Source organism: Leiobunum rupestre, chromosome 10 (genome assembly GCF_980474605.1).
Source record: "Leiobunum rupestre chromosome 10, qqLeiRupe1.1.hap1, whole genome shotgun sequence".
In the NCBI taxonomy this organism is placed as follows: Eukaryota; Metazoa; Arthropoda; class Arachnida; order Opiliones; family Sclerosomatidae; genus Leiobunum; species Leiobunum rupestre.
The window spans coordinates 39398748-39687105 of NC_143393.1; the positions used below are offsets into that span (position 1 = coordinate 39398748).

At 36.3% G+C, this 288358-nt stretch overlaps 10 protein-coding genes and 1 long non-coding RNA gene across 17 annotated transcripts; 4 read left to right on the forward strand and 7 right to left on the reverse strand.

Moving 5' to 3' along the window:
* The first annotated feature begins 5514 nt into the window (after nucleotides 1–5514).
* On the forward strand, nucleotides 5515–6774 carry LOC149925652 (uncharacterized). Its single transcript, XM_090161458.1, has 3 exons — nucleotides 5515–5580; nucleotides 6323–6617; nucleotides 6686–6774. Exons 1-3 carry the CDS (start codon nucleotides 5563–5565, stop codon nucleotides 6748–6750), a joined length of 378 nt encoding a protein of 125 aa, XP_090017584.1. The 5' UTR covers nucleotides 5515–5562; the 3' UTR covers nucleotides 6751–6774.
* Nucleotides 6775–8395: 1621 nt separating this feature from the next.
* Nucleotides 8396–13284, reverse strand: LOC149925653 (uncharacterized). Of its 2 annotated transcripts, XM_090160343.1 has the most exons (3): nucleotides 13199–13284; nucleotides 9691–10153; nucleotides 8396–9516 (listed from the first exon to the last, which is right to left on the reverse strand). In XM_090160343.1, exons 1-3 carry the CDS (start codon nucleotides 13217–13219, stop codon nucleotides 8627–8629), a joined length of 1374 nt encoding a protein of 457 aa, XP_090016469.1. In that variant the 5' UTR covers nucleotides 13220–13284; the 3' UTR covers nucleotides 8396–8626. The 2 variants fall into 2 exon arrangements, with proteins under 2 accessions (XP_090016469.1, XP_090016468.1); XM_090160342.1 differs by having other exon boundaries at nucleotides 8396–10153.
* A 9811-nt stretch (nucleotides 13285–23095) lies between these two features.
* On the reverse strand, nucleotides 23096–24829 carry LOC149925654 (uncharacterized). The gene is made up of 4 exons (XM_090160854.1): nucleotides 24749–24829; nucleotides 24302–24594; nucleotides 23951–24239; nucleotides 23096–23655 (listed from the first exon to the last, which is right to left on the reverse strand). The coding sequence occupies exons 1-4, from the start codon at nucleotides 24758–24760 to the stop codon at nucleotides 23137–23139; spliced, it is 1113 nt and encodes a 370-aa protein (XP_090016980.1). The 5' UTR covers nucleotides 24761–24829; the 3' UTR covers nucleotides 23096–23136.
* A 4829-nt stretch (nucleotides 24830–29658) lies between these two features.
* Nucleotides 29659–33964, reverse strand: LOC149925655 (uncharacterized). Its single transcript, XM_090160933.1, has 4 exons — nucleotides 33833–33964; nucleotides 31163–31472; nucleotides 30438–30674; nucleotides 29659–29847 (listed from the first exon to the last, which is right to left on the reverse strand). Coding segments are annotated over exons 1-4 (558 nt in total). The 5' UTR covers nucleotides 33842–33964; the 3' UTR covers nucleotides 29659–29845.
* A 1052-nt stretch (nucleotides 33965–35016) lies between these two features.
* LOC149925656 (uncharacterized) lies at nucleotides 35017–36503 on the reverse strand. Its single transcript, XM_090160954.1, has 3 exons — nucleotides 36302–36503; nucleotides 35269–36240; nucleotides 35017–35123 (listed from the first exon to the last, which is right to left on the reverse strand). The coding sequence occupies exons 1-3, from the start codon at nucleotides 36308–36310 to the stop codon at nucleotides 35106–35108; spliced, it is 999 nt and encodes a 332-aa protein (XP_090017080.1). The 5' UTR covers nucleotides 36311–36503; the 3' UTR covers nucleotides 35017–35105.
* A 1339-nt stretch (nucleotides 36504–37842) lies between these two features.
* Nucleotides 37843–38793, forward strand: LOC149925657 (uncharacterized). The gene is made up of 2 exons (XR_016477087.1): nucleotides 37843–38056; nucleotides 38438–38793. It is a non-coding gene; the product is annotated as an uncharacterized LOC149925657 (long non-coding RNA).
* A 1159-nt stretch (nucleotides 38794–39952) lies between these two features.
* Nucleotides 39953–42472, forward strand: LOC149925658 (uncharacterized). The gene is made up of 2 exons (XM_090161070.1): nucleotides 39953–39989; nucleotides 42034–42472. The coding sequence occupies exon 2, from the start codon at nucleotides 42048–42050 to the stop codon at nucleotides 42387–42389; it is 342 nt and encodes a 113-aa protein (XP_090017196.1). The 5' UTR covers nucleotides 39953–39989; nucleotides 42034–42047; the 3' UTR covers nucleotides 42390–42472.
* Nucleotides 42473–64722: 22250 nt separating this feature from the next.
* Nucleotides 64723–178639, reverse strand: LOC149925659 (uncharacterized). Its single transcript, XM_090160272.1, has 13 exons — nucleotides 178291–178639; nucleotides 104470–104605; nucleotides 102442–102498; nucleotides 100162–100426; nucleotides 86860–87009; nucleotides 75502–75681; nucleotides 70533–70620; nucleotides 70294–70418; nucleotides 69500–69558; nucleotides 69343–69424; nucleotides 69176–69260; nucleotides 67125–67197; nucleotides 64723–65054 (listed from the first exon to the last, which is right to left on the reverse strand). The coding sequence occupies exons 1-13, from the start codon at nucleotides 178465–178467 to the stop codon at nucleotides 64930–64932; spliced, it is 1602 nt and encodes a 533-aa protein (XP_090016398.1). The 5' UTR covers nucleotides 178468–178639; the 3' UTR covers nucleotides 64723–64929.
* A 5826-nt stretch (nucleotides 178640–184465) lies between these two features.
* Nucleotides 184466–241905, reverse strand: LOC149925660 (solute carrier family 35 member G1-like). 3 transcript variants are annotated; one of them, XR_016476957.1, is made up of 4 exons: nucleotides 233074–233455; nucleotides 232309–232748; nucleotides 229382–230142; nucleotides 184466–184536 (listed from the first exon to the last, which is right to left on the reverse strand). XR_016476957.1 is itself a non-coding variant. In XM_090160572.1 (3 exons), the coding sequence occupies exons 1-3, from the start codon at nucleotides 241583–241585 to the stop codon at nucleotides 229440–229442; spliced, it is 1146 nt and encodes a 381-aa protein (XP_090016698.1). In that variant the 5' UTR covers nucleotides 241586–241905; the 3' UTR covers nucleotides 228704–229439. The 3 variants fall into 3 exon arrangements, 2 of the variants coding, with proteins under 2 accessions (XP_090016698.1, XP_090016697.1); XM_090160572.1 differs by lacking the exons at nucleotides 184466–184536; nucleotides 233074–233455 and adding an exon at nucleotides 241583–241905 and having other exon boundaries at nucleotides 228704–230142; XM_090160571.1 differs by lacking the exon at nucleotides 184466–184536 and having other exon boundaries at nucleotides 228704–230142; nucleotides 233074–233453.
* A 7174-nt stretch (nucleotides 241906–249079) lies between these two features.
* On the forward strand, nucleotides 249080–252238 carry LOC149925661 (SCO-spondin-like). Of its 3 annotated transcripts, XM_090160391.1 has the most exons (5): nucleotides 249080–249295; nucleotides 250710–250828; nucleotides 251244–251411; nucleotides 251484–251666; nucleotides 252152–252238. In XM_090160391.1, the coding sequence occupies exons 1-5, from the start codon at nucleotides 249267–249269 to the stop codon at nucleotides 252193–252195; spliced, it is 543 nt and encodes a 180-aa protein (XP_090016517.1). In that variant the 5' UTR covers nucleotides 249080–249266; the 3' UTR covers nucleotides 252196–252238. The 3 variants fall into 3 exon arrangements, with proteins under 3 accessions (XP_090016517.1, XP_090016515.1, XP_090016516.1); XM_090160389.1 differs by having other exon boundaries at nucleotides 251484–252236; XM_090160390.1 differs by lacking the exon at nucleotides 249080–249295 and having other exon boundaries at nucleotides 250491–250828; nucleotides 251484–252236.
* Nucleotides 252239–260396: 8158 nt separating this feature from the next.
* On the reverse strand, nucleotides 260397–277948 carry Nipped-A (Transcription-associated protein Nipped-A). 2 transcript variants are annotated; one of them, XM_090160891.1, is made up of 53 exons: nucleotides 277825–277948; nucleotides 277537–277664; nucleotides 277237–277413; nucleotides 277131–277180; nucleotides 276960–277070; nucleotides 276788–276892; nucleotides 276642–276725; nucleotides 276038–276450; nucleotides 275880–275976; nucleotides 275676–275814; nucleotides 275329–275612; nucleotides 275169–275260; nucleotides 274890–275106; nucleotides 274700–274829; nucleotides 274487–274628; nucleotides 274372–274429; nucleotides 274248–274301; nucleotides 274146–274184; nucleotides 273986–274082; nucleotides 273827–273921; nucleotides 273605–273770; nucleotides 273373–273539; nucleotides 273022–273312; nucleotides 272709–272961; nucleotides 272367–272641; nucleotides 272215–272300; nucleotides 272004–272144; nucleotides 271585–271940; nucleotides 271226–271521; nucleotides 269893–271154; nucleotides 269298–269826; nucleotides 268587–268721; nucleotides 268374–268520; nucleotides 268006–268310; nucleotides 267769–267935; nucleotides 266979–267694; nucleotides 266620–266916; nucleotides 266416–266559; nucleotides 265152–266348; nucleotides 264873–265093; nucleotides 264462–264802; nucleotides 264324–264404; nucleotides 264084–264244; nucleotides 263719–264026; nucleotides 263571–263660; nucleotides 263418–263511; nucleotides 262267–262374; nucleotides 261969–262193; nucleotides 261679–261894; nucleotides 261466–261607; nucleotides 260937–261133; nucleotides 260772–260877; nucleotides 260397–260569 (listed from the first exon to the last, which is right to left on the reverse strand). In XM_090160891.1, the coding sequence occupies exons 3-53, from the start codon at nucleotides 277331–277333 to the stop codon at nucleotides 260460–260462; spliced, it is 11634 nt and encodes a 3877-aa protein (XP_090017017.1). In that variant the 5' UTR covers nucleotides 277334–277413; nucleotides 277537–277664; nucleotides 277825–277948; the 3' UTR covers nucleotides 260397–260459. The 2 variants fall into 2 exon arrangements, with proteins under 2 accessions (XP_090017017.1, XP_090017016.1); XM_090160890.1 differs by having other exon boundaries at nucleotides 274487–274631.
* Between the last annotated feature and the right edge of the window lie 10410 nt (nucleotides 277949–288358).

Genomic DNA, 288358 nt, shown 5'->3' on the forward strand with positions numbered 1-288358 from the left:
AACAGATGTCGCTAGCGTCGAAATCAAAACAAGATGCTGAAGCTACATTTCGACCCAAAAGGCGGGACATAATGGTATGCTTCGCGTTGAATGGCTCGTTTGTAAATTTGTCAATAACTTCAATTATAGTAATTGTTTACAATATATTTTATATGGGGTGTATAATTTAGGTTAAAGTTCACTAAGTAGAGTAAAAGTGGTCTAAATATAATGATCTATAATGGCTCTCTGACGACGTTATTGTTTCGCTATTTTGAATTTTAGCTTCCGTTCCCATTAATAGATGGCTCCACGCTCTCCACGAAAGTCATTTTTTTCGAAGATTCGGATAGATTCATGGCCATCTCTAATAACAGGGGCCTTTTCATAATACAGGTGGCAATGATAGAGCCGACAGTTGCTTGCAAATGAAGCATGCCTAGGTTGGGACATTTGTGTAAATTTTTACATCTGAGCTAATTTTTTTATCAATATATTTTAACGAGATTGTTGAATATAATTGTACATTTTTCAAATAAAAACTTGATTACTCCAATTATTACGTTCTATTAACTTATTAATAAGGCATTTTGTGAAGTAAACGTTTCTTTCGCCAAGTTTTAATAGACGTTTCTTTCAAGAAGGTTACTGACCTGGAAAGTTGCTCGTATTTTCTTCCCTTTTCCTTATCTCGGTTTGTTTCAAACCGCGACAAACCTTTCTAAGGTTTCTCTAACGTGGACGAAACATTTGTTGTAAGCTTCTACATATACTTTCGATAACTTAGAAAGGGGGGGGAGAGGGGGGTGGCGCAAACTCCGCGTGAAAGACGCATTGGGTGATTTCATGCGTTCAAATCGGACCTGCCCATTGCCACGAAAATAGTGTTTTGGTGCGTGCTGCATTTGACCTCGAGAAAAACCACTAGCTCTTATATTTATTTTACTGTTTATTTAACGCCGAAGATATTGGACGCATCGTATTGAAATGTTTTTTTAAATACATTATTATAGTTATACAAAGTTAGCTTCTTGCGCAAAATTAATCTAAAGAAAGGGAATTTGGACTACGACTTTGGCTTGTACGCAAAATATTTATTTAAAATTTAATTACAATACCCGACAAGTTTCGATAGAACAGCCTACCATCATCAGCGGTTAGACCCCTGGTGATGGTCGGCTGCTTTACCGAAACTAGTTGGGTATTATAATTAAATACAATTTAGACAACATATCAATTACAGAAAAATAATTTTCTTTTATAAATATATACATGTATATATATAATTTTTGGTGTGCCTATAACTATCCAGAGCTGCGTTCAGTAAGACTGAAATTAATTATTTGTTTTGCTTTTTATTAATTACTTTGTATTTATATAAGTAAAACAATAGAATTATCAATCAATCACTTGTTTTTAAAGTTTTAATTTGGTGTTCTTCACTTATACTTACCTCACTACACCGTTAAGCAACGAAAAAACCTGCCCTTTCAGTCGATGACTTCGTTGAATAATCTGGGACGTCAAAACCGGAAATGCGAAAAACTCGGAGCAGTCTCAACAAAAAAATTTCAATTTACATAGACAGTCGATTTATTTTTTAAATTTGAAAACTTAACAAAATTGAAATTAGAAGGACATACCAAATTACTATGGTTAAAGGGGTTTCCCACGAGTTCTTCAGTTTCCTCTTTCCATAAATACTTGTTGAGGTTAAAAGCAATAGTTAGTGTATTGAGCTGTTGGCTGGCGTAGCATGAAGGGCTTGCCACCACCTTCCTACGCATTGTAACCCGGCCACCTGATTAATGCATTAAAAAGTCGTTAGATGACTTGTATCTTGAATGTTAATGTTGAATTTCCTGTGTAAATTAAAATAATGATATTTCTTGCACGAGCTTCAGTGATTAGTACGTAAAATGTAAGACCTTCAGCTGCAGAGACATTTCCAAACCAAAGTTTAGAAACACGGCCAATGTGACAGGCGACTCCCACTAAATATTTATTTACCTGATGTAAGACAAACAAAGCCAAAAGCCTATGATTCATATTCTTCACTTACGTTTTAAACTTCTATTTTTCTCATTCGATTTACTTAAGACCTCCATTTAGCGTTGTATTTGTGAACTATCTAAACGATCGCGTGAGTAATAAGGTCCAAATTATATTCTGCTTCTGGTGATTTGACATTAATTAATAGTTAGGTTAGCGGTGCTATATGCGTTGTTTAATTGTAGGGATACCTTCCTGAAAGATAAAACTTAAAAAAAAAAGACTTATATATGTAAATGTTTTTAAATTCTATACGTAATGTTAATCTATTTTAAATCCCTTAATATTTCAATATTAATAAGTTCGTTAAAATGATATTTTAAAATAAAAATAATAAAATGTTTAAACGATAGATGGCGCGTAGACGTATTGTCCTCTGTTTTTTTTACCGTTGTACGGATGCTTTGTTGTTCAAAATTTGAAGACGTTCATTGTCTCTGAAGATGGCCAGCTAAGCTTAATGAAAGTTTTAAATATATGCAAATATAACGAAGTTTTTAATTTTTCTGGTGATTTGATCAAATAATCGAATTTAGGTCTCTTTCTGATTCTGTAATAACAGAATCAGAAAGAGACTTAAATAACACCAACTATTGTTTTAAATGAGACAGAATAGTAGATATTTAATGACACGGAACAAAAGATTCAATGCCATTGTACGCCTTAGCGGAACATTTTTATTTTATTTTCCTCAGAAAATATATCGTATATTCTTACGCATCGTTGTAATTATGTTAGGAATTCTGTGAACTTAATTAAATATATCTAACAAATCTTTATAGGGTTAACACCGTTTCTTGAGTCCAATTGGGTTTGGAACTCTTAAATCTTATTAAAAATGTGATAAAAACGAACAAATCGTCGCCGTTAAAACAAAACAACGTAACTTGAGATACGTGGTTTTGTAAAAATTGACATATTTAGATTCTACACCCCAATTTACGTATATAACATAAAAACAATAATAGGTTGAAATTGAATTTCTTTTTTTAAATCGAGAAAACATTTAAATGTATCTTTGATATTCACAACGCATTTCGCGCAAAAGCACGTGTCTTGCTTATTTTCAGCTCCTATTTAACTTCATGACAAAACCACGTATCTCTAAAAATTCCCCTTTAGCAAAATACTTTTAAATTAAAATCCTCATAAATTCAATATTGAATCGAAATTATTTAACTATAAAATTAACTCGCGTGTAAAAACCTAACACGCGTTTTCACAAGTCCCTGCAAAATTAAATATCCATTTTTCTCAAAAAGGCCACCGAAAAGATACGTGGTTTTGTTTTAACGGTGACGAAATAGCAAATCTAGTATATTTTCCGAAAGTTTGTGTCTGTCTGTCTGTACGTCTGTCTGTACACAACCTTTACCTTAGAGCACCCAAAGTTCGAACAATGCATAAAGTAAACGAATCCAGGTTTATAATTTAAAATAAATTACACTGTCGAAATTGGTAACCATAGAGATCAATCTTAGTATACGTTAAAAGGACCAGCGAGGATATTAGACGGTTTGATATTTTAAAATTGAGCCACATTGATTTTACTTTTTCAATGCGCGTTCCAATAGATACGTAACTTAATCTCTTAAACTTTATCTTGTTCCTTAGTGTCTTAAACCTACTTTTGTTTCTTAATGTCTTAAATCATTATCTGCTCTTGTTTCTTAGTGTCTATAAACTTGCTCTTGTTCCATAGTGCCTTAAACTTACTTTTGTTTCTTAATGTCTTAAACCTACTCTGGTTCTTAGTGTCTATAAACTTGCTATTGTTCCTTAGTGTCTTAAACTTAATCTTGTTTCATAATGTCTTAAGCTTGCTCATGTTTCTTAGGGTCTATAAACTTGCTCTTGTTTCTTAGTGTCTTAAACTTGCTCTTGTTTCATAATGTCTTAAACTTGCTCTTGTTTCTTAGTATCTTCCAATTGCTCTTGTTTCTTAATATCTTCCAATTGCTCTTGTTTCTTAGTATCTTCCAATTGCTCTTGTTTCTTAAACCAGGTTCACATTTACCCCTAAAATCGCTTCGTTTTAGATAACTAGTTTTCAAAACCAACATGAGAAATCGCATCGTGTTGGTTCGGGAAGCAACTCGTCCAAGTCGGTTCGCTTAGAATCGCTTTCAAAACGACAAGGTGGGGAAGTAAAATTGTTCGCATTTTTAAAAATAATGGGAAAAAAATTCCAAATAATGTCAAATCATATTACTGTATGTATAGTAAACATGATTCACTAATTGTTTTGGGATACATTTTAGTATTTTCTAAATTCTGGTCATAATTTGAGATGACGGTAAGCCTTGGCATAAGTCTATAATATTGTTCCATAAGTTTGTAACTTTGGGGCATATTTTACTGAGAGCTAGTAACGAAGTGACGTCATCAGAAGAAGAATATCTCCCTCTAGCGTGGCGCTATCAAAGGCTACGTGTGACGCGTTAGCAAGCGGACGAAAAACCACGACGAAGCCGGTAATGCAGTCTGTCTTGTGAATAGCTCTCAGAAAATCTTTTGCATGTCAAGAATTGTAAGAGTCACACATATGTAACAATATTATTCACTTATGGCCTTGACTATAAGTGATCCGGGATGAATCGCACTTGTGAACCAAGAATTATCATCGGGATATGAAAAGCGACGTAAACTAGGTTTTAAGCTCTATTGTGACCGTTGCTTTAGTGTCTTAAACTTTAATTTAACCGACTTTTGAAATTGAACTTTGCAGGTTGATTGTGCCTTAAATTTTCAGATCGATATATCGTAGCAATTAAACTGTCAAATCATCTAGGAGCCGAACGAAGATAATATTAGATAAAATGTAGAAGTAACACGATTTCAAGTCAACGAACTTATACCTAACCATTTACCAAACCATCTACGTTAGAGTAGTAAAGCTCTTAACCTTAATGCGACTTCACCTAATTATCCTGGTAACTAATGCCACTAAACTCCGGGAACTCTTTTTATTTGCGAGGTTGAAAGAAATGTCATTTTCTTCTGTCTAAACGTCTCAGACGAACTAGCGAATAGCAAATTGACCTACAGACCCGCAATTCGACAAAACATCTTGGAACCAGTTTAAATCTTTTATGAAATAAAAAAAGTGAAATAGATCATTGGAGGGATACTAACGACCTGTAATAGTCAGTTTGATTAAGCGTTTATCCGGTGTCGTTCCGTTCAAAAAGGCGAAACGGTTACTTCCGGGAACTTTCAATTTTCGGTGACGTTTTTTCATCGGGGGACTCTATTCAGTGAAAGCGCTGATATGGAAATGGTCCGCTTGGCTTGTTTTGGAAGCGACCGCGTCGAGATGCGCTACTTCTCATTATTCCGTAACGGAGATACCCGTGCAAAGTCGAAGATGTGGGTTGATGACTAAAAAAGTGGTTAGGCAGATTCACTTCACGCGTTAGGCACCTCCCCTTTCTCCACTATATATATATTTGTCGACAGCCGGGTCGAGGTAGCATTTGTTTACAAGCAATATCCAGCGTACACGCAGCTGCGTCCTAAACAACAGAAACGATGGCTGGTCTTTTTAAGGTACGTATGTAGAATACCAAACTATATAGCTTTTTGAAAACTTAGAATTATAGCTTTGTAACGTAAAGTGGTAACTTGAAGGGAAATTGTTGTTTTCGTGTAATTCTTACAAGATATTCGCGAAAAATAATCTCAGGGACAAGGGCTATTGGAAAGCTCTTTCGAAAATACTGATATTGTGTCAAAACAACGAGTCAAAGTAACTTTGTATTTGAATGCGTGTCTTTGTACAAATTATCAAGTTTTTACTTAAGCCTCACGCTGTTATCTTAGTCTCAGGTACCTCTTTCATCGTAATTTCTTAACATAAAATGTATTTTTAAGCCTTGGTTGTTTCAAACCTCCCTTAGGCGTACCTTTCACTTTTCTAAAGTTTAAGGCCCAACTACACCCTTTAAAACTTTCAGCTAATCAGCTAATCTAATAATCAAGAAACCACAGCACAGGCACAAGCCACCTAGCGACTATTAATGACATTTTCCCCGGTTACATTGCGTACGGGGGTGGTTGCGAGACTTTAATGCTACGTGACCCACATCTCCCTATACACTTACTATTACCATTACCCTGTACAAGTTTTAATGGAAAGGGGAAACCACAGCACTCGGGAGGAGGACCCTTTAGCAATTGGGGAGATAACTTGCAAACTCTACGGAGTAGAAGTAGTAGCTTTACCCCCTTTACCAATTTCTGGTTACACTACCGTTCTCCAATCATCTAACTTTTATTCCATCTCTTCTAGGTATTTATGTTGGCCGCTTTGATTATGGCCGTATGGTCGCAAGACTACGACGGCGGTTTTGAAGGTGACATTGTAGGGGCGGGAGACGGTGAAGGAGGAGATTATGGTGGATTTGACGGGGATGAATCAGCGTCCGACGCTGACTATGCTGAACCAAGCGAAAACCACGAAACCGTCCACAAACTTCAAAAGCGATCCGCCGAAGTAGAAAGCAGGGCTAACCGAGTTCGCCGTGGAGGTCATGGACAGGGATATGTCGGCCCGGTTTATACTTACGTCAAGACCGACCATCACGGTAATACATTAATCTAATTAATTAATTAATTAATTCATTAATTGAATTAAATGTCTTTCACTGAGAAGGAAACTTCAAGTGGGGAGCTCGCCATTTAGTCGGTAGCAAATACGGTCACGGAGGACACCACTAAAAGTACAAAGCCAAGCGCGCGAGTAAAGTGTTAAGCGAGGGTGTCTGAACCTTCATCCGAAAAAACACCTCGAAACCTCAACACCTAAATACCAAAGACTCTTTTGTTATTGGAACGTGAATATTCTAATTGTTTGACCTGTTTAAATTTTATCGTTAATTTTATCCGTTTCACTGACTACGAACAATGAATATTTATGTAAACATTGAAATAAAACTATTTTGTTTTCCAATTCTGTCTTCGTCTGAAATTATCAAAAGTATCTTCGAAAAGCGCGGTTCTAATTCGTTCGCGCTTCGTACACCCGCTGATAAATGGTAAGAATTGCGCTTTCGTGACAAATAGACCGTAGCAGGGTTCAGTGAAGCCTGCTGGGATAGAAATAATCTTTCCAAATATCATTGTTTCCGGTATTCGTAACATTTCCTTCAATTTCAAACTCTGGAATGAGGAGTTTATTCATAATTACAGAGAAGGGAAATATGATTACTGAAATGAATTATTCCGTGCTAAGAAATCGACTAGAACCAATTGCCTCGTATTATTTACGAGTATCCTCTATTGAATATGGTAGAGCTTAGTTGAAATACCAACTTGCGCTAAAATAATAACTGATATTTTACGTATTATTGACAAGTAATAACTGATAATTTATCTGAAAGTTCAAATTATGCTGAAATAATAATTAAATAATTTATTTAAAGGAAGAACAAATTAAGTTTTTAACTAAACCAAAACACCTGTAATTAATTTCATTAAAAATTTAATTTTTTTAATTAAAATATGGAAATATTATCATGAATTAAGTTTTTAACTGCACCAAAACACCTGTAATTAATTTCAATAAAAATTTAATTTTTTTAATTAAAATATGGAAATATTATCATGAATTAAGTTTTTAACTGCACCAAAACGCCTGTAATTAATTTCAATAAAAATTTAATTTTTTTAATTAAAATATGGAAATATTATCATGAATTAAGTTTTTAACTGCACCAAAACGCCTGTAATTAATTTCAATAAAAATTTAATTTTTTTAATTAAAATATGGAAATATTATCATGAATTAAGTTTTTAACTGCACCAAAACACCTGTAATTAATTTCAATAAAAATATAATTTTTTTAATTAAAATATGGAAATATTATCATGAATTAAGTTTTTAACTGCACCCAAACAGCTGTATTTTCGTTCAATAAAATTAATTTTTTTTTAATTAAACCATGGAAAATATTTTTACAAATGAAGTTTTTAACTAAACTAAAACAGCTGTACTTCCTTTCAATAAATATGAAAATTCTTAAATTAAACCATAGAAAATATTTTTACAAATGAAGTTTTTAACTAAACCAAAACAGCTGTACTTCCTTTCAATAAATATGAAATTCTTTAAAAAAAATGGAATTTTTTTTTACAAATGAAGTTTTAGCCAAACCCAAACCCCTGAACTTCCTTTCGATAAATTTGAAAATTCTTAAATTAAACCATGGAAAATATTCTCGCAAACTTCAACTAATTACTATTTATAGTCTACGCAAAGATGATCGTTTCGTGTATCTGAAATATGAAAGTTGTAGGAATTGTACGCGATCGAATGAAAGACGATAAAATTGGTTTCTAAAAAAAATGTATATATTATTTTCAACATCGCTGATCGGTACAAGAAGGACAGTGAAAATACATCAAGGTATAAATAGTTGAGGATGAGGGATATTGAAAAAGATATTTTGGTCTTTCAATTATTTTTTAATCTTTGTACGCGCTAAAATTTGATAGCGTTTATGCAGATTGAGGGCCGTGGTCCGGTTATTGGTTTTTTTATTTGGCACGCTCTACAAACACGCTTCTATGCCTAATTTAGGTAATAAATTCATCTTTATGCTCTTCCTCTTCCGCCTTGTCCGCCTTGGCCACCTTGACCGTGGTGGGCTGGGGCGGCGTGAACTGGGGCTGCTTGAACACCGGCGCCACCACCTCCGCCCACGTGCGTGATACTCCCCCCGTAGTTAAAGGATCCACCGTATGGGTTTTTGGGATCTCCGAAGGACACTCCGATCAGGTTTCCTTGATGGGTCCCTTCTGGCCGACCTCTCGGGATTTGGGCTTGGTAGTTTGAAACTTCCTGGACGGGGACTCTGTATTCTTCTCTAGCAGCGTGACCGACGGCGCCGTATGTACCTCGTGGTCCGTAAGAACCTTGATTGCTGAAGGCGAATTGTTGACCTTGACCTTGTTGCCCTTGACCTCCTCCTTGCGCGTAGACCGGTCGACGGACGACTACACGAGGAGCGGCTTGAACGGCTTGAACGGCTTGAACAGCTTGCGGCTGTGGTCTGTATTGTCCGTCCTGTTCGTTACTGGCTTTGGCTGGTGCGTTAGGATCGTAGCCTGGTATGGGAGGGAATCCCGAAGCGTCGAAGGATGGGAAAGCCTGACCACCACCTCCGGCTCCGTACTGTTGTTGTCTGGTAGCGGCGGCGGGTACAGCGGGTGCTCCTCCGTAATGGTATCGTTGCTGGCCACCTCCATACCCTCTTCCGAAGTCGTTTCCGTAGTTTCCACCAGCTACGTTTTGTTGCTGTCCACCGTATCCACTACCTCCTAGATTTCTTCCACCGGCACTAGCGTATTCCTGGTTAAATCTGGGTAGAACCGGAGCTTGGGCGAAAGCTAGAACTCCTTCCGCGGGTCCGTTGTAGGTTCTGGTGTATCCGTGAGCGTGATTCTGTTGCGTCGGGGAGCCTTGAAGTTGGTTGTTGGAGAGGCCTGATTGGAAAAATCTATCAAATTCGGGTGTACGGATGGCCCCTAGGCTAGCGAAGGTGCTTCGATCGGCTTCACCTTGGTGACCGTTATATCTATTATGGCTGCTAGCCACTCCCGCGTACGACCCGCTTCCGGGACCCTCCCTAACACCTTGATTGTAACCCCGGTACGCACCAGCATTGTTTCCGTAAGGAGAGACACCGGCGGTAGACAAGTAACCGCTGTCTCTGTAGGTTTGAGCGGCATTGGCTAAATCTCTCTGGTTGTTCGCGGGTTCTCGGTAGGTCCTCGGAGTAGGCGGAGGTGGTGGTGGTAAAGATTGGGTCGCGGCTCTCGGTCTATTTCCTACTTCGTTCTGAGGCGCTGGTGCTGGCTTGTTGTTGAACTTCACACTTTGGTATTGCTTGAAGAAGTTCTTCGAGTCCTTGGGGTCACCGTTACCCACCGAATAGGAAAAACCGTTGTCGTCTTGCCGGAAATCCAAGCGAGTCTTGCCGTCTTTACCCAAGCGTTGACTGTACGAAGGGGCCAGCACCCCGAGGCCGATGGAGAATGGTCTGTCTTCGTCGTCTTCTTCTTCTTTCGAGTCCTTCGGCGCCGCCATGACGACCGCCAAAGTCACCGCGAAGAAAAATATCTACAAAAAAGAAGCGGAAAACCAACGTCAATAACACCTTGCCAGTACACTACTTTGATATTTCGTCCGTAAAAACATCCTTCTAAACCGGTAATTTTGGAAACCCAATATCGTTATACGCCCAACTCTTTATTACGTAAAGTACGTCCGATAAACAAAAACATTTATCGACGCCTTTGAAACCAGTTGGGGTACATTTTTAACGAACGACCTTGCCAATTTTTCGAATAAAAATAAATAAACCCAAAGAAGGTAATCTATTTAAAAAATAATCTGGAAAATATAATCTACCCCGCCAGTGGTGATAATTTGCATGCTCGTTCCTTCGCTTTCAAGAAGTCGGAATAAAGAGCGATTTGAGCAGCGTATGTCACGTTTTGTACGAAGGCTAAGAACCGTGTTTGCTCCGGCCAAATATTTAACTTTTCGCAACAATTTTCCCCCCTTGAAAGGCGATTATTTTGGTATCGAAGGAGGGGGGGGGGTCCTAAACGCGTGTCTACACCTTAGTGGCACGTCCCAAATCGACGCCGTTTCCTTTGGACCGGTTAGGTCCATTCAATTCTTCCTAAAAGTGAGGTACCTGGACGTGAAGGACACCGTCGTGCACGCCCTGAGTTTCAATCGACCAAATTATAACTTTCCTTTAGCCGCAGCTTCGGCTCTGGTCGCTCCGCCGTTACTCGACCGTTCAACGACTTTTTTTTATTTTAATGGGGCAGCGGTGAAAGTTATTTTGCCCGTTTTCATTCCCCCATCTTTGTTTTCTCTCGCATTGAGAGTTTCAAAAGTAACAGTGGATTTTTTTCAGGGCGATTTTTTTTAAACATTCGTGCTTGGTATCCGTATAATCTAACGGGGGATCTTGGGTGGTTCCCGAATTCCAACCGTCCACAGCCACAATTACCTCTAGATCCGTTCTTTTATTGGTACCAAATTTGTTAATGGTCAGTATAACGTCCGCCGAAACAAAGAGGTGTCTGATACCCGAGTTGCGTAAGACGTTTTACAGTCTTTGTTGTAAAAACGTGCGCCGTTAAGTTCCTCGACTTTTAGAGTCTTTAAATTCCCTATTTTTTTTTAATTGTAAGGTAAAACCGAGTTTTAAATATCCGAAACATACCACTGAACAATAGAAAATGTTTCGGTTATGGTAACTAGTGCTTAAAACTACAAATACTATTTGTATAAAATTATAAATCATCTTAAATATAGGAAAAGTCTTTTATCAATATTTAAATATTAACTAACGAAAATCTTTTTTTTTTAAATATTAAAAAATTTATTAATTTAGAAAGACCAAAGATATTCGATTTAAAATACCATATAGTGTTAAAATATATACGACCATTCTTAAAAATTATAAGATTTTACATTTGTAAAAAGTAATTTTTATAAACATTTTACTTATATTTTAGACACTTGCGTTAGAAATTTAAAAACTTATATTTGCTTCTAACAAATTTATGACAAGTCTATATGGGAGAGAAAATCAAGGATCAGGTATTTTTATAATTTTTACCCAAATTTTCTACAATATGCGAAAGTCTATCTTAGAAATTATTACGTTTAATCAGTTTAATTCTTTTAAGTGTAAGAAATTAATCACGACATTCCTTAGGTTTCATATCCTATGATATCCCAAACGGGAATGTATATCAAATTAAGATTATTACTTTGACTTAATATAAATAGTTTTTATGAAGAAAAAATACCATCAGATTTTATAAAACATGAAAATTTACATTTATAAAATGTTTTGATAAAAAAGGTATTATATATTATATTGAAATATTTATAAATAGTAGTATCCAAATTTTTATAAAATTATTTATTACATTTTTAAAAAAATTTTATATTAAAAAGTTTATAAAATGTTGTTTTAAAATATTTTACTCGAAAATTTATTAAATGTTATTTTAACATACTCGAAAATTTATTAAATGTAATTTTAACATACTCGAAAATTTTAAAAATGTAATTTTAACGTATTCTTGAAAATTTATTAAACGTTATTTTAAAATATTATTTTTAAGAATTTATGCAACGTTATTTAAAAATATTATTTTGAAAAATGTATGAAACGTTATTTTAAAATATTATTTTGAAAATTTTATGAAACGTTATTTTAATATATTATTTTGAAAAATTTATGAAACCTTATTTTAAAATATTATTTTTAATAATTTATGAAACGTTATTTTAAAATATTATTTTTAAGAATTTATGAAACGTTATTTAAAAATATTATTTTGAAAAATGTATGAAACGTTATTTTAAAATATTATTTTGAAAATTTTATGAAACGTTATTTTAATATATTATTTTTAAAAATTTATGAAACCTTATTTTAAAATATTATTTTTAAGAATTTATGAAACGTTATTTTAAAATATTATTTTTAAGAATTTATGAAACGTTATTTAAAAATATTTTTTTGAAAAATTTATGAAACCTTATTTTAAAATATTATTTTTAAGAATTTATGAAACGTTATTTTAAAATATTATTTTTAAGAATTTATGAAACGTTATTTAAAAATATTATTTTGAAAAATTTATGAAACCTTATTTTAAAATATTATTTTTAAGAATTTATGAAACGTTATTTTAAAATATTATTTTGAAAAATGTATAAAATGTTATTTTAAAATATTATTTTGAAAAATGTATAAAATGTTATTTTAAAATATTATTTTGAAAAATGTATAAAATGTTATTTTAAAATATTATTTTGAAAAACCTATAAAACGTTCTAAAATATTATCTAAAATAAAGTAACATTTAATTAAAATAAAAAATAATTAAATTTTTTTGATAATCAATATCATTGGAATAAAAATGAAAAATTAAAATAAATATACAACTGACTTAGATAAAAATAAATTAATTTCAAAATTCGATACATTTTCTTAAAAATATCTCTTAAAAGATCACTTCGAGTAAATTTAAAATTTAAAATGGATACTATCTATTCAAAAACTTCATAAAGTAGCGGGGTACAATACCGATTGTCAAGAAGCGAAATAAAATCAGCAGGACTCACCGTGAGCGTCCTTGTCCACATGTTGCGTTCGTATGTCCTCGAGCGCGGAGTTGGTCTGTCGATATGGCTCGAGCGGCGAGCCAATAAAAGTCTGATTCTACTCCCGGCAGATAGGTTTTAAATAGAGGAATTGTCCACTTTTTCCCTTTATTTCGAGCGCGGCACGGCAACCCCCCTCCAACTGCAGCCAACGTAAATATCGCCATATTCAAAATAGCCAGTTTGGGTGAACGTATCGTTTCCCGCTTCCGAGCGAACGAGCTAACACCCTGGTACCTGATCTTGACCCAGTTTGGTTTCCCCCGCGCGGCGCGCCAAAACGAGTAAACTCTTGTTTACCGTGGCGTGAAACTGCGGCTTTCCCTTTCGTCTTAGCGAATGGCCAGCTCGGCTTCGGGTTTCAAGTAACCCGATTCGACGAAAGAGAAACCGAAAGTTATACTTACCACCATACCCTCGTCATTCGCAACTGAGTAACGTCATCCTCTAACTCTCCGCGAAGCTACCGAACGAAACTACTTCGTGAAGTGTCTAAACGAACGCGTTTGGGAATTGCTGAGTAAATGTAAATGGTAATTTTATCGTAACGAGAACGGGGCGTCGGACGCGGTTTCTCATATTGTACTTGAAATTGTAGCTACTTATAGGGTCTCTCGCTACTATTTACCAAAAATGGTTTCACTTTCAACTATCGCGCGCAAAAAAAGACAGCGTGGCCAGCGGAAATGACAAACCGTGAAAGAGATAACTGTGACATAAAGGCTATTGCTTTGTCCTTGGTCTGGTTCAATCGACTTTAGGCGTGACCGATCCTTTTGTTTGTATCGCTTACGTATTGAATTGTCTTTAATTTAATTGGGGGAGTGAATCAGGTTTCGATTGTCTGGTCCCAACTGGCGTAACCCATAAAAGAGTACGTAATCGGCCGTTCCCATTTAACGAGTCTCTTCTCCTAGAAATTGAACGGGGAATCAAATTAGCAGACCTGCTCGTATATTCTTTTGGAGGGCAACGAACAATTAGGTTAATTGGGCTGCCATTGTTCGAGAGTCGCTGACCCTTCATGTATACGAAGGTGCGAGCTATTGTAATGTTTGGAGAGCGACCAAGTAAATTCTACGAATTGAAGATTTGCTTGGCCATTTATGGGAAATTTTTAGTTTTTAGATTATATTACATTCCATTATATTCAAATTCATACTCAAATTCGAATATTTTTTATTTGAAAGTCTTAATATACAAATAAATGTACTCAAAAAGACTTTTTAACTTATAAAAAATGTAAATTTAAAATTAAAAATAACTGTTAATATTTTTATTGAAAAGGAAGGAAAAAAAGATAAAAAATTAAACACTCAAACATAAATAGAATAAAGACAATAGAATTAAAAGTTAACTTACATTACATATCAGATTTCATTATATTTGTTATTATTGACCTTGGCATGTTCAAACTTGACAGAAGAGTAAAATTTAAGTAATCATGAGTCGTATATAGAGGTCAATATAAAAATTTCCAATCAGACCTATATTGTATACAAACTGATAATTACGATAAAAAATTTGAATATTTAAGAGTGGTCCAATTTTGATAGTTCAAGGCACAGGTAGCGTATATGCAAACTTTAACAATACGCCGTTTATCATTCTTAGACACGTAAACTGAAAGTTTCTTTGAGTGTAGCTTAAGTTAACTTTAATTACTAGCTTCAAGAAATATTTTAAAAAGATATATTATTCGGAAGTCACCTCAATAACTTTAAGGTGACATCTGTCGACAATGTCGCATTTTTTCAGATCTATATAGTTGGTTTTTTTGTGGTTTTGACTTTACAAAAACGCGGTATCCATGTGAAAAAGGAATATAGACTATTTACTAGAATTTACTGGAAACTTAAAGCCACAGTGGCGTAGACAAGGGGAGGGTTTCTGTATAAGCCTCTGCCCTTGACCCTAGCCTAACTATTTTACCCTACTCGTTTAGGTGTTTAGGCACTTCTTGATCCATATTTAAACCACACATAAGTTAATGATACTACTCAGTGTACATTTTTATTGAAAAAATTGGGTTTGTGGGAAGTTCACTCATCCCAGTTTAATTTTAATATTTGACTATTTAGTTTAATTCGGCGGCTGAAAACGCAATTTTTGCAACCTGCTTAGAGTTTGCAAAGATACATATTTCATTATTAAAACCGAAATGGATACTTATATACTTTTGGTAATATTTAACAATAAATATTTTGACCATTAGCCAGGTCTTTCGTCTTTGACCTAAACCCAGGGAGTTAACAGTGGTTTACTTCGGAAACCTAAATATACAGGGTGTCTCAATTTGCTCGATCAGGCCATTTTTCTCAAAATGTATTTATGCTAGGGTTTATTTGTTAGGTATGGAAGGCTTTCTTTACTAAATTTCAGAAAAATCGAACGATTTTGTGCCGTTTTGGAAAATTTATTTTTTCACCGGTAGGTGTCACGCAAAATGTTTCAATAGAAAAGTTGTAGGGCATAGTCGAAAGTGTAAAAATAATTTTGTTTCGGTTGAAAAAGACCTATTTTTCACTGAGATTGGGGGAAAAAACAAGTTGTACTAGCAGGCAATTGCCTTTAACGAATTGTAGGTAACATGCATTTCAGTTATAAGATTTCGAAAAATAAACAAATAATAATTAGCCCAAGTGACAAGTTTTTTAATGACTTCTACAAAATGTTTTCAAAAATTCCACCTTCTGATGCAATGCACAAATATGCACGATGTTGCATATAGCGAAATGCTCCCCGAACCATTTCTGGAGTCACCCGGCGACATGCTTCGATGATTCTTTGTCGTAAATCTTCAACGCTCGTCACAGGTGTTTGGTATACGTAGTCCTTTACGAATCCCCAAAGAAAAAAGTCGAGTGGTGTTAGATCAGGGGATGTTACAGGCCAACGAACAGGACCAGTTCTTCCGATCCATCTTCCAGGAAACTCGTCGTTTAGATATGCAACCACGTCACGATATTGGTGAGGTGGCGCCCCATCTTGCTGGAACCAGATGCGTCTGTACTCGGCCAGAGGAATGTCGTCCAACACGTTGGATATTTCATTTTGAAGGAACTCCAAGTAGTTTGACCGTTCAGACGATTTGGCAGGAAGAACGGGCCAATAATTCTGTCACCTAACAGACCAGCCCACACATTTAAGCGAAACTGCACTTGGTGGCGGTGAGTAAATCCCCAGTGTGGATTCTCGTAGTCCCACATATGTTGGTTTTGACGGTTGAAAGGCCCATCTCTTCCGAATGAACACTCGTCGGACATCAGTAGTTGATCGTGAAAATCCTGGTGTGCGTCAGCCATGAGGCAAAACCAATTGCAGAAGTCGAGTCGGCGCTGTCTATCACCGTCATGCAGTCCTTGGTGAAGTGTCACTCGATAAGGATGAAAATGGTGTCTTTTGAGTGTTCTGCAAACGTAGTTTCGATCCAACCCTAAGTCAAAGCTGGCAGTCCTGACGCTCGCTCGAAGATAGGTGACGAAGTAGGCAAGTATGGTGTTTTCCATGTCGATTTCCTGGAGACCACGACCACGAAACCTCGGATTGATATTACCCCAGTTGTCGAAGTTGCGGACCACTCTAAGAACCGTCGTATGACTTGGTCTGCAATTGGGAAATCTTCGTCTAAATAACTGACTTACTAGAGTAGCATTACGACGACCTTCTCCGTAAAATTATTCTAGCATATGAGCGCGCTGATCTCGAGTGTAAAGAGGCATACTGGACAACAATCGGCCAAGCTGAGATAATGTTTTAACTTTGAAATGTAAACGCTTTAAATACTACTCGGACAATTGATATTTCACGTTAAAAAACAACAAAAGAAAAATAAGCGTAATTTTTGGTCTACAAATCTTTGTTTGATGATCTTACTCGTAACCACGTCGAAATGGAAGACGCGGTCTTTGTCTACTTTGTCTAATTAGGTGTTGAACGTAATAATTTTCTTTAACAATAACTTTTTGCAGATCTGATTATTAACTACATAGCTGAAATAAATGTACATGTGTGTTGTGATTATGTACGATTGTTTACGTTAAAGGCTATTGCCTGCTAGTACAACTTGTTTTTTCCCCGACCTCCAAACTCAGTGAAAAATAGGTCTTTTTCAACCGAACCAAAATTATTTTTACACTTTCGACTATGCCCTACAACTTTTCTATTGAAACATTTTGCGTGACACCTACCGGTGAAAAAATAAATTTTCCAAAACAGTGCAAAATCGTTCGATTTTTCTGAAATGTAGTAACCAAAGCCTTCGATACCTAACAAATAAACCATGAAAATTTCAGAACCCTAGCATAAATACATTTGGAGAAAAATGGCCTGATCGAGCAAATTGAGACAACCTGTATATTATATATGCATTCATTAGAACGTCAAACATCTAATTTAAATATTTAAGAATATTTTCTAAATCAATTTCAAACGTTTAGATCACGAAGTTCAGACGATAGTAAAATCTGTTAATTTGTTATTAATCTATGTGGATGAAACTGCACTTCACCTTTTTATAAGTACCTATTTTATTTCTATCATTATTTATCCCATCAAAAACTACTTTTCTATTGTCATTGAAAATGTTGCTACACCTGGATACTAAGGGTAAGGGACAGGACACCCGTGGCAGACGTATGACAACCACACGTTGGGAGGCAGGTGGTCGTCCTACTCCGATACTGATAATACGCAACATTATCCTTTTCAAACGGGTCAAAATGTTGACTGAAACGTTTACCACTTGTAGTGTAACCAGGGTTATAAATAAATAAATTATAAAAAATATGACGCAAAAATGTTGCAAGTCCTGGATACTAAGGGTAAGGGACAGGACACCCGTGGCGGACGTATGACAGCCACACGTTGGGAGGCAGGTGGTCGTCCTACTCAGATACTGTTAATACGCAACATTATCCTTTTCAAACGGGTCAAAATGTTGGCTGAAACGTTTACCCCTTGTAGTGTAACCAGGGTTATAAATAAATAAATTATAAAAAATATGACGCAAAAATGTTGCAAGTCCTGGATACTAAGGGTAAGGGACAGGACACCCGTGGCGGACGTATGACAGCCACACGTTGGGAGGCAGGTGGTCGTCCTACTCAGATACTGTTAATACGCAACATTATCCTTTTCAAACGGGTCAAAATGTTGACTGAAACGTTTACCACTTGTAGTGTAACCAGGGTTATAAATAAATAAATTATAAAAAATATGACGCAAAAATGTTGCAAGTCCTGGATACTAAGGGTAAGGGACAGGACACCCGTGGCGGACGTATGACAGCCACACGTTGGGAGGCAGGTGGTCGTCGTACTCAGATACTGTTAATACGCAACATTATCCTTTTCAAACGGGTCAAAATGTTGACTGAAACGTTTACCACTTGTAGTGTAACCAGGGTTATAAATAAATAAATTATAAAAAATATGACGCAAAAATGTTGCAAGTCCTGGATACTAAGGGTAAGGGACAGGACACCCGTGGCGGACGTATGACAGCCACACGTTGGGAGGCAGGTGGTCGTCCTACTCAGATACTGTTAATACGCAACATTATCCTTTTCAAACGGGTCAAAATGTTGACTGAAACGTTTACCACTTGTAGTGTAACCAGGGTTATAAATAAATAAATTATAAAAAATATGACGCAAAAATGTTGCAAGTCCTGGATACTAAGGGTAAGGGACAGGACACCCGTGGCGGACGTATGACAGCCACACGTTGGGAGGCAGGTGGTCGTCCTACTCAGATACTGTTAATACGCAACATTATCCTTTTCAAACGGGTCAAAATGTTGACTGAAACGTTTACCACTTGTAGTGTAACCAGGGTTATAAATAAATAAATTATAAAAAATATGACGCAAAAATGTTGCAAGTCCTGGATACTAAGGGTAAGGGACAGGACACCCGTGGCGGACGTATGACAGCCACACGTTGGGAGGCAGGTGGTCGTCCTACTCAGATACTGTTAATACGCAACATTATCCTTTTCAAACGGGTCAAAATGTTGGCTGAAACGTTTACCCCTTGTAGTGTAACCAGGGTTATAAATAAATAAATTATAAAAAATATGACGCAAAAATGTTGCAAGTCCTGGATACTAAGGGTAAGGGACAGGACACCCGTGGCGGACGTATGACAGCCACACGTTGGGAGGCAGGTGGTCGTCCTACTCAGATACTGTTAATACGTAACATTTTCCTTTTCAAACGGGTCAAAATGTTGACTGAAACGTTTACCCCTTGTCAGGGTTATAAATAAATAAATTTGGAAAAATATGGCGCAACAGTGCGACGAAATTAACTTGACCCAGTCTTATTGAAGTTTTCTCTTGGTATACGAAAAATAATTTTCTTATTTAAAATCCCACAAATTTTACAGCAACAGCACGATGCTAAAAAAAGTGAAAATCTAAGATTACCCCTTTTCGCTGTACCAAGGGGTTCCAATAAACATAACTACCGACACAAATATTACGAAAATCGATGTTACAAAATTCTATTGAATAGAAACTCGGGGTTTTTTATCAGTATCGCCAGAAGAAAATGAGCCGTAGTTACGGAAATACTGCTCAGAATCGGAGGGCGTTTTCCTTATGATAATCAGGGGCGTATTAACCATTAGGCAAAGTAGGCACGTGCCTAGGGCGCCATTTTTCTAGGGGCGCCAAAACTCTGATAAAGCCCCACGGTCCATGTACTTGGCTTGCCCCTACTAAAAATAACGCCGAAAAGGTTTGGGGAAACTAAAATATATTTATTTATTTATTTATTATAAACCGATACGCCCCTCCTTAGCTGACCAATGCCAAGGGGCGCCAAATTTTTCTGTGCCTAAAGGTGCCGAAAGGGTTAATCCGCCCCTGATGATAATGATGAGAAAATCGAGTCAAATAATAGCTAATTTCTATCCCCGTGTCTTGACGCGATAAATTGCACTTGGGAATTGTGGGTATAGCTATTTTTGTTTATAAAAAATGGTTTCATAAAAACAAAAACGTATTTTTATTTCGGCCTAGGAGCGCGCAAAATTTCAAATTCGAGGTCAAAGTGTAACTTCATAAGGATAATGCCTCCAACATGGGCAGTATAGCGGTCTGATAACTTCGGTTCATTTACTTTTGGTATCACCATTAGAATATTTTTGTAACATTCTGAGATTAATTTGCATAAGTTGATATACCGCGTATTTAAACTGTTTCCTGATTATTTTTACATTTGGCGTGCGGTATCGGTCATTACACGTTTCACTTCGCTAGTTTAATTGCGCTACAATTTCGATTTTTGAGGAATGTTGGTGTTTTCGGACCAATTAAGGTTTTTTGCGTCCAATTTCTTTACTCGAGAATATTTGTCGGTTTAGACCGAAATAACCGCGCTTTTATTTTCTTCCTGCACCAAGGAAGCGATTGTTCACAGCCGAACTAGACTTGTAAAACTAGAACGATCAACGCGGTATCTAGGAAGTTACCGAGATTCGAAAGAAACAAAAGGTTTACATTTTCAAGGCGTTCTTTAATGATGACCGAAACCGGTTTAATATGATTTGTTAAGTAAATTAACGTTATTTAATTGTGAATTAAATATTTTGAACTTAAATTATTTCAGATGTTTTATTGAATATTTAAAACTTGGAAGACCGAAACCGTTTTAATATGATTTGTTAAGTAAATTAACGTTATTTAATTGTGAATTAAGTATTTTTAACTTAAATTATTTCAGATATTTTATTGAATATTTAAAACTTGGAAGACCGAAACCGGTTTAATATGATTTGTTAAGTAAATTAACGTTATTTAATTGTGAATTAAATATTTTGAACTTAAATTATTTCAGATAGTTTATTGAATATTTAAAACTTGGAAGACCGAAACCGTTTTAATATGATTTGTTAAGTAAATTAACGTTATTTAATTGTGAATTAAATATTTTGAACTTAAATTATTTCAGATGTTTTATTGAATATTTAAAACTTGGAAGACCGAAACCGTTTTAATATGATTTGTTAAGTAAATTAACGTTATTTAATTGTGAATTAAGTATTTTTAACTTAAATTATTTCAGATATTTTATTGAATATTTAAAACTTGGAAGACCGAAACCGGTTTAATATGATTTGTTAAGTAAATTAACGTTATTTAATTGTGAATTAAATATTTTGAACTTAAATTATTTCAGATGTTTTATTGAATATTTAAAACTTGGAAAACCGAAACCGTTTTAATATGATTTGTTAAGTAAATTAACGTTATTTAATTGTGAATTAAGTATTTTTAACTTAAATTATTTCAGATATTTTATTGAATATTTAAAACTTGGAAGACCGAAACCGGTTTAATATGATTTGTTAAGTAAATTAACGTTATTTAATTGTGAATTAAATATTTTGAACTTAAATTATTTCAGATGTTTTATTGAATATTTAAAACTTGGAAGACCGAAACCGTTTTAATATGATTTGTAAAGTAAATTAACGTTATTTAATTGTGAATTAAGTATTTTTAACTTAAATTATTTCAGATATTTTATTGAATATTTAAAACTTGGAAGACCGAAACCGGTTTAATATGATTTGTTAAGTAAATTAACGTTATTTAATTGTGAATTAAATATTTTGAACTTAAATTATTTCAGATAGTTTATTGAATATTTAAAACTTGGAAGACCGAAACCGTTTTAATATGATTTGTTAAGTAAATTAACGTTATTTAATTGTGAATTAAATATTTTGAACTTAAATAATTTCAGATATTTTATTGAATATTTAAAACTTGGAGATTTAAGTTTGTAAGGTGGAATTTTTATCATAATTTAAGACCTTTAACTTTGTAGATATTACTAAACTTATATTGTACAATTACGATAGGTGATTTCTTTTCGCGTGTTCTCGGACTAAAAGTGTACTCTTTTTACCCTAAAACGTTTTATTCGCCTGTTCCGGGGATGATAATTACTCCGCCCCATAAACTATTCGCTGGTTCCGGAGTATTAGGGCTACTCTTTTTACTCCTTCTGAAAAGGAGGTGTAAAGAGAGTAAATAGGATTTTGTCATCTGCTAGCGAGAATTTATCTGGTAAAAAGGTCACAGGCAGACATTTTGGAAAAACGGTTTTACTCCGAAATCCCGGAACAAACGAAAAGAAACCTCCTTTTATAAAATTATAAGAATTTGGAAACTAAGTTGGTTTTGGTTTATTTGATCTATATTAGTGTATTTATTATTTTAAGATACAATAATAAAAATAATAATAATATTTATTACTCAAAAAGATAAACTTTGCAGGAAACCACAGTGGCAAAGCCTATACGTGGTGGTTACCAGTGCGGTACAAACAAATAAATTAAATTTAAGATTTGAAAGCGCAACAAAAAATGTTTAAATAAAAATAAAATAAAATAAAAATAAAAATAATAATAAAAAAAAATAAAAATAAAAATAATAATAAAAAAAAATAAAAATAAAAATAATAATAAAAAAAAATAAAAATAAAAATAATAAAAATAATAATAAAAAAAATAAAAATAAAAAAAATAACTAAATTAAACATAAAATAGAGATAAATTAAGAATTTTAAGGTAGTATAATGTTGAACTACGTAACTAAATAAGCTAAATTTGTAAGTGATATCTTTGTATGTAATGTTTTACGAATTACAAAATGCAAGTGCAAATACTGGGAGTAAATTCTTTTATTTCAAGCAAGCTTCGTACATCAATCCCCTCAAAAACGTATTTATAAAACCCCGTATTGTAAACATAATAGTATGAAATATAATATTTATAATATATAAAAAAAAATATTTATAAAACTATAAACTAGACATCTAACGTAGAATTTAGAAGCGGTTTATTTTATGACGAAATAATTGTCGTGCTGCCGTTGCATCGGGATCTACTTCTTCTTGCCTGGGAAGCCTTGGCTAGCGCTCGGGAATCCTTGCTGTTGCTGTCCTTGAACCGAAGAGTCGGTAGTGCTTGGGCTGCCGTAACGGTAGTTGAGGTTGAAGTTGGTGGATCGGCCCTGGTTGGAGTCGTCGTATTGTCCGGGGAAGTTTTGGTTGCCTTGGAAGTTTTGGTTTCCGGGGAAGTTTTGGTTGTCTTGGAAGTTTTGTCCGTCGGTGCCGTAGTTGTTTTGGAGGTTGTCAAAGTTAGCTTGTTGGTTGTCGAAATTGGCTTGTTGTTGTTGTTGCTGAACCTGTTCGAAGTTGGCCTGTTGTTGGTTTTCGAAGCTGGTTGGGTGGTCTCCGTACGCTCCTTGTATTTCGGTGCCTGGGTGGTATTCTTCTTGGCCGACTTGGACTGGGTGAACGGTATCGTGGACTGGGAAGACTACTGGTACGTTGTGGTTGTTGTAACGGGGTCCGTAGTAGACGTTCCTGTTCAAAACTCCGGCAGAAGTGAAACCTCCGGTCTGCAAATATACGAAGTCGGAGTTACGTTTTAGTGTCCTTTGTAACGCGGGTGGTTGTCACATTCCAAACCGAAATTATTGAAGCGAAGCGTCGATTGTTAAATAATTGTCGAGCTCCATTTTGGTAACTAACCCGTTATTATAGTTTAAGTAACTTGGAAATTTTAGCATTTTTCCTTTTTGCATAGTCTGTTACTCGTAGCTTACCAATGGGTGGTTGTCGTTCGTAACTTACCAATGGTTGACATGGTAGAGTAACTTACCAATTAGTGGCTGGCGTTGTAGAGTAACTTACCAATGGGTGGTTGGCGTGATAGAGTTGGGCGAGACGTCTGTTCTGGAAGAATCCGGTGGGGAGGAAGTCGCCGGTGCTAGCCTTGAAGAGTTGGTAGGCCAGGTTTCCTTGGGGAGTGACGGAGGCGGTGTCGGCGGAGTTCAAGTAGGATCCGTGTCCGGGAGTTACTCGTACATTGTGCTTGCGGTGGAAAAAGTTGGCGGCTTGCTGATCTGGGTTGATAGCGCCGACGGCGTTGTCGGTGTATACAGAGGCCTGTCCGACGTAAGGGTTGATGTGAAAGAAATACCTAGAAGACGCGTTCGATTCGTTTTAGAAGCGTTCTACGTTGGTTCGATGAATTGAGCAAACCTCGACTGTTTGACATCAGTTTCCCCTGTGTTAGGGTCAGAGTAAGCAGAGTGAGAAGCATGCTGGAGGGAATGGCCACCGAATTCGTCTTGACCGGTGGTGGATCGATGTCCGGAGGAACTGGCTGGGAGGACGGACTCGCTGCCCGAGTAGGACAGTCCCGGGCCTCGTACGTTCTCTTGGTTAACGGCTGGGATGACTCCGGTGGTTGACGAAGAGGTAGCGGTAGTCGGGCTGGTAATTGGGTACTCTGTTTGGGCCGCGGCCAAGACGGTCAAACTAGCGATGATTACCTACACGAATACGTATCCTCGTTAAAACTTTATTCCCGCGGCTAAAGTTCTCAACTCTCGGTAAAGTTTCCGTCAGTAAACTGAATGAATACTTTACGAGAGTCGAGCTAAAGCTTTCGAAGTAATCCTTATCGAATGAACTAAGAACTCTTACCAGAGAAAACATGTTTCGCTGAGAGAAGAGAAGCTGTTGAGTGTGTCTTTTCGTCAGTCCACGGATCCCTTTTATACTCAAAAATCTGGGTACTTGGATCGATGGTTAAACTCGATCTTTTCGCGTTCGATCCCAAATTGACCTTTTTAGCTAATCAAGAGGAAGCCCGGTCAACTGTCTTCGATTCTGCGACCTAATCCGCTCCGCGTTGAAACAGCCGCCGATGTTAGGTGTACGTGGCAGTTTGTCCGGCGCGCGCTAGACCGAGCTACTATCCGATTTCACTTTCACCCCAGTTAACCGCGAGAAGGTGAAACTGTAAAGAAACCTTCACCTAAAACTGCCCATTTGTTCCGAGAAAGTGCTTGGAATACGTCTCAAGGGCCAAGTAACTCGATCTCTTCTTTCGCACCATTCCGGTCGGAATATCGTATTACACTCGCGTTACTTTTAATACGTGGGCTGTGATTCATTGTAGGTATTACTACGCTAAAGTACGCCAATGGGAAATTTAATTTTAATATTTTATGCCCAAAACTCGAATAATATGAAATCTTAACGATGATATTTGGTGCTTACCCTAAATATTAAATTTCGTTTCTATTCATTTTAGTTTAGAATAATTTATTCTTTTAAATTATTTCGAATAACACCCTTAACTCTCGCTTTATTTTTGGTTACTGGAATATATTTTTTTGTGGGGCTTAGAACAATGTAGATTTAAAAATTTCGTGATGCAGGGTAATTAATTTTAAAGATGGTCTCTGGAAAAAGTGAATAATGTGGGCGTTGTTTTTTTTTACAAACAAAACTTTCGCTTTATCCAAATGCGTTTCTGAATTCTTTTGTCTTTTTAAGTTCTCTAAAAGGGGAAAATGGTTTAGAGATTTTTCTTCCTCGTATCCAAGGTTCGTAAAATCGTGCAGAGGCGCTAATGTCTTATCTCTCTCTCGCGTTTCTATAAGGTCGTTTGCGAAAAGTGTCGCCATCTGCACTGACGATGGAGAACCTACGAATTTTTTATCAATAAACTATTTCTAATCCTAAATCTACGACCTCTTTTCATTTCTCCCAGGAGGCAGAGACGTATTATAAAATATTCGTTTGTTAGTTCGTATTTGAGGTTATTAAAATATAAATCTTTTTTGAGGTTTTTACTTTTTAAATAGTAGTTTAAAATATTTTTAAATCCTCACTTTTCACCCGTCTATTTAATAATTAAAATTTACTTACATTAAAATATTTATCAAAACTTAAACAAGGTAGTTATAATCATTTCAAAATGTTAAGTTAATAAGAACCACATATTAAGATAATAAGAACCACCTATGGTTGTATAATAAAATGGAAAAAGAATGCTTCAAAAATATAATATTTCGCTGTATCCAATTTTTTAAACTACCAAGATTTTTAAAGAAGAAAATGGCATCGTTTTATTAAACTTTTCGTTTTAAACTAGAAAAAAATCCTGCCAGCAATTTTTTAACTTTTTAGATATGCATGTTTTGTTGAATTAGGTTTTAGTTAAGTTGTTTTTAATTTTGAAATGTATATGTTTTTCAATTTAAAATAAATGCTTACCTGTTTGACAGGTAGGCTTAAACGAAAAAAAAATAATAATAATGAAATTAAATGAAATTAAATGTTTTATTTAAAGTGCACTACAACAGTACAAAAAGTACCAACATGGCAACACACTGCAAGGAGGAATAGGTGTTTTTACAAAAGATCGGTGGTCACGTGTTTTCAGTAAGTTTGCGTCACTACGGTCAAAATGAAATCTCGAAGTTGGCCGATAATTTAGTGTCGTCCGCTATTTAAGACCAGGCTTACCTGTCGACTGTCGTTTAGTTTAACAGTAAAGTGAAAGTTCTAACTGCTATAGAAGATTATTTATTTTTGCTGAGTATTTTATATCTTTCAAGGTTAGTAAATAAAAAATAACTAAAACCAGACTACCTTATAATATACATAGCACATAAAAAGATATTTTTAATACAACCCTAGCCTTTATTTATCTATTTGTAACGCTGTTAATATTTAAAACTAAAATTGTCTATACGCGGGTCTTAGTATCAGCAGCCGGATCTTAGCAGACGATGCCTTGCTCAAACATACTGAATTCCCATAAGCCTCTATAGCGAAAATCTTTTGTAGAACCACCTATTGAAACAAACAATAATTTGCGAAGCAAAGGTAAATAAAGTAGCTATGGTAAATAAGGGTGCATATTTAGAAAGCCTAAGAGAACCCAATGTTTCAAATATAAATAAGTCTTAATAAGAACAAATAGACAGATAACTAAACAACCAAGATGACAAACATGAGCGTTATACAAATTACAACAGATCAAGAAGGAATCGTATCGAAGTTATTTGTCTTAAATGTAGGTAGATGAGGGGTACAGTTACAATACACATATTACAAAATTGAATTCTTTGCAAGGTAATAGTAAAATTAAGCAAATATAACAACAATGAAATGCATATGAGGACATTTACATAGTGACGGACATATGAGTTATAGTAGTATCGACACGGTGGTGGAAGATATATTTTCATTGAATTACATATAAGCTAGATGTAATAATAAATGTAAGCAGAAGATAAATTACCATTAATTACTTTAATTTCATGATAGTAGGGAATAATATAATATATATATAATATATATATAATATATCAATTTGGTTATCGTATTTATTGCAAGTAACTTGCATACGCAAGATAGGTGAAAGTATTTTAGCTTTATGAAACGTAATTTTTTGACGCGTGGCATGGTTTGGCACGTGAAAACTTAAATAGGGGGTTAAATCAGATAGCAGTGAGCGATGTAGAAGTTTCCAAACAATAATAATAATATAATAATATAATAATATAATAATATAATAATATAATAATATAATAATATAATAACATAATAATATAACAATATAATAATATAATAATATAATAATATAATAATATAATAATATGATAATATGATAATATGATAATATGATAATATGATAATATGATAATATAATAATATAATAATATGATAATATGATAATATGATAATATGATAATATGATAATATGATAATATAATAATATAATAATATAATAATATAATAATATAATAATATAATTCAAGGCCATTTTTAGGCTAAGATAATAAAAATAAATGATCCTTATAGAAGTTAAAATATTCGTATAATTTTTATTATGATGGTCCTTTTTTTGTCTCATTCTGATCCAAACATAAGAAACAAAGACCTTGTCATATTTTTTAAACACTTATTTTAATAATTAAAGGAGCCGCGAAAGTTTATTGGTACTATTCTACAACGGTTAATGAGAAATTAAAGAAACGTAGAATTCGTACGTGCACTTCTAATTAGGCAGAATCCTAAAATTGTCACGGATATGCGCGTGGAATAATTAAGCAACTATTTAGATAATTAAAGTTCTGAAAGTCGGGGGCATAGTTAAAATAATTTCCACTTGTGGAATACAGTACATTTGCCTTAATTAACTTACAGTAGTCCATTTCGTAGACTACACTTAGAAATGGGGAGATTAAATCGCACATAGTTCCAGAAATTACAGCCGTTTGCGAATTAGTTTACCCAGTGCTACTTGATGACTTAAGTACATCTCAGCAAAGGGTGAAGTTTACGTCTAAACTATGTACCGCGGGATGCCAAGTAAGGTACAAGCCGGCTTAATAGACGACAGCGTAAAGCCCGTTACGGTTGAACAACTTGTTAAAATGGGATGATGAAATAGTTCCGTTAATCTTATGAACGAGTTTATAAGCTCTTCGGTGGGAGATATAATAGAAGTATAGTCGAAACTGAAACAAGAGGGCCACGTTACTATATTATATCAGCTTTATTATGAATAAATCTCGATAAAGATAAATGATTTCTAAAATAAAACTTTTTATATAGTACTTTAGAGCATTTTAACTTACAAGGAAACATCCCGAAGTGTAACCCACCGATTTTGTTCAAACTCGGGGGATTGGTAGACCTTCATGTAACTTGAAAAATCCTAAAGGGAATTTATTCAATGGGCAACCGTTTTGCCATGGCAACGAAAAATGTTTTTGACAACAACAAATTTAAAATTTCCCATTGAAAATAACATGGGATTCTGAACGATTCCTAGGGCCCACCCTGTGAAAAAATTTAACAAATTTAAAAATTTCGAAAATGACAAAAATAGAAAAAATAGATATAAATTGACAAAAAAAAACATCAAAACTGATCAACTTTTGATCAATTTGAGGTCAAAATCCCATGTTATTTTCAATGGGAAAATTTTATATTTTGTGTTGTCAAAAACATTTTTCGTTGCCATGGCACAACGGTTTGCCCATTGAATAAATTCCCTTTAGGATTTTTCAAGTTACATGAAGGTCTACCAATCCCCCGAGTTTGAACAAAATCGGTGGGTTACACTTCGGGATGTCTCCTTGTTAGGGGCACAAATATTAATTGCAATAGCATGAACTTTATTTACGGTATAAAATTCGTAGCGTGAATGCAAAAATCACGTAAGCTTTTGGAGGGCATTTTGAAAAATATGTATTTAAATATTGATTTAAATGTTATGTGGTTTCTGCTTTCAGGTAAAAAATTTGTTTATCGGAAAATGTCAAAATTTGGATGGATCGTCCATAGAGATATGAAAAAAATTCTTGACATAAATTTAATTTGATCTGAATATGCACCCGTCATGGGCGTTCCTCGTTGAATATTGTTCGGGGAAAAACTGGTTTTATATCAATAGATATTCTTAAATTTTGTCAAAGAAACCGTTTTTCCCATCTACTAAGAGTCGCATCGTGTAACTGGTGCCAAACCCTTTTACCACAATAAAGACAGATAATTTTCAATGTAAACTTTTTATTTGTGTTCTTTTTTTAAAATAAAAACTGTACAAGGAAGTGAAATAGGCGCCTTCCCAGTAGGCTGATGACGGACACGATTCAATTTGAACCAGTCCAGAAACTACGCCACCGGTAAAGTCAATAGGGATTCAGGAACATGACTGAGATTTTTTACATTTCAAAAGGGGAAGAGATGCGATGGAAGATTTCTTATCGATGTTTCTGTAAATACGAAAATTAATATTATTACTGTATAATAATCATAATAATAAAAAAATAATAATAAAAAAAAATTAAATAGATGATTTCGAAAAAGATCGGTGGTCACACGATTTGGTTAATTTTGGTTAAAGTGTTTCAACGCGCGTGCCATCTAGGAGCGATTTATTGGGCTTTGTGGGATAAAGATCGATTTTTAAGTACAAAGCATGGATTTCGTGGGATTTTTTACCATAAAAATTTAGTTTAAAATTTTTTGAGAAAAAGCACTATTTCCAAAACAAATATCAATTTTACCCATTTGTGTATTTTATATCGCCTTCAGATTTATGTATTTTATAATGTTTTTTTTAATATAATTTTTTACTCCGCGCTAGCCTACATAGAAAATATTTTATATGTTTTCCACTGAGATTTGGGAGGAGGCATGGCTAAAAACGTTTTTGGGGGGTTAGGCTGAAAATTTGGTAACTGGACTGAGGGACTTTCGCTCCTCAAACAATGGCAACACTGAATGGAAAGAGTAAGCCGAAGTACTCGGAGGAAAACCCCATTTAAGAAGAATAAAATCTAGAAAATGAAAGTCAACGTACAGATAATAATACCGGCTCCGATTGGTCCACCTGGAACGATGGCGGTGGCGGAAGCTGGGATGATTCTAGTAGCGGAAGCTGGGGCGGTTTGGACTCCGGCGGAGTTGATGTTGGCGCCAGTGGAGGAAGCGGTTTGGATGGCACCTGGGTGGGCGATGAGGGTGGCGGATGGGCCGGCGATGATGGTAGCACCTCCGTTGACGGTGGCGGCATCGGATGGGCCAACGCTGTCAATACCTGATGGAAGGATGACTTGGTTAGTTTCAGTTAAACCACGGTCACACTAGAGCTTAAAGCCAAGTTTAGGTCGGTTTGAATGCCAGTTTTGACCGTCGACGATAATTCTTCGTTTACACACGCAAAATCGCTTCACCCCGGTTCGCTGATAGCCAAGGCTTAACGCCATTCAAATTATGACCAGAATTTTGAAAATAATAAAATGTATCCCAAATCAATTAGTTAATCATGTTTACTATACATACAGTAATATGATTTGACATTATTTAGAATTGTATTCCCATTATTTTTGAAAATACGAGTAATTTTATTTCCCCGCCTGGTCGTTTTGAAAGCGATTCTAAGCGAACCGACTTGGACGAGTTGCTTCCCGAACCAGCACGAAGCGATTTCTCACGCTGTTTTTGAAAACTAGTTATCTAAAACGAAGCTATTTTAAGGGTAAATGTGTACCTAGCTTTAGGGTAAGGATGGTTTCGGGTTCTTACCGGTATTGATTCCTGGGGCGGCGGCGGCGAGGATATGGGCTGGGTTGGAGACGACGGCTCCGGCTGGGCCAGCAACGCCAGTGACGATGGGGGCTCCGTAGAGGCCGAGTCCGTTGGGGGCTCCGTAGACGCCGAGTCCGATGGGGGCTCCGTAGACGCCGAGTCCGATGGGGGCTCCGTAGACGCCGAGTCCGATGGGGGCGTTCAAGAGTGTGGGATGGCCAATAACAGAAGTGGTTGGGATGCCGTATGAAACCAAAGGAGCAGCGTAAGAAACGCCAAGAAGAGCCAAGGTGATAAGACAAGCGATCTATAAACGATAAATAAATAAATAAATAAAAATCAGCCTAATACCCTTAGGCCGTTGTCTATGGTCTTTGGCCGACACCATAAGTTTGCTCTAAAAAAAAAGCTTAAGGGGGAAGACTACTGTGGCCATTGTCTACTTACACGCTATTTCAAGCTGAACTCTTTTAATTTTGTATTTTAACTTAAAATGAATATTTAAGTATAGAACAGCCTCTTGTTTGGTGACAAAAATAATTTTGACAATTTTAAATTTAAAATTTATTAAGTTGTTACGTTTTAATTCGGACCCCCGGAGCTAAACAAGTTGGGCAACTACCCTTTAGTTAGGACCTTATATCTCGTTAACTATTAATATTAGAATTATCAAAATTATTTTAAGCACTAGAGGAAGGTTCAGCCTAATAAGAAAAATATAATTCAATTGAACGAAAAAGAGGCTTTTACTGTATATAAACATATGTTTCTTTAAAATAAATCTTAATCTTAAATACTTCTAATACGATTTTCAACAAGAAGAAAATGAAAACTTAAATACTGTAAATAATTAATTGATTTTAATACGCGTAAAAAAGTCCCCTATTAAAATAGCATTTCCCAAAATTGATATTCTCTTCCGCCGGAAATAAAAATGGAATATAGAACCTACTCGAGGGAATCCAGAGGGTACATTTCCGGTTGAAATAAATAATAGGAAATAAAATGCACTTATATTTTTATATTAATAAATTAAAAACTAATCACTATACTATTTCATTAATTCTACTCCATAATTTCTTAATATCATATTTTTCCCTATAAATTAAAATCGCCACGCCGCGCACGGTTACGGACAATCGTAAGTCTTCGACATAGTGGCGTGGAGAACTGTTTTCTCTTTCGAGTTATTTATTAAAATGAAAGACAGCAATATGACTCTCCACGCGCAAATTATGATATTTTCCCTTCTGCTATGCCCCCCCTCCCCTTTTTAATGTTATTTTTTCTAGACATCTCCACTTTTAGTTTTTCCTTCAGTATTTAGCGGAGTATTTAGGTTAGGCTCCCCCTTGTTTAAGTATCATTTGCAGGCTGGGCGGAAGTAACGGGAAACAGTACAACTTTCATAACGGGTTTCCCTAGATTGGCCTATATTTTCTACGATTCCAGTATTGACGGAAAAATATTGAAAAAATCGTTTTAGGTGGGGCCCACCTTCGGATCGATGTGATGAGAGCTTGATTTATGTCGCGGCCGTTTTTTGCCGCCGGAAATTTCGGAGACGCTAATTAAACAGGTTTTTCGGAGAATTTACTTATTTTTATTTGTTTTAAATTTCGTAATATTTTATTTTAATTTCGAATAGAACGGGTCTAAGGAAAATGAGATTAAATAATACAACGAAATAATAATATAAAACAATATAAACTGAATAACTGTTTTGATATATTTTACCTACAATTTTGATTGAGGAAAATTTAAAAACCTAGGATTTAAACGCCACAATATAACGGTGTTTAATTTTTGCAACGTTATATTTTTTACAAAAGCGAGTAATATCTCGGAAAGTTATCTAAATTTACTTTCTAATATACAATACGAAGTTTTAAAGCCTTTAAAATCGGGAATATAGTTAAAATAGGTCATTTTATTTTAATGCAAAACAGACTGATTCTCGAAATTTAAATAGTTTTGTTCAACAGTCTAAACCGAAATTAAATTTTTTTAATCTCGAAAACCAGTAAACTACTACCCATTTTAAGTTTATAATTTTGTGGTATTTTAAATTCCAAAATAAATCTTTAAACCAAATTTCACTATTTCCAAAACTTCTACCTTTAAAAATAATTAAAATTATAAGGCAATCATTAAGGGGGAAGAATACAGTAAAAGCCTCTTTTTCGTTCAATCTGAACGTTTTTGTTTTAACAATTACATAATTGAATAATATTTTTCTTATTAGGCTGAACCTTCCTCTAGTGCTTAAAATAATTTTGATAATTCTAATATTAATAGTTAACGAGATATAAGGTCCTAACTAAAGGGTAGTTTGGGCGCTTGCCCAGCTTGTTTAGCTCCGGGGGACCGAATTAAAACGTAATAATTTAATTACTTTTAAATTTAAAATTGTCAAAATTATTTCAGTCACTAAACAAGAGGCTGTTCTACACTTAAATATAAATTTTATAAGTTAAAATACAAAATTAAAAGAGTTCAGCTTGAAATAGCGCGAAAGTAGACAATGGCCACTGTAGTCTTCCCCCATAAACTAAGACGTTTAAATAAGTGTCGAATCGACGCTGCAAGATAACTTAAAAGACTATCCTACAACCCGCGCTTGAGAACGAAATATTTAACATAAAGTGAAAAGGTTCAAAAATTTACCTTTGCCATTTTAGCTGCGGTGTCTAAGAAGCTTCGAAAAAAGCTGTGAAAATATCTTTAGAACTGGTAATTCTAACGTTCCCATAGGACGAGTCCGCCTTTTATATACCACAGCCAGATGGGTCTCTTTGGGTTGGACCCCACCCAGGGTCCTTGAGGTACAAGTGACGCTTAATAATCTTCCCAACAGTTTTAAAATCTCTATCGTACGTATAAATGGATACAATTATATCCAATAATATTATCCCTTCATACTTTTTTTTTTAACTTTCAAAGACCCCTCCACAAAGGCAAGGGGGGGGGAGAAGGATTTAAAATATTTTACAGATGACCTTCTTGGAAAAAAAATATCCCTCAAATTATTATTTTTTTTTAAATCTGTCTTAGCCGGTCTGAACCACCCTTACCATTTTCATATTCACATCGCCTTCTTGATCAAGATTCGGATTGATGATTAATTTTTATGGTAATTAGCGCAGGTTCATTTTAAATTTACACTCTTAGAACTGTGTCTGATAAATTAATTGATTTGTTACCAATAGTGTAGGCCTATTTGTTTACTCCACCGACTTGTATGACACTTGTCAGATTAGTTTCATATTTAACACTAATTCGAAATTTCAAAAAAATGAATTTTTAATATTTTGACAGTTTTAGGAATTGAGGCTTACGCTAAAATATTTCAACGTGACCTTATTCGTTTCGCGAAAGAATTCAATTTGCTGGTTTATTTCAAACAAAAAAAAATGGTAGTTGGCAGATGGTAAAGTTTAGTTGGAATATTTAAACCTTTATTTCCGCCCGTGTAAAACGCTGTAAATTTATAAATTCAGTCTCAAATTTCCCTGCTTTTTTTTGAACGGTAGTAAATATTAATGGCATAGTTTATCGCAATTTAAAACAAGAGGGAAAAAATGTGATGGAATGAACCGATTTTTAATGACGACAAGTTAAAGGTGGAGTCCCGCTACACAACCTTGTAGTTTTTTCATTAATATTTTCAACCCTTTTTTTCCTCCTTTTTTTCGAATGACGATTAAAAACTGGATTACAACGCTACAGTAAAGATAAAAACTAAGATAGAGTTACAGACGGTCTTTTTGAAAATAGATAATGAAATATAAACTATTCGTACGCATAATTTAATTGATAAATTCTTTAAAATAAAAAAACGTATTTTAATGCTTGGAAAACTATAATTTTATTATTTATCTATGCATAAATTACATGGTTCTTAAAACAAAAAATCGTTTATTCGGATGGTCTTGAAATTTTAATAAATTATTTGTCGCTGTAAATAGTTAAAGATGTTTTAGAGACGTGGTATATTCAAATGTTGATAGTTTTCGTCAATGTTGGAGTTATTTAAACTCTTGAAGACGAAAACTATCTCTTACGTTACAGTGTTTTCAGTAGCGATAATATCCGTAACTTACACTAGATGGCGCTGAGGCAAAGTACTGGTAGCTGGAGGAGACGGCCACTGGGGTCTTTACGACGGTTTGAGCGGGAACTGTAGCTGCGTAAACTGGAGCCGAAGATTTGATGATAGTTTGAGCTGGATAGGTAGCGGCGTAAACTGGAGCTGGAGCTGCTGCGGCGTAAACTGGAGACTTAATAATGGTTTGACCGGGATAAGTAGCCGCGTAAACTGGAGCCGGAGCTGCTGCGGCGTAAACTGGAGATTTGATAATAGTTTGACCGGGATAGGTAGCGGCGTAAACTGGAGCTGGAGCTGCTGCGGCGTAAACTGGGGACTTGATAATAGTTTGACCTGGATAAGTAGCGGCGTAAACTGGAGCTGGAGCTGCTGCGGCGTAAACTGGTGATTTGATAATAGTTTGACCGGGATAGGAAGCGGCGTAAACTGGAGCCGGAGCGGCTGCGCCGTAAACTGGAGATTTGATGATTGTTTGGCCGGGATAAGTAGCCGCGTAAACTGGAGCTGGAGCAGCTGCGGCGTAAACTGGAGATTTTATGATTGTTTGGCCGGGATAAGTAGCCGCGTAAACTGGAGCTGGAGCGGCTGCGGCGTAAACTGGTGATTTGATGATTGTTTGACCCGGATAAGTAGCCGCGTAAACTGGAGCTGGTGATTTGATGATAGTTTGAGCTGGATAAGTAGCGGAGTAAACTGGAGCCTTCAGGATAGTCGGGGATGGGCTGGCCGCGGCGAGGACTGTTTGGGATCCGTCTGGAGCCGTGTAGACCAACGGTACTTGGTCAGTTGGACTAACGATGTAAGGTCTGACGGAATGGACGATTGTGGTGCCTTGAGCCGACTGATCACCTCTGTTGCTTTCCGAATCAGAATCCGAAGCGGATGACGACGACGATGACGACGACTTTTGGTGCGTTCCATAAGCTTTGTTACAGATAGCCAAAGCGAAGAGGAAAACGTAGACGATCTAAAACGCGTTTAAAATCAACCTATCATTTCGTACCCTTTCACGTTGAATCGTTACTTACTTTTGCCATTTTGCGACTTGGGTTGTAGTGGTTGTTATCGAACTGATTTCTCGGTGGTTTGTGATGCCTTTCCAAAGTTCAAACCCGACTTTATATACCTTCCCGAGATGTCACCATCTCGCCGTGGTAAATTCACTGACACCATGCACTTATTTTGGAGGTTAGGCAACGCTTCGGTCAGTTGCGCAGTCAATCACATTTGCATCGTGACCTAGTCGATTTGTACAAGCCGAATGGGAAAAATCTAGGCTGAAACTTGCATTTTGTAGACTGATGAATCTTCGCATCCCAGTCGGCGTTCCAAAGAAGGCGAGAGCGATGAAAGGTCTCAGGAATAAATTACGTTTGTTCAACTACTTCATTGAATTTAGGACCTCGAAAATTCCCACCGAAACATTTTTATTCCAAATATATTGCGCTATTATCAAGCGGCGGGGGTTTGGGCTCGTGACAAATGAGGTTTTATTTGAATTCCAAATTTTATTTTCCAAGATATTCTTGCAAAACTATCGGCTAAGGCTTAGTGCATCGCTGTATTAAATTATATTTACTATAATATTCGACTAATGTATTATATACCTTTCGGACTACTTTATATGTAAGAATTAGTTAGACGTGGTAAATTCAAATAAAAAAATATAAATAATTATCAGCTAGGCTAATACTCAAGAAACATACAGAAACCAAGCTGAAGCCTTGTTGATTGGTTTTAATACTGCTATCGTATGGTTTGTGATTGAAATGACGACGATTAGAGTGGTTTTCCACCTACTTCATCGGTTTCCCCTTTCTATAAAAACTTGTAGAGGTTAACGGTAATAGTGAGTGTAGGGACTTTTAAAGCCATTAATTCAGGTGGCCGGGTTACAATGCGTAGGAGGCTGGTGGCAAGCCCTTCACGCCACGCGTGCCAACAGCACTCTACACTAATTATTATCTTTAACCTTCACAAGTTTTTATGGAAGGGGAAACCGAAGAGCTCGGGCGAAAAACCCTTAAACCAGTGGGGAGAGAACTTGCAAACTCAACGCGGAAGGAGTTGTTCCGAGTTTTTGAAATTAAGCTTATTTAAGAACATTATTAATTCCGTTATAATTGATTATATTTAGCTAATGATTAAGTCTTTTAAACTTCTAGTGATTAACTGTTTTTAATTGCTTATGATTTATTCGTTTCAATAAATATAAAAATAAATTTCATAAAATAGAAATACCATTTCACGCAAAATTAACTTAATATTCTCCCGCTTTTAAAAACCCAATATGCATTTTTGAAACTTATCCAAATCCTTAAATAATATCGGTAATTATAAAAATGCGGAATTTGAAGAAATTACGAATAAATTTAGAATTAATTGGGAAAAAATGTAAGCGAAATTTAAAAGGCAGAATAGAAAATAATAATTTGTATCTATATTTTCTGTATTTTGGCAGATACCCACCACAGCGAATAAATAAAAACAAAAAAATGAAAGTTGAAAGCGAAGGGGGAATTAGGCTGAAAGCTCGTCTCTAAGTCCTCTTTAATTATTCATTTCTGACGTTTTCGAGGTTTTTATTTTTTTCGTCACTTCCCTCTTTCTCTGGCGACGACGGCATCGGAAACGCGATGGTATAATAAATACGCTGATCTTTCGACACATCTTTCAACCTCAATTTCTGCGATGGTAAAATCACTATAAAAGCCATACGACTATCGTCGAAGATTATCACTTCCTTTCGGATTGAACACCTAATCGTATCGAAAATGAACCAGGTATGGCTTTTTATAATAATAATAATCAGCTAGGCTAATACCCAAGGCACCACCTTAGGCCTAAGTCATCAAGCGACTTCTAAAGTCATTAATTCAGGAGGGTGGTGGCCAGCTCTTCATACCAATCGAGCCAACAGCCACTCAATATTACCTTTAACCTCAACAAGTTTTTACTGAATGGGAAAACTCCTTAAACCAGTAAGGAGAGAACTTTCAAACTAAACGCGGAAGGAGCTGTTCCGAGTTATCACCCAGTGCCACAAGCTGGGATCGAACCCGGTTCCTCTTGGTGCGAGCCGAAAGTGCTAACCACTCCGCCACCTCACCGGATAGTACCGTTAAATTACCGTTTTGAACCATTCCTTGTTTATATCATTTCAGTTATTCGTCTTCGTCGTCGTCCTCTGCGTCCTGGGTGTATCTCACGCCGGGTTCTATTACGCGCCGCCAGTACCAGCTCCTCCTGCGCCAGTACCCGCCGCTGGTCTGTTAGCTCCGACTGTTCTTCGTACCAACCCGCCGTTGGTGCTTAGTGGAGCCGCTCCTCTGCCGGTATACGCCCATCCGTACGGCCTCGCACCAGCTTTGGCAGCGCCGGCTTTGGCAGCACCAGCTTTCCTACCAGCAGCGGCATCAATATACGGTGGCTCACCAATCATCTACGGCAAATGAACCAAATTGTCCTCATCTTTATACTGAATTTGTTATTTAAATATGCCTTTCAATAAATTGCGTTACTGTTGAATTGTCTTGTTTTTGCAATTATCCGATTCCACCCTGTCATGGCGACTAGCGCGTGACAACCGCAATCGTGGCGCCATCTTCAGATTAATTTCTGAACTATTCGAGGGCCACATCAACTTTGATTTTTTTAATTTCCCTCCCGTAATTCAACGCCCTTGTGTCCCTTTAATAAGCAAAGATCACGAAACACATAAACAGTTGTCCCCTAAATGATGCTTCAGCAAAGAATCTAGAGATGGCGCTAGGGTAAATACAAAAGTTAGTCTTCTGTGACAAGAATTTACAGTTAAAGTAAATCTGAAGTATATTCTTACCAATCTCAGCAGTGGGATCGACTGATTACATTTCACAAATAAGCTTATTTCGGGATTCAATCAGTTGTTCGGAAGCTGACTACGCCTTGAAAACATCAGTGGGCGTAATGTTTTGAGTTAATGAAGATGCTTTCGTTCAAGGTTATATCTACGGTACATTGGCCCTACGCGAGTTCTAAATCATCCTATTAATAAACCGTACAGGCTATTCCGGGAACACGTTAGTCTGCCTTGATAAGTAATTTACATTGACGTCTAGCGTTACTTTTTTTGGTTTTTGGTAACATCCATAGTGTCTGTATCACGCTTTTAAATATACGTAAGGCCAACCTCTTCGGTTACACGCGTCAGTTTCACTTGGTCGCGACTGCTTTAGTCCTCCTTGGAAATTCAATTAGACGGGTTATTTACGCTAGTAGCTTCTCATTAAGTGCCAACCGAAGTTGACACTCTGTTAAGGTAAAATACCCATAAGGTAATCTGATATTTGTTTTCGGAACTACCCTGTCGCGCTCCACCTTTGATGGTAGAACCAAAAGACTATGATAATGACGTACTTGTAGAGAGGTAGGCGTATTGCTTTCCACCCGTGTATCTCAACAGTATAATTAATTGTTTATGGAATTTGTGGCGGATGGGTAAAAAGGAAGGTTGCTAAGAGCCGTAAATTAAGAAAGAGTGGTGCATTAGGAGTGCGCGGGGAAGGGGGAGGGGGCTTTTTGAAGGACATTTGCCGATGCTTCACACTGAGAGCGAAGGTTAAGGGCCTTTTTTGGAGATTCTTCTCTCCGAATAAAACACCGAAGATGAGCGCTGACTTGAGTAGTTATAGTATTGACAGATGAGTTGGTGGTGTTCCTCCTTGATTAGCGTCGGTTCGTAATCATTCTTTATTCTCTTAAGCGCTGGTTCACACGGTAGCAATTTTCGCTGTTTTATACCATTAATCATTTCACGATTGCAGAAAAAAACCTTTCTATCCAATATCTATGAAATCGATTAGAGCTCTATAGAGGGTAAATGATGTTTTATAGCCTATAGTGTTCTATAGAAAAAATGGTAGAAAGGTCGGTATAACATTTTCTATTAAGTATTAGCTTAAATTTTTAAATAAAATAATTAAAATATTCTGATGAAATTTTATTAAATTCCTAAAGAAATCTTAAGAAAATATTCCTATAGAATGTTTAAAGAAATACTCCTAAATCTTTATAGAAACTGTTCTTTACAATAAAAAGAAAACTTAAAAAAATTTCGTGAAACTATTCTATGTAATCAATAGAAACATATTAAGCTTTTCTAAAGATAGTCAAGGAACATGTTTCAGTAAAATGATCTGTTTGCTAAAGGCAATCTATGAAATCATTACTAAACATTTCTAAAGACCTTATTAACAATTTATCTGCTAACATTCTTTGAAACCACTTTGTAGAAAGGTTTAGAAGGGTTGGCTTTTTTTCAGCACTGTTGCAAAAAGAGAAAATTGGATTTCGTGTGAACCATGATTCTTTAGCATAATTTTTGTGATCTAACAATATTTAAATTTTCGGTACTGGTTGCTTTGCATTTTTGCTGATTTCATGGCATTTTTATTGTAAATATGTCGCATGATTTTGCTGTAATTTTCTTAGGATTAGCAATAATGTTGTTCCATATAAGTATATGTTTCTTTGACAAATACCCTTTGGAAACTTCTACACTGTAAAGCGACTTCTATACGCCTACAAGTTTCCCTTACACGTTAACCTGAATAATATTTTACTTAGTACCCTGTCAAAGGCTACGTAAAGCTAGCTTTAGAGTCTTTGTCAAATTTCGTGTTTGAAGTATAGAAAGAGTATTACTTATGGAACCATATTAAAACTTATTAGAACAAAATACCATTTATATATTATCCATAAATTAAGGGAAAGGATCAGGCTAGGAAAATCACCATTATAAAGGCCCTAAAAAGTAATGATAAATGCAATTTGAATTTTGTTTCTATCTATAACCGCTAAAGAGTTACATTGATTCATATTTTCCGTAAAGGCCCCTAAGCGTTAGACTCACCCGTCGAACAATTTGAAGTCTCAACCGCCAACTCCGCGTCGTGTCTAACGGCCTTCACCGCCTTCCCCGCAGCGAGTTGGCAGTCTGCTTAGCGGGTGGGTTTAGCTCTTAGGGGCCTTGAAACTATAAATTATTGCAACTCTTTAGCGGTTATAGATTGGAACGTGATTCCAATTGCATTTATTATTTATTTTTCAAGATATTTATAATGGTGAAAAGGTTTTCCTCAGCCTGAACCTCGCCTTTCTATAACTATATTGATTAAATCAAGAATGTATTTATTTATACTCAGGGAGAATGAATATGTCTAGATTAATTTTAGCGTTTCTCCAATTCCACCCGTTGGGGCCCCCGGTATTCTCCTCAGCTTTAATAAAATCAAATAATACTGCAATCTCATTGGTTCTTAAAAATTACGTTTTTCGACGCGATTAAGGGGGAAGACTACAGTGGCCATTGTCTACTTTCGCGCTATTTCAAGCTGAACTATTTTAATTTTGTATTTTAACTTATAAAATTAATATTTAAGTGTAGAGCAGCCTCTTGTTTAGTGCTTAAAATAATTTTGACAATTTTAAATTTAAAAGTAATTAAATTATTACGTTTTAACTCGGACCCCCGGACATAATTCAATTATGTAATTGTTAAAACCGAAACGTTCAGCTTGAACGAAAAAGAGGCTTTTACTGTATTCTTCCTCCTTAACGCTGCTGCGAGGACGCAAAAAATAGGACCGTCTACTTTTTGCCTCCCCCCCCCCTTAGCTTGACGGGGTTAGGGCCTCAACGTGTCCGTCGATAATCTCGACATATTCATTCTCCCTGAGTATAAATAAATACATTCTTAATTAAATATTGGATCAAACAGCCGCGTTTTAAATCATGAAATCTGAAGTTGTGGTCTTGGCTACCCTCATTTGCGTGTCGCTGGCGTCGCGAGAGACCAAGGACTTGGAGAAGCAAGCGCAGAACTATTACCAGTACTACTACTACCATCCTCAAGCGCCTCAACCTCAGGTGTATCCCGCCCAGTATGGTCCCGCCGTTGGCTACCACCAAAATAGCTACGGACAGTTGAGTCGTTCGGCTTTGGTGCCTCAATCGGAGGAAGGTTACAGAGGTCAAATCGAGTCTTCCGATTACGAGGAAACTCTACCCGTCGGACGCACCGTCTTCAGAGACTCCAGAAACAGAATTCTGCTCAAAGGAGGTCTGTTCGGATAACGATATCATTTTGTATTTAATCAAAAATGCCCTTTTCACTGTACAATTTCAAATTATTTCAATAAACCTGTGTTAGGTTATTACCTTGTGTTTTACGTTTAATATGCCTTTACAAGAACGTAGTCAGGTGAACAGAGAATATGTGGTGGTATGGTAATTGTATATGCTCTTTCGCAGGATCTTGCCAGGACTTCGTCAAAGACGGAAATTTACCGCCAAACCGCGGATGCATACAACGTAACTAGTGTTCGAATGGGTACCCCGAATTTTGGTCGTCAAAAATCAAGTCGGGCTTAGGAAAGATTCGGGCTGAGATTTTGCAGACCAAAATAATTTCGGCTATACGAATTTACCCTATATAGGGAGCTAACAGTTCTACGTCACACGAGGTCACACATGCTTTTTCCTATTGGAAAAGAAAATATACCCAACATTGCAGCCAGAGCTACCAATCGATAGCTACTCCTCAAAAATAGAATTTTTACCTCTAGATTAAAAATTAAAAGTCCATGAGTGTTTCAAACAAAATAAATGAAATCTGGCAACACTGCCATCTTTTTTAGCCTGACAGATAAACTTTTATCTGGCAACGCTGTTTTTTTATTCCGAAAATTAGCCATTGGTCGGCGGCTTTTTCGACCGTTATTTTGAATTATCGATCAAGACTATTGTATTAAAACGATACCCTTGTCCCCCGTATAATGCATAATAGCCAAAGTGGCATAAGACCGAAAATTGTGTCAGCCCTACCTTTGCGCTTTTCGAAATACCTCCTGAAAGCTAGTCTCACCATCGACTACAAAGTCAACTAGATGGCTATGTACTGGAAGCGTTCTCTTTGGTCTATGGGCTAATTTGTCTTGGCGACATTTTCTCTCGTTATGAAACGCCACTATTGGTGGCGCTTGGCTAGCGGAAATTTTAAATTTTGATGACGTATTTTTTATCCCCTCTCCTATACTCTCGTTTTTCTTGGCGACAAGCAATCGGTGCCAACAGGAATCCATACCTCTACTTGGAATGCTTATCGCGGCAGCTTTTCGTTTCGACGTGGCTGACGGTTTTTTTGGCTAACAAACAACAACGTGAGAGGGGAGCGCGCACAGAGGGGATTTTTTCTCTTGAAGGCGGGGGCAAAGCCGTCAGAGTGATCTTACCATACGCCATACGGCAGGATAAGCATTCCAAGTAGAGGTATGGATTCCTGGTGCAAAATATAGAGTTCTGGCACACTTTAGGGTCTTATGTCGCTTTTGGTAATGGGAATTTCCTTGAAAAATAGAGACGCGGCAATTCTTTTATAGGAGATTAATGTTAATTAATAAGTCCGGTTGTGAGTGGCCTATAACTGTAGTATTTCATATTTAATATAAATAATAAAACTTATTATTACATATGCAGGTTGTTTCAAAAGGTTGTGCAAGGTTGTAGGGGGTGAGTTGAGAAGTATGCCTGTTTTTCCTCATTTTCCTACGATAAGTTATGAGAGCGCTATATAGAGAGCTTCAAAGTGTGGCCTACTATCCCCTGGAAGTAGGCTGTAACAAGCGCAAAACCCAGCAGCAGGGCCTTTAAATACTGTTTAAATTTACTTTTTTACGCTGGTTACCTCGATTTGTTTACAAAGTCCTTTTTTACCTATCACACGAAACCAAACCTTAATGTTCGCATTTCCCTGTTTTGGTTTTGTGCTTGGTGCAGCCTACTTCTAGGGGTTAGAAGACCACACTTTGAAGCTCTCTGGTGCTCTTTTAACATCGTAGCTAAATTGAAAAAAAAAACAGGCATACTTCTCAACTCACCCCTACAACTCCTTCACATTTTTGCATCACCTTTTGAAACATCCTGTATAGCGGACGCTATTAGTTAATTAATTAATTAGTTAATAGACCCATAACAAAAGAGGGGCCGCAGTCGAGGCTTAAGTGAGACCTCTGGATGGAACATCCTGTTTGTGACGTTTTGAACCACGTGACCGCCATTGAAATATACAGGCGGAAGTTAGGAAACGGATGTTCCGTCCAAATGCTTAGTTGCCAGGTAAAAATTTTAATTTTCGGCCCCCCAACTTTCATCATGGGTCTATTAATTTGACTTTATAAATAATGATACTTGCTTATATATTTATAAGTTTATTTAATAAAAAGTTCTTATGACTTTTTAATGTGTCTGTAGCAGACGCTAGATCATAGGCACTACCTCGGAGAATATAGCGCCGTTACGCCACCTAGACGCGTTTCGGTCGCCAATAATATTTTAGTTTTAAATACCTACAATACGATATTTCGCCAATTTTAAAGGCTCCTCTCTAACCCTGACACCGAACCCGACTTTGGTTTTTCGGAGCTAGCCAACTTACCCCTCGCCCGACTTTAACTATAATTTCCGATATTTATAGATTATGGTTTTATATTATTTATTAAAGTTTCAACACATCTAAACAAGAAACAACTGTTATTTTTTTAATTTTCTTCCTTTGTTTTGAATTAAAAGACGATGTGTCGAAGCCTACAGACTTTTACTATCCGACTAGAGACAATTTCTTTGAGCCATACTCTAACAATACAGCGCGATGCCGAGGTAGTCCTTACCCCATCTGTTGGCAGAAAACGTTACTAAACATTCGCCGGGATTCCCCTTAATAAAGTAAATATTTTTCCTCCAATATCAAAGATAAAACGTGACTAAATATTTCACGTCTATCAAAGCAACCACGGCCCACAAACACACCGACCCTGATTACGACCTCTGTTAATGTAACGGTCTCCCCCCGACCAAAGTCCATAAGTGTTCGCGCACTTTAGGAAATTGCATCCATCAAAATAAATGACGTGAAGGGAAAGCGATTCTACGCGGCATTTAAAGTAGCGAGGTTTTAGCAGGGGCGTATGCCGAACTTAGATTAAAAATGGGGTCGGAAGTGGAGGTGCCGGCTCGAAATATCCCCTCTCTCTCCTAATCTAAAGCAATTATAAAGGGCTCTCGCGTGCCGAACCCATTCGAGTCAGGCCACAGTGCATCCGAGAGAATTGTAAATTGATATAAAGAGCAAAGCGTTGGCCTTTTTGCTAAAATCACGAATCAATAGTTTGATATTTTTATAGACTGAGTTCACTCCAGTGGCGGCGCTAGGGGGTAGGCCAGGTAGGCCACTGCCTACCTTAAAATTTTGAGGGGCCCCAAAATCACCCTATAAGGGGCCCCGAATTGATCTAGAAAGTGTCTCAAAATTGTCCCAAGAGATAAAATTATTTATAAATAACAATGATACAATTGTCAATAATGTATTTAGAAATTTTTGAGGTATCTCCTAGTAAATAAAACCAGTTCTGTTATATTTGGACTCATTTTACTGTTGTTAGAACTTTTTTGTTCGTCATGTACATCACTACTTTATTTTATTGAAGCATTTCGTTGAGAAAAGGGGGGTTACGGGTCGGGGGCCCATTTATTTGGTTTGCCTACCCTGGCGAAAATTCCTGGCGCCGCCACTGGTTCACTCGCTTTCGTACGTTTTCGGTTTTATTTGAAGGTATACCTGGTTTTGAACTTAGTGGCGGCGATCCTGTGGGGGCTCGAGCCCCCACAGAAATAAAATTGAGGAAAAATAGCAATCAGGGGAAAATTAATAATCTCACTACCTTTATTTGGGTCGGAATTCAGTCTTTTACAGAAGTTATTTTGAGATTGCATATGCGAGTATAGCGTTAAGATGATATAACCGTAAAATTGGTTTTGAGAGATTCGTCCAAACATAAAATCGCCCCGTCGTGTACCCTATTTTACCTAAAATACCTTCGTAAAGTATGTGGCCAAGAAAGGCTTAATTATCTAGCCATGTACACAGATATTTTTTTTAAAGAAATCGACTTAACTTTTGTTATCAATGTATTCATTGACGGATCAGATATAAGAAAGAACACTTTTAAATAAGTATATATAGTAATAAAAATTTAGACCTGTACATTTTCTTGCTTAAGTTTTAACTATACAAATTTTTGGAATGGCCCGTGCCCCCACAGAAATGTTTTCCGATCACCGCCGCTGTTTTGAAGTTAAAATTAGCTTTGATCTGCGGTTTATACACCATACTTTGTAACTTTAAATTGGCCCCTTTTAACTGAGCGTTGAGAAAATTAACTTACAATGCCGTTCCCAATAATGAGCCATGGATTTTTCATTTCACATCGAAATATATTTCAAGTGGAATTATTGTATTACCCGAAGTGCAGTTAGGTGTCGTTGCTGTTGTGGTCGTCATCATAATTGGCGACGCCGTCGATAATTATCGATCGGGACAACTTATCAACGCCCTTCCTCTTCCAACATACGTATACGGCAGTATTCTCCACTTGGTAAACCAAGTTCCATCAGTTAAATCTAATTAGCATGATTCACTAATAAATAGCTTATTCTTAATAGTTATAAATTAAATTTTTACGTTTTGTAAATAATGCTTTAACTCCTTAACATGTTGTTTTTTACTGAGAATTAATGTAAATGTAAATGTAATATAAATGTAAATTTAAATGTAATGTAAATGTAATATAAATGTAAATTTAAATGTAATGTAAATGTAAATGTAATGTAATTTAATGTAATATAATAAATAATATGTATAACATTCAAACTTTCCATGTTTTGAAATGCTTTTTAATATTTATTCTTAACACATATAAATATTACATCAATCTATAGTTTGCTAAGGGTTCAATCTTTGAAACTGAATATTGACGATCCTAATCAAATAGCTAAACGATTTGATGTGAAACATATATTACGGCTGGACTAACTTGTTTCTATTCGCCAACTTTTACTTTTCAATATATTTCTATAATTTGGAAAATGAAGAATTTTTTTGGAAATATTAAAATAAAAATAATTCGATGAAATTGTTCTTTTCAAAGTATAAAACACGTGAGACAATGTACATTTCAATTATATAACCGAACGTAATTTATTCCAATTCAACCATGCCATTTTCTTGTACGTTATAAGTAAAAAACTAAATCAAAACAAAGCTTCGATACCAAGTTTACGCCAAATATCGACCAAAACGCCGTTAAATTTCATTAAATATTTCGTCGAAAGAGGTCGTCACCAATATCCAATATTTCTATATACCCGAATGAAAACAAACACAAAGTACTCGGAGACAGCCCGGTATCCACTTTTGGAGCGGTTAAATATAAAATTAAATGCAGGATTGGCCGTGTAATCCATAATAGCGTGACCCAACCATTGTAAAGAATTGGGCGTCTAACGGGAAAGTCTAAAAAACAAGTTCGCCAAGAAGGTGATATTATCATTTCCTTGCCCAGCCCCCATTTAAAGTGTTCGTTCACGATGATTCCATATATTGTAACACTTCAACCATGTAACACATCAATGCAATCAAAGAGATAAAACTGAAGTACCTGAAACACCGATAGAAAAATTGTTTTATCCGCTCTTCAAAAACTTTAAAACCAGCAACCCTTATGAATAACGCAATCCTTTCAGCGTAACACTTACAAGCGTTAGAGCTCGGCGTCTGGATAAAAATTAACCACTTATTTTATTTTTATAAATAATAATATAAATTATTTTTTGCATGTTCAATCGTTGTTTATCTATAGATAATATCCATAAATAAACAGTTAACCAAAATATTTGCGATTAATCGAATTTTTGTCAGTTAATTTATCTGTTACGCAGAGTTCTAGTAACACTTCAATAACGTACGTAATCCTTATATTTAACAATTTAAACACCCAATGGATGATCAACTAACTTTTAATACACATGTAAATGTTTTTGCGAAAATAATATCTTATTATATACACCTAATCTCTCAATATAAGGAATGTTTAAACACACGAGCAATGCTTAACTTAAATTATAGTTTTAAATACTCTACTCTGTCATACTGTATAATTATTTGGGAAAACACCTCCCAAGAAAACATACGGAGACTTCAAATTGCCAGAGCGTATTGTTCGAGTGATCGATTACAAACCTTATTACGAACCTACTATGCCAATTTTTAAATTACTTGACTCGCAGATATTTGACTATTGTTGTATAAACTTTATTTATAAATCTATGAATGGTAATTCGAAACCAAACGAATTTAAACTAAAAGAACTTTCCCTGTACCATCTAAGTGGTAAAAAAGTATTAGCTACAACAAAATCGCGACTTAATGCCCGATTAAACTCAATTTTTTACAAGGGTGTAAACCTTTATAACTCTATAAATTCTGATGCTGAAACAAGCTATGCCTCATTTAAAAAATTTAATAAACATATGTTAAAACGCTTAATTAGGTGAAGGCTTAAAACAAGGAAATTACTTCGCCCTGCTCCGAATTAAGATGTATTTCTTTGTGGATTTGATTAATAAATATTTATTTATAATAAACATTTATTTATTATTATAAAATCATTATACTCCAAGCAATAGTAACAAAACAGAACAGAAGGAAGGACCGACTGACCGACCGACCGACCGTTCTGAATAAAGAAGCGGGCTTATAAATACAAATGAAAGAGGGAGCAATGTCCAGGTAAAGTAACTGGCTTATGAATAAAAACAGATGAGAGGGGGGTCAACTACATGGTGGCCGCTCATGGTCGAATTATCTTTCCCCGCTCAAAGGTCGAAGGGAAAGTTATATGTCCACAAGTACGCTTCATTCCTTAATAGGCCTTGCCATAACTTCGCTACGACTGCCCAACTTGTTCTTGAGATAGTGCAGTCAAGCCTATGAACCAATTCATTTGCCCTCTTTAGTGGGCGAGCTCGGGAGCATTGTAAAAGCGGTGAAAAAACCGTAAACAACAAGGCCACGTTATTACTGTTCCGGTGGTATGGCTCCTGTTGCTAGGTACATGGATTAATGGATTTATATACCCCCGTACCGTAAAAATACATACCGGGGTGTGCCCGGTGTAGCTAGGTACACCGGGCACACTGTTCCAGCTTTCCATCAGCTGGGCTATCCCCCTCTCCCGTGTTTGTTTCTACGACTGGGTGCCACCGCCACCGCCGCCACAGTCCCACAAAATTTCTTTGCCCCACTCCCCCCGGGGGCAATGAAATAAAAAATAAAGTCGAAATCGATGGAGAAAATCTCCAGGGAAATTTGTCTGTATGGGAGCTGTCACTCCAGCGGATACGCGATCCTGACTCTCTTCCTCTATTTGAGTTGAGGATCGTTCTTGCTTACCTTCAGCTCTTTTCTTTCTCCTACAATATTAAAAATTATGCCTTAAAAAACTCTATATCTCTATACTAGTATTAAATATCGCATTAAATACTAAGTCAATTGAATGTTGCTTTAAAACCTATCTCTATATACCAGTACTAAATATTGCTTTAAAACTTAATACATTTGGAATTAAATGTTGCTTTATAAACTACTTTCTATCTCTCATTATTCAAGTATTAAATGTTGCTTTATAAACTACTTTCTATCTCTCATTATTCAAGTATTAAATGTTGCTTTATAAACTACTTTCTATCTCTCATTATTCAAGTATTAAATGTTGCTTTATAAACTACTTTCTATCTCTCATTATTCAAGTATTAAATGCTGCTTTATAAACTACTTTCTATCTCTCATTATTCAAGTATTAAATGTTGCTTTATAAACTACTTTCTATCTCTCATTATTCAAGTATTAAATGTTGCTTTATAAACTACTTTCTATCTCTCATTATTCAAGTATTAAATGTTGCTTTATAAACTACTTTCTATCTCTCATTATTCAAGTATTAAATGTTGCTTTATAAACTACTTTCTATCTCTCATTATTCAAGTATTAAATGTTGCTTTATAAACTACTTTCTATCTCTCATTATTCAAGTATTAAATGTTGCTTTATAAACTACTTTCTATCTCTCATTATACAAGTATTAAATGTTACTTTAAATACTAAGCTATATACAAGTATTAAATGTTACTTTAAATTCCAAACTATATACAAGTATTAAATGTTACTTTAAATACTAAACTATATAAAGTATTAAATGTTACTTTAAATACTAAACTTTATACAAGTATTAAATGTTACTTTAAATTCCAAACTATATACAAGTATTAAATGTTACTTTAAATACTAAACTATATACAAGTATTAAATGTTACTTTAAATACCAAACTATATACAAGTATTAAATGTTACTTTAAATACTAAGCTATATACAAGTATTAAATGTTACTTTAAATACTAAACTATATACAAGTATTAAATGATCCTTTAAATACTAAACTATATACAAGTATTAAATGCTCCTTTAAATACTAAACTATAAACAAGTAGTAAATGTTACTTTAAATACTAAACTATATACAAGTATTAAATGTTACTTTAAATACTAAACTATATACAAGTATTAAATGTTACTCTAAATACTAAACTATATACAAGTATTAAATGTTACTTTAAATACTTAACTATATACAAGTATTAAATGTTACTTTAAATACTAAACTATATACAAGTATTAAATATTACTTTAAATACTAAACTATATACAAGTAGTAAATGTTACTTTAAATACTAAACTATATACAAGTATTAAATATTACTTTAAATACTAAACTATATACAAGTATTAAATGTTACTTTAAATACTAAACTATATACAAGTATTAAATGTTACTTTAAATAATAAACTATATACAAGTATTAAATGTTACTTTAAATACTAAACTATATACAAGTATTAAATGTTACTTTAAATACTAAACTATATACAAGTATTAAATATTACTTTAAATACTAAACTATATACAAGTATTAAATGTTACTTTAAATACTAAAATATATACAAGTATTAAATGTTACTTTAAATAATAAACTATATACAAGTATTAAATTCTGTTTTTAAAACCATATATCCCTGCAATAGTATTAAGTACTGCTTTAAAAACTAACGCTCTTTCATTTTTTCTCTCTCTATACAAGAATTAAATTTGACTTTAAATACTATTTCTCGGTATTAAGTAGATTGCTTTAAAACGTAAATTATCCCTTTTCCTCTATTTCTCTTTGCCGACTTCTTGATGGAGAAATCTTCTTGAATCTGGCTATCTGTCAACTCCGTTTGATGTTTTATCTGCTGGGAAATGAAATGTGTCCAACGTTGTTTGCTTATATCAAAAATTCGGTGTTATTTTTCTTCTGATTGAAGCTTTCGACGGTTAAATTTAACGGCGTGGCTAATATTCAGGAACTAGTCACTTCCTCTTTTGAAACAGTGTTTCGATCAATTCACGATATATTGCTTTTATACGGAGCTCGTTCGCGTGAAACGTTTACCCAGTTTTAGCCATATTTTTTTACTTTCAATTTCGATATATTTATATCGTGTGAAATAACTAAAAATTTCGTTTCCCTTTTTGGGATAAAAATACATTTACTTTTGGAAAACTAAAAATTGCGTTTTGGTTCGTATGTGAGAAAACTTAGCCGCAATCCCAAGTCGTTTCACGCGAAGACTTGATTTATGAAAGCCCGAAATTCAACGCGGTTTTTCCCCCTCCTTTCTTTTACCCCGTTAAGGACCAAGAGAAGACCAATTTACAAGACAGGCAACCATTCGGAGCGAATCTCCTCTTTACGGGGCCCCGAAACGGAAATTATAAAAGTTTTTCTAACTCCTCTCTTTTTCTAAAAGCAGGCCGTTTAGCGTAAGTGCCGTCGCTACGTCGCTTTGGCATTTTCAGCCGAGATTTCCTACGTAATTATTGTATCTTTGACTTTTTTTCTTCCGTAGTCCATTTTTCAGACCCGGATTATGTACTTTTTTCTCCCGTCTCCAGGGTTACTCCTTCAGCCTTAAGCGTCCGGATTTGGCCGTTGAAAGGGTTTTAGTGTATATGGAAATGTTTTCTTAACCACGCTAGGCTGGGTTTGGGGGAAAAGCGAGAACCGAGGGCTGGAAATAAATGGTAATGCGCCACCGTTTTAATGTCGTGATGGGCATTGTGCTTCTGGAACATATTCGGGACAGTTTTCCATCTGCTTATCTTTCCGCGTCTACCATCCAGTTAGTGCGGTTTAGGAACACCCTATAGGCTTTTTCTAAGACATTACCCGCGACGTGTTACGCTTAGGAAGTCGTTTGGTAAACCTCATATTCCACCTCTCCCATATTCTCGCCACGTCCTTAGCATTAATCCCTCTATTTTGGGCGGATGTCTAGAATTGAAAAACCTCAATGTCATTTAAAATATTTTAAATTAAATAAAGCTAAATTCTTAAAGGGCTTCTTGGCTGAACTTGAAGCGACTAACGCATAGCTGTAAGCTAGGAGCATCAAACACAAGGAGAACGTAGCCGGCCTTTAAACACTTTAACGTCGTGTTGTGTACAAATCTCATTGGACGAACCTTTACTCTGAATGTTTTACGGGAGGGGGGAAGACAATTTCCGAATTTCCCCCTTCCGACGGCAGGAGGCGCTAAAGCGTCTAACCAATGAAAAATGTACGCAAGAAAATGCACGACTTTTGACGGGTTGCTGTGTTTGTTGCTCCTAGCTGTAAGTTCCTCCTAGTATTATTGAGTCTGTTTAGAGTGGAATGGAAAATAACTAGACATCAACTTCAGTTTTCAGTTCAATTTCATTTGCTTCTGATTAAGTATGAACTTAAAAATCAGAACAGAGTAAAAGATACCAACTTTTAGGGGATAAAACTTATCAATATTTAAAAAACAACTTTAAACCGTCTTACCTTAGTTTTCAAACTTCAGACGGACAGTAGCTATGTGCACGCGCCATAATACGAATCTTCAGTTTTACAGCGTGCGGTAAAGAGTTATTAATAGTTTTCTAAACCACAATAGCGCCAGTGTCCGAATAATTTTAAACCACGGAAACCCGCTTAAACGCGTTGTAGTTAATTATCATTTAGCTACGGTGTCACCCATTAGAAATTTGTTAATTAGGGGCAATTTACCATTGTAATTATAGCCGGGTAACACGGACCCCACCCACGAAGGCGGGGCAAATTAGCCTTACATCCTATAGATAAACGGACGAAACTTTGTTTATAGCACGTTCTTCCTCATTTGTTAAAAATGGTGTCCCACAGTCTGATAAGAGAGCGCCTTCATTGTTTGAAAGGATCGCTTTTTATAGCAAGCTGCTTCAAATTGCTTTTTAAAGAGTAGCCTTAATTCGTTTTTCCGGATATTCAGTCTCCATTACTCCAGATATTCGGTCGCACGCTACCCCTAAAATGTCCCTTCACTCGCGCCGTTCTACTTGTAAGATTGTACAAAAATTCCCCGCTTTAGTTGACCGCAAACACGCTTCGAAAATAGCCTATCATCAGTCTAACCCCGAGTGCCAAGTTGCGGTTGTTAACGCGTTTTACGGACGCTACAGTCTCCGTGCAGCGTTGCGAAAGGTTAAAGGGGACATTAAGAGCAACGCGATAACCGCGACGAGTGACTGTGTCCATAGGAAGTCCGTTACATCGTGTCCAATCCGCGAATGTAACTGTTCTTGTTGCAGTCCTTCCTTCGGTCTTCTGGCTCCGCACCTGTCCCGATGACTAAGACGAATGGTTCTTAATGACCGGGACACGCGACCCCGGGAGTCGCCCCAATCTGTGTGTCCCGTATAATTCGGGATGGGGTCACGTCCGAGGAACAGAGACATTCGTTCTCTACTTGTCCACGCCTCCTCCAATGTTTCTGCCTCTACTCATTTGCATCATTTACAATTTCTTTTTATAACCCACTCCGTTGCAACCCCCCCCCCTTAACTCTCCTATAGTTAAAATTCATAAGAAAATATTTAAACAAGTTGGCCAAGTCACCAGCCATTTCACTACTAACTGGTGCCGTAATTTATATGTCGGGACACGTAGTATGTGATAACTAGATGTACTAAATCTACAACCATTGTTTCGGGTGGGGAAAAGGCACGCTTGAAATTCGAGACCACTCCCTGCAGTTATTTTTATTATATTATGTATTTGACATTTTCCGGTGTTAGAATAGAAATTCACGTAGAGTTCTGGTATGGCTGATTTCGTTTCTTACTATGAAATCTAACCGTAGTTTAAAAAAATGTTATCTGAAACGAGGGGTAAGACACTCTGCGAACTCGGTGTACACTGCCGTACCTTCGACCGTGCTAAATAGAACTCGCGAACTCTTGAAAATATGTACCTTTAACAGTGCTAAATGCACGAACTCGGTGTACAGATTATCTGAGACTGTCTTACCCCTCGATATGAAAATAGAAATACTAGTAAAAAGAGGTGACGTTGCTTAAAATACAAGAGAAGATTAATATTGTAATTCTATTTGAATAAATTGCTGAAGTAAAATCGGATAATTTACTATATTATATTATATATTATATAATATACATTATATATCATATGTTATATAATATACATTATATATCATATGTTATATACTATATATTATATACTACATATTATATAATATACATTATATATCATATGTTATATACTATATATTATATACTACATATTATATAATATACATTATATATCATATGTTATATACTATATATTATATACTACATATTATACATTATATACTACATATTATATACTACATATTATACATTATATACTACATATTATACATTATATACTACATATTATACATTATATACTACATATTATACATTATATACTACATATTATACATTATATACTACATATTATATACTACATATTATACATTATATACTACATATTATATACTACATATTATACATTATATACTACATATTATACATTATATACTACATATTATATACTACATATTATACATTATATACTACATATTATACATTATATACTACATATTATACATTATATACTACATATTATACATTATATACTACATATTATACATTATATACTACATATTATATATTATATACTACATATTATACATTATATACTACATATTATATACTACATATTATACACTACATATTATACAATATATACTACATATTATATATTATATACTACATATTATATATTATATACTACATATTATATAATATATACTATATATTATATACTACATATTATATAATATATACTATATATTATATACTACATATTATATAATATATACTATATATTATATACTACATATTATATAATATATACTATATATTATATACTACATATTTTATATTATATATTATATAATATATTTAAAAAGACGTTTTCGAAAATAGTATTTTAAAGTTACGATATTATTATTCTCAAGCTATTCACGGAGGTTCATAAAATTCAAAATAAAGTCGAGTACTAAATAATTTAGTAGCAATAAGATGGAATTAAAATATTGTCAATTAATAACTTCACATTGCTTACGAATTCATAAGCTACGCCTGACAATATATTGAGGTGAAATGTGAAAATGTATGAAAGGGGGCTCTGAGTAATCCGAGGGTTTCTCTTATCCGCAATGTATCTAAGTAAGGCGGGGAAGTCGTTTTTTAGGGGCTTCGTCGTTCACGCTATAGAAACCTAAACCGAAAACCAGTTTTCCCTTCGTCAACGCTAACTATACTCCGTCCATACCTTGGTCTTCAGTACCTGGTTAACCGTATACGTAGCAATGACCGATTCCCTTATCATAATTGCTTTTTATTTTGGTATTGCGCTATCTAGTAATTATATGGCCCTGGTATGGATGGGATAGTAAACGCCCATAGTTTTCCCGTCATTCGGACGTTGTTGTACGTTGTAGTGTTTGGGATTGATAAGAGTAATAGCGCTTCGTTTTCTTTCTGTTGTTCCTGTTGGTTTCTTTATTTAGCGCCGTTTACCCGTTTTTCTGTTATTTTGTCGATCGTTGGGCCGATTTCTCATGTCCTTTTCTGTTGGTTTTAACGCGAACCAAAATTGATAAGATGGTTACAAATGTTAGTTGAAATTATGTACCACGGAAGAAATAATCTAGAATCTGGGACGATAAAAAGTATTTATGGAGTGGAAAGTACGATACCTTTAGCATAGGCGGCAATATAACCCAGCGCGGGTGCAGGGGAGTGGCCTATTTGGTCGAACGTACGTCTTTAATGACATCTAGTGGTGAAGATATTTATTAGGAATTCAATTTTTCGGGGCAGAAATCGTCTGCTTATATATATTCTTCTGTTGTGCTGTTTTAAATAATTTAGAGATTAATTATAATTATAATTATAATTATCATTTAGAGATTAATTATTAAATTTGTTTTGACCATTGAGTTGGGAATATTAATCTAGAGATCCAATCAAATCTGCTCCCCGCGAAACAAGTTTTTGAAAATTACGAATGTGCCGTCTCCTCTAAAATGACGAGTAAACGTTATCATATGACCCGTGGCGCCATCCATTATTTTTGAAAAAAAATATCTTTGCCGGAAAACGCGTCATATTTGAACGAACCATTGAGAGATAGACGGCGCCACGGGTAGAATGATAAAGTTTTCTCGTCATTTGGGAGCAGACGGCAGTATTCTGATTTTTAAAAAACTTATTTCGCGAAATACTGAAATCCGACGTTTTGATTGGACCTCTAGATTAATATTCCCAACTCAATGGTTTTGACTGTTTACAAATTTCAGACTAAGGCTTAGAAGTTAGACAATATTTTCCAAAATAAATAAAAAGTGGTTTTGCGCAACTTGTTAAAATGTTGCTTTTACGTCATAAGACCTATACTAGCTTTTATTAGTATACTCTTGGCACGGGCGACTTGCACGCGCTCGTAGGCTTGTCGAAGTCAGAGACTGTGACGTAAGAGCCACATTTAAACAAGAAGGCCACGTTACTTTATATAAATAATTATTGATAATTACCTTTACATTTTTTTAGAAATGCAGGTGTTACACATGTGTGCTCATCGTAAATAGACTTAAAAATATTTCGTATTCCATTTTAAAATCTCCCAAACACAAATAATAAATTTACTATGAATTTAACCCATCATAAAACTGGTCTTCGTAACACTCCTTCCAATTATAGATCTATAGCTAATACCTGTCAAGTTTCTAGAGTTTGTGAGAGGCTGGCTTATGACTCACTGAGAACGTTTCTAACCGACACTGACTTCCTACATCCATCTCAGCATGGATTTCGGCCTAAAAATTCTTGTACCACCAACCTTCTTCAAGCGACCAATGATTGGACTTCATGGCTGGATGACGGCAAACCCGTGGACGTCATCTACCTTGATCTTAGTAAGGCTTTCGACACTATCCCTCAACGGGTGTGTGACGGGCACTGCGCTTGCCTGCCTTACCGATTTCAAATCCAATCGCAAACATTCAGTTGTACTTCAAGGCCATATATCAGCCCTGCTCAGTCCTACTACTGGTGTTCCTCAAGGTTGCGTGCTTGGGCCAATCCTATTTTCAATTTTCATAAACTCTATGCCACAGACCGTTCAGCACAGTCGCATCTACCTGTTTGCTGATGACTCTAAACTTGCCAACCCAGTCGCCACAGATTTCGATAAAGTATGTTTACAAAACGATTTAGATGCTGTGGTCTCCTGGGCTACTGACCATGATATGCAATTTAACATCAATAAAAGAGGTCGTAATAACCCACGTACCAATTATACAATAGATGGATCATTACTTTCGGCCTCAGACAACCCAATTCGTGATCTTGGAATATGGATAGACTCTTCACTAAACTTTAGTAATCAGACAACAAGAGTCGTGAAGAGAATAAATTCCATAACTGGATTAACGAGAAGATGTTTCTTCTTCCGTACTACCAAGTTAATCCGTACACTGTACACTTCGCTCATCCTTCCTTTAATCAACTTTGGTTCAGAAATATGGTCTCCCCGCCCCTTAACTGGCGATCAAGATTCCCTGACACGGGCACACAATCGATTCGTAATGAGAAACTAAATGTTGATACACCTACGCTACGCCACGCTGTTAAAGACCTTGTGCAATTAAGGTAAATGTGGTCAGGTCACTCGGCACTAGACCCGGAAAGGTTTTTTACGTGTGATACCCTACGCAAAACTAGAGGCCATAGTGCCAAAATGATTAAACCACGGGTGAAAACGAAGATCCGCCAATGGCATTTCACATTCAGAACTATTGCCAGATGGAATTCAGTCCCTGAGAACGCCCTAAAATGTGAGAGTCGCCAGTCATTCCGTCAAAATGTGCGCGATTACTTTCGAGCGATCCCTGATGTATAAACCGTATTATTCTATAAATTCTACATTTTGTATTATCCTTATATGTTATATCATCTAAAGCTTAGTGGTTTGTAATATGTTAACTAAATAAATAAATAAATAAACTAATTTGACTTTGAAAAACACGGGAAAAAAAGGTTATCTAGTTCTAAATTGGTCTCAGTGATGGCAGCACTAAACGGCGTCCGAGCAATATAAAATGGAACGTCTCGAGCTGGGGAACGGAACTTTACCACTCCAGAAAGCCTTTATATCCTCCCCTTTTGAACCATAGATACACGTTTTCGTAGTGCCACATGGTTGTCGAGGTGTGGTAGGACAAATCGGTTTTCATCCATAATGTTTTCATATCTTCATTATTTTTTTCTTAACAAACGATATTAATTATTATAATTTGTTTAGAGGTTTTACTAGACATAAGGTTATTAAAATGTCTTAGAATCGGCTATTTTTTACATAAAAATGACTACTTTGTGTAATGTCGGCCGATAGCTCCTTCGTTTGAAACCATCGCTTCTACCTTGGTTTAACGTTGGATAAATAACCTAAAGTACTCAAATCTAAATAGCAAGCAGCAAACAGTGCTGCTTCTAGCGCCTCGGTGTCCATAATTGGAAATATTTTTACACAAATAATAAACATGCTTGCAACATAAGCGAACAATGTTAGGTCGAATATCTTTAATTCGTCGTCTAAAATTTTGACACATGTGTTTAGTATTTGCGTGGAAACGTTTTGTGATTTTCTCGGTAGGAGCAGCACTTCATTCAATTTGAAGAATGGTGATTTAGCTTTGTTCAGTAGTTTATTAGTTTAAGGATTAACAAAATGTTTAAATAGAATTTGAGCACTTTGTGTTGCACATTTTGATATTTAAACGAGACTTATAAATCCCAGTTTAGGCTCCACAGTTAACTTTTTATACTTAAATACATATGAAAAAATTTTGATTTATAAACTTTGTCTGAAAAGGGTATCAACTTTTGCAAACATTACATTTTTACGCGCTTAAACCTGTAGAAAACATAGAAAAGGAATATCAACTAGGCCTATTCTTTATTTCTTTTGACTTTAGTCTTGACTATTGAAATTATACTAACCGGAAGTAGCAAACCTAGCTAAAACTAGAGTCGCTATTCCTCTTCTATATTTTCTACGGTAAAACAAAAATATATTGTTTTCTCGCGTGGAAACCACCAATTGGTTACGAGAGAGACATTCAAAAATGAAATTTCCCATCACACCGCGGAAGCGTATCACACATTACCGCTTGTATTACTCCGCCTACCGACGAAAAACTTTAAAAATACACTGGGTAGGGATATTTAGCTGGTTTAGACAGTCACTATAATTATGCATTTCACACAATATCTTTTTGAAAAATCCGCTGGAACCTGAAAAAGTACGTATTTCGAGCGAATAACATCAGCAGTATAAAGAGAGACCAAGAACTAGTGGCGTAGCTTGGAGAGGGGCGGTTTGCCCCGGGTGCCACCCGTTTGGGCGTGATTTGGGGGTGACCCCCAAGCGTGAAAAAAAATAAAAACTTACACAAACTTGAGACTAGTAAGTAGCACACCATGATATCCGCCCCGGATGTCACCCATGCTAGCTACGCCACTGCCAAGATCGCTTAGAAGTAACTAAGAACTATGTACAATAACATCGCCCCTACTGCCATGACGCAGCGTTGCCAGTTCCTGAAACTCAAATTATCGTAAAAGAGCCAAAAGATTATCGATTTCAGAAATAAATTATCGTACGCCTGAAAACTGGGGTGAAATTTGAATTTTCTGTGAAATACATTATGTTAAACTTGTTAAATCAAAATTAAAAAAAACACTTCGACTGATTCAAAACTTATGTTTGAAAGTCACAGTTTTAACTGGTTTTCAGCCCGATTAAAAAATATCGAAAAATGCGTACGCCATTAAAAATATCGTACGTCCAAAAATATCTCGGAAATTATCGGCGTGTACGATAATTATGGTACGTCTGGCAACGCCGCCATGACTTTATACTTGACAAAATGGAAATGCCCTAAATATCTTCTTGTAGCGCCATCTGGACAATGCAAAAGTCGGATATCCCCCCCCCCCACTCTTATTGAAAATTCAAAAATGGGAAGATCATTTTTTTAAATTAAATTATCTGACTGAAGTATAATAATTTATAATTATAAAAATAATGATAATAACAATAAATAAATTATAATTTATAGACTTTATTTTCCTCGACTGTATGAAAATGTAGGACCAGTGAATTCCCAGAGTTTGAGAAGTATAACTTCATGGTGCCAGTTTTTAATATTAGTTAATAGTTCTCAATTAGTTCTACGAGTTCTTGGAGAGACCAATACTTATCTCGTAAGATAAATAAATTTTATATACTTTTGTCCTTATTTAATTCCGGTTTTTCTCAAAAATTTCATTTAAATCATGATTTAAATCAAGTGAAATTAAAAAAAATCATGGATTTCAATCACACAATGTATTTCAATGGAGGAATAAAAATTGGCAAAAAATAGGTTCTTAAAAATATACAGGGTGTTTCAAAAGGTAATGCAAAATTTTTAAGGAGTTGTAGGTAGTGAGTTGAGAAGTATGCCTGTTTTTTCCCCCATTTTCTTACGATGAGTTAAAAGAGCACCAGAGAGCTTCAAAGTGTGGCCTACTAGCCCCTGGAAGTAGGCTGCAACAAGTGCAAAACCAAGCAGCAGGGACTTTATAAATACTGTTTAAGTTTTCTTTTTTACGCTGGTTACCTCGATTTGTTTACAAAGTCCTTTTTTACCTACCACACGAACCAAAACCTTAATATTCGCATTTCCCTGCTGCTTGGCTTTGCGCTTGTTGCAGCCTACTTCCAGGGGCTAGTATACTAGGCCACACTTTGAAGCTCTCTGGCGCTCTTCAAATTTTTGCATAACCTTTTGGAATACCCTGTATATTACACAGAAAATCTGTTCAAACTAATATATTAAATAATGATTAAATTTAATTAAGATTCCATTTAATTCAATTTAAGCTAACTGATAAAAGTAAAATATCAGTTAATTATACAATAAAAATGCAATAAATTGTATAAAAATTTACCAAATTAAAAAAATCCGATTTAAATAAAAAAAATCCATTTATTTGATTTTTATGAAAAAATCAAAAAGTGGCAACCCTGGTATGGACGGAGGATATATTTTATGAATAATAAAAATGTATTCCATTGTTGAACCAGATACTAGCCATTTTTAACGAAGGAGAGGACAAATTCTATTTGAAAATTTGAGAGTCGATCTAAAAGCTTTAAAATGTATTCCCAATCCGGGTGTTTCTTCGGATCTTCGCAAAGGATAATTAATGATATTTTCCATTTCTCGCGAGTTGCTAACTTTGCGGCAAACGAATTCGGGAAAATCAAACTAGGGTAAAGAAGAGGGCCTATTTAATTAGGAAATATGAGGCACCTGTACCGCATTTGTTTCGGCGGAGAGAGGAAAAGATAAAAGACATAAACGAGATTCTTCATGAAGTATGCATTAGTAAAATGAATCAGCTCTGCACCTACCTCTATTTCCTGATAATCTTAACCCATAATACGAAATATATTTTTCGAGGAACCTTATGCTAATTCGTTGGTATGTAGAAGTGTAAGTAACGTCAAAAAGTACGTATAATTTAATTTAGTGAAATAATTCGGAAAATTTTCCGTGGAAAATGTTCCGCTCGGAAACTTTTCCGGGAAATGACCGAGGCCTTTTTTCCGGAAAATTTTCCGAATTTTTCCGAAAAAAAATAAAAAAACGTTTTCATTCCATGATTAGTCTAACATATTGTTTGCAAATTTCAATAAAGCGGAATTTTCGCCTCATTTTTTAGAATCTAAAAGTAAAACTAAACCTCTAGACTAGTTTAAATTGATTAACAATGTAACACTATTAATGTTTTGTAGTATGTTTACTGATATTAGACATTTTATATCGATAAAAAGTTAAAAACATTAAAAACCCTTAAAAGGTAATTTATGTTTCAAATTTATGTTTTTCCGATTTGCGGAAAATTTTCCGGTAAACGAGAAAACGGAGAAAAAAAATGCTTAAATATCTCTACTTTATTTTCACGGTTTTATGAAGCACTTTGAGCTCGACCAATCAGCGGGCGTTACGCCATAAGCTTATATTTGTTTTAACGTAGCTAGCGCCAATATAATCTAGCTCATATTGAACCTGGTGGCAGAAAGGTGATATTCGTTGATCCACCATATTAAATTACACCGCAACAGCCAAATGGCGCTACTAGAAAGTCAAGTATGGAAAGGACATCAATTAAAACGATATTATATAAATAAAACATTTAATTCGAAGCAAATCGTTTATGAACAGTATTATTTACAATAATAATTTAACAAACTCTTAAAATATATAAATTAACAACCAAGTTAAGTTAATATAATAATATACGAATGTCCACTTAATTTCGACTAACAGTACTGTTCATATTTACATAAAAACAATTATTTATATATCTGTATATAATTTTATTGTATATTTAAATTGGTATTTTTCTTTCAAAAAGACAAAGTTGTTTATTTTTTCTTTAAAATAACGTGTTCTTTTTGTGCTTATTTAAGATATTTTTTGTTACTTTCACACCAAAAAAGAAACGATTGGTTTTTTAAACATTTAAAACGATTTGATGATAAATGGAACAATGTTTTTTATGGCAAGTACGTTAGAGTACAGTATATAATACACAGAAATTTTATATGTAATTACTCGCAAGAAAGTGTGGGGTCTTTTACCTTTAATTTTATACTTCGTTTACCCAATCCCCTTCGACCCAAAATGGACACTCATTTTTTTAATATCCGTCGCTATGGTTACAGTATACGCGTTGGGACCCAAAAATAATTCTCCGGGGAATAATTTTGACGTTATAAAGCGGTGATGAGGTAACCATAATGATATTATCTAGGAATTTCGGAGATCGATTTTTCGAAATATTTTTAAGGGGGAAAAATTAATTGATATTAAATTTTTACAAATTAAAAAAAACAATTTCAATAAAATTTTTACAAATTAAAAAAACAATTTCAATTAAATTTTTACAAATTAAAAAAACAATTTCAATTAAATTTTTACAAATTAAAAAAAACAATTTCAATTAAATTTTTACAAATTAAAAAAAACAATTTCAATTAAATTTTTACAAATTAAAAAAACAATTTCAATTAAATTTTTACAAATTAAAAAAAACAATTTCAATTAAATTTTTACAAATTAAAAAAAACAATTTCAATTAAATTTTTACAAATTAAAAAAAACAATTTCAATTAAATTTTTACAAATTAAAAATAACAATTTCAATTAAATTTGAACAAAATTAAAAAAACATTGCAATTCAATTTTTACAAATTAAAAAAACCAATTTCAATTAAATTTGAACAAAATTAAAAAAATATTGCAATTCAATTTGAACAAATTAAAAGAATACCAAATTGTAATAAAAATTTAACAAATTAAAAGAATACCCAATTGTAATAAAATTTTAACAAATTAAAACAATACCAAATTGTTAAAAAATTTGAACAAATTAAAATAATAAAACATTGTAATAAAATTTGAACAAATTAAAAGAATAAAATATTGTAATAAAATCTTAACAAATTAAAAGAATATCAAATTACAAGAATACCAAATTGTTATAAAATTTAAACAAATTAAAAAATTACCAAATTGTTATTTTTTAAATTAAAATAATACCAAATTGTAATAAAGTTTTTACAAATTTGAAAAAAAAATAAAATTGCAACTAAGTTTTGACAAATTAAAAATACCAACTTACAATTAAATTTTAACTATTGGAAAAATTCCAAATTGTAATTTAATATTAACAAATTTAAAAATGCCAAATAGCTATTTAATTTTATCAAACTAAAAATTACCAAATTGTAATTCAATTTTAACAAATTAAAATAATACTAAATTGTAATAAAATCTTAACAAATTAAAATAATACTAAATTGTAATAAAATCTTAACAAATTAAAATAATACTAAATTGTAATAAAATCTTAATTAATTAAAAGAATACCAAATTGCGATTGAATTAAAATTTATCTGTACATTCTCCTTTGTATAATTAAAATTTCAATATAAACTTCAACCCTTAATAAAAAAAAGTCAAATCTACGTAGTTTATAAAAAATATTGTGGATTAACAAAAAGATTACGCGAAATTTAGCGTCGGTACATTGGCTACATTCCCTCTTCAAACGTCGCCGCCGTCTTTCATATCGAAATCAAACGCTCCTTTTCTAAATGAAATGTAAGAGTCGTTAGCTTTGTTCGTCTTGATTTGTAAGCGAGGGTGGGCCGCTGATTCGAAATGTGCACAGCCGCTCGAACTCGTTGGCTTCCTTCTCGAGGGCGTCCAGGAGGGCTTTGGTCGACCGCTTTTCGGCTGTAATCAGAGATCCAGAAACAGGACGGAGGAAATACTCAATTTCGGGACAAAAGATATTAAGGAAACGGAGGCAGATTCAGTTATTTTCTCGAGGGATCTTATTTTTAGGGAAAGGAATTAGATTTCTCAAACGGAAACGAACTCGTTCTTCTGATAAATTCCGCCACTTGAAACCGGGGTTATCCGCAATATAAGCCCGGGAAAGTCGAAACAAACTTAAATCCCTTTCCCCGTTTGATATCTAGTGTTAGATGAGTCCATAGTCGAACTATAGTGGAGTCACATTCTGGCTCGATTGTTTTAGATCATAACGTTCTTTCGCTGATGAAATCCGGCGCTTTTGCGCGGAATTTTTATTAAAATACTTTCGTACGATTTTACGCGTTTGGGAGACGGTTAAGGTTATAAATGCTAATGTAATAAAGTTGCCTATTTCATTTAATTTTATCGCGAATTCCAAGCCAAGAAAAATATTGTTATTGGAAATGTCTGAAATTATAGCCCATAATGCTAAACAAAAAGTAATTGCTTTTAATAAAGCAAATGGCGGCCCCTGTCTAGTTGCGTTCGTTCGCACTAGATGTCGTTAGCGTATAAATCAAATCAAGTTGAGTAAGCATCAGAATATAGTCTAAAAGGTGTGGCCAATTGGGAACTTCTCGCGTTGATTGGCTTTTCGGAATCACGTGACTATTAACTTATTAAACACGTGGTTTTGGGAAGCCAATAGATCACAGACAACTCGCCTTTGCTTTAAATCCCCGGAAGGTGCTGCCACCTAGAAGCGCTTTTAGAAGCATTTTTGTTAACTTTTTTTTTTTATAGAGCCGCCACTTGCTCTAATCTAGGAGCAACAAACGTAAGGAGAACGCAGCTAGCCTTTAAACACGCCAAGGCAAGGTTGTGTACAACTTTCATTGGACGAGCCTTTACGCTGAACTTTTACGGGTGGGGGAAGACAATTTCCGAATTTCCCCCTTCCGACGGCAACAGGTGCTAAAGCGTCTAACCAATGAAAAATGTACGCAAGAAAATGCACGACTTTTGACGGGTTGCAGTAGGAGCGCACGGTGTTATGGTTTTCGGTTTTTTAAGTTAAAGGAACGGTAAGAAGAATTTGATTAATATTTAATGAATAATATGATACGCCAAAACCTGTGTGAATTGAAGAATTGTTAAAGACCGAGAAGTGAGCGAATTTCCACCCCTCTCATCCTGTACTTATTTTTTTGACGAGTGACAACTGATTGACAGCTCTGACAGATTGAGTGATGCTCATTATCGATATTATATTCAAAAACAGTCTGAGCCGTCGGTCAAGCTGTCCACGCTGTCACTCCTCAAGAAATTAACAAGTTCAGTTTTGCGGGGGTCAAAATTCGCGCACGAGAAAATAGAATATCTCTTCTCGGCCTTTAAGAACATTTTGACCCACCGTCACAAAAAAATTCCTAACTTTATTACTAATATTTTACGTAAATGAGCTATTCAAAGGAGGGTGTTGGCAAGCCCTTCACGCCACGCGAGCTAACAGCTCCTTACACTCAATATTACCGTTGGGAGAGAACTTGCAGCTACGCAGAAGGCGTTGTTCCGAGTTTTCACCCAGTGCCACAAGCTGGGATCGAACCAGGCTTCTCTGCTGCCAGGTAAAAGTGCTAACCACTCAGCTAACCAAGGGGGTTTCATATCCAATAATATATTCAAAAGAATCTATCCTAAAATTTCAAAGACATAAACAGGAAACGTTTGTTATTTTTCGCAACGATTCGCTTCTACTAATACGCCCGATAAGAGAGAGGGGAAGCCGGTAAAAATTACTGGGGCCCGTGCAGCCTTGGGGCCCGTGTTTGAAGAAACCGGGTTTCCCTCCGAAAAAGTATATCTATCTCCAGTTGTAAGGGCTCTCTTGGGGCCCTGAGCTTACATTTTCCCGGGGCCCGGGCTAAGGCCCGTAGCCAGGATTACAATGATATTTTTAAGGAGGCACAGATACTTTTTGAGGGGGAACTCTCAAGCTTTTTTGAAGGGGCAAAAATCATTGCCTACTAATAGAAGTACAATTACCTTTGCTGAGCCGTATTTGCAGCCTTTGATTTTCCTTTCTTAAGAAGTGTATCGTGGCTTCTTGTTTCTTCAGCTGAATAAAATAAAATTTTAATTATTAAAACCTTATTACTTTAACCGATCTTCGTCGGTACGTGTCGGTTATTTTAATTAGTCGCTGGTCGTATTATTTCGCGAATAATGTCGAAATTGATCGGCTAAATTGTGGTAATAGCTCCTTTAATATTGCAAGGCGCGGGGAGGTACCAATTTTAAAGGATTTTCCCATCAAACCCAACATATCTCGTATTAGTAGAATAATCCCCACTAACGGTGTCAATATATTTCAAGCCACTCCATTAACTTCGCTAAATAGTGGTGGACTAAATATGTCGGAGCCAGTTCATTTTCGGGCTTCGCTGAGCTTTCAAACGAACAGCCCCATTGTTTTAAATTTCCTGTCTCCTCGACGCTATCGGCTCGCTTAAATAATGGAACGATTTTGTAAAAGGGTCTAAAAATAAGCGTTGGAAGGGTGTCTCTCGAGGATTCCTCTCCGATAATCAATCAACGTTATCTGACGCGAACTATCTACAGTTTCTACACCCTCTTCCTGAAAGCCCGGACAACGATTTGACTTTCCAGAGCTGATACTTCGCCCTGTATTTAGGCTTTTCGATACCCTACTAAATTTAGAAATTCGCCAAACCAAATCCAACTTGTCAATCACTTGGTAGTTTGGTCGTTGATAAAGGAACGAGTAAAGTTAGCTCCTGTGAATTCGTTCTCGGGGTTGACTGTGTAGTTAATTTTATTTTTGATCGTATTTCTCGATTTTCTCTCGATTTAGTCGTTTTGCCTAATTGCTTCGCCGTTTCCACCCGAACACCGTTGGCTTGTATTAGTTTCTCACTTCCCCCGGTGGTGGCGCTCTCAAATGGACGGTGCCAAAAACTACCTAAAAGTTCGTCCCAGAGTTAATGTTTTAGAAAATTCCGCAGATTTCAAATGCTCCATGTACTTGGAGTCTTGACCTCGAACACGTTATTAAACGTTGAAAAAATTTAATAAAAATTTTTATTTATTTAAATTAAATTTTATTTAAAAAAATCAACAAAATATGGTAACTCCATAAGTATATAACATATACTTACGAGATAAACATTCGCTTAGGTCAAGAATGTGAAACATGTAAAACTGCCCAAGGGGCTGTTCGAAATCAAGTAACTTTTTAAACACAAACCTGCCCCTAGTAACGAAGAGTAGCATTTGGTAAGACCCCCAGCCCCGAAACTTACTTAAAAATAAAAAATACTCAACCCCTCAAAATCATAGCATCATGAACCTCAAAAATATTCAATTTCCTCCAAATTTATTTATCGTTGTACTTCTGGAATACTAATAATACTGATCTAAATGAGAAGAACAAGTATTAAATGGACAATATAAGTATATATATCATATATATATATTATTTTATATATATATATATATATATATATATATATATATATATATATATATATATATATATATATATATTGTCCATTTAATAATAAATAATTTAGGTTCCTAAGACCAATAAAATTAGCGTCTGACCTTGAAACACGTGGTTAAAATGAAATAACATAAAATGAAATAAAATTTATATAAAAGGTAAGTCGAAAAGCTGTATATTAAGTCACGTTATACCATGACTTGAGTAATCTCGTGTGAGCCGATAGCGAAACTAAAATGGTGTAAACTTAAAATTCGACACAAGTAGCTGTAATTTAAAATATTTTAACGGAGGAAACACAAGTAGCTGTGTCGAGTTATAAGGGGGAAGTGATACTAATATAGTAACGCAAGGTACGCGAAAGTTCGGAAAGTAAATAATATAGTTTGGACTGAACTAAATATAATACGTGAGTAGGATATTATTTATTGATTTTGTTTAATTACAAAAAGTTTTTTGAGGTACGTTTCTAGGTGGTTTACTTCTTTATAAGAGTATATTATATACTTATAATTGTGCGGAAATTATTAACGTTTTAACGTTTTTAAAACCACATCGAAAATGAAAAACTCACCAGCCCGTGCAAACGAAGGACTTCTTGGTGTAACCTGGTCATGCAGGTCACTTGGGCTTGATAAGCTTCGAGACTCTTACCGCGCCTGTAATTAAAATCCAGAGCATCCGTTGTAATCTCTGAATCCGCTTACGAGGACTCGGAATTTGAATCTGGAGAGAACTTACCATCGGTCAATTTCGTCCTCCATGGCGTTCAACGCCTCCGGACTGCTCCACTCGTGCAAGCCTAAAAGTGGGGGATAATGTCCTGCAAAAACAGAAAGAGTTCCGAGTGGTTGAGGTCCTCGTATCAAACCGAGATTAGCTTTTAATCGTCGCTTACCGTCGAACGGTGGTAGATAACACATTGGTTTGCAATTATCTCGAACATCGTCCAATTCGCTGCGGAATTACAAGGCTTACAATCAGGTTAAACGTGTCGGAAATGTATCTGGCTCTAACGGTGGAAATTAAGCCCGCACCTCCCAAGCATAATTAAAGCTTAATCACCCTAATTTAGACTAATGCAATTTACAGTCGTTATATAGTCTACTAAAGGGCCGACTCCATTAAGTCTATAATATTGTTCCATAAGTTCGTCACTTTGAGGAATATTTTACTGAGAGCTAGTAACGAAGTGACATCATCACAAGAAGAAAATATCCCCCTAGCGAGGCGCTGTCAAAGACTACGTGTGACGCGTTAGCAAGCGGACGCAAAACTATGACGAAGCCGGTAATGCAGTCTGTCTTGTGAATAGCTCTCAGTAAAACTTTTGCATGTGAAGAATAGGAAGTGTTTAAACCGATATTGGACTATACCGATATTAGAAAAATAGGCCGACATATCGGTGCATCCCTAATATATATATATATAAATTATATATATATTACTTCTGACTCAAACGTTAAACTCCCATTTCGTTAGCTTTCTTATATCCCAAATCCAGTAAAGCTTAACCGCAAAGCCACTAAAAAGTATCCCTAACTCGTGCGGAGATTGGATCCTGATCCTGGTATAGGACTCGAATCTAATTTGGAATCGCCAAAAATGGCGAAACGTACAACAAAGAAGTGAAGGCTATAACTCGAAATGAGAAACGGGTCCCGGGAGGAGCAGAAATGATTAGATTCGTACCGGAATCGGCTGTTCAATATAATATCGTCCGTGAATCCATTCTTGAGGAAGAACTGGAAAGAGGAGCGGTCGGCTTGCACCGCTAACGCGTCGTACGGACCCACTAATTGAGGACTTTTGAGCTTCTGCAGACACAATGGAGGAGAAAAACACATTGGCAAGATTACAAAGCGCGGCCAGAAAGGAACGAAGGATCTTGGCAGATAAAGAAAATGAAATTGCGAGAAAAAAACTCTTACTTTAATCAGGAATTTTCCGGCTCCACTTTTCCTGAATCGTTTTCTAACTGCCAACAGCGAAATGTGAACCACTTTCGTACCAGGAATTCTAAGGATGAAAATAAATATTCAACTTTGCGATATAAATAGCTTTTTTCTGATATTATGGGTTGGCCTCTTTCCGAACATGGTTTCGAGTTTCAATAGAATGTTTTGCTTTGACTTCGGTTCTTCGTCATTAAAACATTTCGTGAATTTTGTATAATTTTAATTTAAAGACTTGGTTTGACAGACTTTAACTTTTAAAGTTTCAAAAAATTAGATAAAATACTTATTTAGCGAATAAAGGTTCGAGCGTAATTTAAATTTTGATCAGAATATAACTAATAATTAATAATAGTAACTAATAATCAGCTAGGTTATTACCCAAGGCAGCACCTTAGGCCCCAGTCATATAGCGACTTTCAATGCCAATAATTCAGTGGCCGGGTTACAATACGTAGGAGGGTGGTGGAAAACCCTTCATACCACGCGAACCAACAGCTCCCTACACTCACTATTACCATTAACCTCGACAAGTTTTCAATTCATTCAAAATTATCTCTGTCAAAAGCTGAAAGTTTTAGCAGATTAATATTTAAATCTAAAAACTCATCTGCTATTTCCTCACACGTTTAGTTGACAGTTCTAAAATAAAATACTGCTCGATAATTTTCTAAGCTATAGATGCCTATATCATTTTATTCTAAATATTAAAATGGTTCTTAGTAAGTCTACATCATATTTCAAATAACCATTAGGGCTGTGCGATTAGTGGTTTTAGGCAATCGAGTCGGTTATCGAGTATCAATTTTTTTTCATCGGGTATTCGAGTCGAGTAATATTGAAGTCGAGTCGAGTAATCGAGTACTTGATTGAGGGGAAACTTTCTCTTATTCGAGTCGAGTAACTAAAAAAACCTCGAGTAATATTTTTAAGGAGCCGGGTTATCGAGTTCTTCATTAGGAGCTGGTTTTATTCAAGTAATTATTAAATTAAGTTTAAAAGGAGTATAAAGTAACTTTCAATGCTGAAAAATATCCCTTTATTTTAAATGAACCACAGTATCCACGACATTGTAGGGTACCATTTATTGCCCCCAAAAAGTTGTAAAACCCCTCTTTGAACTTTGAAGCAACGAGGATAGAAAAACAAATACTCGACGAGTTTAGAGAGCAGCTTATGCGAGTAATCGGGTACCCGAATATGCAAATTTTTCGTACTCGGTAATCGGCGAGTATTCTCCAATTACGTATTCGAGGTCGAGTTCGAGTACTCGACCACAAAAAATGTCGAGTACTCGTACAGCCCTAATAACCATAATTTGGTCTATAATAAAACTCATTAAAAAACTATTACTTTTGTAAATTAACTTATCCCTGAACACCGATGCGTTGCGATTGGAAAACATTTACAGGGGCTGGTAGGTTAAAAATAGGCCAGCTCATCCCGATTTCGAAAACAATTTTCTTCCAATCCTTAATCCTCAATAATTTGAAAGGTGTTAGGGACCTTTTTTCAATTCGGGAAAGAAATATTTCAATTTTAGTTTGAAATGCTGTAAAACCTTAAAATGGCAACTCTGATAAATCACGTCTAAGCTAGGCTTTGACATTCAATAAACACTTTCGATTTTTCAAATATAAAAAAAAAGATTTCCCGTATTACGTGAAGAACATGTGTGAAAATATATCCATTTCTGGAACACCAGAGAGCGTTACAAATTGAAATATTTCCCGTAACCCCCTCCCCCTTTGGTAAAAAGTTCCCCCTTTTAGACCCTGGAAAAGTTAATCTGGACTGGTTTCTTTAAAGTCTGCGCCTTTTCCGCAAAATGAAACCTCAAAGAAATGGGAAAAGAAATAAAAGTGCCGCTTGTCAATTCCGTGAATGAAAAATATCCCGTGCTCAACGTACTTCGCCAAAATCGAACTTATTTCGGGTTTTTCTCTCGTAATTTCACGCCTCGAATTTCAGGCTATAGTTTGGGAAATTTCCAACAATGTTTGCTTTAGAAAGATTTATATATATTTTAGAGCAAATTAAAGTTATGAGAAAAACTGAAAATTTGAGGCTTCTAGCTTTACTATAATAATTATTATATTGCCTTTAAACTTGATTAAATTAAATTTTTTAAATCAATTTAAATGTATTTTTAACGGTTTTGAAATTTTAATTTTTTTTCATTTTTTGAAAGGTTTCACAGGGAAGACCCTTAAAATCCTTCAGATTCCCATGTTATTTTCAATGGAAAAATTCCAAATCATGTTGTCAAAAACGTTTTCGGTTGCCCGTCGCAACTTTTCCCTTGCAGGTTTTTCAAGTTACATGGTGGTGTACATTATACTCGGTTTTGAACAAAATCGGTGATTATCACCTAGGGTCGTCTCCTTGTTAGTTGCAGGTTAAGAAAGGCCAAATATCTAGTACATTTGGCGGAAAGATACTAACACAAATTTACGGTAATTCGGCGTTGTTTATTTCGAATTTGACCTGTTTCCGGTTGAAATTCGAAGTATACCTACGCGCGTTGTTTAATTTTGTAAAATATCGTCTATTGTGTTATCTTTCAAAGTGATAATTAACATAGATAAGATTTAAAAATAGTCGTCATAATCTACATTCAATATTTATTGATCACTTTGAAATTTAGGCAATCGACATTTGAAATTCACGCGGTCTATTTACCGGAAATTATTTATAGTATCTTTCCGCCAAATTTCTTAGATATTTTGCCTTTCTTAACATTGTAACTGAGTATGGATTAATGGGAACAAGAGTCTGCTCTTGAAGCTAGGTTATTTTAAAATGTCTATTTCAATCTTTTCTTTTGCTAATGCATTTTGTCGTCGTGTACTAGAAAAATTTACATATTATCCTATAAATTAAAAACCGTATTGTGTTGTGAATTTCAAAACTATAATTAAAAAATCATGTCCAAGTAAAGTTGTGCTGTTAACCCTTATGAAAACTTTCTATGTTTTTCTATAGAACATTATAAAGTGCTTTAAGGGGTTGTAAAGTTTTCTAAGTCTAGTGAAAAATTCTAGAGAATTTCTATAGAATTTTTTAAAGACACTTCTTACTACACGTTTAGTAAAATATTTCTATAGATAACTTGAGAAAAATCTTTAGAAAATATTTTTAGGGCGTTAATTTTTTCTTTTGGTAGAAAAAAAAAGGTATTTCATAATTCACCTGAATTACGATTTTGTGTTATTTTTAATTTATTTCTAAATTTAGTTAGTCTATTATCTTTGAAATTTTTAAAACATGTGTATGCCTTATGACCTTAAGTCTAGTTGCTGTTCGCCAATCGATACGTTTTTCGGTCATATTTGCTGCACACAATTGCGAATATTTGATAGAAATTGTCTAAAAATGCGAATTGATTGCATTGTTTTACAAGTTAGGTAAACAAAAAACGGTGAAAGATTTCTGAACGTTGCGCAGCTTTTCTAGTTAATTTCCTTCTAGAACACAATTTATGTCGCAAAGAAAGAGTTTATTTTCGAGTTTGACTTCCAAACACTTATTAACACGTTAATTTAAATTAAATATGACGTCCTTGGTCGTTTCTTCATATTCCAGAATATGTGTACACTAATATTTCTAAAGATATTCTTTCGAAAAATGTAAGGGTATTTCTAGAGAAAATCTTTATAAAATTCTATAGGAAAACCCAAAGAGGCCAATATTCCAAAATATTCTTTAGGATAATCTAAAGGAATTCTTTAAAAATTTACATTTAAATTTCCTTTAGAAAACCCCAGAAAATTTTCATAACGGAACGCTCCCACAAATACGGAAAATTACTAAAGGGCACCAAATAACACTGCGCTCAGTGCCCAAAAAATTCTTAAATCTTCTCAGCCTGCCTAATAGTAATTATTATTTTTATTATCGAGGCTAATACCCAAGGTGCCTAAATCATCTAGAGACATTTAAAGGCTTTAATTCAGGTGGCCGGGTTACAATGCGTAGGACGGTGGTGGAAATCTCATCATGCTACGCGAGCCAACCACTCCTTACACTAACTAGTACCGTTAATCTCAACAAGTATGTCAATGGAGATAAGTGTGATCAGGGGTAAGTGTTGATCACCCCCAATTATTTCCCAAATTATGATTATAATAAAATATTTGATGAATGGATATTGAAATATACGTAATTATACACATTTTGTATATTTTAAATATGAATTTAAATTCAATTTAGTTTTTAAAACTTTTAGTTGAAAAAACGTTATACTCTTCTACTTATGTTTAGAGATTTTATGCCCAAAAGAAAAGTTCTGTAACGTTTTTCCTAACTGGCAAACCGGTTTCATATTTGGTATTTTGTAGTCTGCTTATCTTTTTACGTGCTGGGAACCTTTGTATTTTTGCTAATAATTTGAGGTTTTCAAAATTTAAGAATTATTTCTAAATTTGCAGTGTGGGGAAAGTGTGATCAGTTAATCAATGTAAACTTACTAAAAAAGGAAGCGTTAAGCTTTAGCTAGCTATATAAGCATCTGGGTACTTTAGTTGAAAAAGATAATATTTTAGAGCTACGAAAAGAATATAGCTTTTTTGGGACACCATATTTAACCTCTGTATATAATTTCATTGCGATTGGTCAAGATTTCACGTGATCACAATTACCCCACCCTCTTATAACACACTTGCCCCGCATTTTCGGGGTAAGTGTGTTCAGTAACAGAGTTAAATTAAATAATTAATATTTAAATAACTATTTATTTTATATTTAATTTGATTGCGTAATTGTGTAGGATAAAGTGGCCATATTAATGGTACCAATTCTTAAGAGGGTGCTATTTTTAGTTTAGGAGTAATTTCAAGTAAACTCCCAAAAAAATATTTTGATCGCACTTACTTCCATCGACCCTACATGTATTTGTGGAAGGTAAAACCCCTTTAACATCCTTATTTAAGCGGTGAAATGGTACCTGTAGTTTTTTTGGAAGGAGGTGCAAGCCATCAGCCTGTGTTCGATCCCCACGTGATTAGGTTGCAAAGAGCAACGGTCCATGGCCAGTTTGCGATCGCGTTTGCGGTTGACGGCTGCCCGGCAGAAGGCTTCCATTCCCCTGCTGAAGTCCTCGTGGTCCTCCTCTTCTTCCATCTCGCTGGCGGAGATTCGCAAAGAGAGAAAAAGATACCAAGCAAAAACGTTAGAAAGATAATAAAATTTCTTGGAAAATCTCACGATCTTGTCGAAGAGAAAGGTACCACCCCATTTTCTTCTATCTTTCCAGGTCATTGTTCTTTTTATTTTTGGAGAAAAATATAAAATTTTTTTTCTTCAGATGGCGCGATGTTTTAAGAGCTATTGAGAATGACCTTTTCTAAGATAATCCCCAGTCACGCGCGTTGCTCTGTTTGAAGTTCAAAATAAACGAGTTTTGTTTTCTCGTAGACTAACCCGAAACTCCGTCTGGACTTAGTCTGCGGTTCATTTTATTTCTGTTCTCTAATGTTTGTATTCAACTCGCACTTTACCGTAGTTTCGTACGCCATTGATACTAGAGTTTTTTTCTTATTCAGTTTATATTTTTGGTTTAAACATTTATTTTCGATGAAACTAATGGTTTTTATCCATAATTCCTCTCTGTTTGTACTATTTTCAGCTAATGCGTAGACACCGCCGACGCCACCGTCGCCGCCGTATTGTAAATATTATTGTAATTATTCAACCGTTAAGAACAATCTACATATTAATACACCAACCGGTAGGAATTAATCAGGTTTGTTCAAAATGTACTTTTTTGAAATGAAAAATGTAAATTACTTTCTCCATATATCAAAATGAATAATACTTTCTCCGTAACTCAAAATGCAAAATACAAAATGCATTTCGAAAATTGTTTTTTTCTAGATTCAAAATGCAAAATACAAAATGCATTTCGAAAATTGTTTTTTTTTTCTAGATTCAAAATGCAAAATACAAAATGCATTTCGAAAATGGTTTTTTTCTAGATTCAAAATGCAAAATACAAAATGCCTTTTGAAAATTTGTTTTTCTAAATGCAGAATGCAAAATACAAAATGCATTTTGAAAATTATTTTTTATTAATGCAAAATACCAAATGCCTTCTGAAAATTTGTTATTCTTAATGCAAAATACCAAATACATTTTGAAAATTGATTTTTCTAAATGCAAAATGCAAAATGTAAAATGGTTTTTGCAGCTCAAAATAAAAATACCAAATGCATTTTGAAAATTGGTTTTCTTAATGCAAAATATAAAATGCATTTTGAAAATTCGTTTTTCTAAATGCAAAATGTAAAATGGTTTTTGCAGCTCAAAATAAAAATAAAAAATGAATTTTGAAAATTCGTTTTTTTTAATGCAAAATACAAAATGCATTTTGAAAATTGGTTTTTCTAAATTCAAAATGTAAAATTATATTTTCATTTAGGCCTTGACCCTTAATTTATAATTGCATCGACAAATTTTAATTTTAAAGGGAATATAACCTCGGATATTTGGTGTGGAACACCAACATTTGCAGCTCTGGCCGCTCTTGGCTTTGGCTTTAAAAATGTTTGGCGCCACAGTACAGGGAAATTTGAAAAATTTAAGTGTTCTTCCATAAATATTGCTTTGCAGGTTATATTCCCTTTAAATACAGTTTTTAGCCATTTCGCCCGTGTGAACGCTATTTGATACGCGCGACATCTATCTCCAAATATTTGAACTCTGACCTTTCAAGGAGCAACGAAGCGATCAACGTACTTGGTACTTAACATACAATGTAAATGCTATAAACATCGAGTATCCGTCGCATCATTAAATCAATCGATAGGTGATATCGAGCATACGCTGTATCATTTTGCGCACGTGGGGGCCTAGTAGAGATTGGGCGTGGAAAATGATACATCAATAGATAAGGGATATCAACCCTTCGATGTCGCTATAATAAGTTGGGTACTTGAAAGCCCCAGATGTTGGGCAATTGTCATGCCGGTTCCTCAACACGACAATTTCCGAATTAATGGTTTTATCGATATTCGTAAAACATCTTGGTTATTTATTATGAAGGTTATTTGTCCCAATATACCGTAATTTTCTATCCAAGTAATTTTCCTCGAGAACTCGAAGAAAATGATAAGCCATAAACTTGTGAAGTTCTTAATCTTAATTGGCTATTCGTCGATTTCATCGAATTCAGAGGCGGTCTTGGTCATTTGCTTTGTCGAAGATTCTTCGAAAGCTCATTTAACATTCTCCTGGGCCTTACAGCGTGTATTTCCCGCAGTCTATTAGCCCTAATTTGGGGCCCCGGGCCAAGATGTATCGCGGGTCGTCACCGTTCGGTAATAGCTCTATTAGGCCTTCTTATTTCCTCGGCTCGTTTCCGAAAGACTTCAATCAATGACCGCTCAACTTCTCGACTCTTTTGGAGTTTGTATAGATGGCGCTTTATTTTTTATCGCGTTCTCTGATCATTATTCCATCTCGTTTATTTCCCTATTTTCGTTTTTTTCCCTAACAGGCGACAAGGTCTTTCTTCGAAGGAAATTTGGAACTTTAATTTTTTAATCATTATAGGTGGTTTTTTTCGCCTGTCCGAGAACAAAAAGTGTAATCTTTTTACCCTAAAACGTTTTATTCGCCTGTTCTCGGGGTAAGATTTACCCTGTCCCGAATTTTGTTCGCTTGTTCCAGAGCTCTAAGGTTACACTTTTTGCTCCTCCTCGAAAGGAGGTGTACAGAGAGTAATCTAGCTTTGCCGTCTGCTTAAATTTCGTTTCACGAAAACATGACGGGTTTTAAACATCTTCACATATGGCAACCTTTTAATAACGAAAATCCAATTGTTAAAATTTAATGACTTTAAAAGTTGCTTGTGGTGTCTTGGGTATTAGCCTATAGCTAATTATTATTATAAAATAAATAAGAAAAATAAGTCATATATTGATGACCTCACCACCGGTCACCATCTTAAAAACAAAACATATAAATAACCTTTAACCTTTAACTACTCCCTTCTTACTCCAACTCGTTTTTTTCGTCAAGATAGAATTGGAGTAAAATGACGTCATAGGGCTACACTTTTTAACCTGCTCAAAAAACCGAGGACAGGCGAAAAAAACCACCGTGCAGACCGAGAGGCAGATCACTTTATTACAATAATAATAACAATTACAAATTTGATCATGATTTATTCATTTTTAATCATTGTACAGCCAAAGCTACAGATTTAATTTTAATCTAATCTAATCATGATTTAATCATTCGATGTTGTCCTAATAATCATTGGAGTGATTTTAAGCTCTGAAGTTGTTTTAAATTTGGATAGCATTAATGAAACCCGGTTTCGAAATATATAAATATTTAATTATTATGGTTAAATCTAGATCGTTCTTTCTATAGTTTTTTATCGTTCTTTGGAATGAATCAAATTGTAAGTTGCTTTTTATGATCAATTCCAATTGCGGGATTTCCCCTTTAGATCCCACCCAGATGACACAATCAGAATCACAAATGAAACCCCAAATATCGACCGCGTTTCCTACTAAAACATAAAGGAAAAACACTTTAAAACTTAATCGAAGTAAAAACACGTTTTCTTTGATAAAAATTTAGTTTCAATGACTCTTTTACTTTCATAGCCTGCCGCTTTCGTATGTGCTATCATCACTTTTTTTTGTTATTCCCGCCAACGATTTATACCCGTTTTAAATTACCACAGCGCCTCTAGAGGGAATTACGGGAAACGGCTCAAAAACAGCCCATTGTAAAGAGACCGGGGAATAACGCGTCAAGAATAATAGAAACGAATGGGCAGGTTTCTTCATCCATAATGCAATGCGAACTCTGGAACGAACTCTTTTTCGCGTCGACCGAGGCTTAAGGTCCTAGGCCTAGGCCTATCTTGTCCGAAGCACGCCGCGAAAGAAATAGCATACCGGCGTGTCCTCGACGACGCTTGCAAGATTGGAGGTAAGAGAAATTTGGGGATAGTAGCAGCTGGCGCGCGGGGTAACTTTTCGCTTAAAAGAAAGGTATCGCTTTCCACACTTTTATCTAAGCCGCCTTCTTCCCGGCGGAGCGAGCTCTTCGCTCGTACCTTGTTCTTCTCTCTCACCCATTTAATGGTTCTTGTAGGGATGGCTTTATCTTCATTGATGGTTAGCTGAGACTAAAATCAAAGGCTAGATTCGGGTGAAGTCCGCGTCTTCGGATATAGCTTTGTCACGTTTGTGGAAGCGAACTTTACTCTTTGACCAAAGTTTCTCACTTTCGAAGAGTCTCGGTAACTTCCAACGGCTATTCTAGCTACGGAGCCCCTCCTCACTTTGGCCAAATGCCGAAGTCTATGTCGGCGAAGATTGGAGCGCGACTGGACACGAGAGATTTACTAGTTTTCGGAGCAGGTTTGGACACTCGGTAAACAGGCAGGTGAAAAGGCTTTCGTAGCGAGGACGTTGGATTTTAGTTTGAGCTCGCGACATTGCAGACGTGATAAGGCGCCTCAAACCTATCTTACGTGTTTTGATTGTTTTAATCATTTTAAGCTTTTGATATATATATATATATATATATATATATATATATATATATATATATATATATATGAAATTGACCGAATTAAAATTACGTTTTTGCGCGTGACACGGATACCTTTACATTGTGGGGTATAGCAGGCGTATTTACCTGCATTTATACCCTAAAATGATTTTTAAGATCCACCAATTGAAGTTTTGTTATCGAAAAAATCAACGATTTTATTTGGGTTCATAGTAGGTGATAAATATTATTAAATATTATTATTATTATTATTATTATTATTATTAAAAATTATTAAAGGGTTTAGCTTTTTTGCCAACTTTTTACTATGGATTTTCTACCTTTTCACGTAATTTAACTATTATAGTCCATAGGTGGTTTTTTTATTATCTTTAATGGCATAAGTCTATAATAGTGTTCCATAAGTTTAGTGCTCGGAATTGTTTATTCATTATCCACAAATTTTCCGATTTATTTAAAAAACGTTGGTAAAAAGAATATCATTTTAACTTATTTAATTTTTTTTTACGCAACCAAGCATTTATTTGAATAAAAGTGGTATTTATTTAAATAATTGTTTGTTTTATTTAAATAATAGGCTTATTCACTTACGATTATTTAAACATTTTACAATTTTTATTCAACTATTGTTTATTTAAATAAATATTATTTAAATATCGCCGAGCTTATTTTATTCATGGATAAAAATTAATCGAATGCCGAACACTACTGAAGTTTGTCACTTTGGGGGTATATTTTCCTGAGAGCTAGTAGCGTAGTGACGTCATCACAAGAAGAAAATCAACCCCTAGCGAGGCACTGTCAAAGGCTACGTGTGACGCGTTAGCAAGCGGACGCAAAACGGTGACGAAGCCCGTAATGCAGTCTGTGAATAGCTCTCAGTCAAACTCAGTGTCACACTTAGGAACAATATTATACACTTATGCTTTAACTTATCGTACATTTCATTCACCACCAATATCCCCATATTCGGCTTTCCGTTGCTACGCGACGCGTTTTGAAATTTTTAATGTTTAGGCTTAGCTTTTCTTTTCTAACCCGAAATCAGTCTATACCGCTGGGAAATTCTGGCTATTTAAATTCCATTTTAATTGGTTTTTTGGCTCGATGATCTATTTGGTCCGAGTTTCGCGTTTTAATTTTATCCTCGAAAACCTATTGATCGGAGTATTTCGTAAGTTTTATCATTCTTTCGCGTATTTTAACTAATAAATATTATTAGGCAAGTTAACTGACCCAAGTTGCAGTTTACACTTAGATTTAAAGCCCAAACACACATACGGTTCGCCAGCGATTTCGCCTGCGAATTTTCGCGCATGCGCCCATGCGCCATGACTTCAATTCTATTTAAAGGGCAACGCAAGTGACCATGCAGGGGGTAAATTATCTTATAGATAAAAAGAACGACTGCGCATGCGCTATCTGCCATAGCCTTTCCCTCTGTAAAAAAAAGCAGAACCATATTTGCCGAATTTATTTTGTATAAATGCGCCTCTCGTGGTTTTTACGCAAAATCCATGCATTCTTTAGTCGCGAAAATGGCCGAGGAAAGTGAAGTCTCCGTGCTTACCAACCAATCGGATCCTAAACTTCTACAAAATAAATGTAATAAAAAAAGATAAATATTCTGTCGGGGTATAATGATAGGGAAATTGTTAAGGGAGATGGGATATAGGAGTGTGTGTGGTGTTGAATTTTCTTACTCCAATGTGAAGCTAGCGGCAGAGATTTACCGCGTCCAAGGCCTAATGTTTCAACTTCCATTATTAAAAATATTCAATTCACAAATAATTTTATTCCAAAACATTGTTAAATCGAAAATATCAAAGTCCAACTCTCGGAAACTAACCCAGTTCTTTAATAATAATAAATAAATAATAAATAATAAATAAATTAAGCTAGGCCTAAATTCCTGGGTTCGTTGATTGCGAGCTAACTCAGCGAAGAAAATCGAAAAATTCGCGAATGAGAGTGAAATTGCGCCACGTGGCTACACCAAGGAGAAAAAGGCTTTCGCGCTGTATAAAATCATGCTTGGAAAACATACTTATGGCTTGTTGAAGAAAACATAGTTCCCCCCTGCATGACCACTTGCGTTGCCCTTTAAGTCACGCGACGCGATGCGATTTCCTAGAGAAATTTCGCACGCGAAGGCTATGTGTGCATCCGCCTTTAAAAGTTGCAAAATCATCAATCATGTATTTGCAGTCGTATAATTAAATTGTTACAAATATCCCGTCAAACGGTGGTAGTTGAAGGTCGCCATACCACAGTCCTTTTTAACCACATTTGGTCATTAAATACAGGGTATGTTTATGTAAATAAATTACCATACTCCATTATAGAATTTTTCCATTACCCATACTCCATTAAACTGGGTATATAGAATTTTTCCATTACCTCATTTATTTTAAAAGTAGAGAGCTAGAGATTCCCCGTGGGAATTTAAGCGGTATAAAATTATCTCAATAATAAAATTCCGGCTCAAAATGCAAATGACTGACTCTATATTAAAATGAAAAAAGATGCTATCATTAAAGCCACCGTACAAGGTTTCGCGAATCCCCAGGAGAAATTAATTCCCGATTTGAGGGTCATATATACTATATTATTAAAAGGAAGAGTTATATTAATGTCCATTGGGCAAATATCTTCAAAGGCACCCGAAAAGAGCTGGAAGATAAGCTGACGAAATTTTTCTTCCAGCTGAGAGTGATAAAGGCGAAAAGAGGGAGGCGACCAATTAAAAGGCGATGAAAGAAAACGACTTAATTTGTGTTGGGAATATTAATAACGGAAGGGTAAGCGGCTATATGTGTCCCGAATTAAGGCTTTGGTTGTTAAAATCCCTCCATTACTGACGCTATCACGAAAGCGTGGAAATCTCCTTTGCTATAGAACGGATAAAAAGGTTAAGTTAATTAGAAGACAGGATTTAATAGGCGGAAACCAGTTTCGCTAAGTTGAAGGATGAGCTGCGAAATCACCTCGCGTTCATCTTCCTTAATTTGATTTTGGTCCGGCTAACGTTCCGTATTTAGAGAATTCGCAATCTAAATGTTTTAAAAAACGGTTTAGCGCGTGATAAAACGCTGCCATCTAGGAACAACAAACACAAGGAGAACGCAGCTAGCCTTTAAACACGCTAACGAAGGGTTGTGTACGAATTTCATTGGATGAGCGTCACGAGCCTTTACGCTGAACGTTTTACGGGCGGGGGAGGGGGGAAGACAATTTCAAAAATTTTCCCCTTCCGACGGCAGCAGGCGCTAAAGCGTCTAGCCAATGAAAAACGTACGCAAGAAACTCCACGACTTTTGACGGGTTGCGTTCTCCTTGTGTGGGGTGTTGTGTTTGTTGCTCCTAGCTGCCATGTTAGGGTATAAAAGCAGGTAAATAAGCCTGCTATACCTCATGATGTAAAGGTAGTATCACGCGGAAAACGTAATTTTAAAATCGGTTAATAAAATTTCGCGAAAATGTCAAATTCCGAGGTCCTTTTGTGGACTTTACCTTGATTCATTCTATTATCCTTCTATTCTCTTAGTTTTTAAATAAGAAACACTAAATTAGGTTTATCAGTTTTAATTTCTATAGTTATTTAGTTATACAATTTTTGGATCGTGGAAAACTAGCCTCGAGTATATAACTAATGAACTAATCAACTAATCACCAAAACAATTTTAATCATTAGAGGAATATTTGATCGATACATTCGGTTTAAATATTAAATCAAAGATGTACTACTGAACGTAAGCCTTTTCAAAAATAGTTAGTTATTTCATTTCCTCCTTATTTCGTTATAAAGACTGGTGGTAGGCCGCGCTCCGAGCACTTATGTACTGCGCGTAGAACACTTCTACAGGCGCTAGTAGATCAAAAATAGGCCAAATAGATTTTATCAATGGTCAAAATTGGGAATAATTTAACACTTATTTCCAGATCAGATAACAAGAAGAACTAAACGTTTGACATTTTATACGTTATGAGTTCATCGAGGCCACTACGTCAACAAAATAATAACAGTAAAAGGCAGTACAAAACTAACACATCATCTGGCTAATGCGGTTTTAGGTCTATTAAACGTCTGACCCCATTATGGCTCGAAATTACAAAGGTCAATCTTCATTCAAAAACGTGCAATTTTGTCTTTATCATGACACTCCACTTTGTTTGACGCTTTAAGCCTCTTTTATATCGTCGAAAAGGGCGTGGCAGAAAAAAAGTGACGTGATTTTTATAAGTAGGTGACAAAATGGAGTCTTTTAGAGAAACTGTTCCCATTACCCCCAAAAGTGCTCTGACAATAGCTGTCTTTGTAGCGGTAAAATTGATTCTCTTCCATTTAAAGCGTTCTTTTTTCTCCAAAATTTAATTACATGGCTGGGATGCCGACAATGCGAAATTATCCGCTAGAGGGTATATTTATTTCGAAGGTACCTAATTTTATAGAAAAAAGGTCATTACAGGGAACCTACTTAGCGTTAAGCGTTTAATTTAAATATACAGGCTTAAATTGTTTAGGGAGTCGTCATTGTTAAGCCTAGTTCCCACTTAGCGAAAAAAACAATTTTCGCGCTGAAAATTGACGCTCGCGAATAAAATTTGCGATTTTTTTTTAAATTCGCCGCTAAAATCGCGTCTCCGCGGTATCTAGCGAATGTTCTATTTTTTGACGTCCACACCTTGGCGATAAAAAGCTTCAGCCAATCAGAAAACGCGTTCCCTCGATCTATTCCGCTCCCGTCCGTCACTTATTAAGCCTAGGTCTTTAGAAAAGCGGCTCAGCCAACTTGACCAAGATACTGAAGTAAAGGTAATTATCTCACGAATAGAATCGTTTATTTATTGAAATTATCAACAGGAACATCCATTTGGTTCATTTTGTTAGGCCTAAAAAATTACTAAAAACCCGCGCGAGTTGTTTTCAGCGTTTTTAAAGTGAGAACCACTTCCCCAGCGACCGAAAAAACGCGTCTTTTTCATTGCGCGAAAATTTTATTCGTCTCGAAAATTCGCCAAGTGGGAACTAGCCTTAACCCGCGTTCTTTTAGGAACGTCTTAATTAAGGATTTTAATTCGTTTCTTTGTATTTTTTTTCTTATTTGATTTCTGGGAAGTGAAATCGTCTTTATTTCAATATGCTTTCTGACTCCGTTACATTTAAAGGATACTTTTTCTCATTATTTTAATATTTTTTAGGGCTATTATATTTTAGGACGTAATTACACTGTTTTAAAATTGAGATTAAAATCAGTCGTAGTTGCGAAATTAACCGAGACGTAGTAGCGAAATAGTCGTCTCAATAAACGCCGCTCTCCTTTCACTTCTCCCATGACGTAGTCACTGATCTGAAATATTTTCGGTTGGGTGGTAACAGGGTTGCCAATTCAACCGGTAACCAACCAACTAAGCCAACTTTAATCCGACTTGTAAAATGGATTTTGCGTTTCACTTTCACCATGCTTTCACAAAAGAGACAAGCCTTTGCACACGTGTTCGTCCTGGTCGAAGTAAATGGAGTAAATAAAACCTAGCTTTCGATTTTACGCTCTCAGTGCTATTACTCCTTGGGGACTCGCCGATTGGCTTTTATTGAGACGCCTATTAAACAGTTGTGTTTGTATGCATTTTTAAGATTAGAGAATTTTAGAAAAAATTCAAACCCGAATATCTGAAAGACGTTTGTTTAAGTGGCTTTTGTAACGCCAAACGTCTAAAGAAGATATTTACGTCTGCGATTCCGCAAGTATAAATTTATAAACGCTAGGAAAATCTATTAACTTGGCGTCGACGGTTTTAAATATTGCTAAAATTATCTAATATCTTTATTGTTCTCCTTGATAATATCCAAAGTTCATCACAATTTTTCATTTCCACGTGGTAAATGACCACACACTTTTAGTACATTTCATATGAAGTCATTAGGCCTAAATGAGGCTCGGAATACGCGTGTGTTCATTGGTTTTTAAGCGGTGGCTCGACGTGAAGTATCTTTTTTTTCCCATAGATGTCGCTAGCGTCGGAATAAAAAAGGCGGTACTTATAGGTACCCCTCGCGTTGATTGGATCGTTTATAAATTGCTCAATAACATAAATTACAGCAATTATGAACAATATTTTTACATGGTATATATAATTTAGGTTAAGTGTAAGTTGTCTAACTATAATGCTCTACAATGGCTCTCTGACGACTTTATCATTTGGTTATTTTAATTTTTAGCTTCCTTTGACATACATAGATGGCACCACGCTCTCCAATAAAGTCGCGTTTTCCGAAGAATATCGTATAGATTCATGGCCATCTTTAATAAAAGGGGCCTTATCATAATAAAGGTGGCAATGATAGAGACGCCACTTGCTTTTTAACATAGGTATTTTTCACTCTAGAGGCGCTTCTGATTTTGGGTATGATGTCAATTCTAAATCATTATATTAATTATTTGGACTAACTAACCAAATTTATAGACTTATGGTAATATAAACCCAATGATATTTTATAAAAATTTGCCTCTTTCCAATTTACGACGAAAATAAAGTTAACAAACTCTCGTTGAAAAGTCACCCCCCTCGGCCCATACTAATAACGTCGGTGGACTTGGGTATAATAACTTCATTCCACAAGAAGAGGAAGACCCCAATGATATTTGACCCCTGAGACGAAGTTATACGCGACAGCGTTCCAAGCACGTTTCGGTGACGACGCGAGGCAGGTCCAAAGACGATCTCGAAGGCAATTCTGGTCTGAGAAAGATTGATGAGGGCTTACCTTAAAGATTCGGATCCTTCTTCGGAATCGCTGAAGACGTCCGAGAAGGGGGTGTCCGCGTGGCTCTCGATGTCGCTCTTCTGCTCTCCCGCCGAACTGCTGGTGTTCATCCCGAATAACGGACGGATCGGTTCGTCGTCGTTCTTTAATCTGACAAAGATTCGACACGAGAAAAACTCCATTAATCTCTATTGCACTTTCTAAAATTAACGTCGTTCGTATACAGGGTGTATCAAAAGGTTATGCACAATTTTTAATACATTTTTTTCATAAAAATCAAACAAATCATTTTTTTTTATTTAAATCGGATTTTTTTAATTTGATAGATTTTTATACAATTAATTGCATTTTTATTGTATAATTAACGGATATTTTACTTTTATCAGTACGCCTAAATTGAATTAAATAGAATCTTAATTAAATGTAATCATTATTTAATATATTAGTTTGAACAGATTTTCTGTGTATTATACAGGGTATTCCAAACGGTGATGCAAAAATTATGAAGGAGTTGTAGGGGGTTAGTTGAGAAGTATGCCTGTTTTTCCCCCTATTTTCCTACGATGAGTTAAAAGAGCGCTAGAGAGCTTCAAAGTGTGGCCTACTAGCCCCTGGAAGTAGGCTGCAACAAGCGCAAAACCAAGCAGCAGGGAAACGCGAACATTAAGGTTTGGGTTCGTGCGATAGGTAAAAAAGGACTTTGTAAACAAATCGAGGTAACCAGCGTAAAAAAGTTAACTCAAACAGTATTTAAAGTCCCTGCTGCTTGGTTTTGCGCTTGTAAGCAGCCTAGTTACAGGGGCTAGTAGGCCACACTTTGAAGCTCTCTGGCGCTCTTTTAACTCATCGTAGGAAAATGGGGAAAAAACAGGCATACTTCTCAACTTTCCCACTACAACAACTTAACATTTTTGCATAACGTTTTGAAACACCCTGTATATTGGATAGGACACTAATCTTGGTCGATGTACTTTCAGAAAACTTCTAAACAATGTGAGCTTTAATAAACTATCTCCGGAGATTTAGTGGAAAGTTCTGCTAACTTTTAGAAGTATAGATTAGGTCAAGAACAAATTTACGCGAGGAAGAATTTGGAACCGGCACAGTTTTCATTTCCATGTAGATCTCAGTGTTGGCATAGAACCAGCCATACCGGATATAGCCACCTGGTTAAATCCGGTTATAGCCACTGGAAAAAATCCAGATTTTTGTGGCTTTTTTTTTTAAATTACAATATGAAAATTTTATTAAATTAATAGTTTTTATTTAGAAATTTAGTTTATTTTTTGTTTCATATTTAGACACCGGTTTACTTTTACCAGTTTTTCGGTAGGTTCCAAAGTTCGCTGCCTCACTTCTGTCGCGTGTTGGTGCGTCATACACAAAAACTAGGGGGAATATCCCGAGTAAATCAAAAGAATTAAGTTATTTTATACAGTTATTTCGCTTTATTTGTGTAGACAATTTCTACTTACATAAGTAAAAGGTACTGTTTATATTTTAGCGGGTTATAACCGTAGAAAACCGGTTATAGCCAATTAAAACCACTGGTCTGGATTTTTTCAAAAAAAGCCGGCTTTTTTTCAACCCTGGTAGATCGATCTACCAATAGTTCTTTTTATAAAGTAACGTAGTCTTCTTGTTTAAATGTTGCTCTTACGTCACAGTCTCTTACTTTTACAAGTCTACGAGCGCGCGCTACAGTCGCCAGAGGCATATAGGTTTTTTTCTAGCGCGCGTGCAAAACGCTCGTGCGAAGAATATACTAATTAAGCTGTGTCTTGTGCCGTAAGAGCAACATTTTAAAAGTTGGGCAAGATTACTTTTTTTTATAAAATCAACTATTTTTTATTTATTTAGTGAAAAGGTAAGAAAAATGGCTACAATTTGTGGAAATAACTCGCTTGTGCTAAATCAGAAAAACCCTAAAATAATTATCCGATACCCCGAAAAGCTAAAGGGTAGTTAATAGTGTCTACTATCTGTCTGTGAATTTGTACAACTCATTAAAATTATATTAGCTTTAGCCGGGTGCTCTGTGTAATACCAAATGTTTAATGTCATTAGTATCAGGAGAAAATACGGGTGGTATCTAATTCTTGTCCGCTTCCCCTTAACAATCGCGACGTTTCCGGTTTCGTAATTGTTCTCCATTCCAGAGTGGCGTAACGACATTTCCGGTACTTGTTTCCGGTTTTATTATGTAATGATGCAAGGCCCATTACCGCTTCGTATTAAGGTTTTCGAGACGGGATTCTATTTATTTCGCCGCTGTACGCCATCTAAGCAAGGCGCCAGACTAATAAACGCGGTTCAAAAAGGCTTTTCTAAGATGTCTGGCGTTATACGAGACTAATTTCATATTAACATAAGTAACATAATAAGAAAAATTATGTCAATTCACGGAACTGATTTGCAGAGCTACTGCGCAATCACGGTTTAGTTCTCAGCACAGAGTCACCTAGTGTCTAAATATGCAAGAGACTAAATGTACTACAACCAAGGACGATAACGCGCTACAGTGCAAGTACAAGTTAGAGCTCGGCGGTAATATCAGTGGCGAAAAAAGGTTAGCTCAGGAAATTAGCATTGAAACCAAAGCAAGTGTCATACTTATTGTTATGTTACTTATGATATTTCTAAACTTTTTCTTATTTCCACGACTGGTGATTGAAGAGGTAGCCAGCTGGGCTAAACCCTTATCACCTGACTGCGTTATCCAATGGTTAGTCAACATATATTTAACGTATAAAGAATCATTTACGTTTGGAGAGCACTTAAAATTAGGTTTTGGAATGCCCAGTCCCTCTCCCACTTAAGCGGTACAATATTTAGAGGGGCTTCAACTTAGATTTTTAGATACAACGTCCGTTTTATGTGGCGTTAACAACGGCGGCGGAAGGTTTTTTCTTGTGGTGGGGGGGGGGGGGGGGTACGAAGAATCGAAAATGAGTGTCTGGGCGGGTGCCGATAGCGCTAGATTTTTTGTTTAGATATTTATTAATACATATTTCCACATTTTCTTTACTTATAAGTTATCGATTTTACTCGAATTAAACAGCTGGTTTATTAACTAAGTTAGAATCAAACGAGCTAGGAATAGACCAATGTTGAAAGTTGGGGGCCGAAAATTAACATTTTTACCTGGCAACTCAGCATTTGGACGGAACTTCCGGTTCCTTACTTCCGCCTGTATATTTCAATGGCGGTCACGTGGTTCAAAACGTCACAAACAGGATGTTCCGTCCAAAGGTCTATTCCATAGATCGGTTAACAGAATCCAACTAGCCAAACCTAACTACACAAATTTTATTTTATTTTGGTACTTATAGTTAGCCAAAGATTTGAATTCTATTCTCCTTTTTAATGATATCTTTAACTACCTCATCATATCAATTTTATCTAGTTCATGTTGATACCTGTATAGTATGTAAAGACTATTTAAGCGGTATTGTGTCATCGAACAGGGCATACGACTGTGACAAATCTAGCTTGGACGATACTAACAAAAAGACTAAATATCCTTAAGAATGCAAACTGCGCCAGTATATATATATTTATATTGTCTTAACTAGTGTTGTGCAATTTAATTTATTCGGGTTTTTTTAATTTTTTTATATCGTATATTGTACAAAAACAGTCAACACTTAACTATAACATATAATATAATATAGTTCGACTTTGATTTTGTCTTTCTGATATGACTCTAACTTGTAAGATCTTATTGACACTGTTAATTCTTAACGTAGTCTTTTATTTTGGGGGCCTATTCTGTAAATATTCGAAATCCAATTTTCAATCGAAAACTAGATTTCGAACTTCGAGATCTCGACGAGTGGTATTCGGTAAAGATTTCGAATAAGCATAAATCAATGTAAATTATGGAAGTCGATCTCGACATGGTATAGGGTATCGAGATCGAATTCCCATTCGATTTTTTACAGAATCGCCCCCTTGACCTTGTTATTTGCTTTATGTGGTACAACTTGCTGATACTTGTGTATTGTTTTGAATCAATATATATATATATATATATATATATACCTTAATTACCAAACGCATTCCGAATCTAATTCTTCAATGTATTTGAGAAACTTTACGCAAACTCCCAAGCCACTATCAAGCCCGGTGCGTCTGAATTTTGATCCGACTTGGAAGTCGGCTTTTTTCCCAGGCTGTCTAAATATCCGGACAGTTAGGTCGACTATTTTGTTAAAGGAGAACTGTCACCACCCTAAAATTGGTTAAAAACCATTTAAATGGATAGAGGACGTCCGAAAATGGTTATACAAAAAATTTCATGTTAATATTTCCAGTATTTGATTTATTATAAGCAACCAAATTTCGTGTTTTATCCACCCCAGACTCGAGAATCTCAGAACCGCTTGGTTGAACCTACCTGCAGCGCCATCTCGTGAACGAAATATTATTTTCCCCGGTTTTATCGTTTTTCGGTCGGAAATGTCGTCTGCTACGACATTCTCCTTGGCTTTTTAAACTAATTATATTGGTAGATTGTAGTTAATCGTGTTTTTAATACGCCTTACACGCCACCCTTTCTCAAATTTTTGCCGCTTCATTCTTTTGGCGCTGCACGTAGGTTCAACCAAGATTTCTGACATTTTTGAAGCCGTTTGATGTAGGTTGCGGAAAATAAAGCGTAACTTTTTAAATACTTTTCCAATAACTATAAAATTTCAGTTACATTATTATTAATAAATTTTCATTCTTTCTGTAAAAAACTTCGTAAATTTTGGTTTTGTTGACAGTTCTCCTTTAAGACACCATCCTGCTTAAAGCACACAGAAAATATTCAAATGCGCATATTATACTACTTGAAATAATCAATTAAATAAATATTACTAATAATTTTAATTAATAATTTTAATTATTAAACTGTTTATGTCTTACATTTAAAAGATGAGTACTTATTCATAATGAAAGCAGAATTTTACGAAAGTGAGTTTGGCGAGGATGCGGGCGCCATGATAAATAGCCAAGAAATAGACTGCGTCGATGCTGTCTATAATTTTGTCGCCTTTTAAGTCGAAAAAACGAATTCGGACGCGATCTAGATTTTAGCCACTTCCGGTCAAGTCAAGTTTTAGCCACTTCCAATTGAGCCAAGGTTTAACCAAAAGACAGGGAATTCGGACGCACCGGGTATGTTATCATTTAGTTAGTTTTAAGTTAAATTAGTTAACGAGCTATTGGTAAGTTTTTAAATTTCTTCAAATTTGTTTAGGGTTTAGCTTTTTTATCATTTTTTATCATGGACAATTCTACTTATTCGCGTATTTTATCCATCTTAACATAAGTTGATAATAAACATAAGTATGGCACAGTACGAATTCGGTTAATTGCGAAATAGGGGGTTTCCTGTTCGGAAACTCCTCCCTTCCTACTCTTTCCGTTTGCAAAATAGTTGGTTAGTTTGATGGCGAGAAATACGAGCGTACACGCGTTTAAGTTGGAAATTAAAAAAAACTAACTTCTGAAATGGAGTCAGTGTTTATAATAGTTATTTTTATCATCCGATTTTACAATTCATCATTATTTTCCAAAAGTAAGCGTTATTGAGCGACTTCAATGGAAAAGATGCCTGTGGTGTTGTCCGTCCGTCGCATCGCTGTAGAGTTTTAGGGGAGGCGTAAATGGAAGGGAGCTACAGCGACTTCAATGGAAAAGATGCTGTCGTGCTGTGGTTCGGCTGTTCATCGCGCAGCGTTAAGGGAGCGCGTAAATGGAGGGGGCAAAGAAACACTTCCTTCCCCCCTTTTTAGCCTCTAACAACAGAAAGAGAATATCGCGGGGAACCAAGAGAAGGTGATCATTGGAATTTACCTCTTTCTATCGTCTCTGCGTACAGCCATAATTAACCAAACCACATGACCGTCGCCTGGTTGACGCCAATTTTTGAAACACATTGTGAAACAGTGGAAAAGTACCAGTTCAATGGGTATGAAAGATAGTTCTCCCGTTTAGCGTTACGCCTATATTTTGTCATCGGTTCCACGAATTTGTTTTTGGTAAGAGGGGAAAACTCAAATGCCCTGACACACCTCAACTTCTTTTCCCCACTGTTTTTCCCATCATCGACTCGGTCACATTATGGACGGGAGCTGTAGGTTATAGTTATAATAACAGTACTAGTTAAGCATCAGTTTTCTCTATTTTCTTGGCTTATAAAACTTTTGTCAGCCTCGCGACGCGTGTCGTATTTTGAAAGAAAAATATTTTTCGTCTTCATTCTTCAGTCTTGTTTCTTCCGTATGTATTGAAAATCGTTTACCGGCTCTGTAGATTTTATCGTGGTTTTGTCCATTATAAAATGTAGCTTTCTTAAACCGACTATCATTAAAACATTTGTATTAGGTGAATAGGAAGTGCCATACTTATGTTTATTTTCCACTTATGCTGTTAATTATAACTGTAAAACCATAGTAGAATAATATTACATTAACAGAAGGTGATTGACAATAAAGAGATAACAACGTAGCATAGTGTTATATTTAGGAAATTAACGGCGATGGCTTTAGATAAAATATGACTTTATTGTTTAGAACGACTAGTAGCTTTTAGCACGCCTCAGCGAGTGAGCTCACTTACTTTCATGTACCTACTCCACAGTTCCTATACTGTAGCGCCCTCTAGGGAGAATAACGTATAACATGTTATCCTTTTTAAGACAAAATACATTTTCTATACTCTATTGTTTAAGTTTAAAGTGATAGTGTTTATTATCTACTTATGCTCTTAAGTTAAGTTATTTGAGCGTATGTTCGATAAGAGATTTCATTGTAGGAGGCTTCGTAAATTATGATAGAAATTTAAACAAATTTATTTCCTAATTCTTTATGCTTTGCCAAATTAAACGCCGGACTTTAACAAAGAAAAAATATATTTAAATATTATTTTGGCAACAAATTTGTAACTGTAAGTAATTTATTAAGTACTTTTGGATAAATTCTAAATCGTACAACTTGTCTTAAAGAATGAACTTAATTATTAATTTGAAGGTTTTTCCTTTTTTAAATATAAATTTAAAAAATGAAAACTATACTACTTAAGTCGTACGCTTGCCAAACAAAAAATAAAAATAATTCTTTTCAGGCTGCAATAATTTAGAAGACTTCCTTTTTCAAAACAATTTTTGGAATTTGTAAAACTTAATTGGTGTATAATTCTAATCGTTTTACTTTTAAATTTGTAAGTGCTAAGGGAAACAGCGACCAAAATTCCCAAATGACGTTTAGTTGCCTCAATTTAATGAAGTCAAATAATTAAATTGGTATTTTAAACGTTAAGGGCCCGGTGCAGAGACGGTTTTAAGAATCGCAAAATAGCGATTCCTCGCTAAATTAACAGAAAGGGGGCGTGGTTTCGGAAAATAATAAAACCATTAAACTGTGTAGTAAATGCAACCAATTTAATAAATAATAAGAGTAAGAAAATTATATAATCAGAAGAAACTAATTTTCATGCACTATTTTATTGCTTTAAAAAATATTTTGGATAACCTCTCATTCTTTAGAAACTGATTTGCTTTCCCTTCGTGGCTATATTAAATAAATATATTTTAATAAAATAACGGACTTAACTATAATAATTCTAAAACCTAATAATAAAATTAGAGTAAGAAAATTATTAACTAGAAGAGCCTGGATTTCATCGTCAAAATGCAAGCCAACCATAACCACGTGATAGCTCTCCTATTGGTCCGTGACTTTGGTATAAAAATTCTGAAAAATAACAGCGTCGCCGATTAACAGGAATCACTAATACGTCTCTGCACCAGGCCCTTAATTGGTATTTTAAACTTTAAATTGAAATGAAATGTTAATTTTTGATTTTCAATGTAAGCTCAATTTTAAGCACCGGACTATATTTCGTCCTTTTCCAACTTGTTTTTCCATATTTGTTTTTTCTTTGGTGCGTCTCCACTGTTTCCCTCTTCATTCGCGTGTTTCCTATGATTTCGATTTATTTTAGGCAAAATAGTAGAACGCTTCCTGTTTGGGTTTTAGCACGGCAATAAATTGACGCCGACTATCCTAGTCTCTTAATGAATGTCTACCAATCGATTAGATTCCTAGAATCCTAGTGGGACAATGCCGACACAAAGGGTGGGTTTTAGAAGCAACTTGGAGACATTGACTACGAAGTTTGAATACTAATGCGTATTTTATAGCGTTTTACATATCTTAAATGCAATTTATCCCTGGATTTCAATAGGCTGTTATAAACGCTTAAAGGAAAAGTCCAGGTTGGGTAAAACTTGGGTCTACTTGAAAGATCATGTTTAAATAAACTCAAAAATATCAGTCATAAAATTGTATCTTTTTTAAATGACGAGAAATTCATTTTTAAACGAGCGAAATTTACCGCCAAGCGATCTGCCATTTTTTGTTTCGGGGTGACGTTTTAGGACTTTAATCACGCGCTGTAACAGGCTTTAACAGCGCTCTGTTCCCCGCGCGCGCTTGTTCCGCGTGCGCGTGCGGTCTGCGGAGGGAAGGCGAAAGAAAATGGCAGCTCGCTTGGCGGTAAATTTCGCTCGTTTAAAAATTAATTTCTCGTCATTAAAAAAAGATACAATTTTACGACTGATATTTTTGAGTATATTTAAACATGATCTTTCAAATAGACCAAAGTTTTACCCAACCTGGACTTTTCCTTTAAAAGAGAAGCTACACCATTTATCTGAAGAGACAGAAGATTATACTAAGAGAAAAACAAAGCTCCTACGTCACAGCATGGACCAAGAATCTGAGGGGACTCACTGTTCCCGATATTTTGACACGATAGGCGTGGCCTAAATCGGAAGGCTTACTGAGGTACATCAGCCGCTTTGAAGTGCCTCAAGAATTCTTATAATCTTAGTCGAGGCTTAGGCGTAGGTAAGTGCGATAAAGTTAGGTTAGGCTTAGTTCATTAAATTTTTGAAGTTTAGAAATGAAATGGATTCCAGTGAATTTGATTAAAAAACCTCAGCCATACGCGGCTTACTGGTTAATTTTACTTAACACAATGGTTAAATACCATTTCTTAAACTTTGAAAGAACCAATTTACAAAATAAAAGGTCTGAAACTTACTAAGCCTAATCATTTAACCGGCAACAACGTCGCCTTTTATCAAAATTGAACGTGAACGCTCCAGCTTGTCTACGAAACTACGCCGGAAATTGATTTCAGCGACGACAAGTTTGTCCACATTGAACTAAAATTAGCCGTGATTTTCCTATTCCCAGTATTAACACGTGTTTTTTAAAGCCTTTTGATTCTTGGTCCATGGTCACCTAGGAGCAACAAACACAAGGAGAACGCAGCTAGCCTTTAAACACGCTAACGAAGGGTTGTGTACGAATTTCATTGGACGAGCGTCACGGGCCTTTCCGCTGAACGTTTTACGGGCGGGGGGGGGGGGGAACGACAATTTCCGAATTTTCCCCTTCCGACGGCAGCAGGCGCTAAAGCGTCTAGCCAATGAAAAATGTACACAAGAAAATCCACGACTTTTGACGGGTTGCGTTCTCCTTGTGTGGGGTGTTGTGTTTGTTGCTCCTATAGATGGTCACAGTCTCTTACTTTTAGAAGTCTGCGAGCGCGCGCTACAGTCTCGAGGAATATATTTTTCTAGCGCGCGTGCAAAACGCTCGCGCGAAGAATATACTAATAAAGCTGGGTCTTGTGACGTATGTGCAATATTTTAATAAGTTGGGCAAGACCACTTTTTATTTTAGAAAATCAACTATTCATTTTTGACACTTCAGTTCGACAATTCTGGCCAATAGGTTATCTCGTATCTTCATTCCGTTGCCTTGGCAACGGCAAGGTTTCAACTTTCAAAAACCAAGACTGACAAAAAATATGGCGTAGGAAAGTGCCACCTGTTGGGTTATAATAAATTTGGCATGTAATTTACTACATTAATTTTAGCTTCTTCAAAGAAAATTGTTTCCCCAAATTTAAGGACACATATTTAAATAATTTAAATGGTTCTATAGGATATTTTTCTGATTCGGCCACGGAATCAGTAGCACCTACATTTTGTATCCAAGCCTAAACTCTATGTTGGGGAAAGCGGCCATTGAGAAATAACGTGTAGTCAATGACGTCAATCACCACGCTAAAGTTCAAATTGTTTGGCCGTTCTACTAATTACTTCTAATTAACTACGAAACGGAAAGCAACGAAACTTTATATTTCTGTATTTTAAAAGTACGCGCTTCGTTTAATAACAAAATTAAGGCGGTGAAGAATAATTACTCTTTAATATAAATTGTTGGTTTGTCTCAACATTTAACTTTTTGAAAAACCCGCTTGGGGGTTTTACTCGTTATGTTTTCGCCTAGAAGACCTAACGGTTGAAGAACCACGTTAATAAGAAAAAGTTTTATGATGCAGATGGCGCTACACAACACTAGGGAGCTTTCCAGCTTCTATAATAACGGAGCGTTCCAATTAACAGGTGCTATACCGAGCACGCGTCACGTTCCGTTATTAAATAAAAGCGACATCATCATCATATTCGGAGCAAAAATATTTCTTATTGTAATAAAAACTTGTTGAGACCCAGCCCCCTGAATTATTAGCTTTAAAAGTCGCTTGATGACTTAGGTCTAAGGTGGTTCCTTGGGTATTAGCCTAGCTGATTATTATAAAATTGAGTAGAATAATTTTAGTTCAAATACCGTGTCGTTACCAAATCCCTTTAGAAGAAATGAACACAATTTTTCTATAAATCTTCGGAAATTCGATGGATTTTAAAACAGGAACTTTCTTGTAAAATTGGTAAGACAGCTTTTGTGGGTAATTTATAGTAAGATTTAAAGATGGCCGCGCCCTAAAAAGACGAATTAAGTCTTGAGGATGTATTATATACTTACTAAATTTGTTAATTACGTTAATATTTGTTTTACCAAGTTAACTAATTTAAAAAAGCAAAGGCTTAGAATTTCAAATAATATTCAATTGGACATCAGTAAATTAAATTTTCTTGCTTTAAGACTTTTTAAAATAAGGGACTGTTTTGTCAAATCGATCAATACTATTCGTGACCAAAAACTATCGCTACGCCCCCTTTATTTGGCCATTGAAACCTAGATGGGTAGCGGCTAAAGCAGACGCTATTAGTTTTTCCTCATCGTTATTCGTAAATTGGACTTTATAAATAATGATACTTGAATTTTAATATAAATTTGGTATATTTTAATAAGATTATTTGAGAAAAAAACGTTCTTATGACTTTTTAATTTGTTTGTAGCAGACGCTAGATAATAGGTGCTACCTCAGAGAAGCTAGCGCCGTTACGCCACCAAGCGAATAGAAAACGCTAGTGTACTATTAAGGATATGACGTCACTTTATTACAACTAAAAGTACCTTTTTAATGTTTAGCTTTAATTGGCGTCAACTAAAAATATAAAAATAAACTTTAACGGTCTTATTGATAAAGCGTATTTTATTAATAACGTCCGAGGCTGGCCGTGATTAAACCAACCACGTTTTATTATAGTTCTCGCGTATAACGACATCAGCTTGCCTATAAAGTTAGGCTGTTTATAGTTTTGGGGAAACTGCACCGTAAAATGTAATAGCCTTCAAGTTCACTTTCATCAACTTGATTGGCCTGACTGGCTCCCGCCACACTAAAATAAATGGACTTTTAATTACATTTTCAAATGAAATATGGCTCTCGTTTCACTGGCTTGAATCTAAACCGGATATTTCTCGACTCTTAAAAGTGTACTCAAAATATAAAGCCCATTATATGTTTTTATTATTAAAATTATTTTTAAGAAATAATTCTGAAAAAAATTATTATAAATTTTTATACTTCATCTAGTGTGACTAAACGTCGTAATTATTCCTAGTTCTTTTTATATAGTAAGGTTTTTTTTAAGAAAAACATTTAGTTTATATAGTAACTAACCTTAACCTAGCATATAAATTACCCAAAAAAACTATACCTAGACATACATGAATTTCATGTAAATGTAATCAAAGATAATATAACTACGTACCCTAGATTCTCGTGAGGCTTTTACTGAGTTCGCGCCGGAAGTCGGAAAAATCGGGCTCCATAGCAGGGTGAGAAATAAGGAATTTCAATAGATAACCCAAGATTTTATTATTTACCTTTAGTTTTCTTTCGTTTAGAAAATTTTTTAGAGCTACAGGCATGATCCATTATTGTTTTAAAACAATATAACGCAAAAATATCTGGTATCTTGAAAACCGCGAGTCAAAAACCACGGTGCAATTTTCACTAAAACTTTACGTTTTAACTATATTTCGGTAGCTCTGCCAGCTCGATGGAGGCAGTTTTTTCCGACTTCCCCCGGGAATTCAGTAAGAGCCTGCGTTTACGTGAAAGTGCTTGATTTAGAATCTAGGGTACGTAGTTATATTATCTTTGATGTAATCAGCAACCAATGAATCTGGCAGCGTTGCCAACCCGTACGATAATTATCGTTTTGTACGATAAATTGAACGTCAATTGTATGATAATTCAGTCTAAATAAGCTAATATCGAGGTACTTTTCACACAAGTCTGGAAAGCATATAACACTATACGCTTTCACCTATTTTTTCTCTGCACAATTTTGAACAAAGTAAATAATGAATAAATCTTTCTCAGGATAGGATAAATATATTGTTAATTAAACTCAAAATAATACATAAAATTTGCAACAATATCGTTCTTATGGGAATGATTCTTTAAAATATAAAAGTTTTTAAGGGTTGGATAATTCTGACAATAAAACGATAATTTACGGTTGCTGGTACGATAAAGCTAGTCGATAAGGTTGGCAACGCTGGAAACTGGAAAACCTGGGCTGCGTTCAGTAACTCTAAAAAAGCTCAGCGCTGAGCTCGACGGTCTGCGGTTTTTTACTGAACGGTTTTTTTTACTTCCGGTTTTGATGTCACGTTGCCCGTCCATTGAGCAACAAAGTCATCGGCTGTAAGAGCAGGTTTTTCCGTTGCTCAACGGTCACGTGACGTCGCAGCACGGTGTAAGGCTAGCTGCAGACGCCGCAACAGACGATATTTTACAAAATTTTCAACAAGCGTATAAAAAAGCGTTCAACAAGATCCTACGTCACGTTAGCAACGGTCTCAACGAAAATCATTTTTCAAATACTTCGTTGAGAGTAGCCCACATTTCGTGTTTGCAAAGGCCTAAGGCATAAAGACGCAAAAAAAAATGTCCAGCGATAAAACCTCGTATCAGTAATATTTGATAAAGATGCTCCAGGTGTGTTTGAAGACGTAAGAAAGGTTGTATCCATCTTACCTTCCGTGCCAATTTTTCCAAGTTTCTATTTTGGGACACGTGTGATTGGAACTGTTGTCCTCGTCCGGTTCGGACATGGAGTCGCTTTTGGTGGTGGCACCCGAAGGATGTCTCGACTGTTCGTCCGTGTCCTGGCCGTCCAGGTCTTCTCTCGTCGTCGTCTTGTTGACAGTTTGATTTCCCGTCAGATAGTCCTTGGCTAGAATCGCTTCTTGCAAAGACATCCACTTCACGTTGTTCGCCGCCAGAGGGTTGTTATTGATTTCTGTCGCCAGGTTAGAACGTAGCGTTATTCAAATCAATCCCGTATACCCATTTCGCATCCATACCAGCCCTTTTATGTCAAACGCGACTGACAAAAAAACTATCAATCTCCTATAACCATGCCACCATATTGACCAAAATATATCTTGCCATTTATCGTACACAAATTTTAACCATGGAGGATCTAAACTATAGAGTGCACTCACAAGGAAACGACCCGAGGTGATTCTCACCGATTTTGTTTAAATTCGGGGGATAAGTAAGTACCTTTACTTGAATTTACCAACATTTTGCTAATTTACCAACATTTTGCTAATTTGATGGCATTAACCTAAATTTGGCCACTTTATTGGCATTTAGCAATTTTATTTCCATAACCAAAATTTTGTCAATTTACTTGCATTTATCTAATTTACACATTTTACTAATATTTACCGAAATGAATACGCATTTACCCATTTTTACCCATTTTAAATAATATAACTCAAATTTTCTTGTATTTACTCAATTTGCTTTTTTCTTCTTCAAAATTTACACGCATTTACCCAATGTACATTTTTTTAATATAATCTAATTTTTTAATATTTTAAAATGTTTAAAAATCTGAGATTTCTCCATGTTAATTTTCATAGGGAAAAATAGGTTTTAAGTTATCAAAAACATTTTTGGTTGCCATGCCAAAACTAAAAAGCCCGTCGAAACTTTTACTTTTGGGAAATTTCAAGTTATATAAAGGTCTACTTATCCCCAGAATTTAGATCAATATGTGGAATTTTTTATTTTACGTTCTTAACATAGATCCAGGTCAGCTATTTTCTATAATACAATTACTCTTTTGTATTATTCACACCTCGACAACTAGGCTGCGCTTAAGTCGAAACCGTCAACAAAAACCTTAAACGGTCTTTGAAAAAACCTTATTGAAATTATAATTTTAGATATTGTATGTTTCTAAGCTTAATAAGCATTATTAAAAACTGTATTTCCAAGTCTACAAGGACCACGTCGTGGATTTTAAAGCAAGTGGCAAATCCAAATAAAACGCCTCGGATACTTAACCGTATTACTCTATCGTTGGCCGCAGCAAAAATATTTTAAATTTATCACTCGACGAGAAGATCCAGCAATTTCTCAGTTTGACCAAAGAAGCTCGTAACTATTAGAAAAGTAGTTGAGTTTCTCTTCAATTTTTTTCAAACTCGGGGGTTGAGTAGGCCTTCATGTACCTTAAAAGTTCTTAAAATTAAAAGTTCGTTTTGCCATGGCAACCAAAAATGTTTTTCACAACTCAAATTTAAACTTTCTCTACGTAAAAAAAGCACAGAAAATCACGATTAAAAAATTAAAATTTTAGGAAAAACAATTGGGTAAATCAACAAAATTGGATAAATCGATAATATTGGGTTAAACCAATTAAATACAATCCGTGATTTTTCCATGCTATATTACGTCGAGAAAGTTTAAACATGAGTTGTGAAAAAAACTTTGTTGCCATGACCAAACGAATGGTCATTGAAACTTTTGCCTTTAAGAGCTTTCAAGGTACATGAAAGTCTACTCAACCCCCGAGTTTGAACAAAATTTGAGGAGTAACACCTCGGGATGTCTTCTTGTTAGTGTCCGCTTGCAAATATACGGCACCTAATCCCGTTCGTAAACTCGAGAAATCTCAAGCAAACAGGCCAAATACACTACATTAGAGGAATTGGCGAAAACGACAAATATTGTACCATCCAGGTTCTACATTAGAGCAGCCACTCGCTTTAAGGTCACAGCCCTTTGGTTCTCGTCGGATTGTACGGGGTGCGCCATCTAGCGCAGTTTCCAGGAAGAGTGAAATAGATGGAGTCGGTTTGTTGATGGATCTATTGTGTTTCCCGTTTCTTATCGCCGCGAAAAACTAGACTGGAAACGGCCGAGTTCCTTTTCCGGGCACTAGTAACCCCTGAGTAACGCAGCCTTCACCGCGTCCCCCTCCTTCAGCCTCCCTTTGGAAATGCTAGTTTTGTTGTTTACCTGACACGGACGTGGTCTCTCTCTTGGCGGCATTCGTCTCCCATTCTTCCAAAATCTCTGCAACGAAAAGAAGAGAGATGAACAAGAAATTGTCGTCAGAAAAACTTCTCAAGCTAAGAAAGGACCGCGTTCTTGGGCATAAAAATGATCCATGGAACGAGCAATCTTCTTCGAGCTAAAACGCTTCTCCGATAACCAGAGAATCGATTCCGAAATTTCTGGATTTTTTTCGCTTTTACTTCGGCGGGTCACTTCGTATAGCGGTCAGGTAATCACTATTTATAGAACGATCAACGCCTTTCGTATAAAGGTAATAGCCTAGCTCTCTATTGTCTCTTGTCCCATCGCGATTTAAACGCTGTTTTTAGGATTTCAACAAGGAAGATCCTTTCACGGGGATATCGCCATAAGGAACCGAATTTTAAATACCCGGATCCTTACCAGATGGCGCCAGCAGTCGGAAACGTAAAAAGTTTAAATTATCCCAAAAACTCGAAAATTGTTTTTGGCGTTTCTTTTGTTTACAATTTTTTACATAAAACATCGCTTAAAATAATGTTAGAAGTAGTTTTTTTTAATAAATCGGTAAGTATTTAATCACTTACCGTCAAAACTAGTTTTGTTAATTTTCCAAAAAATAAAATGCGGAAAAATTTCCAGAAAATTTTCCGCAAATCGGAAAAATAAAAAATTGAAACCCAAATTACTTTTTAAAGGTTTTTAACTTTTTATCGATATAAAATGTCTAAAATCAGTAAACATACTACAAAACATTAATAGTGTTACATTGTTAATCAGTTTAAACTAGTCTAGAGGTTTAGTTTTCCTTTTATATTCGAAAAAATGAGGCGAAAATTCCGCTTTATTTAAATTTGTCAACAATATATTAGACTAATCATGGAATTAAATTTTTTTTCGGAAAAATACGGAAAATTTTCCGGAAAAAAGGTCTTGGTCATTTTCCGACTTACAACACTAGACAAAACGTTTAATTTGTCGCCATCTAGTGTAAATAAAAGCGCCAAAATCGAACCTATAATGACTTTGCTGTTAATGTTTGATTTCCTGTAAGCAATTTGTAAATCGATCTATATTTTCCTCAATCTGGTTAAAATATTTCTTAAACGGTTTTAAAATTTTTGGAACAATCTATAAATGCGGGAATAAAACCCTAAATTTATTCCGTTTATTTAATAAATTATTCATTTCGGTATTTCCGAAAAGCCTGAGCAATTGTGCGGTTAGTTTCATATCTTTCACCATTTCTCTGAAACTGCTAAAATTAAATAAACATTTACGATTTAAATACAAATCAAAGAGTCCAAAAATGATAAATAACTTGGAAAGCAATTTGACTAAGAGAAACCCAAACAGCGAAACATCTCTTTGCGTTATTAAAAATTGGGTTGAAAAGTTGTTTTTTAAAAATCATGAATATTTCAATTTCTGTCTTAAAAAAAGCATTAGACAGTGTAACTTTGAAGCTTGACTTTTTGAGAGTGAAAAAAGTCTATTTACAAAAGAGCTTTCCGCCTAAAAAATGCTATTCCCAAATGTAGATTTTTGTTTATCTCCTCAACGCAAAAAATGCACCGAAAAACCTAAATTTTAAATTACGCTCTGTGAAAAATTTCGCGAACCAGTTTCTTCCAAAATAGGGCTCTTTTTATTTACTTCTTCTTTCCTCACCGCTAGGGTTCGCGGTGTCGCTTGAAAGCCACCTATCGAGGCTAAAAATTCTTTTTTTTTCTCTTTATATTGTCATTTCCTGTCGATATTTTACAGGTGTAACTGTATAAATGCCTTCAACCCACTGGCCAGTGACAAATTATCGATAATCAATATAGTCAAGAGGTCCTTATTCCGTCGGGGGTGCACTGACGGTGAAATAAAAAGGTCTGGCTGAAGAAAGAACCCCCTGTCTAGTGTCTGTAGGCCACAAGCTTTTCTTCTTCCCGACTAGCGTTATACGGAATCTTGTTTGCTACCCTAGCGGACCTGTAGAGAGTTATTGGCGAGAAAAAATACCTGTGGTGTCTCTTAATAGAAAAATGGTCCTGCATCCTTCGGAAACAAGAAGTCGGTAGATACTTTGAAGAGGAATGTCCGGTAAACAGGTATCGTAGAGGGCGGCCATGGCGTGCAGAAGTTCATTGGGGTTAGCCTACGAAAAGAAAATAAAACGCGTTTATTTAAATTTTTCAATCGCAAGAACGGGTCGTTATTAGCTAAGCCTGAAAACGACGCGAAAAATGATAAATCAGCAAAGCACCCCCACCGTCGTTATAAACCAAAAGGACCAACAGTAAAACATTTTTATGGCTAGCTTAAGAGCGAGGAAGGCTAGTTACGGGTCGTGAAAAATGCTTTAATATTGCAAACACATCGCGAATGCGGTGGTTCGGTCTACAGAGAAATTCTTGCAAGAAATCTCGTCCTAATCGTGGATTTAAAACAATTCGTGCATGAATCTCCAAACGATCCCCGAGCACGCGATTGTTCTTCGCGGGTACCCCACGTTTTGGAGGGGAGTCTCGGTGGACGGACATAAATTTTATTCTCAGCCGTCGCAAAAGCCTTTTACCCACGAGGACGCGGCCAAGGCCCGAATATAAACCTCGGCAATGCGGAAATGCGACTATGTAAACGGAGCCTTCTCCCCCTTCGAGGGCTATTTACGTTCATCATCATTCTAACCCTATAGCAGTGTGTAGTGAAGAGCCGCATGGGCGTACGCCCCACCGCGAGGTTTCCATTCATAAATATTTATTGCGTTGAATCGCGTCCCCATCCTCACCGTTAGATGGAAGTAGAAAAGGAGACTGGGGGACACTTTGCATTTTTATATTTTATTGTAAACTCCCGCTCTACGGTCGCCATTTCGACTAAAATGTTTCGGGAAACCTTGCCCGAGATCGCGAGGCGAATGGTTTGTGTATTGCTTTAGCGACATTTCCTGGATTCGTTATTGAAAGGGAATCCGGATTCCAGGCGAGCCAAGGCTTAGTATTTGGCTCGAGGCGAAGCCTCGCCTTTTCACGCGCGGTAGCTCTCTATTTGTATGTCGATATCCCGTCGTTATACATCGGTTATTAAAGGCGCTCATGCTTAAGAAATATCTAAAATTGCCTTTCGGGACGCTGCACGTCAGATAACGCTATAAATAGGCCGTAACGAAGTATGGAGCTCGCCATGAGAGATCAGTTTTCTCCTTCTCTGTAAATCTAGGGCTACTGGATTACCTCGAACCGCCTCACTCTGTGCAAAGGGTGGGCGACTCAAAAATAAGCACACCTCGAAGGATGCTTACAGATGGTTGGAACACTTGGATAGGCCGTTTGAACCATTTCTAGCCTATTTAGTCTTCGCCTTAAGGGAATTTAATGTGGGTTTTTGACATTTGCCTTGTTAAAGACGTAATTAACTATTATTTATTTTTATATAAAACTATTTGCTACGCAGCTGTTTATAATTTATTAAAGCTTCCATTTTGTAAACTTTAATATAATGTAACCGCGTTAAATACTTTAGCTAGTCAGGGAAAACAGGGAATTTTAAAGTAGGCCTACAAAGTCCGGGAATTTTAAGAATTTGGACGTAGGCCTACAAAGTCAGGAAATTTTAAGAATTTGTGAAAAGTCATATAATTTAAACTATAACCTGAAGAGTCACCTACACTGAAATAAAAGCTGAAGTAAAAAAGATTAAACTCTGATAAAAAAGTAAAATATTAAGATCCAAAATGACAAATTTTGGACTTAAAAAAAGATCATGGAAAATTTATAAAAGTGGTCAGGGAAAAATCAGGGAATTTTAAATGGATTTTTTTGTGGCAACCCGGCAGTAGTACTTCCAACAGATTCTTAGATAACAGTTGCGTTATCTGAACCGAGTTTATAATTACGATCAGGAATCCATGCTTCTACTTGGAATGCTTATGGCGGCAGATTTTCATCTCGATGTGACTAACGGTTTTTTGACGTTACTCTGTTAACTCTAGGAGCAACAAACACAACACCCCACACAAGGAGAACGCAACCCGTCAAAAGTCGTGGATTTTCTTGTGTACCTTTTTCATTGGCTAGACGCTTTAGCGCCTGCTGCCGTCGGAAGGGGAAAATTCGGAAATTGTCTTCCCCCCGCCCGTAAAACGTTCATCGTAAAGGCTCGTGACGCTCGTCCAATGAAATTCGTACACAACCCTTCGTTAGGGTGTTTAAAGGCTAGCTGCGTTCTCCTTGTGTTTGTTGCTCCTAGGTTAACTTAACAAACAACAACGTGAGAGGGGAGCGCGCGCAGAGGGGATTTTTTATCTCGTAGGTGGGGCCAAAGCCGTCAGAGTGATCTTACCATACGCGATACGGCAGGATAAGCATTCCAAGTAGAGGTATGGACTCTTGTTACGATAGATCAGATTATTGAATCTGATAAGATTAATAATGGCAAATCAGTTCAGATAGGTTACTTGAGATAATGAATAAGATACAATTTGAAATCAGATTGCTGAGTGAGGAAAATATAACAGAGAAACACAATTGTTCCGTGAAGGATAGTGATTACTTCAAATGTTTCGGTGATTTCCGGTAATTTTCTTAAGTGATTTATCGTGATTACCTAATTTGTACATCTGATTTCTTAAGTCCCTACCCCTCGCGTATTTAGATAACTTATTTTACATGTAAAATGATGAATTTCGGTGGCCGAGGTCGTATGATCATTTCATTAGCACTTGTGTTGCCCATATAAAGATAACACAATAGGCAAGTTAACAATTCCCATTTGGGACTTCGCGTGGTAAACAACTACCAGGCGTGAGAAAATAGTCCCACTTACTACGCAAAGGATAGGAAAAGGAAAAGCCTTGGCTGCAGATTCGTGTCTGCACATAACCCTAATTACTTTTTCTCCCAAAGCCTTTTTTATGCGTACTTCGCCAGCACGTAAGGTGGCAGTAAACTTCACCCGCGACTTTAATCTAAGTCTGATAGAAGGAGCGCGGACCTCGTATACCCACTTTCAACAATACTGTCCGCTTACTAAGGTCACGCGTCTTCCGGTAGTTCCTACGTTTAGAGCGCCCCATAACGGTAGGCTCGCCAACTATTTAGGTGTCACTCTCCATAAATCATAAAAGAGTAGGAATTTCCCTACCCATTTCATTATCGAGGAGGGGCGACCGGGGCGACGCGAAAATTATTTTTAAACTGCCTTTTTTTGTCGTTGGAGGGCGCCATTGGTTCCACCTTCCCCCATTTTTAAATTAAACTCAGCCCAAGTTCGTGCCTCAACATTTCATTCCACTCTTTTAAAACCTACCTACTCATTTTTTCGCTAGATTTATCGCTAAATTAAATTTTTGGTTCGTTAGAGAGCGGCGATTTTCAGGAAGAGAAGTTTTAATTTGTTTTAATTTTTTCCCAGTTCCCATTTTATTTTTAGCAGTAGATGAGAAAATATGTCATTTTCGAAAAGTCGTTAAGCCTATTCGCGTTTCAAATGATTGAATCTTATCCGGACACGATCCGATACGACCGAAAGCTCTTACTTATTAAGCCTTTGCGCCTCTGTTAAACCTTAATGGAATTTAATTATCGGCCTTTATTAATATAATTCAAATATACGTAAATTGGAATAGGGAAAATGGATTTATTTGAAACAATTCAATTTGCCTACATAAGATATATTCTGAGATAGACTGTCTAGGATCTTTAATAGTAGTGTCCGAGCTGGGATTCATTCAAATTGAAATTTCCGCTTCGCTTAATCTCTTAGATTTATAATTCTACTGAATGTCAAGCCTTTAACGATTCTAAACAAATTTTGCTATATCTTAGGAATAATTATTTTGTTATAGCATTTAACAGTTAATTACGTCACTATCATTGCACAATCATCCGCGCGAAAGCTACCCGAATTACTAATCTTAAAATATTATCTTTACAGAGCCGCCTTATCCATAAGGCAGACTAGGCAAAGTACCTAGGGCCTACGAAAATTTTAGGGGACATTAGGGCCTACGATTCCATATAATAGGGCCTACGAAGGTCCGAAAAGTCAGTAAATTAGAGATTTTTGCCTAAGGCCTACGGAAAGGTTAAAACGGCCCTTCATCTTTGTCACGAGAAAGTCCTTTTTGATTGCCGATATAATTAGCAGTTAATTTCTTAAAAAAAAAACAAAAGAATCGTAAGCCATCGTATGAGCTAAATCAATCGTGTTCTACTCGAAACTTAGTTGATAAGTTTAAAAAATCAAAGAATGGATGTGCAATTAGGAGGTATGGACAGGGCAGTGCAGAGGGGGGAAATCCCCAGGGCCCGACGGAAAAGGTGCACGGATGCATTCTTTTTACGGGTCCGATACGATAGGGGCCCATCGTCTTGCCCTACACTAGCACCTTCCATCTAGATGACATAATTTGCCCCTGGACCCTAAATGTTTCTGCACGACCCAGATTTTTCAATCGCCTGTGTGGTTATTTTAGTTTATAAATATCTTTTGAAATGGGTAATTTTGTAGCAATAGAAAAATATTTATACTTCAACAAATGTTTAATGAAACGACATAATTAGAAACGGTGAATTAAATAATAATCAGCTAGGCTAATCAGGCCCGTCTTTACCTAATTGGAGGCCCCCTGGGCAAAGCTATGGACGATCTCTTGTAACTCCACCCAAGTTTCTAACCTCCAGTGCGAAGTCCATCGTCGCTCTAATCTACAACTATCTGTTCAAATAGTTTCACTTGTCCTACTAAAGCAAAAGCTTATTCTGAATTTAAAAACAAAAGTCTTTATTCGTTTTAGATTTACCCTGTCTATAGACGCGACTAAATACGAAGTTTAGGATTTTCGAGCAATGTTAAAAACATTTTTTTTATTAAAATTTCTTTGGCATTTCACAATTTGAAAAATGGGGTCCTCCAGAATCTTGCTTAGGCCCAAGTCATCTAGCGACTTTTAATGCCTTAAACAGGTGGCCGGGTTAATTTCGTAATTACTGTTTTGATCAATAACGTCTTTTTTATAAGCTTTTCAAGATATGCAGTTTCGACACTAATTAAAATGAAATAGAATCGCGTAACATTGTGGATTAATTATCGACTGAACACTGTCATTCAAACAGAATGCCATATGCCTGTTATCAGACTTAACTTTGCTTGGCAGTAAATACAACTGGCTTTCATCAACACGCGATAAATCGCTTTAGGGCACTTACTTGTTAGTTAAGAGAAATTTCAAGCAGTCAATATCTTAAATTCCCACTCCAATAATCGACGAATCGCGCGTTATACATCTAGCGGGGCCCGTCGGAAGTTCAAACTTTATTTATGAATCACCAATATATTGCCTATCTCACCCCTTTAATGATTTCCTATATAGGCGGAAAAATTGGGGAGTCTATGAAGTTGGGGTAAAACCCAGCTTTCTCAATTTGTTTCCAAAAATGGGGACGGGCTGGAAAAAAAACGTTAGTATATTGGAAAAGTCTGTCTCCCGGCGGACATTCTCACAAAAATAAAACCGATTTCGAACTGTATCGGCAAATTGCTCCTTCACAACTGGCAATTTACGCCGAATATAGTTTTAGGTTTGTGTTCGAAATTACGTTTTGGTGAAGTGAATTTAAAGGGGGAAATTATCTGCAGTTTTAGATCCCCATTCTCCAGTTGGGGTAAACACTTCAAAATGCGGTACGAGTTCTATAAAATTTTTAAAATAAACAGTACTCTCGATACATTATTTGGGGTAGGTACATTTGTCCGAATTTCAATCGTCCGAACCACCGAAATAAAAAATGTTTCAATTGTTCGAATTGGACAACTTGTTTGTTTCATTCGTCCGAATCGGTAGCATCACTTGTCCGAATTCTGTCGCTAAATTAGTATTTCTTATTGCTGTCCTATTATGTCCATTTTTCCTTTGGCCGATATAGTAAGTGGGAATTGCGTTGAATGTTGTCGATATTTTAGGTTCGGTTAGGTTAGGTTCACGTTAATGTTACTATTTTCTTATATTAACAATATAAAAAAAACAACCAATTCCTAATGTTCGAAAAAACGGAAAAACGATTAGTCGAAAAAATGAAATTCTACAGTAGAGTTAACATAAATTGAACGACTAAATCACCAACAAAAGTTGTGATAAATTTTTCGGGCAAATGAAATACGTTTTCGGATATACGATCCTGTTTTCCAGCATTCGGAAAAATGATCATTCGGACATTTGTACCACCGTTTGGACGAATGAAATTCGAACAAATGTACCCAAATCCATTATTTGTAAAGGAATATTATTTTTTAGCTAGAACGAAATCGGGGTTATGTTATTAAAAAAGGTTCGGGAAGTGCAAACCTTAGACCACTGTCCATAAACCTACTTTATTTGATGCGAGCGCCATATCGTGCGCGATATACATGGTTCACGTAATTCAGAATTAATTTAGAAATTTTACGCTGAGTTAAGAACGTCGAATACGCTGGACCAAAGAGTATGAAACATTAAATATAGCGCGAGACCTGACATTTTTTTCAATTGCCTGTTTAATCCATTCACCGACAGATGGCCCTTTCAATATACTTTCCCTAGAAAATACCGATGCACGACGAGTTTTCGCCTCCGTAAGAAACGCCTTATAGAGTTGTGGATCGAGCGTATTTATTAAATATCTATGATTTAGATATAAATATAGATTTTCAACGATCTTATATCCATCTACAATAGAGGGCTCTCTCTGACTTAATATAATACAGACGATACATCTACTGATATTGCGTCGTCCCCAAACCGTGTACGTAAAATAACCCGGAAGGATCATGCTTTGAAGCATTTCTATCGTGGGAATATTTAGCAAAGTACGTGTACAATCTTTCCACGATACTCCGGCCACCAACGTGCAAAATGGCAATGGGAACAAAGTTTTTTTTGTTCGGCTCCTAATTTAGATTCCGGACTCTAGGGGAACATGCGAGACTCAAACTCTTCCCTAAACGCGATTGGAGAGAGAGAGAGATAGTATTTTCTTAATTAACTGCGAAGAAAAGGGACGATGATAGGCTCTGTTAAGCCTAACTTTAGTTACTTTACTAGTCTGGACGAATTTAGCTTCCAATAGGAGTTCGCCGCTGCTTCTGGAGGGCACCAGATGGCGCGTTCTGTGGTAATTGTTCTTCAATTTACCCCCGACCCAGAAAGTATACTATATGAAGCCGAATAAAAAAGGAAACCCAGGCAGTCATTAAGGAATACCCCTACCTTCAGGATCGTTAACAAGCCTTGGTTTACAGGGTAGCAACTGCAGTCTTACGCAACTCGAAGCCTACCGCCAGAGGGTGTAATACTATATCGTATTTTCCATCTTAAACAACCTAATAGCAGTTGACAGTCCTTATGAAGGGAGACATATTCGACATAAATTGTGACAGCTGTAATTCGATCCTCGCCTTTCTTCTCTACTGACTTAAGGGGTGCCACGGGATAAAGTAGCAAATTGCAGTTGAAAGCTGGATATACAATTTCAAATCTATTTGTCCCTTTTGGGCGTGTGAGATAGGAAGCCTAAGTTCCCATCAATGTTATTATTGATGATACACGGTGCAGTCCATAGCTTATTTCTTCAAATTTATATCAAATCGTTTGGGAGTGGGTTTTTGGGGGTCCGTCCGCGAGGCTCTTTATATATAACTGGGAAAATGAAGAGAATTACCCTTCTAGGTTCTTGACCTCAAATGCGTCATCTTTGTAGTTGTTCTCCCTCTATAGTCCCGCTTTTCATGCGGTTCGTGTTAAGCCTTGGCGTACGTATTTTTATTTACAACCCTAACTTTTTTTTCCCGCTGTTTTTATGGCTTTGGGATGAGCTGTAGCAAAAATAGTTTTTCCGGATCCCTCGCGTTGAAAGGCCCGGAAGAAGGTTTTTTTCATTACATCCTTTCCGTAAACGTGTTTTCACGAAATATACGGAATGGCGAAACGCGAAAGTTATAGCTTTCAATGAATGGTTGTGTTTTGGCTTTGATCCGCTTGACTGAAAACGTCGCTCATATACTACTCCTACGGTTTATCAATAAATCTTAAATGCAAATAATGGATATCCTACTTCAACAGTGACTTGTGTGCCTTGATTAGTAGGCGACACCTTTATTAAAAGGTTTTTGTGACAGGCTAATATCGAACTGCAGAAGTCCATAATGTTTTTATGCCATAAAAGTTAACCTTTGAACCGTGGAATCAGTTACCTCATTATGGCTCAAAATTTACCTAACGATGTAAAGTTTAAAAATTTAACTGCTAGGAGCTTTAATTATTTATAAACTATATTTGTATTTATTATAGATTATATGGTGTATTTTTCTCTAGGCAAACAAATAGATAAAAAAGGTTTTTATTGTTTCTTTTATGAAATTAACCATTCCAAAATAAATATAACATTTCAAATTAAATATAAATTTATGAAACAGCAACATAACCTATGGAAGCGAACTTAAAGGTTCTTCCAAGCTGTTAATCAAAATTGTATAAGCGCAGAAATTCGCTTTTGACAAGCCGTTTTTTCAACTTAATCCGCCATAAATAACATAGTCTAAATATCTTTGGATACGAAAGAGTTATCGTCGGTGGGAGGGTGCTACTGAAAAACCTATTATAACAAGTATGCGCCCATCCCCCCCCCCCCCGCAAAAAAACATCTCATTAGTCTTGTTTCGTTTTAATCCGCTTGAGTGCGTCACTTGCAAATGATAAATTCTTCAACACACATTTTCCGCTTCCCAATTTCCCCATACATTTTTCTCTGCAACAACTTTAAGCCTTGGAAACCTTTTTCGCGTATGTTAAAACAAAATAAAAATGTTACGAAGTACCTGTCAGTTTTGTAGAGGTTATTTTCAAGTTCATGTGGTTATAATTAATTATCAGGTTTTAAGGGGGTAATGTCGATGGTATAGTAGGACCTTGACCAATTAGTATCCGATGAAATATAACGTATTTTATTTTACGGGATTTATATTCATCTTTTTATACTGTTAATGCTAATTCGCTATTGTCTTTAAGCATGTACAGTCCCGATCAAAAGTTTCTGGCCGTTTTCTCTTGGCAGCCATTTTATTTATATTTTAAGTAGAGAGCCGAATGGGGGCTTCTATGAAAGAATACCCTCACGAAAATAATATGCAGTGAAAATAAATGCCCTACCGCAATTAGGGCAAAGCCGGAAATAGCCAAACCCCCCCTAAATGACGTCATGCAAAAATAAGTATAATTTGTCGTGTTCGAAGCGTCCAAAAATCCGGAAACCAAATCTGGTTTCATTTTTCAAATCGGATATGTGGTTGTAAAGTTATTGAAGATATAGTGATGACGGAAAACATGAAAATTAACCCTTATTTAATTTTTAAGTGAAACAAAGCCCTTAAGAAAGGTTAAACAACATTTAAAATTAAGAAAATAAAGAACTTCGTACCCTAGATAGGAATTAAGAAAGCATACCGATTGACGGTTTTGCAAAGAAACGATTACCCACTTCCGGTTCGTGACCTCCGAAAAATCGTCCTTCATCGGTTGCTGTTGGACCGTGGACGATATCTATATAGTTGGTTACCATATTGGTAACTATGAATCTAATTTTTTCGGAGTTCCGTCAGGAAGTAGGTAATTGCTACTGACTAAGCGCGAGGCAATGATTTCCAATGTAAGGTGCGGGGTCTATATTATCTTCGGCCTAATGTAGAAACATTCGAAGATTCGGAATTCGAATTTCTTTCAAAAGTCACTTATCTCGACTTACCATATCATCATCGGAACATAAAATTAAGTATTAGAAAGTAATTATTTTGAAATTTGAATTTGAAAGTCAAATTATCTCTTATCAAATTGTCTGTAGGAAATAACAAACCGTCATTAACCGATATTGTCTATGGTCATGTACTTAGGGGCTGATCACTATCCGTAATCAATGTACAATCCTGTAGCTTCTACTGTACTAAAGTAATTACATAATCGATTACAGATTTAGCACTAGTCGCTGTAATCGGTTTACAGAATTTGAGGAAGTGGTTAGCCTATCGATTGAAACTCATGGCCAGGACCGTTATGTCATCGAGGGCTGTTCTAAGTGGAATTTTCAAGGGAGTGCAGGTGAAGCTCAAGGCGATGAGCCCTATCGTAACGGGGCCCTAAAAAACACGCTTCCGGGCCCTTTTTAATCGTGCCCTGCGGGTTTTGTCTCCTCCTCTCGTACCGATTGAAAATTCGAGCATGACAGTCGCTGTTCAGCTCAACATAGTAATTCTCCTTAAGTATAAATAAATACTTTATTTTAGACGTATTTCAGTTTTCATTTAAAAACGCGTCAACAACAATGGCATCCATCGGCTTAAAGGGTACATTATAAAGTCGTTAAGTAAAGTTTTATTTTTTGGGGTTGAAACTTTTGGGGCCGAAAACAGCCGGGGTTGGAGAATGAGGAAAATGGTTTTATATTTTTGGCAGCGCTAGCGTGAGTGATTTCTCTCCAGCCTGCCGAAATAAATGAGACGAGAACGTTCGCCGCTACTTCTCAACGCTGATTTTCTTCGTAAAACTTTCAGTTTCGCGCCAAAGAACGATTATGATAATGGACGATAGCCTCAATACTCTCAACCTTACCATTATGACAAACAACATTCATTTTGTTTTTTACTCTAAGTAGCCCTTTTCAATTTCCAAGTGAAAGTTCATATATTTACCCCATGATTCACGACTTAACCATCAGTCTATCATTTTGCTCCTTAAGCGACCGTGCTAGTCCTAATAATTACTGATAGCTTTGTGTAAAGTGACGTAAAATTGACGACCAGTCCAAAATGATAAGTGCCTCTGGTGGGGAAAATAGGCGAGGTAAAAACAAATTATTACCAAAAATGTGTGGTCATAAAAATATCACCCAAGTAACTGACAAAAAATGATTATTATAAACTTATAACTAGGTCCGATGAGAGTGGGCCCGGGGCCCCTGTAAAACATAAACTCTTAGCCCCATAGAGAACCGTGAATACTGAAGATAGTTATCCTTTTTAGGAGAGAAACCCGGAAGAAGTGTACCTCGTTTGTTCAGTCCCGGGCCCTAGGATGCACGGGCCCCGCTAATTATAGTACCGGTTTCCCCCTCTGTTATCGTTAAATAGCGTTGAGATTATAATCTCGAATGAAACGCATCATGCAATTAAGGGGTTCCCAAATGGCCGATTTTTAGGAAATGGCCATCTTGACCTTCAAAATGGCGATTTCGACCTTCAAAATGGCGATTTCGACCTTCAAAATGGAAAATTGTGCACGTCTAAAACCGACTTAATTTTATTTTAAATCGTGGTTTATAAAGATATTTTATCGTTGGAAATATTTTTTTAAGTGTCAGTTCGAAGCAACTGTCCTCAAAACGAAAATTTCTCCATCAATCAAGTATCAATTGCTTTTAAATCCATCCTGAGCTTCTCGACCAGAGCGGTTTTCCAAAACGTTTTCGCTGTCTGCGGGTTGACATATCGGTTTCGCTAATACCATTAACGCCTTTAAGCCTATCAATTTGATGGACACAGAGCTCTCTTTTGGAGTACCGCGAGTGAAGAATAAAAAGAGATAAAAAATAAAGAGTTGAGAAAAGTCTGAGCGAGTGCGCGCGCTGCTTTGGAGGCAGACGCGAGGAGCGCCCTCTAGTGCGGAGGGGCGCAAATGTCATTTCCTTTCTGGGATTCCTTTCGAGCGATAATAAATGGGAATTGAGAGCCTAGCTTTTTTGTTGCTGTTATAAACCCTATATAAATAGAAGGGCATTCTCTTTGGAATTGCCCGTCGAAAGTGAAAGGGAAACTTTTATGACTTTCTCCGTAATGTCAATTTGAATGGCTATCTCCAAAAATGAATTGAGTTACCATTTGCAAAATGGATTTTTTAATTTTTAATATTTATATGAAGATTGAGTCTAGTGCTTCCAATTGATCAGGTTACGAAGATCATGTTAGTCTTTCATGTTCCCATCACCCATCAATTTGATCTCAACTTGTATCTGATTCACTATCCCAAGTAACCGATCTTAACTAACCTGTAACCTGCTATTATTCATTTCGCTGAACAGTTATCTGACTTTTACGTTAATTTATATAATCTTCTACAAAATAAATCAAATTTAAAATTTCGTCAGTAATTTAATAGGGTTATATGTCAAATCGATAACTTGCAAGAATCTGATATCCGGGCACCTCTTGTCTATAGGCTTACGATAAATTCATTTTAGTTTTGGGTTTAAACTGTCTAGTTTTCATTTTGTTAGGTTAAAAGGAACCACCTATGGACTGCATTGCGTATACACTAATGTCCACCACTCTCCCCCTATTCGGCTTTCCGTTGCTATGCAACTCGTTTTTAAGTTTTTAATATTTAGGCTTAGTTTCTCTATAGTGTTATAGTCGCAAGCCAGATTTCCCTCAAGGGTACTGACGAGTCCCAAATAGGACGAAACCCGTCTACCGTTGGAATTTCTGGCTATTTTATTTAATTTAATTTAATTTAGATTTTCACTCGAAGACCTATTTGGTCCAAGTTTCGCGTCTTTTTGTTTGCTCGAAGACCTATCGGTACGAGCTATTAGTAAGTTTCTAAATTTCTTCAAATTTGTTTAGGGTTTAGCTTTATTATCCCTTTTCATAATGGACTAATCTACTTATTCGATAATTTTATCATAGTTTTCATTTTGACTCGTATCAACTGATCTGATAAAGTTTGAACGTAAATACGGATAATCTGATATCTGATAAATCGTTATTATTTTATCCGGTCAAACGCAACTGTTATCTGAGAATCGATTCGAAGCAGAATATCCTGAATAAAATCTTTAAGCGTATGAATATAAAACAACTAATTCTATAAGATTTCAGGCAAAATCTGGTGCTTCATGGCAAAATATAGTAAACGCCATTTTATTTTTAAATTTGAGAAATATCTGTTTCTTTATTTTGGTTAACATTATTTCCTATGGTAACCCAAACATTAATGTTCGCATTTCCCTGCTGCTTGGTTTTTCGCTTGTTGTAGCCTACTTCCAGGGGCTAGTAGGCCACACTTTGAAGCTCTCTGGCTCTCTTAGTGTTCGGAATTGTGTATTCATTATCCACAAAATTTCCGATTTATTTAACAAAAGTTGGTAAAAAGAATATAATTTTAACTTATTTAATTATGTTTTTTTACGCAACCAAGCATTTATTTGAATTAAAATGGTATTTATTTAAATAATTGTTTGTTTTGTTTAGATAATAGGCTTATCCACTTTCGATTATTTAAACATTTTACAATTATTATTCAAATATTGGTTATTTATATACATATTATTTAAATATCGCCGAACTTATTTTACTAATGGATAAAAGTTAATCGAACGCCGAACTCTAGGCGCTCTTTTAACTCATCGTAGGAAAATGGGGAAAAACAGGCATACTTCTCAACTCACCCCCTACAACTCCTTTAAAGTTTGGCATAACCTTTTTAAACACCCTGTATTGTTTACAAAAGTAGGTAATATAAACTAAAATATGTCTGCTTTCGGAACTTTATCATCGCTGGCAACCAACCCCAGTCCCTAGACATATAAACCAAACAAAACAATATCATTGGGGATTCAATGCGAATATAGTTTTGTGGATTATTTTCGGTGGAACGTAAAGGCAATAGCCAGAATATATCAGAATAAAAATAGAGTTGATTCTAGGCTCATTAATTTCCCAGGATTTATCCGCCCCATAAATCAGGCGCGATGTTCTCCAAATTTCGCCTCCTTTGTTTGAAAAGGCCAAGGTATATCTTCGGACTTCCGCTTCGGTTTTCGTTCTGACTCGACCGGCTGGGACTCTTCCCGCGCTTCGTCCGCGTTAGAAATTGCCCTTAATATAAAAGAAAGGGCCAATTCAGCGATCTAAGCCTTTGGCTATTAAGCTTTCGTTTATTCCCGCTTGGGGTCGCCCTTCTATCTTTTTTGCGATATTTTTTTTTGGCTTTCCTACGTTATTGTTGAAGTTTTTGGTTCTTTTTTTATGAAAAGAGTTTTTATTTGGGTGAACCGCTAACAGCCCGCTGTGCGGAATGTAAATTTATTTACTGTTATAATTAAATCTAGGTTCTTATGGATAAACAAGTACCCATTTAGCCCTCTGTAAGATAAAAGCTTTCGACCGCCTCGTACGTGGAACATTGCGAAAACCTGAAGTTATTTGAGTTTGGGGACGTTTAACGCCGTTGGTTTACTCAGTGGCGCTGCTGTCGTTTTTAGTAAACCTCGGGGACTACGCTGTCAGAGTTAAATTAATTAACGTTAAATCAGTAGGGATGGTACCGAGTTTACTTTTATCATAAGTAACATAATAAAATAAGGATGACATTTTCTATTCTGCCAATGCTAATTTTTACGTCTCCGAGGGGACAAAGTCCCCTAGGAGGGGTTATACAACCACCGTGTCTGTCTGTCTGTCTGTCTGTCTGTGGGTCTGTCTGTCAGGCCTGCGCTCGCATTTTCGAGGCAAAGGGTAATCACTGCGTACGCAGTTTCTTAGAATCAGGGAAAAGGTTTTTGCAAAAGCGCCCTCTTTTTGTCATTGGGTGTAGTATAATTTTTTAATCGGCCGGGATTCGAACCCGAGCCCTCTTGAACGACAGGTGAGCGTTCTACCGCAGAACCACTGAAATTTAAAAACTCTTCCGAGGTGAGGTATATTTTGACTTGCCAACTTGTTTAATGTTAGTCATCGCCGATAGTTGTTAGTAATCTGTAGAAGTGTGCTAGTAACAGTGCCTGAGAAGCCACCGACACGTTTGAAGCACTTGCTAGTGGCGTATTTACCCCCCCCCCCCTCATCAGTGTTTCGAGGTGGAATATGCAAGGTGGACAATAGTGTGGAAAATAGTGGCAAATTCCGGCCTGGACAAAAGTTAATTTAGTGGCCAATATTTTTACGGTGCAGAAAATTATAAAATAATAATAAAAATATTTTAAAACAGGAATTTCACATTTGGGCTACTTAAGGCAAATATATACGCATATAGGAATGGTCAGAGTAACATTACAATAGTCTTTTAATTATTTTATAATAATTAATTCTAACATTGTATGTTCAGTGTGAACTAAGACATTGTTACAATAAACCTTTTAAACATTTAATTCCAATTACTTTTTTAAACTTTGAAATGCAATTTTTTAGGGTTGTTAATTTTCCGGAAAAATAAAATGCGGAAACATTTCCAGAAAATTGTCCGGAAAGTTTTCCGCAAATCGGAAAAATAAAAAAATGAAACATAAATTACTTTTTAAGGGTTTTGAATGTTTTTAACTTTTGATAGATATAAAATGTCTAATATCAGTAAACATACTACAAAACATTAATAGTGTTACATTGTTAATCAGTTTAAACTTGTCTAGAGGTTTAGTTTTACTTTTACATTCGATAAAATGAGGTGAAAATGCTGCTTTATTTAAATTTGCAAACCATATATTACACTAATCATGGAATTAAACCTTTTTTTTATTTTTCCGAAAAAATAGGGAAAATTTTCCAACTTACAACACTGCAATTTTTCTTTATTAGCCACTATTTGCCTTTATTTTTAAACACAGGCCTGGACTTTTCTCCCAAAACTTCCCCTCATGCTGAGTGGTAAACTCGACCACCCAAAGTAAAAATAATTACATTCTTTGCTAAAGCTTATTGAAAACTGAAACGTTCTTTATAAGTAAAAATATCGCTGTAAAATTATGAAGAATCGGTACAAAAAATTAACTTTAAGATAGTGGTTTTCGAATTTGAGATGTAATATCGTATTTGATAGCATTTTACTGCCATGAAGGGAGCAGGACGTAACTAGCTTCCTCTTCTGAAATTTACGATTACGAAATTACTCCACTACAGACTATCATTAAAGGGAATATAACCTATTTGGTGTGGAACACCAACGTTTGCGGCTCTGACCGCTCTGGCCTTTGGCTTTAAAAATGTTTGGCGCCACTGTACAGGGAAATTTGAAAAATTGAAGGGGTCTTCCATAAAGATTGCTTTGCATGTTATATTGCTTTTAAACGACATCTTTTAGTGTCATACATCACACTATTATATTACTTATGGTTTTATTGACTTTGTAAAATATTATTGCTCGCCCCTGATTCAACTTGTCCCTTTTTCTAGATGAAAAAAAATATAGAATAAAGGAAAATTAATTAATGACCTAAAATTATTTAGGATACTCTGTTTCGTACTCTTCACCCCCTAGAGGGCGTTAAACCAAAAGGTTTTTTTCTGGGAGAGAGACATTGACTCATTCCAAAAATACCTTTAAGAAACCGTAGTTCCATTAAATCTGTTTTTTTCCCCGGAGGACTTTTTTTCAATCTATAGCCAATTCCCTCGACCTGGCCACTGGCAAGTGTGATTGCCGCGTACCGCTTCTTCACTCTCTGGGATTCATTTTCACTTTTCAGCGGGTTTTCAGCCTACCATCGCTCTAACTCACGGCGGACTCGAGTATTTCGTTCAGCCAATCTTTCAAAGCGAGTGTGTAGAGCCAACGCAACAAAACGATTTTTCCATTAACTTCGTGCTGGATTCCGAGAGTATTAAAGGCTAGGTTCAATTGACAATTGAGATAAACGTAGGATAAGGGAAAGTCTGCATTGGCTGGACGCTCTATGAATCGGCTAATACTCAAACCTATCCTATCATATTCCTATTTTGTATCGTAGCAAATTCTCGAAAGGCTTACATTGTTAGTGGATGCAACACCGCGCCTTATCATTACTCAACCCATTTTATAAACATACGGTATATATTTCTATGAAAAACGAACGTAACCTAAGTCTTTGTCTGTCACATATCTTGTTTTGTTGGTTAACGCAATTTTCGAAAGAAGTTTATAAGACACGTTGCGTTTATCATTCAAACGTTGCCTGGATTTTGTGCGTTACCAGGCGAAGAAAATACCGCTACTGCAACAAAAATATTTCCTCTACCACCATAAGTGTATAATATTATAAGAAAGAGTTAAAAACAACGAAAGTTAAAATGTGCACAAAAATATTTATTTAAAATATTTGACCCGACTAGTTTCGGTCACGTTATTGTGCTGAAGACGGCACAATAACGTGACCGAAACTAGTCGGGTCGAATATTTTAAATAAAAATTTTTGTGCACATTTTAACTTTCGTTGTTTTTCACTTTTCTTATATTAACTTGCACAAGTAGCTAGAATTATTAAATTGTGTATAATATTGTTACATAAGTGTGACACTTCCTATTCTTCACATGCAAAAGTTTTTCTGAGAGCTTTTCACAAGACCGTTTTGCGTTCTCTCTCTAACGCGTCATACGTAGCTTTTGACAGCTCCTCGCTAAGAGGAGATTTTCTTCTTGTGATGACGTCACTCCATTATACTATAGCTCTCAGTAAAATACTCACCAAAGTGACAAACTTATGGTTCAATATTATAGACTAATGCTACCACCAAATATGCATCTACTACAGCAACACTATCTCTACTACAACAACACTACCTCTACTACTGCAACACTAATACCTCTACTACTAAGACATTAATACCTCTACTACTAAGACATTAATACCTCTACTACTACTACAATACTACCTCTACTAAGACATTAATACCTCTACTAAGACATTAATACCTCTACTAAGACATTAATACATCTACTAAGACCTCTACTACTACAGCACTACCTCTACTACTAAGACATTAATACCTCTACTACTAAGACATTACTACCTCTACTACTACTACAATACTACCTCTACTAAGACATTAATACCTCTACTAAGACAATAATACCTCTACTACAACAGTTTGTGTCTACGGTGTAAAATAAATACTTCTCTTATTACAAAACTGTCTCATTTTCCCTATATTCAATCTACTAAGACAATAATACCTCTACTGCAACCAAATATATCTATTACAATAAAAAAAACTAATAGAAAAAGATACCTCTACTACCACCAAATAAGCTAATTTGCGTTAAAAAAGATGTTTCATATTTCAGTTTATGATTTTTTTGTTCAATGGAATACGAAAATTATAGATTTCAAAAATAAGATTTAGTTTTGAAAATTTGGCCAACAAGTTGTGGAAATTAGTTCTCCATTCGCAGAGAGAAAGTTAGTTTTCGCCCCTTGTAATGTTTTTCAGAAATCGTTTGAGTCGTGCGCATAAGGCTGAGGCTATTCGTTCGAAACTGGGAACCGAATTTTCACTAACGCAGAGAGCTAGATTAATTGGTCGTAAAATTTGAATATCGCGCGACGCTAGAGCGAGGTTAGCGTCTACCACAACGGAAGCTCTTTTCATTTTGGAATAGATGGAAATTTTAATTAAATTTCGCAGAGTGGATACCAGCTAGCGTCTCTTAAGTATATCGTTCCCTAAAATCACCGCGTCCTGGGGGTTCCGGGATGGCCGACAAGGGAAAATTTTAATTTGAATACGCCTCCCAAATCTTTAGATGATGAAAAGGGCCGAGCTATCCTTCGAAAGAGAGTGAAATCACCCTCGTTTGGCGTTGTGTGTTAGTTATAGTAACAAATAATTACCACATCGCGTAGAACTAAGCCTCGGGTTAGGCCTCGGCTATTCTCTATTATCTAGAGGGGATTTCGGTTGTCATAGTAACTCTGACGGAATTAGGTACGTTTTGGGCTCTCTATTTACGGTTTTCTCTTTATCTGGGATTTTAAATTTGGCGCTGGAATTTTTGCTTCTTCCTCAAACGGAAGATTGTACAATGTGTCAGGCTTTGAATTTTAATTGCGAATTAAAAGAGGGTCTTTGTTTTGAAAAGGGGCTCTGAAAATTAGTTGTTTGTCTAAATAATGGTGGCGGGTGGGTGGGTGTTACTACATTGTTTTCCAAAAGGCCACAGAGAGAAACTTAAAATGAAAGTTTGAAGATACTTTTCCTGTGGAATGTAACGTCTCTCTTCATTAAGATGGTCATTTAAACGCTTGGGAAGGGAGGGAGGGTTTGCATCGTGATATATGAGAGGTCAAAAGCCCCATCTTTTAGCGACACTTGACACTTTTTGCTCCGAAATGTTAATGGTTGAACTTTTGGAAAGACGGGTGTCTATTTGCATACCAAATTAGTCCCATTTTAATTAAGTGGAGAGTGTTATTTAAATAGAAAAATGATTGATATTAATGACATTTCTTAAAAGTTAATTAATGAACGTCATTCTTTAAAGATACAATTTGCAATTGAAACTGTTAATAATTCTTAAATATATTTAGATTGTCTCTTGCTATCCGCTTCTGAAAGCAGTATTTAGTTTTAATCGAATGCTTTCCAAATTATTTAATTAATTAATAGTCTCTTCCTGAAATATAATATAATAACATATATAAAAAAATACATGTATAACACATCACATGAGGAAATACATAGAAATTTTTCAAATCTTTAAGAAAATGTGGAAAACCACATTTTCTTCTATTTTTCAAAACTATTCAAATAAGCAAAATTATAAAATCGATGTTACTGCGTAAATCTCACTCGAAACCTCTCTTCGTCTGCAACAAAATGCAGTTTCTCAAAAATTACTATAATTTGATAATCATTTTGACTAGACCTAGCTCTGTGGTTTAATTGAATAAGAATCAATATTCAATTTAATTTTTTCATATTTTCCTATTTTATGAATAGGACAACGATGAAATTTCTAAAAAATTCGTTAATCGCAGTTCAGATTAAAATATAAATTTATTTAAAATAAATAATATATAATACAAGCGTATCAACTCCACGGCAAATTGTTACCACGCGTCTTACCGATTATTTCAAACTCAAAGTACAACCATCGTCTTTTTAGAGATGTTAGCTTACTCTCGATTTTTTTGTGTTACCTGTTCGTCAGTTTCAGTTCTTTGAGGGAAATGTACAATGTAGGACCTATTACGGACTTTAAATTGGAACCTCAAACTACGTATAATAAATTATGTATATTATTATTTTTTTGTGGTACCAATAGAATTTTAAATCTATTTAATTATTTTTAGTAATATTTTAATCGATAAATATAAATTATACATATTAAAAAGCTAGTGCACAGCCTTTTTTTTATTTAAGGAAGAAAGGGCTGATTGAGTCTGAGAAGACCCCGAGCCCGGCGAAACACCATCTGATTAATCAGGACGAGATATGTGTAACGGCCACGCCAACGGTTGGATACGTGGGGACAGGGGTGGGGACACCCGTGGCGAAAGTATCCCGACCACCCGTTGGGGAATCGGTAGTCGTCCTCACACGACCATCCACAAACTCTGCCTCCCGGACGCCTTAGTGCACAGCCTTATTCAGTCTACCGTAATTTAAGCGATAAAAACCGTTTTGGTTTCACTATAGCAGTCGTTAGATGGCGCGCCCAAGCACTATATTTCCCCCTCTATCCCCACCGCCCAGAAATTAGTAAACGGTCTAAGACTGAGACCAAATACTAGAAGCTAAAATAATTCTGAGGATAAATTCATATTTTCATTTGGGGGGGGGGAGGGGGAGGCAGGATTCAGGCAATCTTATTCCGGTATTTATTACGACCTTTTTCCAGAGTTAGTAAAATTTAAACGATGTTGTGGCCTTTTAAAGATTACGGCGTAAATGATAAACTAAGTAAACTTTAATCATGGTCTAAGAGTCTATGGGGACTTACTGTTCCCGATATTTTGTCGCGGTAGGCGTGGCCTAAATCTGAAGGCTTACTGAGGGACATCAGCCGCTTTGAAGCGCCTCAAGAATTCTGTTCAATTATCACTACTAGAGGCGGGGCATGAAGGAATGAGGGCTTAGGCGATAAACTTAGGTTAGGCTTAGGTCATAAAAAAATTTTAATTTTGAAATAAAATGGATTCCAGTGAATTTGATGAAAAAACCTCAGCCATACGCGGCTTACTGGTTATTGTTACTTAACACTATTCTTATTTACCATTACTTAAACTTTTAAAGAACCAATTTAAAAAATAAAAGGTCTAAAACTTACTAAGCTTCATGTTTTAACCGACAACAACGGCGCCAATTTATCAAAATTGAACGTGAATGTTCCATCTTATTTACGAAGCTACGTTAGAAATCGACTTCATGGACGCCAAATTTGACCACATTGAACTAAAATTAACCGTGATTTTCGTATACTAACGCGTGCTTTTTAAAGCCTGAATAGTGAGTCTCCTTAAATTCTTGATCCATGTTTCAATTAACCACTTATTTAATTATTTCGTTACACCAAAAGTTGATAATATCCATCTAGAACACTGTAAAAACAATGAGAGTTCATAGAATCGAGGCTATTCCAATGTCCGTAAATTTCCCTCGAAATGGCGCGGAAGCATACACCGAATCACGGCTACGAAATTACTCCGCCTGAAGATGGAAAATGTAAATATTTAACCTTGTACCAATTTATACAGTAAGTGCCACAAGCTGGCCTCGAACTACTACTCATTCACCTTCGTCTGTATACTAAAATATGGTATTTCAAAAACCCGCTGAAACCTACGAAGGTCCATGTTTCAAGTGATTAAAAAGTATAATAAAATGGATGCTTGTATCAAAGATATCCATTACATACTTCGGATTAAGCTAATAAGAACTGTCCCACTTCCGCTAATTGGTTTACTTAAGTACAGAATATTTTGAAAGCCATTCTTAGTGTTAGATTAAAAGGATTGAAAAATCTCCCTTGGCGAAAGCGACGCGTTTAATTAAGTCAATCACGCTGGTACAAACAGGATTGTGTTTTTTCGATCCTCAAATACAGATGGAAAACAACCGTAATTAGAACGAAGTGAGATGGGGGGGGCGGTAATAAAAGGGGAAGCGAGGAACTAGTGAAAAGGCAGATATCCCTGCGCGGCCGTGTGTCATTCGGCGACTTCATTAATAAAATTGTCCAGGGACCAACAGTGATTTGCTTTTAATTCCCGCGCATTGGCACCAGAAAAAAAGCGCCGCCTAGCGTGCTTGTACGTACTTCATTAAGAATTAATGCGTCTCTTCACTAGGCCTACAATCTAGCCGAAAAAACTAATCGTTTATAGATTCGATCATTGGAGAAACATCGCTCATTTCTGTAATTTTTTTTTACTATCTCTCTCCCAGATTGGATTCTAGATAATGACAATTGCGCATTAGTAATTATTAATAACGATAGATAAGATATATAAATGGTCTACGTAATTGCGACTATAACGATTGCTTTTAACGGATTTTTTTCTACTTATTAATCACCACCAAGAATATGTTTCGGATACTGGAGAATAAGTAGCCACCACTTTATGCTCGGTTTCCATGATTCCACGAAGATTAAAGGCACGAGGGCGTGGTTTTTCTTCCAGAGTGCACCCTACATATATTCTTGGTGAGCCCTAATAGTGTAAAAGATCATTTATTGGCCCGTGCGGGGCGATTATTAATTTCGTGAACTCAATTTCCTTGAGTAAAGATATCGATTTCTAACAAGCGAAATCTGAAATATTGAATAACTTTAGACTAAAAAGGTTAAGATTGATTGTAGCAGGGAATTTTTATGAGGTAAATCAGGAATACCTCTACTCGCAATGCTTATCGCGGCAGATTTTCGTCTCGACGTGGTTGATGGTTTTTTTGACGTCACTATGTTAACTTAACAAACAACAACGTGAGAGGGAAGCGCGCGCAGAGGGGATTATCTCTCTCGTAGGCGGGGCCAAAGCCGTCAGAGTGATCTTACCATACGCGATACGGCAGGATTAAGCATTTAAATTAGAGGTATGGATTCCAGGGTAAATAAGTTCAAGAATTTTTCTAACACCAACCAGAATCGGATGAAGTACAAGCAAAAGTGACATAATGACCAAAAGTGTGTCAATCGGACCTATTTCATAATGAATGTTACGAGCGAAATACAAGTTGGGAGGGGAGAACTGAGAAGAGAAAGTATGCCTTGGGGAGGGAAGGAAGTTAAAACCAACAAATAACGCCCCTCGTAGGTAGTGAGGAATGGAGGAACTAAGTAGCACTGGTCAAAGTTAGTGTATTTTTGGATTTTTCGTAGTTCTGTGGAGATGCTATCGCCATCTACCTACGATATAATACCATAGACTAGATCTCGAGTCGAGCATTCATTAAAAGTTTAGCATATACGAAAGTACAGGGATTGTCACACTTTTGGTAATTATGTCACTTTTGGTACAAGGAATATCTTGGGAAAATGTTATGTTCTGTCTATTATCCTAAAAATCACTAGCAATTATGCAAAAGCTATTTCGATTAAAAATCCAAAAATATATATTAAATTTGCCGTGTTTTTAACCTTTTCGGAGCTCAAGTTTTGCCTCCTCCTGAAAAATCCTGAAATGACTTCCCTGGATTGTAGGACTAGGTGAAAATTACTGGACGCGTTATTTTAGGCGTATTAAATTTGCATAACCCAATCTTATCGAAAGGAGTTGACTAGAAGGCGTCAAGTTATTTCTAAAAAGAGGCCAAAGAGATACTTCCTCTCTATCAATCTTTCTCGGGCGAGACCTGTCACCGGAACTCGCTAGTTTTGCTTCGAAAAAAAGAGCCAGTAAAAATAGTGGCTCTAAGAAGTAGCTTATAACCAATCGCGAAAATACTTCTTGGTATCCGTCAAAAAAATCTATCTTTAAAGCAAGTATACAATTTTTTTAAAATTAGAGGCAGAAATAGCCGGGCTAATAATTAAATTTCAAACCCCATTTCACACTGACAAAGAGACTACCCGAGGTGATTCTCACCGATTTTGTTGAAACTAGGGTCGTGTGTAACATGAAATTTCCCAAAGGGAAAAGTTGCAATAGTCTTAGTCGATAGCTACGCCGCAAAATTTTCGTTTTGAAAACGAAAACATTTGAGAGAGGTAGCCGTTTTCGGTCTAGCGAAATCTGGCAGCCTTGCCTGCCTTCCGGCCTGTATCTCCATACCGAAAATGGCCGACGATTACGCCGCCGAAAATATTTCACTAAACTAATCGGCGGCATTTTTGACCGTTATTTTGAATTATGGGCTTCTATTTTTCCATGGCAACCCAAAATGTTTTTGTCAACTTCAAACAAACATTCTCCATTGGAAAAAAGGATGGAATTTTGTTATTTAGAAATTTTCCAAAGTTTACCCAATGCAGTTTGGTTATACCCAAATTTTCTTGTGACTGTGAAAAAATACCCAAAAAAATGGCAGATTGTAAGGTTTTACATAAACTTTTCCTCAAATTTCCTAAAAAATAAAAGCTTTTACTCAAAATAGGTCAATTTTATCCAAATTTGATCAAATTGACCATTTTGGTAAAGTTTTGTTAAATTTAATTTTTTTCATTTTTGAAATTCCATGACTTTTTTGTTTGAAGTTGCCAAAAACATTTTCGGTTGCCATGGCAACCTTTCCCTTTACGAAATTTCATGTTACCCTAAGGTCTACACACGTCCCTAGTTTCAACAAAATCAGTGAGAATGACCTCGGGTAGTCTCGTTGTGAGTCAAGTCTATAATTTACGATAGTAGTTTTCCCCCTATCTACGCAGTGAGCTGTTCTGAAGAAACGTCCGCGGGAAAGTCGCACGTGTTCGCATTTTGATTAAGGCGGTAGGAAAAGAGGCACCTACAGGATTTCCAACCTAAAAAACCATCAAGCCAAAAACATCAATTTCGTCGATTCACTTTTACTTCATTCAAACTTTAAGGGAATATAATTTCTTCTTGAAAACGTTAATTGAATTCCGGGGGGACTTGGACTAACACTGACTCATTCGATATTTTGTCCGTTCAAACTTTATTCTTTCACCCCTTTTGAATTTTGAATTTAAATTGTTTTTATTTATTTTTGGACTTGCAGCCCATAAAGTCCATGCCTAAAGCCCTAAATCCGCCCCTGATTTAATTTGTGGAATGGTTTTTTGGCGTTTAGATTTTAAAAAATTAGGTCATTTGGCAGAGGGTAAATGAAATAGGTTAAGGGAAATACCACCAGAGGGACTAAATTTGATTGCAACGCCAAAACGGCAAAAGATTGAACTATAGACGCGTGCAATGTGTTTGGTTTTTAATTTTATTTCATTGTATTCCCCCCCCCCCCGAGCCAAAATCCAGGCTACACCACTGAGATGTGCCTAATTTGGGCCACATTATCTACCGATGTCGTTTCAACCTTCTGAACTTAAGTCACTCCTTGCGAGAATGTTACAAATTAAGAGCTGTTATCAGTCTTTTGCTTGGCGTGGCAAACAAGGCATCCGTGTGAAACTGGGATTTGTTTCCTTTGTCGGCATTTAACCCATTCCATATTTCATTTACTGTTGCTATATTCGGTTCCAGCATCGTTGCCAAACATACCATAATTATGGTACAATTCAATAATTCTAGCTAGAAATTTCGAACGTACCATAATTTATCCAGCGTGCCATATGGTTCGCCTTTTTTCCATAATTTTAACAGACCGTACCATCTTTTCCCTAAATCAGATGGGACTTATCATATTGTCAATAATTTTCGAACCCACTAACATTTTACTCTCATTTTCAGCCGAAAAGGTTATTGTCGCCTTTGACGTCGATAAGTGCAATTTTTGGTGGTTTGGTCTTTAATATTAACTTTTAAATTTTAAACAAGCCTACATAGTGCTAGAGAAATAATTTAACAAAAAATTCATAAATTTTTGAGTTTGTATACCATAATTTTTAATTAATAGTTAGTGTAGGGAGCTGTTGGCTCGCGTGGCTTGCAGGGCTTGCCACCACCCTCCTACGCGTTGTAACCCGGCCACCTGAATTAAAGGCTTTAAAAGTCGCTCGATGAATTAGGCCTACGGTGGGGCCTTGGGTATTAGCCTAGCTGATTATTAATTTTATTTTTTACATCTGTTGTAAATCAGATTTCATTTTAGGATGTTCTCAGTCGCTTATTATTTTTGATTTAAGGTAATTTTATTAATAAGGGAACTTTTGTTGAAATTTATGATACAATAACTTGAAATAGGTAACCCGGCCACCTGTATTAAAAAGGCTTCAAAAGTCGCTTGATGACTTAGGCCTAAGGTGGTGCTTTGGGTATTAGCCTAGCTGATTATTATTATTATAATTATTTTCACGATTTTTGGTCCATTATCCAAGATGGCGTCGAAAACAATCACATGATATCAAATTTATTTTATTTCCAATTTTACTATTCGGAGCTATCTGATGCTTCATGTTTTGGTTTCCATCCTGAAAATGTCTTATCGTCACAATGTTTCATGGTTGGAGGTGTTTTTCTGTATGGAGCTATCTCCCGCAGCATTTCCGGGTAAGTCAGGTTCACTTATTCCTCTCGTATCTTCTCTTATCTCCTCGCTATTCTGACTGCGCCAAAAAAGTGAAATTTCGGCCTTCTCAATCGAGTTTAGAAACTTTACATAATGCCTCTAATGCGCCTAATATTTCTCGCGAAGCCTTGCTACGTAGAAACTTCGACATGTGAAATTCCCCTATTCAAGATATTCATAAAACCCAGTAGACCGTAAGTCTAAGCAAGTAACAATTTACAGTCTACTTGCTCCGAAAGCAAAGCTATTTCATTTTTATATCTATATCGAAAATGTCATAAATTTCAAAGTTTTTCCTTGTTCTTCGGAAAATGTATTGATATTTCTAAAGTATATGATTATATTAACATTTTATGAACGAATATTTATAGGCATTGCGTTAAAAAATCTGGGGTTAAAGAGACAAGGGGTCAAAGACTCTTAAACAATCTATGTCACTGATCTGAGCTTTTAGAGTAGAACCGACAGGTTTTTAAAATAAAATCGACCTTTTCGTGTTTTAAATAGGTCATTAAAGGGAATATAACCTCAGGTTTTAGGTGTGGAACACCGAACTTCGAAAATTTCCCGCTCCCTCCTATGACTTTAGATATTTTGGCGCTGTTTAGTGACTTTCCGCCAAAATTGCTTACATAAAAAAGCATAAAAAACGACTTGAGGTAATATTCCCTTTAAAGGGAATATTACCTTTTCAGGAATTTGGGGCAATACATAATTCCCTCCCCTCATTTTTCTTATCACGTGTTATACGTAGTGTGAAATACAGTGGTTTTTGAGAAACTATCCCACTAAAGTATCCTCGCTTTGGTAATGCTTTAATTTCTCATATCTACTAGAACGCCTTTCGTGAATCTAAAACCACGTACCTCATTATTAAGAAATTATATTTGAATAAATAACCAAACTGTAATGAAAATAATTAATTTATAGCTCGGATATTGTTGTTTATATGTTAGTTAAGGGTGCATTTAAACAATAAACACTAAATATGATACAAAAAAGGTTTCAAGTTAGAAAACCTCTTCAGGGCGGGCACGCTTCCTCTAATAGAAGAACTGACCTTTCTATAAATTCTTAGCTAAACAGGCAACAAAGACAACATAGCGCTACTTCAGTAGGACTTGCAAACTTATTTATTCTTTGGTTTTTAAAATTCTGCTTATGAAGTTAGGATCATTTCTATTTGATTGGTATTTTCTGAAGTCGATTTTCAAAATATAGCTAAGGTAGCCTACGTTAAGATAGTATATTTCAAAATATAGTAAGTCCTAAACTGAACTATTTACATAGTCAATGACATATATTTAATTAACTATTGATAATGGTTTGTATAAATCTATAACTGTTAAATGAGTAGGATTTTCATCAAAAATCTACTATTTATCCAGACAACTAGTTTGGCAGGTTTGCCAGATAATCCTTTTTAAGACGCCCTTGTTCATGAAAAATCGGGCCAAACCTTCGGCCTTTCTATACACAAATGTAAATAACCACAAAAGTAATATTTTATAGAATGGTCTATCGTTCTACACTAGCGCCATGAGCGAGAAAAGAGAGAAGCTATGGCGCACCCTACCAAACAAGGAGGGCTCTACTCCCTTTAAAGTCGAAATATATTGTCTAGCTTTTGAATATTTTCAATATATTTATTGAAATAAGGCTAAACTAAAGATCAATAAGCCAAACTTTGCTAAATACGTAAAAGTTACGTTAACCGGTGAAGAAAATTAAATATTTTTAACCGTAAAACAATTGTTGATAATCATTTATAAAGGACTGTATTATAATTTCCAACTAGTGGGCTGGTGTTGAAAACTAAAACCAAAACGCACTTATAGGGAGAGCTTAAATTAACTGGCGATTAAAGCGGACTGAAACACTCCAATCGCTGACTTCATGACCTGACACGATGGGTTACGTGAGAATTGAATGAATTTAAACCAAACTTCTTTAAAACAAAACAACTACTTTATTTAAACTGATATAACAAAATTATTTTACTAAATGCCCTGACACAAGGGGCTCTTAACTAGGAGACGGCCGCAGTCGCTCCTTTCTGGACTAAGTCTAAAACTCTTCTGATTTCTAACGGTTTTCTTTCGAAAACCTTTTTCTTTTTAAAGACTGGCCCTAACGGCCAGTAATCTCTCTTTTTTGGGGTTTTTCCAACCCGTGACCATCCCGCGGATGGTCGACACTTTGTCCACATTCCCTTTCCTTTCTCAACATGAGGAAACAACTTCCTCGAGCTACTTGGGGAATTTCCACAGTACACTTTTTTCGCTTCCCTTCCTAGGGGGTCTACTAGCTATTTATTTGACAAAAGTATTGGCCCAAATGGCGCCTACAAAATACGTGGGGAAATACCGATTCACAAAAATATACCTACAATACACTACGAAATTACAAATATAACAAAATTAAATTCAACATAACAATACACTTAATTTACCTATATACATTAAAATTATATACATTTAATTAATTAAATTTAAAAACCATTCTATACAATCGAGATTTAACAGCTGGAAAATAAATTTATTGTAAACTTTGTGGTAACTGCAGTAATATTTACCCAATTCGGCATATATTTTATCTATTTTTTTGTCTACACGTCTAAGTTTTTCCCCGATTTCTCTGAAAATTAAAGTGTTGGTTAGTGAGACCTTTTTTAGTTTTGTTTGAAAATCTACGGCATCTTCGAATACGACGGGATTAAATCTTTTAAACAATAATGGCTGTAATTTTTGGCCGATTTTTGCCGAAATTGTTTGGGTTAATTATTCACGTTTGGCATGTGCAAGATATGATTCTTCGTTTAATTCCTACGCCATCTTGTAAAATGGCGGATTAAATCTTTTAAGCAAAAATGGCAGTAATGTTTAACCGATTTTTTTCAGAAATTGTGTTCGTGTATTGTACACGTTTGGCATATGCAAGCGATGGTCCTTACTTGAAATCCGACGCCATCTTGTAAAATGGCGAATGGAATTATATTCAATAAGCGATAGCTTCTGTAAAGTATAGTCTATTCACAGTACCACATTTAATGGTCTGCTGAAATTTCCAAGCAGATATGTTTTTTATTTTAATCCGGCGCCATTTTGGAAAATGGTAGATCCCATGTGCAATGTGTGTAGGAAAGTTTGCCAATTTGTTATATATTCAATACCAGAAAAAGAAAACTCTATGCCCAATAGTCAAAACTTGACGAACAGATGAGCGTATAAGCCCAAAAAACTCCCCAATTGTACAACGTTTGGCCAAAATATTGTTATCTATGCAGCGTTATAAAACCTAGCCTATTTCTGGACTTCCATTTCTTATAAAAATGTACGATCGAAAAGATATCCCCGTAAAATATATTGAGGTAAAAGCAACTTTAAGGAAAACATGGGGTAGGGTTATAGTTCAACCGTTGAGCAATATAAATTTTATCACTCTTGACGTTTCGTAGTGAACGTGTCATTTCAGTGAGAACACTCTTAAAAAAGCAATTTGCAGGTTATACGAAAACAGTTGGTCCGCGATGCCGAGGACGCTATTGGATTCAGCATTTATTATTAAAGAACGTACGAGGGCATATTTGTCGCGTACCAACCAAGTCGGACACGGATCTGGTGGAACGAGCTCTGGGAGTAGCGATTTCCTAGAAGTTGTTGGGCGCAACGTGTAGTTGTAAATCACGTCGTCCAAATATCAGTGACGTAAGGGACCAAGGCTTAAGGGAAAGAGAGGGGCTTATTTTTTATTTAACTTTTAAGAAAATCAATCGACGTAGTCTGAATTCGTATCCTGTCCGAAATACGTGATTCCGTTGCCTCTCGTACTCGAGAACGCGTATTTCGCTGGAATGTTGTAGGCCTTGGCTTAAACTTGAGCAGTTTTCTTACGCAGACGTTACCAATTTCCGGCGTTTTATGACCGCGTCCGGACCCATATGAATTATAAACGAATCCTGAGCGTGAAGAATCTCTCAGCAGAATTAATACCGTTTTTAAGTAGACGCGGATATTGGCGGCGAAAAGCTGTTTCTTTCATTTAAAAAGGTTTTTTTACGAGGCATTTTGGAACTGATTTCTTTTTGAACCAGGGAGGCTCGGAAAGATTTATCTCACTTAACTGACAAACCGGCAAAAATAAGTGCTTGTTTAAATATGTAGATATTATTGCGAATTCATTTACATTTTGTGGTTAAATATTTAAAGAGAACCTTGCACATTAATGAATTAACAATACTTCATTGACTGTTTAAATATTCCATATATAACCTTGTTATATTTTTTAATATACTTTCTACATGTAGGGAATCTTAGCTATATTTAAAAAATATGGAATAATCTCAATTGGGAGTGGTACGGAATTAACGCTAAATAGTCTCTGTAAAGGGTGGTCGGCCTTGGAATATATAAAATTATCTATTGGGATTATTGTGGCGAGACGTTTTACGGAAAAAGTTTTTCTCTGTTTGGAATGTAGTGGTTCTTCCGTACGCGGTTTGAATATGAGATAGGCGAATTTATTTATCCGAATGACAATTTCGTGTGGCGTTTGATCCGATAACAGTTATTTTGGCGTATACGGGTGGAATATTAATACGTTGTTATTTGTTTGAAATAATTTTGTCCTTTAGTGTAATATTATATTCAATACAATATACATTCCGTGATCATTTCGAAGCTTTGGCCTTAATATAGGACTTTAGTGGCCCTGAGGATTCCCGTAGAACGGGTGCGGTTGACTGCTGAGATTTTCACTCGCTCTTTGGTAGCGATTAGATTTTTTAAACCATCTTAATGCGCGAAATTTTGTTTAAGGGGGAAGAATACATTAAAAGCCTCTGTTTCGTTCAAGCTGAACGTTTCTGATTTAACAATTACATCATTGAATTATATTTTTGTTATTAGGCTGAACCTTCCTTTAGTGCTTAAAATAATTTTGATAATTCTAATATTAATAGTTAACGAGATATAAGGTCCTAACATGAATATATCTAGCTATGAATATACAATAGCAATAGCCTCTCTAACCTCCCGCTCAAATTTGGGTTGGACTTATCTAGTCACATGATCAATCACATCTGCTCCGACCGAGTGAGGAGCATGCCGTCATTTCCTTCAGTCTCCTGATTGGCTGAAAACGCCTCACCGGTCTCGAAAGTTGCCACCCAAATCAAATCGACATGATAGAAGGGCTATATCGTAGGGTTGGATATTCATAGCTAGATATATTCATGGTCCTAACTAAAGGGTAGTTGCCCAACTTGTTTAGCTCCGGGGGTCCGAATTAAAACGTAATAACTTAATTACTTTGAAATTTAAAATTGTCCAAATTATTTTAAGCACTAAACAAGAGGCTGTTCTACACTTAAATATTAATTTTATAAATTTAAATACAAATTAAAAGAGTTCAGCTTGAAATAGCGCGAAAGTAGACAATGGCCACTGTAGTCTTCCCCCTTAACTAGACCAGCTCCTCTAAGAACTTTTGTGAGAAAACGAATCGGGCTTTTCTCAAATTCCTTTTCTTATTTATTTTCCTTAATAATTATTTATACTTCAAAATGTATTTCAACGCAACTTCGCGTTACTTGGAATTTAATTTATAAAATTAGTGGCTGAACCAGCGGGGTTTCCAGGTCCAGTTTGACTTAGGACAATTTCAGTTACAACCACAAAAAATGCTATACCTCAATCACCAATATTTTTCGAAATAGAGCTACTAAAATTATCGTATACTCAACGTAACCATGCACTTGTGGATGATATTGGGTAGAATATCAGGCTTATTTTGAAGGTCGGTATTCGTGGTCTAAAAATCCTCAGGTGGTCTTTCACGTAAGTTGAAACCCAAAGTGACGTAATTCCACGTCACTGTTTTAAAAAGGTGACGCTAGTAATCAAGTTGAGAAGACGCGTTTTGGAGAGGAAAGATGTCCTGCAAAATCTTTTATTTGTCTATGGTGAAACCTAGGAGCAGGGTTCGCAAAAGCCCGGCAAAAGCCCGGCAAAAGCTGGTAAAAACCGGAAAAAATGCTAAATTAATAATTGATATATCTATTAAGTGACTAATTTGATCATTGCAAATAGGAGACACGAAAAAAGGCCAGAAGAAGAGTGAATAGAATAGAAGAATATAATTTTATTATTTATTTTTTATTGAATTTTGCCACTAGAGGTGGAAAAAACCATGGAAGTACGATTTTCCACACGTTTTTTAACAGGAAAACAGTAGGTGGGAAAAATCGCGGAAAAATCTAGTTTTTCCATCCGGCTTTTTCCTAGAAAAAACCGCGGTGTTTTCCACCCTTGGCAAAATTGTGCCAACCCTGCCTAGGAGCAACAAACACAAGGAGAACGCAGTTACGCAGCTAGCCTTTAAATACGCGAACTCCGTGTTATGTATAAATTTCATTGGACGAGCCTTTATAAAGCTGAACGTTTTAGGGAAAGGGGGAAGACAATTTCCGAGTTTCCCCTTCCGACGGCAGCAGGCGCTAAAGCGTCTAACCAATGAAAAACGTACTCAAGAAAATGAACGACTTTTGACGGGCTGCGTTCTCTTTGTTGCTGTGTTTGTTGCTCCTAGGTGAAACAAACTATTTTTATGTTCTTAACTCTAAGATAAATTTCTCGCGTACTTGTTAATAAGCTTCAATGGACTCTTAACTACGTTTTAAAATACTAAATATGTATTCACAAAGAAAGGCAACGTATAGAAATGCTCCTATTCATAAATGCAAATGAAACGCCAAATTTCCAAAAAGGCGGTTCGAGAAGAAAGGCCCGAAAGATAAGATCACATCCTTTACGAAATGAGCTTTTCAAACAAACTTTTTGAACTTCTGAATGGAGCGAAAGAGACTAGAAGTACGTTCTTAGTATTACTTCGACTATCAAGAGCCTTCAGCCTAACCCGTCCAATTCCAAACAGGCCGAGGGTAAATTGAGATCTCGCTTTGTCCGTCTCTCATTCCGCGAAATCAAACAAGCTTCCTTTTTGCAGGGCCGACCGTCGCGGCTTCGTCATATAGCTTCTTCTATTATCTAAGCAGAAACTGTAACGGACAGCCGACCAGTCCTTCCTCGCTTCGGGCCAGTCTAAGCTCCCTACTCGTAATTAACAACGGCGTTTTACTTTTGGGGCCCTCAGGATTCCTTTTTGACGGATTTTGAATAAAGCATTTTTGCGTCTCGCCCGTTCTGAGAATGAATATACACCGAGAAGATGGAACAGAATGGTCCGCTCGAGGGGATTTCCCGTTTCAAGGCGAACCTTAAGCCTCGGCTTTCGTCATAGTCCGGAGCTCACCAACAAGCGTAAGAGCCAGATATAGTTGGGAAAACCAAACTCGATCGGCGAAACAAACGCGAGGCCAAACAATGGTAGATTTTCTTTTTAAAGGGTGTCCCCTTTCTCTCTGTCTTTTGTCTTTGGCACGTCTGCCTCCCCCCTTTCGTTTCCGTTTGATATTTAGCCTCGGCCCTTAAGCCTCGGCAATGGTATCTCAGCTTCCTATCCCTACCTGTCGCCTCTTTTCCATTATTTCGCGTTCTTTTCTTTTGTTTATCACGTCCCAGGTCCCGCCTCTTTCCGACATCGGGGCAGTTTCGATAACCCTCTACCGGGACCAGACTGTCCCTGGCGTTTTGTTCTTCGTGTTTTTTTCTGCCGCCTTTATCGGCTCAATGTGTTGCGCCATATTAATTGTATTAGTCGGATCTCCGTCGAGGTGAATTTGGAAGCTTTGTTTATAGACGGAAATTGGGATTATTTGTTTATTCTGAATTGCCATTCCGAATTCTATTTTCCGGGAAAATCTATGTATTTTCTTATATTCATATTTTATTATTATATACCGATTCAAGAATTGGGGAGAGTAACTATTCGTTAAGACTATTCGTTAAGACCATTCGTTAAGACCATTCGTTAAGACTATTCGTTAAGACTATTCGTTAAGACTATTCGTTAAGACTATTCGTTAAGACCATTCGTTAAGACTATTCGTGGGCTAGTTTTGAGCGGTCATGAGAGGGACAAGGGAAAATGTCACCTACGCGTGATTCAATCGGATTAAGACATTAGTTGCATCATGAATGTATTCATTACAACTATGAATATCGAAATAAATTATTAGCCTTTCTACCATCGGGGTCTAGTATGAGATCACTTAAGTTAATCAGGAGACAGGTGCTTGTCGCAGATTCTCTCGAAAAAAAAAACGATTCCTGGGATTGCGCGTTCTAAACGGCCAAGAAAATTACCCAGAAAATACATCTACTACTACAAAGTTAGTTGATAATCATAAATAAAAGTAAATGTTGTTAACATTTTTACAAAAGATGGGTGTTGGAAATGAACTTAGACAAGTTACAAAAAGTTAGCTCATCAAAACCATTTTTAATAGGCCGTGCGTGTTTATGGTTCATGGTTGAAATGAATACATTTGGGGTCTTAGGAATCCATGGGATTGAGGTTTAAGCTGTCGGGGCTTTAGAAACCATGGTTTACTAAATATTAATTCTGCTATCTTCGTGAGATGGTGGTGGTAGAATTAAATGATTTTTTCCGCTTGGACCATATACGAAGGGTTCGTTTTAGCAAAATGTAAAGGCTTAAAGATACGTCTAATTGTTGGACGGTTTTCATTAAAAGTTGCGCTCGTTTTCCTAAATGAAATCCGGCAACCCTGCAGGCCGAGCAGAAAAAAAGGTCCTTTTAGAAGCTCCTCTATATCTTTAGGACCAATCCTTTGGTCAGTGTATATTTGTCTTCGCTATCTTTATTGTCTTTATCGTGGTCGTTTTGGGCCGACTGGTAGATTCCCTATACTCCCTATATGGTGTCCAATTGGTCTCAGCGACAGTCAAGGAGATAACGAGCAATCCCTATATTTTGTTGTGTTTATCCGCCATCCAGCTGCGAAAGAATGTTATTTCTTTCGGCGCGTATGGTTCTGTATTAAACGAGCAAATATATTACTTCATTCGCGGGTCCCACTGCACCGGGCATTATTCGAAGAATGAAACGAAAGCTTATACGCACTCGCTCTCTCTTTACTGTAATGTAACCCAGGGGAGCCAGCCTCTTTTATTAAATGGATACCGTACAATCTCCCAAACTCACTTGACACTTTGTAAAACGCTACGAGGGTACAAACTGCGCCCTATATAAACTGTCCCCTAAAAGCGCTATAGAAATTATTGAGCTAAACGCGCCAACGACGTGAACTGCGCTCGTAGCAACCGTATAAAAAAGAAGGTTGAAGATGAGCGAGGTATTAGGGTTTTAAAAGGAGGTTTTTGTACCTTGTAAGGTCTATATAAAGTATATTAAATGGCTTTTACCTTTTAATGGTGGACAACGAAAAGAGGTTATCTCTCAGAGGCAACAATAGTAACTCTCTTCAATTGGCGAAAGATTAATGTTTTTGTTCGAGCTGACGGCTTCTTTAAACAAGCCGAACGTGTTCGCGGCTCACTTTTCAAGTTTGGCCCGACAACGAGCTTTTTGCGTTCAATAAGTAATCTAAGTTGAAACCCTATATGAACTTTTAGAATTCTATTTAATCTAAAAAAGACCCATATTTTATGGATGCGCTGCGTAATAGTGCCATCTATCGGTGACCAAAATTAGTATTTGGAAAATATTTTCTGGATGCGCAATGTAATAGTGCCATCTATCAGTGACCAAAATTAGTATTTGGAAAATATTTTCTGTCTGCGCTACGTAATAGTGCCATCTATCAGTGACCAAAATTAGTATTTGGAAAATATTTTATGGATGTGCAATGTAATAGTGCCATCTATTAGTGACCAAAATTAGTATTTGGAAAATATTCTCTGGCTGCGCTACGTAATAGTGCCATCTATCAGTGACCAAAATTAGTATTTGGAAAATATATTGTAGATGTGCAACGTAATAGTGCCATCTATCGGTGTTCAAAATTAGTGTTTGGAAAATATTTTGTAGATGTGCAACGTAATAGTGCCATCTATCGGTGACCAAAATTAGTATTTGGAAAATATTTTGTAGATGTGCATTGTGCAACGTAATAGTGCCATCTATCGGTGACCAAAATTAGTATTTGGAAAAAAGAACGCGGTAGATTAGACCTAATAATGTTGATAGCCCTAGAGTAACGTAGTCACGTGTCTTTTTTTTGTTTTTGGTGGAAAGATGACACTATAACGTAGCGCATCCAGAAAATACGCGCTGTCTGCTAACTGTCACTTCCATATCAGTTCCTCGTGGAATTTGGGATCTATACTATTTCATATATCTATGGTTCTAACCGACCACCAACTTTTTAATTAGGCTTTGGTTCAGTGCCGGATTAAAGGCTAGGCCTACTAAGCACTAGCCTATGAGCCACAACCAACAGAAAGCCTTTACCACTGATGAAATCAATTGATTTTTCTTCGGGACACGCGAGTTTTGCGTTTTTATGCATTTCTTACATAGGCCCCCACTTTCAGTAAATCCGGTACTGCTTTGGTTTGTTCAATACGAACCGCAGAACCCTCTAGTCCAAGAAGCAATTCAGAGGGGGGCTTCTGTGTAGCAATCGGACCGTAGGGATGCTAAGCTACAACACAATATCAATAAATTTTCTATGGTTTCCGTATAGTCTTGGCATCTATCGCGTGCAGGGTTCGACCCAAATATTTGGAACAATCTCCAGCACGCTTGGATCTGTGGAGGGCTTAGCTTTGACCGAGTAAAGTAGCAAACTGTCGTGACGTTTAACCTCCGTCACCCACTTTTCCTGGGCCACTTTTCGGCGACTCCTCGCCACTCTGATTCAGTTTCAACTCGTGCCCTGCTAGCCCTCTGACCACACTGTCCATCGAGGTATCCCATCCGTCTAGACCAAGTTGTATTTATTCCGGAAAATCGGGTGTAATCAAACATAAATAATAATCAGCTACACAGAAAAAAAGGTGTTTAGGTTTTTAACATCTAAACATGTTTGAAAGCTAAACATCGGTAAAAGTTGGTGTTGTTTCCTTAAACACATCTGTTTAAATAAAACGAGTTGCTCAAACAATCTTCCAAGATCTTTCCGGTAGTGTTCCAAACCGGAACAGCTGGTAAGAGGTCATGTTTAGAAATTAAACTTCATGGTTTTTAAGCTTAATGCTAAACACTGATGTTTATAGCTAATACCCTTGGCACCACCTTAGGCCCAAGTCATCTAGCGACTTTTAAAGCCTTTAAACAGGTGGCCGGGTTACAATGCGTCGGCCCTTCATGCCACGCTAGTCAACTGCTCCCTACACTATCTGTCGAGCCATAATTTTCTTTACTTTTCGCTTTGCGTTCTACGATCGATGACCAGGCAAGATCGCCTTTGACCACTGATTTAGGTGTCAGGAAATTTCCGCCAACCGCCATTTTCCCAACTGTATGATGGGTTTGCTTCTCGTACTCGAATGACGTCATTTCCAGACGTTAATGCCGCCACTCCAATCGCTTCGTGATGACGTACACGTTATAGGAATGGAATCCTTTGTGCCGGACTAAACCCGAGAGTCGGTTAGTTTTACTTATCAACTTCGCGTCGTGAGCTTGGAAGTAATCGCAGTCTGTGCTCAGTGGCATAGCGAGGATATTTGGCGCCCCAGGGAAAAACTCTCAAATTTGCGCCCCCCCCCCCCATCTACCCATTATATATCCATTATCAGGCTTGCCCCCACCTTCGACCGGTCAGACTTAAATTACGAAGTATGACAAAGAGATAATTGTTATTATATTAAACAAAATAAAATCAATTTTAACCTTCTATATTATAGCATTCTCTCACAAAACGGTCCGTAAAATTGACAAATATCGCTAATTTAAGCCTTCAGTCATTTTCAAGAACTTTTAAAAATAACTAAATGGTTAATCAAAAATAAGCTTGTAGTTTAATTTCTAAAAAAAACGATATTTTTTATCTTTCTTCAAACGCCCGTAAGACTGACTACCGAATGACAGAAAATGCCACATTCACAATTAAAATTTTTAATTTTCAACAATAATGAGTGTAACATATAATACAATATCCGTTTTAATACTTTGGGTGCCCCGCCTGCCCTCCCCTCGCTACGCCTCTGTCTGTGCTGATTGTTACACCCAAATAGACAGTTTCGGGTCTATATGGAATTACAGAGTCCTGGCTGAGAAGAGCTGGATACGTATACGGGATATTGTTGTTCATCGCTAGTACCATGCACTTGTTTGGACGGAACAGGAGGTAAAATTCGATGGTGTTAGTTTCGCATGTGTCAAGAATAAATTGTAGATCGTCGGCTGATTTTGCAACGGCGATGTTCCAGTGGTACAAGGTACAGCGCGAATAGCAGAGGTGATAGTGGGCATCCCTACTTCAGGCCTATCTGGCAATTGATAAAGTCTGTTGTTACACATCCCCCAAGTGGTAGCGATAGGACGTCGTTCAATAAGTTGTTCATTTTCATGACGCACTATTTCGATGAGTTTCGTGTAGATTTAAAAACTGTAGAAAAGTTACGCGACTGAACCTATTTGCTTATGGTATAGTAATATTTGTTATTTCATCTAGCATAAAATATAATTTTGTAAAAAAAACTGTCTAAATAATCTGTTTGGTTTATTGACTGTCAAAAATAATGTAAACCATCTAGAAACGAGAAGTTTGGAAATAGGCAGGTATAATTGTTTTACTTATTTTTATATTATGTATGGGTTGAAGAAACATTGTACTTTTTTCAACCCCTTGTATGCATGGTAGATTATAATTTTCTACGTTGTCGGGCAGTTGAAGATGGTCGGGCGCCTTTTGTAAATATGTTATTCTGTTCTTAATTTTCCAATCATCAAAATTTTGTTCATTATTTTAATAAATGTTTGGTGAATTAGTTCCAATTATCTGTAGCAGGGACTTTAAATACTGTTTAAGTTTACTTTTTTACGCTGGTTACCTCGATTTGTTAACAAAGTCCTCTTTTATCTATCACACGAACCCAAACCTGAATGTTCGCGTTTCCTTGCTGCTCGGCCTTGTGCTTGTGGCAGCCTACTTCCAGGGGCTAGTAGGCCACACTTGGAAGCTCTCTGGCGCTCTTTTAAGGAAAATGGGGAAAAAACAGGCATACTTCTCAACTGATATTATTTAGCGATGCTTGTCACTTGCTATTATTCTCTCGTTTAGTCATATTGTACATCCAGTACGCTTTTATTTGCGTTTACTCCCCAGTAGTATTGTTAATTTTCCAAAAAAATAAAATCCGGAAAATTTTCCGCAAATCGGAAAAATAAAAAATTGAAACATAAATTACTTTTTAGGGGTTTTTAATTTTTAACTTTTTATCGATATAAAATGTCTTATAACAGTAAATATACTACAAAACATTACTAGTGTTACATTGTTAATCAGTTTAAAGTTAGTGTAGAGGTTTAGTTTTACTTTTAGATTCGAATAAATGAGGCAAAAATGCCGCTTTATTACTAATTATGGAATTAAAACTTTTTTTTATTATTTTCGGAAAAATACGGAAGATTTTCCGGAAAAAAGGTCTTGGTCATTTCCCGGAAAAATTTCCGAGCGGGATATTTTCCGCGGAAAATTTTCCGACTTACAACACTACGTACGAATGAATGAATATTTATTTTCTTTTTGAAATGCAAATCCCTTATATAACAGTGAGGAAACCATTTACCCTGTTCAGGGTAAAGTACACTTCCAGGCGAAATTTAAAATGCTTTTCGGTACAACAAGAAATGTTAAATAACGCGTGCTCTTACAGTAAGTATAGACTAATACAAGTATCGAGTAGATGCAAATATTTCTTAGTCTTTAATCTGTAGTTCACCCCAGTATTTTAAAACACATGGTGCCATCCAACGCTGAGATATTTCGCGAACCAATTCAGCTGGAAAAATCCTTGTAGACGCATTTCTTAGTCTATGATTTTTCCTTACACCTCGCGTAACTCTGGGGAGTAAGGAATCGTGCTTTATACCAAAAATAAAACAAACCGGGCATTCCTTCTTATATTTAATTCGATTAAAGAAGTTACTTTTGAGGGAGAGTCCCTGGTTGATAGGAACGAGCTCTCTCATCCGTCAACGCTATTAGTAGCGCCTTAATACGGGGTGATCGAGAAACCCCAGTAAAAGCCGCCTTAATTAAAACTAATTGGCACGGGCAAGCCGTAAAAACCATCTCTTCAATTTCTTTGGCGATAAAATGAGAAAAACCCCGAATTTCTTTTTTTCTTTTACTTCGTGAGAGTTGGGAGTCACTTTCGTCACTCTTAAGACGCGGATTCTAGCGGTGCAAAGTCCCCTCCTTTGCCTATTCTTGTCAACTAAGCCTCGGTGAGTATCCCTCTTCGGGGAATCGATTTTTAGCGTGCAAACGCTTACGCCAAACATATTATTATAGCTTCCCCGGAGTCTCCCGGCCCCCGAGGATAAATGCGGGGCTCGAGCCCCCGTTTACGACCTCTCATTCCGACCCCAAGCCTAAATGACCGCTCCCCATTTCCTCTCTCCATCCCCCCCTCTCAACTCTTCAGCTCGTCTAATTGCGCCTCGCCATTCTAATGAGAATTCTGTCTTCAAATCGTCCCACCTTTCCCCTTTCTCTTAAAACACGCGAAATACTTTGGATTATTTTTATTCATTTCAAAGGACCCCTCGATCCTTTTATTTTTGATAATTTTTATCAGTTTTTAATCTGTCATATCCCAATTACGCGGAAAGTCTAGTTTGTTAAATCTAATCATACATCTGTCACGAATTTAAGAAATGTTTCTTTATTAAAAATATGAACTAGGATTAGTGTTTTAGAAATATTTATAGAACCCCCTGCAGGAATGGGACGAATTTAAAGGGGAACGGCCAAGCTTTTCCAAATATGGCCTTATTTCCGTATCAAAAGATTAACAAGTCGTTCAATATACTAACACCATAAGTGGATCATTCTCTCTAAGTAGACAAAACGCTATGTTAACTATGACTAGAGTCTTTGTCGGGGTCGGTCTGCCAGCCCTTTATAACCGCCCTATACTGTGTATCACCTCAACTTCACTCTGAATTTATACTGCCGAATGTAACGTTTCTTACATCTCTTATGGTACATTCCACGTCTGAAACGTGTCTCGAGGGCCCGAGAGAGAGAAATTTTGGAGGTTGGCTCATCGAATTTCTCCCCCAAAAAACCTGTACCATATTTGTTCAAGGTCAGTTTCAGATCCAAGGGTAGAGTTTTGTTCAATAAACGCCCCTTTAGTTGCTGTCTTGACCACTCGGTGGCGCCTCCGCCGAAATATTTTCAAAAATTTTCTCTGGAGTTTGCTCTCTATACTAGCTCTGACGTCACGAAACCCAGACTAAGATACCCGACCGAGACCCGGAATTTGTATACTTAGAGAGAATGATCCACTTATGCTAACACGTACCTTTTTTATCTTGAAAAAATTGCTTTTGACCCAAAAGGTTGAAACGAAAAATAACGCCACGTGTTTTGGGTTTGAATTTTCGCCGCCAGCGCCCCTAACCACGTATGAGCGATTTGCGAACTATCCTAACTTTTAAAATCGCGCAATTTAGGCTTAAGTCTCTTATAACTGGAACGCGCCAATTTTTTGCGTCTTCAGCAGCGCGCGCTTTTACGTTGTTTTTCTGTCTCACGGACTTCTCACCAGGTGTCGCGGCGGACGCGCGCTTTTCAATTTCCAGAAATTTCTTTATTTTATTAAAAATTAACCACTCAATATTTTTTATCCTGGTTTTCGCCATAAATTTTAGTTTTTAATGCGCTGTAGGGCTATCTAACTGGTTAAAGCTTGACCGTTCCCCTTTAACAAAACCAAAGATATTTCGTAAGAGTGCCAAATATTTTGCGTATTTAATATGCTCTTACGACACAAGTTTTCATCTGCCTACCCCGCAGGTTTTCAATAATTATTTTTACATTGTTGCGGGGTGAAATTCATCATAAAACGATTACATCGCGAAAATGATTTATTAATTAGTGCATATAAATAATCAGCTAGGAACCACCTTAAGCCCATAAAGTCTTGAAGCGACTTTTAATGCCATTAAATCAGGTGGTCGGGTTACAATGCGTAGGAGGGTGGTGGCAAGCCCTTCGTGCCACGGGAACCTAAATCTAATTAACACTAATTATTACCGTTAACCTCAACATGTTTTTATGGAAAGGTATAAGCCACGGAAAACCTGCAAACTCAGCGCGGAAGGAGGAGCTCCGAGTTTTAACCCAGTGACGCAAGCTGGGCTGGAACTAAGTTCCTCTTGCTGCGAGGCGAAAGTGCTAACCACTCCGCCAACCTAACACATTTTCCTACGCAGCGTTATTTTAACATACATTTTACAAAGTTAATAAAATTAATAAGCGCTATAAATTTATATTAACTAATATTAATACCGCGGTTTGATCGGGAAATTCGAGCCCAATTTAAACTGCGTCAAGCCGTCGAGGGTTCATTTTTATAGCCTAGATGCATACTTATCTCGTAAGAATCTTATTTACTTCTGATACCGTGCAATGATGAAGTTAGTAGGGAAAACTTAGTAAATAAACTTCCCGCTGAAACCCAATTTTTGTAAGCAAAATTCAATTAAAAATGAGACGCCCGTCACGTTCAATATTACGCAGTGGGTCTTATATCATTTAGACAGGACCAGAAATTTTATTTTTTTAGATTCGCATTTTTAATTTTCTTAATTAGAAGCAACACCCGCCATGGTTTCAGAACTGTCTCTTTAGCATCGTGTAGATTTATAGTGTTAGGAACATATTTACCGAATTTTTAATATGAACTTTGTCTATACAATAGTATGACTTTGTTGAAGATTTTTGGGTAGTTCTGCTAAACGTCGTCCTTGTGAAAGTGGCACCTTATGGGATTCGATAGCAGTGGCGTCACCAGGATTTTGAAATTGGTGGTGCTTAAGCCATAAGACCTGGTCACGGGCGTCATATTTAGGGAAATGGGGGTGGAAACCCCCAAAATATATTTTGTAAAGTTGAAAAATCGAGGCCGACTTGGTAAAAAAAGTTTTTGGTTGCATTTTATTTGGAAGGATTTTCCGAAAAAAATAAACTTTTTGTCAAGTGAATAAGAAAAGCCAATTGAGTTGGCCAAATCAAGGCTTCTTCCCGTAGAGGAGGCGCTTTTTGGAAATTTTAGGTGGCACTTCAGAAATGTTTCGGGTGGCTCAAGCGCCGCCTAAAACACCCTAGCGACGCCACTGTTCGATAGTCTGATGTTTGTCATCTAGGAGCAACAAACACAGCACTCCACACAAGGAGAACGCAACCCGTCAAAAGTCGTGCATTTTCTTGCGTACAGTTTTCATTGGTTAGACGCTTTAGCGCCTGCTGCCGTCAGAAGGGGAAAATTCGGAAATTGTCTCCCCCCGCCCGTAAAACGTTCAGCGTAAAGGTTCGTCCGATGAAATTTGTACACAGCACTGCGTTAGCGTGTTTAAAGGCTAGCTGCGTGCTCCTTGTGTTTGTTGCTCGTAGATGCCATACTATTATTTCTGTTATTATAATCGTTATTTCCACTATACAGTTTAGAATTTGGCGTTCTTAATTATCCATTAAATTTATGAAGATAAGAAATATTGTGACTTAGATTCGTCTACATGTATTGTCAAAGGCGGCAGGAAAAAAAGTTATATCAGAAGTTTATAATATACTATAAGTTAGAATCCGCCATAGATCTAAAGTTAACAGCGTTATCTCTCAAAAAAAATCAGAACCGGTTTACGTGACTACCTGCGGCGATTTTTTACCCTATCTTTTTAGCTCAGGGTTAGCATAGAACCAGCCATACCGGTTATAGCCACCTTGTTAAAACCGGTTATAGCCACTTTAAAAAATCCAGATTTTTGTGGCTTTTATTAAAAAAAATTACAATATGAATATTTTAGTAAATTAATAGTTTTTATTTAGAAATTTAGTTTATTTTTTGTTTCATATTTAGAAACCGGTTTACTTTTACCAGTTTTTCGGTAGGTTTAAAGTTCGCTGCCTCGCTTCTGTCATACACAAGAACTAGGGGGAATTTCCCGAGGAAATCAAAAGAATTCAGTTATTTTACATAGTTATTTCGCTTTATTTGTTTAGTTTCTTATTTACGACAATAACTGCAGACCATTTCTACTTACATAAGTAAAAGGTACTGTTTATATTTTAGCCGGTTATAACCGAAAAAAAAACGGTTATAGCCAATTAAAACCACTGGTCTGGATTTTTTCAAAAAAAGCCGGCTTTTTTCCAACCCTGTTTTAGCTTCTTCAACTTCCATCGATAGCGGAAACTTCTATCTCCATGGATACGAGACGAACAGTTAGGACGTTTGTTTTAAATTGGTATTTCTTAAAATTCATTTTCCGCGCGAAAATTCGCCGACAAGTTAGGGGACAAAAGCAGGTAAATACGCCTACTGTACCTCACAATATAAAGGTACTGTAACGCGCAAAAACGTAATTTTGAAATCAGCAAATTTTACACGGGCGGCGATGGCTTGGTTGGCTGGCGAAATCCTTGATTTGGGCGAAATTTAAACGAAACAACTAAGGTGTAAAAATTTTGGAAGAATATTTTATTCATTTCAATAGGAACAGGTATTGTCCTAAAGTATTCGTAGTTTAAAGGTTATCTCTTCGCAACAGCTCGCGTTAGGCTTAACGAGCTTCGGTCCCGTCGTTGAAACGAAACCGGGTTTCACTGGCTAGCTCATATTTCAACTTATAGGGAGCTAGTATATTAAAAACTTATGGTTGTATACATTTCTTATGTTATTATCTAATATAATCTACAGGGCCGGATTAAGACCTTGTGGGGCCCTAGGCCCTAGCTATTATTGGTGCCCCTTCGGTGGCGAGCGAAGCGTGCTAGGCGTTCCCAAATTTTATAATTGACAAATGGATGGAAAATACAATTTCCATGTAGACTTTGCGGATATTTTAGTAACGTTAATAAATGATTGCTTTACATGGTATCGAAAATTACACCGGGAAAAAAATTGTGAAAAGTAAATGATAAAATTTTTGTACTTTTAATTTCTTCGAAACCTCCTGGTGCCCCTTGTAGGTTTGGTGCCCCAGGCCCAGGCCTAATTGGCCTATTGGATAATCCGGCCCTGATAATCTATTATAATAATCAGCTAGGCTAATACCCAAGGCACCTTTAATTCAGGTGGCCGGGTTACAATGCGTAGGAACTCTATAGATTAATCTATATAATTTCAATAGATATTTGGATTATTTTTCTATATAGCGATCGAGAATTCTAATGAAAAGTCAACGTCTTTTCTACAGAAATAATTTAAGAGCACTCTATCAGATAGTTTTACCTTAGACATACTATAGACTTCTAAGATTTCATAGAAATTCTGTCTAATTTTGTTATAAAAATAATACCTCAGGCACCACCCTAAGCTCTAGTCATCTAGCGACTTTTAATGTTTTTTCCCAAGTGGTTAAATTTCGTCGGAGGGTGGTGGCAAGCTCCCTACAAAAACTATTACCGTTAACCTCTAGATGTTTTCATGAAATTGGGAAACGCAAAAAACGCACAAGGAGTAGTTCCGCGTTTTCACCCAGCGCCACAAGCTTTGCTTCGAACCCGGTTCTTCTTGCTACGAGGTGAAAGTTCAAACCACTCCCCCACACCTTCTGTAATCATTTTTATAACCATATAATTTCAATAGAAATGTCGATCGTTTTCCAATAGCGATCAAAAATTCTAAACGTCAGATTAATATAAATATTTAAAGAACACTATCAGATATAGAAAACCTAAGAACTTTTATAGACTACCAAGATTTCGTACATAATCAAAATTATTTCGTTTACGCCTGATATTATTATAATTTTAAAGTTTTAAACAATATCAGGGTGACCAGGGAAAGGCTTGGAAAATTTTATAGGAAAATAGGAATTTTCGAGGCGAATTAGAGGTAAATATAGGAATAGAAATAATCGAATTATAGGAAATAAAGGAATCTAAATAGGAAAATAATAAGGTAATTACTGCATATCGGTATACTTTGACTCGAATCCCCTAGAAGATTGATGATTTTTTGTACACTGCTTTCTTGCATTATTGGATCACTGAGCGGATTTCAAGATTGTGTTCGAAAGTGGCAGTATTTTCACTACATGTTCTATGACACGTACTTGAAAAATTCTCATTTTCAAAAGATCGTGAAACTATTGGAAAATATAGGTAAATAGGCGAAAACGAAGGAATTTATAGGAAGGCATTAAAATATAGGAAAATATAGGAAATATAGGAAGTCTGGTCACCCTGCAATATTCATGACAATAACTTCTCAACAATGTAATTCGATTACGATATTACAATATTTTTTGAGAATTAACAAACTAACTGGAAAGTTTCGTATTTTGTGGAGAAACGCAATTTTGGTTAGACCGTAATCATCGGCCTGTCAAATTTCACACGCCGGTAACGTCATATCGAGAAAAGCCCGGGTAAATTGCCAGCCCTTAAAACAACCTCGGACGTTACATCTCGCCTTTCAACCCTTCGCATAAATCAGGAGTTTCAGGAGGCAGGCTGAGTTTACCTTTTACTGAGAGGGGAAATTACCCTTATTTGCATGTAACCGAACCCGTTTAATCAACGCTCATTTGCTACTAGGTATCTTTCCCGCATAGAAATCATTTCGCAAAACAGCCGTTGCTTTTTTTATTATATACGTAAGTTGATCGTAATAACTCAAAGATAATGGTTTTATTATTTTCGATTATAGTATAGAAAAATTAATACTATGTAATGGCGTATGATGCTATCAATGGCCTTTTCATAGATTTACCATACTATCATAAGTAGCGTATAATACATATTCACTTTAAGTATGACATTTTTAGCCTGGTTTGCGCGTGTTTTATTATTAACGCCTCAGCTGTTTATGGCAAAACCTAGTAAATGCCAATTTTGAAAATGTTTAGTTAGTAATTAATTCCGGTACAAAGACGAATGGAAAATTTAAACTCGCCAAAATATTCCGGACTGAATTATACTTGTTGATACTATTTACTTTACCATAAGAAATAGTGTTGTTTATTTTCAGGAAAAATAAAATGCGGAAACTTTTCCGCAAATAGGGAAAAATAAAAAATTGTAACATAAATTACTTTTTAAGGGTTTTTGATGTTTTTAACTTTTTATAGATATAAAATGTCTAATCACAGTAAATATACTACAAAACAATGAAAACATTAATAGTGTTACATTGTTAATCAGTTTAAACTAGTCCAGAGGTTTAGTTTTACTTTTAGATTCGAAAAAATAAGGCGAAAATGCCGCTTTATTTAAATTTGCAAACAATATTAGACTAATCATGGAATGAAAAGTTTTTTTTATTATTTTCGGAACAATACGGAAAATAATCCGGAAAAAAGGCCTTGTTCATAATTATTATTCTTAATTTATTAAAATAGTTTTAATTTTTCTATATTCTTAACGTCACCATTGATTTCTAAAAAACCTCTGGTGGAACTTAAATTTTGCTTTTCGTATTTTTTCCTACCATCTTGACTTTTAAGTTTTCACACATGCAGAAAGCATTCTCATTATGTCCAAGCAATTTTAATTTTAAAGCAAGTGTCGGCTCTATCGTTGCCCTCTGTATTTTTGATTGGGTCTATGTAACGAAGATGGCTATGATTGCTTAGATCGCCGGGAAGGTGCTTCCATCTATTATCGACTTTCAAAAACTTATTGTCATTTATTTGAAAGTCGAAGATTACGTGATTGAAACACGTGGTTGTGGAAAAGCCAATCCAAGCTAAGTTAACTGCGCACGTGATTACGCAAAGCCAATTAAAGGAAGAGGTACGTCGAGGCACCTACTTTTGAGGGAATAATTTGCTTGCTCAACTTGTTTCAATTTCCACTAAACTCTACGTTAGTGACATCTTTCGCTCGCCAATGATACTAACCTTAAAATAGGAGCCGACACTTGCTTTAAGGCTAATATAAACTGGGTCTTGGCCCAAATTGTTTAAAATTCACGTAAAATATAAAGTTGATATTTGGATTTAATTAATAATGATATTTGAAAAAAAAACGAAAATATTTTGAAAATCACACAGCGCCATCTATTTTAGTGTCGATGAACTATTCAAATTTAAAAACGACCGATATTATACAATCTACCCTATTTTAAGTTTTATGGGAAAACTACATCACGAAATCATTATGTACAGATCTAAAAAAAAAGCTATTGAACGTTTCAATGTATTGATTTTGAAATATTTAAAAGTTTATGTTTCTAAGAGTGTCAAAAATTTATTTAAATTAACCTTATACTTAATATCTTTAAAACTAATTAAGATATGAAGAAAATTTGAAAAACAATGGATCGACAACGTTGTCAAACGTAAATAATTAAAGTTTCAAGATTATCAGAATAATACATTGTGCATAAAACTTAAAATGCTGTTCATTTCAATTAAAGTTTGTCAAGTTATATTTAAATTATGATACTTTATTTCTAGATCTTTTAAACGTCATTGTATCGTGTGTTTTATTAGCTTCAATTTGAAATTTATTTTTAGGAAATCCATAAAACAGAACCCGTGAAATTCAACCAAATATCAACTTTATATTTTACGTGAATTTTAAACAATTTGGGTCAAGATCCAGTTTATATTAGCCTTAAGTCCTTTTATATTTGATATCCCCGTACGGGTGTCCAAGCCCAAATGTTTCTCAAAAGTATATTATTGTTCGCGAAAGTTTTATTACTCCAACATGTGTTCGAATTAGAGGTCGAGGGCGGTTAATCATTATCCATGTTTTTTAAAATTGATATTTTTCGGGAAAAAAATGTAAACAAAGAAATTTACCGGTTAATATTTCGGAAAATGATTAAAAAACATGTATTATTCGTAAAATTTGAGCTTTTTATCGAAAAAAACGTAGTTTTTTCGATTAATTTTACAAATTTATCAAAAAATTAATCGGGTAATACAGAAATATAAATTACTTGATCGAATAATTTTGAGAGCTTTATCTATTGAAAAACGTTAACCTTCCCCGACCTCTAGTTCGAATGGCTCTCCTCTACAAACGGTGTTTTATTCGTGGTACACATCTTGTCTTATTGTGAGCCAATATTCTCGATTTCGCTCCCCCTACATTCTTCGGCAACTGACTTTTTAACAAAAGTAATGTTTACTAGTAAATAGTAAGTAATATACTATAGAGACAGATACTTCATGGTTTAAAATAAACTTTTATTTATGAAGTATCTGTCTCTATAGTATATTAATTATTATTTACTAGTTTAAATTAACCATGGTTAAATTTTGCGTTTATGAAAAGTAATGTTTTCAAGACACTCTATACTCTCTGCTCTCCCGAAAGTACCTTGGGACCAAAAAGTGTCACCGATTTCTACTACCGATTCTCAACTAGTAGCTTCCATCCGTACAACTGTACTTCTACCAATAACCTATCCACGAAACGCCTCTGACAGGCTTCTTTGGACTTTTCAACTTCGCCAATCATCAACCGAAGAATTCAGATCTTCCCAACTTAACCGAAAATTATTTCACGTGACATCCTCGAAGAACAAAACCAGAGAGTTGGCCAATTTAGAGTCAGAGTCCCTCAGGGTGACTGACAAGGAGACTACCTTAGGTGTTTATTGCCGATTTTGTACAAAGTCGGTCGTAATGTAGACCTATATGAGATATGAAATTCGAGGGGTAAGACAGTCTCAGATAATCTGTACACCGAGTTCGAGCATTTAGCACTGTTAAAGGTACATATTTTCAAGAGTTCGCGAGTTCCATTTAGCACTGTCAAAGGTACAGCAGTGTACACCGAGTTCGCAGAGTGTCTTACCCCTCGATGAAATTTCCCAAAAGGAGGACCCATTCGATTTGCCATGGCAACCGAAAATATTTTTATCACTTAAAACAAAAATAAGATTTTTTCCTTATTTTACCCAAACATTGTTACAATTTTATCCCAAAAATGTTCCAATTTACCCAAACATTGTTACAATTTTATTCCAAAAATGTTCCAATTTACCAAAACATTGTTACAATTTTATCCCAAAAATGTTACAATTTACCCAAACATTGTTACAATTTTATCCCAAAAATGTTCCAATTTACCAAACATTGTTACAATTTTATCCCAAAAATGTTCCAATTTACCCAAACATTGTTACAATTTTATCCCAGAAATGTTCCAATTTACCCAAACATTGTTGGAATTTTACCCCAAAAATGTTCCAATTTACCCAAACATTGTTACAATTTTATCCCAAAAATGTTACAATTTACCCAAACATTGTTACAATTTTATCCCAAAAATGTTCCAATTTACCCAAACATTGTTAAAATTTTATCCCAAAAATGTTCCAATTTACCCAAACATTGTTACAATTTTATTCCAAAAATGTTACAATTTACCCAAACATTGTTACAATTTTATCCCAAAAATGTTCCAATTTACCAAACATTGTTACAATTTTATCCCAAAAATGTTCCAATTTACCCAAACATTGTTACAATTTTATCCCAAAAATGTTCCAATTTACCCAAACATTGTTACAATTTTATCCCAGAAATGTTCCAATTTACCCAAACATTGTTACAATTTTATCCCAAAAATGTTACAATTTACCCAAACATTGTTACAATTTTATCCCAAAAATGTTCCAATTTACCCAAACATTGTTACAATTTTATCCCAAAAATGTTCCAATTTACCAAACATTGTTACAATTTTATCCCAAAAATGTTCCAATTTACCCAAACATTGTTACAATTTTATCCCAAAAATGTTCCAATTTACCCAAACATTGTTACAATTTTATCCCAAAAATGTTCCAATTTACCCAGACATTGTTACAATTTTATCCCAAAAATGTTCCAATTTACCCAAACATTATTACAATTTTATCCCAAAAATGTTCCAATTTACCCAAACATTATTACAATTTTATCCCAAAAATGTTCCAATTTACCCAAACATTGTTACAATTTTATCCCAAAAATGTTACAATTTACCCAAACTTGATGAAATTTACCTAAATGTGGTCTTTTAAAATTTTAAATGGAGATTTTTTTGTGAGTGGAGCTTGTAGGAGGAGTCCGTAGACGAGCAGTCCCTGGTTAAGGCAAAAAGGTCGAGATTGTCAACAAAGTGTTCGGGCCGAATATAAGGTAGAGTTAGTAGAAGTTTAAATTATAAAAGACTTTAAAAAGCGAAGTAGATTCCGGGGCTCGCGTACATCCGCCAACATTTCGGTATGAACGGAAGTCAGCTGGAGCCAGTGCATCTCCAAAGTCACCAAGCAACAAATTCCAGGTCACCAAGAAAGGCCTTAAATTAATTTTACAGAGAGAGCCCGCGTTATTCCTCGCACGTTCTTCTCGCGACACGAATTTTATTTGCATGCCCAGTTTATTTTAGTGTCGTATATATTTTATTAAAGTGCTTTTATTTTTATTCAAGTGTATTTGTGACCATTGGTTTTGATATTATATTACCTGGACAGCCGACATCCGCGTCCTTTTTTCTGAAACTATAATCATACCCCTAGATAATTAACTAAGAATTAAAATACACATTTAGTAGAGTTGATAAAAATCAGCTTCGCAATAGATAAAAATAAACCTAGTCTGCCACTAATGTTTTAGTAATTAATTTTAAGGATTAATTCAATAATTAACCATTAATTACTTAGTGCTACTATTCGGACTCGCACTCAAGTACTGGCTATTTCAATCATTGTTTTTGATTTTAACTGAAGCAAGCCTGAAAGTTCAAAAACCAAAAGGTTTTTTGTGCAATTTGATAGAAAGGCTTAGCGAAATTTAAAACGTTATTCGAAATGAGAACTTAAGTGTAACGATTGAATCTAAAATTAATTTAGTGCGCAGTCTATCAACCACAATCTGCGCATTGTGAGTGTTATAATATTGACTGACCAAATTTATTAACTAGAAATTAACTAACTTATCAGTGGCGAAGAAAGATGAAAGTAAATAAAACTGCATACTTATAGTTCTTACGTTACTTATAGTAATATCCACGTATAAAAACACAAAAAAATTATCATTACTGTTAAACGCAAGCTTATTCAATCTGAGGTGAACCTTTTTCTTGTTTTTTTTTAGTTGTAGGTCGGCTATAAACTTTAGAAAAAAGGCGAAATCTACTCCAAAAAAAGTAATTCCAATTTCGTAGAGTTAACGAGCTGAGAGTAGTTGCCTTCGCGAATCAAAAGAAGGTCTAATAAGGGTTCTTGTCAGGGTCCCCGAACCCACTCTCCGGAGAAGAGGGTTTTAGATAAGACCCCTTTTGTTAAATTGTTCATACAAAACGAATTCTGCAGGAGCTACGCTATAGATTGAAGGGTTATTGGGCTTTGTACTTCTCGTTTATTGTTACTCTGCACAAACTGGGTCAACCGCTCCTTATACTCTGTTTTATTTTTCTTACATTTTTACCGCGAAAATTATTTTTTCTCGAGGAGAGAACCTACCGACGCCGTAATCAATTTTTTTTTACGATTTTTTCTACTTTTTATAGCTCGAGTCGCGCTGACTGCTCAGAAATATGTCATCTATTTTATTTTAATGGTTCGCCGGAAATTGTGTGGATAGCGTCTGAAATCAAGTTTGATTTTTATTTCTTCAGATAAATTATGGTTCTTTGCCGATCGCTATCGATGAACTGGAATGTCTGGAAATCGAGTATATTCTTTATGTCATTCTCATATTGTATTATTTAAGAAAATACGGGAAATTAAATAAAGCAAATTGTAGATATATAAAAATTCTTTATAGAAAGGTTGAACTGTCAAAGTTGATTTAATAACAGTATGCACAAAAGGATTAATTTAAACCACCACTTTAAGAGGGATTTCACGAGCAGTTGACGGTGTTTTGTATGCGTACCAGTTTGCTATGGGCTCGTTACCACTTTAAGAAGGGTTCCGTACCAGTTTGCTATGAGTTCGCTAATAGTTTAAGAAGGGTTGCGTACCAGTTTGCTATGAGTTCGCTAATAGTTTAAGAAGGGTTGCGTACCAGTTTGCTATGAGCTCGCTACCAGTTTAAGAAGGGTTTCGTACCAGTTTGCTGTGAGTTCGCTACCACTTTAAGAAGGGTTCCGTACCAGTTTGCTATGAGTTCGCTAATAGTTTAAGAAGGGTTGCGTACCAGTTTGCTATGAGTTCGCTAATAGTTTAAGAAGGGTTGCGTACCAGTTTGCTATGAGCTCGCTACCAGTTTAAGAAGGGTTGCGTACCAGTTTGCTATGGGCTCGTTACCAGTTTAAGAAGGGTTTCGTACCAGTTTGCTGTGAGTTCGCTAATAGTTTAAGAAGGGTTGCGTACCAGTTTGCTATGAGTTCGCTAATAGTTTAAGAAGGGTTGCGTACCAGTTTGCTATGAGTTCGCTAATAGTTTAAGAAGGGTTGCGTACCAGTTTGCTATGAGCTCGCTACCAGTTTAAGAAGGGTTGCGTACCAGTTTGCTATGAATTCGCTACCAGTTTAAGAAGGGTTGCGTACCAGTTTGCTATGAGTTCGCTACCAGTTTAAGAAGGGTTGCGTACCAGTTTGCTATGAGCTCGCTACCAGTTTAAGAAGGGTTGCGTACCAGTTTGCTATGAGCTCGCTACCAGTTTAAGAAGGCTTCCGTATCAGTTTGCTATGAATTCGCTACCAGTTTAAGAAGGGTTGCGTACCAGTTTGCTATGAGTTCGCTACCAGTTTAAGAAGGGTTGCGTACCAGTTTGCTATGAGTTCGCTAATAGTTTAAGAAGGGTTGCGTACCAGTTTGCTATGAGCTCGCTACCAGTTTAAGAAGGGTTGCGTACCAGTTTGCTATGAATTCGCTACCAGTTTAAGAAGGGTTGCGTACCAGTTTGCTATGAGTTCGCTACCAGTTTAAGAAGGGTTGCGTACCAGTTTGCTATGAGCTCGCTACCAGTTTAAGAAGGGTTGCGTACCAGTTTGCTATGAGTTGGCTATCAGTTTAAGAAGGGTTGCGTACCAGTTTGCTATGAGCTCGCTACCAGTTTAAGAAGGCTTCCGTATCAGTTTGCTATGAGCTCGCTACCAGTTTAAGAAGGGTTGCGTACCAGTTTGCTATGAGCTCGCTACCAGTTTAAGAAGGCTTCCGTATCAGTTTGCTATGAATTCGCTACCAGTTTAAGAAGGGTTGCGTACCAGTTTGCTATGAGTTCGCTACCAGTTTAAGAAGGGTTGCGTACCAGTTTGCTATGAGCTCGCTACCAGTTTAAGAAGGGTTGCGTACCAGTTTGCTATGAGCTCGCTACCAGTTTAAGAAGGGTTGCGTACCAGTTTGCTATGGGTTTGTTACATGTTTGCTATGTGTTCCGTACCAGTTTAAGAACGGATTTTGAGCCAGTTTAAAACTCACACTAAGAAAGATATTTAGGAAATTGAGAAAAGATAAAATATAACTAAATTGATTTTAAAAAACATGAAATTATGCTAATAAAAATTTTAAAATAATATTAATTATTATTTTATCCACCTTTCTATTATTCGATACAAAACGAAATTTATCAAAAAAAATCAATTGCTTTTCACCACGAAACCCTTTAAGTTAATTAGTGAATTAAACGGAAGGTTTGAAACGAAATCCGATAATTGTATTTGAAAATAATGAGACACTTGATAAACATCGGGGCGGTTTCTAGTCACCGTTAGAATTTTCCTCTTTAAAACCCCCAATAGTGTACTTTAAGGGACACCATTAGGCTAAATTATCTCTCGGGCTTATTCTCCATCCAATATTAGATTCGAATATTTCTTTTTAGCCTATCCACTCTTTATTTCGGCTCTTTTAAAAGTTTTTTAATTTTAACTTTAAATTCTGGAAGAAGTATTCTGTATTCTAATTTAGAAACGACCTTTTTCGAACAAATATAGTTTTAGACTCCATACATCACATACTTTTCGCCTTCACGTTAAATGACCTATTTTACATAAGCTTAAAGCGAAGGAAGAACAGAAGACAGAACTAATGTTTCGCTAGTGAATTTTAATCCACTACCGACGAAACGTATTAAAGCAGTTTCAACCACGTTTAGGAAACTAAAGTACATTTTTAAATAGGGCTTTACAACTATATATTTTCTATTCTGAAATATAACTTAATCGGCTTACCTTATGATCGTCTGAAAAAGGGATTTCTTATTGCATTTTAAGAATCAGTATATTAAAAATGTAGTAAGATCGACTTGGGATTCCCTCGAGAAAAACCACGCCTTTTTGCTTCTCGGTACATATATTATCTGTTACCCGAACTCATTCCAGTTAAACTGTAGTAGTTTTAGCTATATCGATCAAAAATATTAAATGTTTTATTTTTAATATTGAAAATGCAATTCGAATAGCCTTTTCAAAAATAATGTTTTGGTATAAATTTATTAAATTTCACCAATTACAAAATAAATATTGTAAAGGCGACGAAGCAAATAGTACAATATGCTGTTTATATAAAACCATTAAATAGGTTAAGTTCGCGCTATAAAACGCGATGGAGGAACGTGAGGGCTAAACAGTCTGTGCTCAATGAAGCCACGTTTGCAATCGTACAAGTTTCCCTCAACGAGTTATCTAGGGCAAACTTAACAAGCTTAAAGTTTCGCTAATGACCCAAAAATTCGATTTTCAGTTTATATATCGTCCAAATTGTGTATGTATTAATAGCGAAAATGCGTCAGAAATTCACTATAAAACAGCGTGTAATGGAAAGTGAAATCTCTCGTTCTTAATTTATAACAAAAGCGAACCTTTCGTCGTTGTGCCTTTGCGCTAATTCCTTTTGAATTATGGATTGCGTTTGCCTATTCTTAATGATATAGCGTAAAAGCGCTTGCCAACTACGAAATGTCCTTAAAGTCAACAGGCAAAATATTATTAGAATATATATAAAACTTTCCGGACGAGCCAGCTGAACCGTATCAATTGGTTGAAAAGACCATTTAGAATTATACGACTCTCTAAATTTAAATATACAAATGTGGTATTTTCTCCATAGACTATTCTTATTTACGCCTAGTTCACATTTGGTAAAATTCTAGATGTAATATACTATAGCTTAATTTAATTTGGAAGTATATTTAAATAAATAAAGAATCTTCCTAAGACCCAAGTATGCAGATGGCGTTAGTGTAGATCCAACCCTTTATATTAACTTCACCCTGAGCATTCGTGTATGGCGTGTGGAACATTTCTACAGGCGCACTGCTGCGATGACGTTTGTGGCGCCAAACCAGGAAGTGAACGTTTCATTAAAGAAAGAAGTGCTTTAGCTTATTCACTAAAAAAAAAGGTTCAATTATGGAAAATTTCATCAATTTAATTTTTTTTCGTCAATTTTGATAAATGTTTTCTAGTTTTTGCATTTTAAAAAATATTAATTTTTTGGAAATATTACCAAGGGGGCAACGCGAACATTAAGGTTTGGGTTCGTGTGGTAGGTAAAAAAAGGACTTTGTAAACTAATGGAGGTAACCAGCGTAAAAAAGTAAACTTAAACCGTATTTAAAGTCCCTGCTGCTTGGTTTTGCGCTTGTTGCAGCCTAGTTCCAGGGGCTAGTAGGCCACACTTTGAAGCTCTCTGGCGCTATTTTAAGTCATCGTAGGTAACATTTTTGCATAACTTTTTGGAACACTAAAGGTCGGGGATGGTTAATTATTATCCCTGATTAAATTGATTTTTTTCGGGGAAAAAATGTAAACAAAGAAATTTACCGGTTAATATTTCGGGAAATGATTAAAAAACTTGTATTATTCGTAAAATTTGAGCTTTTTATCGAAAAAAACGTCGTTTTTTCGATTAATTTTACAAATTGATCAAAAAATTAATCGGATAATACAGAAATATCAATTACTTGATCAAAACGTTTTACGAATAATTTTGAGAGCTTTATCTATTGAAAAAAAGTTAACCATCCCCGACCTCTACTTTTAACTCATCGTAGGAAAATGGGGAATAAACAGGCATACTTCTCAACTCACCCCCTACAACTCCTTAACATTTTTGCATAACTTTTTGGAACACCCTCTATAACAAATTTCGATTCCATTTTTTTCAAAAAATATTTCTTAGAGATTGTCGCTTGGGCTTTGAGATTGGATGTGGAGTATAACACGTTCGAAGGGACGGTGTATAAGTAGAACTAATAGCGCGCGATGGGAATAGTGTCCTTGTACGCGAATGTCCAGGGTCCGCGCAACGATCGGAGCAAATCAGGCAACAGGCGATTTATGGCGGCCATTTTCAGGGATACAGCGGACGTTGGGCTCGGCCCTGGACAGGGCGGCAGCTCTTATCACCGAGCGCCTGGGGCCATCACCAATATTTTAGATTCCTCTATCGGCGCTCTCGCAGCCTCCGCGTGACTCCGAGATACTCGATCCCGACCTATATCCGTGAAGATTGCCAGAGGCTATCTCGAGCTTTTCAATACGGCCGTGATCAACCCATACTCGGACCCATTTTGGACGCTAAAAAATCATTATCTACTTTACCCTTACCCTCGCCTTATACCGTAGTGTACGATGAATCTCTACTCAGTTCGGTATACCGTTAAGCCTTTGTTGCTTTTTTGTTCGTTTTTATGGTACACTAAATATATTCTTTGGGTTTTTTTATTACTTAGTTCGAGAATTTAGACCGTATCTTCTCGTTGGATTTATATTTATTATAATTGATTTTGCTTTGAGAGCATTTGTAATTCGCTTTAAACGTAGTTTATTTTATATGTACCATGGGCGTTCTAACGGTTTCAAATAAAACGCTTAATGGGGAACGGCCAAGCTTTTCCAAATATGGCCTTATTTCCGTATCAAAAGATTAACAAGACGTTCAATATAATAACACGTACCTTTTTTTGTCTTGAAAAAATAGCTTTTGGCCCAAAAAGTTGAAACGAAAAATAACGCCAGGTGTTTGGGTTTGAATTTTCGCCGCCATCTTAGGGGCTGCCGCCCGCGCCCCTAACCCCGTATGAGCGATTGGCGAACTATCCTAACTTTTAAAATCGCGCAATTTAGGCTTAGGTCTCTTATAACTGGAACGCACCGCGCGTGCAAAATAATTTTTTGCGTCTTCAGCAGCGCGCGCTTATACGTTGTTTTTCCGTCTCACCGACTTCTCACCAGGTGTCGCGGCGGACGCGCGTTTTTCGATTTCCCGAAATTTCTTTATTTTATTAAAAATTAACCACTCAATATTTTTTGATGCGGTTTTCACCATAAATTTTAGTTTTTAATGGGCTATAGGGCTATCTAACTGGTTAAAGCGTTATCAAAGTTGGTCGTGGGTAAACCCTATTCGCGACCGAAACGAGTCTAGGTGGCGTAACGGCGCTAGCTTCTCCGAGGTAGCGCCTATGACCTAGCGTCTACTACAGACAAATTAAAAATCATAAGAACGGATTTTTTTTAAATAAAATTATCAAAATATAAGCAAACGATGAAAAAATTATATTAAAATGCCAGTATCATTATTTATAAAGTAAAATTTACTAATATCGATGGCGAAAAATGAATAGCCGCAATAGCGTCTGCTTTAGCCACTACCTATCTAGGTTTCAATGGCGAACCAATGGGGCGTAGCTTTAGTTTTCGGTTGCGAATTAACTACGTGCGAGGCAGTTATTTCGAATTTAGGGTACGTAGTTATATTATTAACATCATTTTTTGCGTCGACATATCTTCGTTAGGCCTAAAACGTTTTTCGCGTCTACGCTCTGAAAACTAACCCTCACACGTCCAAGCTCTATGTAAGAATACGTCCAAGCAAATCGCTGAATGTGTTTTATTGAATCGTCTATTACCCGATTAACAACTAAATAGAGTGGCTCAATATTAGCACCCAAATGTCTGAATTTAAAACAACACGAAAATGACAATAATCATTAATTATGTAAAGAATTCTCTCGCGCAAGAAACACGAAAAAATATATAGGTATATTTCCTTCTTATTTATTGCTCGATTCGTATAAAACCTTTTGGTATAAACCGACTCATAATGTCATAATTATCATGGTACCCAAAACGGGTCGAATAAAAGCGAAGAACATAATGAATGTATAGCATGCGGTGTGGCGTTTATAAATAATCCATAGTGGCAATAATTCATCCAAGAAAAGAGGGTGAGTAATCTTATTTATTTTGCCTTTGGTTTTTGGGCATTCCCCCCTTCGTAGTTACACCTGTGTCCGCGTATAGTTCTTCTTTGTCACGATTGTTCGAGTCGAGTTTCGAGGGGTCGAAATACGGCGCTCTACAACGATATCGATTGGAAAGTGCAACGTATACAGGTCTCTGGTGAAATCTTTTTACAGCCCGCAGTTTTGGCGTGCTTTAAACAATGTTTCTTTCCGAGATCGCCTTTTTAAAACGTCGCGAAAGGCTGAGGCAAATCTTGTATTTGGTACTGTACATTTTGTGATTTTCTAATAATTATTTTTACTGATATTTTAATTGTTTATGGATATTATGTATTGTATATTTAGCATTTTTATTTATATTGTATATTATGTATTTTTGTTTGTATAGTATATTAGGCATTTTTATTCACATTGTATATTATGTATCTTTATTTCCATTGTATATTATGTATCTTTATTTACATTGTATATTATGTATCTTTAATTGCATTGTATATTATGTATTTTTCTTTGTATTGCATATTATGTATTTGCATTATATATTATGTATTTGAATTTCTATTGAATATTATGTATTTGAATTTCAATTGAATATTATGTATTTGAATTACTATTGAATATTATCTATTTGAATTTATATTGAATATTATCTATTTGAATTTCTATTGAATATTATGTATTTGAATTTTCCCGTGCATTAACCAAACATTTTGCTAATACTTGCTTAAAAATTATAAATTAACTTTACTGGTCCATTTTTTAAATGTGTTGTTGTATTGTGATCCGCCCTGTTACAATATGATGGCTTTGGACCTTTACCTAAAACGTTTTTAAAGTGGTTTTAGTAAAACATTGGAGGGGTAAAAACTCACCCCGGTAAAATAATAATTTCAGCCCCCAAAATAGGCGTGACTTCTGGAGATCGCCAACTTCCCAATTTGCCGGTTTCAGTTTCCCGGGAAATGATTTCTGTGTAGCGCAAATGATGTGCAGCGTGTGCTACAGATGCTAGATGCCATTACAGCACTTAAAGCAGTCGCCGAGCACTTTAATTGAGTTTTCGGCATTAAAAATTCCCTCTTTACCTCTATACAATAACATTGTAAGTAGATACATGCTGCATATAACGGGTTTTCATTTCCATTTTGATATACTACCTTAAATAAATAAATAAAGTTATTCCTACATTCACCTAGCTTATACGGATACCTCTATTGTCACAAAAGTAACAAAAAAACTTTTTTCATGTATACATTTAACAATAAGTAACAAAATAGACAAAGGTACGACACGTCCTTTTCGTTGGGATTTCAGAGTAGAATTTGCTAGTTAATTTCTGGTTTTAAGCCTGATTTAAAAATTTTGGAACTGATTTTCGCCCAGATTTTGGAATTTCAGAGCAGGATTTTGTTGTTAATTTCTGATTTTAAGCCTGATTTCAAGATTTTTAACTTGATTTTCGCCCAGATTTTGGAATTTCAGGGTAGGATTTTGTTGTTAATTTCTGATTTTAAGCCTGATTTCAAGATTTTGGACCTGATTTTCGCCCAGATTTTGGAATTTCAGAGCAGGATTTTGTGGTTAATTTCTGATTTTAAGCCTGATATCAAGATTTTGGACCTGATTTTCGCCCAGATTTTGGAATTTCAGAGTAGAATTTTCTTGTCAATTTCTATTTTTTAGCCTTATTTCAATATTTTGGACCTGATTTTCGCCCAGATTTTGGGATTTCAGAGCATGATTTTCGTGTTGTTCCTACTTTTTCAATACTGATTTCGAGATTTTTTAACTGAGATTTGGGATTTTTAAGTTGATTTCCCGATTTACAAAATCGTTTTTCTCAAGAGTGTACGGGATTTTTACGAATGTTGGACCCCTCGCAAAAAACTGACAACTTTTCACTCATATTTATTTGTTATCAAACTAAACTGGCATTAATTTTACCAACGGGGAGCGTACGAAGGAGGACTCTGACGTGTTTCCTCTTCCGGGACTTATGTTACCTAATAAAAAATAATCATAAAAATTACCGTAAAAAAATTCTTAACTAGCATATCAAATATTGGTTTTTTATAACATATAATCTGGAAAATTTGTAACTTAAACCTGAATCTGAATAAATGCTTGCCTGATGTCTACAGGTAGGTTTAACAAAAATAATAAAAAAATTAAAAAAGTATAAAGTTAAATTAATAAACCCTACAAATATAAAGTAATTATAAAACTGAAGAAATACTCGGAAAAATAGGTCTTCTAGAATGAAACTCAATCGCAAAATTAGGATCAAAGAGATCTTCGATCGAGTAAAAACAAATTAAATTTTTTTAGGTTTTTTCCACGTTTTTATTATGGACTTTTCCGCTTTTTCGCGTAATTTAACTGCATTATAGTTCATAGTAGGGTTTATTAACTTTAATATCAAGTATAAACTGATCAAGATTAAGACTTTTAAATTTCAACTCCACTTGAGTCAATATGATTACGAAAGGTAAATTTAACCGCCTCAGTAAATACACTGTTGGTAATCCTTCAGTAATGAGAGCCGCCAAAATAGCTCGGGTTTCGTAAAATATCCAGAAATCAATAAAAACCTTTCTTCCTTGGATGCCCAACAGGAAGAGATATTTTCGTTTTAAAAAAAAACCCGCAGAGATAGGTGCCGTCCATACCTGTCGATTTTTTTGCAGGAAATTTATTCAGAACTTTCTTCCTGCTGGGTATATAGAACTTCGGCTTTCAAATCCAAGCCGAATTTTTGCCTATTTCAGCTGTATTTTTTCCAGCGAAGGCTTATAACTTTTGATGATTCCTTTGGTAACATTCTGAGAACGACTCCAGAAAGTTATCGATTTCTTTTTTTTTTTTGGTAATAGGATTGAAAAATCTGAATTTTATCTCTTCTCTCTTCTGTTTGTCCGCGAAGATCACCGATTTTACGTATTCATTTATTTATAATCTTGTTTCCGAATCGATGAGCTAAGATCTGATAAATGGGGAATTCCCGATTTCGCTTCCTGCCTTCGATAGACGCTTCGATAAAACCAATTCAGCGATTCGCTAGGAAGTATTACACGGAGCTTGGACGCGGAAGTTACTCTTTATATGGCCCTTGCCACTTAGACTTAAAGCGGTACCAGAAATAAGGGTTGACTTTCAAACGGGTCAAAACGCTGCAACTGAAAAGTGGTCTTAGAACTAACGGCGATTGTTGACCTAAGCAAGTTGGCAAGCCAAAATATACCTCTAATCGGAAGAGTTTTTAATTTTTAGTGAAGCGTAACTGTATCCGTGGTTCTGCGGTAGAACGCTCACCTGTCGTGCAAGAGGGCTCGGGTTCGAGTCCCGGCCGATTAAAAAATTATACTACACCTAATGACAAAAAGAGGGCGCTTTTGGAAAAACATTTCCCTGATCCTAAGAAACTGGGTACGCAGTGATTACGCTTTGCCCCGAAAATGCGTTCGCAGGCCTGACAGACAGACAGACTGCCTGACTGACAGACAAACAGACACGGTGGTTGTATAACCCCTCCTAGGGTACAAAGTCCCCTCGGAGAGGTAAAAATCCACGTTAAGCATAATATTTTTGCGTCGACGCTGACTGTCGTAGATCCGACTGGTTCTAGCTTGAGTATGAATTGTATAGTTGGCTTCTTTGGCTAGACAAGGTAATCTAGTAACCGAAATATTTGGTTATAATATCATAAGCCCTAATAGAGTCAAAGACTGGGAGCTGAGAGCTTCACCGTCGATAGTAAATTAGATTTTGTCATCAGCCTCGTTCTATGTAGAACTCGGTGGATGGTCAATAACGAAATTTAGGGTTACGCGTGAGGTCATCGATTCTACGGTTGAGAGGGGTCACACTACTTTCCCCATTCGCGGCTTTCACGTTAAGTTAATATCAGAAGTAAATTAAGCTTCTTTACTGAAACTGGAGGCTGAGGGCGCTCACCTAATTTCACATTTCCGCCTAAATGTTTGATTGAATCTTTGAATAAAACAAGCTATACCAAATGGTTTTTCGATTTAGAACATATTCCTTCAGTATTGAACGGAATGACGTCATCACAGGAAGAAAATCTCCCCCTAGCGAGGCGCTGTCAAAGGCTACGTGTGACGCGGGAGCAAGCGGACGCAATACGGTGACGAAGCCCGTAATGCAGTCTGTCTTATGAATAGCTCTCAGTAAAGCTTTTGCATGTGACGAATAGGAAGTGTCACACTTATGTAACAATATTTAACACTTATGGTATGACGTTATCTATTCTCCCTACGCGTGTTTAACTTTTATTTTTCATTAATATTGTATTTTCATTCTTGATATATTATTTAAATAACATCAATAATGAAATATATTCAACTTTAAATATATTTTACCATGAGCCATAGTATAGCCATAAGTAAAATAATTATTACGGTATACTGCCTTCTCCAGAAATGATTTTTTAAATTATGATAGTCTGTTTTTGATAATGATCATATAACGAATGTCTACTCTAACCAGCTAAAACTTCCGCGTTGAGTTTGAAACTTCTCTCCTCTGGTTAAAGGGGTACCCCCCTGAGTTCTTCCGTTTCCCATTTGGCTCGCGTGACTTGAAGGCCTTGCCACTATCCTCCTACCCCCATAGGTGTAACCCGGTCCCCTATTTAAAGGCGTTAAAGGTCGCTAGATGACTTGGGCCTGAAGTGGTATCTTGGGTGCTGATTATTCTTAGTAATATAACCGTAATAGTTCAATGTCTTCGTACATTTTTCCATAAATGAAATATTTGGCCCCAAATTGGCGACCGTTGTGACTAAAGCTACGAAGTGATACTACTTATTTAGCTTTGTGGTTTATTTACTTCCGTTATTACGGTCTATAATGGAATAAACCCTTTTCCTAAATCTCTCTAGAAACCTCGTCAACAATTGATTTTCAAAAGCGAAAGATTTCAATGATGGTTGTATAATACCAAATAAATAGTTATTTCTCAACCGCTAATAAATAACGTTCCGCGGTAATCCGAAACCAAACACAAATTGACGCGTTAAAAACGATTTAAGCCCCCTTCGGTAGAAAGTAATCCCGAATAACTCAAAGGGTCCTTCTCCAAGCTCCAGTTACCATTAAACGGCCATCAGAATAATCTTTTCTCGATCGAAACTGGGACGAAATCGAATAGAATCTTCCTGATCAAGATGAAGAGACAAAACTGGCCTTTTTATCGAAGAAGGAACTAGAACCTTTTTGTAGAATCATTTTTAGTAAGCCTCGGTTTTTTGTATTTTTCATATAGCACCGAAGATGAGGCGACCCCTGTCAAATCGGCGTTAACGCGAAAAGCCATATTCAGAGGGTGCAGGTAGAGACACTATTTTCATTGATTTCCATTACTCTTCGTTCGGTTCTTTTTCGCGTCCATCACTAGAGGATACCTAATCCTTAAGACGAGCTCCTACCGCGTAATAAGAGTCCGGAAAAAGCGAAGGGATTTTTATATTTCCACTTTATGATAGAGACGCAAAAATTCTAGCGAGCAAACTACTTGAACACGAGGAATTTGAGTGATTGGCACTTCCGAGAGCGCTTCTTATTATTCCAGAGATGATATAGCGTGGCGTATATCGATCATATAGACACCCGTTAGGCCTCGGCTTGTTTTTTAAGTTAGTCTCGGTTGATTCCGGCGTAGTAGGGATTGATGTATCGGCTTCGACACCGGCTCCACCTGTGGGGTTAAATTGCGACCGCCGCTTGGAAGAAGCGAAGCGTTATGCAAGTGCCTCTTTTGCATAGAAAGACCGTTTCCGGATGGCTGCGGAAAATCGTCTCTAGGATATTGTCTCCGCGGGGTTTCAGTCACTTTCTGGACTTCAGAGGGCCAAGCTTTTCTTCTTTTAAAAAGGAGAGGGGAATTTCACGTCTGACTGATTTTTGTTATTGCTTTTCGATCTGTCTTAGTTCGGGAGTTCGATAGATCTGCCTAAAAAAGTCCATTCCGCCTTGGGCCTTGTAGAAGTCCTTTATTTTTACTTAACTACGACTAGGGTTTGGTGTAATTGAAAATTACCGTACGTTGGGAAGTTTTAACTGAGGCTTTCAAAGGTAATGTCACTTTTGTTTTTGTGAAACCTAAAAAGGCTGTTCTAATAATCTTATTGGCTAACGTAGATATTATCATTGGGACTATGGAAAAAGGAAAAAAAGTTATATGAACCGTAAAACGTTTCGATTTTATGTAACGTTTCCTTTGAGATCGACAAGCAGGATTGGCTGATTTAAATCAACTTCATTTTAATCACGATTTTAATCAATGATTTTTTTCATAATATATATATATATATTATATAGTATATATATATATTATATAGTATATATAGTATACTATATATAGTATTTTGAAAAATAAAAACTTCGCCAATTGCTATAATTTAGGTTTAAATATAATCTTTATTGTATTTCCCTGCTAATGTTGCATTGGATTCTACCTGTGGCTGGGGATTACGCCGAATTTGTTTTGTAAAAGTACCAAAATAGGTTTTAAAAAATAAAAAATTTCTATATGATTATTAGCTTACATTTAACAAATTCATTATACATATTAGTCTTTAAAAATTAAAACATATTTGATTTAGGTAAAATTATTATACTAAATTATATAAAACTTTGAAATTTTAATTAAAATCAAATAAATCAAAAAAATCAATAAAAATCCGATTTAAATAAAAATAAATCGATTTATTTGATTTTTTTTAAATAAAAAAAATTGCCCACCCTGTCGACAAGGATAATGTCACAATTAAATACAATCTTTTCAGTCCCTAATACCTTCAAACTGGAAAAAGGACTTTAATATCTGATTTCAATGTATTTAGTCTTATCAAGAAGAATGACCACGACTAAAATGGTAATGTAGCGCCATCTGGATGTTTAAAAACTAGGATATCTTCCTTATTGAATGACCTAACTTCAAATCCCGGATGCCACGGGTAAATATTATTTTAATAACCGCTTTTAAAATTGTCTATATAAATTGTGTACACATAATATTTTTTAAAAACGTTTAACTAATTAGGATTAAAGGTTATTGCCCTTAGCCCTAATTTACTATTGGGAAATTAAATAGCTGGTCAGCTAACCCATTTTTTCATTGGTGGCAATAGCTTAAACCCGCAAGTGTTTACAATGATATTGTCGCAATCTAATCGGTGGCTGAGCTTAATAATTTCCCTCATTAGAACAAAATAATGAAATTGATTAACAAATAAAATCTTTAGTTTATAACGCTTTTAAAAAACATTTACATATTGAAATTCAATTATACAGATTTTATAGTAAATATAATACATTTTAAAATGTGTTCAGCATCCCCGGTTTGTATCTGGATTATCATAAGTCTATAATATTGTTCCATAAGTTTGTCCGTTGGGAAATATTTTATTGAGAGATAGTAACGGAGTGACGTCATCACAAGAAGAAAATCTCCCCCTAGCGAGGCGCTCTCAAAGACTACGTGTGACGAGTTAGTAAGCCCATATTATAGTCTGTCTTTTGAATAGCTCTCAGTAAAACGTTTGTATGTGAAAAATAGGAAGTGTCGAACTTATGCTACAATATTATACACTTATGGAATTATATAATAAAAACAATATATTATTTTTGCAGCATCTAGATGGCATTACGTTCAGTTAATAGGGCGTGGTCATTCTGAAAAGTATAAGCTTGTTTCCTCAGATCAATATCCTTAGGGATCTAAGTACGTTCTTGGTAATATTTATTCAGACGTTTGCTCAGCGGAGCCAGGCAACAATTCGGCTTTCTCTGTTTCAAACCGTCTTATTCTTACAAGGTTTGAATAAGAAATCAACCCTTTTCCCCAGCCTTTCATATTCTGCCACTGACACGAACCCATTTTTGTCTTTCTTAGCAGTTCACCTTCTTATCGCTTTTTTCTTGTCATCTGGGACGATCCAAACTGTCTAAGTTCAACCTTTCAACGTAGAAGTTCGACGCGAGGCGGAGAGCTAGTCTACAATCTGGCAGAACTGCTTTCCGGAGTTTTGTGAATTATTCGTTTATTTTCGTCTGTCAACGGGTTAATACGGACCTTCGCTGATGTCCTCTGTTTCTCGATCCTTTAGTATTAGTTCTCTACAGATTATCTAGTCTAGACGAATATTCATAAACATATATTAATGTGGTTTAACTTATTCGTTGTCGTGGTGGAACTTGTTTGGATGTCGTTTAATTTATGTAAAAAGGGGATGGTTTATTATCCAAATTTTATTGCGGAAATATTACGGCTTAGGCAACTTAAAAAATATCTAGTTAATTAAATATAAAAGAATTGAAGATTGTAACAAAATTAACCTCGAGACTTTATGCATCTCATTAACGAATCACAAGTACTATATAAAATTATTTTGGATAAATGACGACATGTGTGTGAATTTTGTTGCAGGACGAAACCCGGTCACTTACAAATTTGAGGAATTTCGATATATCACCTAACCATAACCCAGTAGAATGTATTTTTCGATAGAGCAAAGATAATATAGAACTCCGTACCCTAGATTCGAATTTTTAGAGTTTTCTGATTGACGGTTTTGTAACGAAGCTATTACTCAGTTCCGAAAAAATGGCCTCCATCGGTCGCTGTATTGTCCTATAATGACCATCTTTGATGACGAGCTGTCGCACGAACAAGGCGTCATCAAAGTTGGCCGTGGTTTTTTTTTAATAATCAGCTAGGCTAATACCCAAGGCACCAACTTCGACTTTTAAAGCCATTAATTCAGATGGCCGGGTTACAAATGCGTAGGAGGGTGGTGACAAGCCCTGCAAGCCACGCGAGCCAACAGCTCCCTACACTCACTATTACCGTTAACCTCAACAAGTTTTTATGGAATTAGAAACTCAATTGCTCGGGGGAAAACCCCTTAAACCAGTGGGGAGAGAACTTGAAAACCAGTGCCACAAACTGGGATCGAACCCGGCTCCTCTTGCTGCAAATCGAAATTGCTAACCACTCCACCACCCCACATCTAAATTTGGCTACCAGGGTAACTTTGGATCGTTTTTTCCCGAAATTCCGGTACGAAGTGGGTAAATGCTACGCGCGAGGCAGATATTTCGAATCTAATGTACAAGGATAGAAGCGAAGATTCTATCGTAACTGCTTCAATAGCGTTTAGCTACTTGTTTTTGGAACTCCAAAAAAATTAGCTCCATAATTACCATGGTAACCAACTATAGATAAGACCACGGCCAACTTTGATGACGCGCTGTTCACTCAACGGCTGGTCATCAAATTTGGCCGTGATAGGACAAAACAGCGACCGAGGGTGGCTGATTTTTCGGAGGTCACGTGCCAGAAGTGGGTAAACGCTTCGTTACAAAACCGTCAATCAGAAAGCTCTCAGAATCCGAATCTAGGGTACGAAGTTCTATATTATCTTTGATAGAAGCCACCTGCAAACGATTTTCGGCGATCGTTTCTAAGCCTATGCTTCACTAGCTATAGTCGTCCAATTCTCATATTTTAGTGTCTTCGCGAGGGAAAAATGGCAGACTTTCGATCGGGCCAAGATATATATATTCGCGGCACTCCATTTGGCTCGAAAAGGTCCCGATATAAAAACCCCGAATAAAAAAGAAGTACATTAAATAGAAATTTCACCTCGTTGGGAATTCTTTCCGCTAGGGCCTCGTGTCTTATCAACTGAGGGAAATATACCCTTTTTACCGAACGCGCGCGGCAGATGCTCGCTCGTGTATTCTTTCAATTTCAATATCATTCTCCGACTACTTCAGCGTGGAATATCTTTGGGGCATACGAGGCAGAAATTCAATATTTGAAAGGAAACTGCTCGGAACTCGCTCCTGGTGTGTGCGTTTTGAAGTCGGTATTATGAGGTGCCGTTTTTTTTGCCACGTCTGGTTTTTAAGATTATCAACTGAACAGGGGCTGATGGAATTGTGTAGGTTCGTTGACTCGAATCGATTGATGAGATGGATGTCGTAAAGAAACAAAAACGTCAAAATTCGTCGTCATTTGTCACTTTCAAGTTCGTTGGACGATGTACACTAACTCGAAGTTTCGACTTTATTCGCGACCGAAAACTATGGATACGCCCTCATTCGGCAGCAGATGGAAGCATAAACGGTACTAACAATCAAAGCTGTAAATCGCGCTGAAATATATAAAAATATATAATATTTTCCTCAGAAGTTACTAGTTTTATTATTAGAATACAACACAGAACGTCATAGACCCCAGATGTATTTATTTTCGGCTCTAGCAGACACTACACATACAAGAAGTGGCGGGAAAACTAAGACACCGCATCGCCACCTAGAGCTGTTTCGGTCGCGAATAGTCTTCGAGCTTAGGAAATATCGGCCTAAACTAAATATGTGAAGAAATAGCAGACACCTTTTGAATTTCTAGGTTTTCCGGTTGAGCTTTTAGCTGTTGCGCAGATATAATTTTGAACGAGCAGACAGCTTTCTTATATTTAATTTAAAACTCGGTTGGTAGACGGCGATACTTATGAACAAAATTTAAACTATGCACGAAGCCTTAGATAGAGGTCGGGGACGGTTAATTATTATCCATGATTAAATTGATTTTTTTCGGGAAAAAATTTAAACAAATAAATTTACCGGTTAATATTTCGGAAAATGATTAAAAAACATGTATTATTCGTAAAATTGGAGCTTTTTATCGAAAAAAAAGTCTTTTTTCCGATTAATTTTACAAATTTATCAAAAAATTAATCGGATAATACAGAAATATAAATTACTTGATCAAAACGTTTTACGAATAATTTTGAGAGCTTTAGCTATTGAATAAAAGTTAACCATCCCCGACCTCTACCTATAGTGTTAAAATAGTTGAGAAAAGAGCTCTAGAAGTTTGAACGACAGCTGTTCGTTTTGAAAGCCGTTTAAAATTAATCAATCGAAATGGTGGCTAACAAAAATCTTCTACGTGAGCGTTCAACAACCGTACCACAAAATCGTTTAAATATTTCGGTGTGGGCGTCAATTAGTTTCTCCCCTTCAGTGTAGGCCTTAACATTCAAAATAATTTTACTTTATTTTAGTTACATTTCAATAAAAAGTAATACTAATTTAAACTAAATACCTGTTGTATAATGGTTCACTTTTTATGAAAAAAAAACGTTTACATTCATTAGCTTTTGAAGTTTCGACCCAATAAAAATGTTAGTTTCCCCATGGATAGTAGATTTTAAAGGATCGGTAAAAAGCCTGGTTTTTAGCCCCCTTAAACTAATCACACTGGGAGTCGGCCAAGGTTATTTGAAAAAAAACAACAAGAATCGCTAAGAGTGGACGATACTGTTCGAAAAAAGAAAAAAGATAAACACCAAGTACATTTTTACGCTAAAAGGTTTTTTTTTCTTCAAGTTTTTATAGCTTAAATATGATATACTAAATATCAGTTGATAGTTTTTATTGAATTAAAAAACCAAAATTAAAAATTACTAAAATATAAAGCGCAAAAAATTACGTAACAATATCAACCGCGTTAGATTGCCATTTTGAAATTTTAAGATCACGTGGTACAAACGACCTTGCAAGACTCCCTCGGAGTCTCTCGAGCTGATTGATACGCGGGGAGAAATAAAATGCACTGTGGAAGGGTATCGAAAACCTGTCCTCTTAATTTACTGTCCATGGTTTCCCATCACAATAAACCTTTTGGGAGGGAAATGGACGTTATTTCTATTTCCTCCAAGAGGCGGATTTTGGAAGCTGATTAATAAGCTTCGTGCGTAGTTTAAATTTTGCTCATAAGTATCGCCGTCTACCGACCGAGTTTTAAATTGAATATATGAAAGCTGTCTGCTAGTTCAAAATTATCTCTGCACAACAGCTGAAAGTGTCAACCAAAAAACATAGAAATTCAAAAGTCGTCTGCTATTTCTTCACATACTTAGTTCACGAATATTAAGGCAGATGGCACTATATTTCCTAAGCTAGAATTGGTGAGAATGGGGAAAGCAGACGATATTTTAATACGGTTTCCATCAGGGTTGGACATAAGGCACTAGTCACAGCATTTGACTTCTAAAATTAATCGAAATCTGGGGGCTCACTAGTCAATTTGACAAGTGAAAAGTGTTACCTAAATATTCATAAACAATGGTGAATATGACTTATTATAAATTCAGCATTCATCAATCTATTTTTTTTTAAATCACATCATGTAACTCTAGTGTTAATAAACTCCTATTTTAATTGTACCGGGTAAAGCAAAATGTTTGCTGTCCCTCTTATTTTTATACCCCCATTAGTCAGTGACTATTAAAATAAATTAAGATAGGAGGCTCACTAGTCAGGCTGACTACTAAATAAAATATAATTATGTCCAATCCTGGTTTCCATGCATTTTTTGCTCTAATTTATTTATTTATTTAATACCAAAACATTATGGCAACCCTATTTTCCAGTCATTGAAGAACAGTTTTGAAAAGCATTTTTTTACGTAAAAGAACGATAAATGTTTGGAAACTGTTAAATATCGTCTGTTCCTCCTATTATATTCATCAGCTTCGAAAATCCGATACTTGGAATAACGTCCTTTGCAACCCAACTTTCGGTTCGTAAGCTAACTACAGTAATACATTGATAGATTATTAGATTTAAGCCAGTGCTGTACAATCAATACTTAAGTCAAACCAAGTCAACTTTCCGTATTGTTGGTTTATTTTTTCGAAATGCCAAAACGGCGTGAGGCGATCATTGACGCAAACCAATTCAGTTAAGCCTAATATTGGTTTTTCGTGTCGATGCAAAAATCCCAGTTAGGCCTAACACCACTTTCTCGTTATCACCGTCGGGTTGTTTTTGCCAGCCCTTGCAAAGGAAATATAAAGAGTAGGTTGCACATCCAAGCTCTATATTTATTAATATTTCCTAGCGAATTGGTAAATGGGTTTTAATTAAGCGGCTATTTAAACCTTTTTTTAGTTTAGTCTACGTTCAGCAAGCGCTATTTAAAAAAGTTCAAGTTTAATGTTTTTATTGTAACCCGGCCACCTGTTTAAAGGCCTTAAAAGTCGCCGATGACTTGGGCCTAAGGTGGTGCCTTGGGTATCATTATTTTTATTATTTAGGTTCCAGGCAAAATTTAGATTACTGGACTTTACGATTAAATCAATATTTCTGACTTTAAGAATGCGTCATATTTATGGCTAATATTTCGTGTTTAAATTAAAATAATTAATATCACCAAACATCAGCAAAAAATCGGGAGACAATTACGGTAATTTGTTCTTCGATTAACACCATCAATATTAAATTGAGATGAGACTAAATGAAAAGAAGCGTTACTGACTTTAAATAATTTTTTATATCGAACATCGTTGTTGATCAAACTTCTAGAGCGTTTTGCTTAAACTCCCTATTTAATATCTGTAAACTCGCGAGGAAATCCTAAAGAAAAAGTTATTCATTTTTTACGTATTTATCTGCGCATAAGCTCTTACCGAAAACATGATAATATTAGCGAATAAGTAATAATTAAATAATTATTATGGACTAATCTACTTATTCGCTAATTTTATCATCCTTTACAATGCAGTCCATAGGTAGTTCCAGTTAACTTAACTTACCGAAAACATTCTGTTTCTGTACGATAGTTAACCTTTAAATTTAATTCAAACGATATACCTTATTAATTTATCGAAAATGTAAAAACAAACACTAGATATTGTAGGATCGAACTTAGACAGCGCTATTACTAAATTTCGCGAAGCGCACTTATCCAATATAAATCCCACGAGAAATCACCAAAAATTGAGCACCTTAACCAATACCAAATTAACTCCACTTCGTGCCAGTTTCGCTAGTGTGGTACAATAGCTGTTACGCGTAATTTCCATCGTTATTTTCTCAACATAAACCATGCTCTACCTCTACAGAAAATACACGCTAAGTAAAAGGATTCCCACATTGAAACACAGCGTACCTCTGTTGCCCATCGGCCTGGCCAGCCAGCGGACGAAAAACAATTTTACAAATGCACCGTTGTTTTTGTTTGGGGAGAGTCCGCAACCAGGGAATAATCTTACTCTATACGGAACTGGCTGCTCCTTTTACGATCCAGGTACGCGTAAAAGCATCATTATAGTAAAAGATATACACATATAAACAGAAAGCTCCCAAAAAAGTACAGCCAACCAACACGAAGAGAAGTCACGGGGAAAAGGCCAAAACTAGGAAGAGAATTCGACAAAAGGAACAGGAACGTTACCTCTTCTCCGGGAAAAAGATTAGCAGTCTGTTTCTTCCACTCGGCGGCGTTGGCAATCCGGGAGTTCCTGTCTCCTCTGAGGTAGCGTCCCAACTCTACCGTCACCGGCGAGGCTTTAAAGACTGTCCCTTTGCGGTTTTTGAACGTGGCCTGTTCCGATACCGACAGAGCCAACATCGTTAGCTTCGACGAAAATCCGATCTACCACTTTTGTTTTTCCTGACAAATTTCTATTCCGTTCAATTCGCGTGTTTTACTCGCTACGAATACTAAGTACGAGATTCATCTTTATCCCGCTAGGCGTCGCGTTTCTCCCCGATGTCACGTTCTCTCTTTGTTGAGTGTTCGCGATCTGAGCCGACTGTGTCGAATGCGAGTCGGAGGACTCCGCGGTCGAACTAAATGAGCGTCGGCTCCCGAATCAGCCGAGTCTACTCCTGGAAGGGCGACCGCTCCTTCGTATCCCCACTAAAACCCTTCGTTTTCATTGGCTGAGGATTCGCTTTCCCCCTTTCCCCGATCGAAGGAACGCTAAGAGTTTTAACCCCACTTTCGCCCCTTCCAGCCAGTGACCGGAGAGCGAGATGCGGCTCGATATAAAGTTCGTGTTTTCATTCTACTTCGCAACGCCTTTTACAGCACCAAGTTCGCGTATTTTCCTGATTGTCAACGTTGAACTGCTAGATCATGTGGTGGTTTTTGTATTGTTTCTCTATGGGCTATTCGGAATTTATAAAGGCTATTCCGACTTCTGCATGCACTTTGAACTAATAAATTATGTTGGGATTTTTGTATTCTTTCTCTATGAACTTATCGGAGTTTAAGAAGGCTATTCCGACGTCTGCATGCAACTTTGTACTGGCAAATTGGGTTGGGATTTTTGTATTATTTCTCTCTGAGCTTATCGGAGTTTAAGAAGGCTATTCTGACGTCTGCAAGCAACTTTGTACTGGCAAATTGGGTTGGGATTTTTTTATTATTTCTCTCTGAGCTTATCGGAGTTTAAGAAGGCTATTCCGACGTCTGCAAGCAACTTTGAACTGACTAATTTGGTTGGGATTTTTGTATTCTTTCTCTATGAACTTATCGGAGTTTAAGAAGGCTATTCCGACGTCTGCATGCAACTTTGAACTGGCAAATTGGGTTGGGATTTTTGTATTCTTTCTCTTTGGGGCGTGATTCTACTCTTATCGTTAGCTACTTAACGAAAATAATTATTCGTTAGCTAATATAATTTCAATGGAGCCAACGAAAATTTTCTTTCGTTAACTCCTAGCGATAAGAGTAGAATCACGCCCCTGAGCTTATCGGAGTTTAAGAAGGCTATTCCGACGTCTGCATGCAACTTTGAACTGGCAAATTGGGTTGGGATTTTTGTATTCTTTCTCTATGAGCTTATTGGATTTTAAGAAGGCTATTCCGACGTCTGCTTGCAACTTTGAACTGGCAAATTGAGTTGGGATTTTTGTATTCTTTCTCTATGAGCTTATTGGATTTTAAGAAGGCTATTCCGACGTCTGCATGCAACTTTGAACTGGCAAATTGGGTTGGGATTTTTGTATTCTTTCTCTATGAGCTTATTGGATTTTAAGAAGGCTATTCCGACGTCTGCTTGCAACTTTGAACTGGCAAATTGAGTTGGGATTTTTGTATTCTTTCTCTATGAGCTTATTGGATTTTAAGAAGGCTATTCCGACGTCTGCATGCAACTTTGAACTGGCAAATTGGGTTGGGATTTTGGTATTTTTTCTCTATGAGCTTATTGGATTTTAAGAAGGCTATTCCGACGTCTGCAAGCAACTTTGAACTGACTAATTTGGTTGGGATTTTTGTATTCTTTCTCTATGAACTTATCGGAGTTTAAGAAGGCTATTCCGACGTCTGCATGCAACTTTGAACTGGCAAATTGGGTTGGGATTTTTGTATTCTTTCTCTTTGGGGCGTGATTCTACTCTTATCGTTAGCTACTTAACGAAAATAATTATTCGTTAGCTAATATAATTTCAATGGAGCCAACGAAAATTTTCTTTCGTTAACTCCTAGCGATAAGAGTAGAATCACGCCCCTGAGCTTATCGGAGTTTAAGAAGGCTATTCCGACGTCTGCATGCAACTTTGAACTGGCAAATTGGGTTGGGATTTTTGTATTCTTTCTCTATGAGCTTATTGGATTTTAAGAAGGCTATTCCGACGTCTGCTTGCAACTTTGAACTGGCAAATTGGGTTGGGATTTTTGTATTCTTTCTCTATGAGCTTATTGGATTTTAAGAAGGCTATTCCGACGTCTGCTTGCAACTTTGAACTGGCAAATTGAGTTGGGATTTTCATATTCTTTCTCTATGAGCTTATTGGATTTTAAGAAGGCTATTCCGACGTCTGCATGCAACTTTGAACTGGCAAATTGAGTTGGGATTTTTGTATTCTTTCTCTATGAGCTTATTGGATTTTAAGAAGGCTATTCCGACGTCTGCTTGCAACTTTGAACTGGCAAATTGAGTTGGGATTTTTGTATTCTTTCTCTCTGAGCTTATCGGAGTTTAAGAAGGCTATTCCGACGTCTGCATGCAACTTTGAACTGGCAAATTGGGTTGGGATTTTTGTATTCTTTCTCTATGAGCTTATTGGATTTTAAGAAGGCTATTCCGACGTCTGCATGCAACTTTGAACTGGCAAATTGAGTTGGGATTTTCATATTCTTTCTCTATGAGCTTATTGGATTTTAAGAAGGCTATTCCGACGTCTGCATGCAACTTTGAACTGGCAAATTGGGTTGGGATTTTGGTATTTTTTCTCTATGAGCTTGTCGTAGTTTAAGAACGTTATTCCGATGTCTGCATGCAACTTTGATCTAAGAAATTGTGTTGGGATTTTGTATTATTTATCTAATAGTTTAAGAAGGCTTTTCCGACGTCTGCATGCAACTCTGAACTGGCAAATTTTGTTGGGATTTTGGTATTATTTCTCTATGAGCTTGTCGTAGTTTAAGAACGTTATTCCGATGTCTGCATGCAACTTTGATCTAAGAAATTGTGTTGGGATTTTTGTATTCTTTCTCTGTGAGCTTATCGGAGTTTAAGAAGGCTATTCCGACGTCTGCATGCAACTTTGAACTGGAAAATTGGGTTGGGATTTTTGTATTCTTTCTCTATGAACTTATCGGAGGTTAAGAAGGCTATTCCGACGTCTCCATGCAACTTTGAACTGGCAAATTGGGTTGGGATTTTTGTATTATTTCTCTATGAGCTTATCGGAGTTTAAGAACGTTATTCCGATATCTGCATGCAACTTTGAACTAAGAAATTTGGTTGTGATTTTGTATTCTTTATTTAATGGAGTTTAAGCTATTCCGACGTCTGCATGCAATTTTGAACTGGCAAATCACAGTACTTAGAGTTGGGCAATGGTCGGTATTATATTTCTTAACTCTTCAAAATGCGTTTAATCAGAAATGGGAATATTGGAAATTGGCGGGAAAGTGAAAACTATATTTAATGGAATTTGGAAAGCTGGAAAAAATATTTAAATGGAAATTCCAACGGAAATGGACGCAAATGATAACGCTTCTGCTTCAAATACAGCGCTCCTGTGATACCCTCTATCCTTAGAGCTGGTAAAATCAGGGGGTAGAAAAGTACGCGAAATGCGTTGTCTCATGCGATTCCCTAGTGGGAGAGGTGGGGGTGGAAGTTTAGTCTGAAATGTTTCAGCGGGTTCGTCTGCTTCGATATCTGGACCTCGTTCGGGCCTCGGGCTAAAACAACCCAAATCTAAAAAGGCGAATGGTTAGTATTACAATGTTAATTATCATCAATGTAGTCATAAATTATTTGTTTTAAATGTAATTTCAGGGGTAAACTTTAAAAACGGTTCAAAATTAATATCTTTACCCAATGAAGAGATTGAATCTCCTAATTTACCTTTTGTAAAAATAAGTTTTAAATGCTTAATTTCAAATGTTTTTCTATATTTTTATTCTTTTTAAACAGCTTTGCAAATCCAATAAAAATGATGACAAATGAAACATTCCATTACCAACGTATTAATAAACTTCGCTACAATTTCAATTTAACCCAACTTATGATTAAAGATGACTTGAGATAGTTCTTACAACTATTGAATTGGCGAGATTTTCCCATATTAAGTTTACACCTTGGTAAAATAAACCTTAGTTTAATATTATATCTGGTTAATGTAACTTAAAACAAATACCTTTTAAATCCAATCAGTAAAATAAAGAAAATTTACGATTCAAATCAAACTTGGTCGAACCCTCGGGCCTCGTCCTCCAGTCCTGATTTTTTTTGTTTAGCCTGCCAGCAGCCAGCACCGACCGCGGATACGAGATTTAAAACTGAACCGAACTGAATTTTTCAGACTTTTTACCCCCACGCTATTACATTGCCCCCCGCAACTAGGGAATCACATGGTTAGACGGGAGCCCGTAGGAATCTCGCCGCTTTTCCAATCTAGGGTACGTAGTCTAGATTATCTTTGGTAAAATGCAGAATTTTTAATGCTACAAGAAATCATGGGGCAGAATACCCACAAATGTCGAATTGCGATTGTGGGTAAAGATAATATTTTTGGCATTTGAGTTTTCTGTGGAGTTTATTATCATCAAACTATCCTTTCGGAGTAAGGATTTAGTTTGATAATCAGTGTAATAATATCACAATGGACAAGAAAGGTCACAGTTAGAAAACGTTCATAGCCGAGGCTACAAGTGTTTAGGTCAGCCATGAGATTAAGACACCTATGGTGCTCAATTGATTATTTAAATCACATGATCAGGTGGTGTTTTCCTCGTGATCTGCTACGTTAAATAATGTCACGGAGGTCGTTTCAAAACGCGGCATAGCTACGACGTATGCCTACGACGCTATGAGCAAGCAAGCACCGAATGCAAGTGTGTCTCATATTCCGATAAGTTCCGTTATCTGAAGCGAGTTAATAATTACGATAGATTATCCTAGCTTATTTACGATCAGATTTGATCAGGTCAGTTGATTAGGGTAAAAATTCAAACCAGATAGTTCAAGCCCGAAACTAATGCAAATTCATCGTAAACCGACAGACAAATTAAATTTATTTAATTCCCTAAATTTAGATCATATTAAAACCGAGACGGCCTTCAAAAAATTGGCACGTGAATTTGTACTGAACTTTAATTAATTTTTATCGTCTTTTCAATTTTGTTGTTTTTGATTGATATTGTTTTTCATTCTTTTGTAACCAGTTTTTATACATATGAAACCCGGGCTTAAAAGTCTGCTAAAGACTTAGCCCTTAACCTATTTATGTACTTTGACAAAAGGGACCATTAAAATATTATTATTATTATTATTATTATTTCAGTTATAACGACTTTACATATCCTCAAATAAATTCCTTTCGAAATTTTAAAATAAATGAATCTGATGATATGAATAATAGCAGAACAGTTAATCGATTACTTGACATAATAAATCAATTGCAATTAGAACTCGGATTGCTGGTGGATAAAAATATAAATTATTAACCTGATCTGGCTTACTGACCTTCAGATATCTGAAAAATACTATTTAAACCACTTGATCAGTGGACCTCTGAAAGCACTATTCTAAATGCTTATCTCCAGTGGATTCTCTTTTGTGGAAAATCCAGTGGTCGCATCTAAAAGCTTTCTACACGAGTTAGTTCTTTCGTGGCGAACCGAATCAGATACGTAACTGCACTGATTAAATTAAAAGGATTTTGCCCCGAACACGCTCTCTGATGCGCAAATTAGCCTCGCATGCAGATGCGTAATCACACTGTTCACATTCGTTGGGATTCTGGCTGGAATGTATTCTTTGTGGACAATGAAATGTGCTTTCTTGTTTGTTGCGTACACGCACTCTGCGCACTAAGCTACTCATTTTGCCGGTTTAACGATTAAAGGCCCAAAGAATCATTTGAATAATTCGAAACCAATAGGCGCTTAAATACATCATCCTTCAAGGAAATCGCCAAGAAGTTATATTTCCGAGAGCCAGGACCCGCAAGGTATTGTTTATATAGTGCTTCTGGAAATAATGGAAACTTTTCTCCTGTAAACAGAACGTCGTGTTTTATTTCAAAAAAGCTACCATGTTGTTGCCATACAGATGAAAAATTTCCATTATTTTAACAAGCACTATATAAACAGTGACTTGCAGGTCCTGGCTCTCGGAAATATTACTTCTGGGCGATTTCCTTGGAGGATGATTTATTGAAGCGTCTATTTCACGTGACACCTTCTCGATCCGACCAATTAAATGCTAACCGAAATTCATTACGAAGTTCTGTTAAAAAAAGTCTCTTCAAATATAGGAATTTGTCTCGCTAATATAACGTTAAGTTCTGTACTTCTAATTATTGATGAAAACCACTTTAAAATGACTAAGCAATATAAAAAATTCCAATATTATAAATAACATAAGTAACATAAGAACAATAAGTATGACACTTCCTATTGTATTAATACTAATTTCCTGACTGAACCTTTTTTGGACACTGACATTATCGCGAAACTCCAACTTGGGACTCGCACTCGAACTGAGTATCGTGTTATCATCCTTAGTAGTAGTTTAAATCGCCTTAGACATAGTTAGACACTAGGGGGCTCTGTACTGATAACTAAATCTAGATTGAGGGGAAGTTAAAGATTAATTCGGGCTAAACTTAAACCCCAAAAGGGGTCACTTTCCAAACAGTGCAAGGAAGAACAGCATTTTACATGACCAAGGTTTATCTCCTAAATATTAATCGTGTTTAATATAATAACCTTGAATCGTGCCCCCTATAGTAATGGAAATTGATACATTTTGTAGAAGCATTTTGTATAAGAATTATGTGAATTGCCGGTTAAGACGCGAAATATCATAAGTTTTTCGTAGCGAGTGTAACCGCTGTCTAATATTTCGCGAAATGGTTTTGCCATAAAATTTTTTGAATACGCAGAACTGGCGACGAACAAACGAAAAATAAACAAAGTGCTAAACGCCTCTAAACAACATCATTTTCAGATTAATATTTTCAAAATTTGTGTTTTATTGAAAAGAGGTGTAATAAAATTTTACAAAATAAATTTTGGCGCTATGCATTGACAATTAAAAATAGCCAAGTATCAAAACGTTGGAAATGAGAAGCCACGCCTACCTCTGAGATTGAAGGGAGACTACCGAATCAAAATTCGTTATAGCCGTTTACCTTTTAACAATACAAATCCAGAAATCTAAACGCTGACAACACAACGAACGAATATAACATCACCTTAGTCCTGTGTAAATTCTGGTTTTGAAAATTTTTGTTAATATCCAAGGCAACACTTTAGACCCAAGTCATCTAGCAACTTTTAATTCGGGGTAGATAGTATAAAATTAATAAAAATTCAAAATACATGTATGTAATTATAGCTCTTACATTACAAGACCATTGAATTGGGAATAGTACCGCTAGAATTACAGTGTCAATCTCCCTTCTGCGAAACAAATTTTTCGAAATTAAGAATGCTATCATTTGTCGTTGGCGCCATCCGCTGTTAGCGGCGGAAACTATATCCTATACAATTTTGTTTCCCAATTGTATTGTACTAATGGTTTTTTAAAGTGATAGATGGCGCCACCGTATAATGATAGAGTTGACGGCTGAGTTCACCGACTCGAAATTTCCAGAATTGGTTTCACAAAACCACGACTCCCGAACGCGCATATGTAATTCTAGTGGTACTATTCCCAATTCAATGTACAAGACAGAGATTTATTAAATTATTATTATAATTTTCACAAAGGCGATTTGTAATAAAAAAAGCTAATTTATAAATTAACTGTTAAAACTAAGGGCAAAGCAACAACGACAGGTAGGAACCAAAGAACCCCTTGAATTTTGACTAGGGATTTCTGAAAAACACCTCTTTTCATTGCAGAAATAAATTCTTTTCTGGTTTTTAACCCAAACAGATTGTGGAAATTCAACTATTTGGCTCTAGCAATGCCGGCCGGGTGAGATAAACGTTTTCTTTCTTGAAGTTTATAAAATGCATGACTATTTTCGAAAATAATTGTTACCAAAGAACAGTAAAAAAAGTTAAAATAATATTAAATCTGACGCCTTTCTTGCATTTGAAAAATACTAGAGGTGAATTCATTGGATTTTAAAGCTCTCGACCCTACCCCAACAACATAAACGTTACTATATCCCTGACCAGTGTTGCCTGCTCATCTTATACATGTATGACCACAATAAATTTAAACATACTTATCCTCTGCCTAGAATATGTATACAGGATGTTGCAAAAGGTGATGCAAAAATTTGAAGGAGTGGTAGGGGGTGAGTTGAGAAGTATGCCTGTTTTTCGCCCATTTTCCTACGATGAGTTAAAAGAGTGCCAGAGAGCTTCAAAGTGTGGCCTACTAGCCCCTGGAAGTAGGCTGCACAAGCGCAAAACAAAGCTGCAGGGAAATGCGAACATTAAGGTTTGGGTTCGTGTGCTAGGTAAAAAAGGACTTTGTAAACAAATCGAGGTAACCAGCGTAAAAAAGTAAACTTAAACAGTATTTAAAATCCCTGCTACTTTCATGGTTTTGCGCTGGTTGCAGCCTACTTCCAGGAGCTTACTTTGAAGCTCTCTGACACTCTTTTAACTCATCGTAGGAAAATGGGGAAAAAACAGGCATACTTCTCAACTCACCCCCTACATCTCCTTAAAAGTTTTGCATAACCTTTGGAAACACCCTGTATAAACTTGTTATAGCCTTTGAACTGTTTATATAAAAACTAGGTGGGCTACATATAAGGCGTGTAAATAATGGAACTCTTATTCGCGAGCGAAAGCTATCGCTACGCCCCCTTTGGTTCGCCATTGAAACCTAGATAGGTAACGCCTAAAGCAGACACTATTAGTTTTTCCTCATCGTTATTCGTAAATTTTACTTTATAAATAATAATACTTGTATTTTAATGGGTAATTCCCTGCCAAATCACCCGTTTTCGGAAAAATTTTCCCACGGCACCATGCGCGATTTCGACGTTACTTTACACGTTAGTAATATAGATAGTTTTAGTGGGAAATACAAATTTTTAGCCCAAAATTCAACGTAGTTTTTAAAATATGATTTTTTGAAAAAATGATGTCTAGGGTGTACATTTTCGAAATGCCGAAAATCTTGGTATGTGCGTACGAATAACTCAAAACGTATTCAAGATAGACCCACGAAACTTTTTATACTATAAATATAGGTAACAGTGAGTAACTAGGAAGTTTCTTTCCGAAATATATAAATTAGGTTTTTAATAAAAAATATTTGAAAATGGCGATTTTAACTGAAATTTCGTTTTTTGAGGTATACTAAAGATGATGTTGTCGCCAAGATATTAAATCGGAGATAAATATGAGAGTTGATATTATGTTAAATGGACCCAATGAACACGAAAATAGCGCTGAAAGAAATCTCAGGAATTTAGTTTTTGAGTTATACCTACGTGAACCGACCTATTTTTTTGAAAAACTACCAAACATGGTAGTGATTGCGGCAAAATTACGGTACGTAGGGAGTTGAAAATCAAAAAAAGGTTGCCACCGCTAAAAAGCTAAGGTTTTAAGATACAAAATGCGTAAGTAAAAAAGTTGTTTATGGGAGACCTAAATAACCAAAATAAAGATTCAATTTTAACTTATTTCAACTTGCTACGTAAATTCCAAAACTTCGCACACGTGGCGCGGCAAACTATAACGCTTGTTTCTAGTTTCTACTCTAAGATATTCCTTTTTTACGGATTATGTCGTGGGATTATCAGATTATAAACAGATGAACTAAAGATTTGGTCTGCTACAAACTTCCAAAATATCGTCTAGTCACAGTATACAGGGTGATAACTAAAAAACGATACAGAGCCAATTACTCAAAATGTGTTTTATGTAAGAATTTGAAATTTGCAGGTTACATAGAGGGTGCAGGGGGACAAATGACAATGGAAATTTCAATGACCTTGAACCAGGTCTTCAAGGTCATTCAAATTTTATCTCTAGAATCGTTAGGATTAAAAGAATGGTTCCAATTAGAAATGTGTTCTACGTTTAATTTTAAGTCTAAACAGCTAAAATGGATGTTTTTAACATTTTGTGTACACCACATGAACATTTCTTCAGGTTTTTGTATTTGGGAGGTTTTCGTTGCCTGTAGGCTTGCCTTGGCCACTAGCCGTTTCACGGTACCCCCAATTCTAACTTTAGAATTTATTTCAGTTACTTATTTAGTTTCTTTTGTGTTTAAAACATTTAAACGAAAAAAATGTTAATAAAAGTACTTGGTACGTCTTAAATCATATAATTAACGTTTATTTTGGAGTTTTATTGGTTTATTTACCTCGGGTAAAAAGTAATTTGACTTAAAAAACCTTGGCGGGCATTTTCCGAATTAGAACCATTCTTAAGTTCTTAAGTTCGTTTATTGCAAAATGGTTCTCGAGATAAATTTTGAATGACCTTGAACTAATGCTTCAAGGTCATCGCAAGTTACAATTTACGAACTCAGTTTAGAGTTTCACGACAATTTTGATTCATTAGATCTGGTAGTTTTCGATTTACAAGCCCTTAAAGGTCGTGTCTTGATTAGAATACCACACACGACCTTATGGTTTTTGGTCTAACATTTCTCGGCTTCCCATTACTCAAATTAGATCGGGTCAAAGCTGTTTAGACTTAAAATTAAACGTAGAACACATTTCTAATTGGAACCATTCTTTTAATCCTAACGATTCTAGAGATAAAATTTGAATGACCTTGAAGACCTGGTTCAAGGTCATTGAAATTTCCATTGTCATTTGTCCCCCTGCACCCTCTATGTAACCTGCAAATTTCAAATTCTTACATAAAACACATTTTGAGTAATTGGCTCTGTATCGTTTTTTAGTTATCACCCTGTATACTGTGACTAGACGATATTTTGGAAGTTTGTAGCAGACCAAATCTTTAGTTTATCTGTTTATAATCTGATAAGCCCACGACATAATCCGTAAAAAAGGAATATCTAAGGGTAGAAACTAGAAACAAGCGTTATAGTTTGCCGCGCCACGTGTGCGAAGTTTTGGAACTTACGTAGCAAGTTGAAATAACTTAAAATTGAATCTTGATTTTGGTTATTTAGGTCTCCCATAAACAACTTCTTTCTTCACGTATTTTGTAGCTTAAAATCTTAGCTTTTTAGCGGTGGCAATCTTTTTTTGATTTTCACGTACCGTAATTTTGCCGCAATCACTACCATGTTTGGTAGTTTTTCAAAAACATGGGTCGGTTCACGTAGGTATAACTCAAAAACTAAATTCCTGAGATTTCTTTCAGCGCTATTTTCGTGTTCATTGGGTCCATTTAACATAATATCAACTCTCATATTTATCTCCGATTTAATATCTTGGCGACAACATCATCTTAAGTATACCTCAAAAAACGAAATTTCAGTTAAAATCGCCATTTTCAAATATTTTTTATTAAAAACCTAATTTATATATTTCGGAAAGAAACTTCCTAGTTACTCACTGTTACCTATATTTATAGTATAAAAAGTTTCGTGGGTCTATCTTGGTACGCACATACCAAGATTTTCGGCATTTCGAAAATGTACACCCTAGACATCATTTTTTCAAAAAATCATATTTTAAAAACTACGTTGAATTTTGGGCTAAAAATTTGTATTTCCCACTAAAACTATCTATATTACTAACGTGTAAAGTAACGTCGAAATCGCGCATGGTGCCATGGGAAATTTTTTCCGAAAACGGGTAATTTGGCATGGAATTACCCTTATATAACTTTTGCGTCGTTTGCTTATATTTTGATAAGTTTATTTAAGAAAAAACTTTATTATGACTTTATAATTTATCTGTAGCTATTACCGTTACGCCACCTAGACTCGTTTCGGTTGCGAATACTCTTAATTGCATTGTTAATAAATAGTTTTATGATTGATGAAAGTAGTATTTACTACTAGTGCTATAACCTAAAGTCATCTTTGACAAGATAAAACGAAACAACTGTTCGTTAAAGTTATATCATAAGCCTATCAACGACAACCTACGTTTTTGTCTTTAGTAGTTATTCTATTTAACAAAAACCAATTATATTGCGTACTAATATTTTTCTTTAGTTTCGACATTTCTGAACTACAATTATGCATAGTTTAATTTGTTTTCTTCAAATAACTACTTACTACTAATTCTGTTGCGTTAAACGCTCCTTACTTCATAACATCTAACGCCATTTTGATTTCAAGAGTTAACATCATTGGTTAACATCCAGTCAATGTTGCCGCTAGATATTTTCTGAATGTACCTTTATAGAATAAGGAAACGTACTTTTTGTACTTTTGCTATAAAAAAAGGGCGCCACCTATTTCTGTATATTTTTAATGCCAACAAGTTTTAATAGATGGCGCTTAACTTCATTTTGTCTCATTAATGTTTCAATTTTAAATTGAATTGTGGTACAACCAAACTTTGGTAACTTTGATCATGTGAGTCTCAAAAACCAAATTTTTATATTATTGTAAATCTAACCTAGTCACGAGCTTCTTCAATGTCGTTTTTCTCATAATTTTACGGTTTTGAAAGACCTCGAAGGAAAATTTCTCATAATTCTGAAACGTACTAAAATTCTCCTTTAAATTTTAAAAATGTACTTTTGTACTTGGTTATTTCAAATCGTACCGAAAAAGTACAAATGTACCAGTTTCGGCAACACTGCATCCAGTCGAGAAAACTCGAGATCCGTAGGGAGAGGGAGGGGTTGTTAAAGTTTGCCCGTTTTCCCCACCAGGTAGCGTAGAGTCGATTCGAATAAATAACGTAGGCCACGGTCAGGCCTTTAAAATATCTCGTGGCTTCTTCAATCTCGACATTCCAGTGGTGGTATTAAGGGTCCTATGGCCGTTTCAAACTCTGCAGGGTTGATAGGCTTATGGTTATATTTAGTTTTGTGGCACGAAGTCGGGGTCATAATGGAAATGAAAAAAAGCCCTAAAAGTAAATACAAGTAAGAAATGATTTTAAATGGCTTTAATAGGTCGAGTCTTCTAGGACTCTGTTTTTTATATAGACTCTATAAGAAGCTTCCCTATTAACTGTAAAACAGAGTGTTTAAGAAAAAGAATGGCCCTAGAGCGAGTAAGGAAATTGCGTTCAAGGAGAGATAGAATGTGGGGCTCTGGTGCGCTGGTGTCGCTTCTTACTAATGGCACTGAGTGGAGAGAGCCGAATTTGGGCGCTTAAGCGCTTAAAAGCTTTTCGAGTCCCCGGAAACCGACTTCCCTTTTTCTCTAACCAACCGGCCCTTTTTAGAAGTGAAAAATAAGACAACTGGAACATCGCTCCTGTCTTCGGGAGCCTCGACTGAAAGAACCTACAGGACCTTTTATAAAAAAAAAAAAAAAAAAACACACACACACAAATCCGATATTGTATTTTGGGACGTATCGTAAAGAGGATATTATTATGATATGTATGTCCTGTTTGGACGTCGACCGAAAATGCAATACGTGGACCATTTTTACTCGTTTTGAATTTCAAAAGGGTTTCGGAATCACTCGGAACTAACATTTACAAATAGTCGAAAGTTCAAGATGGCAACCTTTTCGGGTCTGGAAATTTGTAAAAGCGACTAAATGTTTTTTACCTCCCTTTAAACGTAACATTAGAGGTCGGGGATGGTAAACTTTTATTCAATAGATAAAGCTCTCAAAATTATTCGTAAAACGTTTTGATCAAGTAATTTATATTTCTGTATTATCCGATTAATTTTTTGATAAATTTGTAAAATTAATCGAAAAAACGACGTTTTTTCTATAAAAAGCTCAAATTTTACGAATAATACATGTTTTTTAATCATTTTCCGAAATATTAACCGGTAAATTTCTTTGCTTAAATTTTTTCCCGAAAAAAATCAATTTAAACATGGATAATGATTAACCGTCCCCGACCTCTACGTAACATAAGTAACCTAATACCTTTAAGTATGACAACTAACAAAAATTATCATCGGTCTGATTTTCAGAGTTATTGCGCTTAGCTCAGCACAGACCCCCCTAGTGGCTAAATATGTCAAGATAAAAGGTACTATTATCAAGGACGATAATATTGTACTCGATTCGGTTGCAAGTTCAAGTGTCATTGTCGAAAAATATTGAATAAGAAAATTAGCATTTAAACAATATTAAGAGTCATATTTATCGTTATTAATAATTTTTATTTCCATAATGTTTCTGCAAAGGTTTACATTACAATGTGACATTTTTGTAACGACTAGCTACTTCGCAATTTACGAATTGGGGTAATCAAGCAAGCAATGGAAAATATTATTAATTTACAATAATAAATAAAGCGTTTTCCATCCAATTTATAGAGTTTGTAGATTTGTAGATTTTTTTTAGATTTAAAAAGATAGATTGGCAATCCTTTTTACACACAATCCTAAGGATTTGTGTGTATTAGTCTCACGATCAGGGTAGCCGTTGCCGCCGATGCCGCCGTGTCACGCATACCTCTTCAACGGTTATAACTAGAAGAGTCAATGATATCTCGTTCAAAAGTACATATATTACCATTGATAGCCTTTCATAAAGTTTTCAAATCGGAGCCCAAGAAGTTGGGAATTTGCCCAATTTACTATTTTCGGTGATTTCCTTTATGTGGTAGATATTTTGTTTAAAATAAAGTCCGATAACGTTAAAAAAATATTATTGGATAGGTTAGGATTCAGCGGACCTACAACTTCGGTCATATCAGTAAATATTAAATTTAAGTGTAGTTTTCAGGGTAATTTACGGGACCCCAATTTTCGTAGTTTTATATTTCCGCCTAAAAATCTACATATTTAAGTCCGATTTTCATGAAAGTTATATTTTTGAATAGCTGTGGTTTACATATAACCTAGAATTGTAAAAACATTCCTTAAATTTAATTCTAAGTAAGGTTTTTTGGGCAGCGTATACGGACCCCCGCAATTTCCAACATTGTAAATCCGCGTGTTTATAAAGGTCTACGCGCCCGTTTCCCTCTGGCGTTTTTCAAGGCCGTTCAGAGTGGGCCGCGCTTTCAACGTATGACCAGAAGTAACAATTAAGTATGACACTGATCTACCTAGCCTTCGGCGTATGACCAGAAGTAATAAGTGTGACACTCAACGTAACAAATAAGTGTGATCAGAAGTAACAAATAAGTGTGATCCGAAGTAACAAATAAGTGTGATAAGAAGTAACAAATAAGTATAAAACTAATCGAACTAGTCTTTGTCGTATAACCAGAAGAAATAAGCGTGACACTCAACGGCTGACTAGTAGTAACAAATAAGTGTTATCAGAAGTAAAAAATAAGAGTTACACTGATCGAAGGAATCTTCGATGCTTTCAAAGTATGACTAGAAGTAACAAATAAGTGTAAATTTGTATATATGTGTGACCGTGGATATATTTTAGTTGTGATAACGGCGCTGCAGGTTGCTGTGAATAGCTCAAACAAACTTAACACATTAGGAGCATTGTGTGTATTCTGACCGTCGTACGTCTTGTTCAATTTCTTACTACACAGACAGAAGTATGTAAGAATCGATCATTATCGTGGTTATATTTGGTACATCGTAGTTTAATATACTGGTCGATGTAGGGTTTCAACTCTTTAATTCGATATTGTGTTTTATATCTTCAATTCGATATTGGGTTTTGTATATTCAATTCGATATTGGGTTTATATATCTTCAATTCAAACTGTGGGTTGGGTTTTATATCTTCAATTCGAACTATAGGTTGGGTTTTATATCTTCAATTCGAACTGTGGGTTGGGTTTATATCTTCAATTCGAACTGTGGGTTGGGATTTATATCTTAATTTCGATATTGGGTTTATATCTTCAATTCGATATTGGGTTTATATCTTCAATTAGATATTGGGTTTTATATCTTCAATTCGATATTGGGTTTATATATCTTCAATTCGAACTGTGGGTTGGGTTTATATCTTCAATTCGAACTGTGGGTTGGGATTTATATCTTAATTTAGATATTGGGTTTATATCTTCAATTCGATATTGGGTTTATATCTTCAATTCGAACTGTGGGTTGGGTTTCATATCTTCAATTCGTTCTGTGGGTTGGGTTTTATATCTTCAATTCGAACTGTGGGTTGGGATTTATATCTTCATTTCGATATTGGGTTTATATCTTCAATTCGATATTGGGTTTATATCTTCAATTAGATATTGGGTTTATATCTTCAATTCGATATTGGGTTTATATATTCAATTCGATATTGGGTTTTATATCTTCAATTCGAACTGTTGATTGTGTTTAAATCTTCAATTCGAACTGTGGGTTGGGATTTGTATCTTAATTTAGATATTGGGTTTATATATTCAATTCGATATTGGGTTTATTCTTCAATTCGAACTGAGGGTTGGGTTTCATATCTTCAATTCGTTCTGTGGGTTGGGTTTTATATCTTCAATTCGAACTGGGGAGTTGCAATTGAGTTTCTTTTATATGTTTCCGGGTTCGGTCGCCTTTCAATGCGATTTAATGCTGGAATATTTCGAAGAGACGATTTATCCAATATGTGATCTTGAAATTAGTTTCGTTCCAAAGTGTAGGACTTTCTGGCTCTCCTTCGTAAGTGAATTTTCACCCCCCAAATTCCAATTTGGGCCAAAAAACGCACGTATTGAGCGAACTATTCCCGGCAGAGAATGAAATTGTTTTGTCCCGAGCCCTTTCATCCTTCCGGTGGACATGCCATTCCGTTACGATCTCAAACGAACCAATATAAATCACTAAAGAATCAGCCAGCTAGTGTCGGGCTTAACCGGAAATTTTGGAATTCAACTGGCACTGGCGCAATCGCGATTTAAAGGGCACGGAAGCTTTTGTCTTCGATGAAAGACCTTGTCACCATTCGGAGCTATCTTGGTCCAGTCACACTTTTTGTTTCGCTCGTTCCTGGGGACTAGTAGCCGTGGCTGCCTCGAAAAGAGAAAACCAGTCGGTTTAAGAGAGCAAAACGAATTCAATATAGCTAGGGCTCTATCGGCTTCCGAAATACCAATATATGTGAAGGTGTGTTTTGTTTTGTTTTTTATCTGTTAGGTTCCCTGGCTGGGTTTTTCACCCGAATCCCCAGGGGTAACTTGCTTTGTTGATTTTGTCAAATGGGCCGAAAGAAAGCTCCCTTGGATTAGGGTTTTATTTGATTGATTCAGCTGGTATATGGGAATGGTACTTAAACTAAATCGCTTTCTTCCAAAAATACCTCTTTTAAGCTGGTTTAATTTAGGTTATAATAGTTTTAATTGCTTAAAAAATATTTACCAATTTTTCACTAGCGGTTTAATTTATTTACATAATCGTTTATTGACAGTGATGTCGAAAATATGGAAATAGCTTCACCTGGTAGCGGTTTCGTCAACTATAATTACAGCCTAAATTTCTGTCTACTTGTGTATCATTTAAGGCCAACACTTAGCGAAATTTAAAACACTCTCAAACTAACGCTACTTACTTTGTTAATAATACAGAGCCTCTCGTGGTCTTCAGAAGAAACTTTTTTCAAATTTAACTGGGATTAAACAACTGCACTGTTAAAAATAAAGGTTTATAAAACGACCAAAATTGGACTTTTAACTTATTTCAAACCATTTGGTTTCTAAAAACGGTCTGATCAATTATTTAAGACCCATTTTACTCCTTAATGTTTAATACAATACCTTTTGGGGTATTGAAAGGGAACGAGACCTAAGAATAAACCTTTTCCAGTCCTGGCGGTAAAGGTATAAAAAGTTATGTTCTAACATTTAGACCTTTTGAATACCAATTCCATTCCCTTAAACGAAGAAAACAATTATATGGACCAATTTCGAGACTATAGTATTTGAATACTACGTTATTTCTTTTTATTATTTTCTTTAAAATAACTTAATGCGAAGAAATTCCAATCACCTGGAATATTTAACTAAGGTTAAGTCTTTAAAAAATTGATAACAGATTTTAACTATAGGGGATATTGATTAAGGCGTCAAACTATGATAAACCAAATATCGGCATTAAAGAATTTTTGCTATGTGTATATCAAAAACTAAAAGTATTTTATGATACCAGATGATACTTTACGTGATCATCTCCCTCCGGTCAACGACTTCAGGGACGCTCTTTCGGCTATTTTCCCCGAACGACAACCAGCCTAATCTGACCATGGTAATGGTTCATATATTGAGTCGTATTGAATAATCACAAAAATTAAATAAATAAGGGCCTATAAACGACTGAAAATAAAGTTAAAAAGGATTAACTTCTTACTGTTTATGAAATAAAATTGATAAAAGAGTGTAAAATAAGTACTTAAACACTCCACAAAAGGACTGAATTTGGGGAGCAGAAGGTTTAAATATGGTTTATGATAAAACCCTGAATGGTCTTAAATATTGGAAAACGTTTTAACCACTTTAAAGGTCTAAAATAAAACCTTTATTTTTAACAGTGTAGATATTATTAAATATTATTGAATTCATTCTATATAACTTTGGCTGCACAATACGAAAAAAAGCCTGACATGTATATATTATAAAATTTCGAGATTATAAAGCTGTAAATCCTTCTGCCGGTGGGTTAGTGATGAACGAGCTAATGACACTTTTTAAATAAAAATGGCTGAAAGTCAATTTCCGAAATTTCACTTACATTAATAATAAATAAAAATGTTTGTGAAAAAGTTAGGTTATATCCCATACAACCGAATTCCCATTCGACAGAATCAATATATAGCCAATATATTAAGTAATATCTGATTTGGTAGGTTAGGTTAGGTTGGATTAATATCGGATTGGACAATACTAGGTGCGTTTGGCTACGTACTTTTCTTTAGGTTATAGACGGCCCATCGTGATAGCAAGAATGAGGTTGGCGTTGCGCCAATACATTGCACGTTTTATAAGTCAAACCGACACTAAAGACATAGTATAGGGTATAGCTCTGGTTGAGCTTAGGTTAGGTTAGGTTAGAATCCGTCAAAATCGTATGATTCGGGCGAATGGGAATTCGCTTGTATGAGTTTTCCCATACGACCGAATTCCCATTTGACCGAATGTATAGTAGTTGTATGTATCGTATTTTTTATATATTTATATAAAAATGTATCCCTAACATTATATTGAATGAAAACCGCGCAAAACGCGGTTTTTGGTCGATTGGAATTCGGTTCAATGGTACATTCGGACGAATGGGATTCGGTCCGATGGTATACAATCAAAAAGTTGCTTTCAAAACTTGGCATATCTTCAAAGGTATATTTTCGGAAGGTATCAATCCTTCATAGCTATGTTACATTCTGGGCCATCGCTACGGGGGAGGGGCAGGTGGTCAATTCGTTTGGCCCACCCTAAGAAATACTATATTAAAAACCTTTAAAGGTAATTAATTTGCCCTACCTAAAATTGTTTGTGTGGCTTTTTTCCCTACAAATTATTGACTAATGGAAAATTGACTTAGTTATGCTTACGAGTACGAAATTAATCATTAAAAATCTAACACTATAGCTAAAAAATTGCGCCCTACCAAAAGTTAAAATGTTACTTGGATTCACTCAACCATGTCTACATCACTTGAAATTATTAATCATGATTAATTTAACCTACAAGGTATGTTTATATTTTATGATATAACTTATCTGCGTGTCCATTTAGGGACTTGAATGAGATTTGAAATGTTGATAAATCAAATGTTTGAAATGTCAGGAACCCGATGGTGTTTTTGTAATTTCTCTGCTACGAGTAATCTCCTCGCAGAGGCACTTTGAATGATCCAAAGGTCACACTAACACGTTGATATCCGTACTATATATACCGAATAGCTTCGCTGGCGCTACACTATACTTGGGTAAATAAGCCTTAGCCGCCGATGAGCTGAATAGCGGAATATTATAACATTTTCTTTTCTTTTTAATTTGAAGTATTTACTTTACGAATGAATGAAATTCTATTTAAAAATGTAGTTTTAATAATAATCAGCTAGGCTAATACCCAAGGTACCACCTTAGGCCTAAGTCATCATGCGACTTTTGAAGCCCTTAATTCAGGTGGCCGGGTTACAATGCGTAGGAGGGTGATGGCAAGCCCTGCATGCCACGAGATCGAGCCAATAGCTCCCTACACTATTACCGTTAACCTAGACAAGTTTTTATTTTAGTTCAGTGTCAGCGTTGCCAACCGTACTATAATTATAGTACATTTCGATAATTTTACCTTTCGAATTTCTCCGTACTATAATTTCAATCGCGTACTATATAGTACGCTTTTTGCGATAATTGTACTATAATTATACTATATTTCCGATATTTGTGCGGTAATTTAAGAAAGTTCCTTTCTGTTAACATAAGAACGGCGTTTCCGGTTTCTTATGTTACTCCTAGTAGGCTAAGAATTGAAATATTATACTCCTTGGAGTGTTTGGTTTGTACTCGAAAATACGTCCGACTTGACTAATCAAGCGTGTTGTAGCGAAATATATTAGTAAACGCCAACTATGATAAAGTGCTACAACGCTATGGCGAGTAATCAAAGTTGGCCGTACTTGTGTACTATAATTTTCTAGAAAATTCGATAATTTTTTGGCTTCGTTACTATAAGTTCAGTTTTGGGACCTGGCAACGCTGGATTTGATTGCTCTTACAAAATAATTTTTTTAGCCTAATACTAAATGTAGAATCGATATTTTAAAAGCAAATTTTTTTCCCGAAAGCTCGTTATAAAAAGGGTGAAGCGCGTTTTCCCCAAATATTTTGTCTCTGGAAGCTGCCTTAATGACTTTACAGAGAGTTGTGTATATACACGGATAGAATTTCACTGTCAACAATAACTATATTTTTCTTGACGAAGAAGCCGAGAGTTTTTGTCTTAGCGAAGAAAAGCATTAACTTAATGGGGTGATTTGCATACTTATTAATTACACGCTAAATTAATTTTAATTTTGTTATGAACTCCGAGTAAATTATCTAAGGGTCTTCTTGGGCTACAATCTGTTTTGCTTCGTTGCTAGCGAATGTAACGCGCTTAATGTCCCTTGAAAGTGCGCCAGTTCGAATTAATACAGTATTTTTTATTATGTAAATTTAAAAAATTTTAGAATGCCTTTCTAAAATTCGAATGGTCTATTTTAAAAATATTTCTAGGTTTTTACGAAAAAAAATTGTATTTATAGGATTTAATGAAGAAAATTGTATTTTTTGGATTTAATGAAAAAACTTGTATTTTTAGGATTTAATGAAAAAAAATTTATTTCTAGGATTTAATGAAAAAAATATTTCTAGGATTTAATGAAAAAAATATTTCTAGGATTTAAGGAAAAAAATATTTTTAGGATTTAATGAAGAAAATTGTACTTTTTGGATTTAATGAAAAAAAAATTATTTTTAGGATTTAATGAAAAAAATATTTTTTGAATTAAATGAAAAGAAATTGTATTTTTAGGATTGAATGAAAAAATATTTATAGGATTTAAAGGCCGAGAAGAGAGATTCTATTTTCTCGCGCTCGAATTTTGACCCCGAAAAACGGAACTGGTCGATTTCTTGAGGAGTGACAGCGTAGTAGACAGCTTGACCGACGGCTCAGACCGTTCCAGCAAGTTGTCAGACCTGTCCAGCAAGTTGTCAGAGTGGTCAATCAGTCAGTTGTCACTCGTCAAAAGTACCGGATGAGAGGGGTGGAAGTTCGCTCTTTTGTCGGTTTTTTAGGATTTAATGAAAAAAATATAATTTTTACGATTTCATTAAAAAAATATAATTTTTACGATTTAATGAAAAAAATATAATCTTTACTATTTAATGAAAAAAATATAATTTTTACGATTTAATGGAAAAAATATAATTTTTACGATCTAATGAAAAAAATATAATTTTTACGATTTAATGAAAAAAATATAATTTTTACGATTTAATGAAAAAATATAATTTTTACGATTTAATGAAAAAAATATAATTTTTACGATTTAATGAAAAAAAATATAATTTTTACGATTTAATGAAAAAACATTGTTTTACTATATTTTAATACATTATGAACTCGAAACAGATAAACGTTTGGTCCTGAAACACAAGAAAAAGTCCCATTCTTGCAATTGTATCGCCCGCCAGCGCTCCTACCGAGAGAATAGTAAAACTTTCCCACTCAAATACCGAGCACGTGTGTATAAACAGTCGATGAAGAGCTAAAGATATTAAGCTTATTTTACGCGTGTATTCATTATTTGAGTAGAAATCTTACCAACATCGGACAACGTAGCGCAACAAGCGTAGGCGCTTTAATAGAACCAAACGCTCAGTAGATTATTGGTCCAAGATTTAACATTGCCAATGGAAGCGTTTTCTTAAAGGGGAACGGCCAAGCTTTTCCAAATATGGAAAAAAAAGATTAACAAGACGTTCAATATACTAACACGTACCTTTTTTTTGTCTTGAAAAAATAGCTTTTGGGCCAAAAAGTTGAAACGAAAAATAACGCTAAGTGTTTGGGTTTGAATTTTCGCCGCCATCTTAGGGGCTGCCGCCAGCGCCCCTAACCCAGTATGAGCGATTTGTGAACTATCCTAACTTTTAAAATCGCGCAATTTAGGCTTAAGTCTCTTATAACTGGAACGCGCCGCGCGTGCAAAACCAATTTTTTGCGTCTTCAGCAGCGCGCGCTTTTACGTTGTTTTTCTGCCTCACCGACTTCTCACCAGGTGTCGCGGCAGACGCGCGATTTTCGATTTCCCGAAATTTCTTTATTTTATTAAAAATTAATCACTCAATATTTTTTGATGCGGTTTTCGCCTTAAATTTTAGTTTTTAATGGGCTATAGGGCTATCTAACTGGTTAAAGCTTGACTGTTCCCCTTTAAATCATTAACTTCAATTAGGAAGAACACTTGCATTACAGGGTAAATATGAAAACTGAGTTGGTGTAGTAATTGTAATTATAAAATTTCAACGATAATGAACGTAAACTTTCGCTATTCTTCTTAATAGGTTCAATTACTTGGTAAAAATAGAAATCGTGAGCCTTTGGAAATTGTCGGTTAAAGCTCGTGCAACTCTAAATCGTTCTATCCAGAGGCTCAAATATAAATAAAAGCATTAGCTGGAAGTACTTTTACCCCTAACAGCCATTTTCATACGCCTTTTACTTAACTACTTTTAACAGGGGACAAACACGCTGGCTTTACACGCACATATATTCGTCGCAACGTATAGCTTAATTAAATTATTTTAAAAGGCCATTTGCTGGCGTAATTTTCCCCGGGGCTACCCTTAATATTTAATTCGCGCTACAGTGAAGCCTTTTGGTCGACGACTCTTAAGAAAGCTCGAACTTAAATTTCCCTTAACGTTCCAAATGATAACTCGCCTTCTATTTTCACGTTCTTAGAGTTTAGTTGATAGGTCTTGAAATTGGCGGTTATTTAATATTGACGTTGAACTTACAAGGAGACATCCCGAGGTGTTTCTCCCCAATTTTTTTCAAACTCGGGGGTTGAGTAGACCTACATGTACCTTGAATGCTCCTAAAGGGAAAAGTTTCAATGGCCATTCGTTTTTCCATGGCCACCAAAATTTATTTTCACAACTCAAGTTTAACCTTTCTCTACGAAATATAGCATGGGAAAATCGCGAATTGTGATTTTCAAAAAATTAAAAAATTAAAATTTTGTAAAAACAATTGGATAAAATTGGGTAAAATCGATGAAAATGGATAGAATTGATAAAATCGTAAGGGTTTTCAATCCGTGATTTACCAATGCTATTTTACGTAGAAAAAGTTTAAACTTGAGTTGTGAAACTCTTCTCTTTAGAAGCTTACACCTCGGGATGTCTCCTTGTTAGTTTTAGCAGAACTCCATAATCACACCTTTGGTATATGCCTATTAGCGCAATTCCCGTTAGCGCAGTTCCCAAAAAGCGCAGTTCTCAAAAAGCGCAGTTCTCAAAAGCGCGGATTACAAAAGCGCGGTTTCCCGAAGGGTTAGTTTAGGTTAGGTTAGGTTAGGTGCTTTCAACCCAGTTGTTCAGATAGGATTTACAAAAAATCATATTTGTATTTGAGTATTTTGACGTTTTGTAACATATTAAATGAGTATAGTATAGTCGGGAAACCGCGCTATTGGGAAACCATGCTTTTGGAAGTTTTGGGACACTGCGCTATTGAGAACTGTGCAATGGGAACCCGCGTAAATGAGAAACCGTGCTTTTGGAAGTTTTGGGACACTGCGCTATTGAGAACTGTGCAATGGGAACCCGCGTAAATGAGAAACCGTGCTTTTGGAAGTTTTGGGACACTGCGCTATTGAGAACTGTGCAATGGGAACCCGCGTAAATCAAAAGTAAAGTGGATTATAATTATAATTACGTAGACTAGAAGAAAACTTAATAGTTGATTGTTTTCACAGCAAAAGAAAATATTTTCACAGAAAGATGGTATGGTTTATTACAAAAATAAAGTTTTAACCCCTTTTAAAAACGAGTCTTTAAAATCGACAATAGTTACGATACGGCCATCGTCCAGGAATACAATGCGTAGGAAATAAGTCTTTATTATCCACTGTGTGACTGTGATTGGACTAAGCTGTCATACTTCCCCCTGAAAAGAGTGGTTTATGCCCATTTGCGCAGTTCCCATTTAGGCGGGTTCCCATTTGCACAGTTCTCAATAGCGCAGTGTCCCAAAAGCGCGGTTTCAAGAAAACGCATGGTTTCCCATTTACGCGGTTTCCCATATGGGTCATTCCATGTCAAATATCCCGATTTTGTTGAAAACGATGATTTTCACTCGAATGTCGCTAACTGAGGTAAACTTAAAACGTTTCTGTCGCGAAAGTATTATATCTGAAATAAATATTGAAAATTATAATACGTAAAATGGACCCAATAAACACGAAAATTGCGTTGAAAAAATTCTAGAAAATTTAGTTTCTGAAATATAGTTACTTGAACCGATCCATTTTTTGAAAAACTTCAAAACATGACAGTGTTTTAGGGGGGATTACGGTATAAAGGACAAAAATATACAGAAAAATAATAGTACCGTTAGAAAGCTGAGATTTCAAGCTACCAAATGCATAAATAAAAAAGATGTATATGAGAGACCTTCAACCCAAAAAATAACATTAAAAAATATGCTATTTTATCTTAAAAACAAATGTTATTTTACATTTTATAATACAGAAGGAAAATCTTTAGAGCAAAATATTTTCATTTTTGTTTGGTTTTTGGGTGTTCTATTATTACTATGGATAAATACTTAAATAATTAAGGAACTAAACAAGAAATACAAATTTTCTCTGAGAAATTTTGATCAAAACAGTGAAAATAAAGTTTTTTCCAACGTCTTTCAGGAGCTAAATTTTCTTGTGATCTAATTTGCTAAGAACATACGTTTTACCATCTGAACATATTTCAGGGTTTACTACTGATATTATATTTGGAAACGGCACCCAACATACGTCTTCTCTTCTTGGCCAATAAAGCTTAAGATCTTTTCTACGAAAGAAAGTAACAGATACGTCATTTTTTTCTTCGCAGCATTTAACAATGTTCCCAATGTACCAATCTTCGTCATATGTACATGCAATAAATGTTCCTGGCACGCATTCTTCCCAAGTTAAAACGTCCGCACGGTTCGTTTGGAACAGGACAACCCTTGTCGCAAATTAATCCTCAGATATCCGTTTGATCTCAAGTTCATTTTCATTTATCGGAAGAAAAGCATGGAATTGGTGGGACAGTGAAAAGACTTGTGGCTAACAACAAACCAAATACAAAAACCAGAAGAGATGTATGCCTGGTGCGTTCAAAATGTGACCAATGTTCAATTTGGTTACGTCTCTAAAAAGACGTTGATAAACAAGTGGAAAAATTTGGCCTCAACGAAAGATATATCGGAGTAAAAACCATTCCCGGTATTCAATTGCACCATGCTTTATTGGTCAAGAAGAGAAGACGTATGTTGGGTGCCGTTTCAAAATAGAATACCAGTAGTAAAACCTGAAATATCTTCAGATATCCATAGTAACATATGTAACATATTTATTCATAAGTATGCCACTAGCTCTATTACTTCACTAACGGTTTGTTTCACAGATATTGCATCATCCGTACCCTACGTAATATTTGACGTCATATTTGATGTAATATTTGACGTCATCGAATCTCAAATGCTGATTATGCCATCGCTCAATTAGCTCTACTTCTGATAAACTGACGACCATCATTTTAGAATAGAAACTGATTTGAGCTTAAAATGAATTACAATATACTGTCAAGTGCTGTTAATGCAATTAATAAAGTTTTCGGAGACTCAGGTTCTAAAACAAATTTGCTATGTAAAATAAAAGAAGCAGGTTTATTGAAAAAATATTTGAAATTCAGGTTGAGCTTTTCTGGCGCTTTTACAAGGTTGCAGATTCTTTTGAGCCTAGGCCTAACTCTTTAAGTCTTGGTATGGGTTTTAAAAACCCTGGTGGAATATCCCACTTCGACGACTTGTTCCATTTTCGGAAAGCGATCAGTTATTGGTCATTTTCCCCAACCTTTTATTTTTCTAAATTATTCATAATTTAACTTCATCCGCACAAACCGAGCGAGTTTATAAATTTCAATAAAGCTACATTGGGCTGACTAAAATTCCGACGCAAAAAATTCCTTCTCAATTTAAAGGTTTTCCATTGGCTTAAATAAATATGTTACTAGCCAATAGTGTGACTCCCAAAATTACTAGGATAATTAAAAAGGTTAAAATCTAATGTAGTCCACCTTTTTACTGGTTCGTGGTGAAACAAACCGTTAGTGAAGATTTTTGACTGGAATAAAGGTACAGTGGCATCCTTATGAGTAATTATGTTACATATGATAGTAATAATAGAACACCCAAAAACCAAACAAAAATGAAAATATTTTGCTCTAAAGTTTTTCGTTCTGTATTAAAAAATGTAAAATAACATTTGTTTTTAAGATAAAATAGCATATTTTTTTATGTTATTTTTTTGGGTTGAAGGTCTCTCATATACATCTTTTTTATTTATGCATTTGGTAGCTTGAAATCTCAGCTTTCTAACGGTACTATTATTTTTCTGTATATTTTGTCCTATATACCGTAATTCCCCATAAAACACTGTCATGTTTGAAGTTTTTAAAAAGTGGATCGGTTCAAGTAACTATATTTCAGAAACTAAATTTTCTAGAATTTTTTCAACGCAATTTTCGTGTTTATTGGGTCCATTTTACTTATTATAATTTTCAATATTTATTTCAGATTTAATACCTTCGCGACAGAAACGTTTTTAGTTTACCTCAGTTAGCGACATTCGAGTGAAAATCATCGTTTTCAACAATTTTTAATTAAAACACTAATTGAACAAATTGTATAAATTTTTTCCTAGTTACTCTCTACTACTCATATTTTTAGCGTAAAACATTTTAAGGGGGCTAGCTCTAATACTTTTAGAATTATTTGTATGAAAATACCGGGACTTTCGGCGTTTTGAAAATGAACACTTAATACATAGAGTTTTAAAAAAAAACATATTTTAAAAACTACAATGAATTTAGGGCTAACAATTTGGATTTCCCACCAATATTATCTATATTACTAACGTGTAAATTTTCGTCGAAATCGCGCGTGGTGCCGTGGGGCATTTTTTTTTCAAAATCGGGATATTTGACATGGAATGACCCATATGGGAAACCGCGTAAATGGGAAACCATGCGTTTTCTTGAAACCGCGCTTTTGGGACACTGCGCTATTGAGAACTGTGCAAATGGGAACTGCGCAAATGGGCATAAACCACTCTTTTCAGGGGGAAGTATGACAGCTTAGTCCAATCACAGTCACACAGTGGATAATTAGGACTTATTTCCTACGCATTGTATTCCTGGACGATGGCCGTATCGTAACTATTGTCGATTTTAAAGACTCGTTTTTAAAAGGGGTTAAAACTTTATTTTTGTAATAAACCATACCATCTTTCTGTGAAAATATTTTCTTTTACTGTGAAAACAATCAACTATTAAGTCTTCTTAACTATTAAGTCTACGTAATTATAATTATAATCCACTTTACTTTTGATTTGATTATAATTGTTGGGTGTTTGCTCGTAGCGTCGATGGCCTACGTCATAATTAAGCCACGCCTTAAAAAGGCTGCCATGACATTAATTTCACGTCACAGATCACGAGGCAAAAACGCCACACGATCCTGCGAAATAAGCACGTGACCACCATGGGATGGGCGTCTAAATGTCATGGCCGACCTATACGCGTTACCAAGGCAACGGACACAAGCCACAAACACGAGGAAGCTACGAACAGTTCTGTACATTTCAACATGTTTTTAAGTTTTGATTTTTAGTTTTTATATCTCTAGAAAAATATATAATTAGTCCTATACCGGGATTCGAACCTTTACCGTTTCTTTCGACAAAAGCTCACGGTATGACTAAAATGCGCAACGGGAGATGTCACCACTGCATCCGATCGAAAGATAGGCACCGCTTTCATAACTACCTATTTAGTTGTTATCCCTATATTTAGACCCTAAATTTTATTGTTTAAAGGGAGTCATATACCGAGAATCTAAGGGGACTCACTGTTCCCGATATTTTGACACGGTAGGCTTGGCCTAAATAGGAAGGCTTACTGGCTTACTGAGGTAGGCCAGCCGCTTTGAAGCGCCTTAAAAATTATGTTCAACTATCACTAAGAGAGGCTTAGTTGCTTAGGCGACAGTACGTGCGAGAATGTTAGGTTAGGCTTAGTTCATAAATTTTTTTAAGTTTAGAAATGAAATAGATTCCAGTGAATTTTATTATAAAACCTAAGACTGGTTTACTCGTTCTTTTTTCTTAACACAATGGTTAACTACCATTACTTAAACTTTTAAAAACCCAATTTCAAAAATAAAAGGCCTAGAACTTACTAAGCCTCATCATTTAACCCACATCAACGGCGCAATTTTGTCAAAATTGAACGTGAACGCTCTAGCTTGTCTACGAAACTAAGTCGGAAATCGACTTCAGCGACGCCAAGTTTGCCCACATTGAACTAAAATTTGCCGTGAATTTCCTATTCTCAGTATTAACGCAGGCGTTTTAAAGCCTGAACAGTGATTCACTTTAGTTTCTTGGTCCATGAGCAGTGGGGGCTCTGGTATAGTACCTGGATAGTACGATAGATGTCGTTTTCTGCAGCTCGTCCAACCTAATTTAATAGGTCCGATTGCAGCGTTGCCAGACGTACGATAATTATAGTACACGTCGATAATTTCGAGCTCATTTTTGGGACGTACGATATTTTCACTGGCGTACAATATAGTACGCATTTTTTGATAATTCAGCTTGCGCGTACGATAATGTACAATAATTTTTAAATTGTCTGAAAAAATGAGAATTTCAAACGTAAGTTTTAAATCCGTCGAACTTTAAGTGTTATTAAAAAAATTGATTTAACAAGTTTGACTTCAGTATTTCACAGAAAATTCAAATTTACCGCCAGTTTTCAGGCGTACGATAATGCATTTTTAAAAATCGATAACTTTTTGGCTCTGGTACGATAATTTGAGTTTCTGGAACTGGCCACGCTGTTCAATTGTTTGAGATTTCCAAAGTTTGCGAATGGAGTCTAAATAACTGCCGTATATTTGCAACGATCACTAATCAAGTTCTACAGTTCCAGTTTCTACACTATTAACCACGCTCAGGGAAACGCTCAGTGAAAACGTGTAGGTAAAATAGTTTACACCCTACATGTTCTTTCTCCGCGATTTATAGCTCGAGCTTAACCTAGGAGGATGGAAATTGTGGAGAGGAAATTATGGGGTAGACGGGGTAGGTAGGCTTGGCAACGTTAAACCATACAATGAAACAAGGAAAAGCGTCCAATTAAATTTTCCAAGAACACAACTATACTGTTTTTTCCAAAAGTAAAAAGGAGACAAATAATTATAAATTTACATGGTTTAATTAGAACAATATTTTGCAACTAAAAGCAAACATTCAGCTTCCTCCACTAATTGAAATTAGTTTCCACTAAACCAAAGAAAAACCCGTTACTACTTCTTATTTTGAACGTCTAGCAGACGAAATTATATGCACACGAATATATGTTATCTAATAACACTGCCTGCCGTAAGATGGCGCTACAGGCTTAGGTTAAAGTTTTAGCTCAAGCTACGTTACCGTAGGAGCGACGGGAGCCGGTATGGGGAATATAGTTTTCCATTCGAAGATACTATATTGATAGTGAGCCCGGACTAGCGACGCGCGAACGTAGAACGCTAACCCATGGGCCATGAATCCTTTTAACAAATAGACTATACTAAGTTTTGTCCACTTTTGACCAGTGATACTGGACAAGCTATAGGAGCTAGATAAAAATGGCAAGAAACAATTTCGCTCCTTTGATCAAGCTTAACAACATGTTGCAATTTGAAAAACATCTGTCGAAAGCCAAATCCCATAGAAGAAGTGCGATGTCCTTATATTGTGTTTTAAACTTTTTCCCCAAAATTGCCAAACTAATTCAAGAAATATCTGTTCCTTGAGACAACCCAGTTCTTCCAACTGACTTGTGGAAAATTATGTTCTATTAAAATCTGCAACTTCAGATTGAAGCAACGACGATTTAATAAGACGATTCAATATACAGGGTTTCTCAGGGCGATCGGTCAGGGCATTTTTCTCAAAACCTTTTTTATCTAGTGTTCTGAAATTCTCATGCTATATTTATTGCCAAGATATCTTTTTAATTGTAAATTTCAGAAAAATCGGAAAAGATTTCGTAGTTATATAATTTTTTTTTACCGTTGATAAAGTTGGACTCTGGAACCTACAAATAAAATTTGTTCCATCGAAAAAGATCAATTTCCACGTAGATATAAGATAATACGTCATTAACAAAAACAAGTTGGTACTACCTCAAATAGCTTTTGTGGAGCTATTTCTATAACACTATTCACATTGTCAGTGTAGCAAAGAAAAAGTTTTTTTTTTATTAAATCACACAATTTGACCGGCTAGATACATAAGGATCCATGAATAAAGTATAGTGATATTGTGTTTTATTGACATTAAACCAAAGATATTAATAAAATTAAGTTCAAAAGAGTGAAAAGGTCAAAATAATTAATAACAGGTATGGTCCAATAATTCCTCCTTCTACTGTGATGCATATCTTGGCCCGAGTAACCATATTGCGAAAGGACCTCTCAATCATATCAGCAGTCACGAGACGGCAAGCGTCGATGATTCTCTGGCGCAAGTCATCAACAGTGGTGAGAGGCGTTCGATATACGTGATCCGAGATGAAACCCCACAGGAAGAAGTCTAACGGGCTTAAGTCTGGCGGTCTTGCAGGCCTAGGAACCGGATCGTTTCGGTCAATCCATCAACGTAGGAACCTCGCGTTGAGATATTCCACAACATCACGCTGTTGATGGGTTGGAACACCGTCGTGCTAGAGCCAAAGTCATTGCACATGGGCCAACGGAAGTTCTTCCATCTCGTTCGAAATTTTGTTTTGTAAGAAACTCTTCCCATTAAGATCATAAGACGAGGTGGAAGAAAAACGGTCCAATAAGACGATTTCCTACTAGATTGAATAAAAACTTTTCTTTTTGGTACACTGAATAGTGTTATGCTTATAGCTTATTTTATAAATGGCTCCGCTACAGATATTTTAGGAAGTACCAACTTATTTTTCTTCATGATGTAATTGACCTATTTCGATGGGAATAAAAATTATTTGTAGGTTCGAAATTACGATCTACAACTTCTCATTGAAACGTTTTGTCTGACCGATCACTGAAAAATAATTGGTAGAAAACTACGAAATCTTTTCCGATTTTTCTAAAATTTACAAATTAAAAAGTTCCTTTCCTGAATATTTCAGAGCTCTACATTAATTAGATTAGATCATATAAATAATAACTAATCGGTAAGAGGGTACAAGAAATGACAAACAAATCATACATTTTTCTCCATAAAAATGTACTTTACAAGAAATTTTTTGATGTCTCAAGTGAATTTTTTGTGAAAATGTTAAATACAAACCGCCCTTACAGGTTTGTATTTGCCAAGACACCTTTGCTTTGTACGAATGTGTTTTGTTAGAAGAGGACTACTTGCAACCTTAATTTATTCTACATAGAGTAAGAATGGACCTCCAAAGAAATCTTTTGAAGTCTCAAGTTGATTTTAAAAATCAGTTTCAGATAAAATATTTATTTAAAACCATCCTTATTCCTTGATACTTTAAATCTACTAAAACGTCTTTGCCTGTCTAAAATGAGCGGTTACGTTTCTATTTTTAAAACTCTCGGAGTTGTGAAGAAGGGATTTAAAATTTGAACAAATTTGAAGAAGCTTTTTAATTTGTTGTTGTTGAGTGAATGCTCAAGTAAGGTTAGTAAGCTAATACCCATGAAACCTCACAGGCCTAAGTGAACTAGTGAATTACCGGAGGCTGGTGGCCAGCCCTTCATGACAGTTATTATTAATAGCATAAGTGGATAACAAAGATAAGTATGACATTTCGCCAATGACAACGTAAACCATTACGTACCGACGGACTGACAACTCTTCGCGAACTGCTCCTAGTATTTGGAGGATGCCAATAAAAACCGATTTTACAACGAGAGTTGTCAGTCCGTCGGTACGTAATGGTTTACGTTGTCATTGGTGAAACAGACTATCATTAAATATCGCCGACGGTCTGCCGGCAGCCAAGGCCTATGGAAAATTGAAATGCTTTCAAAAGTGTAAATAACGCTTACTTTTGGAAAATAATGATGAATTATTGAATCGGAAGATAAAAATCACTATTATAAACACTGGCAATATTTCAGAAGTTCGTTTTTTTTTAATTTCAAACCTAAACGCGTGTACGCTCGTATTTTTCACCATCAACCAACTATTTTGCCAACGGAAAGAGTAGGAAGGGACGAGTTTCCTATTCGGAAACTTCCGAATTCGCAATCACTCCAAGAGGACCACGACTGGATGACTTAGGCCTAAGGTGGTGCCTTGCGTATTAGCCTAGCTGATTATTATTATTACTATCCCGACACTCTAGTTTCAAACATAAGTCGACTATCTGAAAAACTATCTACGGTGACTGAGGATATAATTGTACTTGGCGACTTCAATGTTCCTGGCGTCAATTGGCACGCACACTCCACGATTTCACTCGTAATACAATCCTGTTTAAACTCCGATCCCAATGAAATTGCCGAAGAATTTCGAAAAACTTCAGTAATATCGCCACCGATACCCTAACCAACGCCGATACGTATCCTCTCACCGATATAACAACCGTCGCTGACACGCTATCGAACCTTTCAATTGATGAGGTGGACATCAGGATTATAATAAAATAAATGAAGCTAACACACTCTACGGGTATAGATAACATACCACTTAACATCATCAAAGGGTGTTCTGAAATCTTAGTGCCGTTGTTACACCATATTCCTACTATCCGTCACCACTGGTGTTTTTCCTGATCTGTGGAAGTGTACTGTAGTTTCACCAGTTTTCAAGAGTGGCTACGCTGGTGACGTTACAAATTATCGTCCGATATCACTGCTGTGCTGCTTCGCTAAAATATTTGACGCAGTGATGCACACAGTTATGTACAACTTGTTTAAACCTAATTTTACTGATCGACAGCGTGGCTTCATTCAGGGGCGATCTGTTGAAACAAATCACGTGACCTTTTTGAACGACATAATGCCACAGGTCATCGGTCAAGACCAGGTTGACGTGGTTTCTATCGACTTATCGAAGGCGTTTGACCGTGTGTCTCACCCGTTATTATTGAGAAAGCTTAAACATTATGGTCTAATAGGCCCTGCTTCTTTGTGGTTGGAGGACTATTTGAAAAGTAGATCAAACGTCATTAAGTGCAACGGACGCGTAACCCACGTGTCCTACTCTACTACATGCGGCGTGCCCCAAGGCAGTTCATTGGGTCCCTTCTTGTACAATATATATGCCAACGATTTACCCAATGTGATAAAAGACTCTGAAGTCATCCAGTTCGCTGATGACAATAAACTCTATAAAACAATCACACGTATCGAAGACTGCCACGCTATGCAGTCTGATCTTCATAGCATTCACGGCTGGTGCCTTCGGCTCCAAAAGCTTAGCCATTTCGTTTACTAGAAAGCCGAACTCTCTATTCTTCAAATACCAAGTCAATTGTGATACCGTTCCTCGGACGTACACTTTAAAAGACCTTGGATCGCTATTGGACAGTGGCCTTTATTTTAAAGAGCCAATTTCTTGGCTCTCGACGGTTACTTTACGGTATCATTCGTTTAGCGAGGGTCTTAAAATCCATTAAGTGCTTTCGCACTTTATACCTCAGCTTAGTGCGCTCAAAATTGGCCTATGACGCTTTGTCATGGGGTGGTTGCGCTAACTACTTGTTTCGCAAAATTGAGGGAGTACAAAGGAAATTTTTGGAACTCGCCCATACATTCTTTCTAAAAAATAAAGCCTACGATTACACCTACCTCCTGGACTACTTGAGCCTTGAAACAGTTGATCTATTTTTAAACAAGCGTGAAATTATATTCATCTGGAAACTACTGAACAAATCTCATGTATCTAAACTAACTCCCTATTTAAATTTCCATCCGCCGCTATACTGCACGCGCCAGATTAATACATTTTCTAAAAGAAAACCTATATCCCCATTGTTGCGCATGCAAGAAACATGCAACAAATACAATAGTCAAATTGTCATTTTTTCATGCAATTATACCTCTATTTTAAAAATTGTTTAACAATATCCCTAACAAAATGATACTGCCATCTCATTTTCCACTGTAAATAATAACTTGTACTGTTGTAAGCACAATAAACACATTTTTCATTTCATTTCATTTCATTATCATTAACCGAATTCGTTCTGTGAGATACTTATGTTTATTATCCACTTATGTTAACCGTGATAGTTGCACCACAACTTTGGCTTTTTTAGTTGTCGGAGCTAACTGAATGTTCGAGGCCATAATCAAGTTGGACGTATTGAAAAATATTTCAACTCAAACTAAAAAATATAATTACAATATTAACCAGTTTTCTGCAAATCCGAAAATTATCTTACGCACAAGTCGAATTATCGAAAATTGGTTAAAATTATCGACGTGTAGATAATTATCACGTGGATGGCATCACTGGCCTGACTCGTGCGTCCTTAACGCCCGCTACGGATCTATTTTCTTTAATGAAATGTCCACGCGTACGGGTCGATTTTCGATTTTTACGCCCTTCTAAGTTGATTATCGGTTTTCGTTCTGAAATAAAAAAACGGTCATTCCTTAATTACTAATTCATAGCCCTAATATTAGAGGTCAACGAGTCAGATAACGTAATATGACAAGCAACTGCAATTACTCGTTTTTTTTTAGTTATCGGAAAATGTCCCATATTTTTTCAGTCAAATATAATTATAACGTTTCAAACTACGCCATCTATCTGTAAAAATGTTTTCTTTTTATTGGTAAAACAATCATTTATTAAGTTTTATTTTCAAAAGCGAACTTAAAATCTTATTTGTCAGTATCTAAAGCTACGCGCGTTATACAATTTAAAATTTGAGGGTCAGAAATTCTTTATCGATTTTAAGTAAGTTTTGGTACAAGGCTTGAAAAAACTCTTACAGCGATTCTCCAAGGCGCTATAAGGTTGGCTCATGCTAACGCGTTTGTCTCCAGTTTTCTGGGAGGAACGTTTGGGGCGGGGGGGGAGGGAGCCCTCTTGACGTCACAAGCAGAGGGAGAGGAGGAGGCCCGAAAACTTGAAATCTCGTTACATCACTCCACATCCCTCTAGAAAGAAAATTTATCAGACACCACGAGGAGACAATCCGGATATTCGTGAGAGACCCAGATGAGCCAGTTACAGAACTCATTTCTTTGCGCCATATCTCGGAAATAAAGCGTTTCATTTAGGACCACTAGGCAGTGCCGGATTAAGGACTAGGCCTACTAAACACAGGCCAAGGGGCCCCACCAACAGAAGGCCCCCATCACTGATGAAATCAATGGATTTATCACTGATTCGGTTTAAGAGAAAAACATTTTCTTGACATAAGCTCAGCTTCGGGACACGCGAGTTTTGCGTTTTTATGCTTTCCTTACATAGGCCCCCACCAAAATATGCCTAGCACCTCACCTTTAGTTAATCCGGTACTGCCACTAGGTATAGGGATGAAAATGGTGACAAACCCAAGTCGTTGCTTGTAGGGCTGTTGCTTTATCGAGAGTTCGCATCAAAGTATGCGAGAGCAGTGTATTCCATGTTGATATTATGATTACGCGAACAACTCGGCGAGTAACGCAAAGGTCACATAGTTTCGATGCATGCTTGAGGTGGTGTCATTATCCTCATTTATTTTGGTAGTAGAAGTCCTTGATTATCAAAAAAAAAATCCTAATGTTACTTACGGTTATTTTTATTAACGTTTTATATATTATAATAGTTTATTAAAATGTTGGTATTTAAATAAGGTATGTAAATACGTTTACCAAATAATCCGTTTTTATCCTTCGATACTTATAAATTATCGACGAATTTTACTCTCGAAATAACAAAAGTAAGTGAATTGAAGTGATCCCAAAAGTTGGGAAGCTATCTAAATCAATCTATTACGTGCGGATCAATCAAATAATGCGTCTCTTGTGGGTATTTTAACTCAGTTTTTTATTAGAAAAGGACACTAGGTGGCAATAGTAAAGAATTGTTCAGATCCGACCACTTTCTCCAGTCTCCTAAGCCTTGCTTTCCACTAGCGCGCGTAACGGTGGCTCGCTCAACTTTGGAACTTCAAAGGTTTTCAAGTGCGTAAAGAACAAGTTGGCAAGCCAAAATATACCTCTCCTCGGAAGAATTGTCCCTAGTGGTATTAATTTCTCGAGATAACCCTTTAAGATATATCTCCGCAATTTAGAGTTATTTGTTAAACATATTAACCCATTTCTATCCCGCCCGGTATAAAATTTTTATTATAATTAAAATAATTGGGACGAAACGACCAATTTTAATTTATTCAGAATATCATAAGTTAAGTAGTTACAACAGTAAGTTAGACGTACTATAACAATGCACAATTGAATTAAACCCTTTTACAGAACAAGTTTATCAGTTAAATATAATACGAAGCAAATTTTAATGAAATAAATATCTACAGAGGCTTTTTGGAATTACTCGCTTACGAAATACTTGCCGCATCTTTAACGCTCATTTTATTTCAACACTCGCCCTTGATGAAGATACCGTAGATATCTGGTAGTGGACGACTCGTTCACTTCCTGTTTACGTTGTGACGCATACCACATGAAAAAGACCAATGCCGTCCAATTTCCAATATCATATAATGACTCGCACACCCAAGAAATCATTGACTGCGTTAGAAATCGTAGATATCCAAATATCCACACCAAATGTATTTACAAGAAGCAAAAACCTTACCATCAACAAAGCACAGAGAGCCACTTGACTAACCGCCAGCTTTTAAAGCAATTAACGTTAAATTATCTCCTTTGAATTAACAGAACTATATATAGGTCGTTAAGAAAGTGGACCACCCACAGGGTCTACCCTTTAACCCTCTAATCTCGGCTGACTGCGCTAAAACAAGATTTAACCTTTAAAAAATACCAGATTAGGCCTTCATAAATTCATTAATAAAAAAAGACTTTATTACCTATTATGCTTACGATGCCTGTCTTAATTTCAGTGAATCTAAGCAGCTATCGGTGGTTCTGTGGTAGAGCGCTCGACTGCCAAGCCGAATGGTCTGGGTTCGAAACCTGGGTGGCGCATTTGTTTTTAATCAATAGAGAAACGCTAAATTAGAATTTCTTCGATGCAATAATTTCAATTTCAATTCTATTTCAATTAAACCAAAATTTCGTACTCTATTAAATACGCTTCCGATAAAGCTGAAGGTCTAATTTTCAATAAGGCGTAACAAGTGTCGGTGGTTCTGTGGTAGAACGTCCGCCTGTCAATCAGGAGGTCTCGGGTTCAAATCCCGCCCGATGCGATCGCAAATTGATACTAAGACGAATACCGTGTACAACTGGTGGAAACCCTGCCATTGGACGTTGAGAGGTAGCATTACACTCAGCACTCGGTCCGTCCCAAAGTCATTAAGAAGAAGTTGGAGAGAAAACGCCCATATAAACACAACAGACTCAACATGCACATCCATCAGAACACAAACACAACAAATTCAACACTCACAACCTACGCATAAACATTACAAAAACCGTAATACACCAAACCGTCACGACGGTGAGCGAAAAAACACCATCCAAACCAAACCGCAAATGCATCCGTTAACGCTCACCGTCGCACGGTGGTTTTGCCAACCCTTTGAGAAACTGCGTACGCAGTGATTACACTTTGCGCCGAAAATGCGAACGCGTTCGCAGTCCTGACAGACAGACACACCCACAGACCCACCCACAGACCCACAGACAGACACGGTCGTTGTATAACCCCTCCTAGGGGACTTTGTCCCCTCGGAGAGGTAAAAAGTACATTGTGTGGAAAACAAGCATTACACGTTTTACGCAACCAACGTATATAGTTATAAGTACCATTATTCGGTTTTTTACATGTTTCAATTGCGTGTTTAAAAATTCTTAAAACGGATAAAGTATTTTATTTATCCATGATTTAAAAGTTGAGCGTACCAAAAATGTTTTTTGTCAATGGTCAGTGAATTGTTTTATAGGCACTTGAAATTTGAACTTCTATCCAAGTTTAATTGTTGCTCCAAAAATTGAGCCTTGAAATGGAGAATTCTTGGATATAGTTCGGGGGGAAAGTGGCTACACGCACTGTCCTTCCGTGTCTTTGCTAGATGACAGACCTTTTACGATGGTTTCCTGGGAGTTTATCCGTTATTTAGGTAGAAAAGCTATACTTAGTAAATGTTCGGCGCTGCGAAGATGAATAGCCCAAAGCCTATGATGGAGATCCCACCAGGGGTTTCGCGTCAAGAGCGCGCTACAGCCGATTTCCGTGTTTTTAGCTAGATAGTCTTGTAGGGGTTAATCTATATTCTTCGCTTTTTTCCTGGGATGATGAAAGATAGGCCTAAGTTATCCGTATTCCGAAGGGTCGATTTGAGCTATTTCTCGTCGAATACATCCGACTAAAGCTCTTTCGTCATGGCATAAACAAAACAAAGTTTAGACGCGTAGCAGCTAAGGTTTGGTATCAAATTGTCTTTTTCTGATAGGGAACCATTTTTCATACATTCTTTAAATATTTTCTTCGCTTATGTTTACGTAAATCATATGGAAAAGCTATTTATTTGAAATTGTTTCCTATCGTCTTCGATGAAGATTTACAACGTCGAAGTCGTTTGATCGGATAAAATCCATACGTTCCTGTACGTAAGGACATAAGTAATACAACGTATAAGTAATATAACCAAATGGCGAAATAATTATTTTAAGACAAAGTTTACCGAAATTTAAAACCCATTCATTATGAAATGCAATCCTTACGTAAGCAAAATAATGAATTGACAATTACAAACACGTCTCTGGATAACTAAACGCGTTTTGTGTGGAGGTAATCACCCTTATTTATTTGAATTTGATTGAATGATTTGAATCGTTTGAGATAGAAACCAACATCTTTCCACGATTATGGATTTTCAAATTCTTCTGGGTTTTCCCACCAATGAAAACAGTTTGTAGTAAGAACTAAATGCCAAGACTAGTATCAGACTTATTATACGGATATTACGTTACTTACGGGTAACGTTCAATAAAAGTGAACAGAACAGGCTGAGAAATAAGGAATTGTTTTAAACTGGACCTGTGGCCAGTAGAGCCTAGGTAGTTTAATTAAAAAACTGGCCACTTACCATTTTTAACCTTCAAAATCAGGCTTTCATAATTTATGGTGAAATTATATATTCTTGACAATATGTGCTAGAAGCAAAGACCAAACAATTTTAGCGATTAATATAGAATTTTTTTAATGAACTAAAATCTTGAAGGGAAAAAACTTTGAATTAATTAAGTGGTCACCAGGGCCACTAGCACCCCAAGCATTTAATTTTTAAACTAGCCCAACTAATTTTTAAACTGGCGATTGGCCTGTGATAGTGCCTTATTTCTCACACTGGAACAGAAGCGATAAGCTAATCGTTTGCTAATTTATACGGTGTCCAATTTCGGGCTGCAAGGCAAACATTTCCCATGCAAATTAGCAGTTTAAATTGATATCGGCTTTCGGCATGCGCTTGCTTATCTAATATTGTAGATCGATTGAGGAGTTCGTCGGGTCCTAAAATAGCTTGGCAGCTAATCTAATAGGTAACGTATAGTCAACCACCAGCCAAAGGTCTCTTTCGACCCGGATTCTCCGTCAACTTATCACGTATAACTAGCTGTTGTAATCAAGGCATTTCTGTATCGGAGCTAACGTTCTTAAGCAAATAGGACTGCCTTCCATCAGAAGATTTCCCATTTCACGTCCGATAAGTTGATGTATCGATAGGTGATGGTTTGCCCAGTATTCGCTGCAGCATCCGACTGTTTGTAAGCCCTTATTTATGATTGTCTAGACGTTTTCCCACGAGAACTAAATACTAACTACATGGTCCAAGTTTTCCTCGTTGTAGTCACGGAAATTTCTATTCTTACGAAGAATGTCTTTTCCAATTGTAAAAAAGCAATTCCTGAGTTTCGCGTTTCATGGCTGACGGAACAAAGGCGCCAAGAACTAGGTCAATTATGGAGTCGTTTTCTTTGCTATAGTTAGTTTTTCTGACATTTTTAGATTAAGCCCAGGTATTTCCCTGGGGTAAGGCTAATGTTATTCGTTTGAAAGTTGTACCTTCACAAGGATCCCGCTGGGTTTTTCACCGACCATCTCCAAGGGAAATGTGCGTATTAATATCACTAGAGGTCGGGGATGGTTAACTTTTATTCAATAGATAAAGCTCTCAAAATTATTCGTAAAACGTTTTGATCAAGTAATTTATATTTCTGTATTATCCGATTAATTTTTTGATAAATTTGTAAAATTAATCGGAAAAACGACGTTTTTTTCGAAAAAAGCTCAAATTTTCCGAATAATACATGTTTTTTAATCATTTTCCGAAATATTAACCGGTAAATTTCTTTGTTTACATTTTTTCCCGAAAAAAATCAATTTAATCATGGATAATAATTAACCGTCCCCGACCTCTAATATCATCATATTGTTCATAATGCTTTAATCATTTGGGTTCATATGGTAAATGATAACCAATCGATAGAAAATTACAGGGCTTCGATATCCCAATACTACTGTCAGCTTTTTTAACAACGTTTATTGAATGACCCATATAGAAATTGACCTTTTTTCTTATTTGACAACGTATACTAGCAAAAAAATTAAGACCTAGCCCATAATTTTATTTTACATTATGACTTTGTGATTAGGTGAACGACACATTTTTATTTTAAGGTTCTTGGCCAAATTTCATATTTTTGATGTAATTCCATAACTATTATACTCTAGATCATTTTCAGTGTTTGTTGCTAGTCAGTTCCTTTATTATTATAAATCGGTTAGTATTGATACACGTAGACAACTATATAGTTTTAAACTCCTTGTTAGGATTGTGGCATCTGCAATATTCGTTGTAAATAAGTTAGGTTACTATAATCGTTCCTAAAGCTGTAAATAAGTTGGGCTACTGTACCTGGACCAAAATATGCAAATTTTAACAAAATTTACTGCTATTATGTTAATTTATCTACAGTTTATTGTCAACGGTTTTCAATACTATTTGTAGTCATTCTCAGTATGATGTAGTTCATGCTCGGTTTTATTATTATTATTTTCTGTATAGCATTATTTGAAATTCCATCCTATATTTTTTGTTTGTTGCTATTCAGTTCCTTAGTCGGTTAGTATTGTATGTCGACAACTATATAGTTTGTAAACACCATGTTAGAATTGTAAGTATATGCAATATTCGTTGTAAATAAGTAAGGCTACTATAATCCTACCTAGAATTGTAAATAAGTTAGGCCATGGTTAGGCTACTGTACCTGGACTAAAATATTTTTTGAACAGTATCACTTGAAATAATAAATAAATAATAAATAATAAATCAGCTAGGCTAATATCCAAGGGACCACCTTAAGCCTAAGTCATCATGCGACTTTTGAAGCCATTAATTCAGGTGGTCAGGTTACAATGCGTAGGAGGGTGGTGGCAAGCCCTGCATGCCACGAGATCGAGCCAACAGCTCCCTACACTAACTATTACCGTTAACCTCAACAAGTTTTTCCCTCTTCTATATTTTTTCTCATCGACTGTGCTCCCATCTGGTGAGCCGCCTCGTTACAAAGAGGCTGTATTTTTATATACAAGTCTTCAATAAAATCTTGAATCTTCAATATTGCCGGGAGTAGTGGCTCACTCCTGTAATCCCAGGCGTCCGGGAGGCAGAGTTTGTGGAAGGCCGTGTGAGGACGACCACTAATCCCCCAACGGGTGGTTGTCATACTTCCGCCACGGGTGTCCCAACCCTATCCCCAAGTATCCCCCCGTTGGCGTGGCCGTAACACATATCTCGCACCTGATTAATCAAGTGGACGAGCGGACTGTATTGTCCCACCCGTCACAATCGCTCATAACGAGCAAAAAAAAAAAAATCTTGAATATTCAGTGTTCCTAAAAAGCCGCCATTTTGGAGAAAAGTCCAGGCCAGTGGCAAATAGTGATATATAGTGGAAAATTGGCAAAAAGTGGCAAATAGTGGCTAATGAAGAAAAATTGCATTTTAAAACTTAAAAAAGTAATTGGAATAAAATTTTTCAGAAGATTATTGTAAAAATGTCTTAGTTTACACTGAACTTACAATGTTAGAATTAAGCATTCCAAAAAATTAACAGACTATTCTAATGTTAATCAGAATCTGACTATTCCTACGCACATTAAAATTTTTTTTTATTATTATTTTATAATTTTATGGGGTAAAAATATTTATTGTCCTCTTTCTGCCAGATTGGCCACTAAATTCACTTTTGTCCAGGCCGGAATTTTAAACTATTTTCCACACTTTTGTCCACCTTGGAATACTGGCTGCGTTCAACAACTATCAACGGAGAAAAACCGTTGTGTTATCGTTGAGTTCTTTTACTCAACGCTACGTCACAAAAATCTAAAAGTTGTTGTACGATTTATAGTTCGCTGACTTAACGAACAAAATATCGTCTGCTACCCCTCCTTTAACTTTGTCGAATGACGTCACGACACCGATGAGCAACTGAAAAACCATCTCGCTCAGCCGATGTTTCCGCTGAGTCTCCGATGATCAACGTGACGTCCAAACCGGAAGTCAAAAAACCCGTTCAGCAAAAAACCGCTGACCGTTGAGCTCAGCGCTGAGCTTTTTTAGAGTTGTTGAACGCAGCCACTGCGAATGCTCGATAAAAGGGACTTCATACAGTGATGGGGTAAATCTATTCAAAATACGAAATTCGGTCGCCACTCATTTGTAGTGTCAAAACAAAGTTCAATTTTTTTAAACATAATAAAGTTATTGAGTATTAAAAAAAATTAGTTTCTTTTTTTTTAAACTTACAATTGTTTTATGATTAATAGAGAACATTTACATTTGTTTTCCTAAACCATGGGCCAAATAATGATAAAATTGGCCCATGCCTAAACATAATAAATACAGATATTGTGGTGGGGCTTATGAGTTTCTTCATTAACTCAACGACGGTTAAATACTAAAGCCTGGTTCACATGGGCAGTGTTTTCCTGGTTTTCTATATTTTCTAGTTTTACAGCCTTTTCCCGTGGTTCTGGCGCGCAGGAACACGACTGTACACACGAACAAAATTTGCCGGATTTTATCACAGCGAGCGCTGCCGGGGAACGAGAATACAGATAACCTTTTTTTGAGGGGCGTTGGGCTCCACCAGTCAGCGAGCGTTATGCCGTCACGTGGTAGACGCAAAAATTCGTAAGCCTACTTTTAAAGACTTTCAAAATCGCTCCTTATATCACGTGACAGTGAAACGCTCCCTGATTAGTCGAACTCAAAGAGCTTCAAAAACCGGGGAAATAAAGTAGAGATATTTCAACATTTTTTTCTCGGTTTTCTCGTTTACCGCCAGCGCTGACGGCGGAAAAATCCGTTAAATTTTGTCCGTGTGTACAGTCGTTTTCCCGTGCGCCAGAACAACGGGAAAAGGTGGTAAAACGAGAAAATAGATATAATCAGGAAAACACTACCCGTGTGAACCAGCCTTGAGACTTATCCTTTGGAATGTCTCAATAGACGGTAAAATAAATTCCAACGGCTTCCCAGCCTCTGAATGGTTTTTGAATTTGGGGGTACGAAAAAAGGGGAAACGTTTCGTGACAGCATGGCTGCCAGCCTCTCCGCTTCGCGACTTTAATTGTCACTGAAATCATTTCAACCGTTTTTCACGTCATTACGATTTATCTCAGTTAATAATTTGTATTTTAATTTAAAGAATTCAAGTTATAGGTAAATTTACAGTTAAACAACCATTTTGTCTAGCTTTTATTCCCGAAATATAACGGAAAGTTTACTTAGATGGCGCCACGTGCTCTACGAAGAATCACGATTTAGATATTTGTTACTCGGCGAAAGTTAAAAATTGGCCTCTGCGCATGCTCCAATACCAACCAATCCGGTGTTCCCTCCCTGGCTAGTGTCCAGTCTTTAAGTGGCAATGACGGTTTAAAATTCCACCCCCATTTATTTTACCGTCTATAGGAAACTACGATGACGGTATAGATACCAATTTTCATGCAAATCGGATTAGTAGTTTTTGTTGAACCGGGCGCCACTCTAGAGGTCTTCCTAAAGGTCATTTAGATGCGTTTGACGTTTCAAATTAATGTGCTCTTGGAAATTAGTTTTTAACGTTCTTGATGACAGAACACTCTGCCCTACGTTTCAGAAACGCATTATCTCCAAAAATTGCATTTCGAGATAAATCGATTTTTGTAATTCTTATGAAAAATAACGATACCACAGTGTTTAGGTAACTGAAAACTAGTTATTAGGGGTTTCTTTTAATCCGTAATCTAAATATGACAACGGATATTAAGTAAATCTCAGAATAATTTGACATTATGCGTTTTGTACGTTTATATTTGGTTAAAACTCTTGGAAGAAACGCATTATGTGGTATAATAATACTGAGTAACGGCCATTGTGACTGTTACCATGGCAATGCGGCTGAAGAAATTAGATCAGACGAAATTATATGAAATGAAGACTCTCATTGGTTAATAACGGCATTATGCGTTTCTGCAAATTTCCCACGTTCTTTAAAGCGTTTCTGCGGAGTATTTTAGAAACTTTTTTATTTTAATGCGTTTTTGCATTTTGGCATCTCGGAAACTAGAAAAACGGACTTCGAATTTAGAATCAGCGCCCTAAAATAAGTATGAGGAGCATTCAAACTCAAAAAAAAATGGTCGATAATGCGTTTCTGAAACCGTAACGTAGGGCAGCACTGTCGAAGGACGAACTCATCTGGATTTCGTTGGGAATTTTTTCAGTTTATAATTATCAGTAGAGCAGAACCGACGACGTAATATATAAGGGGAAATTAATATTTATTCCTAATTTATTTTAAAAATGACGTAAATCGGGGGCGAGGGGTTGGACACTTGTCATTAGTTTGTACGGAATTTCGTAGAGATTTTGGCGATTTTATCACTACTTTTTGAAGTGATTTTGGTATTTCAATGTTAATTTACCATAGAGAGAGTTAAAAGATTTTGCGATTTCAGACTAAGTGTACGGGATTTTGGTAAATGTCCGACCCCTCGATCGGGTGAGCCATATAAAAATTTTGAGCCGGGCGCCACAACCCCTCGGTACACCACTGTCTAATGCAGTCTACAAGAAAAAGTTTATTTTTGACCTTTTGACTATCTTTGACTACTTTCCATTATCAGCATAACTATTCCAGAGTAATACTTTTAGTAAATGTTTGTCGTGTGCGTGTGGTATTTCCAATGGTATGTCACTTATCTCGCTACTACGAGTGGTTGATGAGATGCAATGCGGTGAAATCGGCCTTTAGTTGCTTGGGATAATATAGCTCAGTCTCGGACTAGGAGCAATTACAAACACAAAGAGAACGCAGCTAGCCTTTAAACACGCTAACGCAGTGTTGTGTACAAATTTCATTGGATGAACCTTTACGCTGAACGTTTTACGGAGAGGGGGGAGACAATTTCGGAATTTTCCCCTTCCGACGGCCACAGGAGCTAAAGCGTCTAACCAATGAAAATTTCACGCAAGAAAATCCACGACTTTTGACGGGTTGCGTTTTCCTATATGGGGTCAAGGATCTTATATGTTAGAAGGATATGAGGCGAGGGACGAAAAATGGCAGCACCGTCGGTGGGTCATGCGCGATAGAGAATCCGTCTTTAGATTCCGTCAAGGACAAAACATGGAGGAAGCACCGCCAAAATTGGTCCTTGAGGGAATAGAAACAAGACGTCCCACGTTTAGAGGCCCTCTTAATATCGACGGCGCTGCCGGCGTTTTGAAAACACGGGCTGGCCGGAGGGCTACCTATCCTTCTAACATATAGGATCCTTGGTGGGGTGCTGTGTTTGTTGCTCCTAGGTGACAGCTGGATCTACGTATTGCTTAGAAGCCTACTTCGGTCAAAAGAGAAATACTTCTTCAATAACGAATAAAATATCTTCGTGCTAGTGTATAAATATTTAAGTTCCTGCGTTTTCCAATCGGAGGCGCTAGGCCTCGCGTAATATTTTCTGATAAGGCTAAAGTATGTTTTTTCTATATGAATTGAATCATTGAAGGAGCCAATTTAACCACATCGTCAACTGGATGTTATCACAATTTGGTACTCCTAAGATAAGATAAGCTTCGAGGACTTCTACTGTACAGGGTTGGTGTCAATAGTGTGGTGACATTTGTTTGTTTATATTTGTCGCGGAGTACAACGTCAAAAAGATAGTCTAGTAGTTATAATCGTTAAAAGAAGCCCACGAGCCTAGTCTTTTAAAGATTATAACTATAACTTCTCCATGGATCTTGAAAATTTTAGAATTTATAAGATAGTACCAAATAACGTAGCGCAACCGAGATAATAATAATCTAGGCTTTATAAGGATATCCCTTAATATAATATTTTATAAAGGGATATCCTGTTCAGCTGCCAGCGCCGATAAACTTACCTGTTATTTCCTTCTCCGGTAGAGTTTACAAGTTATCTCCCCACTGGTTAAAGGGGTTTTCCATTAAAACTTGTTGAGGTTAACGTTAATTGTAAGTGTAGGGAGCTGTAGGCTCACGTGGCATTAGGGGCTTGCCACTACCCTCCTACGCAATCTCACCCGGCTACCTGAATTAAGGGGGAAGACTACAGTGGCCATTGTCTACTTTCGCGCTATATCAAGCTGAACTCTTTTAATTTTGTATTTTAACTTATAAAATTAATATTTAAGTGTAGAACAGCCTCTTGTTTCGTGACTAAAATAATTTTGACAATTTTAAATTTCAAAGTAATTAAGTTATTACGTTTTAATTCGGACACCCGAAGCTAAACAAGTTGAGCAAGCGCCCAAACTACCCTTTAGTTAGGACCTTATATATCGTTAACTATGAATTTAGAATTATCAAAATGACTTTAAGCGCTAGAGGAAGGTTCAGCCTAATAGGAAAAATATAATTCAATTATGTAATTGTTAAAACAGAAACGTTCAGCTTGGACGAAAAAGAGGCTTTTACTGTATTCTTCCCCCTTAAAGGTGATAAAAGTCGCTAGATGGTGCCTTGGGTATTAACCTACCTCAGCGTAATTTTTTTGTTATGGAACCCTAAATTATGCACCTAATTCTGGCGGAACACCAACTAATTTTTTTTTACTTATTTTAAAAGACCCTTGACACAAACAAAGATGGCCGCGCTGCGAATTCTCGGAACCCCTGTGACCCTTCCACGGAACACCTTTTGGGAACCGCTGGCCTAGCTGATTATCTGATTTTTATGGAAAGATGAAACTGAAGTACACGAGGGAAAACCCCTTTAACCAGTAGGGAGATAACTTGCAATCTCAACGCGGAAGGAGTTGTTCCCAGTTTTCAAACAGTCCAGGTCCTCTCCCCGCGTAGTGACAGCGCTATAGCCAGTCAACCACTTGATACCCTTGAGGACGGAAGCAATCGACTGGGATAGTAATAATAAACGGGACTTACGGTATTTTCATTACATTGGCGAGGATGGCTTCTAAGAAGGGGCAGGCGTTTATTGTTTTGGACGGTTGGACCATCAAAAACGTCTGTTTGGTCTCTCGGCTTTGTCCGCCCATTTCTGGCAATTATAATCGAAAACGACTTCGCAGTGTGCTTTTGACATCTCATTTCCGAGATATGGTTTTTTTTTCCTTTTGGGGCTTCCGTCAACGGGAAAAAAATGAGCTTTTATTACTAGACAAAGTCGAGGAAGTGCGCCAAAAAACAATTGAATTGTTGAGTTATGAGGATAATTTTATTTCGTTATTCATTTTCCATACCTATAACTGTGGCCTTGGCAAGCAAAAAAAACATTGAGTACGCTGTTAAATAATTCCAATATTATAAAATTATCATATTTATATTATTTATCAATTTATTTTTAGTTCGTGCTGAAATAATTAATTTAAATATCAGAAAATTATCATATTTAGGCCTATAATTTATAATATATTTTTAATTTGTAATTATTAATATAGAAATATATATTTAAATATTTTTACATTTATATTATTTATATCGTGTATTATATTTTAATTCGTGTTATAATTTTTTAATTTGTATTATATTTTTTTATTATAATTTTAAATTTTTATTATAGTCTAGGTAATTTTTAAATATGTAAATTATAATATTTTAGAGAGTGTCCAGAATTAAAAGAGGGCGGACAATTAGAAGCCGGTGGTCGGAATTAGAAGAGAGTGTCTGGAATTAGAAGCGGGTACTAGCTTCAAGAAAAAGGTCATAGAAATATAAATATGAGATGATTTTCACTCGAAATAGGTTTAAAAGACGCGCGAAAGTTCAAATTATGGAATTCGCTATCAAGTATTCATATCAAATTAGTTATTGGGTTATGTTTATATCGATTTTTAAAAAGTGTCCAGAATTACACGCCACCACCCTATATTAGGTATATTTTTAATAAGTATGTGATGAAATAATATCAAGATTAGAAAATTACCATATTTATATTACTTATTAAGTACGCGGTGAAATATTTAAAATTAAGATTAGAAAATTATCATATTTATATTATTTATAAATTTATTTACTAAGTATGTGCTGAAAAAATTAATTCCAATATCAGAAAATTATCATATTTATATTAGGTATATTTTTATTAAGTGCGTGGTGAAATAATATTAAAATCATAAAATTACCATATCTATTTTATTTATTAAGTACGCGGTGAAATATTTAATTTTAAGATTAGGAAAGAGTGGATTTTATAAAATAAAAGTGGTATTGCCCAGCTTGTTAAAATGTTGTTCTTCCACAAGATCCAGCTTTTTTAGTTTATTCTTCGCACGAGCGGTTTGCACGCGCGTTAGAAAAAACCTATATGCCTCTGACGACTGTAGCGCGCGCTCGTAGCCTTGTCAAAGTAAGAGACTGTGACGTCAGAGCCACATTTAAACAAGACGGCCACGTTACTTTATAAAAATAGCTATTAGAAATAGTCATATTTAATTATTTATACCTTTATTTACAGAAATACGTTGCGAAATAATATCATGATCAGAAAATTATATTTTTTTTTATATTCATATTATTTATAGCAAATAGTTGAAACTGAAATTTAAGGACTTATTATTTATCGGATTAATAATCACCAACAGCGTTTAAATTAGTTTTGGTGATTTTGTCGAGAAGATAATGATATTCATCATAAATCTAAAATTTTGTTCCATAAGTTTGTCACTTTGGGGAATATTTTATTGAGAGCTAGTAACGGCGTGACGTCATCACAAGATGAAAAATCTCCCCCTAGCGAGGCGCTGTCAAAGGCTAAGTGTGACGCGGGAGCAAGCGGACGCAAAACTGAGACGACGCCCGTAATGCAGTCGGTCTCGTAAATAGTTCTCAGTAAAACTTTTCCATGTGAAGAATGGGAAGTGTCAGACTTATGTAACAATATTATACACTTACGTATACATGTATAATATTCACATTCATACCTTATAATTAATTAACTAATGATATTGAAAACAGTGAAAACCATTTTAAACGCTAGATGATACATAATCAATTAATAATGTATTAAAATAAATCAATAAAATCATTACTATAAAATATTTAATAATTTCGAGACTCTTCGCGAGATAATATACAAAGCTAAAATTGGGCTTACAATAACATTATTAAAAAATAAGTTGAAATTTTTCACGAATAGTTTATAGAGTATAATCTCTCTTATAGGAATATTTAGGCATTCTTCAATTTTCTTTTCATTTATACAAAAATTTACAAAGGCCCGATACGGGTACGAATAATTCTAAAAATAAATTACTATATAAGGACTTAGATCCGTAGAATTTTACAATGATAATTGAAATAAAAGATCTACAATGTTTCCGTAGCGATTCTCGTGATAAGGTGATAGCTTTAAGGCAAGCTTATGTCCTCCCTGGTATTTATTTATGCTTAAATAGAATGACTTCGTTGAGCCAATGAAATACCGGGATAATTTTATTGATATGTATCAGGGAGGAGGATAATCATCCTCCCAGGAAATCGCCAAGAAGTCATATTTCCGAGAGCCAGGACCCGCTAGGTATTGTTTATATAGTGCTTGTGGAAATAATGGAAACTTTTCACTCGTAAGCAGAACGCTTGTTGCCGTAAAGGTGAAAAATTTCCATTATTTTAACAAGCACTACATAAACCGTGATTTGCAGGTCCTGTCTCTCGGAAATATTACTCCTGGGAGGATGAATTATTGGAGCGTCAATTGCAGACGGCGTGTCGATCTTTTAACACTTCAAAAATCAAGAGTCATTACCGTTTTTAAAAAATCAAAGGGTAAATAATTTGAATTTCTTTCTCGTCGCGGATTTTTCTGGTAGGGAGAGTAACCACTTCCGGAAATTAAGTAACACTCCGCCGATGGTGACTAGAACGGCACCGGAAATACTGTACGCGTCCGCTTGTTCACCGAAGAATAAGATTTGCCAAAAGAAAGCCAGAACAATGTCCGAGCCCGATCTGACGATCGAAATGGGTCCGGCTTGTTCCAGCTGAAGCGCCTTGGTCAAGAACATCTGGCCCAGGATGCTGAGGACACCGAGGGAGACCAAGATGGCCGCTTCGTGGTTGCACTTGGTTGGGACGCTGAATCCGTCGACGAAAGCGGTCAGGATGGCGCTCCCGATACCGGACATCCAACCCAAGTAGAAGATGATGATGGTGTGGTGAACGTCTTTAATTTTGCGGATGAAGATGTAGCACAACGAGTTGAAGAAGACCGAAGCCAGTCCGTACAGGGTCCCGGCCAGTCGCGTGGGGTCGCTGAGATCGGCGACGTGGTCGCTGGAAGTTAACATGGCCGGTAGTTTGACCACGAGTACTAGTCCCAACATAGTGGTGATCAGGGAGATGACGGTGATTAAGCTGCATTTCTCCTTCAAGAAGATGCGCGCGAAAATGGCGACGAACACTGGGCTGCTGAAAATGATCACGTTGGCTTCGGCCAGTGGCAGGGTTTGGACGCAGTAGTATCTACGGGAAAATATTTCATTGTTATTCATCGTAAATCACCGATTTTCAACTTCATTTCAGGCTTAACTGGCTCTAGGCTCTAGTTTAGTTCATTTACCCTTTAAACCCCCTAGAACCAGTGGTAATGTCGCGTGCAAAAAAATTATTTCGAGATGGAACCATCGAGATAGAAAGTACTGACAAGGAGACGACCTGAGGTGTTACACCAATTTTGTTCAAACTCGGGGGTTTGGTAGACCGTCATGGAGCTTGAACACAAAATAGATATTTTCCCATTGAATATAACATGGGAATCTGATCAATTTCAAGGGTCCCCCCCCCCCTGTAAAATTTTAAACAATTTCGAACTTTTTCATTATTTTTTTATTTATATTTTCTATTTTTAGCATTTTCAAAAATTTAATTTTTTTAAAATTGGTCAGATTCCCAAGTTATTTTCAATAGGAAAATTTCCATTTTGTGTTGTCAAAAACATTTTTGGTTGCCACGGCAAAACGGTTGCCTATGGAGACATTTTCCTTTAGGGTTTTCAAGTAACATAAAGGTCTACCAAACCCTCGGGTCGTCTCCTTGTGAGTGCATAGAAAATTTTAACAAAACTTAAAGAATCACAAAATCGTTTGAATTATGTGGTTTGGCTACATATTAACGTGTTTTGGGCACAAAATCGTTTTGAATTGTGGTTTTGCAACATAATCACGTGTTTGGGGCCCAAATTCGTTTGAATTGTGGTTTTTCAACTAAATCACGTGTTTTGGGCACAAAATAGTTTGAATTAAGTGGTTTTGCTTCATAATCACGTGTTTTGAGCACAAAATAGTTTGAATTAAGTGGTTTTGTTAAATATTCACGTGTTTGGGCAGCAGGAAGTAATACACGCGACGGAAAGGGACAGTAGCGTAACGACAACGTTTGGGCCCCCCCCGCAGGATATCAAAAGGGCCCTTTTTAAAAAAAACTTTTTTATTGGTTATCAAGCGTTAGTACAATTTTCGTAGCAAAAAATTAATTCTTAAGACGAAAGGGCCCCCTATTTTGTGAAAATGTCATGGGGGCCCCCCCGCGGTCGCGGGCTCTGCGGGTCCCTAGTTACGCCACTGGAAATGGAGGAGATACCTTAAATTTTGGGCTGAATTTTTCAAAATATTCTGCGGGCCTTTATAGAGGTCGGGGATGGTTAACTTTTATTCAATGGATAAAGCTCTCAAAATTATTCGTAAAACGTTTTGATCAAGTAATTTATATTTCTGTATTATCCGATTAATTTTTTGATAAATTTGTAAAATTAATCGGAAAAACGACGTTTTTTTCGATAAAAAGCTAAAATTTTCCGAATAATACATGTTTTTTTAATCATTTTCCGAAATATTAACCGGTAAATTTCTTTGTTTACATTTTTTTCCCGAAAAAAATCAATTTAATCATGGATAATAATTAACCGTCCTCGACCTCTAGACCTTTAAGCAAAATTGAGAACTTCTAATATTTTTAAATTTTTATCGTTAACTATTCGAATCTAATGAATGGTAGAGCTATAAATGTTATCAGAAGTTTATCTCTTATTGAGAAGCAGTCATTTAGGTCATTGAAATGAAACGTTTACCTTCACAGGCTCGAGGCAGTTTTCATTGGTAGCGAATATCCAAACCATATTTTATCGATGTACATGACATATTTCACCCTACACTTTTTTAAATATAATTTATATCATATCATAATGTATAATACAAATAATATTGCGCCCATACAATATTTAAAAGATCATTATTATATCTAATTTTGTTCCCAAAATTCGAATGTCCACGCGAATAACATAACCTCTGATTATACGTATATTGATAAATTATTAACGTTATAAATTGTTTAAATAAAACCGCGTTAATCACGAAAAATCCGTAAAGTTTAACGCGTCTTCGTATAAATATTTTTCAAATAGGTAAACACTAAGGGGCGACTTGTTTTCCATGTACAAGTAGGGCCTATCAATATACCGGCGCCGCGTAAAGGCCCAACACGTGCCATAATTAAGGCTTAGGGTTTCGCGTGAAACATTTCCTTGTCGTCTTCGAGGAAATCCAGAACCGAAGCGTATCAAGTTCTGGGAGAGGAGAGAGTGAGGGATTGCGCGCGACCGAATAATAATAATAAAAAGTGACCAAGGCCTACCGAAAGAAGATGCTCCCGGACTCGAACACGGCCCGGGCGGCGAAGAGGCCGAGGAAAGGCCGGTTCCAAATCTTGTGACGATCCCACACGACGAACGGCAGGATGAAAACGGCGATTGCCACGAAACGAAAGGTGGATAGAGCGCCAGGATTGACGTCCGTCAAGAATTTGACCGTGACCGAGGTCAACGATAGGAGGACGCCAGAAAGGAAGGCGTAGAAGATACCCTTAAAGAGGAGGACATTCCGTCGCAAGAACGAATCCGGCGGTCGATTGTCGGCGTTGGAAACGGGCCTGACCAACGCGTCGTCCACTTCAATGTCCTGCATTCGCTTCGAGATTCGAAAATAATCGAGATCCCGTTCCAAATCGCTGTCGTAGTCTTCGGAGCTGTATTGGAATAGCGTCAGCAAAGCCTTGTCCGCCTGGTAATCTGAAACCTAGAAAAATCTGTTATAAAATTATACGTATATGTCGTAACGCCGCCGCCAGTTGCTCCATCTTTTATTGAACGCGCGAATTAACCTCCTCTTTATTATTAATACGAAACGGCGCAGGCTGTACCCCCTTCGTTATGTTACCAAAAATGTCTGGTAACCTATTTTTTTTTATCCTAAACACGCTTCCGTACCAACCGGTTTTAATTCAATACATTTTTTAAGGGGGGTGTATGAAATGTCGAAAGGGGCTACTTTCTAATTTTCAATATCCCCCTAAAATTTCTACCCCCCCACCCTCCTGTGTATCAAAAAAATTCACTTTTACCTTTTCGAAAAACATTGTGTTGAATTGACGTAAATGGGTTTCTACAACTACATCAAATCTCTAGTTATCTCTATGTATTATTTATTTTAAGATTTCTAAAGCTAGCGCTATGAAAGTACTTCGACAGCGATTTTACAGTTTCAACTGATTATGTTTTGAATACGGGCCTCATTAACAATTATAAATTGGTCGACGGTAGCTGGCAGTATTTAGCTCGACTTATTAGCCTGTTTCATTGCCCCGGTGTCGATAGGACGAATAGGCGATTAGCGAGCTTTAATCGCTGTTTGGTTATCGCTTTCCGTTAATCTCTCTCATTTCTTTTCAGACGTTCGTCAGTGTTCCAATGCACGTGCCGACCGCGTAGTGTTACTGCAACGAATCTCACGTTAATTTTCAGTTATCGCTGCAGTTGTTTCGTATTTAGACATTATCATAAGTAACACAATAACAATAAGTATGACAATAATTTTAAAAACCATCTTTACCTCGTTAAAGTCAATAAATAAAAGTTAAATATTTTCTAAATTTTTATGTACGACAGTTATTGTTTAATCAAGGTTTAGTGTCATACCAACTGAAGTTTAGTTCAGCAAGGAGTCCCCTAGTCTAGTGTCTAAAAATCCCCAAGCAGAAATATACGACTAGTATTGAAACAATGCGAAGTACCGTACTTATTTTAATTATGCTGCTTATAGCATTAGATTGTGGGATGCAGTGTAATGGTAAAAAACGTGTTTGCCGATTTGCATAATTGTAGGGTAAAGGTGCTTACATAATCCTCAAACCCGTCTGGGAGAAACCGGTGTAATAACGTATTGTAAAGTCTAAAAAAATTATATTATAGGCCTAATAACCTAGTGAGAAGTCGAAAAAACGTCTATTAGGCCTAATAACGTAGGGTAAAAGTGTTTACATAATCCTCAAAACCGTCTGGAAGAAACTGGCATAATAACGTAGTGAGAAGTCCGAAAAACGTATATTAGACTTAAGTAACGTAGTGTGAAGTCCAAACAACGTCTATTACAGACCGAATAACGTAGTGTGAAGTCCAAAAAGTATCTATTATGCCTAATAACGTAGGGTAAATTTGTCTACATAATCCTCAAAACCGTCTGGAAGAAACAGGCCTAATAACGTAGGGTGAAGTCCGAAAAACGTATATCATACTTAAGTAACGTAGTGTGAAGCTCAAACAACGTATATTACGGACCGAATAACGTAGTGTGAAGTCCAAAAAATGTCTATTAGGCCTAATAACGTAGGGTAAATTTGTTTACATAATCCTCAAAACCGTCTGGAAGAAACCGGCCTAATAACGTAGTGTGAAGTCCAAAAAACGTCTATTAGCCCTAATAACGTAGTGTGTAGTCCAAAAAACGTCTATTAGCCCTAATAACGTAGTGTGTAGTCCAAAAAACGTCTATTAGCCCTAATAACGTAGTGTGAAGTCCAAAAAATGTCTATTAGGCCTAATAACGTAGGGTAAATTTGTTTACATAATCCTCAAAACCGTCTGGAAGAAACCGGCCTAATAACGTAGTGTGAAGTCCAAAAAACGTCTATTAGCCCTAATAACGTAGTGTGTAGTCCAAAAAACGTCTATTAGCCATAATAACGTAGGGTAAAGGTGTTTACATAATACTCAAAACCGTCTGGTAGAAAAAAAGCCTAATAACGTAGTCTGAAGTCCGAAAAACGTATATCATACTTAAGTAACGTAGTGTGAAGTCCGAAAAACGTGTATCATACTTAAGTAACGTAGTGTGAAGTTCAAACAACGTCTATTACAGACCGAATAACGTAGTGTGAAGTTCAAAAAACGTCTATTAGGCCTAATAAGGTAGGGTAAAGGTGTTTACATAATCCTCAAAACCGTCTGGAAGAAACAGTCCTAATAACGTAGTGTGAAGTCCAAAAAGTATCTATTATGCCTAATAACGTAGGGTAAATTTGTTTACATAATCCTCAAAACCGTCTGGAAGAAACAGGCCTAATAACGTAGTGTGAAGTCCGAAAAACGTATATCATACTTAAGTAACGTAGTGTGAAGCTCAAACAACGTATATTACGGACCGAATAACGTAGTGTGAAGTCCAAAAAATGTCTATTAGGCCTAATAACGTAGGGTAAATTTGTTTACATAATCCTCAAAACCGTCTGGAAGAAACCGGCCTAATAACGTAGTGTGAAGTCCAAAAAACGTCTATTAGCCCTAATAACGTAGTGTGTAGTCCAAAAAACGTCTATTAGCCCTAATAACGTAGTGTGTAGTCCAAAAAACGTCTATTAGCCCTAATAACGTAGTGTGAAGTCCAAAAAATGTCTATTAGGCCTAATAACGTAGGGTAAATTTGTTTACATAATCCTCAAAACCGTCTGGAAGAAACCGGCCTAATAACGTAGTGTGAAGTCCAAAAAACGTCTATTAGCCCTAATAACGTAGTGTGTAGTCCAAAAAACGTCTATTAGCCATAATAACGTAGGGTAAAGGTGTTTACATAATACTCAAAACCGTCTGGTAGAAAAAAAGCCTAATAACGTAGTCTGAAGTCCGAAAAACGTATATCATACTTAAGTAACGTAGTGTGAAGTCCGAAAAACGTGTATCATACTTAAGTAACGTAGTGTGAAGTTCAAACAACGTCTATTACAGACCGAATAACGTAGTGTGAAGTTCAAAAAACGTCTATTAGGCCTAATAAGGTAGGGTAAAGGTGTTTACATAATCCTCAAAACCGTCTGGAAGAAACAGTCCTAATAACGTAGTGTGAAGTCCAAAAAGTATCTGTTATGCCTAATAACGTAGGGTAAATTTGTTTACATAATCCTCAAAACCGTCTGGAAGAAACAGGCCTAATAACGTAGTGTGAAGTCCGAAAAACGTATATCATACTTAAGTAACGTAGTGTGAAGCTCAAACAACGTATATTACGGACCGAATAACGTAGTGTGAAGTCCAAAAAATGTCTATTAGGCCTAATAACGTAGGGTAAATTTGTTTACATAATCCTCAAAACCGTCTGGAAGAAACCGGCCTAATAACGTAGTGTGAAGTCCAAAAAAACGTCTATTAGGCCTAATAACGTAGTGTGAAGTCCAAAAAACGTCTATTAGCCATAATAACGTAGGGTAAAGGTGTTTACATAATCCTCAAAACCGTCTGGTAGAAAAAAGCCTAATAACGTAGTGTGAAGTCCGAAAAACGTATATCATACTTAAGTAACGTAGTGTGAAGTCCGAAAAACGTGTATCATACTTAAGTAACGTAGTGTGAAGTTCAAACAACGTCTATTACAGACCGAATAACGTAGTGTGAAGTCCAAAAAACGTCTATTAGGCCTAAAAACGTCTATTAGGCCTAAAAACGAAACTGGCCTAATAACGTAGTGTGAAGTCCGAAAAACGTATATTAGACTTAAGTAACGTAGTGTGAAGTCCCTACAACGTCTATTACAGACCGAATAACGTAGTGTGAAGTCCAAAAAACGTCTATTAGCCCTAATAACGTAGTGTGAAGTTCGAAAAACGTATATTAGACTTAAGTAACGTAGTGTGAAGTCCCTACAACGTCTATTACAGACCGAATAGCGTAGTGTGAAGTCCAAAAAACGTCTATTAACCCTGTTAACTTACAAGGAGACTACCCGAGGTGGTTATCACCGATTTTGTTGAAACTCTGGGGTAAAGTAGACCTTATGGTTGTATGAAAATTTCCAAAGGGAAAAGTTGCAATGGGCTTTAGTTTTCCTATGGCCATCGAAAATGTTTTTGATCTCTCCATTTAAAAAAGCATTGTATTTTCTCGGTTACCCAAATTTTGTTAAAATTTAACCAAAATTAATAAATTTTAGCCAAAATCATTGATCAATTTTACCCAAAATAGGTCAAATTCATCTTTTTGGGTAGGTTTTTCAAATTTTACCCTGTGAAACCGAGAAAATCCCATGCTTTTTTAAATGGAGATTTTTTTGTTTTGAGAGATCAAAAACATTTGCCATGGGAAAACTAAAGCCCATTGCAACTTTTCCCTTTGGAAATTTTCATACTACCATAAGGTCTACTTAACCCCCGAGTTTCAACAAAATCGGTGATAACCACCTCGGGTAGTCTCCTTGTTAGTGTGAAGTGCAATAAACGTCAATCTATAAATGGCTCTCTATTAAAATTTAACACGAGGAGTCGAGAACGATGAACAACTCACACATTTATGTAAAATAGAGTTATGATTGTAATAAATTTATATACCTGACCTTTCCTGGTCCTAGGTTGCCTTCTAAAACAAATTTACAAATCTTCAGTTTAAATTCGTAATAATACTTATTTAAAATTCAAGCGTGTTAATTTTTTTTAATTTGACCGAAATGTTTATAATTTTTATTTTTGATTATATTATTTTTAAGTTTATCGTTTTGAAGGTCACAAATATCATTTTCAAGGTTGAGATCATAATTTTTAGGGTCGAGATCGCCATTTACTTCAGCGAATGTAACAATAGACCCGAAAAGTCGAGGAAAATATTGGGGAATTTTAAGAAGTTATAAAATGTCGTGGTATCTATCTTGAAAATTAAGATGGACAAATAAGCACGAAAATTTGAAGATTATTGCTTCTGTACAAAAACACGCTAGTCGAAATACCTAAGAATCCAAGAGTGGTTTTCATATTGGACTGACTCATTACTTAATTTCAAAGTTGCTTTAATCTTATTTAGTATATTTCAATAGGCGTTTCTATAAAATACGGGAGGTCACGTGTAAATGTTTTTTTCTACGTCACTAGCTATAGTTATTGAAGAGAGCACGCGCGGAAGTCGATAAATATTTTAGAATTAGAAGTCCACATGCGAAACGCATGTGCGAATAAATACTAAAAAGCTCGTGACGCGGAGAAAAACATCTTGCACTTTTAGTTTTGTTGTTGTTTTATTTTATGGAAACACCTTTTATTTGATAACAATTGCAATTATTACCGATAAAAATCTAAAATCTCTTTTTTCTCAAAATGGGGGTTTTTGGACCTTAACTCTCAGATTAAAGGGAAAAGTTTCAATGGACATTCGTTTTGCCATGGAAACCAAAAATGTTTTTCACAACTCAAGTTTCAACTTTCTCTACGTAAAATAGCATGGGAAAATCCCCTAATTTTTTTGTACACAAATTGTTTTTTGGGCGAAACTGAGTGTAGCGGCCCTCCAGTATATACATCCCTATGGGAAAATTTTAGCGGCCCTGAGCGACCGCCCGGCTCGCCCCCCCCCCCCTTAAGCACGGCCCTGTTTGTGCCTAGTAGGCCTAGCCCTTAATTCGGCACTGCTCCTGATGCGAGAGACAAGCCCAGGTCCTCATTGAGTGGTTTAATTGGAAACATTTAGAGGTGGTTTACTTTTATTTTTGAAGGTTTTCTAAATTTTGATTGGGTTTATTAGCTTTGTTGAACCTTTGAATCGCGTACATTTTAATATGGTTAAACGATTTATAACTTTCAGGCAGTTTCCGAATGTTGATCAGTTTAAAGTTTTTGCTTGGTTTTAAATGTTTATGATTTTTCGATGATTGGATGAGAATTCGAGTTATAAGTTAAATATAAACTTAATGTAGCTCAAAGTTTCGAGTCACTAAAGGTCATCTGTGTCAAGCGGTAAACTCCTAATTTTGGTGTTTCAAGTCCTAAGCTGCCACTACACCATTGCAAATTTGGGTGTAAAATTAATTAAGTCAAATTAAGCTAGCGTTAGGGCTTGATCATTTAACTCCGAAATTAAAATTGCCCAAACATTCTGCTTTCAAAATTAGGGTGCGTCAGACGATACAACTTTTAAAGGTCAATTAGTTTGTCCACCAAACTTGTCCAACTAATTGGCAGGGAATTAAATTAATGTTCTTACACTTTTTGGTTGATCAATTCGCAACTTTTTTCGCTTGGGTGTACAATTTGATTGAGCTGTACATCTAAGCCAAGTTCACACTATACAATTAATTGGGCCACTTAATTGAAACCAACTAATTGTAAGCAAGAAAATTGTACAGTGTGAACAGAAAAAGTTGGAACAATGGTTACAATTTTTCTGTTCACACTATTCAATTTTCTTGCTTACAATTAGTTGGTTTCAATTAAGTGGCCCAATTAATTGAATAGTGTGAATTGGGCTTTATTTCAACTTTAATAAAATATTGCTATTATCGAAATAGCAGACAAATAATTTTGGCAGGCTAAAATAATTTTAATTTAATTTGAATATTAATTCATTCAAATTTAAAACTTAAATAGAATAATCTGTGGCGAAGAGTGAATTGTAAAATACGATCTGAGACTGTGAGATATTTCAGATCAGATCAACCCATTCTATTATTTGAAACGCGAAAGTCAGATTGGTAAAATTAAAGATCTTACGCTTTCAACCGTTCAAAAGTCATCCTTGAACCTTGTTAGATGTGGTTAGCACTACCACTATTTTTGTTCACTGGCAATTTTATTTTAGCGGATAATGGAAAATATAAGAGGGTTAATTAAACTAAAGAAAGTTTAAATTAATGGAAAAATAAGAGAAAACCAAAATATAGCTGGCCTACTACTCCGTAATTATGGTGTTACCGCCAAAAAGAAGTATATGCTAGCTGTTATCAGAGCATGTCAGAAGCCACATCACCTTATAATTGTAATGCGTGCTAAGAAAGGCAACATTTTAAATATATCTAAAGCCTTTAGATGTTAACTTTTAGATTTCTTAAAATAGAACCGATATTTTTACCGGGAGTCTGAACATTGACATCACCATATTTTGAGAAATTTAGAGTGACGAGACTCACAGGCTATGTTATTATAGCGCTCATCGTTGGTTACGCTGGGGTTTGGGATTCAAACTACCATCACCGGAACAGGCGAATAACAAATTTTAGGGGAAAAAGAAACACTTTTAGTCCGATAACTCGCGAAAACAAACCACCTGTTATTATATAGCGCTCAGCCTTGGTTACTGTTATATTAACTCAGTATGCACCATAAAATGTATTTAGAACGATAGGGGGCGCTCATGTAAAGGAGGGGTAAAGATACGCGGGCCATGGGTGGAGATCAAGAGGAGATAAGAATGTTCCCACCTTTGCACTAATTTTATGATGTAAATATGTTACCAATTAAATATCATTTCATGGCCTAAATACGATTATTTACGAACACAACAGTTACTCGGGGTTTTTGGATTCAAATTGGAATGTTTTGGACACTATAATTTTTAGTATTTGGAACGATAATTTGACTTTGTTGGAAAAACATTTTATTTTTTTCCGAATATGAAATTCAAGTTTTTGATGACGTGTTGAACCCCGATTACAAAACCGACTTCAGATTTATTTTCGTTAAATAATGGGAATAATCGGTTAAATCACCATCTACAGACCAACGTAACTTGGACTCTAGCTACACGTTGATCATATTTTCGATTCGGGAAATCGATACCGATACCTAACCGATTAGTACAGGTACCGATATCTAACCGATTAGTACAGGTACCGATATCTAACCGATTAGTACAAGTACCGATATCTAAACGATTATTACTGGTACCGATACCTAACCGATTAGTACAGGTACCGATATCTAACCGATTAGTACAAGTAACGATATCTAACCGATTATTACTGGTACCGATACCTAACCGATTAGTACAAGTACCGATACCTAACCGATTAGTACAGGTACCGATACCAAACCGATTAGTACAAGTACCGATATCTAACCGATTAGTACAGGTACCGATACCTAACCGATTAGTACAAGTACAGATATCTAACCGATTAGTACAGGTACAGACATCTAACCGATTAGTACAGGTACCGATATCTAACCGATTATTACAGATACCACTATCTAACCGATTATTACCGATACCATTAGTAGCTTACAGCTAGCGTGGGGTAATCACGAGAAATAATCACAGAAGTTGAATAGTTGATTTTATAATATGTCTTGTTGAAATGTTGCCCTGGAATAGTTCAGCCAATGCCTAAGAATGAGTTCATAAACTCTTTAGTGGGAGATAAAACGGATCCACAGCTGACGCGGGGAGGCAACATTTCAACAAGATGGCCAAGGTTATTTTATAAAAAGAACTATTAGGAAATGTCAAGGTTGGCGGTGCCATCTGCCTTGTTTTTAAAAAAAATTAGAGGCTGGGGATGGTTAACTTTTATTCAATAGATAAAGCTCTCAAAATTATTCGTAAATAGTTTTGATCAAGTAATTTATATTTCTGTATTATCCGATTAATTTTTTGATAAATTTGTAAAATTAATCGGAAAAACGACGTTTTTTCCGATAAAAAGCTCAAATTTTACGAATAATACATGTTTTTTAATCATTTTCCGAAATATTAACCGGTAAATTTCTTTGTTTACATTTTTTTCCGGAAAAAAATCAATTTAAACATGGATAATGATTAACCGTCCCCGACCTTAAAAAAAATCGATATCCGTATTTTTTAATATATATTTCAAACTAAAATGTTTACCATTTTTTTTACATATCCAAGGGTTCGGACATTCACCAAAAATGTGTACGGGAATTTTATGCTTTATTTCAATATTTCTTGTTGGATTTCGTATTTCTAAACTTTTGTCACGGATTTGGGGATTTCTCATCGAATTTCACGATTCCACGTTGGATTACGAGATTCTCGTCGGATTTCGGGATTTCCCGTCGGATTTTGCAATTTCTCGACGGATTTCAGGATTCTCGTCGGATTTCGGGATTTCCCGTCGGATTTTGCAATTTGTCGACGGATTTCAGGATTCTCGTCGGATTTCGGGATTTCCCGTCGTATTTTGCAATTTCTCGACGGATTTCGCAATACCTCGTTGGATTTCGGGATTTCCCGTCGGATTTTGCAATTTCTCGACGGATTTCCGGATGTCTCGTCGGATTTCGGTACTTCTCAATTTCTCGTCGGATTTCGGGATTTCGCGTCGGATTTTGCAATTTCTCGACGGATTTCCGGATGTCTCGTCGGATTTCGGTACTTCTCAATTTCTCGTCGGATTTCGCAATATCTCGTCGGATTTCGGGATTTCCCGTCGTATTTTGCAATTTCTCGACGGATTTCCGGAGGTCTCGTCGGATTTCGGTACTTCTCAATTTCTCGTCGGATTTCGCAATATCTCGTCGGATTTCGGGATTTCCCGTCGTATTTTGCAATTTCTCGACGGATTTCCGGATGTCTCGTCGGATTTCGGTACTTCTCAATTTCTCGTCGGATTTCGCAATTTCTCGACGGATTTCGCAATACCTCGTTGGATTTCGGGATTTCCCGTCGGATTTTGCAATTTCTCGACGGATTTCCGGATGTCTCGTCGGATTTCGGTACTTCTCAATTTCTCGTCGGATTTCGGGATTTCCCGTCGGATTTTGCAATTTCTCGACGGATTTCCGGATGTCTCGTCGGATTTCGGTACTTCTCAATTTCTCGTCGGATTTCGGGATTTCGCGTCGGATTTTGCAATTTCTCGACGGATTTCCGGATGTCTCGTCGGATTTCGGTACTTCTCAATTTCTCGTCGGATTTCGCAATATCTCGTCGGATTTCGGGATTTCCCGTCGTATTTTGCAATTTCTCGACGGATTTCCGGAGGTCTCGTCGGATTTCGGTACTTCTCAATTTCCCGTCGGTTTTTGCAATTTCTCGACGGATTTCCAGATGTCTCGTCTGATTTCGGTACTTCTCAATTTCTCGTCGGATTTCGGGATTTCCCGTCGGATTTTGCAATTTCTCGACGGATTTCCGGATGTCTCGTCGGATTTCGGTACTTCTCAATTTCTCGTCGGATTTCGGGATTTCCCGTCGGATTTTGCAATTTCTCGACGGATTTCCGGATGTCTCGTCGGATTTCGGTACTTCTCAATTTCTCGTCGGATTTCGGGATTTCCCGTCGGATTTTGCAATTTCTCGACGGATTTCCGGATGTCTCGTCGGATTTCGGGATTTCCCGTCGGATTTTGCAATTTCTCGACGGATTTCCGGATGTCTCGTCGGATTTCGGGATTTCCCGTCGGATTTTGCAATTTCTCGACGGATTTCCGGATGTCTCGTCGGATTTCGGTACTTCTCAATTTCTCGTCGGATTTCGCAATATCTCGTCGGATTTCGGGATTTCCCGTCGGATTTTGCAATTTCTCGACGGATTTCCGGATGTCTCGTCGGATTTCGGTACTTCTCAATTTCTCGTCGGATTTCGCAATATCTCGTCGGATTTCGGGATTTCCCGTCGGATTTTGCAATTTCTCGACGGATTTCCGGAGGTCTCGTCGGATTTCGGTACTTCTCAATTTCCCGTCGGTTTTTGCAATTTCTCGACGGATTTCCAGATGTCTCGTCTGATTTCGGTACTTCTCAATTTCTCGTCGGATTTCGGGATTTCCCGTCGGATTTTGCAATTTCTCGACGGATTTCCGGATGTCTCGTCGGATTTCGGTACTTCTCAATTTCTCGTCGGATTTCGCAATATCTCGTCGGATTTCGGGATTTCCCGTCGTATTTTGCAATTTCTCGACGGATTTCCGGAGGTCTCGTCGGATTTCGGTACTTCTCAATTTCTCGTCGGATTTCGCAATATCTCGTCGGATTTCGGGATTTCCCGTCGTATTTTGCAATTTCTCGACGGATTTCCGGATGTCTCGTCGGATTTCGGTACTTCTCAATTTCTCGTCGGATTTCGCAATTTCTCGACGGATTTCGCAATACCTCGTTGGATTTCGGGATTTCCCGTCGGATTTTGCAATTTCTCGACGGATTTCCGGATGTCTCGTCGGATTTCGGTACTTCTCAATTTCTCGTCGGATTTCGGGATTTCCCGTCGGATTTTGCAATTTCTCGACGGATTTCCGGATGTCTCGTCGGATTTCGGTACTTCTCAATTTCTCGTCGGATTTCGGGATTTCGCGTCGGATTTTGCAATTTCTCGACGGATTTCCGGATGTCTCGTCGGATTTCGGTACTTCTCAATTTCTCGTCGGATTTCGCAATATCTCGTCGGATTTCGGGATTTCCCGTCGTATTTTGCAATTTCTCGACGGATTTCCGGAGGTCTCGTCGGATTTCGGTACTTCTCAATTTCCCGTCGGTTTTTGCAATTTCTCGACGGATTTCCAGATGTCTCGTCTGATTTCGGTACTTCTCAATTTCTCGTCGGATTTCGGGATTTCCCGTCGGATTTTGCAATTTCTCGACGGATTTCCGGATGTCTCGTCGGATTTCGGTACTTCTCAATTTCTCGTCGGATTTCGGGATTTCCCGTCGGATTTTGCAATTTCTCGACGGATTTCCGGATGTCTCGTCGGATTTCGGTACTTCTCAATTTCTCGTCGGATTTCGGGATTTCCCGTCGGATTTTGCAATTTCTCGACGGATTTCCGGATGTCTCGTCGGATTTCGGGATTTCCCGTCGGATTTTGCAATTTCTCGACGGATTTCCGGATGTCTCGTCGGATTTCGGGATTTCCCGTCGGATTTTGCAATTTCTCGACGGATTTCCGGATGTCTCGTCGGATTTCGGTACTTCTCAATTTCTCGTCGGATTTCGCAATATCTCGTCGGATTTCGGGATTTCCCGTCGGATTTTGCAATTTCTCGACGGATTTCCGGATGTCTCGTCGGATTTCGGTACTTCTCAATTTCTCGTCGGATTTCGCAATATCTCGTCGGATTTCGGGATTTCCCGTCGGATTTTGCAATTTCTCGACGGATTTCCGGAGGTCTCGTCGGATTTCGGTACTTCTCAATTTCCCGTCGGTTTTTGCAATTTCTCGACGGATTTCCAGATGTCTCGTCTGATTTCGGTACTTCTCAATTTCTCGTCGGATTTCGGGATTTCCCGTCGGATTTTGCAATTTCTCGACGGATTTCCGGATGTCTCGTCGGATTTCGGTACTTCTCTATTTCTCGTCGGATTTCGCAATATCTCGTCGGATTTCGGGATTTCCAGTCGGATTTTGCAATTTCTCGATGGATTTGGGAATTTCACGTCGGATTTTGCAATTTCTCGACGTATTTCCGGATGTCTCGTCGGATTTCGGGATTTCCCGTCGGATTTTGCAATTTCTCGACGTATTTCCGGATGTCTCGTCGGATTTGGGAATTTCACGTCGGATTTTGCAATTTCTCGACGTATTTCCGGATGTCTCGTCGGATTTCGGGATTTCCCGTCGGATTTTGCAATTTCTCGACGTATTTCCGGATGTCTCGTCGGATTTGGGAATTTCACGTCGGATTTTGCAATTTCTCGACGTATTTCCGGATGTCTCGTCGGATTTCGGGATTTCCCGTCGGATTTTGCAATTTCTCGACGTATTTCCGGATGTCTCGTCGGATTTGGGAATTTCCCGTCGGATTTTGCAATTTCTCGACGGATTTCCGGATGTCTCGTCGGATTTCGGGATTTCCCGTCGGATTTTGCAATTTCTCGACGGATTTCCGGATGTCTCGTCGGATTTCGGTACTTCTCAATTTCTCGTCGGATTTCGGGATTTCCCGTCGGATTTTGCAATTTCTCGACGGATTTCCGGATGTCTCGTCGGATTTCGGGATTTCCCGTCGGATTTTGCAATTTCTCGACGGATTTCCGGATGTCTCGTCGGATTTCGGGATTTCCCGTCGGATTTTGCAATTTCTCGACGGATTTCCGGATGTCTCGTCGGATTTCGGTACTTCTCAATTTCTCGTCGGATTTCGCAATATCTCGTCGGATTTCGGGATTTCCCGTCGGATTTTGCAATTTCTCGACGGATTTCCGGATGTCTCGTCGGATTTCGGTACTTCTCAATTTCTCGTCGGATTTCGCAATATCTCGTCGGATTTCGGGATTTCCCGTCGGATTTTGCAATTTCTCGACGGATTTCCGGAGGTCTCGTCGGATTTCGGTACTTCTCAATTTCCCGTCGGTTTTTGCAATTTCTCGACGGATTTCCAGATGTCTCGTCTGATTTCGGTACTTCTCAATTTCTCGTCGGATTTCGGGATTTCCCGTCGGATTTTGCAATTTCTCGACGGATTTCCGGATGTCTCGTCGGATTTCGGTACTTCTCTATTTCTCGTCGGATTTCGCAATATCTCGTCGGATTTCGGGATTTCCAGTCGGATTTTGCAATTTCTCGATGGATTTGGGAATTTCACGTCGGATTTTGCAATTTCTCGACGTATTTCCGGATGTCTCGTCGGATTTCGGGATTTCCCGTCGGATTTTGCAATTTCTCGACGTATTTCCGGATGTCTCGTCGGATTTGGGAATTTCACGTCGGATTTTGCAATTTCTCGACGTATTTCCGGATGTCTCGTCGGATTTCGGGATTTCCCGTCGGATTTTGCAATTTCTCGACGTATTTCCGGATGTCTCGTCGGATTTGGGAATTTCCCGTCGGATTTTGCAATTTCTCGACGGATTTCCGGATGTCTCGTCAGATTTCGGGATTTCCCGTCGGATTTTGCAATTTATCGATGGATTTCCGGATGTCTCGTCGAATTTTGCAATTTCTAGACGGATTTCCGGATTTACCGTCGGATTTTGCAATTTTTCGATGGATTTCCGGATTTCCCGTCGGATTTTGCAATTTATCGACGGATTTCCGGATGTCTCGTCGGATTTTGCAATTTCTAGACGGATTTCCGGATGTCTCGTCGGATTTCGGGATTTCCCGTCGCATTTTGAAATTTCTCGACGGATTTCGCAATATCTCGTCGGATATCAGGATTCTCGTCGGATTTCGGGATTTCCCGTCAGATTTTGCAATTTCTCGACGGATTTCCAGATGTCTCGTCTGATTTCGGTACTTCTCAATTTCTCGTCAAATTTCGCAATATCTCGTCGGATTTCGGAATTTTCCCCGTAGGATTTTGCAATTTCTCGACGGATTTCCGGATGTCTCGTCGGATTTCGGTACTTCTCTATTTCTCGTCGTATTTCGCAATATCTCGTCGGATTTCGGGATTTCCCGTCGGATTTTGCAATTTCTCGATGGATTTCCGGATGTATCGTCGGATTTGGGAATTTCCCGTCGGATTTTGCAATTTCTCGACGGATTTCCGGATGTCTCGTCAGATTTCGGGATTTCCCGTCGGATTTTGCAATTTCTCGATGGATTTCCGGATTTCCCGTCGGATTTTGCAATTTCTCGACGGATTTCCGGATGTCTCGTCGGATTTTGCAATTTCTAGACGGATTTCCGGATTTACCGTCGGATTTTGCAATTTCTCGTTGGATTTCCGGATTTCCCGTCGGATTTTGCAATTTCTCGACGGATTTCGCAATATCTCGTCGGATTTCAGGATTCTCGTCGGATTTCGGGATTTCCCGTCGGATTTTGCAATTTCTCGACGGATTTCCGGATGTCTCGTCGGATTTCGGGATTTCCCGTCGTATTTTGCAATTTCTCGACGGATTTCCGGATGTCTCGTCGGATTTCGGGATTTCCCGTCGCATTTTGAAATTTCTCGACGGATTTCGCAATATCTCGTCGGATTTCAGGATTCTCGTCGGATTTCGGGATTTCCCGTCGGATTTTGCAATTTCTCTACGGATTTCGCAATATCTCGTCGGATTTCGGGATTTCCCGTCGGATTTTGCAATTTCTCGACGGATTTCCGGATGTCTCGTCGGATTTCGGGATTTCCCGTCGGATTTTGCAATTTCTCGACGGATTTCCGGATGTCTCGTCGGATTTCGGGATTTCCCGTCGCATTTTGAAATTTCTCGACGGATTTCGCAATATCTCGTCGGATTTCAGGATTCTCGTCGTATTTCGGATTTCCCGTCGGATTTTGCAATTTCTCTACGGATTTCGCAATATCTCGTCGGATTTCGGGATTTCCCGTCGGATTTTGCAATTTCTCGACGGATTTCCGGATGTCTCGTCGGATTTCGGGATTTCCCGTCGTATTTTGCAATTTATCGACGGATTTCCGGGTCGGATTTCGGGATTTCCCGTCGGATTTTGCAATTTCTCGACGGATTTCGCAATACCTCGTTGGATTTCGGGATTTCCCGTCGGATTTTGCAATTTCTCGACGGATTTCAGGATTCTCGTCGGATTTCGGGATTTCCCGTCGGATTTTGCAATTTCTCGATGGATTTCCGGATTTCCCGTCGGATTTTGCAATTTCTCGACGGATTTCCGGATGTCTCGTCGGATTTTGCAATTTCTAGACGGATTTCCGGATTTACCGTCGGATTTTGCAATTTCTCGTTGGATTTCCGGATTTCCCGTCGGATTTTGCAATTTCTCGACGGATTTCGCAATATCTCGTCGGATTTCAGGATTCTCGTCGGATTTCGGGATTTCCCGTCGGATTTTGCAATTTCTCGACGGATTTCCGGATGTCTCGTCGGATTTCGGGATTTCCCGTCGTATTTTGCAATTTCTCGACGGATTTCCGGATGTCTCGTCGGATTTCGGGATTTCCCGTCGCATTTTGAAATTTCTCGACGGATTTCGCAATATCTCGTCGGATTTCAGGATTCTCGTCGGATTTCGGGATTTCCCGTCGGATTTTGCAATTTCTCTACGGATTTCGCAATATCTCGTCGGATTTCGGGATTTCCCGTCGGATTTTGCAATTTCTCGACGGATTTCCGGATGTCTCGTCGGATTTCGGGATTTCCCGTCGTATTTTGCAATTTCTCGACGGATTTCCGGGTCGGATTTCGGGATTTCCCGTCGGATTTTGCAATTTCTCGACGGATTTCGCAATACCTCGTTGGATTTCGGGATTTCCCGTCGGATTTTGCAATTTCTCGACGGATTTCAGGATTCTCGTCGGATTTCGGGATTTCCCGTCGGATTTCGCAATTTCAGGATTTATTGCTTAATTTTAAAGAAACCCTGGTATTTGTCTTTTTAATTGAGCCGTCACTCCCCCATTTATATTAATTTCTGAGCACGCCACTGCCATGTGTTTGTTTATACAGGCGCTTACCGTAGAAGTGAGTGTGAGACCAAGGTGAGACGCGCTGCGAACGTAATAACACCTGCGAATTGGTACGACTACCTGAATTCTAAAACCCACCGATTGTAAATTATAGTGACGTTAAGCACCCGACGTATGAATGGTAACGTTTTTTGCTGTTTAAAGCGTTCCAAAGTTGCCGTTAAACGTTATCTGGGCTGTTCATTCGTAAACGTACTCTAAATAATTGAAATCTAGCTGGAAGATGTATCTAATGTATGGAATCATTTTTGGGTAAGTTAATTTTCATTTACTTTCTTTACTGTACGTGAGAAGACCTAGTACGAAGTTAAAAATAACCGTAAGCCACGTTTTCAAAAATGAAAAGATTGAAATTTTTCCCTTTGGCTTGAACCATTTTTCTCTCTCGAATGTTCACTCTAGTATATAGCAACAAGCAAAAGCGTTTCGTTTCTATGGAATTATGGAATTTTAGCTTCTCACGTAAAATTGAAACGAAAAATGGCGTCTACTAACTTGTTTAGGAAAAAATTGCGTTATTGAAGCTTTAAGTTATTATAAACAGATAAATAACAAGATACATTTGGGTACACACAATCCTCCTGGTGTACTAAGTGCATCTTGAATTTTATAGTTAAATTTAAAAAGCAATTTACAATAATATTAATATAATAATTAGATATAAAGCAATGATGGAGATGCAATAAGATTCCAATTGGTTGAATACAGTCAGGTGGTGCCGACGTCACACGAAGAACTTTCGCTCGCGAGTTGAAAAATCGTGATATATCTCAAGCGCCCGCTACAAGCGCAAAGTGCAAGCGTTCTTGAAAACTGAAATTATTGTAGCGCGAACTCTATTTTAAACTATTTTTAGCTCAAGTATGATACTGGTGAGCTACTTTTGATCACCACTGTCAAATTCTGCCGGCGTAGGTTGACCTTTTAATTTACAAAAGAAAATCTATATCAACTGGAATGGTCGGGACTGGTTGCAATACTTCGAATCTGGAATGGTCGGGAATGGTTGCAATACTTCGAATCTGGAATGGTCGGGAATGGTTGCAATACTTCGAATCTGGAATGGTCGGGAATGGTTGCAATACTTCGAATCTGGAACGGTCGGGAATGGTTGCAATACTTCGAATCTGGAATGGTCGGGAATGGTTGCAATACTTCTAATCTGGAATGGTCGGGAATGGTTGAAATACTTCGAATCTGGAATGGTCGGGAATGGTTGCAATACTTCGAATCTGGAACGGTCGGGAATGGTTGCAATACTTCGAATCTGGAATGGTCGGGAATGGTTGCAATACTTTGAATCTGGAATGGACGGGAATGCGTTTTACCTCTGGATGCAATACTTTGGATAGGAAATGTAGGGAATGGTCTGGACAGAGATAATGGATGACAACTGGAATGGTTGGGCGTGGTCGCATACTTCGAATCGGGAATTGTAGGGAATGGATGGGAATGGATTTTCCCTCAGATAGCAATACTTTGAATCGGAAATGGAAGGGTATGGCCGTTAAAGAGTAAATGTTTATCAACTGAAATGGGAATGGTTGGAAGACAAAGTGATGTGGTTAAAACCTTACCCAAATGTCACGATTACGCTTAATATGTTATTTGTGAAATAAATGTTTTTATAATCAAAACTTATACGTTAATGATTGGGTTCTTTTAGAAAATATATGACAAATTGCGTATCGGTGAAACCACTGGCGAAAGTCATGTTCTTGGTCGGTCTCTCCTTCGGTCTGCAGAGATTGAAAACTGACTTATCGGAACCAGTTGAAGAACAGGGTAGGGTATTCTTTTCAACGCGCATTCGAAAGGCACAATGCGCGTGTATTACAAAAAATTATCTTTAATGTTTATAATTCGTTGGTATTCGTCTTGATGTCCAGTCGTAGCGTGTCGCTAGCAGTGGCGTAGCTGATGGTCCGCAGAGCCCGCGGCGTGGGAGGCTCCGAGCTTCGGGGGGCCACGCTCAGCATAAAAAAATTTAAAAGGGGGGCCTCATAGAGATTTTGGCGGGGAGGCCTTTGAGTTCTCAGCTACGCCCCTGGTCGCTAGGATAACAATCTGCTTATAGAAACTTCAATGACAGTTAGAATCTCTTAGCTACCTCAACAGTAGTTGAGTTCGGTTTTAAGAGGTTATAACGGTCGTCTCTATTTAACCCTTCAAGGAACTAAAGTGGACAATTACTTTACAGAGCAATGCTTCCACGGTCTTGAATGGTACAGTTGTTTTTACAAGTACACTTGTTTCAATTCGAAGAAGATTGAAAAGAGTAGCTACCCTTGCACGTCGGGTTGTTTCTGTCCATCGGACACGGTATTCTACCAGGGCCGTTGCATCGACGAAAGCAAATGCCCTCCGAGTAACGTATAAGTGGGCGACTCGCTTCGGGTGGTTCGGACTACTTATCCTATTTTGTTCCTTTGTCTTTCAGGAGAGTGCAAAGGCGGTACCAAATGGTCAAAATGCGGCCATTACTGCCTCAACCTATGTCCGGGTATAGTGGACGCTAAGTCTTGCTGGAATGTCAAGTGCCAAGAGGGATGTTTCTGTCCTCCCGGAAGGAGGTTCTACGCTGGTAAATGTTACCCCAAAAGGAAGTGCCCTCAAAATTACGGTACGTGTAATCCTTCTCCCCGAAACCCATCAGATACGGCACCAGGGCTTAGGCCATGTAAAAAATTTCCTACTTTCAAATTCTACAGTAACCCCCAAATCCTACTGAAAAATATTAAAGGGAGCCCAAAAATTCCTTCTAAGGGGCCCAAAAAAAGAGGGAGGGCCCCCACTTATTTATCCTAAATGATCAAAGAATCCTAGCGCGGCCACTAAAGCCCACTAACCTCAGATTGGTATTGAGAGAGCTTTCCTATTGACGGTTTTGTACCGAAGCGATTACCCACTTCCGGCACCTGACCTCCGAAAAATCGGCCTCCATCGGTTGCTGTTGGTCGCTATCTCTAGTTATAGTTACCATGGTAACTTTGGAGTTCCTGCAGGAAGTGGGTAAACGCTATTGACCACGCGCTAGGCAGTGAATTCGAATGTAGGGTACGAGGTCTATATTATTTTTGGAGTGATATTTATTCTCCAAATATTTAGATGGTGCTTTTTGGAAGTACTTGACGGGGAATGTGTTAACTTAAGTCCTTCAAGTATTGAGTTATTTTACAAATATCTGATTTAACGAAATAAATATCTTATAATCTTTTTTAAAAAATACGTGGCGCTATTTTTATACTATACCAAAAGTTTATAACAAATCACCTTACATTTAAAAAATTCACACATCAAAAATCAAGTTAGCAGACGATTAAATTGGATTCGTTCATTGCTGTCTTTCTTAAAGCAAGTGGCAGTTCTATCAAAAAAAGTAAAAAAGTTTACAAAAATGCTTCTAGATGGCAGCACCTTCCGGGGACTTAAAGCAAAAGCGAGTTGTCTGTGATCTATTGGCTTTCCGAAACCACGTGTTTAATAAGTTAATAATCACGTGATTCCGAAAAATCAATCAACGCGAGAAGTTCCCAATTGGCCACACTTTTTAGGCAAGATTTTGATGCTTACTCAACTTGTTTTGATTTATACGTTAACGACATCTAGTGCGAGAGAATGCAACTAGACAGGAGCCGCCACTTGTTTAAAGCTACAGTAGGGCGATTCTTTTCGCCTGTTCTGGAACAAAAGGAGTTCACCTTTTACAATAAATCTATTCGCTTGTTCTGGGAGATAATTACTCTACACCGCGAACTCTTCGTCGTGGTCAGAGTATTGGGCCTACACTTTGTATTCCTCCTCAAAATCCGGAGTAGAGATAATAATTTGATAAAATCTCCCGCTTATCCAGAATTTATCTGGTAAAATGGCCACAGGCAGCCATTTTGGAAAAATGTTTTTACAATGATCAGACTCGAACTATTCGCCTTCACAAAATTGGAGTAAAATGACGTCATAGGGTTACTCTTCTTACCCTAATCCGAAATCCCAGAACAAGCGAACGTATCTACATAATTTGAGGGTCTGCTTTCGTTAATGAATTAATATAATTTTCCCTAAGCCTTGGCGAGGTTAGTAAATATAACGCTCTTTTTACCTCTCCGAGCTACTGACTTCCCTGAAAACAAAACACATCACAGGCAAAATATTGAAGTAAAGGAACCATTATGATACGGCGATTTTTTATTTTGGTTAACTTGTTTATATTATTCTGAATAAATTAAACTCCGTTGTTTCATCTCAATTATTTTTATTAAAATTAAAATTTTATACCGGGCGGGATTGAACCGGGATTACGTTTTTAGTAAATAACTCTGAATTGCGGAGATATCTTTAAGGGTCGTCTCGAGAAATTAAAACCACTAGGGACAATTCTTCCGAGGAGAGGTATATTTTGGCTTGCCAACTTGTAATTCCTCGCGACCAGTTTTACCACGGAAGTTTTTTTTCGGTAATTTAACTTTTCACCGTGCTTTCCTAAGCTGTTAGGGCATAATCATTGGCAAAAAATTAACAATAGAGAAAATATTCAAAATTAAATTTACACGTTTTCTAAATTACAATATCGTATCCATATTGCTGCTATAATATTGACGGATCCATTGTTTTTATTTAATATAAGATTAGGGGTAGTATTACGTCGATTCTTTAATATCCAATTTTGAATTATAATCTGTTTTACTAATAATTTTTAAGTTGTCAAATAATATTTTATGTTTGGTTTCGGAAATATGTTCAGCTAAGGGGGATATTAAGACATTTCGAAAATAATATTTAATATTATCGTTGAGACTTTTTAAGATTTCGTATTGTTTGTCCAATGTCATATTTTTACGCAACTGCAAAGGAATTTCACAAATACCGTAATTATCAAGAAAATATACTTTGTCTTAATTTGGTCTAACGTTTTTTATGAATGTATTGATTAGGTTTATAGATCGGTTTGATGTCTTCTTCACTGAACTAATAGTGATAGATTTAGCTAATCGGTTCACGATTCACTTCATCCCATTTTTCACTACAGCCGCCATTGATCGAGTCATCCGCAAGAAGCTTGGATTAAAGGACCACATAATCTAAAAACATGCTCCGAGAGATTAAAACATGCTCCGAGAGCCAAAAAAAACCACTCCGAAAGCAATCTCGATCCGTTGATTTGTAGAAATTAGCAGATCAGTTTTAAGGGATCTCAGAGCCTTAAAAGGTGCAGATCCGAGAAATTTTAAATGGCGCTCGAGGAAATTTCGATGCAAGCTGAATGGAAAAAAAGGTTATTAAACCATAGAACATTCTTCGGCGACGACCCATTGGTTAAAACACTACCGACTAAATTATCAAGGCCCGTGCGCCCATCGAAACCGAATTTTGTTTCTGGCAATTTTATTTCGCTACCAATAGCCGCAAGAGGCGCTTATTCGTCGAAAACTGCGGCCAGCTTTCCCGAATGTATTGGCCGTGTTTGTGAAGCGTCGTCTGCTTCGCGACGATACAAGTACGTAAAATCGTTCAGGCACTGCCGCTCTTACAAGTACATGTGGATGTACTACATCTTATTTGTAAGTAAAATGTATTAAATCGAATTTTTTTTGGCCTAAAAACTAAAGTAACTAGGTAAATTTAATTAAAACTAATAAGGTAATAAAAGGTTTTTTCTTGCACCAGAAAAAAGTATATTGTAAATAAATAATAATGAGATACAAGTCTACCTCACTTTTTATAGTTCAACTCATTTTTTAAATTAAGTAATATTGCTGTGATGTTTTAAAAATGTAGAAATATTAATGAGATACAAGTCTACCTCACTTTTTATAGCTCTACTCATATTAAGTAATATTGCTGTGATGTTTTAAAAAAGCTTAGGTGATAAAGTGTAAAAAATATTCTTTACCGAAAAGAAATTGTGATATTTTGTAAGAATATAGCTTTCTTTGACAAGAAAGTATTACTATGGTAAATTGTTGTAGGCCTAAAGGTTTTTATTCTTTGTTGTTTTCCCTTATTATGGAATGTTATGGTCACTTTACACGGAAATATACTTTCTTCGAGCAATATCGTCTTGAAAATTGAAAGAAAGCCCATTTGAAAGCAATTTGAATATTATCATAGTGAACTGCCCCTTACTTTGCGATTTTACGAATAACCCCTAAAGAATTAGACTTAAGATCGCCATCTACCGGGAAAATACGCGTAATCCTTCAGTCAAAGTACCCCCTTCGGATAGAGCGCGCACGGGCCTTGATAGTTGATAATTTAGTCGGTAGTGGTTAAAATCATTTCGTTCAGTAGGTTGGTTTTTAAGTTTCTCGGAATTCGGGCATCGTCTGTTAAAATAATTCACTTATTAAACAGTCTTCCCAGGGCTCTAAAACATTCAAAATTCATTTTTGCTCTTGTTTGATTCTTTTTAATAGAGCTTGAGACAGATATAACTTTAAACACTATTATTTCTCTTAACCCTAAATTTTTTCTCAGTTGAACAAAGTTTTTTTTATTAAATTAGTACTAACAGGAATTCATACATCGAACTTGGAATGGTTATCTCGCCCGATTTCCGTCTCCATCATTTTGACGTCAGAGCATACGTGTTTTCTCATACGATTTTCAATGGTATTAAATCCTAGTTTCAGATAATTTCATCCCCCAGTGTCGAAAAAGGGTTCAAACATCTTTTTGCTTTTACCTTCGCTATCCCCGTATTGATAGCGACGGTCACCTCGTAATTCGGACTTCGCGGTTCTCAAGGGCATTGTAACTGCTGACAATTTTGACAGCGCTAACAATGCCGGACTTAATCCTTCCACATGGAGAGGTCGGGAGAGCGAGCTGACCCGTCGCTGTGGGGTTTCAAACCCTAAATTTCGAAATGGCCGGGGAGTCGAACAAAAAAAAACTACAGTTGTAAAAACGGGAGGTTGCGCGGGGTAAAAACTCCTAAAGATGGGAGACGCGTGTGAGGGGGCGATTTTTTTTTCTCATACACGTCACTGAAAACGGTCCCCGAGATCTTACCATAGGGAATACGGCCAGCTAACCATTCCAAGTTCGAGGTATGAATTCCTAGTACTAATTAACCTTTTTAGTTTACATTGAGCCGCGTAGCGAGAAACTCGAGATGCTCATAAGTTGCTGGATTTTTGTCCGCCAAGCAGACGAATTGCTCTAATGCTCTTATAAAACACAAATAGTCTGCTTAGCAGATGAAAATCCATCATTTAGGGATAGGGAGCATCTTGCTTGGGCAACGACGTGAGTCACGTCACTCACGTGACTCTAAAAATACTTTTCGCTTGTTCCGTGCAGGCTTGGAAATAAGGTTTATTTCTAAACTGGTCTATTTGGCCAGTGACTCCCAACTCTTGAATTATGTACGTGGTCACGCAGACCAGTTGGTTAATAATACCAGAGAGTGTAAAGATTATGAGAGGCGTCTCTTCCTATTCCCGTAACGTTAAAATTTCGTACAAGATTTTGAGAGCGCGCGCCCATAGGAGAGGTTACGATACTATCCGACACACGATGTCGCTACTGGAAAATTTTTAAATTTTGTAAACATCCGGAAAGTTTTTCATCAGTCATGGCTGTTAAACATAGTTGAATTATGCTAATTTAAAATTAATAAAATTCAATTTCATGAAAAATAAAGAAACGTAAGTACAAGAAAGCGGACTATTTATAATATTTTGATACTAAAAGAATTATTTGTTTGATTAACCAAGGAAATTCATTGGAAATTTTATAAAATGGCCGAGGCTTAACGAGAACAGAGCGTTATAAATTAAAAAATACGAGGAAACATTGAAGTTGGTAAAATGAGATTAATGTTGTATTTTTAACAGTTTCCTATCTAATCTTTTCTGGGTTTTCATGTATTCATGGTTGAGATCTTGTTTCTTAAGGGAACTATGTATGCAGAATTCTATGAAAAAAGATATCATGTTTTGGTATGCAGTTGCACATGGAGAATCTTCATTAGCTTTAAAATATTTCTTGTCAATTCTTTGAATGATGAATCTCTCCAAACGTCCTTTAATATTTGTCATGTGCGATAAAAGCTTAAAACTGGTGTGAAATACTTAATTCATTTGTCTCCGCTACAAATTTAAAGAAACTATCAGTTGGTACGATGAGGCTGCTGAGCAGCTGATAGAAGAATTCTTTGCTGTTTTGAAAGCTTTAAAGTAAAAGAGCAGATTTGTTGGGTCTACAATTGGATTGTCTTTTTTGAGTTGACTTATGCAAGAAGAGCATTGAAGGTTTGAGTAGCAGCGGTGAATTAGATATCCTGAAATGTAACTAAGAACATTTTGTTTTAGCAGGTTTGGACTTCCAATAGAATTTCAAAATTCTAAGTCTTCATCGGAACATTGTCCCTGGCTTTGCGAGACTACAAGATTTTCAAAATTAGAATCCGGTGGTTTCAAGAGATTATTCACAGAGGCCGCCCTGTATGCAGCTCGAAATTGTTGTGGATTGGGATGATAACGGACTCACGGTTGCCTCCTTTCTGTCTTATAGATCCAAGAAAATTATCTACAAAATCTTGGCTAATCCTGTCCTTTAATAAAAACTTAAAACCAAAATTATCCTTTAGATCTTCCCAAGCAAGGCTTGAATTGAAATTACCATTTTCTGAAATTTCCAATGGTGTAGAGTCATTAAGGCTGAAAATTGTTGGCACAGCGGATGGTGTGAGCCTATTTTTAGTTATAATATTCATGAAACTGGCATCAATGAAATGATTCGCGCAAATTATATGGTTAACGTGTAAATATTCCGTAGTTTTATTTGTAAGCCCATCATTATTTACATATTTCAGCCACAAAATAGAACTAAACTTTATATTAAGTTAATATGCCAATAAGCCTATCTAATGAAAATGCGAATTTACCAGTCTTTTTCCTTTGGAAACTTAAAAAAGATAAATAAGGATTTCTTGTTTTCGATATTTTACAATTTAAAACAAAAGAATATACCCCAGGCCTACTAAATTATTTAAAAACCTTGTAAAACTAGCATTAAAAATCTGGAAAGTTTTTGCGTCTCTTTTAAACCTAACATCGAAACACACGCGCTGTGAGAACGGAGCCACTGGTGGCGCCATCGCTCTTACGGTAGTAGTGGACATTTTTGGGAAAAAAAAGTTAGTACGCTTTTTTGAAAGAGAGACGCCTCTCATAATCTTTACACTCTCTGATAATACGGTAGATAATTTTGAATTAGTAAACTGGACACTGGACCAGTGAACCCATAGCTTTTGAATAAAAAAACTGGTCTGAGCAATTAATAAACTGGTCTTTGACCCAGTGACCACCGCTTATTTCCAAGCCTGGTTCCGTGATTGCGGAGTAGGGTAAGAAGAGTAACCATAGATATACAGTGCCGTCTTTCCCATTGGGCAAATAGGGCACTGCCCTAGGGCCCCAAGATTCTGGAGGGCCCTATTTTCAACTTTTGTAAGGTGAAAAAGATGAATCTTACAAATATTGTTTTTCACATTTTTTAAATTGTAGTATTGTCTATTTACATTTTACAAATTTTTAAACTATCTAAAACATGTCTTTTCGTGATATAGACGGTGTAGACCGTCGCATTTTTTATTTGAACCAATATTTGAAGATTAGGGCGACGATGGACTTTGCATTGGAGGTTAAAAGCCTAGTTTTTCTTCTGCCTGCCCCCCTTTAAATTAGGCCAACATGTTCAGCGGTTGGCCTACCACCGGGGTATTTGTGCTCCAATAAGTTAATTTAAAGGGGGACAGGCAGAAAACAACCTAGGCCTTTAAGAAATTGTCTGGAATTATTAGGGGCCCCGCGTATCGCTTTGCCCAGGGGCCCCCAATCACGTAAAGACGGCCCTGTAGATATAGGAAAATTATATAAAGGTCTAGATAAAATATTTCAAAGGGAGTGAATACGGAGGTGACAGCTAGCAGAAACGCGTAATTTCTGCAGGCTATCCTTATAACGCGCTATCTATCGGTAAGAAAGCTCGTGCTATCGTCGCGAGAGCCATTGTCTCCTGCTTAGAAATTATACTAAAAGTCACCAACAGATGGTGTCTAAAGACTTCCGCCTGCGGAAAGGTCAAGCACTTAGTACTAAAATGCTAAGAGAGCTCGCGCTCTTGGTCACGTGCCTTCCTCGGTGTCTGCTAGGTGTCAATTCCGTATTTTATATTAGGCTTAGACGCCCCGAAATTTATCTAGACCTTTATATACATTTCTTATATCTATAAGAGTAACGCTTTGATCAAAGAATATCTTTGCTTTGATGTCATGTCATTTTACTCCGATTCTGTGTCGGCGAATAGTTTGAGTCAGAGCAAAAATCGTTTTTACAAAATAGCTGCCTGTGGACTTTATACTATAATCGGATTTTATTTATTTTTTCTGTAGAGTTCGGGAAGGGCTAGGGCCAAAAGCCATACAGCCCACGGGGCCCAATCGGTTAACATTAATAGTCAATATTTCGAGGGGGTCTGTTTCCCAACTCAATGGTCAGTTAGCGAGAATTTATCTGCTATAAAGTTTATTTCAAGAATGTATTGAAGTTACTAAGAATATTGGACTACAGGATTCTGATTCCCATCCTCGCAGCCTTTGGAGCTTAAATTCGTCTGCTTTCCCATTCAAGTTTGCTATATGGTATAACCTTGAATGCCCCTTAAATGCAGACGAACTTTCTCCACAAAAGCTTTGAGGATGGTATCATAGTACCAACCAGGGGTTAATGCTTTGCTCAAATATACTTCAATACATTCTTGTTTATATCAGATAAATTCTCGCTAGCAGACGTCAAAACCGAATTATTCTCTTTACACCGTCTTTTCAAAAGAGGCTCCCTAAAATCCTGGAACAGACAAATAGTTTATGGTGTAGAAAAATTATCGGCCCCGGAACAGACGAGTAGTTCATTTTAGGGTTAAAAGAGTACACCTTTAATCGGAAAACAGGCGAAACTGTAAAGGCTAATTCTCTACCCACCAAAAGGTAAAAATTACTGCCATCTAGTATAAATAACGGCAGTAATAAGACACCTCTTATGGATTCGCTCAAATCTTTTTTTTTACCTTGTAAGCACCTTGTGAATCAGGTCATATTGAAATAATATAAGTATGCAAAAGTTAAATGACCTAATTTAATACAATTTAGGGAATAAATTGTAAATGTGTTCTTAGCAAATCATAGTTTAAAATATATCAAACAAATAAAACTCTAAAATATAGCTTTGGGATTTTTTCAAAATAATGTAAATCTTAATATGGATACTGTAGCTCAAGTACCAAAATTTGCAAACCAAAAGTAATATATTAAAAATATGTAAATTAAATGAAAAAATTTCTTTGAGAATAAAGATAATTTAATTTTATTAACGCGTACATCTTAAAATATGTAAAACACCCAATCAAAACTTTACATCCAGGGTTGCCAAGCTGGATCCATTCGACAAAGATTATCATGGCTGTTTGCAGCAGCCACTAAGGTGCTTACTTTACTGTCAGCTCCATCAAAAGTAGCCAAATCTAAAAGCAACATATGGGAAAGAATAATCAGTAACAAATATACTTTCTGACCAATGACCTAGAATAAGATAACGGGTTTGGGTCTCTTTGTTTTCACTGTACTAAACTTTCAGCCCTTCTTAAATTTCATATAGTTGACCCTGGGCTACTTTCTGGCTATGCCATAGTTACTGCCCCAGGGTTTTGTTTCACAAAAATTTACTTTGTAATCTGGTGACAATGGCATTGACGGCCTTCGTAACCATGGCTACTAGAAGTTCACCTTCCATATCCTGTTGAACTGTTCCCGGCTGTGTATCATCTTGGCGCTATGTATTTTGCAAAAATTAACTTCAATACTCCTCTCTATGGAAAATGAGTTAAGTACCTTCTTATGCCAAGCAATCATTTCATCCCTAAGAATGGCACGTAATAGAGCTTGCACTTTAAAGTTTGGCTGAACTAAACAGCGAGAGGCTGCAATCATTGAAGCGGTCATTGGGCCACATACTCCTATTGTGGTTACAAATTCGGATATGTTAGGAGTTAATCGGAACGGAACTGGTCTATTGGCATCTAGTTCGCCTGTAATGAAAACACAAATATTATGGGCAAAAACTTATCAAATTACCAATATCATTAATTTACGGATTAATAGCTTCACATCTAAATTACTGATAAATCAACAAATGATTGTCTGCTGATACAAATTTTACCAAATTTCTATACAGTTATGTAAACCTGAGGTGCGATAGGATGTGCTTTTGTGATAGCTGCTACATTTTAGAAAAATTGGTATCTATATCAATTTGCAATATCAGTAATAAAATGGTACAGCTATTCGTTAAACCTCAAAAGCTCTATCGTAATTAATTAGATTACAATATTGGCCTACACTAATATAATCTTATACAAACCTGAAATGTCATCCAGATCAAATCTAAAGTATGAAATATTCACAAGTCCACTGTCTTGATGTATATACATCATATCTGGATTCAGACGAGTTAAATGCAATACAAACTCAGCAAATCCAGCCAATGAAAGTTGTAGAGCAAACTAAACAAATTAAGGATAATAAAAGGTGGGGTTTACTTTCTGCTACCAAATATAAAAAAAATAAAACTGACCTGTTTTCTAAATGTCCAATAGTCAGTGGCTCCGGAGAATGTGTTAGTAGCCCACTCCTTAAAAACTGTTCTTGAAACCATAGTCGCTTGAACGTCTTTCAAAATGTCTCTTAAAACTTGATGACTAGCTTGAGATCCCCTAGCTTGTACGGTAGCTAGCCTTTCGTAGTACCTAGAAATTGGAGCATCGTGTTCGATTCCTCGTTTCAAGCATCGCTGGGTATTATAATGAAATTCTTATTAAATAAATGGTACAAAATGAGAAAATAGATGTTAAGGAAAAGTCACACCTGTTTATAGATATCAAGCAATGAAACGGATGCCGGGTTATCTTCAACAAGCCTCATTTGGGGACTGATGGCAACTACCCGGGAGATGGTGAAGTTGAGGTGGCGTCGGGCAGTTTCCTTTTGTTTTCCCAAATAATGATTAAGCATTCTTAGTAATTGCAAAACTCTCTCCTCACGACGGGCATCACTGAGACACGTATCATTCACAACCAAATAGGGGTATATCTAAAATAAATAAAAACAATTAACAATTAACGCAATGGTGCCAATATCTTGTACAAATTTGAAATTCAATTACCTTTCCATTATGTCCACGAATGCATAGCCTTCTGGCAGCTGTATTATGTTTTTGAACTATATCAACCAGGGGCATAAAACGTGAAATTCTGACATAGTAGTGGTTGTGCTAAACAAAATATTATATTGCTTCATATACAGTAATAATAGTTATACTTACAATAAGATGACCCCAGGTGATAATCACCGATTCTGTTCAAAGTCGGGTATAATGTACATCTCTATGTAACTTGAAAAATAAGAAAGGGAAAAGTTGCGACAGGCTTTCGTTTTGCCATGGCAACCAAAAACGTTTTTGACACCATGATTTGGAATTATTTCCATTGAAAATAACATGGGAATCTGAAGGATTTTAAGGATCCCCCCAATTGACCAAATTGCATTTAAACTTGATTAAATTAAATTTTTAAAATCAATTTATATGTATTTTTAACGTTTTTGAAATTTTAAAATTTTTTCATTCCCATGTTATTTTCAATGGAAAAAAAAACCAAATCATGTTGTCAAAAACGTTTTCGGTTGCCATGGTAAAACGAAAGCCTGCCGCAACTTTTCCCTTGCAGGTTTTTCAAGTTACATGGAGCTGTACATTATACCAGACTTTGAACAAAATCGGTGATTATCACCTCGGGTCGTCTCCTTGTTAGTGTCAGTCACAAACCAAAATGAGATCGGTATATTTGGTAAAATACATTATTCACAAGAAAATGATGACTGTACAAACTAATGATTTTTAAATTGAAAACAGATAACACGCAATGATATTGGCCACACTTCCATGTTACGTCTAAAATTAATCACTCCCAAACCAGAATGTGTTGATTTAAAATATTGAAAATATATTTATTTTTAAGGTATATTGGTTACTCATATTGTTATTCTAATAATTAATAAGATTGAGTCTATAGTACCAATAGCAATTGTAAAAGCAAATAATAAGCTTGAACTTTATCATAGCTAATGTCAGCTGCAACATCCATTTTTTTTGGTTAAAAATCAGTTTATAATTGGTTAAAAATCAGAAAAATTTATCAACTTGAATATTAGTTGATAAACAATTAAAAATCAGGAACAATAGGTTAAACCAAAAAATCAGAATCAACTTAATTAAGATTTTAGCCAACACTAAAGTATTTTAATATAAAGACATACCTTAGGGAGTAGAAATTCTCCGGGCAATTCTACATCAGCAGTTTGTTGGGAAAAGTTACTTAAAAATCTACACTTTTCTTCAATTAAAAATGATCTAGAGCAAGAGGCAGAAAATTAGTAAAGCGTAAAACAGTTTTAAAGTGTAAAAAATACTTTGGTAATAATTTTGTTTTGGCCTCCAAAATTTTTATCCATTTTTTCAGTTTATTAATCAAGTTATGAAGTTTCATGGAACCAGGGATACTATGTATAAGATACATTTAAAATAATGAATTATTCAGTCAGATAACCGAGAACATACTTGAAATCAAAGTCAGTCGTGAACTGTCCTTTCATTTTTTGGAAAACAGGATCCTGAGCCGTCGCTTGAGCTCTACGAGCCAATGACTCTGAAGCAGCATTGGAAAACTGAGTAGAAATGCTGGACACATTTTCAATTCCAACACCAAACGTGGACACCAATTTCTTAACAAAATTTAGAGTGTGGGGAGTTACAGGGGCTTCAGCGACTCCCACTCGATTTTCAAAAGCCACAGCGTAGCATTTAGCTAATCCCTGACGTAACTGCCTTAGTACTTCTTCGTACCAATTTTCTCTGAACCAAACCATCTTTCAAAACAAAAAAAAATTGTAGTTTGGAAATTTAAAAATTTTAAAACTTTTTACTTGATCAACGATTCCTTCCAAGGAAGACAGTACAGTTGGGTGAAGGTCACGTTGCATATGCATAATTCGACTGCACCGCCACATGGGCGGCGTCGCTCTAATAGGCCCTGATTCCGATGCTTGCTGATGGCTTCCTTGTTGGGATGCAGAATTTTGACCTTCTGTAAGTGTTAAGATTTTTTTTTAAATTTACTATAAAAACTAGAAAATTAAAAGCACCACTCAAAAAAACATTATTACCGTGACCAGGACTTGGAGGTATAGAAGCTGCAGTAGAATTTTTCTGTTGGGAATCTCCAGCAGTCATCTCACCAGTTTTGTCTATGGATTTTGCTATATTAGCATAGACCTTAATAACACGGAATTTTGATTTCTTACATCTTTCTCGTTGCTCAATTTTCAGGGTCAAATACAGTGTTCTGATTGGAAAGTATACAGCTTGAGGAAATACTTGGCCCACTTTGCTGAGGATATTGAGGATAAGTTTTCCTTCATTACGAACTAGACATGTTAGAAGTTGAGGAATCCAAGGAAGCCACTGTATTTGTGGTACTCCATTATTGTACTTCTCAACTGCTTCAGCCAAGCTAGATTTCTCATCATCATATGTCAAGAGCCATAAGACCTTCGCTAGATACTTTCTCGATTTACTTTCATTTTGATGTCTACACGCATGCAGGTAGCATGTTAAAGCGGAAACTGCCATTTGAGTTTGACGACTGAAAATTATATTTTACCTTTAAGAACTATGTAAAATGTGATAAAAGTAGATTTTCACTTGAAAATTACCTTTCCCAACGATCTCTGGTATAAATTTGTTCCAGATATTCTCCCCAGAGGGCCCAGGCTTTAACCAAAGTATCATGCATCTGCACAGCAGCACTAAATGCCTTATTTGCATCATCAGACCGACCAATTTGGGATAAAAACATTCCTTTCAACGCGTAAAATTCCGCCGTCATCTCCTTTGTGAAGTATCTCAAATTGGTGGACTCAATTACCTCCAAACCCTAATTTCAAATAAAAAAAATTAATTCCAGCTACAAATGTAAGAGAAAAAATACAAACCTCTTGAAGTTCATTCTTTCCCATAATATTTGACATTTGTAAGTAACATTTCACTTGCTGCCTAATTTTTTGGAAACAGTCAACTATAGGAACACTGGGAATAGTGTGAATTCTACTCAGAGAGTCTAGGCAGACACCAGTAAGGCCGTGTTTCCTGGCAATTTTACCATAATGAATGATAGACTGGGCCGAAGCATGGACACCAAGCATGGAATGGTTAGCTTGTGGATCTTGGGCATTTCCTTGATTTCCATCGTAGTGAGAAACAATGGCTTGATAATGATGTTGACGCCAAGTAAAAATATCACTCCAGTGTGACAAATCATCACTAAGCACTGGAAGACGATTCCTCCAGGTTTTGACGATAGCTTTCATGTCATGCAAGCTGGAGGTCCTTCCAATATTGGATGGTAGTAAACCTTGATGAATTTGAGCTGCTTCTTGTAACTCCATTATTTGTTGGGCTGCTTGTAAGGTGGAAAGATGTATATGGGAAACAATATGAGGTAGCCGCCTCCATTCTCTTATGCAAAGATTCGTTGAAACTTCAACAAGACGATCGACCAAATTCAAATGATGTTCTTCCGGATGGCATATTGCAACATAACCTCTGTACAAATTGACTTTCCAAGCCAATTCCTTTGAACAGTTCATCTCAACTTGAGCTAGAGATTCCTTCATCGTAACCCAGTTAGGAACTCTCCAAGCACTTTCCAACACTAAATATGGATTATCACATCCTTTACTATTCCCACACTCAAGCAACAAATCCCACTGGTTGAGTTCTTTAGAACATCTAATCCAGTGTTGCTCCCATAAACGATATTCACTGTGTAGCAATGGTGAAGCTGGAGCTGTATTGTGATCTTGTCTAGCTTTGCTAGTAGCCAGTTCATAAGCTCCTTGAGCTTGTTCGAAGTAGCCTTGTTGTTCATAAGCAATGGCAATGTTGGTTTCAGCATACTTTGCTCTCTTTTGCCATAATCCAGCCCACAAATCTTCCTCTTTCAACAAACTATAAATATCAGCCAAAGAATCCAATGTTTCATGTTGATTTACTGCAGGTTCAAATTCATAACAGTCAGCTGGTGAAGATGGTCCCCTGGTTTTCAACTGATTATTTACTCCTCTTTCAAACGCCAGTTTTTCTAATATAAGACAAGTTCTATGCCATAGATTGTGTGATTTACCCAAATACTTAAAAAAAAATCTGATATTTAAATAGTTACTTTATATTAAAACAAAAATAAACTATTTAACATACCTTTAATATGCAAGGCTTAATAGCAACTGAAGGTGAACACTGGGACAAAGCTTCCATGAAAGTACCAATTGCACTCGGATGACAGTCTTTTTGAATAACGTGACTTCCACTACACAAGAATGGTACTAACTCACTGGCTAAGACCTATATAAAAATAATACATTTAAAATTAAGATGGCTTTCAAATAACGACCATTGACTCACATTCTGTTGCTTTTCATTCAATATTTTCCATATTCTTGGGAAAAGTTGAAGCCACAAATGTTGAGCAAGCTGGGTGTCCATATGACACAAATGACAAGCAGCACACAAAAAACTAACTGTTTTAACATCACGTAGTGATTCCAGAAACTTTGCTTGTCTCAAAATTAACTGCTGAAGGTTCTGTCTCGGATCCACATTTTCCATTTTGACATTGGAAACACCAATTCCAGATATGGAAGACCCACCTTCAACCTTGTGAGATTCGTCAGCAGAGGGTAACTCAATATCTATTTCTTCCTATAATGAAAATTATTTAAATTACAAAATTTTCTAATACCATAAAAAGAAATTCCTATTACTTCTTCTTTATTTTCCACTGTTTCAATATCCATAGGCTCATCTTTGATAGATGCAGACAAGGCGAATGTTTCTCTTTCTTGGGAGTCAGCCTGATTAATCAGCGCCGTAATGGATGGCAACAAAGTTGCTGTCGAAGCACTCTGAATGGTTGTTCCATTAACAGCCGTCATTAGCAACAACTCGATACACTGCTTGATCCAGAAGTGAGGTCCCATAGTGTCCCAATTTTGAGAACACGTAATGTACATGAGGCGTTCGTGAAGTCTTCTCCTCATGCTGGAATCAAAAACTTCGAAGAACTTCTTTCTTATATTTGGTTGAATACATCTTAGCCCAGCCATAAACGCTGGTTCCAGTTTTGACGTCAACTCTGTACCCTTAAGTGTTTCATCCCTGTAAACATAATTGACCAATTCTAAAAACGGTGCATTGACTTCCATGTCATCGGGAAATCTCTTTTCAATAAACTGCATCATTTTGACCAATAAAATGGATTTCTCTCTTAGTGTTGGAGATTGGTTGACGGCTATGGGACTTTTGCTCTTCACCCAATCTTCCACCATTTTAGTCACTGCCTTGATTACCTTCACTTCGGGTGATTTTTCAATTAAACCCACCAAAATGGAACCAATAAAGGCTTTTCTCATCTCCTGTCCCATAACTCCGACTCTATTTTTCACTAAATCTAAGCTCAGTATGAGCAATTCCGTAAACACTAATGGAAAACAAATATTTTGGGTGAATATAACAAAAATAGAAAAAATTGGCATCAACAAAAACTTATTTTACTTTGGCCATTTTCGTGGGAAGTGCTACTTAAGTGTTCCCTTGTCATTTTCTGTAACACTCTCATGAAAGACGTAATTAATCGATCAATATAACACAGATTGTTCACGCAGGCTGCTTTAAGTATCATAAGAGTTCCAAACAATGAAGATGGAGAAGCATTTGTATTTCTTTAAAAAAATTAGTAATTGAATTAAAGAAAACAAAATTTAACAAAGCAGAGGGAGCCAAAATTCTTACTTCTCATAGTTGCTTAGCCCCTCGTATACAACTTTACTGACAGATGCGTACAATGATTCCAGTTCTTCGTATTTAGACGCAACATTTGACGACGTCGGTTCAGTAGGGAAAATATTCATCAATCGAGATAAAAGATTGTGCACTGATCGTATCACCTTTGAGTTAGTGCATGTCATGCAAGTAGCAATTCCCCTTTGTAATGGTCTAAAACTTGATAAAATTGTTTCTTTTCTCAGAATTGTCAGTAAAAATGCTAGCAGCTCTAAGGCTGTACAAATGTTTCCAATATTTGCTTGAGGAGTGTCCTGCATTATTTAAGATTATTAGAGTAAATGGAGTAACAGGGAAATTTAAAATACAAAACTTACAACAGACATTAGTAGTTTATCAAACCAAGCAAGTTTAAGCTCCGCATTTGGCCAAACCTCTGGCTTAAGACCTGTTTTTAATAAATGAACACATCTTCGAGATAGAAGTTCACCAGGGGAGCCAACTGTTGTGGAAGTCTCGTTTACCTGAAAATGTTATAATGGTTATCAAATATTGCTCTTAATTTTTCATGTATAAGTAATCACGCATACTTGGCAGGCCATACGTAGTAAGAAATTAACAATCGCATCAGTATGGGTTTTCTCAATTGGTTTATTGCTATCAGGACCACCAGCTTTAGAAGACGTTCCTGATAAGTTTCTCGCCCTTTTATGGTCTTGCCCATCCTTCAAACAGAAAAAAACATAAAAAAAACATTCAACATCAAAATGCTTTTAATTACTAAAATTTAAGGCTGGGCGAATAACTTCTGAATAATTCGGTTGAATTTCAAGACAAATAACCATCTCAATATTCATTTCACGCCTTTTTTGGTATTTGATCGAATATCGAATACCATTTCTATTATTCGGTAAACATTCAGAAAATATACTCTTATTCCCACCTCCCCAATAGGCCTGTGTATGGTAGAGCTCTCACTTGGTGGTTGATGGCTAGAATAAAAGAATCTATAGGGCAATTTTATATAAGAGAATAGATACTTTTGTGTGTATCTATGACATTAAATAATTTCTACAATTTAATTATTAAAATTTAAAATATTTTGACTATTAGACCTGTTATTCGACAAATATTCGAACTATTATTTGATAAGGTAAGATTTGGATTAAGCCTAACTAAGCGGTATTTGTTTTGAAAACTACTATTCGTCCCGGTATTCGATTAGAAAATTTTTAGGTATTTGATATTCGACTCGATAGGCTAAAAGTGCTATTCGCCCAGCCTTACAAAAAATTTCATACCTCAAAATCATTTTCTTCTTTTTGTCGCTGAAGTTCCCACCTCACAATAACTTCTGCCAAGTCAACAGCAAGTTTTTTGTGCTCAATATTGGCATTAGGAGTGAAACCAAGACGGTGAACTGAGCTGACCATATGTTGAATCAAATGATGTCTAACAGGATAGTAGACTTTGTAATGGCGGACAAGAAGTTGAAGCATATGAACCAATTGAGCAAGAGTATGGCCTTCTTCCACTATGATCTTCTTGGTCCAATGAGTTAGCATAGTGTTTCCATCTTCCATTCTCGCTGGCATGGCGGGGGTAAGGATTTCTAAAGCCTGACGCACTACGGTCCTGGCTTCGACTGCGTGAGCTTTCAAAAGACTGTGGAAAACCTGCAGAACAATTCGTTTATGTATGGCAAATTTGGCAATGATGTGCGCTAATAGAAGGTGTCCATGATATTTAGTGGCCGGATCAACGCAATTTTTTCCCAAGAGACACGGCCAGGCAAACGTCATCAGTCTACGAAGTTTATTACCTTGGCGCCTAAAACGTAATATAAAAAGAGATTAAAGAAAATTGAAAAACGCTAGGACATTTGAAGTAGCTTACTTATTGGCTGCGTCATGAATATGGGCTGATGACTGTTCAACAAGCAGGCAAGAAAACTGAAGCAAAAGAATCCTGACGGCATCTGATGTTTTAAATGGATTTTCAGGGTCAATAATTTTGTTTATGAAGCAACTTATAACATTATCCACAAGATCATGATCAGGAGAAGGACTTGATCCAATTAATTTTTCTCCCTCTCCTCTTTCAAAGGCAACGGCAAAAGACGGTATGATAATGTATTGCAAAATTCGGGCTTTTAAATCTTGAGGATAGGCTGGATTGTGAAAAAGATCGACAAATTTGAAGAAAGCCATTCTTTTCCACTCGACAGTGTAATTATTAGCTACTGTATTCTCCAGGAAATCTCTCAGGAACTCAAAATCGGGAATAAAACGTCCAGTATAAGCTCTCAAAAGTTGAAATAATAATTCAATTTCATTAGGATGATGTTTAACATAGTTTAGCAGCGACTTAGCTAATAACTTAGGCTCTTTCCAATGCACAAAATCTACACTGTCGGTCTTCTTATGCCTTTCTTGAAAATCATCAGAAATCCAAATGTCTTTCAAGCATGTCACCAATTGAGGTTGTCCAGCCAACCACTGTTCGTCATTTTTCACCAAAAGGCTTACGATTCGCACAGCATGATACTGCAAGAGATACTTCGGAACTGTAGAAGGAGTAGCTTCTGCGGGATTTTGATTAACAAATGCTTGTTGGTTTTGACTCAGTCCTAAACACATGTTTATTATCTTGTTCGGATTTTGTTGGAATACTTCTCTGAAAGGTTTCCCCCTTTCTTGCTTCAACAAATACTCCAAAGTTCGGCTAACTTGATCAATGTGAATGTTGTTATCGTTAAGCAGAATATCTAGAGTTTGAGACGGATATCTTTGAAGAAACTTAGTTAAAGGTTCCCTGAATAAACTGCCAGCTTCCATTAACAAGGCTTTTTCAGTGTTTAACATCAAGGATAACAAAGGTTCAATGAACTTGCTCGAGGCTGCAGGAATTTGATGAAAGATGTTGATTATAGCAGCACAAATCTTCATTTCATTGACCGTCCCTCGCTGATTTGATCTGGTTGTTAGAGCAGCCACTTCTAACCATTTTCTCAAATGAGTTAGTAGCTGTTCGCATAACTTTTCATTGAATGTCTTGGGGAAAAGCTGAGTTAAATAACTCAATCTTTGAATGATATTCAAATTAAGTTGCCTATAATCACCGAGAAGTGACAACAAAGGTCTGATAGCAGTATGCACCTAATAACCATTAAAAACTTTAGTTAATTAAATTGAGATTAAAAATATGGTCAAAAATGGATAAATATTACCATGGACATATCAATTGTATCTTGAAATCCAGCGATAAATTTCTTCATACAATCAAACCCAGCCTCTTGGAGCTCAGAGTTATTTGAGTTAAGAGCTTTATAGAGAACATTGAAAATCTTCTCAGTACATTGGCTGATATAATGACAGGCTGCTAATGCTCTAAGAGCTGATTTTCTCAAAGGAACAAGGTTGGAAACATTTTTATAACAGGGAAGCTTTTGAAGAGTACAGTCATCTGTTTCACAAAGACTTAGAAGCTCAGTGAAAAACACCTTGTGTTCATTTATATTTAAATCTATTGCAGTAAAATAAATTATTTATTAGTTTATTTATTATTGAAGGGAGTTAATTTAATTACCTATTGTGAACAGCCTTGGTTCTAGAGTGGTACAAAAAGTATTTCCATCCATTAAACCAATCTGAGCATTAGCTGGTTGGTGACGTAGCAAATGTTTTTTGGGAGGAATCATGTCGGCTAAGACCTCCTTATGGGGATCCATAATTTCTGTCACAGTTTTACCAGAAATTTTGGCTAGAACTTCTAGAGATCTCATGGCTTGTTCTCGTACGCAAGTATTCGGTGATGTAACCTGTCTAACTAACTCCTGAGTCACATCATGTAACGATTTTTGTTGAACTTGGACTAAGACGCTGTTGTTGCCATCAGGAATTACAGGCGTTCCACATAAAATCAACATCTTTTCTAAATTTGCTCTAAAGAAAAGGAAACTCTTTATTTCTATTCCTTTTTCTAGTTATATATTCTAAAAACATTACTTGGCCATATCAATAGCTCCGCTTGACACTTCCCCTGTCAAATCCATCATGACAAAAAGGAGTGCTTTCAAAAAGACATACTGATGACTGAAAGCCCATTTCAATGTCATACGCTCAAACAAAAACTTTATAGCAATACATCTGAGAAAAAGAAATTAATAACTATTTATAAAAGCAGAGATCACAATTGTTTTTTAACTGTAACACTAACCCTCCTAATTTGGCATACCAGGCCCTATCATAACACAAGGAGCACATTCTTTCAACCAAATATTCCAAGAAGGGCAACTGGCAAGCCTTAAGTAAATAAAACGTTATGAAGTACTTGGGCTTCAAGAAAGAAAAACAGCATATTGAGCTTACTCTTTCTTTGGAGGTTAGCACTGGGGTCGCTGTATCGAGAATTATCATTAAGGCTAGATGACCAGGCTTACAGAGTTCCTTTTCTTCATGACCCATAATTGCGGCTAAGGCGTCTACCAAAACCAATGGGTCCATAGCTTGATTTTGCTTATTTTGACGACTTAAGTTACCAAATGGCCCACACTGTTGACTAATCGCAACCAGAGTGTAATGTCTGACAAGAGACACCATAAAATGCAACACGACAGACCGAAGTTCTTTTATTGCAGCGGCAACTATAAATAAAATAAATTAAGCTAATGACATTGGATAGGAAGGTAATGTAGTAAAAACACTGCATACCAAACATTCCAGTCAAAGCCATTTCGTGAACTTTCCTAGCTTCAACATCAGGACATTTATAAAATGGTCCTTGAATAGAGCTAATTTCACCATTATTAAAGGAACTATGGGACAGGAGCTGTTGCATGCTATGCCGATCATCATCCTGTTGTATATTGGCAACCAGGAAACCGTGAATGGCTTCCCAACATTGTCTTCTATAAAATGGGTCTGTACTGCTAGATTTCAATGCATTAAATGCAGTTTCTATGATCTAAGAAAGAATATGTAGATTAACTTAAAAGAAACATAAGCAAAATAATTTTAATCAAACCTTTTCAACAGGAAGAGCTACTGGAGTCTTATGTTCTTGAAAATAAACTGTGAGACAAGGGCCAGCCGTGTCTCGATCGTTGTATTCCAATTTTTGAGGTTCAACCATCATCTTTCTGTTTCCACCTCCAAATTTACCCAACACTCTAAAAGCAACCTGAGCAATATTATCAGCTGGATTTCTCAACGTTCTCCATAAAGCTTGAATAAGCTCGGCTCTAACAGGCTGGATGTGATCATATAGAAAATCAGGTTGGAGGTTATCAACACAAAGTTCCAAAGTTCTTAAACCCTTCAAAGAAATGATAGTTATAAAAAAGATGTCCAAAGTATTAATATTAACTCTTAGTACCTGACTAACGAGCGTTTGAGATCCGTTTAAAGCTGACACCAGGGGGTCCATCAGCATTGGTAAATAGGGTAGTAAAGAACTAAGTCTAACTGGAACAGTCAAACAGAGCTCCACAAACAAATCCTTCATGTGTTGTTTGTGTAAACCACTTTGCAAACTGTTTAGACCTAAGGAAATTTTTTTAGAAATTAGCGGTCCATTTCAAATAAAGAGTTAAATTAAAAGAAAACACCTTGTAGAAGATTAGGAAGTAGGGGCAAAAATTCCTGATAGAGCAAGTCATGACTTCCTCCACCAATGGAACGAAAAAGGGCCCTCAACAGAAGAAAATAGTTGTACGGTTCTTTCGCACTCAATGCTAACTCCATTGACCGATTGACGATTTGATGTAAATGAGGCTGAAATATAAATATATTAGAATTTTTATAATTAAACCCAATAAAAAATGGATTACCTTCAACATTTGTTCATTTTCTTGAGCAAATAATGAAACAGAACCAAATACAAGCTTAAATAGCTTTAAATACAGATTAGAGCATTCCATGCTAGCTATAGAATGAAATTAATTTAGTTTTTGTTAATTACATTGAAATATAAAACATCTATTACTCACAGCCCATTTCTTCCATTCTTTCTAACAAAAACTCAACTAGAATAGTGGCAAAGATTGGAGAAGTATGAGGGTTAGCGAGAAATGAATTGGCGACAATCTAAAATAAAGGTTGAGATTAGGATACTCAACTTAAGAGTTTTATTTAATTAAACATTCACACCTGTAAAGCATTATTCTTGTAGATTCTATCAATGACATGCTAAAAAGTTAACAAAATATTAATTTGCCATGATAAATATATAATCAAGTAAATGAATTATACCTCGATTGTTGTGGAAAAAACTTCTTTGAATGTTAAGGGATTCATCATCGTGAACTGGTAAAAATAAAAGTGCATTTGGTATGACAGTATATTACTTGCAATTGTAAATAGAAAATACACTTACAACACCAGCGAAATGTTCCAAGACTTCTTTCTCTTCTTTGGATCTGACAATCTGGACACTTTAAAAGAAACTAGTATCACTAATGAATATTAAGATGAAAAGTGCAAAAACATACGCCGGTGTTCTTCCGGGTGTTTGGCCAGGTAAAGGGGTGGTCAAGGTGTAGATATCAAGGGCCTCCAATGCGTATTTCACAAGCCTGATGAACACCAAGGTTTCTTTAGGTTGAAACTGCTTATTTTGCATTAATGACACATCTGCTACAGTAAACATGATAAAAATTAAAATTCCACAAAGCCACTATACATAATATAAAGCAAGTTCTTACCCCCTTGCACTTTACACGAAGCTATGCCCCACGTTATAGTTTTAACTCCACAAACAAGCGTCTTAACTAAACTACGGCAATCCGGAACTGTGTAATTAGAGGCTTGCGACGTTGGGAAACCAAACTTTGGCTACAAATTTCATAATAAGTTAGGTCATTTGTCATTTCCTGAACTAATTATAACATATACCTTTTCTTCTTTAGCTTCCAATAAACTACCCAAAGCAAAAGGCTGATTTTTGCTGTCATCACTTTTTGTTTCCCCGATACCAGCAATTGGGGTTCCAGGTTGCATGTTTGCAATGGCAGCAACTGTCGTTGGAGTTGGAGGGGCTTGAGCGGTTCCCAAAGGCTGCGGCGCTACAGTCACAATGGCGGGTCCATTCTGATTAGTCTGTTGCAGACGACTGAAATGAAATAAAATAATTAACTCTAGTAATCATTATTTTCTTTACGAAATAAAAATTACAATTTATTGATTAAAACTGGCAGTTGCAACTTGGCGATTGTTTTGAACTTTAAAACAAAAACTTCGAGCATACGCATTAACAGATCTCTCCCCTAGAACAATTAATTTACGTTTTTAGCCTAGGTTAGTGTAAAAATAACTTTTCTACTGAAAAACTTACATTCCCTCGATCCTGCTCCGACTTTGTACGTATACACTCAACCAAGTTGAGCAAAAGTTTACAAGACATCGTTTGAATAGAGGTAGGGAGTGATTCATCATGCACATTTTTGGAAAACACTGTTGACGCCGAAGCCAAATCTTTTAAACACAGTTGTTGGCGAACATGATGAACCAGGTCTGCCAAAGTACTATAGGCCAAAGGTCTAAGAGATTCATAAGCAGTCCACCCGGAGCCAATTAAAATGTTTTCATCGAACAACTTGTCAATGCAAGTGACAAATTCTGAGAATGCAATAAATGATATTAGTTTATTTTTTTAAACTACATCTCCCCTCAAGACTCAACTGTTTCGGAGATCAGTAGCTAGAATATGTCTGGCAGCAACTAGAAGCTCTTTTCGTAGATGAGCAACTTCTTGGGGACAAGAAATTAAAAGTCCAAGCATACCTTTAGTTAGCTGGGTGGAATGGGTGTTGACTATATCCTAATCAGACACCACTCAAAATTAATAAAAGATAATTTGAGTAATGATGTAATACACTAACATACCGTATAGATTCTAACTATGTATGCGAGAAAGGATAAAGTTTTGATTTGCGCAGCCATAAAATCAACAAAAACTTCTTTGTTAAAATTTGTGTTGTTACTGGAAAATAGGCAAAATAAATTAGATATTACATGATAGGTATAGAATAAGTAAAATATACTTGTACTGTTGGGCAGGATGTAGAGTGATGGTGTTCATAATGAGAGGAATAAATTCAGCTACATCTTGATGGACATTTTGTTTATAAAGTTGATACATCAATACTACGATAATGGGAAGTTCGGCTAATACTTTCAATGAATAAACCGCTTTGGGTATCAAATTATACTGAAATAAGAATGCTACATTTAGTATGGAATAATTAGGAAAAATTATCCTTACACTTACTGAACCGTCAGGTGATTTTTTTTCAGTTTGAAAATTGGTAACAGTAAATAAAGATTGCAAAACCTCGTCCAGTTTAAGATCCGATATTTCCTTCACCTTGATTGGTTGTTTGGTTTCAAATATTTTATTAAGATGATTGGGTAATTCTTTATAAATACTCTTGACAAATTGGAGAAAATGTTGAATCTATACAAAAATCCAGTAATTTAGAAATGGAAAACAAATTTTCATAATAACACAATGTGCTTTTAGTAAATAAACATCAGATCTTATCAGCAAATTGTCACAGAGCTCAACCATTTTTAAAACAGGAACTCTAAGAGTCTTTGTTTGTCATCACATGTTTAAAAATTACACTCTTGATGTAGGCTATTTACCTCCGCGTTAAACTGTGGTCGAAACTGTTTATGTAGCTCTATGATGATCCTTAAACATACAAGAACGTTTTCTTCATTTTCAACCTTTTAAAAGTAGGGATAAATTTAGAAATTAGCCGGAAGTCATTTACGGGTCTAAGAGTTACTTCTAACAAGTGAAACATCAGACTGAGAATTTGTTTCACATGAGGTCTCAAGTGTTCGTTAGTTGGAATGCGATGAATTATTTCCAGAATCAGTTTTCTAAGTTGCTATAATACAAATGGAATAAAATAATAAATGAATAAAAATCATTTTATAATTCTTACTAATCCTTACTTGGATATTATGTTCCGCTATGAAATGAGGTTCACCTTCTTGAAGAATTCTGAGAAATATTTTCATGGCATGCTCCAAGAACGAAGGATATTGAGGAGACGTTACAATTGTCTACATTGAATAGATAAAATGATGAATAAAGGTTTTAATATTGCTTAATAAAATACTCACTTCCAAATCTTCACTGAGTTCTTGAGCAGCTTTCAGTTTGTTTTCATCCTCTATAATTAAAAATGAATGGTTAAATGGAACATTTTTATTAGAATTCATAACCTACTTGCTCCTGGATCGACCAACATAGACACATATGACCTATAAGTGTTCATTTGGACAACTGGATCTTGGCTCAGTGCCGAGGGCACCATAGCCGCCATTGTTACGTGATCCACTGTTATATCTTAAGCACTCTTTTAAAGAGTGATCCTTTTTAATAAAAAAACATCCTCAAAAATCCCTATTAAAACAGAATTAAATTAACTTTAATCACTTTGAAGCGTAGCTCGTCGCTCAAAAACTAATCAATAGTAAAGTTGTAAATTTTAGGGTATAGTAGTTGCAAACTAATCTGTCAACTTACAATAACTGAAATTAATGGTAAATTTGTTGTTTTTGTTTTATATACAGTTTGTTGTCCTTGATAAATAATGACAGCTTACCATCACCATTGGGCAATGAGGTATCAAAGCATGACAAGTAGTTAGGGTCCTAAAGTCCCAGGGGTTAAGGAATAATTAATCCATGCAGAGGTTAAGTGGCCCATGGTTAAGTCATGGACTAAGTTAATTTGTCCATGGTTAAGTTAAGACTGTTAAGCATGCTGCATGCATCAAAATGACATTTTCGATTCAGTAAAAAATATTCTTACTTTAGAGAAATGTTGTCGAAATATTTTATCAAAATGACAAAACATGAAAGTATTTTAAATGATATTTCAATTTATAAAAGAAATCATATTTCAAAATTTATAGCAAAACAAATTGCGACAGAACAGAGCTACGAACAGTGATGCCAAGTCGCCAAAGTGAAATTTTCCTCATAGGGTTTTAAAATTTCCCTTTTGACCCAAGTTTTTTCCATAGAAATCCGAGCGAAATCTCATAGTATGCCTAGAATCATTGAGTTGGGAATATTAATCTAGAGGTCCAATATCAAAACGTCGGATTTCAGTATTTCGCGAAACAAGTTTTTAAAAATAAGAATACTGTCGTCTGCTCCCATCGGCGTCCCAAATGACGAGAAAACCTTATCATTCTATTTGTAGAAATTATGTTTAATTCAGAGAAAACGGCATGGTATTAGAATATAAAACTTATTTTATACAAGACGTTTCGAGCCGAGGCTCTTCTTCAGTCGTTCGTTAGTTTTAATTATCATTCTACCCGTGGCGCCGTCTATCTCTCAATGGTTCGTTCAAATAAGACGCGTTTTCAAGCAAAAAGTTTTTTTTTCTTCAAAATAATGGATGGCGCCACGGGTCATATGATAACGTTTGCTCGTCATTTTAGAGCAGACGGCACATTCGTATTTTTCAAAAACTTGTTTCGCGGGGAGCAGATTTGATTGGATCTCTAGATTAATATTCCCAACTCAATGCCTAGAATCACTGAATTGGGAATAATACTGCAGAGTTGCCAGATAAAATTTACGTCCTGCAGCCCAAAAGGAAATAAAACAAGCCCAAAAAACCGCCCACCGTTGAAAATGTTTTTCAAAATAGAGCCCAACTTCTCACCCATCATTTATAGACAAATTTTATCTAGTAGCGCGAAGTTTGTTCAAATAATTACCGTATATAAAAAATAACAACACCAGAACAAGTATTTTCATAAGTTTATAATATTTTAATATTGTAGACTTATAATATTTTGACTCAAAACTCCATATTTTCCCAAGAAAAGGTTTTCCCCTTAAGTGGTCAATGGTTTATGGCACTAAAGAGACAGCGGAAATGATAGCTCGACGATAAAGGCATTCCTGGGCTTTCCGTGAAATATTCCGTTCTCAACTTCATGCCCTAGTCTCCCTTTTATAATTATACTCTTACTCCGTTTTTTAAAGAGTTGAGGTTTTAGTCATTCAACTTTCCCCTCATGTTAACCATTCTTTGATATAATTACTCCCTGGACCGCTGCGCTGCCGCTATTTCGTGGAAACGGTCGAAACCATGAAAACAAGCCCAAATATCCGCCTCCCGACAAAGACATTTTTTCCCGCGTAGTGATCTAAAAAGGAGCCCAATCCGGCGAGAAAATAGCCCAACTGGCAACTCTGTAATACTGCTAGAATTACAATAACGATTTCGGTTGCCATGGTTATGCGTAACCTGTTCTGATAAGACTGTACGAAATTTATCTTTATAATTAGGTGGTAGCGCCATCTATATTTTGTAAAGTTATATGGCTAAAAATAAATAATTATAAGCTAACTCACCGTAACTTGAGTTAAAAAGGATCGTGTTGACAGAATAAAATTATTTTTAAACAACTTCAAAGGTTTATTTGTTCCGAGTAATCATACATTTCAATTTCGCATCAGATTCACGAAAAAATTCAATTGCAATATAGTTGCCACCACTAGAAGCAGATGCCGCCACGGTAGAACGATAAAGTTGATAAAGTCTCCTTATTTAATGAAATTGGTCCCACGCCAGCCAGATTTAGTTGTACCTCTATTTATTCCCAACTCAATGCCTAGTATGCTGCCGTCTATGGCGGGGCCTGTCGCCTTTTCGCCAGGGGTCGTTCAGCCACCTGGTTTTATAAGCCTTTTTTGCGCGGAAAGATCGGCGATTTGTTACCATGACGACGCATTCTTTTAACGTCAAACATCTTAGTCGATAGCTACGCCGCAAAATTTTCGTTTTGAAAACGAAAACATTTGAGAGAGTTGGCCGTTTTCGGTCTATCGAAATCTGGCAGCCTTGCCTGCCTTCCAGCCTGTACCTCCATACCATAGAAATCTCATAGGTAACTAGAATGCTGCCGCCTACGGCCGAGCTTGACGCCAGTTCGCCTTGAACCTTCAGCCAATGAGAGGCCGTAGAGTGGTTCCGCCAAGGAGGATACTAATCCTCCTTGGATCCGCTACTATAGCGGGAGATAAGAGACGTCATTCTCTCTGGTGACATTAAATTCTTGGCAGAACCACTCTTTGAGCTCTGATTGGCTGAGATCTGGTTATCGTCTGCCACGGCGTTTGGCCCATTTGCCAGTTACACGGCAGCATTCTAGTTACCTATGAGATTTCTATGCTCCATACTGAAAATGGCCGACGATTACGCTGCCGAAAATATTTTACTAAACTGATCGGCGGCGTTTTTTATCGTTATTTTGAATTATCGACTAAGACTATGAATTTTTCTCGACGAGCTTTCGTATCACCGTCCCAATGGAACCTTAGACATTCCAAGTGTATACCTCTATAGTTTCCTGGTTATAGTACAGTTTATAGGGGGGAAATCCTTGCTCGCGGAATTTCGACGAATGGGTTGGCCGCTGTAGCCCGAGAGATCAAAATTGGCGGTGGTGATACCATTGAGTTGGGAATAAATAGAGCTAGCAGGATTCAAGTAAACCTGGAGTGGTCGTCTCCCCTTTTAGGCGGGGCAGTAAAAAAATTCACGGACATAACAAGTATCGCCATCTATCGTAGAACCTTTAATCGGCTTTTCGTCTGCTAGTTTTTCTATTCGCGTATTTCTAGTCCCGTGTTTTTAGTAGGAATAGGCAATGAATTTTAATATTCGAAAACTAGCAGACGAATTTTTTAAAAACATGTAGAAAAGGTGGCGTTAAACTCGTATGTCCGCGATGGGAACGACTCATAATTTCGAAAATCACAACTCCGAATACAAAATTCCCATAAATTCCCATATCACCGTATTCCCATTTCTCCGAATTTCCATAACTCAGAATTCCCATTACGTAGAATTCTCATATCTTCGAACCAAAACCCCGAATACAAAATTCCCATAACTTCGCAATCCCATAACTTCGAATTCCCATAACTTCGAATTCCCATAACTTTGAATTCCCATAACTTTGAATTCCCATAACTTTGAATTCCCATAACTTCGAATAGTAGTTTTTTGGGTACGGAAATGCTAATAGGTGATTATGAAAAAGAATTACGCGCAGAGGCTCACGGGAGTTGGTTATTTTTTGACAAAGCGTCGGCTGCTTAAATTCGCCTGCACCTACCGAGGCCCCGATCGTCCGCGTTTAGTTAAAAGCACCAACCATGGATTGATTGTTTGAAAAGTTAGTATTTTTCTAAAATTATTAAAAATACATAAAGTTAACAAATTTATTATATATTTTTTTTATTTCTTATAGTTCTAGACCAAGTATTGATAAAGAAACAAGCCAAATTTTAGTTGACATTGTAAAGGCTGTAAAATAAATGACCACACTCATAATTAGGATTTAAATCTAGATTAAACCTGAAAATGAATTAAAATCAATTTGGATAGAATTTTAAAATATTTCATTTAATAAATCAATTACCTTAATTTAACGACTTTGCAAACTTCTCTCAAAACGAAAAACGAAAAATCCTTTCGATTGAACAATGATGAAATTATAGAAATCTCGCTAACCCTTGCCCAACTAGCCAGACGAATTTACTAAAAGGGCCAATTTTGATACTTTCAACTTGTTAGTACTTAACCAAATCACGTGACCACCGATATTTTTCATAATCACCTATTATTATTCTCAACTCAATGGTGAAGTTTGTTTTCGTTGTAAAGCTCTCTTGCGTATTGATTTCAAATAAATGATGAAAAAAGGACTATAATTAACGGAAATAATGGAAAGATTCAATAGGCCATATCATAAGTAACATAATTACAGTAAGTATGTATGACAATTAACGAAATTTACAACGGAACTGATTTTCATAGCTATTGCGCAATCCAGATGTTTTATCAGAACATAGCCCCCTAGTGTCTAAAACACGCGAGACTTCCGCCTAAGCCAAATATCTGGTTTCCGATAGATCGGCGGAATATTACACTTAATTGATAAAATAAAAAATAAAATTCGGCGGCACGAGCCCAAATATGTTTTTTGGCACGCGTGATTCGCACGCGGGCTTCAAAACAAAGGCAAAGTTCCTCACGACTCCAGAACGGGCTCTCTGATATTAGGATTATATTCTTAAAGAAAATTATTCACCAAGGACGGTAACTTCAAAAAGGTTCTGTAAGGAAATTAGAATTAAAGCAATAGAAAGTGTCCTACTTATTGTAGTTATGGCACCTATGGCTATATCTAGTTATATATTTGAAACTCAGGTATTATAAATATCATACGTCTATAATATTTTTCAATAAGTATATCACTTTGGAAAATATTTTACTAACGTCTCGTAAGAGCTAATCACAGAGTGACGTCATCATGGTACGAAAATCCCCCGATAGACACGATAACGAGCAGACGCAAAACGTCACCGAAGTCCATTATAAAGTCTCTCGTATCTAGCTCTCAGTAAAAGTTTTGCATGTAAAACATAGGAAGTGACTGACTTATGTAAAATATTATAAACTTAAAACTGATAAATTACCTATACTTGAAAATTATCATTAATGATTATTTGTAATTTAAGATTAAATCTTGTCACATCAGGGCCGTGCCGAGCTTTCTTGGGGCTTCGATTTGCACCCCCCCCCCCTTTGAACTTTTCCTTCAGCTTGCGGGCCCCCTAACAGTCCCTCATGGGCCCTTTTCAACGGGACAATGCGGATTTTGCCCCCCCCTCCTACTTTCCCCCCGTCTGCACGGCCCTGTGTCCCATATCAACTCAATCTAATAATCACCCCGATAATCATCCCCGATCATTGCCAATTTATTTGTTGAGAATTTGGAAGACGTTTTATGAACGATATTTTCTTTGTGTGGTCAGGCAATAGACAAAATTTAGACGCTTTTCACCAATCTATTAATAATATTAATTTGAAAATTAAATTTACTTTAGAATTAGAAAACTCTGGTTGATTATCGTTTTTAGATATTAATATTGAGAAAAAACAAAATGGCTTGTGTTTCACGATGTACCAAAAACCAACTCATTCAAAAACGTTTCTAAATTTCGATTCCAATCATCCTCACCAGGTGAAAACATCAGTGATAAAGGGTCTAAAAAGCCACATTGAGAAAATATCTGATAATCCCATTTTAGATAAACAAATTATAACTAATCAATGAACAAGCTCGGACTATCCTAAAAATTTGGTGACTTCTATTCTGAACCAAAATATAGTTCAAAATTTAAAACCAGTTGATTCTGAAAAATAAAAACATTGGTTCTTCCATACATGAAGAACACGACGGAAAAATTAAAACGTATTTTAAAACCATTTGGTATACACCTAGTTTCTTAAACCACTATCACATTAGGAAAACAACTTTCAAAATTAAAACCAAAAATTTCCGAAGAAAATTTACGACTCTTTACGAGGTGTAATTTATGAAATTCCCTGCTCGTGTTCTAATGTATACATTGGAGAAACCAAACGTTCAATTACCGATAGAATTAAAGAACATAAAATTTGTTTAAAGAACTGTGATTTGACAAATGGTATTGCGAAGCATATTTGGGAAAATTCTTAGAAGGCATATTTATTCGAAAAAAGGGTACTTTAAAATTAGATAGAGGCTGTTCAGAAATAACTAACTGGGGTCTACTAATGTTTAAAATTATATTTTTATTGTAGTATTTATTCCATTTGGTATCTGTTTTGTTTCACGTTCTTTCTTTTTTTTGTCACGCATGCGCCTCACGCGACATGCTTTAAAATCGTGTTTTTTAAATTAATAGGCTTAAAAAAAGGATTGATAAAGGGCCACGACTCGAAACGTCTCCGAATAATAAATTTATACCGTGTGATCTTCTCCAGTTTCATTGTTTTTTAATCATAGTAATCTCTTTTAATCAGTCATTTAAATTTCCATGAAATAAGATTTGACCATTATTTCAAATAATAATTTAGAACATTGTTATTTTGTCATATATTTTTTATACTCACAATATGATTATAAAATTTTTTCTTGCGTTACGTATTATTTTGTACCCTTTGACGTTTTCAGTATAGGGACGTCACCACTGCCTTAATTAGTGAAAACGCATCAAGGACCGAAAGTCCATTTCCAGAAAATCATTGAAATTCATTTGGAAAAACCATTTAATACGTTTTTGCTTAATTAATAGACCTTCATTCAAAAAAAATGCTATTTGCCAATTTGTTACTATCTAGTTTTTACCAATTAATGTGTTATTGCACAGTAATTTTAAAATATCATGACTGATGATGCGTCTATATCTAAAAAATATTCAAGCTAGAAAGGTTTGTTGATTTAATAATAATAATATTTCGCAAAATAAAACTCTGCAGGCAACCACAGAGGCCTATACGTGGTGGTTAGACTTCATTAAAAATTATATTAAAGATTTGAAAGCTCTACAAAAAAGGTTTAAATAGAAAAAACCAAATTTAAAAAACAAATTAAATTTAACATAAGAAATTAAGAATTTTGCGGAAGCCAAATGCCAAAAAAGAATTCCGATACTCAAGAACGAAATAGCGGAATTGAATTCTGAGTGACATTCTCCCAGATTCCAGCCCAGCACCGTAACCAGGATTTCATTTCGGAGGGAGCATACAATGGGAAACAAAAAAAGCCATACGTTTCGGGGGAGGTGGACTTGCCCCTTGGCCCACACATCTGGCTATACCACTGCATGCTCCTCTCTATTGGAACTCAGTTTGAGTCCAAAAACCAACCTTTTTCTATTTGACTAGGCAAAAACCTAACTTTTCACCCTACCCCTCTAAGACCGAGGGGTAAGACGGTCTCATATAATCTGTACACCGAGTTCGTGCATTTAGCACTGTTAAAGGTACATATTTTCAAGAGTTTGCGAGTTCCATTTAGCACTATCAAAGGTACGGCAGTGTACACCGAGTTCACAGAGTGTCTTACCCCTCGTCTAAGACGAAGCACTTAATTACATACGTTCCTGATTTTCCATACGTGACAAGTCACAACGTAACTAAAACCAAAAAAAAAAATGCCATAGCACCCACTTAAAGGAAGAAACAACTGGACCATGATTATCCAAATTATAGTTTGACTATTCAAATTTGTTTAATGCTGGGAAAAGGGTGGGGCTACTACCTCTCTGCTGAGCGGCCTGACACGTAGTCACAGAGTGGATAAGAGATTGGTTATGTAACTTTGGTACGGTTTTACCTCTATAGATCACCGTAAAACGAAATAGAGGCTACGCGGTACCGTATTTCGACTTACTCGAATTCGTTTTTTAGTGTTTTTCGAAAGAGTATTTCATATTTCGTTTATACTATAAATATGAAAAATAGAATCAATATAGTTTCAAAGTTATTGGTGGTTTTCATTTATTTTATTTTATTTTGGTTCACCATAAACATTCTATGTAACTTTGTTTAAGTGCTTAAAGTGAATAAATCTATTACTAATAGCACGAAGCGCTCTTCTATCACACGTTTAAAGAAGAGTAAAAAATTCACCATTTTGGAAAATGACGACCAAAGTTATAAAAAAGCTACATATTCACATACTGAGTAATACCATAAGTAACATAATACTGTAAGTATGGCACTTCCTATTCTCCTAATGATAAATTTCTTAATGATAGTCTGTCTCGGCAATGACCATATAAATCATTAATAATAATAATAATAATAATATTTATTTCGCAACACAAAGTTTGCAGGCAACCACAGAGGCAAAGCCTATACAGGGTGGTTACCAAAACAGTACAAACAATTAAAATAAATAATTTAAAAACAAATACACAATATAAATTATACCAGATATAAATTAAATTATAAATAAATAAATTAAGAATTTTGAAGAAGCCAATCCGAAAAGAAGAACTCCGAGACCAAAGACCGAAAATGTTGAATTGAAAGAGAAGTGGCATTCTACCGGATATCAGCTGGCAAAAGATTCCAAATCCGTGCACTTCTGAAACTAGCAAACTTTAGATTATACGTAGGGCAGGTCTTCCGGGTGCATAATGTCATTTTGTCATCTGTATTAAAGGTCGGTGACTTGACAATTTTCAAGAGTGTGACCATATCCGAAACACTTCTACGAACGGAGAGTGGCCAAAGGTGAAGATTTCGAAAGTGTTGGCTGTAAGGAATATGACCAGGCAATTAGCGCCGGCCCTAGGGTAGAGCAAGTGGAGCGGTCGCTCTAGGCGCCACGACAGCGGCCAGGTGGAAAGGGTCGGCGTGGCCACAATAGAAAAAAATATCTCGCTCTACCCTGACCAAGGGCTAGGGCCGGCGCTGTAGGCAAATAAGACCGAGGCTACTTAAGGTAATAACTCAGGAAGTTACGCTGTACGCGTTTCAGTGCTGCAATATCCTTATTGAGATAAGGATTCCAAACTGGAGACGCATAGTCCAACACTGGCAAGCACATCGAACGAAAGAATGTGGTAGATGCAGGCATAAAACCAGTGGTTCAAAACAATACCTCACCAGTGATCCCGATTCTTTGAAGTTTAAAAATAAGCCGCTTGTGGCAAACGGAGCAAACGCTTTTGACCAGTCAAACGACACCACGTGAATGTCAGTTGGGTTACGCTCATCGAGAAAGGAAGACCACTCGTGGAAAGACTTCAGAAGCTGGTGCGTGCAAGAGCGACCCTTCGAAATCCATACTGCGATGTAGGTATTAAGGAGCTGTCTTCCAAGAACTTATTCAGCTTCTCGTAATCAATCGATTCCATTAATTTTCCAACGACAGACGTGAGTGATATAGGTCGATAATTTGAAAGATCGTTGCGCTTGCCCGACCCTTTGAAGACCGGCACAACATTAGCAAGCTTCCAACCAGAAGGCAGAGAAGACATCGATAGTGATAACTTAAACATTTTCACCATCGGGTCAATTATGGCAGGAGACATCAATTTAAGAAGCCTAGGATGTAATACCATCCGGCCCACATTCCGATCCATTCTTCAAACGTTTCAAGGCGTTTTTTCTGGTGTCGAAACGGATGGTAGAGTTAAGGCAGTGTCTGACGTGCTAAAGCTTCGGTAGAAGAATTCACCAAAGGCCTTAGCTATGGCCAAAGGACATGATATTTGCCCATTCTTTACTTTAAACGAAGACGGTGGAGGGAGTTGGGACTTTGAGCGGACGAAACTCCAAAACCGCGTAGGATAAGTAGCAATGGTATCATGCAAATTTGACACAAATATATCATATGCACCTCTAGTCTTAGTTCTCAAAATGTTGTTAAAATCCCGATACTTTTTTCAATCAAAATCTCTTCCCACCACTTGGCCCTCATAAAAGGAGAATTCTTCACGTGGCTCGCGTGAACAAGACCAGCCGTAATCCAGGGCTGACGTTTTTTTCCATGAATGGTTATACTCGGAACATTGTCCCTAACTCATACCCAAAAGAGATCAAGCCAAAGTTCCCAAGTCACATCAATATAACTTGAAGAAAAACCAATGTCCCAAGGAGCGTAGTACAAAGTTCATTTTTAGACCGATCTTTGTAATTGAGAATAGTCCGAGGTAAGTTCAGGCTTCCAGCAACCGCAAAGTGATCACAACCTGGTAGGCTGTCTCTAGTGTGAATCTCAGTAAGGAAACGTAAACCAAGTCAAGGAAGTTATTTCCGCGTGTGGGAAATTGTTATAACGTCTGTTGAAGTCCAAGGCCAAACACAGTATCGCAAAAAATTTACTCCTGGGCTTTACGAAGGGACGGATTCGACCAGTCAACATGTAGGTTAAAATCTCCCATTAAGATGAAAACATCGTGCGGTGGAAGAGTCTTGTGTAAGAAACCAAGAAGGTCACTTACATCCTAAGGACTGACAACTCTCCGCGAGTTGAATCGGAACACATTTTAAACTTTATTTTTGTTTCTGGAGGTAGTTTTGTTCGAATTTGAGACCCAAACCTTGCCCAAACGTGCTTTGGCTCGTATATACAGCCTAAAAATAATCTTTAGACGAATTTCCGGTTAGGAATCTTCCGATTACGCAATCACCCCACGACAGACCATCATTAATATCATTAACCGACGTCTTTCAGTGTCATAATAATGGTTATTATGTTAGTTATGATATTATATATTAAATGGTATATTTTATTTTTAATAATAAAAATATTTTGGTACGCCCTTAAAGCAAAGAGTGTTTATGTAGTCTCAGGGGATTTTAGCGTATTTTACAATTGTTCTCTTTCTGTAAAATGAATAGCATCGCTCTTCGATTAGGAAAGCCCCAAAATTTGTCATAATTGAGAAAAAAGGCTCCGTTGAAATTTCGTAGTTTTTAGGTTTGGCCCGAGGGGCAGTTCACTCCCATGATTAAATCTGCACTCTTG

Excerpts from the sequence above, each read along its gene's own strand:
- LOC149925652 (XM_090161458.1), top strand. Across the intron at positions 6,618-6,685 it reads CGTCAAGACCGACCATCACG|GAAACTTCAAGTGGGGAGCT; the intron begins GTAATACATTAA and ends TTCACTGAGAAG.
- LOC149925653 (XM_090160342.1), bottom strand. The coding sequence starts at position 13,219 with ATGTGGACAAGGACGCTCACG. Across the intron at positions 10,154-13,198 it reads TGTGGACAAGGACGCTCACG|ATATTTTTCTTCGCGGTGAC; the intron begins GTGAGTCCTGCT and ends TCTTTTTTGTAG.
- LOC149925654 (XM_090160854.1), bottom strand. Across the intron at positions 24,240-24,301 it reads ACTGATGTCAAACAGTCGAG|GTATTTCTTTCACATCAACC; the intron begins GTTTGCTCAATT and ends CGCGTCTTCTAG. Across the intron at positions 23,656-23,950 it reads ATCACGCCAACCACCCATTG|ACCGGAGGTTTCACTTCTGC; the intron begins GTAAGTTACTCT and ends GTATATTTGCAG.
- LOC149925655 (XM_090160933.1), bottom strand. Across the intron at positions 30,675-31,162 it reads CGCCCCAGGAATCAATACCG|GTATTGACAGCGTTGGCCCA; the intron begins GTAAGAACCCGA and ends TCCTTCCATCAG.
- LOC149925658 (XM_090161070.1), top strand. The coding sequence starts at position 42,048 with ATGAAATCTGAAGTTGTGGTCTTGGCTACCCTCATTTGCGTGTCGCTG.
- LOC149925659 (XM_090160272.1), bottom strand. The coding sequence starts at position 178,467 with ATGTTGGCTCTGTCGGTATCGGAACAGGCCACGTTCAAAAACCGCAAA. Across the intron at positions 87,010-100,161 it reads TGGAAAAATTGGCACGGAAG|ATTAAAGAACGACGACGAAC; the intron begins GTAAGATGGATA and ends AATCTTTGTCAG. Across the intron at positions 69,559-70,293 it reads ATATTGAACAGCCGATTCCG|CGAATTGGACGATGTTCGAG; the intron begins GTACGAATCTAA and ends GTAATTCCGCAG.
- LOC149925660 (XM_090160571.1), bottom strand. Across the intron at positions 230,143-232,308 it reads TCCGGGAGCATCTTCTTTCG|ATACTACTGCGTCCAAACCC; the intron begins GTAGGCCTTGGT and ends ATTTTCCCGTAG.
- LOC149925661 (XM_090160389.1), top strand. The coding sequence starts at position 249,267 with ATGTATCTAATGTATGGAATCATTTTTGG. Across the intron at positions 249,296-250,709 it reads ATGTATGGAATCATTTTTGG|AAAATATATGACAAATTGCG; the intron begins GTAAGTTAATTT and ends GGGTTCTTTTAG. Across the intron at positions 250,829-251,243 it reads GGAACCAGTTGAAGAACAGG|AGCAATGCTTCCACGGTCTT; the intron begins GTAGGGTATTCT and ends ATTACTTTACAG.
- Nipped-A (XM_090160890.1), bottom strand. The coding sequence starts at position 277,333 with ATGGCGGCTATGGTGCCCTCGGCACTGAGCCAAGATCCAGTTGTCCAA. Across the intron at positions 276,451-276,641 it reads GACCACAGTTTAACGCGGAG|ATTCAACATTTTCTCCAATT; the intron begins GTAAATAGCCTA and ends ATTTTTGTATAG. Across the intron at positions 275,107-275,168 it reads CCAGTTTTAATCAATAAATT|TCGTCTGCAACAGACTAATC; the intron begins GTAATTTTTATT and ends ATTTCATTTCAG.